Raw genomic sequence first — 288358 nt, 5'->3', positions numbered from 1 at the left:
GAGAAAGCCGGCGCCAGTGTCGCCGTGCCAAACTCTAGCCGGATACGTCCCTATACCTGCTTGGGCTGTGCCGCTGTGCGTCACGAGCCACGTGCCGGGGACCATGTTGCGTCATCACGTCCTCTCGTTCTGCGATGCGCTCTTTTCAGACGGGGAAGGGAACAGAGGTCACGCTCCCGCTCTGTAGGTCACCCTCGCTCATCGTTCTCTAAAGCAAAAAAAAGAAAGAGAAGAAGAAAAATAAATTTTGGGAATCACCTCAGTGCTCCTTTAAGCCCGAATCCCATAACAAGCGACACGCGGCAGATACACGCGAGAAGCGACAAAATCGACGTCACTGCCGCCACACGAGCGTCAAAAAAGCTCAGTCGCGGCTGAATATTTCTGCATCTACTCCCAGTATGGCGGGCTAGAAGGACTAGCCCGCCATAATATTTGTAGCATGTCGCTGAGTTCGTTGCCTGTTGTTTGACAAAACCAGCTAGATTTGACGGCGTGAAACAAGAACTGAACGCGTGGGCAAGGGAAAGGGTGGAGAGGGCAACCAACAAAAGTAGCAGACGAAGAAGTGGGCGGGGAACTTCAACCGCAGCGCCACTGCGTTACGGCGAATATTACATAGCACCTTCATTACAAGTTCTCCTCGTTTTGACGAATGAAATACTATTTTTGGTATATTTATGGCAATTTACAACTTAGCTCGAATAAAATAAGCAATGCTTCTCCAAAAACATCATTTCTCGGCGACGAAATGTCGCTGCTCAAATGGACCAGGAAGTCGCGCCATGACCAGACGCGACAGCGACAAATTCTGCAGCGCGTCGCGTGTCGCTTGTTATGGGGTCCGCGCTTTAAGGGGGAATCACTTCTTCAGAAATCTATGGGTGATTTTCATTCGCACAAGACACGTGAACACTCTCTAAACTATCATCATAAGATTGGTACTGGCGTGTTCTCTTAGCTTCTCTCTAAGCCAATTACGTATTTTTTAGAGGACAAGGTTGAGTCATTGATTTTTCATAAATTGAAGTTTGGTGCGCCTCGAACATGTGCTGCCATCTCGATAGAGTGTCGCGCACTAAACTATTTGCGAATTCGGGCTCAATACAAATCAACGGATAGTCCTGGAATTCCACAAAATGTGTCATTCACAAGGGCAATGCAAGGAGAACACGCCAGTACTTCTGTTTTGACGATATTTTACGCCGTTTCTGAGCGCTGTGCGAACAAACGTTCTCTATTGTCTTGCGCGGAAGTGATTCCCCCTTAAGGTATTATGGGACGTTTCGGGTATAGAGTCACTCAATAGGGGTACAGAGTATCGCATTTCTTTTTTCGCGCCGGAGTCGCCGTTCGGTGTCCGAGATTGGACTGATTGTGTCACGTGATCTCTCCTTCCAAGAACGCGGCCTCGACTACGCGCAGTTCTCCGGCGGAGAAACGCTCTGCAAGTAACCGAGCGTTCTGCGCATATCTCCTCTCCCAGTTACTCCACTCGGGAAGCCCCATTGGCTACGGCGGCGCCCTCCCTATTCCCTCTCACTGCCTCCTCTCATGCGCAGAGACGCACTTGCACAGCGTGATGCAGTCGCGCCGGATCCAAAATGGCGGTCTCGCTCGCTCACCGGCGTGGCTCAGTGTCGCTACTCTGCTCCCTGTTTGGTGACTCTAGTTCGGGGTAACCTACTAATGTCTTCGCAACTATATGTTCTTTCTTGCCTTTTCGAAACAGGTGTCTAGGAAGCCTTGCTGAAGACGCGCTGCAGTAGAGGAACGATGTTTGGTCTTCATACCAACCGTTTTCTCGTTTCTTTCATAAAGCTGTATTTGTACTCTCATTTTCTATGCGTTTTTACTTGAAAGGGTAACTTAAAAAAAAACACACACACACACACACACGACAGACTAAACAACGAACCTGGCGTGAATCCTGTTGGTCTTCGGATTAATTCAAAGTGAGTAAAGAACTGCCCTCGTGGATTTTGCTTTATTTGTGAACTGCCATGGATTCATACGAGTTTCCGCATTGCTCAGACTTGACTAGCCTTTGATCATACCGTTTAGAAGTCCTTACATGTTGTTGGATTCTAATGGATTCTTTTGTTTTCCCCTGAGCGTCGACATGGCATTATGATCCATGGTCCATGGACAATGGATTTAGACAAAGGACGTAGATTTTGACCCATTTATACGGTGGTTCTCACGCATTTCTGTCCGGGATGGACTTTAAAGCCATCGCCACGGTTTCTTATTAGGCTTTTTCCGGGTACTGATTGGAAGTATAATGTATTATCATTTTGCAACGAAACTTAGATTTATCTTTCAGATTTATCGTATCCTTCATCATTAGATTGCCACGGAAAAGCGGTGACGATATGGTGTTGTGGCTCAAAAGCACACAAAACGCTCAAAAACGCTCACAAGTAATGAGCTTAACTAAATAGAACACGAATGATCGAGGCAATGATGGCCATTAGTAAACAACTGAAACTGCAACAACTACAGAAGAATGCAGAATAATTAAAATCATATACATGTGTAAGTATAGCGCTTTTGTTTGCTATTGGCTGCCTCCATTTCTAAGTCCAGTTACAACATGCTGTTCATGGACACCATAAAAATACAAATAAATAAATAAATATCATTCCGTCAAATTCCGCGGCTATTACGTATTCGAGTAAACGGCTGAGTTTCACGGAATCCGTCCTCAGTTGACCGCAAACATCCCGCGCATTCGTCAAGTCCTGCAACAAATGAAACGACCAGCGCACAGCTCAGCGTAGATAAATGGACCTTTCGTAGCGCCCTCTACGAAGAAAAAAAAATTCAATATAGCTGGAAATGGAATCGAATATAACTCGGGCTGCTGCATGCTTTTGAGAACAAGGCTTCCTCGAAATAGGAGAGAGAGAGAGAGAGAGAAACAGTTTTAGCTGGTAGAGGAAATAAACCTGACCCACACGACCTGATCCAATTCTTTCGTTTTTCTTTTCGCTTTGCTCCCTGTCTCGTTTCTTTCAGGGAAAATTGACCTCTTCCTGTTTTCCTTTCGTGCTTTTTTTTTTTTTTATGTGCGGGAAGTTTTTGCAACTGTACCTACGATATTCATCGCCATCCCTCCGCAAAATTCGTCGGCGGTGAGAATGTTGCGAATTCGGCGCGAAAAATGTGATTTCGCGAGATAAACGGGAGATAGGGAGGGAAAAGGAAAGGGGGAAAGGAAGAGCGAGAGAGGGAGGATGGAGAGGATGTAAAAGAAAGGTAGTATGCGGGCATTTTTTTGGAACCGTGATGGTTTCTGTTTTTTTTTTGTTTTTTTTTCTCGTTGTGTTTTGGTTTCGTGCATATCGAGAAACTGCTTCCTGGGGAAATCAAATGGGGAAAAAAGGGGAAGCCACTGACTGACTGATTCTTTCGAGCCGTTGCTCGAAGGGAAGGAGGTTTTTGTGTTACGCGCGCGTCATCGTAGCAATAGGGCAGTTAAGTGAAAAATGTAGGAGGAATATTGCGGAGATTTGTTGTTTCCTGAGCCAGGTGAACCGCTTGCGGGACATGGGTGCATATCAGGACAAAAAGGAAGGCAGGATTGTTTCCCGTTTTCTTTTTGTGTCGACGAACGTTGTCTCAAAGGAGGTGATATAGTGTTGTCTTCTGGTGTGCCTCGGTGAAGCTGGAAAACTAATTTCATTTCCGAAGTAGTACTTTTGTTCGTGAGCCAAACACACACACAAAAAAAAGAAAAGAAAAAACGAAGCAGCTAGACGCAGGAATAACACACCCTTTTGTAGATATTTGTAGGCGGCGTACTCTGCTACGGGATGAACAGTGATAGACGGCGAGCTGCAATTCTGTAACCATAGCAACAATGCATGGTACAAGGGCAAGTATAAATGTAACACATTTTGCTAACGTTTTAATCGACTGTTAGGAACTGTTAGAGTTTTACGAAAGTGGACAAAACGCTCAATATAGACGTTCCTTTGGATTTGGGGACCAGCGCGAAAGAGAAATTTTTTTCTTCGATTACGATGAGACGGTAGAGGACTAAAATTATGTTTTGATAACTGGGTGTGAGAGTAGAGCGCGTCGTTATCATACCACGAACATCCGGTTCAGTTATCCTTACGTCGTCACGAGGGCCAGGCTTTTTTTTTTTTTTTTTTGTGTGTGTGTGGTTTCTGCTGCATAGCTGAATGGGAATAAGCCAATCTGCATCAATCCAATCCACACTTACAACAACGATGATGATGAAGAGCAGGAAAGACACACCTCATGAGTGTTGACTTGCTTACTCAACACTGCAGACAAACGCCCAGTGCCAAAAAACTTCATCCTCTAACTCCCGCGAGAGGCTCCATTTAAGACCAGCAATACGTTTTTATTACCACACACATATCATCCCATGAAATACAGCGGCGGAAGTTGTTTTCCACGCAATGCAGACAACACGACGACACCAGCGCCCCCACTCCCCCGAAAAAAAGAAAAAAGCAATCGATACCGTGGATAAGACCAGGTCTGAAGTAAAGGAAGGGGACCAAGAACTATTCTTCAGTTGGTCAACGGACCAGACAAGAGCCACTTTCGCCTTTTCGCAAATGGCCTCCGGTTACTCAGTGTTTCCAGAACCTCCCTATTTCTGTCGTCTGCTTTTGTGTTTGTTTCTTTTTTCCGATATCCCTTTTTATTATCATCGGTGTTACGCTTGTGTACGTAGTCAAATGTTTTTGTACTGTCCTCGTTTCCTTAAATTTTCTTTTATGCCGTTCCGCTCGAGTTTCCAACATTTCGTTTCGCCAGTTCTTCGTTGCTCTGCTGCGTTGTCTTCTGCATCGGGCCCGTCGAATTTCTGCGAATCCCGGAAGCGGAACATGGCCTGTGGTATGTGTTTTGCAGACGACGTTTTCTGCTGGCGTATACGAATACGGAGGGTTCCCACTTCCGATTCTAGGAAAGAGTGTGCCCATAATGACTTTCTCTTCCAGTCGTCCTTTCAGATAAAAAAAAAATGTAAGACGGGATAGCATAAGAAAGCTCATAGCAACACGGAGAAGGTTTCGAAATTTTGCCATGAGCAACATGACGTAAAAGCAACTCCATGCGGGTGTCTGCGTTGATTTCGCTAGTTCAAAAGCAATTGATGTATCCGACTGTGGTCGTGTTCAACTTACCGTGTATTCACCACGACCTACTAGATTATAACGACCATGTCACAATCAGAAAACCCTATGAGGAACCTGTCCGCACGATCCGCAGGGGGCGCTACTGATCGGCACAACACGATTGGACGATGGAAATTTGAAATCTGAACGCGCAGAAGCGTGTGTACGACTACCGTAGCAGACGACAGCGATAGCCCCTATGAAAACGCGTAGAATGATGATAATAATCAACCTCAGAATGAAACATCTGTGGAACGTCCACCGCTTGTACATAAATACTAAGGTAAGTTTAAGTACAAAGTATTGTAGAAGTTGAGGAAGCTATAACTGGGACGATCAGAAGCGCCACCGCTACCTTCCAAAAATGCGGCGCATAGAAGGGGTGCGCCTGACATGGTCGTTATAATCTAGTAGGTCGTGGTATTCACACGGAGGACATGCTCACGGAAGATTCTAGTGGAAGGAAAAGCGAAAACACTGCTCACAGAGCGGGAGTTCCGTCCCATCCCTTGTTATGTCCACCATTCATAGCAGACGACACTTGGCAGACGACACCGTCAGCGTCCTTTGCTGTCGTCTGCTACGAAATATCTTGTGGTTGTGTCGCAGGATATTCCCCACGGTTAGGAGCGTACGTGAAGACACGACGTTGAATGCTCGCGCTCACGTGACCGCAGAAAGCTATGACGTTTTTTTTTTTGCATTTTCCGCTGTATTCTGGGGAATGTCTTCCGTGTAACGCGGGAACGCGGAAGTTCCGTGGAACGCGGTTAAGAACGAAAACAAAATCAAGTCCGTCAGCTCTCAAAATATTATTGCGCTGTGGATAGGATGGCTGGATACAGAGTAGTCACGCTCCCTCCTTGCACGAGATAATGTAATCCATCAGACTCACTCTACGCTGCGGCAGAAAGTGCGCTTCCGTACTGATGGCCCATGGTGGCGCTGCAGTATTTTCTCCTGGCGCCCTATTGCTTCTACTTACCTCCAACGACGTATATAGTTGACATCTCAAGTTGAACACGAATATTGAGTGATCTTGATCCTGTCTGCATCCCGAACTTGGCCATATTCCGAATCAAGCAACAAACATGCTCCCGTGACTGGCCACGAGTTCCAGCGCGAATGTCAATTGGAGCGTCAATAACGTTCGTTACGTGCCAGCTCAAGATTGGAGTCCAGAGCTCAAATCTTCACCCTGTCCATATTGCACAGCAAGCGATATAAATGCATCATCTCCCCTTCGCCATGTGCCCCGCGTGCGAAGGCCAACCGTAACGCCAATAAAGCCCGTTATGTGCCAGCTTACGGTTTGAGCAAGGGACCTCCCGTACTGAAAAAGCCTGAGCGTGGGAAAACTGAAAAAAAGACACAACACAGACGGCTCAAACCACTAAAAAGCCGAGCTGAGCCGAGCCTTCCTTCAGACCACAGTTCGGGATGCAATCGCTAACGCCCAACCAGTTTCCGCGGCTCGGCAGATTCTAATGGTGTCTTCGACTGGCCGCTTCCGATCGCTCTATAGAGCGCTCGGAAGCAACGTTTCATCTTCGACTGGTCGAAACAGAGCACTCTCTCTGCATCCGACTGGGTCATTTAGAGCTCTTTCCTCCAACTCGGAACGCTCTAGAATGCTCGAGGATATTTCGTCCGCTCCGTTTTTTTTATGAACCGCCCCCCCCCCCCAAATGAAACCCCTTAGACACACCACGGCAAGAACGACATCGCCCCCCCCCCCCTATTTGATGTGCTCGACCTGTTGACATCCACCACGTGGCGCTGCTGTGATCTTAGAGAGCTGAGCTACGATCACGGTGCTTAAGTAAGAGAGCACGTTATTTGTTGCATAATCCGGCCCTGCCTAAAACGAAAAAATTATGCGGAGGGGCTTTCGCTTCATCTTTATCTAATAGCTTTTTTTCGCCTCGCTATACTTCCTCAGAATCATTGTTCGAAACTCATTTATTGGGCACCTATGCAAAGCGACACGGCGATACGGCGTCCTTTTTTCCGACCGGAAACAGCCGGAAAAGGAGGAGTCAGCCGAGGCGGAAACGAAAAGCGAAAGTAAGTGAGATTGGTTGCCCCAAAATGGCGCAATCCATATTTTTACACATCGTTTCCTATGTTATAGCAATTTGTAGATGGAAGTGGGGGGGGGGGGGGGGGGAGCTTTGCTGAAATAAAAATCAAGAGTATACAGGTTATTTAATAAGAAATAATAAAAATACACGGAAGAAGAGGTCATTTTCTTCTATTCCCGCAGGGCACAAAAGTATTCATTTCGTTCGAAAAAAAAAAAAAGAAAAGAAAGAGAGGAAGGAAACGAAAGAGGAAATCTCACACGCGTACGGGTGATGAGGTCCTTCCTTTTTTCCTTCACACTTCCCCTTTTCCCGTTTTCTTTCCCTATTTCCTTTCTTTTTTTTTCTGTTTGAGTCTCAAAACTGGGGTGTGAAGAAAACGTGCGCTCGAGAAAAATGCTTAAGACCGCCTCGGTTTTTCCGCTGGTTTGCTGCGAGATTGATTTATTGATCGCGTGTTGGCCGTGTATCCTTCCATGCATTCAAGAAAGTGGCGGTGGGGAAAATGCTTTAGAATGGGTAATTGCTCGGTCCATCCTTTTTTGGCGCGGTTTTGGAACAGAGTGCGAGCGAGCGAGCGTTCCAGCTGTGACGAAGACTCCGCGGGAATGTGGCTTAGTCTGGCGTCCGCGAAGAGGTGTATATATATATTGTTTTATGTCGGATGGGATGCAAAGTATGTGGTAGAAGACGTAGGTCGGAAGGGCAGATAAGGACTGCCTGGGAGACCTGGAATATCAAGCTGAATGACGAGTCGCCGTCACGAATGATGATGATGATGACGATGGGAAATTAGAGGGCATCAAAGCCGCAACCTACTACTATACTGTAGAGACTCGTTAATTTAAAAAAAAAGGTAAAAGTGCTAAAAAATACACCAGGCGAACACGAAGAATCGACGCGCACGCACGCATGCACACACACACACACACACCAAGCACATCTGGAGCCAGCACCACTGGGTGATAGTAGTTGTCGCGGTCGCCGCTTCGCTACATGGGACTTGGCGCTAGTTGGCATTATGCGTTATCACGTGATTCGTAAAAAACGCGGTATATTGTCAAATTATCAAATATTGTCGGTTCTTTAGGGACCACGCTTCGGGTCTCTCAGTCAGCTGGACTATCTCCCCTCCCCTATCTCTCTCTCTCTCTCAAAATTGATTGGTCCCTGGCCAACTAACGTTCTGCCCTCAAAGCTCTTTTGACCTTCCTGGACACAATCGTACTTCGATCGCCTTATTGTGAAGGGGCTTATTATTTCATTCCCCCACATCAACACCAGCAGTGGGGTAGAGTATCCCCTCTAGCGATGATATTCCCCATTTTATCATCTCGCAATAAAGTTGTTGTTGTTTTAGGGACCAAACTACTTAAAAATCCATTCGAAGCGAAAGCGGTGACCGAATTGCAATTATCAATATACTTAGTATGCGTAATTATAAATATCAATATCTAGTCCTGGAGCCATTTTTTTTTTCAAATTTTCTTATTTGTCATAATCAATCAATCAATGAATCAATCGATGATCAATCAATATTTAGCCGTGGAGTCATTTTTTTTCAAATTGTCTTCTTTGTCATAATCAATCAATCAATCAATCAATCGATCGATCGATCGATCAATCAATATTTAGTCCGGTGGCTCTAAGCACAATAAAAAAAATAAAATAAAAACCGCGACGGCTTTTTGCGCAGTGTGTCACGTCTTATTTAGGTCTATATATCATAAAAGCAGCACAAGAGACAAAAACACGAGACAACTTCACAGGACAACCTGTACCGCTACCAATCAATGATGTACCGCTACCAACTACCACACACCGTAAGTGTAGTTCTTCAGGTGTGCTGTTCATGACCTCAACGGCGTGTCGTATCTCCCTCTGCCAGCTTGACACAAAGCTTACACATTTTTGGCTTCGAAGCATTTTAGAAAGAAGAGCAAGAGGTTATAAAGTTATCCTAAAGGTATCCTTCGTGTATTTCATGTAATGAGGGAATAGGTGCATAAAACTGCCATGCACGAATGCATGTGCAATCAACTGTTAAGAAGCGTTATCTGAACTTCAAATTGAGAAAATGACCACCATAAACTGCATTCTTTAAACCATTACAGCGTTGGCACTCATGGTCGAGACCTGGGTACAGAGCCGTCTGCTAAGCGAATGCGTACAAGGAACAGCCTATTTATAGGTCCCCATGCCCTTTTATGCATAACAGCCTAAGCAGAAATGTGCTAGTGAACAGCTGAATGGTCGTCCGCTTAATAAATATACACCTCGTCTGTGGCGCAGCACCTCATGCATATCTTACTTCATATTCGTCAAGGGCACAATTTTAGCCTCGAAGCAGGTGATAACTAGCAAGCCCAGCCCATTGGATTATTAATCATATGCCGTCATGTGCTACACTTCTCTCGCTCAGTCTTCTGATTGGAGGATCTATACTAACGACATATATTCCGGGCAAGGTTACAAGATCGCGTCACCGAGAAGCGCTAGACAGAGCAAGAGCTAGCTACCACTGCTAGTTACCACTGAGTTTCTGCATATAGCACTGTCTGCTTTGATGAAAATTTTATGCGTCTCCCTTTCAAAATGCGTTCTCTTTCGCATAAGGCAAAAAAAAAAGAACGAGAGCAGAAAGTACAAATGAAAGCAGACGACAGAAAAGCAGACACACGGGCGAACTTACTCTTCAACGCTAACGACCTTTGGAAGAATCAAAAATGGAACTCGTTCATTATTATACGGCAGCCTAGCGAAAAGATATTAGAGCCCGCCAGCCACACATTGCATTGCATAATGGTCCACCTTATTTTTTTATTTCTTTTGTCTCTTTGTACAAAAGAGAAAGATACCAACAGCGGAGAAAAGGTGCATGGCGCTAATATCCGTCCGCGAAAGAAACAAAAAAGAAGGAAAGAAACCGAAACCGAAACTGCTAATAATAACGGATGACGCTCTATTTGCGCCTCATGATGAATGATATACAATCGGATTGATGTGACGCAGTGGTTTCTGGGCCGCGCGTTAGTCTTAGCGTTTCTGCAAGGCCGTATATGTATGTAGCGGTGACAAATAGTTTTTCGGCCTGCGTTACGGAATGACCACCGTTATTTGTACGAACATTATTGGGTGTCGTTCGTGGGGATATTAACGGTTTCGTATTTGTACCCCCCATGCGTAACATATACAACCAAAACGCCATTCGCACGTGCATACCCAAGCAGCACAACTTATTGGCCCAATATTGGCAATGTCGGCCCAATCCTGGACCAGGATTGGCCCAATATTGGCAATGTTGGCCCAATACTGGACCAAGATTGGACCAATATTGGGCCAGTATTGCCAATATTGGCCCAATATTGGGACAGGATGTTGTGCTGCTTGGGTACACATTCACGTTGAACCGGTAATCCGGGCGCAATACGTTACCATGGTAACGATGGATACGTGCACCTAGTCAGTACGGGTGAGGAAATTTCCACAGATAAAACGAAAGAAGTCATAAACTAAAATCACGTACTTAGCATACTTGTGTGTGTGTTTTTTTTATTAGTTGGTGGAAATAAAAATGCAACGAAATATGTCCACAGCTACTCGGAAGGCGACACCGACTCATATTTCCATGGCCCACACCGCCATTTTATTGCAGAAGTTCCAAAAGAACACCATAGCGTCAGGGACAAAACTGTGATCATCCTCCAGCTCTGCAGTTGCCGTTCCCTAACATCCCGTTATCATTCGGACCTAGTTTGACCATAAAACAACACAGAACACACGCAGGGCCCAATAAAACATCAAACAACACAGAAATCCCAGAGTCGTCTGCTTCTTTTATAAACGCAGACGACACTTCTCGAAGTTTTTCCGCAATCTCGTAACCTTCTCTTCGTTAGGCTTAACGAGTCCCCAAAGAGTCCCCTTTTACTAAGTTATCACCTTGTCACGCCGACTTAATACGTTACTAGAACGCGCGCGAAATAGCAACATAAAAGCCAAGACAAAACAAAAAGTTATTACGCTATGGCGGTGATCAAATAACGTCTGCATCAAAACTTCCCAACAACTTGGCATCACGGCAGAGGGCGTGCGCTTACGAAGCAATAAGGAGAGTGCAGCATCAAGAGAAAGAGAGAAAGAGAGAGAGAAAAAAGGGAAGGACTAGTAATCCTGCACATTTCCGTAGCGATTAGCACATCGGGCGCGAGAGTACGTAGCCCGGAAACGAGAGTATGAAAGGAAGAAATGCTAATTAAGAAGCTCGGTTGCTTAGGAGCCTCGAATGAACTCATTTTCCTAACAGGATTACAACGTGTCTCAGAAGATGCTCCGACGCAAATTGGCCAAAATACGCAGTCGAACGGACAGTTAGTGTTGCTGCGTTTGCAGCATTACGCGATGACGTCAATAAGGCAAATGAGGTTCCGAGTCGGTAACAAGATGGGGACTAGGGAGGCTACACCAGGTGGCGCCACCGGAGTGATTAGATTTTTGCTTCGCAGCAGAGGGAGGCTTTCGTTGTATGCGATAAAGGACGGACTGCCGAGGTCAATCTCTTCGAGTGTTGCCGGGTTGTAGGTTATATATGTATATGTCGCGGACGGATTTTGTGCTGCGGTATACCAGAATGAGCGCATGCTCATAAACGGGGGCGTATTATGCCAAGGATCGGTTCCTCTTGTTCTAAGAACAATCTCGCACTATATACAGTATTCTGCCAAAATATTGTTCCCCTATGGCACTCGTATAAGTACCGTAAAACTATTTTCTAGTTTTCCAAAGTATGACGTCATAAAGGGCGTGCAATCTGCCGCATGTCTGACAACATTGCTCTTCGAAGGTCAATTTCTGTCTCCTCATCCTGGCTTCTGGCAGTCTTCCAACGTGGGGCGGAGGGCGGAAACCGGGAAGGTGACGCGCGCGCTGTTGCTATGACACAGGTGCTAGAGCTCTGGATGACGTCACTTGCTATTGGAGAATCCGAAACTATGATGTTTTGCAGGTTCTTCCGCAAATTCCCACCCATCATCATTGAAATAAAGTTGTTTTTGGTGTTGTGGAAGTGTGTAATGTTCACGGATAGCATTAATATTTCGTCGCTGTTAATTAATAATAGTCTTTGAGCGAGGTTTATTTTTATACCAAATGAAAAAGTATGTTTTTTAGCCCGTCCATGTCTGTAGCCCGCCGAGGCTAATTTCTCGTTGTTTACGTATTATTTTTTTAGTCCTCCCCCTTTGTTTTACGACATGACAACACGGTTTCGTTTCTACACCGTCATTAATTAACCATTCGTAGCGCAGACTACAAAAAAATCGCGCCGACAAAATTAGTTTCCAATCGATCTATATATATTTCTACGTGCACCAGATTGGCCCGACAAATTAAAAAAGGAAAAAAAAAAACATGGCTTAAATCTTTCGTCCGTCATCCAAAAGATTACGCTCACAGTAGCGAAGATAATACAAAATATGCCGAGTAATCCATGTTTGCCCCAGTTAACGGAACACGTAATCCTTCCAAGAAGTAGAAGGTATTGGGGATTTTAATTAATCAAAAGCGCCATGTCGTCTTAGTATTTTGCTTAAAGGTTTTAATACCGACACATTTATTTTTTTTCTTCTTCCGGAAATTTCTTGGGAAACAAAATTGGCACTGCATAATGCAGACGTCTCGGATCAATACCCTTTCATTTTTCGAGACAATGTACGGGGACGAATTAGAGGGCTAATTCGTCATGTTCATGTTGTTTCATGTTGGAATTAAAAGTTTTTGCCTTTCTGTTAAGTGAAGTTTAGAGTGCCTTGTTTAGGAGATGCATGCGCAGATTTGAACTCGTGGAAGAAAGCCGCAGGAGACTACAACTTTATTTTATGATGACGGTGATGATGATGATGATGATGATGATGATGATGATTGGGGAGCTTCATCGCCAGAGGCTTATATGCTCGATGTTTCGTTGTGACTTTTGACTCGTTTACTGCACATTTGTCCTAACAGTATCAAAATCGAAAAAAAAAAAAAACAAAAAAAAAAACACTACAGGCAACACAGGGGTGCCCTGGCACGTATCACATATATTTGTTTAAATGAGACTCCTCCCGCTGGTGTAATGACACCCATGTGTAAAATAGCGCGAGGGTTTCGGATTGCACACTCATGTCCACATGGCTTACTGCAAACTTCATTATTATTTAAACGGAATCGCGTAGAACTAGGAGTATGCTTTTTCGACATTTGCATCCTACATAAAGCTAAAATTAAGTGTAGCTAATTTCATGCCATATTTTCGACGTTTTTCATCATCGTTACTAAAACTCTGTCTCAGTTGTTCAGCTAACAATTCACAGTTGACATCTAATTTATACGAAAATAGGAGGCTCATATCCCTTCAATTCTAAGAGCTAAAAAATAGCTATAAAGCATACTTCATAAGACAACGCTCTTCTGAAATACACCACCTTATCTAAGATGCGCCATACACTTCCAAGTCACGTGCTTTCACGTTGGCTTTCGTTGCTTCTTCCCTTCTTTCTTCTGTGAAAGGAACCGCGTGCACAGAAGAAGTAAAGGAAAATAGACAAAGCCCTTTTCTTGGACTTTGCGAAGATCGAAATCCAGCCTCTTATACGTTGAGTGTTCGTGAGGCGTTTTACAAATGAGGCCCCGTTTCACTGCATCTAAACAACCAAGCAGACGACACAGTTCGCAGACGACGCTGAACGCTTGTTCAGAACGTGTGCAGATCCATGTTCTATTTCGGCTCGTGGGTAAACACACTACAAATCCACTCCTTCAACCATCTTTATTCCTTGTGCTGTTTATTTGTTCTTCTGCGAACTGTATACGAAACTATCGGTCGCCCGAAAATCGAACTTCGCTGTTGTTTTGCGGAAAGCAGACGACAACCAGAAGCGAAACCAAAACTGCGCCCAACTTGCAGCGCCTGGGTTGCTGTTTCGATTATTTGTGATCAATGTTTTGTTTTGGGGTTTATCTGCTTCGCTGTTGCTTTTAAAGGTGGTCGAGGGTTGTTTTATTTATGTCGGAGCGCTTATTGGGTGATGTTCTGCGGTGGCCTGACAACATATACGGAGTTGGTTGCCAGACTGAATTTGGAAAGGCGGAAAGGCTATTAGAACAGAAATCACGTAGAAAACGGGGCGTAATGTGATTGAAGATTTCTGTTTTCTTTGTGGCGTCTCATACTTCTTAGTTTTGAAGTGCACCGCACGGAGGATAACTGGAAAATTGGTATGTACAACATGTGTTTATACAAAACAAACTCGCAGGCCTTAAACAAAAAGACGGCAACATGTTCTATTTCGAAGTTTTGAACATATGTGTAGCGCGTCTTTTAGTCAAGGAGGCTAAATTTTGCTATTCTCTCATTTTAGTTTGCGCAAAAATGATCAGAATGCTGTGATAAAACAGGCAACATTGGTAACAGGTAACACTCCGCTAAACACTGACATTATAAAAGAAGTGGAGCAAATATTATGTAGAGCCGCCGGTATTTATGCTGCTCGACATGGTTGACAATCCCGTGCCTGCTTTAGCCACATTTCCGAGAAGTTCATAAAGTGCGCCATGTCAGATTATTTGTCCCTAGACAATCTAAATACGTGACAAAAAATGTCCCTCTGTGCACTCATTGACGGCACGCTCATCAACCCACTTTGCAGCCCCACCTATCTTTGCCCCTTCAACCCTATAGGAAGCAGACGACACAACAAAACACTACACATTACCGCGTTGTTAGAGACCATTTTACCCCGCAAATGCGGAGAGACGCATAAAATCTCCAGCGTTTACGCTCGAACTCTTCTCGCATTCCAGTCGCCGGCCAAAAATAGCGGACAAATGGAGCGAATCAGCAACCCACCTACTCGCATTTGCGTAGAGGTCGAAATAAAGCTGCTCCTAAAAGACCCACTGTCTCTCAGTGATTCCAGCGCATATAAATGCAGGGAGTGGCAGCAGGTAAGCTCGGAAAGCCCCGAATAATAATAATAAAAAAAAAGAAGAAGAAAGAGAAGAGTAAGAAAAACAAAACTCAAAGCGTACCCGTTTCTGCTTCTTCGATGACCGTTTTGCGAAAGAGTGTGCTCGTTCAGTGCTGCCGTCTGCTACGTATACATCTGCTACTGTCGTCTGCTGAATTTGCAGAAGGCACACAATAATGGTTTCTGCTTCGTTGACATACGAGAGAGAGGGTCTTGTTCTTGTCCTCTCTGTCGCGTTATTACTTTCTTTGGAGTAGAGGGTGAAGGTAAATCGGTAGTTTTGTGTGCGAGACTGACGTTGAAAAGAATGTGCTGCGTAGACGAAAAAACGGAGTGAAAAAGACGTTAAGGCTGTCGAGAAACACGTGAAACACGGGATTACGCTTTTGAAGTACGGTGATAATGGTGTAGAAAGGTTGAGTTTTGCGATGAGTACATCTGTTAATGCAAACTACAGCTTAGTGTGTTTGTATAAGTACTCAAATGATTGCTTAGCTTGTTTTGCCGTAATTGTGTGCATTGACACGTCACAAATGTACACCTTATTTGTTTGTGCACGTTTGTTTATTTTTTATTTTTAAACAAATAATGGCTGCGTATAAAATAAACATTATGATGAGAGCTTGTTACGGCATGAATTAGTAGCCCATGAAAGACTGGTTTAGTCAGACCGGCAAGCGCGATTCCCTGCAGTGCGACTCTTACTGTGGCAAAGCCTGCTTTACAAGCAATTTCCGAAATGGCAGGTGAGCGCTACTGAGTATGGAACACGTAATCTAGAAATGTGAAATAAGAAAACATTTTCATTTTTATGATCAAACGAGGAAACGGATGTGATAAGGTGACTCAACCAACAAAATAAAGCCTAGAAGGAAGAAGAAGAAGAAGAAGAAGAAAAACCAGGCTCGTTGACCAGCAATGCGTCACATGCTTGACGCGCGTCTGAGAAAACAGATACAAAATGCGGCTGGTACATAACATAATTTTACTTTTAACAAATTTAATTAAAAAATTTGACAAGTACTTAAGCGATGTCTACCTCAATCCCGCGTATGAATTATCACTTAGAATTAAAAATTACAATTTTTACAATCGAAATTTCTCACATATTGACATACTTCAACTTTTGAGCAGTTTCAAAAACCTCGTTAGCAACGAGCTAATTTCCTGATACTACTGTTAATATTTTTATGCGCTTCACCTTGTATGAGAAGTGTGCATTACTAGTAAGGCGTATGCTCTTGGTGAGCACAAGGAAATAAAGGTATTATTATTATTATTATTATTATTATTATTATTATTATTATTATTATTATTATTATTATTATTATTATTACGTACATGTATTATATTTTTTCCAGTTTCGTGGTCCATGTATACGCAGAAAAGCAACAGTTCCCGGAGCAGACGACAGAATCGCCGTCTGCTATGCAGTTGTCATCTGCAAAGGAGCCACAGTTCCCAAAGCAGACGTCTGCTTTCGGCAGCATGTCGTTGCTGCCTTCTGCAACAAAGCAATACTTTCCGATGCAGACGACAAAATTGCGGTGAGCGTCGTCGTTGTCGTCTGCAAAAAAAAAAAAGAGCGGTTCCCAAACAGATGACAAGATTGTCGTCTGCAGGTCCTCCCGCTCGGAGGTACATAAACTGCTCAGAGGGCCTTCTCCGGACGTCATACTTGTCGGGACTGTCCACGCAGATTCTGAGTGAGTTGTTCACATGTTTCTTAGCTACTTTCAAATGTTATTGAAGCCGTCATTATAAACATAATTATCAGACTGAAAAACTCCCAAACTGAGCTACCGAACCGGTCGCCTATACGAACTTGTCTTAATGTTTCTTTCATGCTTTTTAATATCTCATTATGAAAGTTCGCTGTTCGTTACTCCGAATAATTATGGGTTAGAGGCCTTTCCATATTGCGATTACATAACTTAAAAAGAGAGAAAAAGACAAAAGGAGAAAATCGAGGTCGAGTTTCATTTCTTGGGAATCACTGAAAAAGAAGGAAGAAAGGTCGACTGAATGTCATCTGGTCAAATTATAGAGCAGACAAAAGAGAAGAAAACACTTCTGCAAATGAATGTCTCGAGGCATTAACGATCAAATGAGAGAACAAGAAGAAGAAGAAGAAAAGAAAAAAAAAAAAAAAGAACTGCAGCGCACTGCAGCACATAATCGACACCAGTATATTTTGCGTCTTCACTACCGTTTTGTTACAAATTTATATCAGTCAAATAACTATTGTTTTCGGAATATGTGTGCACGTGTGCGTCTGATACTTCTTCTTTTTAATTTCTCATACACAACTTGCTTCACCGCGCTTGCTTTGACACCTCTGTCTCTCTAATATTTCCTCTTTTATATTCACCGGATCCCCCTCACCTTTTAATTTCTTTCCCTTCTCACTTCCATCGTCACGTGGATCAGTATACTAACCGTCAAACTACCTGCGAGGACAACAGAGAATCGTCAGCGTACGAATGAAGAACAGTGTGCGCAAAACTACATCTTTCATACGAAGCGAAAGTCCCCCTAAATGATAATTGAAATCAATACCGCCGGCGACGACGACTACAAACTGGCCGTGTCCGATGAAATAAAATTGAAACTGCCCACGGAGTAGTACTTACGTTACTTCTTCAGCGGTCTGAGCTTGGCTTCCTGTTACTCAATTTTATTAATTGCGCAAGTCCTTTCAAAATCAACTTTTCAACGCACGGTAACAGGACCTTGGATGCACTCGCGAAATTATCGAGTTGGAACAGCCCATCTACGAAACATAAATCCGGGTCTTGGAAACAGCTTACTCTACACTCTTAAAAATGAGTTTCACCACATAGCACGCTCCTAGCCAACCATCATTCCGAATGACAACGTTCTCGTCCCTGATTTGTTGAAAACGTGGGGCGGAGCCTATTTTGTGACACTTATGCTGCTCATAATTGTCACAAAAAAGGCGTACGCCTCCCGTTTTCAGCAAACCACGAAAGATAACGATATCATTCGAGCTTATGGTTGGCTAGGAGCGTGCTGTGCGGTGAAGTTCATTTCTAAGAGTGTACGGTAACAGTCATCAGTTAGTTAGTTAATTAGCAAATTAGTAGAATAAAGTAAGTCGGTAATTGTGTGTCTCGCATTATAAAACCCTCTCTTCCCAAGCGGCTTCACATTATGGAATAAACAATTGATCAAAGTAGCGCTTTAGAACAGAGATACCCAAGCGCATTGGGGACCCAGTGAAATTGGGCGTCATCACTGCGCATGCCCAGATGCCAATCGGTGTTTTGGGTTTGGGGACGCGTGTTATATTTTGAAAATAGCGTGGGTACCCTAACGTACCCCAAGGTGAACTTGTGTTGTCTTTGCGCGGCGCGAGATGGAAAAGAAGCGAAAGAAACGCATTGATTATTAACGAAGAATTGAAACATGACAGTCGTATGGCATTCACTTTATATTGTTTAGTGCGACATCAATTCAAAAATAATGTTTGGCACAAAAAATGTATATTTTTCAAATTCAATGAATTTTGCACACAAATGAATACCGTGGTACCGCTAGATGGTGCGTAAGAAGACTTGCGCAGGCGCAAGTTTTTTTTTTTTTTTTTGCGTTTTGGGTTGCGGTAGGAAAACTCTGTTCTAAATCTCTGTAGCGATATGTCCGCCTCACTCAATTACTGGCTTCGGGATTCGAACACATATCCTTGAATCAGGGGGCATGTTCGCTACTCAGTGACGAATGCAGAAGTATAAGGTAACAATTATTCCTGAAATATGAAAAATAAAAATAAAAAAATAAAAAAGCGATAACAAGATAGTAATCGCGATAATAGGTATAAGCCACGAGACAACTTCAAAAGTTTCAAAATTTTGCGAAGTGACAACACGCTTACTAAAGTAAACATTTCTTCAGTTAAATTAATTTCGACACGGACTTCGTAAACACTTACAATTCTCTGACACTGTCAAACATATTCGTATGCCAACTTTGTTTACGTTGCGGAACGAATTTCTCTCCGGTTCTGATTATAAATAAATCTGTAAATAAAGCAGCGGGTGTTTCACCCGCAGCACTGCGAAATCCACTCTTCCGCCGCGTCCCTGAAGGGGAGGCTTTCCCCCAGATACTGCGCGGGATGACAAGTCGACGGGTGGGAGGCCATCATAAAAGCATTAGTGGGCCAAGATTTCGAAATGAGGAAGCCATTTTTCATAAGCTCTTATCGAGGAGCTCCTCTCTGATTGGATGTCGCCGGAAAATGCTATTTCTGTGTCGTGGTGACGTCAGGGGTTGTGCTTTAAGTAAAGGTCGATGTTCCGCCGTGTACATTCGTATCGGCGTTCCGATACTTTTTTTGGTCCGAGGCAATTTGTTGGAGTGCGAGGAGGTTGCAGAAGAGAGCGAGAGAGGGAATACGTTTATTAAAGATAAAAGAAAGGAGGGGGAAAGGAGAGGAGAGTGAGAGGGGCAAAATAGGTGAGAGGTTATTGAATGTCGGGAGGAAAGCACGGAATATGGGCTTTTTTGGCACGTGTACGTTGCTTTGAGAAGGTCGCTCCTTTGATTATTCTTATTACTGTTTTGCAACCATTTCCTTAACTCTCACCTAAAATATTTACCGCGCGAGCGAGGTCTATCGTCGACAACTTTACCTTCACTACGCCCTGACGTATGACACAACGCTAAAACCAGTGTGTGCTTCTCAAAAGGTCAATGTCACTTTATTGACATATAATGTAATTTACATTATTACAATAAGGACAGCAGGGCAAGCCCGCGAAGCTGTCCTCCATGTAATGACACATCGACTCATATTCATATTTCCTTGCGGGAACACTATAATGCCGATTTACGCGTGTACATGTGTAAATTATACTTTGTCCAAACATAGACATACGGCATATACATTAAAAAAAGGAAAAAGAAAAAAAAAAGACGCCACCAAAAGAAAGCATTGAGCACAATGTTGTCCATATACGCAGTCATGAAAGCGTTACTTTTGCATTTCGTTACCGTAGTATTCCAAAGCCGGGTCGTGCCGAAGTTTGGGAGGCGGTGGGTTCGAATCCTACCACCGGCTGTGCTGCCTCAGGTTTTCCCTGGCTTTTCCGGAGACGTTCCAGACGAATGTCGGCACGGTTCCCCCTGAAGTCGGCCCAGGACGCACACTAACACCCCTGTCTCCCACTCCTTCCTGCTGTCCTCTCCCCATCAGTACGTCGCTCAAAGCCACAGTTGCTTCGCGGCGCTAACACGGCACAAAAAAATTAAAAAATTTCAAAGACATAAGATATATAAAGATATAAGTTAAGAAACCATTTATTCGCCTACCATTTGTAACTTTACATAGCCGAAATTGCACAACCCTGTTACGAAGCAATGGTTCTCTTTCACTCAGTCTACCTAACACACGCACACACACACAAAAAAAAAAAATCAAGAATTTTTTTGCTTTTATATCGGATTCTCGCAAGAGAGGAATTGTTTAAATTGTGGTTTTCGTTGCTTCCGATCTGCTTTATGTGCATCAGTGCTTTATGTATATACATGATTAATAATTTGTTGTAGTCCTACCATATAATTACTCAGCTTAGTTACTACATGACGGATCAATTACACGCCGTGGGCGTCCGATAGTTGTGCACGTTCTTGGCAGCAAACTGTAAGTAATAAAGTAATAACAATATTTCCAATTTATAAACAATATTAAAAAATTCCTTCCTTCACGAAAGCAAACGTAAAGACATCCTTTTTATGCCAGACTGACCGGTAGCATGAACAACGTGAAGGACTCGCCGAACGCAAGGCCCTCATTGTGTAAAAAGTCTCGAAATAGTACAGATCCCGACAAAAGTTTACGGAACGCTAGAGCGACACCCTAGCAGTGAACGGGAGTGGACACACTTACTAAGAGGTACATGGAGTACCCTGTCACCTGTTTATAAGTCTATCTGCTCTTGTTCCTCACACTTTACACTCTTAAAAATGAACTTCACCGCATAGCACGCTCTTAGCCAACCATCATCTCGAATGATACCGTTATCTGCCCTGATTCGTTGAAAACGGGAGGCGTACGCCTTGTTTGTGACACTTATGCTAGTCATAATTGTCACAGAAAAGGCGTACGCCTCCCGTTTTCAGCAAATCAGGGCAGATAAAGATATCATTCGAGATGATGGCTGGCTTGGAGCGCGCTATGAGGTGAAGTTCATTTTTAAGAGTGTACGTCTTCAAACGCTTCCGCAATCCTACACTCTTAAAAATGAACTTCACCGCATAGCACGCTCCTAGCCAACCATCATCTCGAATGATATCGTTATCTGCCCTGATTTGTTGAAAACGGGAGGCGTACGCCTTTTTTGTGACACTTATGCTGTTCATAATTGTCACAGAAAAGGCGTACGATATCATTTGAGATTATGGTTGGCTAGGAGCGTGCTGTGCGGTGAAGTTCATTTTTAAGAGTGTAGCTTCCAGTCAACACATAATCCTCTTTAAAGCACAATCCCCGATTTTCCCCATTTCTTCCCCATCAAGACAAACATAGCTCAAGTAGGAAAAAAAAAAAAAAAAAACTCTCGCTCCCAGGGTGGCTGCTTGCGCGGTACCAGCTGACGGGGTCTGTAGGGTACAGAAGGACCAGCAGACAAGGCTGAATGCGAACTGTTTAATGTGGCAGCCAGGTCACAACTGAGAGAAACGATGGTACGCGCGCTCAATGGAAATCATGCGCGAGATACGCGTCGTGACGAAACGTCCATGGCGGCGCTCGTCGTCCATTTCCGTCGGCTGCTACAGATCACTTTTGTATACGTATCCGTTTCAGAGTAACGACCTCCATATCTGCAACGCCACCCGGGGTGACGTAATCGATTTAATATGTGTGTCCTCGGCAAGTACCGCTGTCCCGCGATTGGTTGCTCGCGCTTCTTAATCTCGAAATCCCCTTTCAACCCGCAACGCGAACAGCCACTAATGAAATGCTTGTGCACAGTGTTGTTGCTTTTCATCGGGAAAGAGCTTAGATTGGCCGCGAACAGATTTCGCCGGTTCCGGTGTCAGATTGCGTGAATGCAGAGAGGGGAAGTTGCGAAGTAGGGGCACAACCTTTGAACTTCTGGTTATCGAAGAGCACGAAAGTGAAAAAGTAATTGAGATTCGGACAATCGTTATAATATTAATAATAATAATAATACAACAAAATGTTTTACTGGTGCCCAAGAACAGCCACAGGGGTCATAGTATTGGCGCACACAACATCAGTCACATTGTTAATGCAATACAGCGCAATACACTCTTAAAAATGAACTTCACCGCATAGCACGCTCCTGGCCAACCATAATCTCGAATGATATCGTTATCTGCGCTGATTTGTTGAAAACGAGAGGCGTACGCCTTTCTGTGACGATTATGAACAGCATAAGTGTCACAAAAAAGGCGTACGCCTCCCATTCTCGACAAATCAGCGCAGATAACGATATCATTTGGGATGATAGTTGGCTATGATCGTGCTATGCGGTGAAGTTCATTTTTAAGAGTGATACAATACAAAAAGCGACAGACACGACCAATGTTAAAATATAAAAACAGAAATAGACAAGGGGTAAAACGAAACAAAGATTTGACGTTACGACAGACACTTGGTTACATCTGTTCTGAAGGACGCATAGGAAGGAACAAAAATGTCACAGGACTTGGAAATCGATTTCAGCAACATTTCACAACGTATAATTGGATCAAATGGACAGAATCTATCTACACTCTTAAAAATGAACTTCACCGCATAGCACGCTCCTAGCCAACCATCATCTCGAATGATATCGTTATCTGCTCTGATTTGTTGAAAACCGGAGGCGTACGCCTTTTCTGTGACAATTATGAACAGCATAAGTGTCACAAAAAAGGCGCACGCCTCCCGTTTTCAACAAACCAGGGCAGATAACGATATCATTCGAGATTATGGTTGGCTAGGAGCGTGCTATGCGGTGAAGTTCATTTTTAAGAGTGTAGATAAAATAATGGCGGGTTGCGAAACGCGGCTCGAGGACGACAAAAGCATAGACGACAACATAGTAGTGATACAAAACTATCGACAGTAAAAAAAAAAAAGCTATCGATAGCACTGTTGATAGTCGAATATTGATAGACTATCGATAGTCGGCTATCGGAAAACTATAGGGGAGCGGATAAAAATAGAAAAAGAAGATGCATCACTCCTTGAAGTTTTACAATACAACTCAGAGCAGCTTTCCCTCTGACGCTGACATTAGAGAGTTTTGGCGCATCGCACGCAAAGGCGGCAGCGTACACTCTTAAAAATGAACTTCACCACATAGCACGCCCCAAGCCAACCATCATCCCGAGTGACATCGTTCTCTCACATGATTTGTGGAAAACGGGAGGCGTACGCCTTTTTGTGACAATTAACATTTCTGCATAAGTGTCACAAAAAGGCGTACGCCTCCCGTTTTCAACAAATCAAGGAAGGGAACGATATCACCCGGGATGATGGTTGGCTAGGAGCGTGCTATGTGGTGAAGTTCATTTTTAAGAGTGTACAGCATACCAAAAGGGTATAACTCGCTATTGAGCTTCTCATGCTGCTGAAAACCAACCGCAAGGTCACGTGATACTCTCTGCGCTGGATTCACTGGCATTGTAGTCTTATGAGTGCGTGCGATTTTATGATGAGCATCTTCTTTCGCTGCTTGCAGTGCATCATTCATACGTTACAGTTAAACGGAAATAAACTGCGTTGCACGTGATTCTGTTTTCGTTGTCAATGTGCCAGCGCGAACACAAAGACGGGAACGAAAGCATCGATATTGTGAACCAAACCTAGCTGTCGACAGTAAAGAAAAACGAAAGAGTAGTACTATCTATAGTCAGTTGTCGCAACGCTATCTATAGTTTTTCAACACTATCGATAGTTTTCAAAAAATATCGGTAGTATCGGCAGTCAGTTTATCAATAGCTTTGCGTCACTACAACATAGGCATAGGAAAGAAAAGTCAACAAATGAATGTAGACATTTCTATGTGAATAAAACGTCAGCAGTATGACATTGTGCATTCAGTGAGGTTCAGTTGAAATGCTCTAACAAACCATTATTAACATAAGGCCGGAATGGGCCGTAGTAAGAAAGGGAAGTTGAAAGATTTAAAGACGTGCTTGGGGCGATGTCATCTTTGTAATGTTTCATTTCATTTACTTACCATGGGAATTGGAGAAAGGCTGAAGCAGAACACACAAAAAGCACAAAAACAAGCATACAAAGTAAATTGCATCAGACTGACAAATTGGGCAACCTGGTGAATGTCCATCATTATGAAATAGGGCTAAGGAAGAGGGACAAAGAAGAGTGAGTCAAAATACAAATAAGGAGAATAATTAGTTATTCTCCTCGAGTAATTAGTAATAACAATAACGAAGAAATTCTTTGTCCCGTTCCTTATCGCTATTTCATTGTGCTCATACAAAGAAAATATATTAATGGCGGGACATGCTAGGTCAAAGCTAGACAATGCTAAGACATGTTATCGCAAAAGGAACTGCGATAACGATTTTTCAAACAGGTGACTGTTATTTATTGACACAACATCACGTAAACGGTAATTACGATCGGTGGATGTATACGCGGGAAAACACAATAAAAATCGGGGTATACAGTGCTGAAGGCAAGAGGCGATATGGATTTTATTACAATGGCCTGTCCTGTCCTGTTCACGAACGAAAAGGGACAGTGATAAATTGATGGCGATTATAAGTGTCCAAAGATCAGTTTCCCAGGCGCACTATACAATTTAGAGCGAACAACATAATTTTTGTGTCAAATCAACAGGAACTTTGTAAAAAAACTGTTTTATTAGCAATAGAGAAACAACAACAACTTTATTACGAGATCATGAATTTTCATGAAGTTTCATCGCCAGGGGTCGATACTCTACCTGATTGCTGGTCGTGATGCGGGGTGTTGTGGTGACAGAGGAAAACAGGATAATTATGGAAAGTGCAATGTGGAACACTTGACTGGAAAGCATTCCGGGAAACAAACTTGGTGATGGCATTCGAACTCAGGTTTTACCTCTCGTTAGTCGCGGGATATATTCGAATGTACACTGTCGAGGCATGCTTGCAACCGTGTAATTAGCTTTGAAAAGCAAATTTACGACTCTAGTAAAGATTTATCAGTTATTAGAAGGCAAGCCCTAGTAACAGCGATAGATAAGTACGAAAAAAAAAAAAAGAAGCTCATATGTAACGAAAACCCGAGACAAGCGACGACAAGAAAAACGCGCACGAGCAGTGCTCTAGACTGGAAGGTGAATGGTACTTCTGTACACTGCTCACCAGTGATGGCCACTAACTATAACTACTAACTACTTCGCGATGGAGTAGTTTAAGGAGTAGTTCAACTACTTTTCAGGGGAGGTAGTTTAAAACTACTTCTTTAACTACTGCAATGTATTTTAACTACATCTCTAACTACTTAACGTTGTCGATCAACACCAATCCCATTCTATAGCGTCCTTGGACACCTAAATATGAATCGCAAGCAGCGATAAAAGTGAAGATTTAGTACACGTGCACGGCACAACTGCTCTGCACCTCCGTTCTCATCAAACAAGTAGCTCAAGGTGAAAGTCGGAAGCACAATCGTGCCGTAAAGCTTGCGGCAAAATCGGAAGTAGTTGCAGTTGTTGTAGTAGTTGCAGTAGTTGCAGTAGTAGTTGCGCCTGCAGTAACCTACACTCTTAAAAATCAGTTTCACCGCATAGCACGCTCCTAGCCAACCATTATCTCGAATGATATCGTTATCTGCCCTGATTTGTTGAAAACGGGAGGCGTACGCCTTTTTTGTGACAATTATGAACAGCATAAGTGTCACAAAAAGGCGTACGCCTCCCGTTTTCAACAAATCAGGGCAGATAACGATATCATTCGAGATGACTGTTGGCTAGGAGCGTGCTATGCGGTGAAACTCATTTTTAAGAGTGTAACTACTGTACTTAACTACTCGAAATTGTAGTTTAAGTAGCAGTTGCACGCTACATTCCTGCAAGTAGTTGATAGTAGATAACTACTTTTTAACTACAATCAGGTAGTCTAACTACATGTAGTTAACTACTGGCTATCACTGCTGCTCACAGCTACAGTTGTTTCGCGGCGCGAACACGAAATAAACACACACACGCACACACTCTCTCCCTTCCGTGCGCCTTGAAAAGAAAACGAAACTGAAACGAATCGCCTGCAGCAAACTCGTCTGCTACAAACGTCCACTGCACCATCAAGCCCGGACAACCGGAAACGAAACACGCAGACGAACCGTTCTTCCGGTTGGCAGCATTTCGCACGAAAGCTTCAATGCACCTCCTCTCTTAAACCCCGTGTCAAGCGCGTTTTCGCCCATTTCACACGACGTACGTGCGAAGCTCTCCTTGAGCCAAGAGTGCATCGGGATATCGACGCGAAATCTTCACAGCACGCATCTGCTGCTGTTGACAGCTGACGCCCCGTTCTCCCTACTCGGGTTTTAAAACCCTTTCTCAACAACATCTGTTTCATGTGGGGGATATATCCTTCGTTGTAGTAAGAAATACTCCTCTTTAGGAAACGGCGAGTACTATATGGCAACACCGAGAGTTTTCAAAACACTCTCAACGTTTCGGACGCTCTCGAGGCTTTATATGATGCCCGTATTGGATATGTTTTATCCGCGTTTTAGTGCAGTCGTAGAATGTGTTTTTTATTTTTTTTATTCCGTGCTAGCGCCGCGAAGCAACGGTGGCTATGAGCGGCGTACAGACGTGGACAGATGGAGAGACGACAGCAGGAAGGAGTGGAGGACAGATGGGTTAGTATGCGTCCTGGGCAGACTTCAGGGGGAGGACTGTGCCGACATTCGTCTGCAAAGTCTTCGGAAAAACCCAGGGGAAAACCTCAGACAGCACAGTCGGTGGTAGGATTCGAACCAACCACCTCGCCCAGTCTTCAGTAGGACCTTGGCTTACCACCAATGAGCTGGACGCCTTATAACCCGCTCGGCCATGCCTTATTTGGTGCGAGTTTTTTTATTTTATTTTTATTTTTATTCTTACATAATTCGAAATGGTTTTAAAACCTGGTCTTACTGAAAGCTAGAAAACTTTGCAGAGTCATTCTCCTTCGAGGACGTTATCAGATGCACGCAATAGTAGCCGCGTTTTTTCGGACTGTGCGGAACTCCTCTAATTAGTCAGTTCGTTATTAATTAGGCACAAAGGTTCGTGGACGAGCTCCGCAGCCAAGGCAAAAGCGGAATCCCATTCCGGGGGGAAAGTGCACGTATAAAGAGACAGAAATCGGCAAAGCCTACGCGTCGATCCCTCGGCACAGTCGCGCATTCGGCAACCCAAAGCCACTTTCTGACTCGGTGTATATATTTGATCACTTCGGCTCGCGCGTTTAGATGCCAGTTTCTCTCGAGGCGAAACGGCGTAAAATATTCACCGGGTTCGAGTTTCGCCGTCCGCCCATTTTGAGGGCGAGGGGGCAGGATAGAAGGATCAGTCATGAATACGCGCAACCGTGGGCCAAGAACGACACAGAGGGCTGGACTTGCTCGAGAAGTTATCCGTCTCGGAGCTTTTCGTCAACTTGGCTCTGTGCTGCCTTCCCCTTCACGCTCCTCTCTTTATACCGTTTTCTTCTGTTTTTTTTTGTTTTGTTCACAGTGCCATTACTCTGTAGGCAGCTGGGATTATGAATCCTGCCACAGGGGTCGGTCGCTCAAATTAGCATAATCATCATCATCATCAACAGCAGGGTAATTTAAAGTAATTGAGGCTAATTAAAGGTTAATTAAATGGACTTATATATAGTAATTGAAAGTGTGGAACCGGAAGTCAGGTTAGACAGGAAGTGGATACCGGAAGTCAAGCACGTAGCGCACTGCATTTAGCGTTCCTTGCGTATCTACACGCTTAAAAATGAACTTCACCGCATAGCCCGCTCCTATAGCCAACCATCATCTCGAATGATATCGTTATCTGCGCTCATTTGTTGAAAACGGGAGGCGTACGCGTTTTTTGTGACACTTATGCTGTTAATAATTGCCGCAAAAAAGGCGTACGCCTCCCGTTTTCAACAGATCAGGGCAGATAACGATATCATTCGAGATGATGGTTGGCTAAGAGAGCGCTATGCGGTGAAGTTCAGTTTTAAGAGTGATAGCGTTCCTGGTGTCTGTGGATGTGTTCGATATCGCAATCCCTGCGTCAGGATAGTGTCTATAATCTAAGGAGACGATTTCCTAGTTCGGTTCCGTGCGTACGGTTCTGCTCGTGGTGCTGGGTTGGGTTGGCTTCTTAAGCACTTATTCTTGCCTGAATCTACAATCTTATCTACTGAATCTACTGCACTCTTAAAAATGAACTTCACCGTACAGCACGCTCCTAGCCAACCATCACCTCGAATGATATCGTTATCTGCACTGATTTGCTGAAAACAGGAGGCGTACGCATTTTTTGTGACAATTATGAACAGCATAAGCGTCACAAAAAAGGCGTAGGCATCCAGTATTGAACAAATCAGGGCAGATAACGACATCATTCGAGATGATGGTTGGCTAGGTGCGTGCTATGTGGTGAAGTTAATTTCTAAGAGAGTGCCTTATCTACAGTAACACCGTGTTTTTTTTTAATAATAAGCAATCGTAATTAATTTGTATTTATAATTTCGAGCTTACTAACCTTCTAAATAGCAGATGGCAGCCGGTGAAAACCAAAATCGAACGCCGGACCTACGCTCTTAAAAATGAACTTCACCGCATAGCACGGTCTTATCCAACCACCATCACTAATGATATCGTTATCTGCCCTGATTTGTTGAAAACGGGTGGCGTACGCCTTTTCTGTGACACTTATGCTGTTCATAATTGTCACAAAAAAGGCGTACGCCTCCCGTTTTCAACAAATCAGGGCAGATAACGATATCATTCGAGATTATGGTTGGCTAGGAGCGTGCTATGCGGTGAAGTTCATTTCTGAGAGTGTATATCCGCCGCGGTGACAGTCTCGTCTTTTCGAAGCTAGCGCCCTCTATATAGAAGGGATGGCGTCTCAGCGAATAAACCCTATTGCACAGTCTATATCCTCGAGATAGCTTTCGATTAGCTGATCAATTCAGTCCATGTGTGGGGGGGGACACTTCCCCCAGATGGCATCGCGTGCATTAAGGATCTCCACGGGCTATGAACGGGCGGGAGCAGAGTCCAGGAGACTGATTGCTCTCTCTCTCTCGTTGCTTGGGGCAATATTGTGACACGGTAACGGGAAATGCCTTATCGCTGATTGGCTTGTCCCACTAAGGAATGCGACGTTAGGAAGGAGCGAGAAAATCTGACGCTGATCAGCGTTATTGTTTCTGTCTCGTATGGCCACATCACTCATGCTGAGAGTGGAGTTGACCTGGCGATCTGAGGTACATACAGGAGATATTGGCAAGTATAGGTTTTAGGTCGTGGCCGAAGACGATATCCTTAATATACATCGTGGCTAGGACGTGATCCGGGTTCTGAATCTCAATATATACACTCCTGAAAATGAACTTCACCGCATAGCACGCTCCTAGCCAACAATTATCTCGAATGATATCGTTATCTGCCCTGATTTGTTGAAAACGGGAGGCGTACGCCTTTTCTGTGACACTTATGCTGTTCATAATTGTCACAAAAAAGGCGTACGGCTCCCGTTTTTATCAAATCAGGGCAGATAACGATATCATTCGAGATTATGCTTGGCTAGGAGCGTGCTATGCGGTGAAGTTCATTTTTAAGAGTGTAGGTTGTGTTTTCTGCGGGATTTCCAGATTTTTCCACAGGTGACCTTTTTTAAAAAAAAAGTTTTAGCGCCGCGAAGCAACTGTGGCTATGAACGACGTACAGACATGGACAGATGGAGAGAGGACAGCAGGAAGGAACGGGGGACAGGGGGTTAGTATGCATCCTGGGCCGACTTCAGGAGGAACTTGTGCCGACATTCGTTTGGAAAGTCTTCGGAAAACCCAGGGAAAAAAACCTCAGACAGCACAGCCGGTGGTGGGGAGTCGAACCCAGCACCTCCAAGTCTTCAGCACGACCCTGGCTATCGCCAACGAGCGGGACCTGCATAGACCCCTGGTTCCGCTAGTATAGACCCCTCTTCACGGGGGTCACTTTCATCATGTGACCAACGACGCCAACGACGGGTAATGATTGGCTGTGCCAGTGACGTCACAGCACACTGAGATGACTGCAGTCGCCGAGGTTCAAGCGATGAGTGGGGATTTCTTTTTTTTTTTTTTTTCACGCGTTTGCTGCATGCCACCCGCATGAAATGCGTTGTTATATGTTTTATTACGTGATGTTATATTACGTTATGTTATAAACTTATAATGTGCTATACGTGTCAGCTCTAAGGCAGTAAAAGAAAAAGAAAAACAGGGTCCATCGCGACAGGCTTTTTTTTTTTTTTTTTTACCCAGGCTCCTCTTTTAACATATGAGCGAATCGAAGGAGTACGAAAAAATAAAAAAAAAGAGCGGATGAATTCTTTTTTTAAGTTTATTTACTTATCGGAGACTCTCTATTTTTCTTTCGCATTTTCGATGAACAATAATTTGTCATCGCGCGTCGAGACACCAGCAATTTTTCAACATCTACCGAGGCGTGACTTCACATTCCACTTTCCTCCGACAAAAAAAAAGAAAAAAAAAGAAAAAATTGGAGCGGATAACGAAAATAAAAATAAATAAAGCTCCCAAGCTTAAAGGCGAAGCAGGACGCGATGCAAAACTCTTCCTCGTTGTACCATTCTGTCACAAGGAACGTTTTTAGATGACGTTCTATTACACAAGAGAGGGGCTATGCGAGCATCTCTTAACCATTAGTCATCTGAAAAATCCCATTCCGTTTTGCCTTCTCGCAACGCGAGTATATATATGCCCTCCGAGGAGTGGTTCAAAAAAGTCAACTGTTATGACAGGCCGAGTCATTCATCCTAATTCAGCGGCAATGTTTTTTCTTTTTTTCTTCTACGGTATGTAAACATCGCGATGCAGCTCTGGATATGATTAGCGCGTGGACGTGGACAGATGGAAAGAGGACAGGAGGAAGTGGAAGAGTTAGTATATGCGCCACGGGCCGGCTTCAGAGGGAATTGTACCTCCCAGTGTTTTTAGCGCGACCAACGGAAATCTGCTACTTACTCGAATGTGGATCCGTATGAGTTTGCAATTTTTCTCTATCAAATTTCTTGACACAACTTCGTTTGCAACATCGAATTCGGTAAATGCGTGGAAGCAAATTGACAAAAGTAAAAAAATAAAATGAAAAATCCTACATGTTTGCTGAAAGCTCCACGTTATTAGCTGCTATAAAATGCACATGTAACACACAACACTTATTTCAAAATGTATATACTTCGAGAATCCCTAAAATTATCTTCCCTACATATACTGTAAAACTCGCAACCTCCGCGAATTTCGCCATCTTCATTTTTCCGCGAATTTCAAGTCCCGCGAAATAGTAGGTGCATTCTTTTCGCTTGCACCTCCTGCACCAGATCTGAACTGGGTTATTTGCGTGCTGCACTTTCCTGCTGAAAAGAAAGACATTACTAATAATGTTCCTTTCAGCTGGAAGGTGCAGCTCCCGAAAACCCGTCTTGCGTGGAGTCCGAGGTAGTGCAGTCCAGTGCAAGTGAAAAGAATGCGCTTAGTAATCAGTTTTAGTGCATCGTAACGCTGCCTTTCACGCCAGCCGCACTGCGCGAAGCTTCTCTTTATGTTTCGCACGTGAACAGAACCACCAACGCTATCCCTTACGTACGCAAAGGGGATAGCGCATACGATGCACTAGAACTCACTACTGTTAACGATGATAAGAAAGTATAGCAAAGTGACTGTAATCTGCGACGAATGAGTTTCGCCAAGTCAAACTGACGTATACTGAGTGTAAAGCAATATCTTGTTGTATTTGACACAGCCTCGTGGCATTTTCGCTGCTGGACATCGATTCCACACACAATCGTACACTCGTTTTGGATGGATGGGGTACGCAACTTCGCCAATAATCCTGCACTCTTAGAAATGAACTTCACCGCATAGCACGCTCTTAACCAATCATAATCTCGAGCGATATCGATATCTTCTCCGATTTATTGAAGGCGGGAGGCGTACGCCTTTTTTTTGTGACAATTATGAACAGCATACGTGTCGCAAAAATGGCGTACGCCTCCCGTTTTCAGCAAATCAGGGCAAATAACGATATCATTCGAGATTATATTTGGCTAAGCGCGTGCTATGCGGTGAGGTTCATTTTTAAGAGTGATAGCGGTTACCGTGGTACAGGGAGCATCCCAATGACGACTATTGAGGGATGCTTGCATGTTTTCTGTGGCGAGTAGTCCTCTTGGACTACTCAAATCCCAGAGCAAGAGGGTTACCACGCCCCCCCCCCTCCTCTCCATCTCCTGTATCACCATCGTCTCTTTCCTTCGTTCACCGAACAACTTTCTTTCTTCCTTTATTACTATCTATATCTATATTACTATTATATCTATCTATTATCTGTACTTCCCATGTCCTGGCAAAGTCTGAGACCTGCAGCATTCTTGCCCAGATAAAGTCCACGGAACAACTAGAATACGGAACAACACATAAAATTGGTGTCGCGAAATTAAATTCCTTAACGTCACACCTAACGAATATTCGCGAATTACGTACCTTTATTATGTACCAAATATAGCCTTGCGGAATGAAAAGCAACCACGTCACCTCTTCCAATACTATACACCCTTAAAAATGAACTTCACCGCATAGCACGCTCCTAGCCAACTATCATCGCAAATGATATCGCTATCTGCCCCGATTTCTTGAAAACGGGAGGCGTACGCCTTTTCTGTGACAATTATGAGCAGCATAAGTGTCACAAAAAAAGGCGTACGACTCCTGCTTTCAACAAATCAGGGCAGATAACGATATCACTCGAGATAATGGTTGGCTAGGAGCGTGCTAGGCGGTGAAGTTCATTTTTAAGAGTGTATTGTGCTGTATTGCATTAACAATGTGACTGATGTTGTGTGCGCCAATACTATGACCCCTGTGGCTGTTCTTGGGCACCAGTAAAACATTTTGTATTATTATTATTATTATTATTATTATTATTATAACCATTGTCCGAATCTCAATTACTTTTTCACTTTCATGCTCTTCGATAACCAGAAGTTCAAAGGTTGTGTTCAAAAGTTCATTTTTAAGAGTGTACCAGAAAACCTTCAAACAAAAACCCCGACCACAACCGCCTTCCACACTCTATTTCCCTTTCCACTTCGCATCGGAGCAACCTAAACTATATACTACCACATCGCCGTGTCACTCAACTCGCATTTCATTTCTTTTTTTATTTTCCAAAAAGAAAACTTTATACCATTTATTTATACGCTATACCAGCATACAAAGCAGTGTCGTCTAGTCTGCTTCGAACAAGCATACATTTTCAACCTTGTACATCCATACCCTACACATGGGAGGGCGCTTTCGCCGAACGGATGGGCCTTCAATTCAGAGTTTGCTCGAGTTCGCGAGGCTTTGTTGTGTGCGAGCAAAGCTGCCCTATTGCTTTTTATAGGGCCCTACACTCTCTTTCTTTGAGGGAGATGCGCCAAACAGTTGGACGGCTCATTATGCAAATCGAAAACGCTGAATAGAAAGGGACTTCCAAAGGGGAAAGCCTTCTGCGCTGTGGGGATCAATAGGTGTATGATGTGCCGCAGCCGGAGGAATTTGTGGCCTTGCTTGTGTGTTGCGCAGTGAGGAGAAGCTACATGCGCAGGGAAGGGTAAGGACTGGAGGGGCGAAGGGCGCGATTTGGGTGGGGGGGAGGCGGGGGGTTGCTAGCGTCTTAAAAATAGTTGAAGAATAGGCGGGCGGTAAGTCGGAGATTTAGTTAGGCAACGTAGTAGTATGCAGTGAACCCCCGTTAATATGACCCCCGATAATCTGACGTACACGCTAAAAGCAGATGGTGGTGGTGGTGGTGATGGCGATAGAGCTTGCCGTTGTCGGCCTCACTGCATAGCACGCTGTGCGCCAACCATCGCCGCGAATGATATGGTTATTGCTTCTGATTCGAAGAGAGAGGTGGGCGTACGCCTTTTTGTGGCAATTTGGATATAGGAAAATTGCCACAAAAAGGCGTACGCCCCCTTCTCTCTTCGAATCAGAAGCGATAACCCTATCATTCTTGGCAATAGTTGGAGCCCTGGGTGCCATGCAGTGAAGTTCCGCTTTTAGAGTGTACGCGCTTTACGACCATGCTCCTGGGGAACAATGCAGTGAAACCTCTGCAAATCGCCTCGTTAATATGACAATTCCGCATTATGACCAAAATTTTCGGGAACGACCATGGTCATAATAACGAGGGTTCACTGTACACAAAAACGCAATTCACGGAATGGGCGCCGCCATTAGTGCTGCCACCCCGCGGTAGTCACAGGAACTGTGCACGCGTGGACTGCCGTTTGCAGAGTTCCTCCATTTTCCCGGGTGTGTTTTCGTTCATATTCGTGTCAGTTCGTGTTCATTTCGTGCCGGTTCATTTTCTCCCCAGTCGGGAACCGGTGTAGAAGAGATATCGCATCGGCCAGCACTCCACTCACGTGAACAACTGCGCATATCGCACGCGGAACAAAACTATTTCTTTTACCTTGATCGATTCGAAAGATGATACGCTACTCAGATATTTATCGGATGAGTAGTTATATGGAATGTTACGTTATCGTCAGTCATACTCATTAAAGACGGCGGCCACCAGTATTCATCCCAATGGCAAGAGCCATTTTGGCAGTCCTCCCCTGTTGTGTCTTCGCTGGGAACGAGGCTAAGGAGCGCATGGAGACTGGTGGTTTGAGAGTAACGCGACAAGGTACATAGATGAGGTAATTAAACGTATAGAAGGACGAACGCAACAGAAGCCTCACAACGGCCAATTACGTACTTCCATTGAATAATGGCAGTTCGGAGGAAGATGCCACCCGCCACGAGTGTGCTTGTCTGGCAACAATGTACCTACGTAAGAGAGAATGCGTTGAGGGTGAGTGCATGTGCCCGCGTGTTTCCTGTGTGGGGAAGTATGATGAGAGGGTACTCAGCATGGTGTACCTAGTTGGTAGCATCTCTGACCGAAAATCCGAGGGTGTAGGTTCGAATCCCACTGCTGGTACCTTTTCTTCAACTGCCATTAGTCAGTTTAGTTGGACTCCGGAGTTGGCTTACTGTAGATCTAGTAGAAGTTCTGAGGATACTCCGGCTACCAGTAGTTGTTTATGTAACACGGTGCAAGCTGGGTACGGTACACAATGTCTGACTTCTTCAGTGAAACTATGGTACCGTAAATGGTACATAGAAAAATGGAACCTTCCTAATTCAGGGGTTGACACAAAGGAACGTCCGGAAATCGAAAAAAAAAAAAGAGTGGGTACGTCCTTAAAGAAAAGGTACCGGCACTTCACCCGGTATCCTACCGTTCTCGGTACAAAGACTTCATGACAAAACTTCATGCAGATGAGGCATAGGATAAGAGTTCACTTTTATAGCAACCGTATTCCATAGGAATAAATTCTGCGGCATACTGCCGAAACACGACGAATAAAACGTTTGTTTGCCTTACGTCTCAGGTAAGAGTTTCTGCCTCTACGTGGCCATATAAGAGCGAACATCGTGACAAGCCAGCAAAATGTACAGGAAGTGACGTCGAGCGCAACGAAACGCAATCGCTACGTCACCACTACCGAATTTTGTTCCCGGTAACAACTTTACTCGTACATTTAATATCGAATGTCGGCACAGCTTCCCCTGAAGTCGGCCAAGGACGCATACTAACCCCCCTTATCCCCCGCGCTTCTTCCTGCTGTCCTCTCTCCATCTGTCCACATCTATATACGCCGCTCATAGCTACAGTTGCTTCGCGGCGCTAACACGAAATCCAAAACAGAGATTATAATATCAAGATCAACAGCACACACCATCCGGCAGCAACTAATTGGGGGGAAAGTTTCACGAACACAGAAACTTTTCTCAGCCGAGCGATGTAAGCCATTTGGAAAATGCCTTGCAGAAGTTCCCCTCGCACATTAGGCCGGCCTACACACATATCCTATAGTCCTACCCATCATAAATATACCGCACGCGTTACTAAACAGCGCTACTATACGGGACGTAATTTATCGTTCCGTAAATCATCATGTACCAACTCTCAGCGCGGTAATTCGGGCTCTCCCGGCACGCCACACAAATGTGTTCGTTCGGCCGGGCTTAGAGGGTGCAAAATAGCCAAAGCCGAAGCCCTAATCAAATCCAGTAACACGGCAAAAACGCAGACGACGTGATAAATGAGCGCAAGCGAATAGAAGGGAACGAACGCGCGCCTCTGTTCTAGAACCATCATATTTCTCGCCAAAGTAGGACATAAAAGTGCCTCACAGCGGTCCCCCAGCGAAGCTCCGTCACGGTTACAGCCGTAACTGATTGTGAAATACACGACTCGCAACTTGACGTTAAGTGACACCGAAGACCGTCACTCCGTTGGGAGTCAAGACCGAAAGCAGACGACAAAGCATCGTCTTCTGATACAAAAAGCAGGGTTGCAAGGGGACATTGGGTTGCCGAGATATTTAAAATTTAGAAGGCAGAATGATTATAGGAGATGCAAATCACTTTTAAAGTAAATAAATGCAGCGAAAAAAAACGTTGCGGCATCATTTCCCGCAGACGACAAATAAGAAAGAGCAGGCAACTGGGAGATGATGTCGTCTGCTAAACAAGAAAGGTGCGGCATTCTTTCTCGGCAAAATTATATTTAAAACTGAGAGTAGAAGGCTATCAGTGTAGAAGGAATATTATTCAAAACAAATGGCTCAGAGACGCAGGATTTTCCGTTTCGTCTGCGTGCGTCTGTAAAGAGGTCGTAGCTGCAGTTGCTATGCGATGATAACATAAACAACATAACGAACAAACACGACAGTTTGCTAGTTTATACAACAAATTTCAGCTTCAAAAGCAGAAGTAGTTTTTTTTTTAAAGGTATATAAACTAAAGCAGAATGAGAATCAATACAATGAAGTACATCAAGTACGACTGCACATACATGTGGCCTTTTGTAGATCACTTATTAGACATTCCTGCTAAAGTAGAGAACACAACACCACATTTTTCGTCTAACTCTAAATTTAAAAGTTGGAAAGACGACTTTCAATTCCGTGCTCATACACTCTTAAAAATGAACTTCACCGCACATGACGCTCCTAGCCAACCATCATCTCAAATGATATCGTTATCTGCCCTGATTTGTTGAAAACGGGAGGCGTACGCCTTTTTTGTGACACTTATGCTGTTCATAATTGTCACAGAAAAGGCGTACGCCTCCCGTTTTCAACAAATCAGGGCAGATAACGATATCATTCGAGATGATGGTTGGCTAGGAGCGTGCTATGCGGTGAAGTTCATTTTTAAGAGTGTATGTTCCGTCTGAAGCAGCCGGCAACTACAAAGTCATAAAGGCAGGAAAACTGAAACCTAAAAGAAACAGACGGAAAGCCTATTATTTTTCAAATTTTTCTCCTTCCCGAAATAGCGAAGCTGAACGCTCTTGCCTTGTGTATTAATACTCTTAAAAAGGTTTTTAAGCTCGTTCTAGTCCCTAGACTCTGAAAAAGTACACACCAGAATATCAGATTGTTACATCAGCCGCAGATGTTTAAAAAATGTCCTCCGAGCATGAAATCCAATTTGCAATCCAACTTTGTTTTTTTCGAGGAAGCCCTTTTCGAGGAAGCCAGTTCTGCTAACGCAATATTTCCTCGGTGGGGTGTAGACGCGGAACGGCTGTTGCTGTTGGCAACTACGCTTTCCAGTTAGCAGACGACATTACGAAACCAGAAACCAGAATCACGACGACAAACGCTTACAACGGTTTAAAATTCACCAGGATGTTGCCGAGTCACGACGTCGTCTGCTAACTTTGCACTTCTCACAAAGGATGATGTCGATGGCTCTTGGGCTCATGAACGATGAAATGTCTTGTATAAGAAGCCGTCGCCTTGCGAAGCTCATTACGTCATTTTCAGCCGAGGAAATCACGTTGCAGACGACAGAAGGAAAAAGGTAGCCGGCGCAGAAAAAACGAAAACGGATTGAGTGGCCTTTTATTTGCAGGTGATTCTGCCTCGAGGCGGTGAAAATGTCTTTGAAGGAAATGACGCTTCGTTCAGCAAGTCATTACACGGGTGATAGAAGTGAATAACTTTGTTTTCCCTCATTTAGCCAGCGAAGCGAAAATCGAGGCCATTGAACAAAGCGAAAAGAGAACGACCCAAGAAAATATCAGCGAATGTGAGGTCCCTAAGTAGTAATGGACTCGTTAGAGTTGCGTGGAAAGTCGCAAGAAATGTGTTTCGTTAAGGAAAGACTATTAAAGTGCTTATCGTGCTATCAAAAAAATATCAAAATCAAACAAATAATTTGTCAAAAAAAGTGCGAAAAAAAAAAGGAACCATATTTCACACGAAGGCGGTGGGGGAGGGAGCTCGAAAAATAGAAGGTTCGACAACTCCCAGGTGGCGAAATTGTCGGACGTGTGCCGATGTAATACCATCGAACGTGGCGCCGCCTGGGACATGACAAGAGCGTGAAATAGTGCTTTTAACCGCGCGTCGATTTTTCATTTGCGCCAAGTATCGATTCGAGTGCCGCTTTTCGTCCAGGTTATAGTTACAGATTTTATTTTTTGCTCACCCGCAGGGCATTTCTGCTACGAGACGTGTTGAAAAGTGTTGTGATCGATCTGATACCGAGACAAGGCGAGACTAGACAAGCCCGTCTTCAGGCGGTCAAGACGAGACATGGCAAGTGGAAATGCGACAGCCATTTATAGTACCGTGAAGATTTTGTAGAATAAGATTATTGCCTGCTAAACGGCAAAACATACAGCGCTGAGTATTATGCATACGTAGTTCGCAGTGTTTAAATGGTCATTACCAGGAAGGACATTCACCACAAGCTATGCGAAACGAAATATGCCTTCATTGTGCAGTGAATGCTACTATTCTGAATGCAGTGAATGCTACCCATCTCAGGGCAAAAAAGAAAAATGTCGTTGCATGCAATCCGTAGCCCTAGTCATTACGTGATCCTCGGTGCGACCCGCATTTAATTACCTATGCTGTGTCTGTAGTCTATATCCATTATTTAAAGCAGTTATACACAGGATGTCACAACAAATATATCACAAAATTATAATAAGAAAACTGCGCCACAGATCTCACTGGGGTTATACCTGTCTTCCCTATATACTGCTTTCAGGAAGCTTTCACTTTTTTTCAACTACGCATATATGGGCTGGGTTTAGCATCGTGCTCTCGTCGCACCAAAAGCGGAGGCGCGCAAAAGTCACCGTGCGCCAGAAAGCAGGCGCGACGGAAAGCATGGTCCTTCAGTTTTCTTTCTTTTTTTTTCTTTTTTTTTTTTTGGTAGCTCGTGAATAATCATCTGCCTTATCATGAAATTGAGTAAACTTGGCACATGCATCTCATTTCAAATTTCGGAGTTCAATTCTTAAAATCGAATATAATAATAAAGCTAAAACGAAATAATATTCATATCGTGAGCTGGAAAAAACATAGGAGAGAACAAATACCGTTGATCTCATATACCTCCAGGCGGCGTGTAGCCTGTACAGACTGTTTATTATAATAATTTCGTGACATGGTTTCTGAGACACGCCGTATATTACTACATCTTACCTGCTGAGCGGGTATAGTAGTGCACAACAATGTGGACAGTAAGCAGTACTTGGGTCTGGATACACACTACAGAGCCTGAACTAGGACTGAGGATATTAGGTGCTGTCCTTTGCATTGTTCTTGATATGTTCCCATCATAGACCACAGAACATCGCTATCGAGTAACTTCCGTAAATTATTTCAATTAACAGCCCGCCCGCGGAACCATTAAAAAGAAACAGAAGGAGAAAAAGGGAAAGAAGGAAAGAAACAGCTGGTAAAAACATCCGAGAAATAACCTCCGGAGTCTGGACGTCATCTTCGCGATTAAATTTTATTCATAGCTCAGAAAATATCGCCTCAAGGCCACGAGGGTATTGCAAATAAAGAAAAATAACCTACGTCGTCGTCTTCTTTTTTTTTTTTTTTTCGTACTCAAAACCTCTCACTCAACCTCCACAGGGATTCCATGTCCGTTAATATGTACATTTTTGGTTTTAGAGGAACATTTCATTCTATGGCCCACCTCTGGGACTATACGCTTGAATATTCCATGACACCTTCAACCGCTACCGCGCGCCGTTCGTGCGGTCTCCGCAAACTCCCGTCGTCCTCATACTGCGCCATCAAGTGAAAAGGGAGATAACCCTCTCCGGCGCTTCAAGGTCATGCGCATGCGCGTAGGCCGTTGTGAAAAAGGTCCATAGGGCTCAGGGCATAAGAGGATTGCGCATCACAAGAGGATTGCGCCTGTATGCCAGCAGGATTAGGTATATAGCTCTAATTTGGGGTATTTAACTAATGCTGTATAGGTACCATGAAGCTAGGAAAATGTCAGATTTCTTTCGATGCTGCAAAAGTGCTCCAGAAGAAGAATGCACCGTACCTGAAGGTACCTCACTGCTGCAGGTGCTGAATATATGAGAAGACGTTGGTGCAGGATATGCATGCAGATAACGGTGCATACCAATTTTGCTACACCCATTTAATATGTTAGAGGGCATATTTCAGCATTTTTACAACCTTCACACGCTAAACTTACCTAAAAGAGTTTTTCGGTGAGCTCATCTGATACGGGATTTTTTTTTACACCCGTTACATTATGTTTTTCGGGCTTTATGTGCTTTAGTAACAGAGCCCCCTGTGAACGCATGTCTAAAGTCAGCGCAAAAGCTGTTTTGTACTCATCAAAAGCTATGGGACACCTCCAGGTAATATTAACCGGCGTTAAATACCGCTTGTTGACTTCTCATTTATTTGTTATTGTGCACCATTTTACAAATATAAGAATTTCTTTAAATAGAACATCATATTAATCTTCTAGTTCTTGTAATCTAGCTTCTTTGAAGCATCCCTTAACTCGGGAGTTCGATCGGGAAGTTCCTCTTCCCCCTTTCTCTTAGCGTCGTGACGTCATTTGCTTCGTGTCACATTCGCTATAAATAGCTGCAACGGTAAGTGGCAAATTCTCTTTCTGCGTAGTCGCCTACTACAAGACGATCACCGGGTCGCTATGCTAACGTTGCAAACACACCGAAAAGGCTAAACGGAATTGTACCTACCTCATGTCACCTCAATAAGTGATAAGTGATAAGTGATAAGTGTAGCGCTAAAGTAACGCCAATCTTTCGAGCATATGCCGGCGGTAGACGCTATACCCAATTCTCTAAGGAGCAGCTACGTCTCCGTATAACCTAAACGTCGCTTTGAAAACGGGGCACGGGCACAAAAAAAAAAAAGAAAAAAAAAAAAGAGAACGGGATGGCATTACCTTATATCCCTTATATCCCGCAAGACAAATTATGTTCACAGAGGCATTTGACAGTCGCAGTTTTTACAGGTAAGCTTTTTTTCGACGAAGAATCTCACTTCCGCTTCTCCTTTTCCCCTTAAATTTCTTCTTTCTGGTGCAAGAAGCAGATGAGAATTTAGTCCCAAGTAGAAATTGGCAGGCGTAATAAGTGTCTCATTGAAAACCTGAGGCATTTATCGCTACGTCATCGCTGGGGAGGAAGTTTGTTCCTATATTGGCGATGGGTCTGCGTTAATAACGAGGGACGTCTGTTTCTTCCTCTGAAGTGGAACAGTCGAAAAGAATGTAAAAAAAGAAAGAAAAAAAGGTAAGAAGGGAGGTTCTGTCGTAGAAAGGGAGGATATAAGGCGGGGACGTCAAAGGCTTCGCCGATATGATTAGGCAGGTTATTTCTTGGTTATCGTTCGTGCTTTTAATAACAATATGAAAGGAAAAGCTTTTTGTCTTGTTTTTTTTTTTTTTTCGCGGCGGCAGGTGTCGCAATATGCCAGAGTAATAAAGTGCTCGAAGAATTTCCAGGAGGAGCAGGAAGAAGGGAGGTTCGGTTTGGAGTTAATGTACTATATAGGAACTGTATGATATTCGATGACGACAGAAGGGCCCAACAACAACTGGAACGCGCAATGTGGAACGTATAAAGGTCATGCGATATTATTAGCGTGTTTCGGTACATTTGGAAGGTGTTCGCGACAACGGGTGGCTTACATAACCAGATCGATACCGCACATGCTTTTTCGGATGTCGTTGGAGTTATGTGAACACGCCAGCAGCAACAACAACAACAACAACTAAAACTACTTCATTTTGATGATGATGATGATGATGATGATTCGTGTGTGTACGCCTCTCATAGCCACAGTGGTTTCGCGGCGCTAATATTAGAACTCAACTTATCCCCTTTGCGTACGTAAGGGATAGTGTTGGAGGCTCTGCGCACGCGCAAGACACAAGCTGAGCTCCCTATTATGAAGTGCAGTGTTCGCCATTTCTCGCCATTTCTCCTGTCGACAAACTCGTATACAGAATTTCTTCCTCTCTCTCTTTTTCGCAATAGACCTCTACCCGAGAAACGTCATCATGACGTTTGCGGACAGACTGAAACCGAAACAAATCGGAAGGGTAGGGCTCCATTACACGAATGGGCACTTGTTCGCTGCCTCCTATTGAGAGAAAAGTAGAACCGAAGATCGCGTCCCTTTCAGGGACCATCGTACTCCCCTCAAGACCTTGGCTTTCGGGCGCGACCTTGTTCGCCCCTAGCTTCGAGCGTAGTTCAACTCTACCAAAGTGGTGGCGCTGTCGAACACTATGACGTCATTTATTTACAAACAGGGAGAGGCCTGTTAGAGTGGGCCGTGTTTTAACCACGCGTGGTCGAAATCGACTTTGGACCTCTCACCCACGTTCGTCCTTCCTCTCGTGTTCCTCCTCTCCCATGAGCTATTACTCGCATATGTACATGCCACGCGCTGGCAAACAAGTTATTTCGTGTTTTGCGCAAAAGGCCGGCCAGCTTTAGCGCTATGTTTGTCGTTATAGTAAACTACTTAGATTAACTGCTTATAGTTAAGGAACTACGAAACGATTTTCTTCTTCCCTTTTCGTTTGAAAGGAAGGATGTCCTTGAACACACAAGTTTCGTGTTCGAGAGCGAACGTTTCTCTCTCTCTCTTTCTGTCATCGCTGCACCCGATGACGTCACCGATGACGTCAGCGCTCACCCCGTGGTACGCCCGTGATTGCCGATGCTCCTTTCTGCGAGCCGTGTGCAAACCCAATGTAAGGAGGCGCCGAGAAATATGCGAGTAATAGCTCATGGGAGAGGAGGAACACGAGAGGAAGGACGAACGTGGGTGAGAGGTCCGAAGTCGATTTCAACCACGCGTGGTTAAAACACGGCCCACTCTAACAGGCCTCTCCCTGTTTGTAAATAAATGACGTCATAGTGTTCGACAGCGCCACCACTTTGGTAGAGTTGAACTACGCTCAAAGCTAGGGGGCGAACAAGGTCGCGCCGGGAAGCCAGGGTCTTGAGGGGAGTACGATGGTCCCTGAAAGAGACGCGATCTTCGGTTCTACTTTTCTTTCAATAGGAGGCAGCGAACAAGTGCCCATTCGTGCAATGGAGCCCTACCCTTCCGATTGGTTTCGGTTTCAGTCTGTCCGCAAACGTCATGATGACGTTTCTCGGGTAGAGGTCTATTGCGAAAAAGAGAGAGAGGAAGAAATTCTGTATACGAGTTTGTCGACAGGAGAAATCGTTTTAAGAAACTATTTCACGCAGTGCTCGACAATTTTCGTAGTCCCGTTAGCGATTTTCTTTTTCTGTCCACCTTCATCGAGCGCGAGCGCACCAGACGACATTTTGGGGTCCTCATAGAGACCACCCCCACGGACTGGATGACAAGATGGTCGTACGCTAACTCTTCCGAATGAAAGCCTGTCATCCCACAGAAGTGTCCACAGTTACAATAAAAGTACGGAGACCCAGAACCCGCGAACAAAGCAATACGAACACTGAGACTCTCCGAAGGCCAGACTCTATCCCCAGCCCTGATTAAGGGATCCGAGTCAACGTTCGTGCCTATGCTTAATTCCCCTTAAATAACCCCTTCTTGGATAATGTGCCTTCATAACCAGCTGTCATTTTGAAGGGAGCCAATTATTCCTGGTCGCTAGTTAAACTAATTACCGCCTAATCTCTCACTCTGCAACATTTAGGGCCATTCCTTGTATATAATCCAGGGCCTGAGCTCGGCTTCACTCGCAATTAGGCAGATAAACGGCACAGAGTCTAATCGGCGGCGCTAACACTTCTCGCGCCTTGCCATGATACGACATTTTTTTCCCTCCACACAGAGAAACCTTAAGGAGAGACCAGTGTGAAAGAGAGCGAGAGAGAACGAAGGAGACGAAGCCTACGCAACAGTAAATTGTGTAGTCAGCCGTAACCTCAGGATTGCTATGTCAGTTCTACTGACTTGCCATAGGGGGCAGCTTCACAAGCATTCGGCGCTATAGCTTGAGGTAAAAAAAAACTATATAACAAAGGAGAAAAATGTCTTTCTTCCAATGTTCCATCCTCTTAATGAAACGGAAGAAAAGTAGCTCGTTCCTAAATCGACGTTAGAGAGAGAGAGAGAGAGAGAGAGAGAGAGAGAGAGAGAGAGAGAGAAAAGAACAGTTCAAATTGAAGATACGAAAGAGAAAATGAAACTAAGGTCCGTACCTTAGGCCCGTGATACACCTGATTCATGATGAAGACTTAATCCACTTTCGCTCTCCTTCACGAAAGAAGGTAAAAAAAAAAAAAAAAAAACACAAAAACGAAACCGAAACACAAAAGCGATTTCGTAGTACGTTCTTTGTCGTGGGCGTTACGGCGTGGCAGCACAGGGTTAGGAGCATCATTTCAATTTCAAGCTTCGTTTGACGGGAAACTCCTCTGCACGCTTCGTAAACTCGGTTCCTCCACCTTCGTACAATCTGCGCGTTCCGAAGCCGGAAAAGTTCCCGGCTCTTACGACGGCGGTACGTTCGCGGTTTCTCTACGCATTTCGGGGACGAGAGTAGTCGGGAAGTTGGGGAATGTTTAAAAGGGGAAGATAGGGGGCGTTTTATATGCGAGAATCACAAAGAGGCGTGCGCTGTTTTCAGAGGGATGCGTGTGTTTTTCTGTCTCGGTTCGCTATATGGGAGAACAAGCGTTTGAGAAGGCGAAACATCAGCGAAAAAAAAAAAAAAAAAAGGGGGGGGGGGTCGTATGAAATTGTTCCTAAACTTTCCGCTGGGTGGCGTTCATATAACGCTTCATTTACGGCCTTTCGTTGGTTAATAATTTAAATAATTAAATATATCGTTTGAAAAAATAAACAAAGTGTGTCGAGTTATAATGTCGAGAACTAATGGTTATACAACTGTCTGCAAAGTCAGTCGAAAAAAAAAAGGGGGGTAAAACTTACAGGTGGAGATATAATCCCATTACCTTTTTTTTTATTGATCTAATTACTGGTACGTGTAACTTATCTATATATCAATCTATGTGCAAATATCCAATATCCAGTGTGCAAAATCGCGACGGAACCGGACAGAAGTACGTGTTTCAATTGGCATCAGAACACCGCGTCCGAAACACATACTTCCACGAGTTTAAAGCCGGAAATTAATTTCGCCTTTGCAGCGTGATCGACTATAAAAAAGCACACCCCATTGCATGGTATGCACACTTTATTAAAGGTACTATAAAGCAGTCGAGGTGTAACCTCATGTTTTGTGTGCCCGGAATTGTGTACGTCCTCAGGAGTAAAATGCCGCAAAATTTTCTCACATAGACGTTATAGCTCCCGAAAAAATGCAAATTTAAATCTACTGGCAACACTGTGGCGAAGCAGACCGACGAAACGCCAACTCCGCCAAGTACGGCGGCGAAAATGTCTCATGCGCACGACTCTGGGGCAAACAGAAGCGACGTACGATAGCAGCGCCACGGTGCTGAAACAAGGCCCAGGCATAGACGTTAAGCTACTGAGTGCAAGATTCGGCTTTTGCTTATTTTCTTTCACACATATTACATTTTCTCGAAAGATAGTATTTGCAAATCCCAACAGGAAAGCCATCTGTTTATCGGTCTCCTTGTTTACAGGGTTGCTTGACAAATTGAGGACTTCTTCCCACCAGGCGTCGCCACGACATTCTTGACTGCGTTTTTATTTACCAATTAAAAATACGAGTAAACTCCTGCGCATATTACTTGTTGTGCTGAACCTTTTAGTCTAGCACTCTCACGTCATGCTGATTGCATAGGTTCGACCTCGACTGCTTTATAGTACCTTTAAAACTGAAGCTATTCATGCTCGACTGTACTGTTCTTGACGCACATATAGGAAGCAGGCATGTAGCTTCCTGTTGCGCAAACCGACTTCGAAACGGTGTAGCTGCCATACCCGCTTTGTGTAATGATGATTTGAAATATGCGGACGGCATAGCTTACCTGCTTTACCGACTTTGAAAACAGTTTCGGATGAATATATCGCTCTCGCTAAGGTATACGTGGAAAATAAGCTTCGCAAAACGTCACGAATGTCAGTGTTCATGTCTGAAATAAATGAGAGGAACGAAATGTAATGTTAATCAATGCGCATGCCCAGAAACCAATAAGCTTTTTTTTTTTGTGTGTGTGTATGTCATTGGGGGCGCACGCTAATTTCCGAAAATAGCTCTAGTACCCAGACTGGCCACAGACATGCGCTTGTTTCGCCCTCTCGCGGCGTGAGATATTACGAGACAGTCATGGAAAACAAGTACCGGAACACAACATCGCTTAGATTTTAACAGAAACTTAACGGCGATATTTCGGGTAAAATTTGCATTTATCAAAATAAAAGTATATTTCGTGCACAAAATGGATTATGTTGGCTACCGCTCGATTGCGCTGCTAGTGTTCCCACGTTGTAGGCAGCAATGGAGAACCCCTACTCTGAAACTATCTCGCGTTGCCTGCGTTTGCGTTCGCCGCACGCCCTGTTTATTGGGTACCCCCCCCCCCAAAAAAAAAAAATAAATAAATAAATAAATAAATAAAAAAACAATTGCGCCCCTTATTTTCCCGGTGGAAATTTTGGCGAATCGTCAGTTGCGAACCGAAAGCGTTCACATGTGGGCTCCTCGTGAGATAAGACACTACAGCAGAAGTGAAACCAGCCATGCTAGAAAGTGCGTAGTCGTGCGATGTTAGTAAATAAAATGCATGACAACAATGAAGCAAACAAACAAACAAACAAACACGTTTTGGAGTAGCCAGTCCTGATGGGTCGGGACTAACATCTCCACAGTTTTCTTCCATTTAATTTTCAAGGGCTTCGTTGTTGTCCGATTAGGAATTAACTTCGTCGAACGTCAGACGCGTTCTCAAAATCCGCAGATAAGTTGTAAGCGAGATTACTTGTGTAAAAGACTAGTAAGAAACAGTGGCGGACCCTGGGGGGGGGGGGCAGTCGGGCGATCGCCCCCCCCCAAACCCTAGTTTACACATTAGTTTTCCTCTTCCCTCCCCACTTACGCGCTGCACCAATGCCACTGGCAGCCCCCCCCCCCCCAAACAAAAAAGAAATAAATAAAAAATTAAAGTGAAAAACGCGGTTCTGGATGCACTTCTGGTAAGGAAAGGCACTTCTTTAGTTATGCCTCAACAAAAACAAAATACAGAAACCGACACTGAAGATTTTGTTTAAGTTTAATTTGTACAAGCTTTCGCGTGGAGGTCCACGCTTCCTCAGTAAAACTTAAACAACAGTAAACAGTAACTTAAACAAAAATCTTCAGTGTCGGTTTCTTAATTTTGTTTATGTGATCTACAGGACTTGACTCCCCTCTTCGTATACGCTTATGCCTCAACAGCATAAACGGGAAATATGCGAATAACAAAAGTTGAATTGAACGCCTCTATAGACCTGCTTCTGCGGGCCGGGTTAAGCCATTCAGACCACATGACTACCAGCTAAAAAAAAAAAAAAAACACATATCCAGAAGATACAACGCGTATAAAATGCAACGCGGTAATGCACCGCAGCACTACTACACGTGCTATACACTGAACTAATAATAACACCAATCTTCCATTCGTAATCACATAATCGGCCGACCCGAAAACTACTTCCCTAAGTCTGATTCCGCAACGCGGTACAGCGAAATCAATAGAACATCCCCCTCTCTCTTTCTCCATCGCATTGTGAGGCATACCAGACGAAACCCCCGCACCAAAAAGACTCGGGGAAAAAGCATCAGGGCGGAACTATTTCCCCAGTCAAGCCCGACAAACAAGCAAGCCAGCATAAAGAGGATCAAGAATTCGAACGACCAGCCTTCGGGAAAAAGATCTGAACAAACAACTATGTATCTCCGATAATACGTTGAGAGGAGCAAACGGTGCCCCGGATGAAATTTTGTGGCCGGAGGTTGGAATCCGCAGAGTCAACACACGAGGGAATAGTATTGTCGTTTCGCGTGTTGTTGTGTTCGTTGCGGTCCGCTTGCTCCGTCTAAATTACTTATGAAATCGGAAAAAAAGTATTGCCCTTGAAGAAGCCGGTATGAAAGACGGTTGGAAACACTGTGCGTGGTAAGAACTATACGCGGGATGGACGGTAAAATAGTGGCCGCGTAGCTAAAAGCGCTAGAAGTGCTGTCTGGGTGTTTTCCTTTGATTTTTCTTCTAGCGACAGTTCCCTGAGAAGTCGGCCCAAGAGGCAAGATCCTCCGCGCAAGCATGCCGCCACGCCACCGACGGCCGTATCGGCAATAACAATGAAAAGAAAGAAAGCACGGCAAATTGATGACATCATAATATCACGCGTCCATCTCCTGGAGTGTTTTGGGACTAACATATCCACTTTTTTATTTTCCAATCAATCAATCAATCAATCATTTCATGCAGGTCGTTTTCATATCTTTCGCGAAGTCATATAACATGTTACAGTAACAGTATAACAGTCAAAATAAGATGTTTGCTTTGTTGATGTTTGTACGTATACCATTATACCACGCCGAATTTGTTAAGTGTCTTGTTCTTTAATAAAATTAATTTCATAAGTGGCCTCATCCAATTACTTTTCATTTGCTACTTGATGATGCTACTGTAGTGACTGGATGGTGGTAAGGAAAAAAGAAACACAGAGGACGTGTACTTGTTAATTGTCCTTTTGCCTGTACGGCTACTTTGTTTATCCTTGTTATTCGCTAATATACTGTTAATGAGATATGTGCTAAGCGACCCAGCAAATCCAATTAAATATAAGGGGGGGCAGGTTATGTAAATTTAGTTACAAGGGGTGTCAATGTTGTTCCGTAATCACTAAAAACAAATTGTTATTAAGCCGACATAGGATTTCGTCATCGTATAGCAGATATATATATATTGCAGCTCGCAATATAAAATATAGCTAATTGTATTGTATATTGGATAGCTAATTACATTATTTCAGTCACATCAGAGCTGATCAGCTGTTAATCATTACAACCACTTTGTAATAATATAGTGGGGTGAAAGAGACGAATGAAAGACAACTAACTTCGCAATCTGGAAACAAATAGAGACACTAACGCGTCGAATTGCAATGCAATCTTTCGTCTGCCACGGAAAAGCGATGCCGTTGTGTTAACACAAGTGTTCACACCAAAGTTCCAATTGCATTTACCTGGATGGTAATCTCTGGGACGCCCTGCATACTAAAAAAATGCCACAAAGTGCCACTGCGTTCAACGTAGCGTGAACCAATCAGAAGTTGGTACCACTTGAGTCGTACAAGATGGCGCGTACGTGCTCAGCAGACGAGTAATTAGCTCGTGCGTGTTACATCATTACGTGCGCGCTTCTGCAACCGAGATGAGAAACTAATTACGGCGACCCGGCGGTGCATGATGTGAAAGGACCCGCATGATACAGGAATTTCGCTTATCAATATCTCTCTCCTCTTGTCAAAGCTACCACAACGCTATAGGGCGCGTCGTCTGCACCCACACCGTCGTCGTCTGCTTTGTCGTCTGCTTTGTCTTCTGCCTTGTCGTCTGCTTCCATAGCTTCTCCCTGAGAATGCCTTCACGTGGGCATCGTCTGTTTTGTCGTCTGCGTACGTAGGCACCGTCTGACCCCTAGAGTGTGGCCATGGAATTCCAGGCCTTACTTCGTTGCGTTGACATACAAAGACGCGCTGTCGTTGGCTTGAGGGAATCGCGGCAGAAAGTTTCAAACGTGGAAAAGCCCGTGGCTACGATTGCTGCCGTAAGGCTGGAGGCGACTCGCTTCCATTTAATACGGCCAATAGAAGCGGTCAGTTCTTGTTCGCTCCAGAGGGCGTTGCGCCACGTGAACATGGTCTTTTTTTTTTTTTTTTTTTTTTGCCGTCTGCGTTCACCTACGTGTTCAAACGTGAGAAAGAAGAAAGAAAAAAAGCTGACGTACGTTATCATTTAAAAGAAAATGTAGGTCAGTTCTTGTTTTCTGGGTCTTCTACGTTATGTTATGTACAAGTGTACCCAGCTGACAAGCTCTCAGGAAATGATATCCTCAGTAAAGATTCCCAAGACCATAACTTAAGGTTATTAAGTTTGACGAGAATTCATGTCTTCTGATTCTCAAAAGCACGAAAATAAACATTCAAGCGAAAACTCCGTACATTAGTGATGAGACACCGTCACGTCCTGTCCTCATTTCGCAGCGCCACCAGACAGCAACACGAACTAACGTAAAAACGAAAGTAAACAGAACGAAAGTAAAAATAAAAAAAAGAAGGAAGAAAGAAGAAGCGCTTCTCTTCGCCAATCTAATATGAATGAACATCTTCGGCAAACATCTGAAACTAGACCACCCTTGTCATGTTCCAACTCCTCGATATGTCCCTATACGGCGCAAATGGAAATCAAACACGAACCAGATTTTTTTCTCGTTTGTTTTTGTCTCATACCCGTCAGAAGCAGCCTTCCCCATTTTTCTTCTCGCTGCTTCCCTATGATCCGCAATCCAATGTCCGAAACTGATCACACTGGTCTTAGGGAAGTCGGGCCACCGCATGGGGAGATGGGAGCCCACTTATTTACCGCTGGATTTGCTGCCCGAAACAAAAGGGGAGTATCTCGTTACTGCGATGATGATCCTTACAATTTTTTTTTTCGTTGCATCGCGGTGGCAGTGTTATTTTTCGCGGATTTCCAGCTTTCGCGACTTAGGGATGTGGGGAGAATCGGGATGAAGCACAAAAAAAAAAGGTACTTTTCCCCATGTTTTTACTTGCGGTACGCGCTGTTCGTTACCTTTAGCTACGGTGTCACGGTCTTGTTTGTTAAGTCTGGGTGCCATGGCAACAGCCAGGTTCCTTTGTTTCCTTTTTTTTTTTTTTTCAGAGGTTGCCGATTGGCTGTTGCGAAGGGATTTAGGGACTGGATGAACGGGCATGTCTTATCGCGACTGTTTGTTGGGTTGTGGTCATGTCTCAACGATATACTGCTTTTCCGTTTCTTTACTGGTGTCGTTGTTATCGTATATACGTGGATTTTGGGTCTGGGTGGGTAAACGCGTTAATTTATTCGTCTGTTTAGCTTATACCCGTACCATATATACGGGTGCTTTTAGCACAGGTTGCCAACTTGCAAATAATTCCGTCTGCCCTTGGCTTCGTTGTGCGTCTTTTGGTTTTGCCGGTGAAAATTCCTGACTCGGATCTTTCTGTCGTGAAAAGTTACTTGTCTAGGCTATTATAATTTTAGAAACCGTCTTTTGTTGTACAGTAAAAGGTGGTTCTACGCAAACTAAAATTGAACAATGGGAGCGAAAATAGGCGTTTCATGAGGCATTTCAAGCAATGTCTAAAAGTGAACCCATTAAGCAGAAAATGGCATTAAGACGAATGGCATTAAAACTGTCAGCGTGGCACCGCAGGAATTGCATTAGAACTTACCACATTAGGCGCTTCATGTCATTTTTCGTGACCGTGTGGGTAACTTTTAAGTATATCGAAAACAATGCCATACTTTCTGCCGATGATGGCCCAATAACGCCGAAACAGCTGTCCAGTGTTGGTATGGCGACGTTTGAGCACTTACAAACACACACTTTCTGTACATTTTTTTCGCGTTCTCACCGCGGAGCAACTGTTGCCGCGAAGGGCGTGCAGGCGTAGACAAACAGAGGGAGGGGGACAGGGGGGCTTGTAAGCGTCGTGGGCAGACTTCAGGAGGACCTGCGCCCACGCCTGGCGGGAATGCATGGCAGAAAACGTACAGAAAGCATACCAGGTGATGACGTACCCTCTCCCCTATTCCGCTCATGTGCGAAACGTATTTGACATAAAGGCACTGTAAGAAGTATTTAAAAAAAAACTAACGAGACAGTCAAAAATTATATTTTTGCATATAACGCCCATATATATATGGGTTAAGCCCCTATAGGCCTTTTGGGTTATAAATAAATAAATACCGTATTTTCACGCATATAAGCCGCACCGCAGATAAGCCGCAGGACGCGTTTTTAGGAACGTTTTGAAAATTTTCCGGCAGATAAGCCGCACTCGCAGATAAGCCGCGGGCAATACGAGACGACTCCTATGTGCGACAAAGGAGACCATAGAGTAATGCCATAAACCCTGTGGTCCATACTCCGGGATCGGCATAGTCTACAACAAAGGAGGTCAGTTCTAGAGTTCTACCAAGATCGGATTGTGCCCTTGTTGGGCGCATTTCATGTATTGATGGGTCAGTGGTCTTCCAGAAGGCATGAATCACTGTCACCACTTTCGTTAAAGCTGCATGGGGGCAATCTACTCGAATGTGGACCCATCCCTGTGAGGCACTGTTCGTGCATCAGCAGGGCAGTGCTATTCCAGAGACACTGTCATCCCTTTCGTTAAAATCAGTGTATGGGGAAAATACCTGAAAAAAAAAAAGTCATCAGATAAGCCGCACCAGTGGATAAGCCGCACAGCGCCCATGAGAAAAAAAAAATCGCGTCTAAGCCGCGGCTAATACGCGTGAAATTACGGGTAAATGTAATCTGTCTTCCCGTTGGCAACCTGTAACTGTGACGTTTCGGCTATGCTGCCACCATGCCACCATGCCGAAAACCTTCGCCACATCTTTAATTCGGCCCATCCACTAGCGCCGCCAAGCGTCCCCTGCTGGTTTCACCTCATTTCCGTGTGGGTTCACCTCTTGCACACACCGCATATCCTCCGCCTTGACAACATCGTGTGTGCGCGACATCGAGTTTCTAATTACTCTAATTGCGCGCTCATCCCCGTGGAATACCAGGTTGGGCCTCACCACATCACACGCGTGTTGTGCAGAGAAGCGACCCGTCTTTTTTTTTTTTTTTTTTTTTCCGGAAGTACTCTCCGTCTTAAGATGCTGGCAGAGCTGTTCTCGTTCCCTGACAGTGCGTCGCATCCAAAGTGTACGAGGGGGGGAAGGGGTCATCGCTAGGAGAGCCTGAAAGTAAATTCTTGCAGGGCTTGGCAAAACATGTTTCTTCCAGCGCAGTCTTGCGCACGCAAATTCTCCGAGGGTCTTGTAATGCCACGTAATACTGTTTGCATTAGAATGTTTCTAAGCATAAGTACGTGCTGGCATGGCATATATGCGGAGCATGGGGGAACACAGAAGTCTGCCTTCTCATGCGACGCTCCTCTGTTGCTGCGGGAGGATAACTTCAATATTTTGTTCTTCTACGTTGTAGCGCAAGTGCCGTATGGAACGTTTAATCAATGGAAATTAAAAGGGCTGTTAGGATCATTACATGATACACGCATTGTACTGCACGCCAGAGTGCTGAGGACAAACATGAATATTTTTCTGCGTGTCATATTTGGTGAGACATAAACCCTCGAACAGTGGTGTACGTCATGCCGTTACCGTAATCCCTAATCGATACTTTTTTTTCTTCGTATCCAAGTGCGGATAGCGAATTTTTTTAAAAATCGGTATCGGAAAAGTATTTCCGTTGCTAATTTATTGTTACGCGATCTCGGTACGCATACGAAATACAAATTGAGTGCTCACGTATACGTAAGCGAGATTTCGATGTTGCAGATTTCATGCAACTTAGGATTTTCAGCAAAAGTGTCACGTATCAAGTAACGCCTTTACTCCTTTTTTGTAATAACGGTAGCGGTACTCCGTTACCTTTAAAAGGAAGTATCGATATCGGTATTTCGCTACTTTTTACTGAAGCAACGAGTATCGGTATCGCGATAGAAGACGCTTCTCCGAGACTCAGAAAACTCGTCTGTCGTACCGTAGGAAATACGCCTCTCGGCCGTGTACCGTCGACACCCAACTAATTCGGCCACATACGAATGCGGTCGAGGCAGCCTTCGTTAAGCCAAGCGCCGCAGGGGGCGAAACAAGCTTTGCGCGCGCGAGACTCTTAACCGGAGCACACTGCGGGCCAAATTGACATGTAGCTTCGAAGCAGACGACTTCGTTCAAGCTTGCACACGACGAAGAGAAACCAGTGTTGCCTTCTTTCTTTCTCGGATAGCTCTCGTTTTAGCGGGTCTCAGGTACAATCCGATTTCTGGGATACAGCCGTAAGATTTTTTTGTTGTAAGTGTCGCCTCTGGTGATGAACTTCCCCACCCTCCAAAGTCAAAATAAAGTTGTTGTTGTTTTGTTGCTGTAGACGGATATATCTGTGTGAATCTTTCTGGATAATTTCTTGAGGGCAATTATAAACTGATAATTCGATTATTCACACATCCTGCTTTAACAGAGTTAGTGACACCTGCTCCCATGGCATATACATGGGTTAAGCCCCTATAGGCCTTTTGGGTATAAATAAATAAATAAATGTAATCTGTCTTCCCGTTGGCAACCTGTAACTGCGACGTTTCGGCTATGCTGCCACCATGCCACCATGCCGAATCTTGGTACCTTGTTCATTCGAGGTTTTGTGTTTGGGAGGTTTCGCGGCGTTTGGGTTGTTGTGAAGTTTGCTTTAGTTTCTCATTTTGCCGCCGTATCATGTTATGTGCAGCAGTTTTCAATGACATGTACATAATGTAAATATTGTATCACTGTATTATTATTCGTGTCAGTCTTGTACGTAGCACCATGAACCATAATTCGAAGTTTGAAAAAAATAAATAAAAATAAAAAGCTCCAGTGGCATAGTGGTTAGCATTGTCGACTTCCATGCTGACACTGGGAGGTGACGCGGTTCGAACCCCCGCCATGCCTATGATGCCTGAGGTTTTCCCTGTGTTTTCTGACAGACGTTCCAGACGAATGTCGGTACGGTTCCCTGCGAAGTCGGTCCAGGACGCATATTAACACCTCTGTCCCCACTCCTTGCTGCATGCTGTCCTCTCTCCATCCGTCCATATCTGTGCGCCGTTCATAGTCACAGTTGCTTCGCGGCGCTAATTTAAAAAAAGTGCTTACGCGGCAGAATTTAAAAAAGTTATTGAGAGCCATCTACTTTCTAAGTACATTTCCCAGTGCTTTCTTGCTCTTAGTATGATGCATTAGTTATTCCAACATCTGGCGGCTTCTATAGTTCCGTAATAAGTTAGTTACATATTTTGTGTACGATAACTTAGATCACACGACATTAAGGCCGTCTAAATTGTTCTCTATTGGTCGTATCGCATTTGTAACATATATGTTTGTGGGTAGTCGAAATTTACTGCCTGTGTGCACATTATCATTCCCTGTGATGACTCAAGAAATCAATATAAGCTGTACGGAAAAAAGAGAGTCAGAGAGACTACAACAACTTGATACGAAGGAGCAGGAACAGAAACCCGCTAAGCAGATGTTGTCTGCATAGCACTCTGAACAATGTCGTCTTCATCAGCATGCATGTTATATGCACATTCCAGGAGACGCACTAAGCGCAAGTGCAAAACGCGAGACGCAAAGTTTTCTCCGGCCGTAAAATTATTCGTCGACTTAGAATCTACTTGAGAACGTGCTTTCATAGAAATATGAACAGCACAAGCCCTTCCTGAAGCAACATTTGCAAACGCAGCACAATCATTAAGCTCCCGAAGCAAGGAAAGGAAAGAGAGAGTTTTTTTTTAAGTAAAAAAAAGGGTGATTTAAGTACACCGCTGCGATTAAAATTCAGCCCCCGTTCATTTTTCAGCGTAATAAGAGCACTCAGCAAGTAGCAGCATAAAGTAGGAGTAGTTCGATAATCACCGAGCGGCTCGTCTGCTAATTAACTTCCTTTCCCTGCTATCTCAGCGTAATACCTTACGCTTCTGCCACCGTGTAATCATTCTAATAAAACACTGCAAAAACAAAGCCACTTAAAGCCTCGTTCCTCGAGCATCGATCGAAGCCGAGCCGAGCCGAGCCGAGCCTGACGGACGGTTCGTCTCCGAATACCGTAAGTAAGCAGACGACGCATATCCTCTCCGTTTATTGATCGCTACCTCATTTTGTAGCGGTGCCGTAAAATGTCGTAAATGCGTTGGCCTGTGGGAGGTTATGGTTCCCGTGTGCGTTCCTAAAGCTGCTCTCTCGAGGTTAAAGCGTCGGATTTCTGTCAAGGCCGTACGCGAACTGGTGTGAGGGTTACGACTCTGGGTTACGTGTTTGCGTGTTGTTTTAGGACGCCCCCTGGAGGTGGATAACGGTACTACGTGGTCAAAAACAAAAATGTGTGTGTACGTTCGTTTTATCGCTCATCAGCAGGAACAGCGCAGGAAGACACACACCACTAGCATACCGAATACTTTAAAGCTGGAGCCGTAATTTAATCATATTTTGTCTCTTACGTTTGCAGTCGTGGGAGAGTTACCGTCCGATGTGGTTTAAACGAGTTTGTCGCAAGTTTATGTCTGCAGTATATCTCTTTCATACATCCGAGGCTTTTTATTGTGATTCGGTTTTCCATTCTCCTCGTAGCTCCTGGTTCTACACGGGCTTTAGCAGAAATTTATCAAGGCAACCAAGGTTGAGAATGTGTATGTTGACACCCATCCCACCTAATAAGCAATGTACATTTCTAACGACCGTTTCCAAAAATCCTCGTTCGTCACTGATAATAACACCGAAATCTGACGCGACGTAGTGTAGTAGTTTCTGTGCAATTTTGATGTAATGCGTGACGAGAGCAGGAGACGCATGTTGAGAGTACGCCGGAATTCCCTCTCTGGAAATCGGAGAACACGTCATTCGGGCACGGCCAATCAGGGAGCGCACTCTTGCGCGGACAAGTCCAATCAGGGAGGGGCCGGAGGACCTTTGGCGACCGGCGCGCGTATGGGAGGGAATCCCACTGCCGGTGCCTCTCCTTCGACTGCTACCGTTCAATGAACCTTTTTCACATACGCGTCATATCCTAGCGGCTGTCCAGCGAACCACGCTCGGAGCGCCTCAAAACAGATCCACGTGGTTAGCACAAAGGACCAAAAACCGGTCTGGAGTGGGACCGACGAGCTGGCGCCGTTCGTGCGGTCTCACCACTGGTCCCCACTTCTGTCGTCCCCATACTGCGCCATCTAGTGAAGACGGGGATAACCCTCTCGGGCGCCTCAAGGTCATGCGCATGCGCTCCATTGGAAGCATCTCTGACCGGTAATCAGAAGTTGCGAGTTCGAATCCCACAGGAGGCGCCTTTTCTACAACTGCCATCAATCATATGGGAGGGCGTCTGCAGGTCGCAGAGAGTTTGCGATCGGCTTGTTTTTTTTGTAATTCCATGTCAGCGCCGCGAAACGACTGTGGCTATGATCGGCGTATAGCCGTGGACAGATGGAGAGAGGACAGCAGGAACGAGTGGGGGACAGCGTGGGATTAGTATGCGTCCTGGGCCGACTTCACAGGGAACTGTGCCGACATTCGTCTGGAAAATCTGCCGGAAAAGCCAGGGAAAACCCCATGCAGCACAGCCGGCGGGGGGGGGGGGGTTCGAACCCACGGCACCTCCCACTCTCAGCGAGAAAAGCCGCCATCTTTACTGCTATGCCACTTGTGGAATGTCACTCCTAGGTTAGCGTCGGTCGTGTTCGTACAGCCAGGAGCGTAACACACTGGTAAGCGAAAGTCTGCGTATTTCCCGAGGTCTTTTCACTTTGTATATCGCGGTGCGAACGCGAAGCAGACGAGCTAGGGAGACGATCGCCCGCGCTACGCTCCCATTGGTTTGCTTGGCTTACGTCATCGTGATGTTGCTATCGCTGGGACTTCCTCAGCTGCAGAGGGAGTGCGAATCCTAAAAACCCGTTTTAATGTGCTTGCTGTTTTCGGAAAAGAAACTTGGCCAACTGTCCGTGAAACGACGCCGAACATGTCCGTATTGGTCTAATACTTTCGATACTAATCGATAACTTTTACAAACACAACTTTGAGAGACACGCGACGGTGACTTGCTCCGCCATCAACTGATGAGCTTATTCGTAAACAACAACTCTCTCTCTCTCAGTGGTACCGCGTAGACCTTCCACGTGCTGTTGTGAAGCGCCAAGTTCTAAATATATAGGGGATCACTGCGAGTCGGCTTTCTGTTTGGGAAAAAAGTTCCTTCTCAGCTCTAGGGTTTGTTAATCCGCGGGGTGTTATACAAAATCCCCGGAGAGAACTGACTGAAATAGCCTGCAGTTCGTATTGAAAAGGGCTTCGTACAGAAGGTGCATCTTACATGGAGAAAGTTTGCCTAGTCTTGGAACTGGAAGGCGTCATTCTTGATTAGTTTCGGTTGGTTGGAGCTGGAAGTAGCCATTACGAAGACCTGTAACTAGTCACGGAAGACACTGCAGCGCAACGCGGAACAATTAACTGGAACCGTCAACCGAGTTCAGCAAATTCCCAGTGCTCTTTGCGCACGCATTGCATGCTGGGCGCTTGCTGAGCGGGGGGAACGAAGAATAATCCTTCAAGCGGTAACCGCATTCGACGATTTGTCGACGGAAAAAAACGGCCAACTTTCCCACCGGCACGACAACTCGACGGAAAAACGGCGGGACGAACCGCATGCACAGATTTCCACCGCGGCGGACGGTGGCCCCCTAGCGGGCGTTTCGTTAGTCCGTCTTAAATTATGACAGGTCCCCCAAACTCACCTCGGAAAAAGCGTTGCAACGAAGAAGGCCGCCACTAGGTACCCCACTGTTGCCGTTCCGGATCACTTCAGCGCGCTAAGTTTAGTGGCAAAATGTTTTTGTTGTTTCTGCGAATGAATCTAGTCTTTATATGTCCAAATAAAACGCGTATAACAACTTTCTGTGTCGTGTTTCACTTTTTGGTCCCGTTTTTAAACGTGTTGAGCGATCGGAAGGATCTAGTGCACGGCTGCGTGCATCACATAGCGTACCTGTCGTACCAGGCGCCGCAGGCGCTGCAGTCGTCCATTTCTCCTTCGGTGACTTGACCTGGCTTGGATTGTGCTTCAACTGGATCTTTAGCGCGCTACAATCCCCGCAAGCCAACGTCTGGTAACAATGGGGTATCTAAGGGCGGCCTCCGGTATTGCACGCATCGGGATAGGAACAAATACATGGGAAAATGGCGACCTTGGGGGACCTGAATTATGACTTCAAATTAAATTATAAATATTTTGCTACACATAGAAAAGTATATGTAGAGGCACACAGAAGAAGTTCTTGCGGTCAAAGCATTTTCGCGAAGCAAGAGCGCCCTGAGACAGCAGCGGCCGGGCGACAACGTGCTTCCCAGTCCCAAGTTTGTCATACGGGCATCCGTAATGCCCGCAACGTCCGCTCGTGGAACGGTGGCGCGTGGTGCGGTCCAATTGGCTGCCCTCGAGCAGCCGCTTCCGCTGTTCGCCGGATTTTTCTGTCCACCGCTGTCGTCAGGATCGAAATCGGTGAAGTTCCCATTGCTCGCGTCGGGTCACCGGAAAAACGGTGACGGTGGCCGGTTTTCCGTCGAGAATTCGTCGTCTGCGTTTACCGCTTAACATTTCGCTTTCGCGGACCTTGACACGTCGCGGACAGTGGACCGGCAGGGGAGAAATCGGTACAGTTTGGAGGCCACCCGTTTCTTTCGTATTAATAAACTCCCACAGTTCAAAGCGACGCTAAGCACTCTGGGATTTTCTGAACTAGTCTATTGAACGACGACGGTTGTTCTTTTCCAAGGTATATATTCATCTCTTCTAAAATCCAAAACAGGAACGTTCAACTCCCACGCTTGAGAAGCCGCTGCTTCTTATTTGCATCAAATATTCCGCGAGCATAGCTAGGGAAAACAGTTCCTTCGGCTTCGTTTCCTTTTAAGATGGGCTTGAATTTGTACTACTTTTGCTATACTTTGGAACAGTACGTATTCTCCATGTTTTGAAATTGCATAATTTTTTTCCCCTTTTAGGAGCAGTCGAATCAAGAAACCAGATACGGAGCGTTCGAAACAGGGTATAAACGCCCCGTTCCTGAAGATACACATGTAGTATTACAATATTACTAAAGACTCTCAAACGGAGAAAACACAGACAGTGTAGCAAAACCAATCGCAGCGTAGTGCGCTCCGAATAAAAACCGAAATAAAAGGAAAAAAGAAAGAAAGAAAGCGAAGGAACGGACTATTCGAACTTGCAGCTTAAGAAGGGCATCGCCTTTATCTTCGTCAAAGGAAAATCAAGTATGGAGGAGAAGAAAAAAAAAAAAAAGACTTCAAGAATGACAGAATTGAAGACGATGAGATTCGCGTAGAGCATGGAACTTTTTCTATTTTTTAAAAGTTTATCTCGCTCTCTTATAAATGTGTGTGTGTGCGCGTATTCTTCTATTATTATTTTTTTTTTTTTTTACATTCGAAAAACCGAGGTTCGGCTGAAAGGATTTTCCTCTTTCAAACTCTAATTTGGTGGAAAACGAGTTCATCTTTCTGAAAGAGAGAGTGAGAGAGAATCATCGTCTTTTGTTTCACGTGTCCTGCAGCTGTATAATGTTCGAACAAGCGAACCGAATGGGGGACTAAAAGATTGACCTTGGACTGAAAAACGAGCCTAAAAGCACACTACAAACAGACAAACGCGCACGGTACACAGTGTAGCGTTTCGAAAATGTGTCTGCGTTCCGAACTTCAAAAACTATGTAATGTTTATAGAAAAGGTAGTTGGAATAAATACTGATAGTAATAGTTTTTCCCCTACTGCACAGGCAGACTTCAATGATAATAGAAAAACAATGGCAGTGGAACATGCGCGCAGCGCCACCTAGCGTCTAACATGTCAACCTGTCAGGAAGCATTGGATCCAATGCACTTTGAGAAGTTAATACGTTACACGCTAGATGGCGCTACGCGAATGTCGTTTCAATGGTCGTTTAAGACTGCCCATGGCTACCAGTGTGACTACGAATACTGGAAGTAAGACCAAATAACTATAAGCCTAGAGTGTCCTCCTGGTTGTTTTATTGTCGCCGACAATGTGACGTCACGAGAAGACCGGTTCCAGGTTATATTTTGCTGTGGTTGGCAAGAAGCGGGAAAAGCGCGCCCTCTGATAGGCTGATAAAGCTGATAGTGCCCACCAGCACGCTTTGCGCGGTGGCGTTACGTAATCAATGACGTAGGGTTGCAGGTTGTTTATAGGTGAGCGTGGCTGCGGGCATGTCCGCGGTTACCCGCGCAGTTTTGTGATTTGCAGGTAAAATGCGGGTGTACCCACGTTGCGTCCGCGGGTAATGCAAGTAAACGGTAATACGGGCGACAACTAAACAAACCTTTTGTCATCCTAATTGGCTCATTGGGTTGAGTTGAGTTGATAAGAAAAGAAAAAAATTGAGAAATAGGCACTCATTACGAGAGCCGGCTACTCCAGATCACTTAGAAAAACACAAATGGCTATCTACAATAAAAGATAAAACCAATGAGTGACAAAGACTCTCAGTCACTCACTCACACACGCTGTCCACCAACTTGGAGTCTGCACAAAATTACACAAACGCCTGCATGGCGTGAAACTGATGGTCGGGTGTCCAAGGGCCCAGAAACTTAACGACATCAAATGGTCTGCATTCCAGCCGAGCTAAGGAAGCTTGTAGAGATTGTCTGTGCTGCTGATACCGTGGACAGGATAATAAGATATGTTCGGTGCCCTCAACAGTACCACAGGTGCCACAACTGGATGGATCAACCTTTACAAGATTGTGAAGAAGACGTCGGCTGTAGGGCACGTTGAGGCGGTGCCGGTGGTAAAGTGACGCAAACGGCCTATAGGGAACGATGTCGGGAAAGTAGAGGCAAGCTCCGGGTCAACGAGGTGTATAGCAGAGAGACGCCAGCCCCGCCAGAGGGCCACTGTGCCTGAGCCAGTTGGCGACACAAAGCAGTCAGCATGGCCCTATAACGTCGGACTTGGTGAAATATATGGGTCGTGACGCACGCTTCTGATGTGCTCTGTAATTGGCTCATTAATTTTGGCATTTTCCGCTATTTCGTGGAGAGCAACAGCCACAAAAGTAATATTTTTCGCATATCACATGGTCCTCGCATCAGACCACCTTTGGCTGGTACTTAAGTAGCTGACAATACATCGAACATTAAGCGAAACAGTACGCCCTCGTAGAAATTCTTCTCGTTTCTTCCAAGTCAACTCTACACAGAAACACACTTCCTGATCATCTCACAACATCGCGGCCAGATTGGGCTAGCTGTTACCACGTCAGTCGTTTTACCTCGCAGACTCTAAACACTTTAAAACTTAACCGCATGGCACGCTCAGAACTAACCACCATTATGTCGTTCTCTGATTGATTGATTGATTGAAAAAAGAAAAATGGAGACGTTAGTCCCAAGCCACTCGCTTTCTCTTTTATTATTAGTTTCGCGGTTCTGGTGTTTGCGGGTAGGAATTGAGTGACGCTGCGGGTTGCGGGTAGAGTGCGGATTTACCCGCACTGCGTCTGTACTGTTTTATTATCAGGGTAACAACATCAAAGCGGTTACAATCCCTCATTCATGAAAGCAGGAAACTGGCCTCCCACTTTCTATCATACGATGTGCTTCCAAGTAAAACTAACGTAGTCATCATCTCCTATGAAAAAGATAAAAATATAGATCAGCTAATTAATAACGGCTTCCTTCATGATACAGAAAAGACGGATATTAGATTTTGCCATGCCCTAAAGATGGCAACCTTCCTTTTTTTCCTTTTCTTTCGCTTTTTTTTTTTTGTCGTCCCGGTTAATGTCGCTAATTTCCTGCTTTTCAATGTCGTCTGCGACGAAAAGGTTTCGAATTAAAAAGGGGGGAACCGCAAACCCGCACGGTGGAAACAAGATCAAAAGTTCTCCTGCATATGAAGTACAAGTATACGTAAAAAATGGCTCTTTATTTTCGCACAAAGCGTGTGGTGCTTCTCTTTAGTTTTCCAGCCGCGTCGCCAGGGGGACTCGTGTCTTTGTCCTGCTGCAGCATAGCCGTGCAGCGCCCCTAGTGGAGACCTTTATTGAAAACGCGAGCTTTCTTTTGTTATCCTGCTGGACCCCGCGGAAAGACGTCGCGTGCAAGGGCAGGTGTCTTTTGTGCTAGGACTTTTCTGTGCAGGCGAGACCGTGCTTCACTAACCTCTCTCTAGGCCTACTCGTGATGGATCTGCAAAGCGTTTAGTTTCGGTTTTAGTTTTGATTTTGTTTCTTCCGGAGGCGCATTTTCTTTGTGCCAAGGAAAGGTACGTTGAGAAAGATTGGAGAGTATTTTCGACGACACTATGCAAACACTGCTGGCAACACTGAGCAGGTTGTTTGGGAAGCATGACGCACGTAATTTGCACGGGACTTAGAGGTACATAGGGGTGACATGATTTGGAGATGATCCCCAACGCGGAGGATCGTTCCATGTTTTTTATAAACTATGCGGCTGCCTTTAGTGATGATTTTCTAGGTCCCAATCTACCTGATATACCTCGTACTGCCAACTGTAGGAAGGGACAAGCGTAAGCTTGCGCACATCACGCTTCAAAAATGAAGCGCCACCTGGGGTACGCAAGGGCTGATGGGAAATTAAAGCCTATATACCGAACCTATACCTATATCCGTATAGGTATAGGCGAAATGAACCCATACCCGTGTTCAACCCAAGAACAGCACGAAATGTATTTCGTCAATTCTCACAGTGTTACTCAGTCGGAGAAATCATACAGCAGCGCCACCAGGTGGGTGTCGGCGCATACTTGCCGCGTCGCAGAGTGATGATATCGCAACTATTGCAGCCAATAGGAACAACAGTAGTGCGGGGCTTAAACGTGCCGTTCCTATATGTTGAACGCGACTATAGCACTCAACAAATCGTTTTTTTCTCTCGCTGCAGCCATACGAATTATTTCGAAACAAAATGGCTTGAAATCAGCGTGGATCGCAGAAGCTATAAACTGTGCAAAAAGACCCCATTTCCCGTCCAATCCAATCCAAGCCGATCCACCGAAGCTCTTCCACCGTATAGCCTTCAAAGCCCTTATAAGTCGCTCATTCCGTTTCCTTTCAATGAAAGAGAACCGTCTGCAAAAAAAAAAAAGAACATGGCGCCGAGAAACGACCAATAATCGCCACGGACCGGAAACAGACGACGGCACCTAAAGGAACGCTGATGGCATGCGGAAATCCCTGACGCGATGCTGGGAAGGCTTGAAAGGAGATATATGCCTATACGCATAACGTTAAGCCTACTTCTAGGCATCGCCAAAGCGCCGTCAATCTCGTGGGGATGAAGGAAAAAAAAAGTTCGCCATCTGGCAACAGGTGGCTCCACTTTGTACATCATTTATGATTGGTCGGTTCTGGTTTAGGTTTGAAGGCAAGTAGAAATTAAGTAGGAACGAGAAAAAGAAACTGTCTATGCTATATTACACTTTACTGCGCCACGAGCGCTAAAAACAAGTTGTCGTCTGCAAAAAATACTGAGCGCAGCGACATCAATCGTCGAACATCCTTTCTTCAGACGTTCACGTGCTGCACAGCATAACAATTCTTTTTGGTTCTGGTTTAGCACCGCGCAGTAACTGCGGCTGCTAGCGGCGTTGAGACTTACGCAGATGGAAAGAGGACAACAGGGAGGAGAGAGGGGGTTGACAGGACAGCCCAATCGATGGTAGGATTCGAACTCACAACTTCCTAGTCTTTGACATCAACCACCTAGCTACGTCACTGGTCTCTTCCAACATTAATCCACGGGTTACAAATTCATTATTCACAGAACCATTACTTCAGACGTACCACGACGGGTACATCTAGACCGCGCCATTTCATACACTTTGCATTTACTCGCAGAAGGCAGTCTGCTCAGAAAACATCTTCCCCGCATACATTTCTGTTGCGGAAAGAGCTTCGCTGCATTACACCTCAGTTCAACCTCAAAACGTCTTCCCAGCAAAGGCTTGAAACCTACGACATCCTTCTTTGTCATTCAGTTTTCTTTCCTGCCAACTAGATGCGCCCCCTGCAATTTCCGCGAAATGCATTATGCATACGCGCTCGCGCGCAGGTCTGTAACAAGGGCTTCGCGGGAACAACGCGCGTCTTCTGCTTCCATATCGTCTGCATTTCTGTCGTCTGTTGTACTTGCGTCTGCTTTCGCATAGCAGAAAAGGGTTGTTACCACAGTTCCTACCGAGAAATGCTTTTTTCCACAGATAAGGGATATTTCTTTTAAAATCCCGCAAGACGTTTATCTTTCTTTCTCTCTCTTTTTTTTCACCGTGTTATGAAACAGGTGCGGCTGTTCCGACGTCTGCTATTGTCGGCTTGTGCGAAAATAACGAAAGCAGACGACAAAAAAAGAAAGAAAAAGAATCGAGAGGCCAGAATATTCGAGAATTTGCAGGTCGCAGGAACTTCTGCGGATAAAAAAAAAAAAAAAAAAGAACCAGAAGGAAGTTTCGTAAAAGAAACCGGGCTTATCTCCAGAGGCCGCTGCAATTCAATTACGTTTTATCGTGGCGCCTTCTAGATCTGTTTGCTTAAGGCACGACATCTGGAGTGGAAACAAATGCCGGGGTCTCTATATTCCGTCCTTTTTACGGTGTGTGGATAGCTACCGGAGTTTTCAGCACTCATATCTCACTTCGGAACGCCGCTCCAGAAACTCGTTCTGTAATGTGAATAAAAAGTGTGCAATATGTGAAAGAACGGATTGCTTCTAGCCGAAAGTGGTTCTGTTTCATTTCATAAACAGGAAAGCGGAAATAGACGTAGAGGTAATATTTTTGTCGCTGAAAGATTGCATTTGTTAGTGTTTTTAATTATTATCATTATTTATTCGCTTACTACACGATACGTTAATTAAACGGCGAGAGAAATCACACTTCACATGTTTCCTCGCACGTTCCTAAACATATTTTTTTTTTACACTTCTCAGCACGTAAGGCGAGATGATTTTTTTCTTTTTGTTCCGCAGGTTGAACTGAAAGGTGAAGGCAAAGTGTTTGCGAAACCTGCATCTGGAACAGTCTTTTAAAATGGAACGCACTCCTCTGAAGTGGCGGTTCAGATGGAACAGACCCCATAAAATGGCATTTTCTGTGGAATACATGCCCTTTGAAAATTGTGCTTTTTGTAGGATACACCATTCATAAGGGGGTCTTAAAAAGCACCCTTCTACACCGTGTGAAACTTGCACCACCAAAATGTGTGCCACACAGGGCGAGACATTTACACCCAAAATGTTCAAAAAAAAATTACTGCACATTACTGCCATTTACCCGCAGAACACGTTTAATGAACTAAGTACTCGATCAACCGACCACATCAACCGAAACTCTGACCACTGCGGTCCCGATCAAACACTGCCACGAGTGCACACACAACTTCTTCCCTTCCGGATATATTATTACCTGCCGCGAAACTCCTTTAACCCTCTCTCCCTCTTCCGTACATACGTGCGACAAACAGTGGATATAGTACCTCAGAACGCCGCATCATCATCTCTGTGCGCGGGGATCAAGCAGGGACCATCATTATCCTCGGACCTGGGTTCATCCGGGCGTGGGAAAAGCTTTCATCATATAGAGTCGCGATCCTCCTGCCCCTAACTTAATGAGGGTTACCCACAAACGTATCCTCCTCCGCTAACGGTAACGTATCTTCGACGAAGGAACTGGAGCAATTTCTACCCTCGTGGTGACGCTTAGTTGGAGAGGAGGAGTTGAATTTTGTGCTGCTGGCGAACTCGCGATGAATATTCGAAGAGGCGCGTGCGCGTTGTTGAAGGTCGCGGAGAACGGGTGAAGTTTGCAGAGAAGGTCGCGGAAGGTCATTTATTATGGACGATGCGGGCCTGAAAGTGGCTGTGCACGTGCGTCATTGACACGCTCTATATAATTCACAGCGACTCCAGCGGGAGACGATGATGGAAGGAAAAATAAAATGGGAAAGTCAGTCGGCAACAAGTAGAAGGGAGGAGGAAAGTAGTAGGGGGAAAGGGAAAATCTCAACCGATGGGAATCACTAGTAGGTAGAGTAGAGTCACTAAATAGGGATACAGAGTATCGCATTCCTTTTCCGCGCTGGAGCCGCCGTTCGGTGTCCGCGATTGGGCCCGATCGTGTCACGTGGTCTCTCTTTCGAAGAACTCGCCGTCCATGTTGAGTCACCTTCCGTGCAAAACCGGTTTCCTGGGTTGCGAGCTGGCTCGACTGCGCGTTGTTCTCTATACCGGAGAAGGGGGAGATTGGTATCCCATTGCTAGGCGACGCAGCCTCCTGGCTGGGCGCTCTTCTCCGGCGGCGAAGGGCGAAGTTGGCGTCCCGTTTTTGTTTGTTTATTTGATTAGTGGTACACAAAATATCAGGAACACACTTGAGATAAGGGACCGACCGTGAGGGGCAACCCTGTTAAACGGTCCCGCAAGAAAACACGTTATCCAAATACAATTGAACATCTTATGAGGGAGAGGCAATGAAAAGGCGGCACTCGTTGCTAGGCGATGTAGCTTGGCGTTGCTACTCGTTGCTAGGCGACGCAGTCGCGCCGGACACAAGATGGCGGGCTCGCTCGCCGGCTTGGCTCAGTGTCGCTACTCTGTTCCCTATTTAGTGACTCTACGAGTGGGCGAACACTTGCACCGCGATCGCATGTACGCTTCTGTGGGGGAAGTCAGAAAAGGTAACGCCGCGGGAGATAGCCGATGCGATAGGCGTGACTGCCTCACTCATCTGGGCAGCGCCACTACTGCGACCGGAGACGAGATGAGAAGAAAGGAGGAAGGTCTAAGAGTGGATGAGTAGTCGTTCGGATTAGTAGGTAGACTCCTACTATTTCTCGATCGTGACCTGGGCAAGCATTGCGCTTGTTCCGTCCTACAGTTGGCAATACAACTCCTTTCTGGAATGAGTATAGTAGTCAATAACTTTAAACGCAAAGTCCGAGCAATTGCACGAGACCCGTGTCGTAAAAGAGACGGCATAGGTTGCGATTGTTCGAGCAGGTCCCCAAGGTCGCCATTTTCCCATGTATTTGTTCCTACCCGATGCGTGCAATGTCGGAGGCCGCCCTTAGATACCCCATTGTTACCAGACGTTGGCTTGCGTTTGATTGTAGCGCGCTAAAGATCCAGTTGAAGCACAATCCAAGCCAGGCCAAGTCACCGAAGGAGAAATGGACGACTGCGCCTGCGGCGCCTGGTACAACAGGTACGCTATGTGATGCACGCAGCCGTGCACTAGATCCTTCCGATCGCTCAACACGTTTAAAAACGGGACCAAAAAGTGAAACACGACACAGAAAGTTGTTATACGCGTTTTATTTGGACACATAAAGACTAGATTCATTCGCAGAAACAACAAAAACATTTTGCCGCTAAACTTAGCACGCTGAAGTGGTCCGGAACGCCAACAGTGGGGTATCTAGCGGCGGCCTTCTTCGTTGCACGCTTTTCCGAGGTGAGTTTGGGGGACCTGTGTTCGAGTATCACAGCCTCTGGAGTGTAAGTATAGGACATCGTTCAGCGTACCATTTCCGCAGCGCTCCCAAGGTATTTCTCACTGCAGGTACGGCAATCTACTAGGACGTACTGGATACCTTCAATTTGCCGACGATGTCTGCAACTTGAGTTGAATATCAGGGACCTATCACATCCTGGTATTCGCATCAGCGAAACCAATCGTGAGTCTATCATTCGGAACCAGCAGCATAAATCACGGCGGAACACACCATTTATCGTTGCGGCCGCCTGTGCTTGCACTCCGATGAAGCGTTCATGTAAATATTCCATATCGCCCGGGAAAAGAATAAAAAAAAATGCATTCATACTTTCCGAAGAGGAACGGGCATCGCCTTTCCCATGCCCTTCTAGATGTCTGGGAAGAGGATCATTACCATCACGCGCTATCGACCTCATTCCTCTCCACGAATCCATTTTGTTTTCTTCTTGGGGTTGCAGAGTTTTGAGATGCTTACGAAACATGTATTCACTGCGAACTTATATACGCAGCTCGTCCGGGAATTTGCGAGCACTACATTCTCTGTCCGCGAACAAATATGTGCGTGATTGCGGGTTATGGGTGTCCGGCGTGAAGCTGTTCTGCTGCTTTTGGTAATCTATTTCCCGAGAGAACGTGTGTTCTACGTTACGTAATGTCAATATGTTACGAACGATGTGATGAGAATAGTTGTTTCGTAGAATACATACAGACAAGCTTTTGCTTCCAGTGGTCTGGATTGTCTTGGCTTTGTACGTAGACTTTGTAGTTGCACAGTATCCTCGTGAAAGCTTTGGGTTCAGAAACGAATAACATGTACGAGACTGCACAGACTGTGTCGTTTCGGTTTTTTCCCACGATTTTTCTCAAACGCCTTTAGATAAATATAAGAGAGAAAGAGAGAGGGAGAGACTGTCTCCATAACGTCCTTCTCCTCACTTTCCCCGTGCCGCCTCTTTCGGCAAGTTCATCCTTAAATTTGCAGACATGTCTGGAGGCAACCTTGTGTATTCGTATTCGCGCCTGTGGACTAGAAGTAGAGTGTGCTTCCAGAACAGAATTATGCGTGGGATTCACAATGACAGACTGTTTCCGCTTCGCTTCTCTGACATCACGTTTAGTGGCACAATCGTCTTCTGCTACGTCGGCCGTCGTAGCAGACGGCTACGGCTACGGCTTACGGCTACATATTACCAGACGGCTACGGTGCCCCCAGTAATTCTGAACCACTTGCATAAGAAGAAGAAGGTTTCGCAGAGCTGTCACTTTATGTATCGGTACTAGTGACGTCACAGACAATGTATCTAGATGCCGAGAAACAGAAGCGCCCCCCCCCCTCCGACACCGTCGAGCAGGACTCAAACTCCTGTCGCACCAACGACACCGGCACATCAATCACATTCTAACAAGCACAAACAGGACGCAGAAGCAAAAACGCAAACAGAGGGCAAACCCTCCGCCCAGCTCCCTTATCCGGGCCGCCAAAAGCAACCCCAAAGTCGAAAATAAAACAGACCCCCCTATCTCTTCTGCGTACACCTACATAGCGCACACGTTAAACGGAACCACGTTCCCCAGCACGGCCGGGGTTCGCGCCAAATCTACGCCGCCCTGCGGGCATAACCCCTTCTGCATAAACGCGATAGGAATGTCAGGCCATAATCTGCTTTCCGTCCGCTCTTCGAGATTATGCAATGCGCATTGCTCTGCGCATGCGCAGTCCTCACAGATAAAAAGGTGGGAAGACTTAGCCATTAAAGGTTCCATGTTGCATCTGTGTTGTGCAAATAAGTCGGGACTCGCATTTCGCCATTTCGTCATCATCTATGGGGATTGGGGGACTGGGGGGGGGGGGGGCGTCATTTAGCACAACCAAAATCGATAGATTTTTGAGAGGAGGCCTCGCACACGCACGGCAGGTGCGTTCGTCGTTCTTTAGCAGCAGCTCATTTTGTTTGTTCCAGAACAGGCCGCAGTCAAAAGCAATAAGATTTTATGGGGGGGGGGGGGGGAGCATCTTACCAGTACCAATCTTTGCCGTCTACAAAAACCGTTCGCGTTCTTTTCGTAACTTGACTTCACGCTATAAAGGGAGATCGCTTTACTTTATTCGTACGTGAGCAAAAAGAATAAAAAAAATCGTAGGTGCATTATCACGTTACGATATTGTAACGTCCATTACAATCACGAATACAATGCTGTAAAAGTCATCGAGTTCGCGTGGCACATGTTTTCACGTTTTGGTGGAGGCCATTGCTGGCGCGGGAACTTAAATTCGCGAAAAACGCAAGCTCATGTTTCCCGGTGACGACAGTGTACCTATACCTCGCGGCTACTTTAATTCGCGAATTTTTGCCGCTCGCAAAAAACGCGAAAAATTTTTCCGATCGAAAAAGAAAAAAAGAAAAAAAAACACTCTTACAGTATGTGCTAGTACAGCATTTACAGTATGTGCAATATACAAGGTACTTTTTTTATTCGACTAACTTTTTATTTAAAAAAACAAAAACAAAAACTACTAGAGCTGCATGAATTTCGTTTTCGCAGGTGTGTTATACGGTCTGAAGGATGTTCTGCAGGACAGCGTTATGCAAGTGCTGACGATTAAGTAGCTAAAATTTGTTTATTATCGTATCAATTAGATGCTTTCTGGGAAATGCGAGATAGCACAATTGAAGTCAATCATTATTCAAATCAACCGTCCTTATGAAACATCCTGAGGAGCGAACATACTTTGAGATATAAATTACTGAATTTTGTTATGCAAATGAGCCGAAACCAAGACTACGCCCTGCTCGAGCGCAGAAACGACACGACCTATAGGCCTTACCAGCGCCACAGTGCGGTGGTGGTGAGAAGCTGCTTGCCGTAGCCGGCCACACTCAGGCGGGTAACGTCACTACTATCAGAAGGGGGTACTGTGCGCCCTGGGCAGACTTCGTAGGAAATTGTGCCCACATTCGTCTTAAAGTGTCCGAGGAAAACACAGGAAAGACACCCAGGCAATACAGCCTCTGCGTGGGATGCCATCATACCGGAGAGCGTTCTATCTGGCCAATCAGGTGAGCGCCTACTCCAATCAGCTCCATCGCTCCAAAGCACGTGACCCTGTCACGTGGAATGCTCTTTCTGAGCTCAAGTGGTGCGTAGTTCTGGCTTCGGTTCATTTGCATAGCATAGGAATTTATATATCAAGGTACGTTCCATTCTCAGGGTGTTTAATACGAACGACGGATTTGAAAAATGACTGGCTCCAATTCTGCTATCTCGGATTTCCTAGAAAACATCTATTTAGTAAGTTAATTAACGAAGTTAAGCTAAGTAGTCGTCCAGTAGTTGCATACGCTGTCCTGCAGGATAACTAGAGCCTGAAGTTTTAGGGTGTATCCCGGTTCTTTTCCGAATTTGCACCCCGAATTGGAGGTTGCCTCTTTAGGATGAAACCCGATTTTTACCCAGCAAATTGCCATCACTGAAACGTCTGCAGCAATGCACACTAGCCTGTCTGGAAGCAAACGCAATCACATCACCGTTTGTACCAAACCAGTACAGTTCGTTAGAGTAATAGAGCCTGACTTGTCCCCGAATGTATCATAGTGAAAATTTTTTCACCCGAATTCGCACGAATTTACAGCGCACGTTTATTTCCCTGATTTTTACCCCCCGAATTAATAAAAAAAAATCCCGAAAGCTTCAGGTTCTACGTATAACCCACCTGCGAAAACGAAATTTAATGCATCTCTAATATTTTTTAAGTACAAAATCTATGTCGAATAAAACAACACCCTGTGCAAGAAAAATAACGTCCTATATAAACGCAGCAATTGGATCCCAGAATGGAAGACAACGTACAGACGGGAGGAAAACCCCCCGAGGCAGAGAAATACGCAACGCAAGATATAAAACACAAGGAGTAACACAGAAACACGAGATAAATCGTAAAGAAAATAAAGGAATAAACGGCACGCGCATGACGCAGTCGCCCACATAAGAACTTTTTAAATAGGCTTCCTCCATAACCAATCCGCAACTTTCAGCGACTATAGAGGGCGCTTCGCGTTTCTCAAAATGGCGGCGGAGAGGTGATCGCGGAGTTATGTTTTATCCGTATCAAGTTACGATCGTCTGGAATGCAAGCTTGAAGCGAGAGTCACCGCCGCTGAGCTAATACCAACCTCGCCCGCGTGGCGGCGACACCGTAGCTGAAAGTTGAGGATAGTATTCCGCCGGTTTGCATCGCACTGAACTCGGACTATGAACTCTACCAGGCTAGCACGCCGACTGTGTCGGCTCCAAACGGCGATTTTTAATTTGTTGGCTGTGACACGTTTTGTGTAGATGAATCCGATAGGTCCGTATCTTCACCACATACAGCACGCTCCTAGCCAACCATAATCCCGAATGACAACGTTCCCGCCCATGATTTGTTGATAACGAGAGGCGGAGCCTATTATGGAGCATTATGTACTGCTACAAAATGGCTCCGCCTCCCGTTTTCGACAAATCAGGGACGACAACGTCGTCCCTGATTAATGATGGTTGGCTAGGAGCGCGCTATGTGGTGAAGTTCATCTTGAAGAGGGTAAAGCAGAAGAGGAGGAGGAGTGTCGTTGGGAGGAACCCGAGAGGTCTGCCTGCCTGATTAGGCGGCATGTTTCTCGGGAAGGGAACGGTGGTGGAGAGGAGGAGAGGAAAGGGTGAAGTGGAAGACCGAGCGGAATTCGCTCGGGGGGAGGATAGCTGCGTCCATGGGCCGACTTCAGGGGAACTGTGCCGGCATACGCCTATTACACATCTGAGGGAAACCCAAGAAAAACCCCAGACGGCACAGCCGGCCCGCGGATTCGAACCGCGGACCTCCCAGTCTCCAAGCGCACGCGTTACCGCTGCGCCACCGGAGCTGGTGGTAAAGCAGAACGTTATGTGTACCTCAGCGTTCTGATTACTGTAGAAGTCGTTTTTTCCGCGTGGAAAATATTTTCGCGTTTTCGAACAAAGCTGGTTTGGGGTGTTCCTGTTTGGTGAGGGTTTCCGGGAGTGCTTTGCTCTTGCACATCGTGCCGCCGTCAATACTCGCGCATATTTTGGCACGTACTAAGACATCCGTTGTTCACGGGGATGGCGGCGTTCTATGGGTCAATCCCTTTCTTCTCCTCACAGACATGGGAGGAAAGGCCCTCTGCAATGTCCTTTAGGGACCCTGCAGGAGGCCATAGTACTGGCCGTGTGCAGGTCAGCCAGTTCATTTTAGCGGTTCTCATTCATTATCACTCAGGGCACTTGAACAGTTCGGTTGAGATGTCGTACTATCATACAAGCTGGTTTTGAGAAGGCGGGGAAAGGCATGCTGCGGCTTCGTGGTATAGTGGTTATATATGTACAGTGCAATGCGTTTGTACACTCTTAGAAATGAACTTCACCACTCCGTTTGTTGATTTGTTGAAAACGGGAGGAGGAGCCTATTTTGTGCCCATTATGCACGGCACAAAATAGGCTCCTCCTCCCGTTTTCAACAAATCTAGGGCGAGAACGTTGTCATTCGGGGTGATGATTGGCTAGGTGCGTGCTATGTGGTGAAGTTCATTTTTAAGAGTGTAGGAATAACAAAAGCGTAATCAATTTTCATTTCCTTCCATCTTGCCTGATGGTATAAAACAATCTTCGGCGGCTTGCTTGAACTGCCGACGCAGCATGGAGTAGAAAAGAGTGGAGTTTTTTTTTTCTTTTAAAAATCAATCAATCAGAAAGGGTCAAGGTTGTCACGGCATAGCGTCGAACGCCGCACGATTTTCGCCCTCATATGGCCAGAGTTATTCGCGGGAAATTAAATTCGCGCTTTTGGAGGAATACGCGAAAAACGCGAAAAATAATTCCGCGAAAAAAAAAAAGAACACACACACACACAAAAAAAAACACAATTTCTACAGTAAGTGCTACAATTCTTGAAATGACCTAACAATGGGTGGAGGTATCTGGATGATACGACTACTCGCCTGTATCCGAAAAAAAAAAGTACGTTTTTTTTTTTTACTTATTAACGCTGCACATGTTATGAACGAGAGGTATTGAACAGTACACTGTAAATAGAATTACGAAGCATAGAAGAACAACATTACACCTATTACACCCGTAACTAAATACCTGCAGATAGGAGTTCTTCCCTCCCCCGTAAAGCCTGCTTCACCTAAGGAACGGCACTGCATGGAAGGTAAATCCACATTCTAACCGAGCGAGCGAAAAACCGACTCGTGAACCTGTTCATGGTTACACAACGGGCGAGTTTCTATACTTTCTACGCTCGCTGTATGTGTGCAGATGTAAATCTTACATAAATAAATTCTCGCGAAAGTCGCTGCTGTTGTGTGAGCTGTTATGTAAGAGAGACACGCATCGGGAAGACAAAGCTCCCGGTATTCCTTTTCCGTGAAGTAAACGCCAGTCTGGGCATCTTTTACGAGAGAAAAGATTAGTCTTGCGCAGCGTACTAAGAACACAACGTATTTATTTATACTAATTACAAAATCACGCGATGTGCTAATGCTTCCGGCGCGGGTTGGTGGCACCGTCAGAAAATTGTTTTCTTTGTTTTGCTTTCTTCTCGCGCTCTAAGGAAGTGATGTTCTTTCTTTTTTTTATTATTCTGCGTTAGCGCAACTGTACCTTCGAGCGGCTAAGGAAATGATCCGATCGGCACACGCGTGCAGAAACATGCTAGCAAACGACTAAACCGTTATTTTCATACGCAGGGATCTGGAAAACTGCAGTAAGTTTGTGGAATTTGTTGATTGCGATCAATTCCTATATACTGTTACTGTAGGGAATGACATCTCTTTGGCCCAGATGTCGCTGCCGTACGTGCCGGGAGAAGCGATTTTCTTGCACTCCCGTAGACTTCCATGTATCGAAAAATTTGACAAACTTTAATTAGCCAAAAATCAGTGGATCGCTTCGTGCCTTCAAAAATGTGTGATTCCCTAGATAAGCTCGAAAGGAACAAGCCTGTACCTGTTTCGTTTAGAAATTTAGCGAGGTTTACGAGAACACCGTGAACAAAAATTCCCCATAGACCTTCTTCCGGATCATTGCAGCATCCACCAGGACGACTATAAAACAACATGTTTTACGCTCTACTTCAACTCTATATTAAATCAGACACGCTAAATATATATATATATCATACATAAAAAAAAATATTTCCATGGCTAGCCATACAGGTCTCCTGACTTTCCGAGACGTCCCGATGACTGCAGAGACTTCCACACAGAATGTGTAAGAGACAATACCTCAGCAAATAACGTTGTAAGTGCTTTAACAAAATACATATAGTTCTTTAAGATACATAGGTACTATCCATGAATTATTCGTTTCATATTACTGATTTTACTTACTTGTGTCATACATGACGTCATCTTACGTATTGAAAGCGTGGTCCGGATTACGTGACGTCATCATAGTATTGTAGTTAAAAGCTCTGTATGTAAAACTATGTATGATAGAGCAATGCTGTCATTCATGCTTCTGCGAATCTTTTGGTCTCATACCCCCTTTCAGCCAGGTGCAGCCAGCCTTCAGGACTAGCAATACTATTTAATTAATAAAATAATTCATAAAATAAACACTGCTGGCGACGGATCGTGCCAGTCGACATCCTAACGGTTCAATTGCTCGCGTAGGTAATCTTGGAACGTTTGGTAATGTGCACGTTTCTACTTAAAATTGGTATCTTGGCCCTTAAGCCAATATTTTAAAAGCTAGCTAATTAGTCTAATTAATTAGGCAAAATGAACAAGAATACTGGCGACCACGATACACAACTGCTTACAACGTTAAGCGAGTCTCATTCGAATAAACAGTTCCACTGAGGCATTCTAAGGCTCACACACAACATTGGTAGTTAATAATACGACGGCCTAGTTCACCAATATTATAAGTTATAACCTAGAAGGGGGTGGGGGGTGGCAGGCACCAAATAAATAATGGATCGAGTAATGCGGGACCGAGTAATAAAGTTAGAGGTGATGGAAAATGTTACAAAGGCTGGAAGAGCATTAGTGAGAGCTACACCGCTACACCGCCCCCCCCCCCCCACACACACACCCTTTATCATGGTCACCCGGCCAGGGGGAAATGAGGTTAAGTTAGGCAAGACTTCATTATGGCTAATGTTAGGAAAGCCGCGTTCCCGCCGGCCGCGAGGCGATGCTGTCTGCTTATTGGACCGGTGATCTTACTGCGTCGAGTTCATTCACTAGCTTACGAGCGTCAGTCGTGACGTTGCCCACATACGTGAGGCCGACAACGGCAAGCCCTTTCAACATCACCATCACGACCACCACTAGCTTACGAACGTAGCCAATCATGGGATGCGACACAAGACGGATTTCGTCGACGGAATTACCGAGAACAAAAGTCAAGGGTTCGATAACGTCTAGTCAATCAGGTATGGCATGTCTAAAGTTTACAGTTATAAGATTTGCATTTGTTGTCACTACGATCAACTTATTTATTTGCGTTACCGTGACAACTTATGCAACGTGAAAGACGAGAGGGACAGTAACGGCAGATACAATAAACATTTAAAAGAAAAAAAAAGCGAAAGAGTAATAAGAGAGAGTGGATAAGAGGAGAGGAGGAAACGCGCTTTGGAGCAGCCAGTCCTGACTGGGTCGGGATTAACCTCTCCATATTTTTATGTCATATCCAACCCAATCCAAGAGGGGCTAAGTGGTGGTGGTGTTGGTGGTGGTGGTGGTGGTGACGATATCGGCTTGCCGTTGTTGGCCTCCCTTATGTAGCCAGCGAGGCTAAGACGGAAAAAGTAATACACATATCGTACGCAAATCAGATCACGTTACGAAACAGACATGTAAAAAGCGTCACGCATGTTACATGTCTGTTAATGTTACGCTTGCATGAGTGCATGAATGTGATCACGTGACGCTACTTAAAGCATCGGTGATGTATGTGAAATACATCAAGTTGGGAAGACGTTCCATTAGGGGGAATCCTTGGGCACAAATAACTCACCACCACCAACAACAACAACAAGAACGCGTTTATTTTTGCTGATACTTGCCCCAACAACAACCGATATCCTCTGGACGTACGAATAACGTCCTAACGAATTCGTATCTCCGATGGATATTCTGAGGACATCCATCGGACGTGCGAATCCGTTGGGACGTTATTCGTACATCCAGGGGATATTCGGTGTTGTTGGGGTGGTGTGATTCCGAGAAATCCTTGCCTAGCTCCGTCGCCATTGTAAATCCAATCCAAGTAAAAAATAAATAAATAAACAAAGACGCTGATTGCAGCGCCGTGCGAGAAGCGGCGCTTTGTTCTCACCGAAGGCAGATGGCATTGCATTGCGGACGCAAAGCGCAACGATACTGATGGGAACTTGACCTTCTCCTCCCGTCGTGGGGCAAAATTTGCTCTTTCAACGGAATTGGCCGTTAGACACGTTCTCCGTCCCGCGTGGGACGTTAAATAGGATGGGGCGTGCGCTGAGACTTCATATACGTAGTTGTTTTTCGACGTAGATTACCCCGAATTACTATTATTATTCTAATAACAGCCAGGACCGCCACAGGGGAGCGCTGCAGCGTTCAAACACTACCCATGAGGGGTAGGGGGGGCGAGAGAGAGAGAGAGAGAGAGAGAAACTGCTAAAAAAGGACAACTGCCAGACAATTTTTTTTTTCACGAGACAATACAAAATACAGAAAGCGACACTGAAGATTTTTGTTTAAGTTTAATTTGTACAAGCTTATGTATTTTGTGTGTATTTTGTATTTTTATTTTGTTTTTGTATTTTGTTTTGTAATTTTGTATTTTGTTTATGTGATCTACAGGACTTGACTCCCCTCTTCGTATACGCTTCTGAGACAATACAAAAAAGAACCAACAATGAACACTTCTTCTTTGATGGACACTAGCTTTCATGTAGCAGTCTACATTTCTTCAGGTGTAAAGGTACAACATACTTATTGATTTATTTATTCAAAATGCCCGAAAGGTCAATTAGGGACATTATATATACGACATTATGATCCGGATGACATTATATATATGATATACAATATATTATATGATACATGAATATAGTGAACCCTCGTTATTACGACCATGGTCGTTCCCGAAAATTTCGGTCATAATGCGGAATTGTCATATTAACGGGGGAGATTTGCAGAGGTTCCACAGCATTGTCCCCCAAGAGTATGGTCATAAAGCGCGTATGGCAGATTATCGGGGGCCATATTAACCAGGGTTCTCTGTATACATATACAACATACACACGCATACATGTCACATGGTTATGTGACATGTAAATGGTGAGAGTGAACCAGTGTGAGAAGGAAAGAATGCGAGAAAACTTTCACCATTTACATGTCACATGGTTACCGTGTATGTTGTATTGTATATTCATGCATCGTATGTTGCACCTCTACACCTGAAGACATGTAGTCTGCTACATGAAAGCTAGTGTCCATTAAAGAAGAAGTGTTCGTCGTTGGTTCTGATTGATTGATTGATTGTATTGCCTCTATACCTGGATGCAGACCGGTTCCCCTCATCTTTTTTTCACGAGACAGAGATACAAAGCGTGAAATGAGCTCGCTTCTTTCTATAATGCTATTTATTTAGGCATCTCATTCGAGGAAGACTCGGCGTTTCATATTAACATTTAAAGCGAGTTGCGACGCAATTATTTGAGGCTCACTCGATTGTAACCCGTTTGTTCGAAAGGATTTCCATAAGGTGCTTACGAAGGGGGCAGCACCTGTCTTCATTATGACGCGAGCAAGCGTCTCTTCAGACCTGAATGGAGTTCGTTGGGGACAGATATATTTACATTGAGAGCGATATCTCTGAACATGTAACAAAAAAGAAAGGAAGACGGAGAACCTAATGAATGATTCGAATGACTGCGATGTTGCTATGCTGAGAGGACTTTGTCGACGCGGGGACACTGGCCGATAAACTCCGTCCTAAGAAAACCCTGCGCGGCAGTGTGCGCAGCAACTAAAGCAGACGACAGATTTCTTCCGATTTGTCTGTTTTACTCTTCTTCGGAATTTTCTCAACCTCTGCGATTTCCCTAATTAATGTGGTATTAAAACCTTACTTTTCATTCCCATATTAGGATTATTTTGAAACAATCACACGGCTAGAACGAATATTAGCTACACCTCATTATATTTGTGTCTTACAAATGAACGTGTTTGGGTGCTCCTGACTAGATATTTATAGCTGAAAAAGCGGACAGGTATTCAGAGGTCGATATTTTTTGTCAGAGCATTATTGCTACACTACGAAGAATTTAGCGGAGTCCGCTCCAATAACATAAACGCTTAACATTAACCCAATGCAGTCCAAGTGCACACTCGTTCGATACCCATGTGCTACCCCCTTTCATGCCTGGGCACGTGTGCAGCTTCACTTATGTTCTGTGCTTTTTATTTGTCTACACCTTTATAAAGAGGCTCTTTCCTATTTACGGATCTAGACGTTTAGTCTCATATAGCTTGTCCTGTTGAAGTTGTGAATCGGGTAGAACTTTCTGCTCTAATTATAACATTGAAAATGATGAAAGATGAAAGTCACTGAAAAGGTTAGCCAGCTGTAGGGATCGAACCCACATCTTCTGGATTGCCGGTCCAGGGCTCTACCAATTGAGCTAAGCTAACACGCCTCACCAGCGACTTTCGGGGTGCGTCATCTGAAGGGACGACAAACCAGCCACTCACTCTCACTCACCCTCCTCTCACTCTTACATTTTTGCTCACTCATACACACATTCATACGACGGAAATCGACGCAAGCGGCACCTGTTGTACAAGAGATAAACTGATGTTCTGAGGCTGGAACAACATAGAAGGGACAGATACAAACAAAGCCTCAAATTTGTTGTTCCTCTATGTTCCTCTATGTTGTTCCAGCCTCAGAACATCAGTTTATCTATTGAAAATGAGTTGAATTCGTTATAGGTTCCGCTTTTTTGACCCAATCTCAAATATGAAAACGCTGCATGCAGTTCGATGGGCTTCCGATGCACGTGAATGAAAGATGAGCAGCAAGGGGACATGACCCATCGGTCTACGTGAGGCCGACAACGGCAAGCCCTATCACCACCACCACCACCACCCATCGGTCCTTCTCCGTTAATTTCAAAAATATACTGTTCCATTATTGCCACTCGACATAACAAACCTGATACTACATTTATTTGTCAATTTGCTTATCACCTTGTCGTGAAGTAGTGCTCGCACCACCGCCGGCCACAGTGCTATCAACCCACACTACTAAGTCCAAGTGCTATTGCTTTGCTGCAGACGCTGTGTGTGCCCACTGCTAGTCTTTTCTGCTATCGTCTAGTGTAATTCTAACACTTATTTTGAGGAAAGCGCCTAATACCGTGCAACGCGAAGTGCTCACGACAATATTAACAGCACACGAAAGGCTGAACCTCGAAAATTATGCGTCTAACTTCTCCGAGCACACATCTCCTTAGAAAAACGTGCCCGTAAAGGATACTTCACCGCAATGACACCCTTAGAGAGGCAGAGCCGCCCCTACAGCTTATGAGAAGACTTCTTCTGTGGAGAGCTACTGGGTAATTTTAGCTCGCAACCGCCCATTACAAGGAACATTAAGAACCTTCGGACGAGAGTGCTACCACACTCGTTGCTATAGGAAAGCGAGCGGCACGCCACACAGCGGAGAACATGAAATATGGAAGCAGCCCTCCTAGCACCTTGGAAATGGTGACCAACTTGCCCGTAATTTATTTCGTACGAACTTAAGAGAACCTCGTAGAGGGTGTACGTTGGTGTGATTCTCACAATATCAGCGGTGGAATTTTGCACTTTTGAAGTGTTTTGTCCCTCATTCTGTGATAGTGTACGCTCGCTGTCAGTCGCCAGCTGTCTTCCAGCTGCGTGCAACCGTATACAAAAAGATGTTCCGAGTGTTTAACATGACGCACAAACACGGGAAGGCAACCAAAGTCATCGACGTGGCATTCGCTCTGAAGTAAGGAAGGTTTGAAGACCAAAACTAATTTCCATAAACATGAAAATGAGCAAGAGATAAACTGATGTTCTGAGGCTGGAACAACATAGAGGGGACAGATACACACAAAGCCTCAAATTGCCTAAGAAATCAACGATGAAAGATGAAAGTCACTGAAAAGGTTAGCCAGCTGTAGGGATCGAACCCACAGCTGGCTAACCTACAGCTGGCTAACCTTTTCAGTGACTTTCATCTTTCATCGTTGATTTCTTAGGCAATTTGAGGCTTTGTGTGTATCTGTCCCCTCTATGTTGTTCCAGCCTCAGAACATCAGTTTATCTCTTGTTCATCAGGTGCCGCTTGCGTCGATTTCCGTCGTATGAATGTGTGTATGAGTGAGCAAAAATGTAAGAGTGAAAGGAGGGTGAGTGAGAGTGAGTGGCTGGTTTGTCGTCCCTTCAGATGACGCACCCCGAAAGTCGCTGGAGAGGCGTGTTAGCTTAGCTCAATTGGTAGAGCCCTGGACCGGCAATCCAGAAGATGTGGGTTCGATCCCTACAGCTGGCTAACCTTTTCAGTGACTTTCATCTTTCATCGATGAAAATGAGGTTTGTTTTTGGTTTTCAAACCTTCCTGCTCTTCCTACGTGTGTGCATCACAAATATCCATTGAAAATAACACTGCTAGATTCGAACAGCTGACAGGCTACTTGTATACATGTTTTTCTATATCTCCGTACAAAAGGAGAAAAAGAAACGCTTCAAACCACTATCGAACTCCAAGGCAAAAAAGCATGAAAGAAGAAAAAAGAAAAAGGAGGCTTCTCTGAGTGAGCAAAAGAAAGACAAAAGACTTCCTTCCCGATATTACCCTGGCGGCATAAAGCGGAACGTTGGTTTTCTTTTTCCCCCTTCTTTCTCTTCTTCCCCATCTCCATGTATTTCCCTTTATCTTCCGTTTCATATTTATGGTAATCATATCTGCCTTATATATCTCGAGACAGGAGCTGCGCGGATCAAAGTTATGCCTAGCGCAAGCGTACCTAGTATTGCCATGAATTATTCAACATTTAACGGTGTGTTTCCCCTACTATACTTTATTTCCTTCTCTCTTTCGGACTGACTATGCTGCCTATATGATTTTCTATACGGCCATTCGCTTTTTCACGAGAAAGACATTAAAAAAGAAGAAGAAGAAAAAAAAAGAAAGAACCGTACGCACCAACGGAAGGTCCCGCCCGGTCTTATCAAAGAGATGGACGGTGCCATGAATTGCAGTAAACAAAAGTCGTCTGCAATGCGTTGTCGTCTGCAACTTTATATGTATGTACTGCGCAGGAATGAAAAAGAAAAAGAAAATGGTTGCGGTGCTTGCGGATACATGTACGTGTAATAAAGAAGGACCTCGTACATCAGTGCCCTAATACTATGCAACGCTAGCAGACGACAGTTGAAATAGGCGCCGCAGACGACTGGGCGGCAGATGACCCAACCGTGGCGCATCGGCTGCTAGTGATCGGTTGCTATGGTGACTTCAATATTAAAAAGGGTTGAGTGAAAGACACGAAATTGGGAATGCAGACAGTAGGTGATTCAAGTTGTACGAGATGGCATGGCTAGAGAAGCGTCGTTTGAAACTGCTGAATGCGTTTCAGCGGCTGCTGTCGGCACAAACAAATACAAAATTTGGTTTCATTGAAGAGCCATTAAAGATAACAAGAAACAGACGTGGATGGAAGCGACGGCAGGGTGACACTGCGAAAGTACGTCACGGAAAAGCTCTATGCCGAATGTACTAAGGTAGCATTAGACAGCGGTTAACCATTGTTATGAATATTAATAATAATATTTATATATTATAACTGATATAATCAGTAATCAATTGCAATCAACAACGAAAAAGAACTGCCAGTTATCACCACAACTATAGCTTTGGCTTGTGGTGGCTTCGCCAAAGCGCCCGACCTGATTGTGTCGTCTGTGGTGGAACCGAGATCGTCATACTTGAAGATCACATGACCCTTCTCGTCCAAAGACAGTCCATACATCTATATAACCTCTGTTGGCGGATGGAAGCTTTCAAATCATCGCGTCACTTCCACGTTATGTAAAGACCCCCCACGTCGTCTAAAATTTCAAATGCACCCTACATAACAGACGACAGATTGGCTCCGTCTGTTTCTGTCGTCTGCAATGAAATTGATCGTGCATTCATTCGCAGACGACAAAGCAGTAGCCAGCAGCAGTTCGGCCGCACTGCCGTGATTTTTGGAGGGCAGTGTTGGAGGAAGGCCAATATCCCGGTTGGCAACCTATCTATAGCGGCTGGGTGATGCAACAGCGCAGAAACCATTTGTAACGCCGTCATGCTGCCACGGAATACGAAAGCAATAGGAGGAACAGACCCGATTTGGATCCATTTCCCCGAGACGTGACAGCCAGGAGACTGCTGTCGCCTGCAGAGGGGGCGACATGTCGCGAGAAATTGCCCTGTCGCTCCTGCTGCACCAGCAGCTTCTACAGCATGCCCGATATGGTTCGGAACGACAGATATATGTTATATTGGAGCTTTACTTTTATTGCTTTCGTATCGTCGGGAAGGAATCGCCGATATGCCATTTTCGTTTTGTGTGTGTGTGTTGTCCTTCTTTTTAGACGATCCACGGTATTTTTATGTAAGAGAGAATGTCTTTGCGATATGATGGAGGTATGAGAATCGTTTGACCGAGGTAACCGAACACACTGAATGTCGATTGTGACGTAATGTTAAAGTGGAGGCGGGAGCGTTCGTGTAAAGGTGCCTGAGCTCGTAATGAAAGGCTGTGGGAAACTGCCATTGTTGCCTGAATGCAGATGCAGGCACTAAAAAAAACAAAACAAAACAAAAAGGAACACAACAAGAGACATAATTACGATATCTATGAGTGCTGGCCAGCGGTGCTTGCCAGGTTTCACTATAAGTCTTAGGTAACCATATGGTCTCGCTTTCAGATTAATAATTTCTCATATAGGAGCTGGAGAACCTTCCTGTACGTACAAGAAGTATACAGGCATGGTTTATAGTATTTCCACCGTCCTTATCTATAGCAGAAAGATCGGCGTTAAGGGAGCGTCTACTTACCGTGTACAGCTACCGTCAACCTTAATAAGAACACTGAAAAAAAAAAAAAAAATGTGGTCTCGTTCCCGAGCGCGATAACAGCAACCCTTGAGGCCATGTGGAAATCTTAATTGAACAAAATTATTCTGTTAGTTTAACGCAAGGATTTTGTGTACTTGACATTCCCTCAGTGCCCCCAGGGTGTCTGTTATCACGCTCGCAAATGAGATATTTTTTTCTGTGTTATTATTAAGGTTGACGGGAGCTGTACAGACCAGCGACATCCTCTCGGAATATTCTAACAGAAGGCAGAGGCGTAGTGCGCATTTAGCAGACGACACCGTCTTTTCCTGTCGTCTGCTACGGAATACCACGTGCGCGCGTGCCGTAGAGCGGGGCACGAAAATACGTGACGTTGATCGCTCGCGCTTGCGCGACAGCAGAAAGCTATGACGTCGTTCTCGTATTTCGCTGGAGTATTACATGAGTGTCTCTGGTGTAAATATACTAAATACACGGTACCGTCAGTGTGATGAGAGCAGGACCCGAAGCCCTCGCTAAAAACAGGAAAATAGACACGAAACAATTCATCCACCGTGTCTGGCCGCGTTGTCCGAGAATATATTGTCATTTTCTCTCTCTTTCTTTCTTCCTTCCTTTTCTTGTCTTTTTTCACAAATTCGACGGACAAGATGTCTGCTCCTGCCCCAAAGTCACTGCAAACGGAGATCTATCTTCGCTGTCCATATTTACTGCGACGTGGCAAAACTGGTGGCTTTTGGTAGATTTTCAAGTTCACGACTATATAGAAGAGTATTAACCAAAGAGCTCACTTATCGTTAGTTTACGTTACTTATCGTTGTTACACATTTGTCGGTACGCCATCTGTTGTTAGGGCACATGGGTTGCCATAGAAACTCCCGTGTGCGAGAACACCTCTGCCGTCCGTCGGGGGCACCAGTGTAGACAGGGGTATACGTTGGATTCACCTAAAGTCTTTAAAGCCGCCTTTCATTCAGACTGCTCTTTTTTTTTTTTCCTTTTTGTATCACGTGTTGCCACCACGAAGCACCTGTGCGCGACCGCGACACAAACACTTGCGCCAAGAAACCGACTATCGACCACCACAGGTACTACGCATTTCCGCACAACCCTCGGGGGGATTGAGAAATGCAACCCTGTATACGGCATCAAAGTAAGTGGGACCCCCATACATCTTCTTGAGACTAATAACAATGCTAGCCGCCACAAAGGGAAGAATATAAAAAGAAGGAAGGCGGACACACACACGCAACAAAAAGAAAAAAAAAAGAGAGTTTCCTCCCACAATCCATCACGCGGTGGAAGAACTGATCTATATTGCAAGAAAAACCGGGAAGGTAACTGCATTTCGTCGTAAGGGCGCTTTTATTTTTTTGTTCCTCGTGACTAGGACTGGTAGAGGGCGCACTGTGCGGCCTTGTGAGTATATATATATATATTTTTTTTCTTTTTTTTTGGGGGGGGGGGGTGACTTCTATTGTTTTGTGCTGCTGCTGTGTTTTGTGTAACGAAGTTCACTGTCGGTTTCGATATAAGGTTGCTGGTTACTTCATCGTGATAACATTTCCGGGCACTGCTTTTAGCTCGTTTCTATATCCCTGCTAAAAAAAAAAAAAGAGGGAGAGAGAAAAGAGTTTCGCTTACAGGAAGCGAGCACGAACAGACAACAGACAAGAAATTGTCCGACGAATTTTTCCCATTAAATAGATCAGTTTACTTGCCTTACTGACAAGTATGATGTACAGGGTAGCTGCCTAATAAAAATTCACCCCCTGCTGGCGCGCCGCACTCACCAATTACTCAATGCAGGTGCAAAATTCCTGTGTCCGCGTGGAACTCGCATTGGTACGCTTCATTGCGGTAAATTTCGAACCGATTCAACGTCGCAATCCAAAGTTACAGCCGAAAACCTCCAAATCCCTATGGGAAAACAATTGAGACGGAAGCCATGTTGGGTAAACTTTTATAGGTAGCTACCCTGTACATTGGTATTCGTGTACAAAATTATTTTACGGCTATGTGCTGTACGTGTTGAAACTGCTGCGGGGATGTTCGGAGAGCCTGAGCCATAAAATCAGCTATGTCCGCTTCATCAACTAAAAACTAAAACCAATCGAAAATATTATTGGGCCAGCAAAGAGATAAGTGAACCAATAAATTACCCCTTAGATAATGACGTAAAACTGAGGGCTCAGAAGAGAAGAAACATGAGACGATAAGAGCCTTCAAGAGTAGACAGTGCTCTGTGGCACCGTGCACAGAGCACACTTAAAGATAGGGAGGAAGTCAGAGTATACGGACCAACTTTGAGTCCCGCAGAGCCAAAGAATTCTTTAGAAGCCTATAGGCGACGGAAAGGAACGCCATGAGCGCTATTTCACATTATTTGGGACGGCTAGGGAATGGTATGTACTGCTTGCGACACACTTGTCCAAAATCTACAGCTCGTGGCGTGCGCGCAAGGTTGTCCCTCCACATTGCCGGTGGATATCTCTTTCCGCAGCAGAGGACTTGCAGGGTGCAAAAACGCTTTCCTTAATATAAAGGGGTAATACAAGCATACCCCACGATAACAGAAACTGAGAAAATCGTAGCTGGCTCACGACAGCACGATCTATTACTAGACATAGAAAAAGCAGGACATGCTGCAGTCCTGTACGGGAGAGCAAATACGATAGTGGCCGCCAGGAGCGCTATTTCCCATTATTTGGGACGGCTAGGGAATTATATGTACTGCTTGCGACACACTTGTCTGAAATCTACAGCTCGCGGAGGAATGGTAACCTACCGGCGGTGTAGCGCACGAAGGAACCGTACCAAAATCGGCTTAGAAGGGAGGCTAGCAGACAACAGAGGCGGTGTGGGCATCGGGGGCAGACTATGGCCAAATACCTCACCCGAGTGGCGGCGCTGTGTGGCGCACGAGACCAGGGTGCCTGAATACTAGCTCCCTCTGTTTAGGCTGCAGTCACACTTTGCCAGGTCCCCCAAACTCACCTCGGCAAAGCGTGGAACGAAGAAGGCCGCCACTAGATACCCCACTGTTGCCGTTCCGGATCACTTCAGCGCGCTAAGTTTAGCGGCAAAATGTTTTTGTTGTTTCTGCGAATGAATCTAGCCTCTATATGTCCAAATAAAACGCGTATAACAACTTTCTGTGTCGTGTTTCACGTTTTGGTCCCGTTTTTAAACGTGTTGAGCGATCGAAAGGATCAAGTGCACGGCTGCGTGCATCACGTAGCGTACCCGTCGTACCAGGCGCCGCCACTGGCGCCGCAGGCGCAGTCGTCCATTTCTCCTTCGGTGACTTGGCCTGGCTTGGACTTTGCTTCAACTGGATCTTTAGCGCGCTACAATCAAACGCAAGCCAACGTCTGGTAACAATGGGGTATCTAAGGGCGGCCTCCGGCATTGCACGCATCGGGATAGGAACAAATACATGGGAAAATGGCGACCTTGGGGGACCTGCACTTTGCAGAAGCGAACGCAGGCAAGCCGCCATTTTGGAGCTCACTCTCCCCATGCGCGAATGCTGTGTTCCGATTTGACCGCCCTTTTTCAAACTTCCTCCGCACTTTATTTATCAATAATGGTACCGTGATGTTACACGTACGGTTTGTCTGCCCAGTGTGGCGACATGTTGCACGCGCCGCAGGGTAATTCTGCGACCACCCGGGGTTCTTTTGACGTGCGCCGCCGACTCAATCTGAAAGTGTGCCACAACACTACACCTTTCTCAGAGCACCGCGAGCCGCGCGTGGGCTTCACAATGGCGGAAGTTCGTAGCACACGACGCGGTTGATTTCGCCCTATACAGAGGGAGCTAGTATTCAGGGCTTTCAAAGCCTCCCCTCGGGAGCGATTTTGGCACCGTCCCATCGTGCACCACATCGCCGATAGGGGATCGTTGCGTCACGAGCTAGAGATTACAGACAAGTGTGTCGCAAGCAGTACGTTATGATCATCGTAGTTTACGGCCGTCATTTGTCTGCTGACTGCTACGCACGCGCAACGCCCTTCTTTGTCGTAAATATTGCCGCGCTTTCAGAAAATCACGTGATAACGAATAGCGTGAACTAGCGCCAAACCCTTCGCGAAGCAACGGCCACCAGAAGTACTACCTCTGTGCTAAGAGCTTTCTGTATGGCCAGGTATTTTGTCTGTAGTAGAGGAGTGTGTACCACAGCACACAAAGTTCGCAGGCTTGCGTTGGATTACGTGCCAGCATCGCAGCAGTGACGTTCGTATTGGTAATGGCGGCTTCTGAGCTTACAGTCGGATAAAAGGAAACGTCTTCCTACAATTTTTCTTTCTTCCTCTCTTTGCGCAGTACCGACAGATGCCTTCCGAAGACGGATGTCCGGATGTCACGGAATGAATAACAAACTAAGAAGATAATCCACACGTTTTATTCACAAACTCCCTGCCTTATCTACAGCAGTCTTTCCTTTCTTCCTTGGCACGATTTTTTAAAATGGATTCCCTGCACAAAATAGTCGTTACTCTCAAGAAGGTGGATGTATCTTCATTATTATCCTTCACCACGCGATGGATGGACTCAGGCTGCTTTGGCGTGGTTCGACCAGCTAACACCAGGAGTCGGAACAGGAAGTCCATGTGGCGGAACACGTGACGTAGTAGAAACGATGACGTCATGCTCAGAGATAGGGGGCGTGAGAAATGGTGGTGGAAGATGGACATTATTTACAGGAAGGTTTGCGTCCGAGGTTTTGTAACTCCTTATGAAGTAACAAACAGCAACATTTGATAACTTATTGTACGGGAAAATTAGGGTTATGAAGCAGGTACTGGATGCTACATACAAGTTTTGTTGTGATATTTTAACAATACGTAATTAACGTTCGTGAATTGATTTGTGATTAGCTTTTTTCTAGGTTTGTTGTACATGTTCCACACAGCCAATCGTGGAATGTTTTCCGGACTCATGTTGATGACATAAAAATGACACATTCACATGTAACAGGGTTGGCACGAGTCTTGGTCAGTCCACAGGTGTCCATGTTGCACGCCATGTCCTAGCATGACCTCGCACAGAAATACCTTGTCGACTTCGGTGGAAAACACATTTTGGGTCGGTGTGCCTGTCAGATAGCACAATATATTCACGATGTTGCATCGGATATTTCCAAGATGCAGTGCATGTGGCACATATATGTCACTCGAAACATAGCAGACGATCAGTACCAGTCAAAAGATTATCGACGTCACTGCACATCAGGTGACGGCAGCTGATAGCCTTTCACCAGGTGTCTTATCTGCACAATGCAGATGATAACTTCCCCTCAGAGCAGCCAGGCACGTCTGCCAGACAAACTTCTGCCTCCTGTGAATCCACCTTCGTCTAGCAACTGTTTCCTTGCCCTGGTTATGTTTTCGACATCGCCGCATAAAAGATGTAATGGCTTCAGCACCGTCTTCTGAACCCGTCTGCATAAGTCATGGATGGTATTCCTTGGCTCGGCTATGACATTGTCTTTCTTGCAACCGTAGTCATGCAACGAAGCGTCTTACTTTGGTGAAGTCGGCTGGGTGATATGTCACGAAGTAGAAAAGTGGCCGGCCCTGTTGTGTAATCTCCTGGGCAGGATGAACTCATTGTATGCTTGCTTCTGCTTCGTGTGGTAGATGATGTGTACGCTGAGCCCCTTCTAGGTCCCAGGCAATTAAATATGTGAACAAGATGGGAAACTTCAACGTACCATACTCATTTACAGGGTTGTCATCGAATTTGAATTTTGTGTTAATTTCAGTCAGGAATTCCGTGTGTACTCCTCGCAGTCATAACATCCAAATAATGTATGTCTTGTCCTATCCTTAATACGCATGTACTTCAGATGACCACATAAAAACAGCGCTTCGATAGCAGAAGTCACTTCAGCCATTCTGCGTCACCACCTGTTCAGCTGATAATCTCAACGAGGAGGGCTTCACCAGGCTCCAGATAAAGTTCCCGGAAGTTGACCCTGGTTGGCAGACTATGACTGGTTCCCGCCACGACATTGCCTTCGAACCACAAGTCCGATAAGTCCCGCGTCACCGGCCTTGACGCGAAGTTGATGATGGCACCATAGCGGCTTCTGCGAGGGTAGAACCTCTCCAGGGCCAGGACCTCGCGGTCTTGACGTACGACCCTCGAGTTGGAGGTCTTCCGGCGGTGCTTGAAGACGCCGTCCATGAAGAGGGCAACGGCGTCGTTCCGGATGTCCGTCAGACGGGCAAGGACGTTGAGGGTCTCCGAGGCATTGTCGATGTTTCTGGTGGAGTAATCTGGGTGGACGGGAATCCACGGGGTGGAGGTGGTGAAGTTGGCGTGAGGGCCGTCCGTCCATTGCATCAGGCCTAGCTGGCCGGTGCGGAAGGGCTGGGGGGGGAGGGAGAGGAGGAACGAAAGAGAGAAGGAAGGACAAGAGAGAGAGAGTTTGTTAGTGATACATAAGAGGTAGGAAAGGAATAGGTTACTTGAAAAGAATAGGATATAGTCAAAGGATGGGAACAGAGATTTTTACAGCCTTCCCTGTGTAGCGCCGATTATAAGTGTATTAGTCAGGTCCACCGGCAAGTATTCAAATATTATTGTGTGTGCGGCTGTGTTCTGCATTGAAACATTTTGTATATTGGCTGGAGTACGACCCTGAACGTTTACAGCCCAGAGGCCAATGCTGCGCTCAGAGTGATAGCGATATTTTGGACATTGACTGAGGATAAGTATGGCGATAGGTAAACGATACCGTCCGCGTAACCATACATTGAATCAACCGTAATCAAATGAATATATCAAGCACTGTCTTGATAGACAGGCATGAGGCAAATGCGACACCTAAAGTCTTCCAACGTTAAAGCATTGTATCGTGGTAGGCTCCAAGACGAAAGAAGAAAAATAAAATAAAATAATCTCCAAATTTCGCATACAGTTTCACGCGTTTAGTCCCAAAGTTTAAACGACTCAAGGTTGTGGCACAACGCATGCAGTCCCCAATGGGGCTTGAATTGCTCTTCTTTTCCTTCGGGTGTTGCACATCTCACATTCACTTAGATAAAGTTCGGGTTGAATTTCCGCCATTACCTCGTTCTCATTGCTTTTTTTTTCTTTTTTTGTCGATTGCCTTTCGTACATCGATGAATCGATTATTTACGTACAAACGAAATTAATAGAACTCGAACATACCCTTCCGGATATGACGTCGAAAGCATCTTTCTGTCCAATCTCATCCCCGTAGAAGATGGAGACACTTCCGGGCAGAGACCACAGCGCAAATAGCGCCGTCAGCGGATCCACGTCTAACCTCGACCCCAGGCGCGAGCTCTCCGCATCGCCGAGATTCCAAGAGAACCACGGACCCGCGCTGACGTTCCTCCACTTTTGCGAGTCCCTCACCCTGACGGAGAAGGCCTCCGAGACGTTTGCGGGTCCACCTTCCACGTCGATGTGTACGTCGAGCAGGTCGAATAACTCCAGGATGGGACCCAACATGGGCGAAGACCTTTCGTAAAGGTCGTCTGCCAGGTCCACAGAGGTCATCATGATGCGACCTCTGTTGTCGGACTCTTCGTAGCTGTCTAGAAGCCGCCGCCAGGACAAAAGGACCTCGTAGAGTTCGTGGTCATCGCGGACTCGAAGTCTTTCTGGATGCTTCAGGTAGAAGCCGTCGACGCCCTTACGAAGCCAGACGTGCACAGACTGGAATATATCACGTCGGACGTCTGGGTGCGACCAGTTGAGGAACAGCTGACTTCCGAACGGTCTGTGAGGGTCCTTGCGGTCGTCGTCCCAGTCTTCGTCGGAAACAAGGTTCGCCTGCAAAGACGGTATAAGCGTCAAAAATATAAAGCACATCCCCCGACCTGGCAGAATCTACCGGCTCGCAAGACTCCGCTGTTTGTCCTTGGGGTCATGTCCCATGAACAATATTATAAAGTACCAGTATACGTGGGTATGTGGGCGTACGGTCACGTAGGCACGTGGGCTGCCGTCTGATAGAACTCGGAGCTATCGACTGCTAAACTGTCGTCTGCAAAAGTGTCGTCTGTTAAGGGACCCAAGCGCCCCCTTGATTCTGCAGATTCTTGACTTCTGCTTCAACGAAGACGACGACGATACAAATATATTTTGGACGCTTTCGCTTAACGACCACGTTTAGTATTTGACGTGAATCGCTTTAAAGTTTTTATTATCGCGTATTCTCATTATGTTGTCGCTATAGTGCAATCTATAGCAGTGCCGTGCGAATATTAGAATGTTTCGAATTCCGAATGTCGGTATTCGAATTGCGAATCAAACTGAATGCCTCTTCCATACCGAATATATTAGTATAACAACACGCAATAACAAACACTTAATCGACAGCGAAACCGCCGGAGACACCGTTTAAGTGCACTAGTACACTCGTCCTATTCAAAACGAGGTGACTCAGCACTCTGTTTCGTCCTCGAATGCACCACCTTATGGACGCATACTGACAGAGATTTGACGCTTGTATACCGCTGCAAATTAAAGGTACTCTAAAGCAGCAGAGGCCGAATTTCATTTAGAGGGGCTATTCGACAGTCCAAGCCATCAATACAAAAACGGCGCAAATTTCATTCCAATCAGCGGTGCAGTTAATTAGAAAATTAAAATTAAATATTACGGGCAACACTGTATTAGTATTCGGAAGGGATCCGTACTCTCAGCCGCGTACGGCGGCAACCACGTTGCATGCGCATAACACTGGGCCCGACAGCCGAACAGCGCTGCGTTTCTTTTTGATTTTATTTCGCAAAAAACACACAAATAGGTGTCTCTGCACTCCTATAGAAAAAATATGATACGAAATAATATAGCCACCAAAAGAACAAAACGCGACAAAATAGTGCTGTATACATAATACCTATTTGACAGTGTTGCTCGCTGCACAGGGGGTTGCTTGACACCAGGCGTCGCGCCGCTGCACTACGCAGGATTTTTCGTGATAAATTAAAAATATTTCGACAGTGTTGTCGGTCGTACGGTTCCGCATGTGGGATTTACAAGCAACAAAGTCTCAAGCCACGTCGCCAGCATATCCTGCTTGTCTACTGCTTTACAGTACCTTTAAAGTATATCTGTTCTCTTCTCTGCTAACGTTTCCTGTACGTTTGCACTTTATCTCCATTCCGCATATGCGTGCAAACCCTTCCGTTTTGCAACTACTCGCTTCGGTTTTCAAACCACTATTCGCACGGATCTAATCTTTAGCACTGCTTGCGTCATATACGTAATTTCACGCATATTAGCCGCGGCTTATGCGCGATTTTTTTTTCTCATGGGCGCTGTGCGGCTTATCCACCGGTGCGGCTTATCTGATGACTTTTTTTTTTCAGGTATTTTCCCCATACACTGATTTTAACGAAAGGGTCGACAGTGTCTCTGGAATAGCACTGCCCTGCTGATGCACGAACAGTGCCTAACAGGGATGGGTCCACATTCGAGTAGATTGCCCCCATGCAGCTTTAACGAAAGTGGTGACAGTGATTCATGCCTTCTGGAAGACCACTGACCCATCAATACATGAAAAGCGCCCAACAAGGGCACAATCCGATCTTGGTAGAACTCTAGAACTGACCTCCTTTGTTGTACACTATGCCGATCCCGGAGTATGGACCACACACCTTTGTCGCACATAGGAGTCGTCTCGTATTGCCCGCGGCTTATCTGCGAGTGCGGCTTATCTGCCGGAAATTTTTCAAAACGTTCCTAAAAACGCGTCCTGCGGCTTATCTGCGGTGCGGCTTATACGCGTGAAAATACGGTAAATGAGGAACAACGCAGTTTCCCACGACGGATGTAATTGAAATCTTGGCTGCGTACGCGCAATAACAAAAAGAAAAATGCAAAATGCATTTAAGGAAGGACGTGATAAAGCATCATCTATAACGCCACTAAACGAGATACTTGCAACATGGATTCATCAATCACAGCATCGGCAACAACATTTGTCACGCTTTGCTCCCAAAAAAAAAGAGTCGTTCGTTTGCACATTCTGTACGACACACACAAGGTCCAAGCTGTCACGTTATTCAGATAACCGTATAACTATATTTCTTCCACCTTCAAAGAAATAAAACAAAAAAAAATGAACAATCAAAGCGATATCACAAAGCCCTTTACTCCATTATCATCGCTTCACGGCAATGGCCTGCCAATCACAGAGAAGCAATAAATCACCGAAGAGAGAAAAACTCGTCTGCGACAGTGCGGGCCAGTCTGGCAACCCTATTAACTCTCCCACCTTCCCTCATCCATCTCCCCCCCCCCCCCCCACGTCCATTCCGCAGAAAGAAAGATTCACCCCGATTCCGACTGACCCCGTCCCGACATTATCTTTTCCGCCACAAACTTCTTCGCAGACGACATCTCTATTCAAGTCAAGGCAAGACAATCCAAAGAAAACTCCCGCGACAGGCCCGTAGCAGTGTATCGTGAACACGCGACACCCGGTTACAATGGCGTCCCTTTATCTTGGCCGTGACGGCGGAGAACGCTTCACCGTTATAACGCAATCACTGTCGTTGTGACGTTTTTGCCCGGCTAACTCGATAAAGCTTTCATTGTCGGAAGCTCGGCAGATGTCTCGAAGGTGGCGAGATAAAACGAGATTGACTGAAAATCCGGCATCCGTCCGCTCGTGAACTGATTTAATTAAGGAGCAGGAGTTGGGATAAAACGGGTATCTGCAACGAAAGGAAGGGGGAAAAAAGTTAGTTTCGGTTTCGTAACAATATCGAAAGTGTTTCTTTTATTTTTTATTTTTTTCTTGTTCCGCGTACGGATTGAAAGGTGAGATTGCGAAAGGGGTCGCTTCAGTCGCTCGGAAGAAGACGCGCGTGTTCCAGAGAGCCCGGAAGGCACTCGTGAATATTGGAGGACTTTCGCGCGGGGAAAAATGGCCAAAAGGGGATAGAAAAGTAAGGGAGAATAAGGGAAAAAAAAGGGAAAGCAGGTTTGGCTGTGGTGAGTGAAGCGTGAAGGAAAGAAATAGGGTGACGCAGGGAAGAAAGTTGTGGCGAAACTTTGCGTTCAGAAGCGTTTGCCGTAAAGTTTATTCACAGTTTTCTTCCCTGCGTAACCCTATTTCTTTCCTTTACGCTTCAGACATGACAGAAAATTCAAGTATATATTTCCCTCCTTGTGACATGCTAAGCCTAAGACGCCCATGAAAAAAAGAGACGAAATTGATTACTCGGGCGCCACACTGCGTCGAACGTGCAAAGTATTTCTGGGTTCGAAAGACGTTCACTACGCAGTCGCAGAATCGACAGGCGTATCTCGCAGAGACTTGACGATAAGCTTTGCAATGGGTAATCTAGATTATCTTCATTATGTATATCAGGGTCTAACGTTGGTCTGAAGGAAACGTACTCTAACTTATACCATCAGTAAGGAAATAAAGGCCGCTGCAACGCATGCGCAGAGCGAATTTTGTTGAACGGGTAGGGCAAAAGTACCAATGGATAGCGCATTTATATACCTAATAGGAATCAGTGGCCTATTGCAAGTAATCTCCGAATCCTGTGCAGCTAAGACGTCTTGGGGGGGAGGAAGCAACGTACGTGTGAAGAGAATGAGCTGTCTGATGAATATCAGTTGTCATGAATCTGTAAATGAACGACAGCCATGGCAGGGATTCACCTAAACGGCTCCGGACAACGAAGAAGCGAGCGACGGGCGCCAAAGTGTGGAGTCAAGCGATATCGAAGTCGAGTGAATGTCAAACCAAAGACAACACAAATCGAGTCATTATGTCAAAGCTATACAAGAAAGTCAAATCAACGCCAACTGAAAGGCAGGTCAGCGTTAAGTAGGCGTTTAGCAGTAGTAGGGTCAATGGCAAACGAAAGTCTGGGCAGGCCAAGGAAAGCCAGGAGAAGACGAATGGTCAGGAGTCAGGACAAGCGATGAGAAAGTCGATATACACGTCAGGCAAGAGTGCAGACAAACAAAATGGTTCCATTCCGTATCTGCACAGTGATAGAACATCAGCTCATGACTGATGGAGGAGGTCAGCAGAAAGAAGTTAGAAGCAGGGGATCAGTGTGCGTCCTGGGCCGACTTCATGAAGAACTGTACCGACATCCGTGTGGAAAGGCTGCCGGGAAACTCAGGGAAAACCTTAGACGAACCTCAGAACCCATCACCTTGGAATTTCCACCAACGGGCGAACGTTGCATTCACTCATCCATGTCGCTGTCGCAGACAACCACATGAACAATGAAAGCCGATACAAGCCAAGCCAAAGACAAGTCACGCCAAAGCCCGCTGCGCCGCCATCCGCGACCACATATTTACACGCACAAACTTTTCGGCCAGTATATACGATCAGATAAATCATCATTCCCGGTTTCGAGGACGCTCAAGTGGAATGTAATAACATTCTCGCAAATATATGGAATCTCGCAGTAGCGCCATCTTTCCTCGCGACGCAGTTTCCGTCATAATAAATTTATTACGTCCCCCACTAGAGCGGAGTGCGCTATGTTGAAGGCAACCGTTGATAAAGCTCCATCGCCTGACGGCCACGAAAATTAGTAGGCGAGTGGTTGGAGATGCGCGAGTCAAGGATGCCACTTTATTCTGGTCGCCCACGGAAGACAGGCTCTAATTATGGTGTCTCAAAGTTATGTAAGTATGGGGCTTAGTTTTGGGGAGATTGCCCGGCGGCGTTACATCGGGGTAAGTGAGTTTATTAAGACTGGCATAACTAGAGCGCGACGATAACGTTTTTGGGGAACATATTTTTTTTTTGTATTTTTGTGCGCTTTATAGCAGCGAAATTTAGGTATAACCCGAAGCAGTTTACGAAATACGATATAATAAAAGAAGTTGTGAAATCATCGCCCACCCCATCACCATTCCAATGTATGCGTGTGTGTGAAATTGTCAAGTTATGCGATTTCTTGTTTTGATGTAACTCTTTGATCTCTAGATTCGCATCCGTTGTGATGCTAGAGGCACTAAAATTTGTAAGTGCTGTTTCCATCGGATCTGTTTTTCAAAACTCCGCCGTTAGCGCACAAATGAAAGACGGTTCATTTACAACTACTGATTACATAACTATTTATTTATTTATTTACGCATTTATTTATTTTTGGTTGCTTGTTTATACCCTCAGGGCCAAAGGCATTAAAGTGGGGAGGGGCAAATACACGTACATAATAAAAAAAATTAAGGAAAAAAAAACACACACACACAAGAAAACGGATATACATTCATAATGCACTCCACATTAGACAGAGAGTCATGTATGGCGCCCTTGAAGATGGGAGTGTCACCGATGACAGCGAGGTCACGGGTAAGATGATTCCATTTCCACAGGCAGTGTGAATGAAGAAAGAATCGGAGAAACATTTAGTATTTGCGAAGAGAACGTGAACGTTTCCAGAATAAGAAGTGCAATGAAGTGCGATGAGAAGTGCAAGTTGGAGATGATACGTACACTCTAAGAAAAAAAGGAGTAAAACGGGGAGTAATTGCAGTTTCTACTCCCCTAGTCTGCAATTACTCCCCATTTTAGTCCCCTAACCCAACATTTCGTCCCGACATTTACTCCCCATGACTGCAAATTGTCACTAAACTTCGCGAATGGTCTCCTGAATGCGACAGTCTACGTAAATATGTGCCCTTGGTCAATTTGAACGACATAAGGCTGTATAACTCAGACAACGTAGCAATTTTTTAACCACACAGAGTAAGAAACAGTTAGCGCATCTTTCTTCGCAAATTGTGCCCTAGTATGGCGCAAGATTTTATATCACTCGATATATCACGGTTGACGGTTTGCTTCAAAGCATTTTCATGCATGCGCACCAATTATGTACCTGGGACTCTTACAACAGCGCGTGAAATGCGGTCTTCACTCTGTGACATTCATTTACTCCCGTGCATTTACTCCCGAAAGGGACTATTTTTTGTGGCAATGCAATTACTCCCCAAAAGGAGTAAAAGTACTCCTTTTTTTCTTAGAGTGTATAGGAAGGTAAAAGCGGATCACTATGATAATACACTCGATGAAATAATGTTAGGCGAACGATTTTACGGCGATAACATAGGGGAGTGTAGACCATGGTATTTCTTCGTTTGGGTTTCACCGGGTGTACGGCTGTAATTAGATAGAATAAAGAGCCTCGGCACGATTTTGAGCTGCTGCTAATATTTTTTTATGAGAGTGTAAGTGGTCGGATCCCAGACGGTGACACTGCGTATTCCAGTTTAGGGCCAACAAGAGATGTATACAGGTGCAGCTTTAAATTTGTAGGAACGTGATGAAATGAACGCCGAAATAACGCTGTTAAATACATGGATGATGTGGTTTTGCCGCGACAAGTCGGATGATATGTGCACACCAAAGCTATACTTAAATGTTGACAGAGACTGTGTTTATTACTGGAGAGGACGATGAACGACGAGCTCTAGAGAATCTTATGTGTTTACATTTGTTAGCATTAAGTTCCGTTAATCCATGTTTTACACCACTTTTGTATCGAGATTAGATCGGACTGTAGAGTGTTAGTATCGGACGGGCAGATTAGCGCACAGTAAACCTGTCAAGTTACTTCCGTTAACTTTCAGCTTTGCTGTCCCACCATGTAATGTGGTAAACCAATAAACCGAATTGAATTAAATGATACAGTCCTCAGCGTAAAGTCTAATGGGAGGGAGGATATGGGTTGGTAAGTCATTGATGTATATTAGGAAGGGTAGAGGGCTTAAGACTGATCCTTGGGGCACACCGGATGACACAGGAGTTGGTGCTGACGCAGTTTTGTTAATCGAGACGAATTGCGAGCGAACGGAAAACCTCGTCGCGCAACGCACCCAAGCGTAAGTCAACCAATATAAAGTTTTTCTTTTTTTTTTTCCTCCTCAAATCAAGTGAAATCAATAAGTACATAGGCATAACCATATACGCGAGCTTCTGTTCTTGTTTATGACAACATTTCACCTACATAAAAGCAGGGTTCGCCGAATGGACCCAGTTTAAAAAAAACCACCCGGGTTTTTTGGGTCCACCCGGGCTGAAAAACCCAATAAAGCCCACACGCGGGTGAAATACAGAAACGAAGGAAAAAAAAAAAGAAAAGAAGGAAAACGTTTTATCTCCCTTCGCGTATCGAGAAATATGAGGTGGTGAAGGTGGTGAGGTGATATGGTGAAACTCGCTGTCTCCGGGATTTGCCTCTTCGTTGCTATGCAAGCGTGCGCTTTATCGCGTGCAGTCGTTCCATAACCTACATTGATGGTATTTTTTTTCTAACCGTTGTCGAGGGGACGACTGCTTCGGAGGTTACTTTACCGTAAATTCTACAGCGGCAAACAATTATTTCTCCCAGAAACATGAAAAATAGGTGGAGAAGGGCTGTTGCGTGTCATATGCAGCAGTTCGAAAAAAAAATCCCAGCACCCGAAAAACCCACCCGAAAAACCCGAAAAAACCCACTGGGGCGGGCTTTTTAAAAAAAAACCGGGTTTTTCCGAACCCTGCATAAAAGAGAAATCAAGGAATTTAAAGTTATCGGTTGCTACGAAACATGATACACAAAAAAAGTTAAAACATCTTTCACTTTTACGGTTACTATTATCCGCATTATTAGAGATCTGATCCCCATTATCTTCGCAGACCGGAGCGCAGACGATGTTATCTGAGTCCCCGATCCCGGACTCTTTTGTTGCCAGGCTACAATAGCCGGTTGCCAGGCTGAAGAAAACAAATCGCCTCAGAAAAACACGTATTACGATCCGTCCAGCTATTTTTCCAAAGCATTTTCATCCCGTCCTTCTCACTTTTTATCACCACTAACCTTCTTTACAAGAAGAAAAAGTGCAAAGTAGATTAAGAGCTATCGTATGCGAAGACAAAAAAAAAACAAAAAAAAAAAACGTGTGTGGTTATTTTTAATGAGAAATCCCAGCAGCGGCTCAGGCGCGAAAAAAATTAAATATCTTCTTCTCCCGCTGCGAGTTGGGATTAATATTAAACGTGTAACGTCTGACGTTGGTTTCCACGACGAGTGAAGAAAAATAAAGACGTCAGTATAAGTAGCGGATAACGAGTTTTCTTCTTCTTTATTTATTTTTAAACTGAACGAGTCCTGCAAGGAAGAATTCATTATGCAACACGGGAACTCGAGATAGATCAATTTGAGTTAAGAATTTAAGCCGAGGCGCGAGCTAGACGCGTTCCTCTTTCTGCTTTACTTTTCTTAAGGCAATAAGGAAAAAAACAAGTTTTGATCCCTCCTAATAAAGTTCGGATTACGTGTCTTAACAAGTAATGCCGTTGTCTACAATCGTTAAATGCAGGAGCGGAATCTGGTAGTCTGCTAGTCGAAATGGCGCCCTTGTGTCCAAGCGGAAAGAGGGAATGGGGGAAATTTTGATTGTTTTTTTTTTGTAAGTCTATTAAACGATAACCTTATATAGGGCCAACCACAACAACCACGTATAGGTCCGTCAGTACACTTTATAGAGCCACGTCACCTGTCACGTGCCAACCACCACGTGACAACGAAAGTTTAGTAGCATTTTCAAAAGTGCAGTAGAGCTGCCTCATTAAAAAGTGTTCGGGACCATGCCCAACGATGCCGCGAATATTTTTTAAATGTTTTTACGACTACTTACTGCGAGTGCAACGTCCCCACGAAAAACAAATACGAGGGTACCGTACGAGGGCAGAGAGAGGGGACAGCGGACGTTTTATCCTTACGGCAGTCGCGGCTGGATTCCTTCGTTGTACCCCTCCCCTGGCCTATAGTTCGAAGGCGACTGTCTCTCCTTATACCCTTTTCCCTCTCCCCACTCCTCCACTTCCCCTTTTGGTGCAGTATTTACGTAAGGCAGGTTTCGCCCACATTCCCTTTCCCTTTTGCTTTCACGTCACGTCACGCGCTATGATGAGCCGATTCACGAAGGACACGTGCTGACCATTCACGTATCGCTCAGGTAGCCTCTGGAGTGCACAATATCCTTCAGGGTACACAGTCCTTCAAGTCTGCTACACCCGTGTGCAGCCCGAGAAGGTCACGACATATAGTTAGGGCCTGACTTTTTAGGGTTAAACCCGTATCCGCCCGATATTTACCCCCCGAACGAAATCTGTAAAATTCGGGTTTAACCCGAATCTACCCGAAAACATCCGGGTCGCGTGGCACACTCATAAGCGTGCGTTAAAATAAAGTTTGATAACGTTGCTAAACATTAGTTCCATGTTAAGACAAATTTTTAGTAAAAAAAAAATCACCCGAATACACCCGAATTCCTGACGACAGAATATGCCCTAACGGGAGTTAACCCGAATACACCCGAATTTTCGAATGAAAAATAGCACCCGATATTTACCCCCGAATTTGGCCAAAAATAAAACCCGAAAAAGTCAGGCCCTACATATAGTACATCAACCGAATCACAGAGCCATCAGGTGGCGCCTATATGCCTGCCATAGTTTCGGTGTCGGCAAACCCCTTGTCGCTATTCCAGCCAATTGGAACAAAACAAAGGTAGGGTGGGGGCTTAAACGTGTTGTTCGTAGGTTGAGCACGACAGTAGGTGCACGTGGCACACGTCGTCATAGTCATACTCGCAGCAGTAGCTTCCTTAGAATATTCTCGATGTTCTCAGAATATCGACAGCGCTCGCAACTTGCGCCATCCACGGAGCCCATTTTCAGCCGCACCATCAAGAACACCTAATACCGACCAAACGCGCCAACCAATCATCGTGGAGGAAGAAAAATGTGAACTTACCGTCGTGCTCTCATTGGCCAGCACGTAGTATCCAGCATACTCTCCATTACGATCCAACAACCAATGAGCAGCCCACGCATGCTGATCACTCGTCACAGAGGGGTTGATGTCCAACACAAGGGTCAAGCCCTCCCGATGCACTGCTTGCACCAAATCGTCAAAGTCCGACATGTGTCCCAGATGGGGGTCCACATTGTCAAAGTCAATGATGTGCTCGTACTCCAGCGGATAGTCCAACGCACTGAACACAGAGGACAGCCTCAGCGTCGACACTTTCAGTCTCTTGACGTAGTCCAGACGCGACGCCAAACCCTTGAAGTCGCCGAAGCCGTCGTGGTCGGAGTCGACGAACGAGGCCGTAAAGACCTCGTACATAACGCTGCCCTGCCACCAGGAGCGCTGCGGGTCGCAAGATGGCGGCCGTGAGAGGAGCACGCCGACGATGACGCAAAGAATGCCGACCAATGAGCTGATGCAGAGGCATAAGCAGCCCATGCGGATGACGGGCCAGTTCCAGTGGACGAATAGGGGTGCGCAGCATTCTCGATGGAGCTGCTTTGTCCTGCAGAAATGGATGCAATTAATAATTTAATAATTGGGGGTTTACGTCGCGAGACAACTGAGATCATGAGCGACGCCGCAGCGGTCGGTCTGTGGATTGCTTTTGCCCACCTGAGGGTTCTTTAACGTGCGATGAAAGCTCATCACACGGCACCCCGTATTTAACGTCCCTCGCGGAAGACGGCGTGTCTAAGCAACTTGTACCCTGCCACCAAGTTATGCGGGTTCGAACCCGCGATCTCGGGATCAGAAGGCGAACACGCTACCGACTGAGCCACCGAGGCCGGTGCAGAAATGGATGTGGAGGGAAATTAGGTGTCATGAGGGACAGGTACCCCATTATGGACGGACGGACGGACGGACGGACAGACGTTTCTCTCGCAACACTCCTTGGCCCTGCGCAGCGAGCTAGCCAATGGAGAGTCGCGAAAGCGGTACTCCGCTTTCTGCGTGATACGAGCCTCCTGGGATCCCTGTGAGCCGAGTGTCTTTTTCATTTCTTTATTTATATATTTGTCTTTTTGTTATTTCTCATTCTTTCTCGCTTATATGTTTTTCCTTTTTTTTAGGGAAGAGCAAGCCGGCGTGCTGCATGGTTGACCTTTCCCCTTTCTTTTTTTTTTTTTTTTGTTTCTGCCAATAAATCCCCCCCCCCCCCCCCCTGTCGCACTATTACGGACCCATTATGGCAAATAAAGTTTTGCGACGGATATTCCGATGAATATTGGGAATATGAATAATATGAATGTTAGGGTGTTATAAAGGACATTCGATACGGAAATGACACATAAGGAATGAGCGACATTACATTATGACAGGAGGAATATTGGCTGGGGAAGGAAAATGGTAATGGTAATGCCCAACAGGGAGTTAATACTTACGGGTAATGACGTTACGAAATGTAGGAAAACATAATCTTCTGACAAGCACGCGCGACAAGGGGAATTAGATACTACGGCGGATACTGGATACAAGAACATTATCTTATGGAGGATACTGGGGAGGGAAATAATACACTACGGGGAGTATTTGATAGGGAAAAAATAATAATTTTCACCGAATACTCTTGTCGTCGCCACTACTTCGGTGTTGCCTTTTAAAGGCACATCGTAGAAATGTAAAACAAGAAAAACAAAAAGAAAACGTCCGGACTGATGTGCGAAGTGTATGACAAATTCTGCTCAGAACACAGAAGAACGAACACACTGTCTGTAGACCTTAAACACCAAACGGGTAGAATAGGTGCACATACGTGTGTATTCTCACACATTCTTCTCACATAAACCGAAAAAGGGAATACCTCATAATCAATCCAGGCGAAACACGGAATGCAGTATCAAACAGTCGGTTCTTCAGGAACGATAGTACCCAATACCGGTTTGATATTTTGAAACATCCAATTATTTATCCGATATTTGACCTCTATATAAGCTATGAAATTAGGAAACCTAAGCTGGTTTGCGTCGATCAGTTACTTTTGTCTCGGTAGACATCAAAAACGTCATCCAACGTTTCTGCAATGCCGGCTTAAACGAACTGCGCAACGTGCAAGCCAAGAAGGCGCACAAAAATCTTTCAAAATATAGACATATATAACATATGTGTATATGTATATAAATATGTGTGTGTGTATATATACAGGGTGTCCCAGAAAACGTGTCATTGAATTATAATAAAAAAACTACACCACCTAGAGTCATGCGGTCAATGGCATCTGTTCTTACTGGGTTTTTGCCACCTCCTCATGTGAATGTCGTGTAACGTAAGTTTAATTATGTAAATTTTTGCGAGCTTAAGTCGGAAATTTGCCTAGTAAAGGTCACTTTTTTACCCCACCAATGTGAAGAGCGTGTCTAATTTAGTCAAATTAATGATAATTGACAGGGATATTCAGGAGCTATCCCATCGGAGAAAATAGCCGAACATCATGCTCTACGGAGGTCGCACAGAATAGCGCACGATGAATTTTTCGGCGCAATCTTTGTCAGTCCCACGAAAGGAGGTTGGAAACCCAGCCCTCCCCGACATCGCAGAAACAAATAAAACAGGCACGGCTTTATCACGTCCGACTTTCGATGGGATAATGCTTTCCCTCTCCTAATTTTAGGAGCGATTGCGCTCAAAAAGTCATCGCGCGCTATGGTCCGGTGCTCCGAAAAGCATGATATTCGGCTATTTTTTCCGATGGGATAGCTCGTGAATATCACTGTGAATTATCATGAATTTGAGTGAATTCAGCACGCTCTTCATATTGGTGGGGCAAAAAAGTGACCTTTACTTGGCAAATTTCCGAGTTCAGTTCGCAAATATTTACATAATTAAACTTGCAGTACATGACATTCACATTAGGAGGTGGCAAAAACCTAATAAGAACAAATGCTGTTGACCGCATGATTCTAAGTGGCGTAGTTTTTTGATTATAATTCAATGACACGTTTTCTGGGACACCCTGTACATACATATTTTGTGTGTGTGTGTGTGTGATTTTTCTTTTTTGTTTTTGGTGAGCTTTTCTTTTTTTTTTTGAAGAGTAGCAAGCCAAATATTGGCTGACCTCTCTCAACACTTAAAAACAACAACAACGACAACATACATATATACAGTCAAACTCCTTTACAACGAAACTCAAGGGACAGCAAAAAAAAAAAAATTGCAGTAAAGGTATTTTCGTTAAAAAGGCTGTCAATTATTGGACCTATAGGGCTCCAGCGGGACCGCAAAAAAATTTGCTGTAGTGGTATTTTCGTTAAAAAGGTGTTCGCTATAAAGGAGTTTGACTGTATAACAAACAAATATAAACATTCGTGCACACCAAACCAACTATCGATCCCCCCCCCCCCCGAGACAAACATAAAGGGCATACACCCTCCGCGATACCTTACACCAAGTATCTCTCTCCCAGAAAGAACTCACCCGCTCTTTCTATTGGGACTCCTGTCCAAGTTGGGACTATCCAAGAGAGCAGTTGTACTTCCGGGGTCTATGAGATCTCCGGTGTCTTGCGATACCACCTTAGCCGGGTCGAACATCCGATGGCTTCCGTAGGGTGCGCGCTCGGAGGGAAATATGGTTCCGGCAACCACATCCGGCGTCTTGGCTACGTTGCTGAGAACAAAGAGATCGCCGTTCGTGGCGCTGCCAGCCGAGCTCTGGCGTTGAGAGTAGCGCTTCGACTTCGGATGGTAACCTATCTGGAAGATGACGTTCTGAGGAAACATGTTTGGCCGATGATCCTGTTCCTCTTCATCCGGGTCCATTATACGGCATCTGTAAACACGGAACATATTTCGTTTAGGCTCCTACGTCCCGCAACGGTTATCACGGAACAACGTGTTTTCATGACACTTGTTCATCACACTCCAGCTGATAATCGCCGCACAGAACTCGTGGAGCATGCGATAAAAAACCAGCACACATTCAATTTCGACAATGTCACCACTCTGGCACGTGTGACAAAGATGGGGAGTGCGAAGATTCCTTGAGTCATGGCACATACACCATGAGAAGAATTCCTGTAACAACCACAAGGGGCCACTGCCAGATTTATATAAGACCTAAGGACTCGCGCGCTGTTGTTTCTTTGCTGATGATGAGGTCTGCATAGACGTCGAAACGTCCAGACAAATTTTGTTACTTTGTTTGTTATGTAAGCCAGTGCTATCCTTCATTTTATCACACTTGTGCCCGTTACTCGAAAAAAATTAATTGATTACCGTTACCGCTACTTCTATGCAAAATGTAATTGATTACCGTTACCAATTACTCGACTCCAAATGTAATTGAGTAACGAGTAGAAAAGTAACGCGTTACTCCTGCCGTTACTCTGCATTCGCGCGAATTATACCAGTCTTTTGTGTGCCTCAGAAAAGAAAGACAAAAAGAAGAAAAAAGTTCAACTGCTGAAATAACCCGAAAAACAAGAACGCGTAGGACAGGTAGATTTGTACGTCTACTGTATTTATCGCCCGGGATGACGTTGACCCGATTGTGGAAGAACATAACGTGGAGCTTCCCCATGACTCACTAAACCCCCAAAAGCTTCAGGTACCACCACACTGGTGTAGGAAGAGATTAGGGAGAGGGACCATGAAATGTCATAACTTTATTTACAATGACCTCCGCTTGCTACAGTATAGAACGGGACAACAAAGGCTGCCGGCACGAGGTGCTTGACGTTGGGCAGAACACCTGAAAGATAAGTTAATCTCTGCCGGAGAAGTAATCAATTACTCAGTAATCGATTACTCCGAAAGTAAGTGATTACTCGAAAAATTACTTTGACAGTAAAGTAACTGATTACCCGAAAACTTACTCAAAAAGTAATTGATTACAAGTAACGCGTTACGCACAAGTCTGGCTTGAATGAATTCCTGTATGAATTCATTAATGAATACATTCAGGGTGGCAAACGAAAGCTAAAACAACGTGCATGATTTCTTACGACACTTCTTGAAATTTGAAATTCCAGAAAAGAAATTTCAGCCGGGACTGAAAACGACTTTTACCGAACACAGTAACGTTACGTCGTTCGCTAAAACGTTCGAAAAGTGATACGTAATGTAGCCTAATGACGTGCTGTTTGTTTTCCCGCCAAGCACAGGAGCGCTACAGTGAAGCGTACGCAACATCCACGTTCTCACTCCATCCGGTCTTGATAGCAGAATGTCTGTGAGCAGGGAGAGTCAAGTCCGAATGGAAATGTAGCACAATAAAAAAACCAACACGTATGTATTAAAATTTGGAAGGTTCAGTGTTGTTGCCTTTTTTTCTATTGTGCTTTATCGGGTCTTGCAGAGATACTGTCTCATACATATAATAAACTTTTAAAAAATTAAAAAACGAGGCACCCGGGGTTTTGCCGTGCCAAGCATCCAGCATCTCATCCCAGTGGATAGTTTCGCATCCACGCTGCTGATTACGGAAGGGATACGATGCAGATATGTACGCGTTTATTGAATATAGTATTCAGATCAAGATGCAGTAGGATCAAGATGACGGATATATCTCGAAGGAAACGCAATTCCTTCGACCTGCACAACAGTGCCACGGAGAGGTTGTAAGAGAGAGAGAAAGAGAGACAGCAACGCCTGGTTGAAATGGATCGACCAGAATGTCCCATTGAATTTGTTCCGTTGCCTAAACTCTCTCCCCCTCCTTTTTTTTCTAGCCTCCTAGTATAATAGCTTCTTTGAATGCCCTCCGTTGTCGCGCGTTGCCTAATTCAATCGTACGTCACATCGTACGAAGCGATTTTTTCGATTTTTTATTACGGTGGCAGGTCGATCGCCCGCGTTGGCAGGTGCTGGCGGCACGAGAACCGCGGACAGGGTGGGTTGCACAGAAGACTCCGTTTGCCTTTTTGGGGAGTGCACAGAGGAAGACAAAGTTTTCGCCCATGCTATGGTTGTTCCCACCCAATAGACGATTTTCAAAAGATGCGCGCGCCACCAAGCGCGCGGCGCAAAGCAGCATGGGAACTTTGAGGGACACTGCTCCGACGTCTGCTTCGGTTATGGTTTACCCGGCTGACGCTGTTGCTGCGCACACCTGGAATGTTGTTGTTCTTCTTCTACCTCCGCCCCTGGCCCTCGCGTGATGCTCTAAGGCGCTCTAAGTTCCCATGAGCCCTTGCGTGCCACAGGTGGCGCTGCATTTAAAAAAAAAAAAAAAGGTTTATATAAAGGCAAGTTTTCGCTTGTCCCATCCTACAGTTGGCAATACAAGGTTTATTCTGGAACAGAAATTTGCGGGTGTTTCAAGGACTTCTTTGAGGTTCAGTCGTAATTTTGCCTGGGATGTAAAGCACAGTTTACGGACAGGACTTCAATATCTTACAGAAATATTAACAAGCAACGGGTATCACAAGACAATCTTTCACTGTTTACAAGCAGAAGGCACAATCGGAAGCTGTCTAGGCTTCCCAGCGCCCTTATTCCGCTTAACCCTTAACCCCTTAACCTTAACCCCTTAACTTCTTAGCCCCCCTCACCCCCCTCCATTGGCGGAGTAGGGACAAAAAATTTGCTCCAAGGAGCAATACTTTTTGACCCAGCGATTACCTGAGCGGAACACGATCGAGAAGAAGAGGCATGCGCGCGATAAATGAGGCCGTGATGTTCCAGCCTTCATTTCTTTTTCTTTTTACTCGTGTGTGTGCGCGTCTCTTGAACGGTGTAAACACTGCGCGTCCCGCTGTGTGTGATTATATTGTGCGATTTCGAACGAAGCGTTTTGCTGAACCCCACGTTGCCGAAGCAAACCTGAGAAAGCAGGCTGGTCACGCGCCATTGCGCGCACAGCGCGCATCGTACGCTGAATGCGAGAATTCCATTGAGAAGGCAAACCCATGCCACCCCGCCACGCGGAGCATGCACGAAACACCAACCGGTACGGGGCCAAAATTGCTCTCCCGACGGAATTCGCTGTTAGAGATCATACGATATAGGAAGGAAGGCTAATGAACGCAACAGATGGCGCTGTTCGTTTCTCGCTCTACTGGTCTCCGCCACTGGTTACTATGGCATCGAGGTTTTAAAACTATAGGCAACGAGATTTGGCCGAGGCAGACCACACTTAGGGACGACACAAACATGTAAGCCTCATACGCCCGGAATCATCGAATGCAACAACTCAGGGAAAAGAGGCGCTGACGCCAGGAATCGAACCTCAGACTCAGAAGACCCAGGTTCGATTCCTGGCGTCAGCGCCTCTTTTTCCTGAGTTGTTGCATTTTAAAACTATAGGGTTCTGACCCAAGCTAGATACGCCGAGTTTGCGATGCAGCTCCACGAGAGCAATAAAAAGAGGTTCAAAATCGAGGGTTGTCGAGGACCGCGGAAAATTTCAGGGTTTTCCCGGCCCTGAAGACAGCAGCATTTTCCGAGGGTTTCAAGGACCAGTGAGAAACATGCCACGCGTACAAAGTGTCCTGTCTCCTGTGGCACACTGCCAGTGTACTGGAAGGAGTCAGAGCTAGGCCTTTCTCCATTTCGTGCCATGGGCGTTACAATATATGTATGTTTTCCCTGTAAGCCGCCAGGGTTTCCTCGCGCTCGCGCTACAGCTACTGAGGGAGTCTTTCACTGCACTATTAAACAGTTGGCCGCGTCGACCAGTTAAGTAGAACTCATGTGCGGCAAAAATATGTCCGAAACCGCGTACGTTAACCAAACACCCATCCGCAATATGCGATATGCTACAGTTATGCCATGTCCCGTAGGCTCATAGCAGACGCGATCTGTGGCGAGCATCGTATTTCAGTCTTCCACCAGGGGTCTCTGTGACGGCCGTGCCTCGTCAACAGCCATCAACACGTTGTCAACACGCGTAGGAACATATCAAGCATTCTTCGAAATGGGGTGCCCTGCTTGTATCGGCAGAACGCTCGCTACGGACTATATTACAAAGGTTCTGCGAGTCGGACATTCAGGAGTCCTTAACTTCTTCCTTTGACAAACAAGCCCCTTCCTGCGGTGCCGATGACAGCTATCAATGGTATCGTTGCGCTGCATTTTCGCGGTAATTTAATAAATCATAGTTTAAAAACGACAGTAATGCGGCTGACGTTAGTAGACAGGTTCAAGATTTAACATTGCTGATCATAAAACTGAACGCGGAGACAAACAATTTCTATTGAAGCCTGGATACCCCTTGCATAATACTCGGCAATCGATGTAAAATAATGATAAATGCATCATTGTATCTCGTTATTGTATACCCACTAGTTTTGTATTTAAGCCCGTACAGCCCGTATTTATTTATTTCTTAATTTTCTTTATTTTTATTTCTTATTCCTTCCTATTTCTTTCTTTCTTTAATTCTTTTCTTTTCTATTTATTTATTTCTTATTTCTTTATTTACATTTCTATATTCTATCTTTATTTCTATTTTCTTTCTTTCTTTCTTTATTTATTTCCGGAATAGCAAGCCGACGTCCCGTTTGGCTGACCTGTCCTCCGTTTTTTTTTCTTTTCGTCTAATAAATATATCCCCCCCCCCCCCCCCGTACAGCAAGTAAACTTCTGTTAGCTGAGAGTCAGCAGTCTGCCATTTCTTTTTATCATTATGTTCTGCTAACTACTACTCCCCATTTCGACGCTCGACGTAAAACAAAAAACGCGCATAATGTTTACACAAAGATACAAAGTTACTCCCAGCGCCGACACCTAAGGATATTCTAAAAGAAAAGGCAAACAAAACAAGATACAGAGTGCGGCCAAATGCGTAATACATAATCCAGCATCCAGCTGCTGTCCTTGAGCCAAATGCGCCGCTATCCTTTCCGTTTTACATAATGTATGGCTGCATCATTATGACACCATCGCTTCCAATCGCAAGTCCAAAGGGAACACTGCATTCATTATTTAGCTCCTGCCTTAAAGTCGGCTTTGGCTCGACTTCATTAATGATGCAGTGAAGCACGCTTGCCGGTTAGCACAAAGCAGACGGTAGACGCCAGAATTAGAAGGCAAAAAGAGCAAGGAAAAAGCACTCTCAGACAAAAAAGAAGCGCTCGCATATATTGACGCACGTGAATAGATGCGCTACTAGCGCACTAAAATACTGCAACTCACGAAAGATACCCGGTAGATATAGAAGAATTGTACTAGCAGACGACACGGAAGCAGACGATAATCGTGATGTCTATGACGCGAGGCATTTTCGCTCGCCGTGAGTTCATCGGTAGCGTGTTAGACGCCGGTTTGCGATGACGTTCTGTGTTTGTTAAGTTAATGTTCAACGGTTACTATTGAGGAGGAATGGCGTGACTTGCTTGGCCACGGTTGATTGAACTGGATTGGAAGTGGATTTCGCTGGATTCCTGTGAGTTGAATTTTGTAACGGACAATTAGTGAACGGGGCAAGAGTACTTACCAGAGGCTAGTGAACAGTGCTAGGCAAAGTGTAATGACTAGCCACAATACATATGAACGCAAGCGTTATGTATGTGACCTGTGTTTGCGACTGAAAATTCCAATAGACAGCCTAATAAATCGCACATGTAGTATTTCAAACGGGTTACTTTACGCCGTTTGCCGCAGGCATACTTCAGTATAACGGTAGATTACGAATAGCTAAGTTAGTACTCTCAATCACTACTAATAACTGACAACTTTCTCTCTATTCTTTTTCACCCTCTGTTCATATGTTATTCATACTAAAACAAAGTTAAACAAGTGACGCAACAACAAAACAAAAACAGACGTTTACATTCAACGAGTAACGTAGTATATTTAATTTCCGAGTCACAGCTCCATACCGTGGCCTTCGATTGCAACCGATAACCCTAAACATTCGTTCGAAATATTCCAGCCCAATGCCTGTCATTTCTTGCAGCCACGGGGAAGCACTCTGTTTAGATTAGATTCCACCCTCCTTCGTGCACTCAAACTGTCTGCTCTTTCTCGCAAAAAACATTCCGAGCTGTCGCGGCCACCACTCGCCGTTCTTTCTTTTGAAACCGAAACTGAAAGTAAAGCAATTAAAAAAAAAACGCAGTAGCAGACGGATTAAGCCGCTCAACTCCAGCCGCGTTAAAACACCGTTTATTTATTCATGTCGTCGATGTTTTCTTTTTATCCGCGACTAAACGTTCAAGACCACTTTCGAACCTGCACACGGTTAATTTTCTTAGTCAAAATGGCAGACGATGGCGTCGTTGATGATAACGGATGACTTCTGTTACAATAAAAGACAATCGTGACTTTATCTGGCGTGTGTTCAATACCAGACGATGTTGAAAGAAAGAGAAGCATGTTTAGCAGACGACGTCGGATTATCGTGTGGCTTCGTTGTAACAGACGACATTTTAATTGGTCCACGGGGAGTCGGGTGGGACACGATGGATTGCTACAGCGAGAACAACGTGGGCTGGGAGTTTTAGGACCGAGGATACCCGAATAGTAACAGTAAGTTTCGCTTAACTGGCAGACCGGAAAAGAGTGTGCTAGCTCTAGAATTTTTTTTTTTTTTTTTTTGCAGACGACATTTCTGTAACAGATGGCTCTGAACAGCCAGAAGATTTATTGCAAGATGTTATACTGGATGGTTTATAATAAAAAGTACCGAAATGATAGTTTTTTTTTCTTTAGTACTCGAACAATAACTTTGCTAGAATAAAATGTCTCATAATAAATGGCATATCAAGGAAATCAGAAACGCAGACGAAAGCACTAACGCCCGCTGCTTTTCTATAATCGCTCGGGGGTTGTTGGCCTCACGCTATGTGTAGATCTAAGTTCTTTTTTTTTTTTTCGCTATACCATCATTAACAGCACGCTGTCATGCTTGACAGAACGCGAGGTAACACGGTTTATCTTACAGCCCAATGCACACGCATAAGCCCAGTTAACTGTGACACTCGAACGGAGTGTGAGAGCACGCATGATTTAGCAGACGACACTTTCATAGCAGACACCTTTGCCTCAGCAGACTATCTTTGTTATAGCCAGGCGTAATGAGATACCTAAACACATTTATGACACCATATTTGCTTGCCTTACCTCACCAACAGCATGATTGAAATAATTCACGCAGACGACAGCATAACGTGCGACACAACGCGACGTGACATGGCTCATGTGATAGCAGACGACGTGTGCACGGCCACCGCGTCGTCTGCGTGTGTGATAGGATAGCAGACGATGGCGCGTACAGGGCCGGCCGCAAAGCAGCGAACCCGCATTAAAAGCTTAACGCGCCGCTCATGCGGCAGAGCGCTATCGACCCGCTAGCGTCTTATCTGCATCCTTGCATCGACGCTAACAGCGTTCAAAAATGATCCCAAATGGTCTCCGGGGTATTGTACGCGCGGCCTTCCGCCGACTGCGAAAAGATAGATGGAAGCCTTAATTAGGGAAGTTTTGCATACAGCGAAGGAAGGAAAGTTTTCGCGAGTTGTGGATAACGCCTTCGCAGGTATCCTTTGCGGGGCTATATGTTTTACGTGCCATTACGTACTATCTATGAGATGGTATACGGTCAAGTTCAGTTTGGTCTGGCTTCACTTATTAGTGTCCCGCTCCTATCCGGAGAAGAAATATGGGGAAAGATGTCGCTACGCGCAATTCTTCGTTCATTTACACGGCTTCAGTTTCCGTATCCGGACAAAAATTTCCCGGAACCGCCGACGAAAAGACTCAACAACAGCCTTCAGTTACCCGGTACAGCTCCCGTCAAAGTTAATAATGATACTGGGGAAAAAATGTGGTCTCCTTCTCGAGCTTCATTACAGCAACCCTTGTACCAATGTACCCATGTACAGCTCGCGTCAAAGTTAACTTTAACACCGCTCCAGCTGCGAAGAGGAAAGACAGCCACACCCTGCAGCGCCTATAGTAGAAGACAGCGTTTTCGTAACGATAGTCACCCCTCTAACTGGAATGATATATGACCCAAAACATCCTCCGCCGTTATTTCTTCTAAGCACCAGCAGGGACCGCAGGCCGGCATGACGCTCCACTTAACTCCGATGCGAGCTGTACGACACAATGAACAGGTCAGTGCGCTGCAGATGCTCCACTGAGTGATGAGAACTGTTCAATTCGGCGTTTTGTAATGCGAAAAACTAAGATCGATAGCACAGCTCTGTCAATAGACCTCCCCCTGTTTGTAAACAAATGACAGCGCCACCAATTTGGTAGACTTGAACTACGCCTCACCTCACTTCCAACACGGTCGATCAACATCACCACGCAGCACCACTGCCCGGACTGTATCGCATCTCTACATCGGGTCTTCCAAAGAGCTTGTTCCGCTATCCGTGTATTCACACTTGCGACATTCCCCCGAAAACCGAAGAGCTGTCGCGTGAGTTGTCACGTGAGCTGACACGCTCAACGTCGTGTCTTCACGTACACTGCTAACCGTGGGAAATATCCTGCTACACAGCCACAAGATATTCCGTAGCAGACGACAGGAAAACACGCTGACGGTGTCGTCTGCTAAGTGTCGTCTGCTAAATGCGCAGTACGCCGCTCCCGATATCCCGCACCGTGTGAATGCTCCACATAACACGAGACGGAACTTGGGCTCTGTAAGCAGTGTTTTCGCTTTTTCTTCCAATAGAATATTCCGTAAGGACGTCACTCGTGTGAATACACGGTATCGCTGTGAACAGAACCCGAAGCTTGCCTTCCGTTGTACCATATGATCCTGTTTGGAGTCCAGCAGGGAGGCGTAAGCGGTACTTGCAAGACGGTACAACACCATATCCTGCGCGTCACAAGGCATTCGTGAAAAACATGTACTGCGGTTTCTTCCTTTCCGCATCGCGCGCAGGTGGACGTTCGAGAAACTCCACAATGGCTGAGAAGATCTCGCGTTGGAAGCGCCCCCAAGCAGTACGTCATCGTAGATCTTGAACAGAACTTGGTGGCTACAGAGGCGCGACGGCGCCCCAACGGAATCCAACGCGGGGTTCATCTTGGATGTGAGCCATAACAGGCGCCTCTGATATTTTGGTTGGAGGTGTTTCTCTAGTATCGACGTTTTCTAGCCGTTATATCGTCGAGTAGTGATCCAGGACAACAGCGTAGTGAGCAGTCGGCGTTTTAGCAGTGATGTTGAAGGAAGTTTGAGGTAAGACACCTCTGCTGAGGGAGCGCATACAGTACAACATAAGTCCGCCGCATGATCAGGCACATTCGCGATACGTAACACGTGTCGCAGCGTTGTGGTTTTCGCTACGGTATCTACTTCGGGGCAGGTCCCATCCACCCCGTGAAATTGGGCAATGAAGATATTGACTTGCGATGTAGTGTGCCTTACCACTCCAGGAGGACAAGGCCAGTATTTAATGACAGTGAACGGGTGCTAACTCGAGAAATGAGGAAAATGTATTTATAGTGCACGGCTGATATTTACAGGATGCAGAGAGACTACTTACAAGATATCTACGAGTGTGGTGTGTATTGTCATCAAGCAGGAGAGCCACCTATGGAGGTAGTCGTCTTTGGACAGACACTAACTTCATGTTTACAACCACGACAATCCTACAAGCTAGACAACAACACTCTTTAGGAGAGTTAAGAGGGGGTTACTGTGTATTGGCATCAAAATGGAATGCCGACCACAGGTGCCGGTGTTATAGGCGATGCTGCCACGACGACTGTTTGATAGGCCTCCCGTAGGAGCCGGGTTATGTATTGGCACAGAGGCGGAAGTCCAGCCACATGGACGGGCTCCCATATAACTGTCTCAACAAACACATGTATTGGCATAGAAGAGGGAATGCGCCGGAAATGGAAAAATCAGCTGAAAACGTCTTAGATCGTCAAAACAGTGCTAAATAGCGTTTTTAGAGCGATTGGCGACGTGGAGAATACGAATATTCAAGGAACTTCATCCAGGAAGTTTGATTGTAGATAGCCATTTGTGTGTTCCTAAGTGATCTGGAGTAGCCGGCTCTCGTAAAGAGTGCCTATTTCTCCATTTTTTTTTTCTTTTCTAGTCAACTCAACTCAACTCAGGAAGTCCAGTCACATGGACTGGCTCCCATATAACTGTCTCAACAAACTAGGACTAAAACTAGAGCTAGTGCGATACAAACTCCTGCCTGTGAAATCACATCACTTTAGGGATTGCTGGTCGTGCTTGTCGTCGCCATGCAACAGACCAAGACTGTGGAGAGAGGTGCCTACGGTATAAAGGCACGAAGGAAAGTAACGCCTAGTAGTGGGCGACGTACCTTCCAGAGCACAGACGAAATTAGCCAGCATCTTCCGAACTCCACAGCACCAAGGACTGCTCTCTCCCTGTGTAGGACTCTGCGCATACCCGATCGAACGAGGCTTAGAACGTCCGACAGCCCCCGAGCGCGACCACTGTGTACCGCTATGCAGCGCGCTATCCACACTTGGTAGTTTATGTCTACGGTTAAAAGAATAATCTGCCGTCTACACGACACGCAGTGTCTTCTGCTGTTTTTCCCCACAAATAAAACTTGCGCCAACGCTGCATAATCGACAACCTTCGTCAGGTGTATGGATAACAAACCAAAGTGCGACACGAAACACCACTAAGGGCTCGGGAGGTCATTAAGATCATCGCCATACAATTATAACGGTGTGAGCAAGAATGAAGTCAAATTATAGTAAGTTGATAAGCAAATGTATTTAAAAAGTAGTAAAAGTAGCAGTAGTAGTAGTAGTAAAAGTAGTAAAATAATAGTAAAATGGTGCGGCCGTACTAGAAGTATTGAGAGATGGTAGTTTATCTCTAAAGCTAAAAAAATAAACTGCCGTCTATCCAGGATAGGAACGGGTGCTTGAAAGAGCGTCTGAATGGTGCTCCAGCGATCCTGTGGAACTCCATACAGCTCCTCAATCCTGTGCCACAAAACGTCAGGAACGAGACACCCGTGAAAAGCGTGCTGCGCAGTTTCATGGCCAGAGCGGAAACGACAGGGAGGAGAGGTGAGACCACAGCGATACAAACGACCCCTGAGTGGCAGGACATCGCGCGCAAGTCCCCATTGCACACTTGCACGACGACAGTCCAACCATCCTGCTGTTGCGTAGCGCCACGCCATCTGACGATCTGACGTGAAACAAACAGCCCCGGTGCACCAGTAGGTGCCGGAAGTGAGCCCAGCAGGGACACATAGAACCGCCTCACTGACCATGTAGAAAGATCAGCGTCCACGTGGCTCTCGCGGAGGCGACGGACTGATGACACGTACTCTTTTAAGTGGGGAGCCGTAAAATCTGAGCGCGGTCTGTTCTGTAAAAAGGAACAAAAGAAACGAATCTCCGGGTCAAGAAGGTAGTGCAAAACGTCGTGCTCAGGATGGTTAGGCTGACTGGGGGCGTAAAAAATTGCCCTTATATACTTAAAGCAAGACATTTCACATTTACATGTGGCACTCGCAAGCCACCAACCTCCCGCGACTGGTACAGACGCGCGAGTGACACCCATTCCACACTGTGACCCCATACGAACTGAAAAGCTACACAGCTCACAGTAAAAAAGATCTGGCAACAAACTCAACAGACTGTGTGAGGGATTTTTGTTGTTGTTGTTGTTGACTGATTAGATAAGTCACAGAATTAGTGAGCCCGTCTTCCTTATCGTTTTAGCCTACCATTATCCTAAATTTACTGATTCGCTTTATTTCCCCCAACAAAGTCAACTGCTGAGGCCAGTTCTAAAACTCTGCCCCAAATTGCTTTTGCACTTGAGTGTAACGGTGTATCGTGTGCTTCAGAAAGGTGCCAACAGTCCTGTGCTTTACAATGGACTCACCCCAAATTTGCGATAGATCCCCTCCCTGGTGTTACGGCGTTAGCATATTCTGAATTCATTAAGCTAATCTGGTAATTTAAATTTAATAATACCCTTTACTACCCTCAACCCTTCACACCGTGCGAAGACCTTTTCTTTTTTTTTTTTTTTTTTTTGCTCCTAACCTTAGCCGCTCCGTCCCAAGCCAAGTTCGTACGTAGTAGCTGATTATATTTCTCATTCGTTCTTTACCGCAGCAGTCACCACCATTTCGCCAGCTCCTTACACGACACGCAGTGTCTTCTGCTGTTTTTCCCCACAAATAAAACTTCCGCCATTGCGCCATTTATCATCGCATTGCCAACTGCATAATCGACAACCTTCGTCAGGTGTATGGATAACAAACCAAAGTGCGACACGAAACACCACTAAGGGCTCGGGAGGTCATTAAGTTCATCGCCATACAATTATAACGGTGTGAGCAAGAATGAAGTCAAATTATAGTAAGTTGATAAGCAGATGTATTTAAAAAGTAGTCAAAGTAGCAGTAGTAGTAGTAAAAGTAGTAGTAAAATTATAGTAAAATGGTGCGGCCGTACTAGAAGTATTGAGAGGTGGTAGTTTATCTCTAAAGCTAAAAAAATAAACTGCCGTCTATCCAGGATAGGAACGGGTGCTTGAAAGAGCGTCTGAATGGTGCTCCAGCGAACCTGTGGAACTCCATACAGCTCCTCAATCCTGTGCCACAAAACGTCAGCAACGAGACACTCGTGAAAAGCGTGCAGCGCAGTTTCATCGCCAGAGCGGAAAGGACAAGCGCGGCGAGATGAGACCATAGCGACACAAACGATCCCTGAGTGGCAGGACATCCTGTGGAAGTCTCCATTGCACATTGCACGACGACAGTGCAACCATCCTGCTGTTGCGTAGCGCCACGCCATCTGACGATCTTACGTGAAACAAACAGCCCCGGTGCACCAGTAGGTGCCGGAAGTGAGCCCAGCAGGGACACATAGAACCGCCTCACTGACCATGTAGATAGATCAGCGTCCACGTGGCTCTCGCGGAGGCGACGGACTGATGACACGAGCTCTTTTAAGTGGGGAGCCGTAAAATCTGAGCGCGGTCTGTTCTGTAAAAAGAAACAAAAGAAACGAATCTCCGGGTCAAGAAGGTAGTGCAAAATGTCGTGCTCAGGATGGTTAGGCTGACTGGGGGCGTAAAAAATTGCCTTTATACTTAAAGCAAGACATTTCACATCTACTTGTGGCACTCGCAAGCCACCAACCTCCCGGGACTGGTACAGACGCGCGAGTGACACCCATTCCACACTGTGACCCTATACGAACTGAAAAGCTACACGGCTCACAGTAAAAAAGATCTGGCAACAAACTCAACAGAGTGTGTGGGGGATATTTTTTTTTGGTTGTTGTTGTTGTTGACTTCTTAGATAAGCCACAGAATTAGTGAGCCCATCTTCCTTATCGGTTTACCCTACCATTATCCTAAATTTACTGATTCGCTTTATTTTCCCCAACAAAGTCAACTGCTGAGGCCAGTTCTAAAACTCTGCCCCAAATTGCTTTTGCACTTGAGTGTAACGCTGTATCGTGTGCTTCAGAAAAGCGCCAACACTCCTGTGCTTTACAATGGACTCACCCCAAATTTGCGATAGATCCCCTCCCTGTGTTACGGTGCTAGCATATTCTGAATTCATTAAGCTAATGTGGTAATTTAAATTTAATAATAACCTTTACTACCCTGAACCCTTCACACCGTGCGAAGACCTTTTTTTTTTTTTTCTTTTTTTTTTTTTTGCTCCTAATCTTAGCCGCTCCGTCCCAAGCCAAGTTCGTACGTAGTAGCTGATTATATTTCTCATTCGTTCTTTACCGCAGCAGTCACCACCATTTCGCCAGCTCCTTACACGACACGCAGTCTCTTCTGCTGTTTTTCCCCACAAATAAAACTTGCGCCATTGCGCCGTTTATCATCGCATTGCCAACTGCATAATCGACAACCTTCGTCAGGTGTATGGATAACAAACCAAAGTGCGACACGAAACACCACTAAGGGCTCGGGAGGTCATTAAGTTCATCGCCATGCAATTATAACGGTGTGAGCAGGAATGAAGTCAAATTATAGTAAGTTGATAAGCAAATGTATTTAAAAAGTAGTAAAAGTAGCAGTAGTAGTAGTAAAAGTAGTAAAATTATAGTAAAATGGTGCGGCCGTACTAGAAGTATTGAGAGATGGTAGTTTATCTCTAAAGCTAAAAAAATAAACTGCCGTCTATCCAGGATAGGAACGGGTGCTTGAAAGAGCGTCTGAATGGTGCTCCAGCGATCCTGTGGAACTCCATACAGCTCCTCAATCCTGTGCCACAAAACGTCAGGAACGAGACACTCGTGAAAAGTGTGCTGCGCAGTTTCATGGCCAGAGCGGAAACGACAGGGAGGAGAGGTGAGACCACAGAGATACAAACGATCCCTGAGTGGCAGGACATCCTGCGCAAGTCTCCATTGCACACTTGCACGAGGACAGTCCAACCATCCTGCTACAGCGCCACGCCATGTGACGCGAAACTGACAGTCCCGGTGCACCAGTACACTCTAAAAAAAAAAAGGAGTAAAACGCGGAGTAATTGCAGCTTCTACTCAACTGGTCTGCAATTATTCCCCATTTTAGTCCCCCAGACGTTTAGCCCCGACATTTACTCCCCAGGACTGCAAATTGTCCGTGTCCTCCCAATCTGCCGAATCCCAACTCGCCGAATGCTTTGAAGGCCGGGAGACAGCCGTAATCCCTTGACCTGCAAATGTGCTGGTTCGACTGGCCGAATGACCGACATGTCCCTTCCCAATTCGCCGAATTTACCTTAACCACCGTGACTTAGTGGCTAAGACCATCGCCTTCCACATCGAAACTGGGAGGTGACCCGACTGCGCTGTCTAGATATTTTCTCTGGGTTCTCCTCAGATGTTGGTAATGTTTCCTATGAAGGTGGCCCAGGGCGCACTGTCCTCCCAGCAGGGCCGGTGAGAGAAATTACAGACCCCGGGGATGCGAGACTACGGAGTCCTGTCCGTACCCCCTCCTCACGTCCCCTGGTGTTTGCAGCTGTCGGGCATTGGGTCGGGCATTGGGTCGGGCAGACCCGTGATGAGGCCCGGGGCTCCATTCCCCCCCCCCCCCCCCCACTCTCGCCGATCCTACATCCCAGTGTAACTTGTCTTCCGCCGCACCGGCAGGCGGAACGCTATGTAACTAACACGCCGTCAATCAACCAATTCGATTGTTCGTGGGACGTTCTGTCCTTCCTACGTTCATCTCTCCATGGGGCTTTCCATTGCCTTGACAAGTATTACGCTTTCGCTGTAATTGGTTAATAAGCGATTATAGGGGTTTCAAAATCATCCTCATAGCCAGCCACAACGTTACTACTGTAGGACCTCTCACGATATAGTGACGCAGAGCATACGGCTTCTATAGGTTCAGGTAGGGTTGCCACCTTTCGCAGTGAAAAATACCGGCTGAGGGAGAGGAGGTGGAATAGAGGGAAAGGGGAAATGCTCGCGGGAAAGGGTAGTGAGTGAGGGGTGGAAGAGCACACACAAAAAACCACAGAGAGAGCTGAAGATAATAGGAGGAAACGTGTTCCTGTGTGTAATAATAACAATAATAACAGTAATAATAATAATAATGAGTAACTAAGGAAACAACTGGTGACTGCGTGGAGTTGGGTCGGTGCTCCAGATTTATTCAAGCTGTAGTGCAATGTTGAAGGGAAAAGCCCGCCCTATGAAAGGTTTTAGAGCCGCAAATACCGGCAAAAGGCTGCCGGTATCACCCTCCTACCGGCAACCGGCAGAGCGATCAAATAACCGGCCGTGCCGGTATAATACCGGCCTGGTGGCAACCCTAGGTTCAGGAGCGAAATAAAATACCTTTAAAACATCTAAATGAAAAGCGCAGAAAATTTAACGGACTGAAATGTCTCGAAGAGATATTTTTCTTACTCTAAATGAACAAATTACTAAACAGCACACATATTGTTAATGAAATAATGTCGAGAAGACATGCGAGCTGTTGCCAAGGGTTCAATACGAAAAACCCGGAGAGCAGGATACATAGAAAGACCACACACAAGAGAAGTTTGATCCAGAGATGTCCCCCTTTGTTACTGTGGCCATGGATAAATTTATCGTCTCCCTATTAAACTCTTCAGCTGTGGTATATTATCTGCATGTGCTGCTACGTTCCTATATAGTCGGGGGTTTTCGTCATAAATATTGCTAATGGTACTGCGATTGGTGGGTGTCATCTTTCAACATAATTTCTAGTTTTCCACCCACTGTTCACTAAGCGATTCAATGATTCTCGCACGTTTCCTATCTACAGTTAATTTGCCACCATACCGAACTCGCCGCTTTCCCGTCAAAGATAATCCGCTTAACGGCATTCGGCGAACTGGGATTCGGCATATTGGGCTGTGACCCAAATTGTCATTGAACTTCGCGAATGGTCTCCTGAATGGTCTCCATGCAACAGTCTACGTAAAGTATGTGTCTTGGTCAATTTGAAGGGCGTAAGGCTATATAACTCAGTCAATATAGCAATTTTTCAGTCACACAGAGTAACAAACAGTTAGCGCACCTTTCTTCGCAAACTGTACCCTATGTATAGCGCAAGATTTTATATCACTCGATATATCACGGTTGACGGTTTGCTTCAAAGTATTTTCATGCATGCACACGAATTATGTACCTGGGACTCTTACAACAGTGCATGAAATGCAGTCTCCGCTCTGTGACATTCATTTACTCCCGAAAGGGACTATTTTTTGTGGCAATGCATTTAGTCCCCAAAATGAGTAAAAATACTCCTTTTTTTTTTTTTTCTTAGAGTGTAGGTGCCGGAAGTAAGCCCACCAGGGACACATGGAACCGCTTCACTGACCAGGTAGAAAGATCAGCGTCCATGTAGCTCTCGCGGAGGCGACGGACTGATGACACGTACTCTTTTAAGTGGGGAAATGTAAACTCTGAGCGCGGTCTGTTCTGTAACAAGGAACAAAAGAAACGAAAAGGAACGAAGAAACGAAGGTAGTGCAAAACGTCCTGCGCAGGATGGTTAGACTGACTGACGGCATCAAAAAAAATAAAATAAAAAATACTTAGAGCGGGACTTATTTAGATACTTTTACATGTGGCACTCGCAAGCCACCAATTCGCCGCGACTGGTACAGACGCGCGCGTGACAACTGTTACCCCATATTTTATTTATTTTTATTTTTATTTCAACTATATACTGCTGGCCCGAAGTGCCTATGCAGGGGTGAATACAGGACAGAGATCAGGGCGTACAGAAGCGACATTCCTGCGGTACTCACATGCTATAGCCGTAACTTGCTCTAATTAGGTGCACTGGCATTCCACTGCTAATGAGAAAGCACTGTCGGAGCAAAAGGCTCCAGATGGTAATCGGTTCCACTCTTCAATGGTCCGAGGAAAAAAAAGAATACTTGAATCTGTTAGTACGCGCAAATATGGGTGTTATGGCATGTCCATGAGAATGTCTGTTCTTGTATTTAACGTAATTCCTCGGATTTAAACCTATGCGATGAAAATAAAGAGAATACATAAACCTCAATCGAGCTTGTCTACGACGTTGCTGTAGCGGTAGAAGGTCTGCCTTATAGTCACCAGCTCGGTCACTCAAGCAAGTCTGTCAACCGGTTATAAATAAAGTGCAATCCTAATTTCTGGATTTTCTCAATTTTCTCAATGACAACTTTCGTATGGGGATCCAATACAAGTATACAACACTAGCGTAGTCAAGGGAGGGAAGGATCACTGTTTTAAATGCTATTAGTTTCACAGTCACGTTCGTGTTTTTGAGACGTCTTCTAAGGACACCCAGTTTTCGACGAGCTGACGAACATATCTTCTATGTGCTCTGTCCATTTCAAGTCGCTTGTTACTGTAACGCCAAGATATCTGTAATAATTCACTTGGAAGATTATACTGTTGTTAATAGCGTACTCGTACCTTAGGGGTTGTTTTTTGGTTGTAATAGTCATAAAGACAGTTTTCCCCAAATTAATAACCATGTCCCATGTATCACACCAAGTTTTCAGTTTAGACAACGCAGAGTTTAAAAGTTTTTGATCGTGACTTCAAGATACTGGGGAATACACTACACAATCGTCTGCAAACATGCGAACTAACACATCGGTACTCAAGAACTCCGCTAAGTCATTTATACAGTGAACACCCGTTATTATGACCATGGTCGTTTCCGAAAATTTTGGTCATAATGCGGAATTGTCATATTAACGAGAGGGATTTGCAGAGCTTTCACTGCATTGTTCCCCAAGTGTATGGTCGTAAAGCGGGTATGTCAGATTATCGGGGGTCATATTAACGAGGGTTCACTGTATAGACTAAAAACAGGAGCGGACCTAATACCGACCACTCTGGAATCCCGGACGTGACATTCAAGTGTCTAGATCGATTGCTTCCAATTACTACATATTGCTCGCGCTGCATTTAAATGTGATTGGATCCACGTTAATAAGTTAGAAGGCACTCCAAGGTTGTTTAGTTTAACAACTAGTTTTTCGTGTGGTACTTTGTCGAACGCTTTAGAATAATCTAAAAAGACGACGTCAATCTGTCCCGACTTGTCTAGAACCATAGAAAACTCGTGTATTATTGATACTAACTGTGTAACTGTAGATAAGCCCCGCCGGAACCCATGGTGACAATGACTAATGCTGACTAATGACTAATGACTAATAACAATGACATGGTGACAATGACTAATAAGAATGCAGTTTTGTTCAAGAAAGCACCATATGAACTAAAAAGCTACACGGCTCACAGTAACGACTGAGATTCTGACAACAGAGTCAACAAATTGTGCATGGGTATTTTTTATTATTGTTGTTATTTTTGTCGACTGACTAGACGAGTCACAGAATTAGTGAGCCCACCTTCTTTATCCTTTTAGCCTACCATTCCCAATGTGTTAAACTTACTGGTTCGCTTTATTTTCTCTAACAAAGTCAACAACTGAGGCCAGTTCTCAAAACTCTGCCCCAATTCCTTTTGCACTTGAACGTGTAGCGTTGTAGCGTGTGTTTCAGAAAAGCACCAACCCTCCTGTACTTTACAATTAAATCACACCCAATTTGCGATATATATACCCTACCTCTGTTACGGCGTTAGCATATTCTGAATTCATTTAGCTAATCTGGTAATTTAAATTTAATAATACCCTTCACAACCCCGCCACTTTTACACTGCCGCTATTTTGCGAAGTTTTTTTTTTGCTCCTAACCTTAGCCGCTTCGTCCCAAGCCAAGTTCGTACGTAGTAACTGATTATATTTCTCATTCGTTCTTCACCCCAGCAGTCACCACCATGCACCACTCTACACTTGTTTACTCAAACTTGATGTGCGATTTCAACTGCTACTCACAAGTAAAATCTCTGTTGTCTTTTGATTACTTTCCCAACATGTATTCCCACTGCTTCTTCCAACGTTAAGTTGCTTAATCCAAAACATTTCTTAAAACAGGACCGGTACCTTACGCGCCAAGACTGCGTGCGTCACAGTTTCTATTTGACCGCAAAGCTCGCAGTCTATTCTGCTGTTTTTCCCCACAAATAAAACTTGCGTCCTTGCGCCATTTATCATCGCATTACCAACTGCATAATCGACAACCTTAGACAAGAATACGGATAACAAACCGAAGTGCAACGGGGAACACCACTAAGGGCTCGGGAGATTATTAAGTTTATCGCTATACAATTATAACGGTGTGAGCGAGAACGAGCTCGCCAATAAGTCAAATTATATTAAGTTCATAAGAAATTTATTTTAAAGTAGTCGAAGTAAAAGTAGTAGTGAAATTATAGTAAAATGTTGCGCCCGTACTAGAAGTATTGAAAAATGAACTCCTATAGTCGTACTTGCACACATTAAACATTGATGCACTGCACATTCCTATCCGCGAGTATCTCTCTTTTTTTTGGGGGGGGGGGGTGCGAAAAAGAAACAAAAAATCCATAACTGTGTGGGATCAATAACCGACAACACCGTAGATATAAGTATATACGTACTGTTCGAGCGTGACCTCGCATCGATTGAAGAGTTCTAATCTATTCTCCAAGCAAACTCCTTTCCAGAACTCCTCCAGTGCCTCCATCGTAGACATCGACGCAGCTATCGTCTGCTACATTCCGACATTTGCACCTTGTATAACCAGCCAAACCTACGGTACTATCGACTGTACGCGGTCTGTCGCAGTATACAGAGGGATGTGACAAAGCGAGCCGCAACAAATATGTCGTCTGGTATATTTTCATCGGCGGTAGTACCCGCATACTGGCTTGCTGCAAAAGCAGGTCTACGTATGGCCCTCCTATCGCAGTGTCGTCTGCGATACTTTCCCGCAGCTGTAACCGAAACTCGAGTCCCTAAAACAGCTTTACTTCAATGGCTAACGTTATAACATGTGTGATTCTACCAGCGACTTCTTACGGACCAATCCAACAGTAGGATCACCCTGTAGTTTGCCATTTTGCTCCTCCGCTATCTCTGTATTCACATGAGCGACATCTCCAAGGCATATTCTAGTAGAATAAAAGGGAATAACCTTCTCACCTACTGTTTTGTCGTGCGTCAAGTTGAACATTCGCACGGTGCTGTAAGATCAGGGGTTGCATACTGCGCACGTAGCAGACGTCACCGTCTGCGTCATTTTGTGTCGTCTGCTACGGAATATCCTAGGGCTGCGGCGCGGGACATTACTCACGATTGGCAGTGCCAGCGCTTCCAAGACAAACAATGCAAACAACAAGACAAACAATGCCTGATCGCTTAAACAAACACGCCGTAGTCACTAAGAGTCCACGGATGACGACAGTGCTTCCAGCGGCCGTAACTATAAGACGAGCCGACATCAGCTGTATGTGCAGCCACTTGTAGCCACAGAAAGTACATGTTTGAAACAGTCTGCAGCGATTGGCTGAAACAGAGGAACTCGTGACTTTACACATTCAGGTGACGGAAGACTGAGAGGAAGCATTAAGCAGGCCCTCCGTATCTAGACATGACGTCAGAACGCCCGTGCTTACGTGCCAGCAGAAAGCTACGACGTTTTTCGTATTTTGCCGGAGCATTCTGGGGAAACGCTACGTAGACACAGAAGGGTTGCTTGTTTCCTCCTTTCCCTCCTTCGCTACGTGGACACATATAGAAAGAATTCGTCAGCTCGTGCGACTCGCCGTTGTGCGAATTCAAGAACTCACAAATGATCGCAGATAACTTCGCAGATTTCCCAATTTTGAACATGTTCACTAAAAGTGCAACACGCTTTCCATAAAATTAGTTACGTAACGCTGTACCGTGTGCTTCAGAAAAGCGCCAACACTCCTGTGCTTTACAATTAACTCACCCCAAACTTGCGATAGATCCTCCCTCCCTGTGTTACGGTGTCAGCATATTCTAAATTCATTTAGCTAATCTGGTAATTTAAATTTAATAATACCCTTCACAACCCTGAACTTTTTACACTGCCACTGTTTTGCGAAGTTATTTTTTGCTCCTGTCCTTAGCCACTTCGTCCCAAGCCAAGTTCGTACGTAGTAGCTGATTATATTTCTCATTCGTTCTTCACCCCAGCAGTCACCACCATGCACCACTCTACACCTGTTTACTCAAACTTGATATGCGATTTAAACTACTACTAGCACGTGAAATCTCTGTTGTCTTTTCATTACTTTCCCAACATGTATTCCAACTGCTTCTTCCAACGTTAAGTTACTTAATCCAAAACATTTCTTAAAACAGGACCATGGCTACGCCGGTACCTTACACGCCAAGACTGCGTGCGTCACAGTTTCTATTTGACCGCATAGCTCGCAGTCCCTTCTGCTGTTTTTTTTCTCCGCAAATAAAACTTGCGCCATTGCGCCATTTATCATCGCATTGCCAACTACATCATCGACAACCTTGTATCGCCAACTGTAGGATGGGACAAGCGTTAGCTTGCCCAGATCACGCTTCAAAAATAGACCACAAAATAGCAACCTTTTTTTTTCCTGAAAATGTTTTATTCACAGTGATTACTTAAGTGTCACACATGAAAATCAATCGCCGACTATATACACGAGGGTGGCATGCCTATGCCTTGAAAACGACCTTTCCCCTTGTGTTCCGTTCCCTTTCTCGGTGAACGTTTGCAAGCACTGAAGTTATGCCATTCTTGCTAGAAAGTCGTTAACAGTTTCACCCGGGAGTTAGCAACCTCGACTATGTTGACACAAGTCCACGCAGACGAAAATGCTGTCTCACCCGTCATCAGCAACTGTCTTTCGAGGAACTGTTTCACCTCACTTCCAACACAGTCGACCAACATCATCACGGAGCACCACTGCCTGGACTGTATGGTGTCCCTGCATCGGGCCTTCCAAAGAGCTTGTTCTGCAATGGCTGTGAACAGAACCCGAAGCTTGCCTTCTGTTGCACCGTACGATCTTGTCTGGAGCCCAGCAGGGAGCCGCAAGCGATATTTTCGAGATAGTATTGACCATACTCTGCGGGCCACAGGGCATTCACGGAAAACATGCACTGCGGATTCTTCTTTTCGGCATCGCACGCAGGTGGATGTTCGAGAGACTCCCCAATGGCTCAGCCGATCCCGCGTTGGTAGTGCATCCCAGGCAGTGCGCCATCGCAGATCTTGAACAGAACTTGGTAGCCATAGCGGCGCGACGTACGGCGCCCCAGCGGTATCCGAGACGGGGTTCGTCTTGGATGTGGGCCATAACAAGCATCTCTGATATTTTTGTTGGAGGCGTTTCTTTGGCATCGACGCCTTCTAGTCCTTGTATTGTGGAGTAGTGACCGAGGATAACGGCGTAATGAGCAGCCGGAGTTTCCGCTTTAGAAGACATGTTCAATGAAGACCGAGGTAAGACAGCTCTGCCGAGGGGCCCCATCCAGTATGCCATTAGTCTTCCAGCCGGATGATCAGGTGCATCTGCTATACGCAACACCTGTCGCAGTGCTAGGGTTTTAGCCACTGTACCTATTTCGGGTAAATCCCATCCACCCCGCAAGGTTGGACAATGAAGATATTGGCGTGCGACGTAATGTGTCTTACCACTCCAGAAGAATTTGATGAGGGCTGAATGCAGTGAGCGGACAACAGAGCAAGGGGGAACGCTCACGTGTGACAGGTGCCACAGTCGCGCCGTGAAGACTCCTCGTATCAGGTATGCCTTCTCTCTGTAGGAGAGTGCGAACGTGTTCGCCTTGGCTATCTCTTTCTGTATTTCCAGGGTTGCTTGTGTCCAGTTTGACCGTGATAATCCCTTAGCTGTAAAGAGAACGCCTAAGATGCGAAGTGTAGGGCACACGGCAAAATCTAGTTGATTCAGGCTAAAACTACCTAACAAGAGGAGCTTGCTCTTGTCTTTGTTCAAGCTTGCACCAGAATACAAAGCGTACTGATCAAACAAGTCCAAGATGTGCATGAGTGAGTCCGGGTCGTGTAAGAAACATGTGATGTCATCAGCATAAGCTGTCACCTTCCAAGCACCAGAACCAGGGAGGGGCAACCCATTCACTCTGTTACATGAGATAATACTGCGAAGAAACGGATCCAAACTGATAACAAATAGCAGGGGTGACAGCGGGCAGCCTTGTCTAACACCGCGCTCTATATGAAAGGTTCCACCAATGGCATTGCCGAACAGTAGAGTACTTGTTTGCTGGTTGTATGCAGTTTTGATCCACTGGGAAAACTCTGGCGGAAGTCCATACGCGTCAAGGAGGCAAAACAGATAAGAATGCGCTACCCTGTCAAACGCCTTCGACTGATCCAGAGACAAAAGTGCTCCACTTGAACGACGAAATTCTGTGTATTGTATCATGTCCCGAATGCCGGAGAGTGCTGTGTACATACTTCGACCTTGCACACTGCACACTTGGGCTGGATGTACAATGCTCTCCATCACACTGTTTAGTCTTGCTGTCAGGACGGCCATGACGATCTTGTAGTCACTATTCAGTAGAGAAATTGGGCGCCACGTTGACGGATCACTGGGGTTACTGTTGTCTTTAGGAATCATGACAACGTAACTGGCCATGAATTCGGGGTTCCATGAGGAGGTGGTTAGTATCCACTGAAGATATCTGTGAAAGTAATTGCGGAGTGCAGGCCAAAACATTTTGTAGAAGGCATTCGGTAACCCATCCGGTCCTGGAGAAGATCCGCTTTTCAGCTTCTTCACTGCGTTGTCAATTTCTTCTTTAGTCACAGAAGATATCAACAAGGAGCGTTCCTCGTTTGAGAGTTTGGGCAGGGACTGCAGTACTTGGGCAGGGACCTCTGCAGTTGCCTCAGAGCAAAACTGTCGAGAAAAGAACTGTTGGAAAGCTTGGCGGCCTGTTCTTGACTGAGCGATGTACTCAGCAGCTGTAGTTGCCTCCGGATCGATAAATCGCCTGGAACGCAGGTAGCGCAAGGACCCTGGCCCTGCAACAGACCGAGACCGGAAAAATTCTAGTCGCGCTGCCATAGTGCTAGACTTCAAAAGAGCCATTCGTTCTGCCTCCAGGCAGTCAAGGTATGTCTTTGCTTTCGAACAGAGCACACTGGAACGTCGAGCTATGCGTATCTTCTTTGTCAGAACAGTTAGTTGGTTGGTACGCTGGCGAGCCTTCGTCCGACCCATTGCTGTGAAGAGGAGACGGAGATCTTTCTTGATCTTGGACCAACCCTCGAATGTCGTCTCTGTTCCAAGTAGTCTTTCAGACAAGAATTCGTTCACTGTCGTTATCGTATCTTCATCGCATAAAGCAGCGTGAGACAATCTCCACGGTCGATGAATTCGCTCTGCTCTTTGAGGTACACGTAGCGTCATCACGACGGCTCGGTGATCTGACACATACCTTCCACTTTTGGGAAACCTCGAATACATCACACCTCCTTGTGTATTCTTGTGGTACGTAAAATCGATCCAAGCGCGAGCTGCTTTGTCCTCGGTGCCAGGTGTATACGAATTCGTTACCGCGTGTTAGTTCCCACGCGTCTTGTAATTGGAATTGCTGTACAATTCTGAGTAACTCTCGACCATTCCGCACCGGTCGTCCAGCACCAGGCCCTCGGACATCTCTCACACCGTTCAAGACGCAGTTGAAGTCTCCCACAAGAAATGTAGAAGATGGGCTTAACAGGTGAACATCAAGATCAGCGAAAAATAATAGCAACCTTGGTGAGGAATACAAAGGATAACAAACCGAAGTGCGACAGGAAACACCACTAAGGGCTCGGGAGACCATTAAGTCCATCGCCATGCAATTGTAACGGTGTGAGCGAGAATGACATCAACAATTGCGAAGAAGTCAAATTATACTAAGTTGACAAGCAAATTTATTTAAAAGGTAGTAAAAGTAGCAGTAGTAGTAGTAAAATTATAGCAAAATGTTCTCCCGTACTAGAAGTATTGAAAGATGAGCTCCTATAGTTGTATACTTGCACATATTAAACGTTGATGCACTGCTCATTGCTATCCGCGAGTATTTCTGTTTTTCGTCTTTGTTTTGTTCGTTTTCTTTTGTGTATGTTTGTGTGAAAAAGGAAACAAAAAAAGACATAACTGTGCGGGGTCAATGACCGACAACACCGTAGATATATGTATATACGTACTCTTCGAGCGTGACCTCGCATCGATTGAAGCATTCTAATCTATTCCCCAAACAGGCTCCTTTCCAGAGTACCTCCGGTGCCTCTATCGTAGGCAGTGACGCAGCTGTCGTCTGCTACATTCCGACATTTGCTTCTTGTAGAACCAGCCAAACCTACAATGCTATCGACTGTACGCGGTCTGTCGCAGTATACAGAGAGACGTGACAAAGCGAGCCGCAAGAAATCTGTCATCTGGTATATTTTCATCTGCAGTAGTACCCGCATACTCGTTTGCTGCAAAAGCAGGTCTACGCATGGACCTCCCAACGCAGTGTCGTCTGCAATACTTTCCGGCAGCTGTAACCGCAACTCGAGTCCCTCAAACAGCTTTACTTCAATGGCTAACGTTATAACATGTGTAATTCTACCAGCGACCTCTTACGGAACGTACAATGTAACCAATCCGACAGTAGGATCACCCTGGAGTTTGCCATTTTGCTCCTCCGCTATCTCTGTATTCACATGAGCGACATCTCCAAGGCATATTCTAGTAGAATAAAAGGGAATAACCTTCTCACTTACTGTTTTGTCGTGCGTCAAGTTGAACATTCGCACGGTGCAGTAAGATCAGGGGTTGCATACTGCGCACGTAGCAGACGACACCGTCTGCGTCATTTTCTGTCGTCTGCTACGGAAGCGCTGCTGCTAGCGACCTCTTTTACGGAACGTACAATGCAACCATTGCTCCATTGCGTTTTGCTCCTCCGCTATCTCTGTATTCACATCAGCGACATCTCTAAGGAATATTCTAGTAGAAGAAAAAACAATAACCTGCTCACGGGGCAGAAGTTTTGTCGTGTGTCGTGGTGAACATTCGCACGGTGCTGAAATATCAGGAGTTGCATACTGCCAACACCACCTAGATACAGAAAACCTATTCATTGCCTCCTGTCCCTCCTTGGCTACGTATACACATTAAGAGTCAAAATTCGTCTGCTACTCCAATTCACCGTTCTGTAAATTCATGAACTCCCAAATGACTGCAGCTCACCTGGAACCTACAGACCTAAATATTTAGTATAAATAGCGCAAGACGCCTTGCAGAAAATCGGTTTTGAGAAAGATTGAGACCATTTTGCGCTTTATTTCCAAGTTTTCCCATTTAGCACGCGGGGACCTTCAATCAGACTTGTACAAAATACCGCGCAAAAGTAATTAAAATAAGATACTAAATACTCCACGTAAAAAGTATTTAAAACAGAGTACAAAATACTCAAAACTCGAAGTAATTTGAGTAGAGCACCAAAATACTGTAAGAAGTATTTAAGATACTCTTTAAAGTGCTTTAGTATTAGCAGTAAGTGAAACGCGTATTCTGAACCTGGCCGCACAAATGAAAGGAATAAACTTCATCCGCCATGCTTAAGCCTATCTTTCATTTTCGAGGTCTTGGTGTCAAGTAATGCTTGGTGAACCTTGGTGAACCCAAGTGTGTATTGTCATCAAGCAAGATAACTACCTATGGAGGAAGCCTCTTTTACACAAACTCTATCTTACATACCAGATAACAACGCTCCAAAGGGAGATTGCCCAAGTAAACTCTGTTGATATTTTGTGACCCAAAACTTCGTAATCCCTCGAGTATGTCAGTACGGGTTTTTCAACCTCTGGCACGTGTTTATTGCTTTGGTGACCAAGGAAATAAATGCCGGGATTCTCTTGTACCTAATCCCACGGGGATTCACCTGGCACTATGAATAGGAAGCGTTTTCTGACGAAGTTGGTTTTCGACAACAAGGCCAGGCGTGGGACAAGTCTATTGTACACGAGGATAAATGACAGATTCCCGAATTCCCCCCCCAAAAAAAAAGAGAGAGAGAAAAAATGAGGGTTAAGTTCCAGTGAGCTGGAAATCTGGACACAGCGGGAAGTGTGCTTGACGAGGAAGGAAAGTATTTTGAGTACTGAGTAGCAAATACCGAAAAAAGTATTTTAAATACGTTAAAAATACTTGTCGCAAAAAGTATTGAGTAAAGTACCAAAATACCGCAAAAAGCATTTAAAATACTGTATTTTGAGTACGTACTCAAGATACGTACAAGTCTGCCTTCAATCACAATTGGCAGACGACAGTGGTTCGTCTTCATAGACACGACCGCTGAAGGCACATTCGTGATTGGTCGCCCTGATTCTGTTGTCGGTATGATTTTTTAAGAAATCTACATGAATGAAATATAAAGGCAAGAATGCTTATATCCATGAAATCGGGCAATTAAATACAAGATTGTACAGCCGACTGCCGTTTTTGTTCTGATTTCGTTGTGATCGCCGTGTTCACTAGGCCTAACACCAGCGACAAAACGTATTATTTTCAGTTAGATATCGATGGATGAGCACAAGTTGAAACTGATTTCCGAGAAACGTATATGAGGATGTACATTTCCAGGGTGCAATCAGAGTAGTTTCTGAAATTTTTTTGTCACAAAATGGCCCGCTTCACCGTGTTTGTTTTCGTCGACATTTTGGGTGGCAGTAAGGTGTCGTGGCGACCCCCTTGGTAAAAAGCAAACCAATCAGAGGAGCGAGACTGTGATTGACAGGTCGAGCCTCTTTTTGTGACTCCTCCCAGTGGCCAGACTCTCTTTTAATATACGGCTCTGCATCCTGCTGTAGTGTAGCGCCATTGACGCGAAACGGATAGTCCCGGTGCATCAGTAGGTGCCGGAAGAAAGCCCAACAGGGAGACATAGAACCGCCTCACTGGCCAGGTAGAAAGATCAGCGTCCACGTAACTCTCGCGGAGGCGACGAACTGATGACAAGTACTCTTTTAAGTGGGGAACCGTAAACTCTGAGCGCGGTCTGTTCTGTAAAAAGGAACAAAAGGAACGAATCTCCGGGTCAAGAAGGTAGTGCAAAACGTCCTGCGCAGGATTGTTAGACTGACTGCAGGCATAAAAAAAGCCTTTGTACTTTGTAGGGCAAGACTTATTTAGACTCTTTTACACGTGGCACTCGCAAGCCACCATCCTCCCTCGACTGGTACAGACGCGTGCGTGACACACTGTTGCCCCATATGAACTGAAAAGCTAAACGGCTCGTAGTAACGAAGATCTGGCGATAAACTCACCAAATTGTGCGTGGGATTTTATTATTATTATTATTATTATTGACAGTTTGGATGAGTCCGTAGAGGAGGTGGTGTTCCCCTACATGAGTCCCGACCGGCGATGATGGTATGCCACGAAGAGGCGATGACGGTGGCCTATCTCCATGGCCGCGCCGGTGGAACTGAGGCAGGTGCTCCAGGCGCGTGGCCATCTTCGTCCACCGGCCGCTACAAGTCGCAGAATTAGTGAGCCCATCTTCTTTATCGTTTTAGCCTACCATTCCCTATATCCCAAATTTACTGCTTCGCTTTATTTTTCCCAACAAAGTCAACTGCTGAGGCCACTTCTAATACTCTGCCCCAATTGCTTTTGCACTGGAATGTTTAACGCTGTAGCGTGTGCTTCAGAAAAGTGCAAATTTGCAATAGATCCTCCCTCCCTGTGTTACCGTGTCAGCGTATTCTAAATTCATTTAGCTAATCACGTAATATAAATTTAGTAATACCCTTCACATACCCTGAGCCCTTTACATTAGCTGCCACTGTTTTGACAAGTTTTCATTTTCTCTCTCTTTTTTTTTTTTTTTTGCCCCTAACCTTAGCCGCTCCGTTCCAAGTCAAGTTCGTGCTTAGTAACTGATTATATTTCTCATTCGTTCTTCACCCCAGCAGTCACCGCCATGCACCACTCTACACCTGTTTACTCAAACTTAATACGCGATTTCAACAGCTACTTATACGTAAAATATCTGTTGTCTTTTGATTACTTTCCCAACATGTATTCCCATTGCTTCTTCCAACGTTAAGTTGCATTATCCAAAACATTTCTTAAAACAGGACCATGCTACGTCGGTACCTTACGCGCCAAGAGTGCGTGCGTCACCGTTTCTATTCGACCGCAAAGCTCGCAGTCACTTCTGCTGTTCTTTCCCACAAATAAAACTTGCGACATTTATCATCGCATTGCCGTGTGTGTATTGGCATCGAGGCGGAAGACCAGTCATCGCATTGCCAGCTCGAGAGAGAGAGAGAGTGTATTGGCATCAAAGGTGTGTATTGTCATCAAGCAAGATAACTACCTATGGAGGTAGCCTCTTTTACACAAACTCTATCTTACATACCAGATAACAACGCTCCAAAGGGAGATTGCTTTTTGTACGTGCCATACCCTGCGAACAATCCTGAAACTCCGGAAGAGTCGCTACGGGGGAGCAGTACAGTTGGCAGTATTGGCATCAAATGCTCGACAAGAATATGGATAACAAACCGAAGTGTGACAGGAAACACCACTGAGGGATCAGGAGGTCATTAAGTTTATCGCCAAACAATTGCCAACTGTAGGATGGGGTAAGCGTTTTGGTATTTCCGCTGCATTATATGTGTGTATTGTCATCAAGCAGGAGCATTATAAGCAACTTAAATGAATAACAAACCAAAGTGCGACAAGAAACGCTATCAAGGACGGGAAAGATCTACTGAATTTATCGCCATTCAATTGTAACGGTGTGAGCGAGAACGACCTCAACAATTGCAAATAAGTCAAATTATAGTAAGTTGATAAGAAATTTATTTTAAAGTAGTGAAAGTACTAGTAGTAGAAGTAAAAGTAGTAGTAAAATTATAGCAAAATGTTCTCCCGTACTAGAAGTATTGAAAGATGAGCTCCTATGGTTGTATACTTGCACATATTAAACGTTGATGCACTGCTCATTGCAATCCGCGAGGCTTTCTGTTTTTGTTCTTTGTTTGGTTCGTTTTCTTGTCTGTGTGTTTGTGCGAAAAAGAAAAAAAAAGGCATAACTGTGTGGAGTCAATGACCGACAACACCGTAGATATATGTATATACGTAATCTTTGAGCGTGACCTCGCATCGATTGAAGCATTCTAATCTATTCCCCAAACAGGCTCCTTTCCAGAACTCCTCCACTGCCTCTCTATCGTAGGCAGTGATGCAGCTATCGTCTGTTACATTCATACATTTGCCTCTTATATAACTAGCCAAACCTATGGTGGTATCGATGACACGTACTCCTTTAAATGGGGAACCGTAAACGCTGAGCGCAGTCTGCATAAAAAAGCCTTTACACTTAGAGCAAGACTTGTTTAGACACTTTTACATGTGGCACTCGAGAGCCACAACCCTCCCGCGACTGGTACAGACGCGCGCGTGAGACACTGTTGCCCCATTTGAACTGAAAAACTAGGCGGCTCACAGTAACGACTAAGATCTGGCAGCAAGCTCAACAAATTGTGTGGGAATTTTTTATTTTTTTATTGCTGACTGATTAGATGAGTCACAGAATTAGTATGGTGAGCTAGAATGCTCACCATAGAATGCTAGAATGCTCACCATAGAATTAGTGAGCCTGTCGTCTTTTTCATTTTAGCCAACCAATCCCTATATACTAAACCTACTGATTCCGTTTATTTTACCCATCTGCAGCGATCGCTTCCTGCAATTCGACATCTTTCTGGCTTAGGCTGGGGCTGTGATCAACGCTCCCTTCTAGCCATTCACGCGGCTTTGGTGAGGACGACTGTGCTTTGCAGCCTTCCAGTCTTGCACAGGGTTTCTACAGCGTCGTTAAATACCCTTCGGACCCTGTTCGCCCGAAGCCTCCGTCGCTGCCTTGGAGTTCCAAAAATGGCTGAAACACGGCAAGTCCTAGTTGAAGCTGGCGAACTCCCGGTGGAGGTCCTCCGTGAGCGGGAAACGGCTCGGCACTTCCTACGTTTGCGTGCGCACGTTCCCCGTCATCCGTTCCTCGGGAACATTCGATACCGTCCCGAAAGTGATTTCCATCGCGTAGCGCAGAGGAGACGCCAGGCTCTCACTGGCTTGACACCTAAGACGGCCACATCGCCGAACGCTCCTGGTCTCTCCCTGAGTCACCCACACTCTAAGAAAAAAAGGAGTAAAACGGGGAGTAATTGCAGCTTCTACACCCCTAGTCTGCAATTACTCCCCATTTTAGACCCCTAACCCAACATTTAGTCCCGACGTTTACTCCCCAGGACTGCAAATTGTCACTAAACTTCGCGAATGGTCTCCTGAATGCAAAGGTCTACGTAAATATGTGCCCTTGGTCAATTTGAACGACATAAGGCTGTATAACTCACACAAAGTAGCAATTTTCCAGCCACACAGAGTAAGAAACAGTCAGCGCATCTTTCTTCGCAAATTGTGCCCTAGTATGGCGCAAGATTTTATATCACTCGATATATCACGGTTGACGGTTTGCTTCAAAGTATCTTCATGCATGCGCACCAATTATGTACCTGGGACTCTTACAACAGCGCGTGAAATGCGGTCTTCACTCTGTGACATTCATTTACTCCCGTGCATTTACTCCCGAAAGGGACTATTTTTTGTGGCAATGCAATTACTCCCCAAGAGGAGTAAAAGTACTCATTTTTTTTCTTAGAGTGCACCTTCGCACGTGTCTTGACCTTCAGGACCGCCAGAGATCAGGTTCCCCCTCAAGTCCTTCGAGCCCATTTTTATGCTCTGGTAGACACGAGGTTTTCTACCTCTACCGCCGCATACACCGACGGCGCATCTCGAAATGGCAAGTCCGCGCCGGCATTCGTCATCACCGCCGAAGGCGTAGTTGAAGGACGACGCCTGTGACATCACACCTCATCCACAGATGCGGAACTCTAAGCCATACTTTTCTTTCTGCAGCACATCGTTCCCTTCACCCCACGGAATTGGGAGGTCTTTACTGACTCAACCTCTGCGCTGCGAGCAACTGAAAATTCTGACATACGAGGCTCCTTCGCACCTTTGGTTATGGATGCGTTAATGGCTTACAAACTTGTCTACGAAGCAGGGCACAGGCTCGTTCTCCAATGGGTTCCAGCCCATTGCGGTATCGAAGGCAATGAACAGGCTGACAGCACCGCCGAAGCAGCTCTCTCGTCTCGGAGAGGGATGAGTCTTGCACGGCTGAGAAGAGATCGTCGGTCCATACTTCGACGCCTCGTAACTCCTCTGGCTACCCGCCAATGGACCGCTGACATTCTGCCCCCCGCCATACTGAGCAGAGTTGACCCAGCGCTCGCTTTCCGCATGCCGGCACATATCTCTCGTCAAGATGCAGCATTAGTTCATCGAATGCGCCTCGCGACGTGGCCTTCACAGCACAGTGGCGCTACCGCTTGAGACAAGTCAACTCTCCCCACTGCAACCACTGCGGTGCTGTTGAAGATCTCGAGCACATTCTTCTCCCATACCCCACACTACCAACCTTCCCGATCCGTACTCTCCGCATCCGTCAACGAGCTAGACACCCGCCCCATCTCTCCGACAAAACCGCTTGGTCCCTGAAAAATTCATTTAGCTAATCTGGTAATTTAAATTTAATAATACCCTCCACTACCCTTACACTAGCTGACACTGTTTTGCGAAGTTTTTGTCCTCCCATCCTTAGCCGCTCCGTCCCAAGCTAAGTTCGTACGTAGTAGCTGATTATGTAGAGAGTTTTAGCAAACCACGTTCTCCCGCACGGTATGTTACCGTCGGCGCGGCCACGCAACTGCGCATGTTCAGAAGACGCCGACCGCACGGTATCTCCGTATCTCTCCGGAGCACACGCTCGCTAGCCGCCATTACCTGACACGCTTAGCTGCGTCGTATGCGTGGTCGTGTGCTAGCATGACATCCGCACGAAAGCTTTCTACAATCACCGATTATCTTTATTCTCTCCGTGAGGAGCCCATAGAGGACACCTAGACCCTCTGGCGCATCTGATATGCAACGCGGCAGCAGTAAGCATTGTTTCAAGCGTGCAAGAACGAAAGAGCAGCTTAGCCGCAACTGACTTTTCTCTCGGTAGACAAGTTTCGAACAATACACTTAAGGTCCACACATTTATGAAAGTTCACGGTCAGGAAAAGAGCGTATCATTTTTTGAAAATCCTTTCAATGGGCGCGTTAGGTTCGTGCTCCGGGAACATTCCCTCTTTCAGGGGATCACTTAACACGTCCGAAGTGACTTCCGGTGCACGTTCCCGGGTGCACCCTGCGCACCCCTTCTTCGGAGCCGGGGAGCCGGAGAACGCTGGGGAAGAGCGAGGCCAGTTCCGGAGCGTGACGCATGTTCCGGTGTACTGCCTTTCGAAATGGCGCATCCGTTGGAACACGTTGCAACCGTCCATGCTCTTTGTGTTTCCGGAATCATCGGATATCAGCGCTAAATAGTTATACGATTGTAGAGGACTGCTATGGTCTACTGCTATGTTTACTTAGAAGCAGACGACAAAAGAAAGCTCGATAGGCGGCGCGCGCTCAGCGGCTCTGGCGCTCGGCTTCCGGATAGGCTCACAAACACCATTAAGTAGAGGTATGGCGGGCTAGAATGAATGGTGTGCTGAGCGAAGGATGAAGTCGGGTCCGGACGACGGGCCTGCCGACAGGTGGCTACCACGGGCTGCTTGCGCTGTCGTTTCCAGCGCCCTCTCCCTCACGTGATAGGGTATGTGAACAGCATCTGAGCGCGCTCCGGAGTGCAGCGCATGAGAAAAATAGATGGAATCTACCGAAAATACAAAATAAATAAAAGCGAAGCGTGCGCGTGCTCATAGCGGTCTTATACGCACGTGCTGTCGGTCTCGGCGCTCAGCGGCTCTGGCGCTCGGCTTCCGGATAGGCTCACAAACACCATTAAGTAGAGGTATGGCGGGCTAGAATATGGCGGGCTAGCCCGCCATAGTAGAGGCACCAAGGGTATGTTCCCCTGAAAACCCGGGTTATGGCGCTCGGGAGCCTGCTTAACGCGCCCATTCGTGAAAGTGTGGACAGCAGTAGAACGTAACTTCCTATTCTGAATGGCTGTCTTCTTCTTCTTCGTCTAAAAAGATGTCGGGCGTCGGGCAGCGAGCGCGTCTCCTGTTCCCCCCGGTTTGCTAAAAGTGTCTATGCTGGCGTTCTCTCCGGACACGATCGGTTCGATTTCACCGTATTTATCAACTATCGGGAGCTGCCGGATCCGGCCTGCTACTAACACGTAAAATCTCTGCTGTCTTTTGATTGCCTTCCCAACATGTATTCCCGCTGCTTCTTCCAACGTTGAGTTGCGTAATCCAAAATATTTCTTAAAACAGCACCACAGGTACCTTACACGTGATGACAGCGTGCCCTGCCGTTCCTATTTGACCGCGAAACTTGCAGTCCCTTCTGCTGTTCTTCCCCCACAAATAAAACTTGTCCCTCACTGGTATGACATCATGCGCCGTATCGTATTGCCAGTATCATCGACAGAGGGAGTGTGTATATCATAGATGTGTATTGTCATCGAGCAGGAGAGATCATCATCATCAGTGCATCATATATGTATTGGCATCGGAGCGGAAGACCAGCCACACAGAGTGGCTCCCTGGCGTGTTGGTCGTCGCCTGTGTTCCGTGTCTTTGCGTTTGGCGATGTAAGGTTTTGGTATTTGTATTGCCAACTGTAGGATGGGGTATTTCCGCTGCATTATAAGTGTGTATTGTCATCAAGCAGGAGCATTATAAGCAACTTAAATGAATAACAGACCGAAGTGCGACAAGAAACGCTATCAAGGACGGGAAAGATCTACTGAATGTATCGCCATTCAATTGTAACGGTGTGAGCGAGAAGGACCCCAACAATTGCAAATAAGTCAAATTATAGCAAGTTCGTAAGCCATTTATTTTAAAGTAGTGAAAGTAGTAGTAGCAGAAGTAAAAGTAGTAGTGAAATTATAGTAAAATATTGCGCCCGCACTACAAGTATTGAAAAATGAACTAATATTCTCGTAGTTGATGCACTGCACATTGCTATCCGCGACTATCTCTTCTTTTTTTTTTTTGCGAAAAAAAAAAGAAGAAGACATAACTGTGTGGGGTCAGTAACCGACAACACCGTAGATACATGGATATATGTACTCTTCGAGCGTGACCTCGCATCGATTGAAGCATTCTAATGTATTCTCCAACCTCCTTTCCAGAGCTCCTCCATTATCTCTACGGTAGGCAGTGACGCAGCTATCGTCTGCTACATTCCGACATTTGCCTCTTGTATAACTAGCCAAACCTACGGTGCTATCGACTGTACGCGGTCTGTTGCAGTATACAGAGAGACGTGACAAAGCGAGCCGCAAGTAATTTGTCGTCTGACATATTTTCATCAGCGGTAGTACCCGCATACTAGCTTGCTGCAAAAGCAGGTCTACGCATAGACATCCTATTGCAGTGTCGTCTGCAATACTTTCCGGCAGCTGTAACCGAAACTCGAGTCCCTAAAACAGCTTTACCCCAATAGCTAACGTGATTACATTTGTAATTCTCCCAGGGACCTCTTGCGGAACGTACAGTGTAACCAATCGAACAGTAGGACCACCTGGAGTCTGCCATTTTCTCCTCCGCTACCTGTGTATTCACATGAGCGATATAAGGCATATTCTAGTAGAACAAAAAGCAATAGCCTGCTCACCTACAGTTTTGTCGTGCGTCATGTGGAACATTCGCACGGTGCCGGAAGATCAGGGGTTGCATACTGCGCACGTAGCAGACGACACCGTCTGCGTCATTTTTACAGGCGATTTTAACTGTACCATAGACCGCCAGCACGGCCGGCAGGCGAACAGAGAGCTGGAGCGCCTGGTGAACTCGATTGCTTTAATTGATACTTGGTCCCACGTGCATGGTAATGCATATGAGTTCACATGGGTTAACACACGTGGCCACCACAGCCGACCAGACAGATTTTATGTCTCGCCAGGCTTGGCAGACTTTATATCTAGTTGTGCGCCCCGACCTGTTGGGGATCTTACAGATCATCACGGCGTTCTTTTGTCACTATCCTGCCTGCTCAATTTTCGATCTGGTTGTTGTTTTTGGCGGCTGAACGTGTCCTAGCAAGAGGATCCCGAAATTAAAACTGATATTCAAGATTGGCTATCGGAACAGTGTTCCGCACGCGATTTTGGGCCAGATCGCTGGGAGGCTTTGAAGCAGGGAGCAGCACACCGTCTTCGGTCTTGGGGAGACAGCGTGCGCGTGAACATCGGCAGTGTAGAGATGCACTCAGGCAGTTATTAGCTATTCTTCACCACCCTGGCTCTCGCAGCCACGATACTGCCTCTGAGATAGAGGATGTGCAAAGGCGCCTTGCGTCTCTTCGTATGCACTCTTGGCGCAAGTTCGTAGCGCAAAGAAACGTCGAGCGCTGGTGTCGGGAAGCTTATTGCTCCCGCATGCTATTTGCGGCGCTATGTGGCAGGTAATCCGGGCTCGAGTATAGCCGAGCTCCGGTCAGCTGACGGCTCACTTCTAACCGAACCTGATGACATTCAAGCAGCGATGCGTGAGCATTGCGCGGCCCTTTACGAGGAGTCATCACCCGACGAGCCCGTTATCAGCCGAGAGTGCCCACTGCCGGAGGAAAAGATAGAGCATGTAGACTCGGGGCCGCTCACGCGACAAGAGATTCTAGCAGCTGTCTCCTCAATGCCGAACGGAAAGTGTCCCGGCGTTGATGGTCTCCCAGTTGAGTTCTACAAACGTTTCTGACGGGTAATTGGTAACTCCTTGACTCGGGTATTTAATCTATGCTTGTCCCGAGGAATGTTCTAGCATGCAGAGTGGAGTTGTTGTCCTCTTGTGCAAGTACCCGTCCCGTGGCTTCCTTCGATCAGTCTAAGGCATTCGATCGTGTGCGCCACACGTACCTATTTTCAACACTGAGGGCTGAGGGCAATATGGTTTCGCTGATGGTTGGGTGCGCTTCGTTGAGGTGCTATACAAAGGCGCAAAAAGTGTCGTTTCCGTAGCTGGTGGTGTATCGTCTCCGTTTGACGTTACGTGTGATGTCCGACAAGGATGCCCTCTCTCCCCCGCCTTGTATGCCCTTGCCATCAACCCTCTCCTCGGGTGTGTTCTCTCTCAGTTATCCTAATGCTACCTAATAGATGCCCACCGCCTGTGTTTGCGTACGCTGATGATGTCTCCGTCATACTACCGCGCGAGAGTTCCCTAGAGCCAGTGTTGAAAGCGTTCGAAGACTACGGCACAGTTACTAGGGCAAGATTGAATAGGTCCAAACGTGTCGCTCTTTTTTTAAATGTTCAGCCAACCTGTGCTGCACCGTTTCAAGTTCCCGTAAGACCTCAGGTTAAAATCCTGGGAGTTGTTTTTGGCAGTGCAGGGGTCACAGCTGTCAACTGGCCTCGAGTATTCAGCCGCTGTAGTGCTGTGCTGCGAGAACTTAAGTTTGTTGAACTGCCGATCACTTTTCGGGCACGGCTGTTAGCAGCATGGTATTACAGTCGCTTGTGGTTTTTAGCGGCTGTTTCGTCCCCGCCAGCGGTAATACAAGCAGCTCCGTTGAATGGGTCTGTAGGTCTCGACTCCACGGAAGCCGTGATCTGGGTGGCTTGGGAGCACCGGCTGTGCCAGGAAGGTGCTTGACGCTTCAATCGCGTATTCTCTTTGAGGCGCTCCGTGCGTCAGAGCACCCAGCCTGAGCATTAGTGCAGTATTTCCTAGGATACGCCCACCAGGTGGTTCCTCGAAAGTCCCGAGCTTCGCCCCAGGGCGGAAGTACTCCATGCTTATTTTTGTGCTCGTGTTGCTGTCGTGCGGCGCTTGCGTGTCGAATGCCCAGATGAAGACATTTCCTTGTGGAGCGTCCGTGATTTCTACGCCGCCTACAGGGAAATGCGACCGGGTCCCGCAAGGCCAGCAGTACCAACGAAATTCGCCTGGCGGCGTATCACTGCTGGCTTGATGCACGGCGCGCTAGTCTCCAGTGGAAGCTGGCCCATGGTGTCCTCCCACTGCGTGAACGTTTGCACCGTTTTCGGATATGTCGCACGGACGATTGTCCGTCTTGTGGCATGTCTGAGACAGCAGAACACTGTTTTTTGCGATGCCATATTCCACTTTTACTGTGGAGTAGGGCGGCGCAAATATTTGGGCTCCCAGCAGTTGATTGGGCCACCGTAAGGTACCTGGAGCCGTTGCCGGTCGCACGCGCAGAGCGGAAGCAACTAGCATTGCTGATTTCGGAAATTAACTTCCAAATTTGGATTCGCCGGTGCCGGCTGTCCTTTGGTGGCCCAGATGTTGGGAGCATGGCTATTTTTCAGGCAGTGAGAGCCGGGCTGCGTGCATATATCATCCGTGAGCAGTCATTATTTGGGTCTGTGGAGTGCTGTCGCCGCTGGCTTACAGCGACTCGGCTCTTTGATCATGATCAAGGTGAGTGGCATATCAAGTTCTAGTAAGCCCACTAGGACTGTACTGCTCCCCCATAGCGACTCTTCCGGAGTTTCAGGATTGTTCGCAGGGTATGGCACGTACAACAAGCAATCTCCCTTTGGAGCGTTGTTATCTGGTATGTAATATAGAGTTTGTGTAAAACAGGCTACCTCCATAGGTAGTTATCTTGCTTGATGACAATACACACGTCATTTTCTCTCGTCTGCTACGGAATGTCCTAGGGCTGCGACGCCGGACATCATCCACGACTGGCAGTGCCAGCGCTTCCAAGAAAAACAATGCCTGATCGCTTAAACAAACACGCCGTAGTCACTAAGTGTCCACGAATGACGACAGTGCTTCCAGCGGCCGTAACTATAAGACGAGCCAACATCAGCAGTATGTGCAGCCACTTGTAGCCACAGAAAGCACGTGTTTGAAATAGTCTGCAGCGATTGGCTGAAGCGCAGGATCTTGTGACTTTATACATCCACGTGACGAAAGACTGAGAGAAGATATTAAGCAGGCCTTCTGTATCTAAACGTGACGTCAAAGCGCCCGCGCTTACGTACCAGCAGAAATCTTTGACGTTTTTCGAATTTTGCTGGAGCATTCTGGGGGCAATGGCACGTAGATACATAAGGCCTGCTTATTGCCTCCTCTCCCTCCTTCGTTATGTGGACACATATAGTCAGAATTCGTCTGCTACCGCGACTTGCCCGTTGTGTGAATTCAAGAACTCACAAATGATTGCAACTAACTTCGCAAATTTGAACATGTACACTAAAAGTGCAACACGCTTTCCATAAAATTAGTCTTGAGAAAAATATAGGACCGTTTTGCGCTTTATTTTGCATTCCCGTTTAGTACACGGGGCCGTTCGCTACTCGCAGACGACAGTTGCTGCCCATGTGGCTGACAGTGGCTTGTCTCCATGGCTACGACAGCTGAAAGCACGCGCGTGATTGGCTACGGCCGTTGAAAACATGATCCTGACTGGCTGACTATTAGTTGTTAGGTGACGTCGACGAGTAAGTATAGGCTTTCTCTATCTAGGTGGCGTTGCTTTCGGAGTGTGTCGTTCGGGTGAAGACACCACAGTATCTATCGAATGAACTTCCCGAAATGAGCGATATCGCGCTGAGAGCGTCGTCTGCTAACTGTTCGTCTGCTATCGCGTCCATACCTTTTTACTGCTGACGCTATGGCGAGCTGTAGAATGAACAGCTCGCTCACCATATACTGAGGGGTTCAGCAATTACGCGTGAGGGATAGCATCGGCGTTATCTCCCGATACAAAACAAACGCTTCCTGCGTGTTTTTTTTTTCTTTTTTTTTTTTTACGGGCACCATTTGCGCGCAGACGATACCATAACAAAAGGATCAAGAAAGCCAGAAACAGGCGTCTGCGCAATTATTTCTTCTCGTTAACTATATGGGAAGGGGAGCCTATTCCCGGGTCAGACTCGCCGCAAACGCTGGGAATAACGAGCAGGCGGCGGAACATAAACAGAAACTGCCGATTAACCCGTGATACAGGAGTAACTACAGCGCACCTGTATCTAGACATCATTAGCGCTATGCACGCGCGGCAAGTAAAACGGAACAGAAGGCTGGAATACAGTGCAGTTAACCGAGCTACCAACCATACATCTCGGATAGTGTTATTTTTAGCCGCCGTTAGGAAGTGTGGGTGACTGCACGCAGACGACGACTACCCGATAGTTTGTAATTATAGGACCGTACGATAAGGTTGGAGCTGCGACGACTCAAAGTGTAGACTCGATCGATCGGTTGACTTACGAACGGTCCACAGGTATAATCACAGCCGATCGATCACGCGATTGCATGGAGATTTAAGGCTTTACATTGTTGTGGAGTATTTCGAAGTAATTCAACTCTGAAACTTGCACGGCGAACGGCGACTTTCAAGGCTCTGTTTGTGAGAAGGCCTAGTACGGTGCGCCGTTCCCGTATTCGCACCGCGAAGCATTTGTAGCCACGAGCAAATGAACGTGTCTACCGCTCGAACAGCGACTAAAAAGGCACACCGAAGTTTATATACCTACATATCATTTCTTTTTTTTTTTCTTCTTTAACCTAGTATCACCGCGAAAGAACTGTTGCCATGAGCGATATATACAGAGGTAGGTAGAGAGAGAACATCAGGGGGGGGCGAGAAAGGGGGGTGTTAGTATATGCGTACGGGGATCTCCGCAAAGTATGGCCGAAGTACCTAGTGAAAATGTCTAGAACGACAGGCATAGAAGATATATTCCCGCTGATATTTTTTTTTCTGTCACTAGAACGCTAAAGGCCACTGTTGTGCGGATATTATTGAATATTGATTAATATTAATTTTTTTTAAAGCGTCGAGACTGCACTTTCCCTCATGCTAGTTTCATCTCGTGTTTTCAGAATCGTACCCGACACTATGGTACTACGACATATCTGTCAGTGCAATCCACGTGCAATCTCCCAAAATACTGCCTCTCTACGACGCGGGGAAGTATTATAAAGTTCTTTTTTTTTTTTTGAAAGAACCATGACTCCAGGCGCGCAATCTACAAGTCGTCTACCAACATTGCTCCTCAGAGCTCCATTTCCATCTCCTCGCCATAACTGCTAGCAGTCTTCCGACGTCGGGCGGAGAGCGGAGACGCGCACTGTTGCTAGGAGACAGGCGCAGGAGCTCTCGATTACGTCACCTGCCCTCGGAGGATCCGAAACTACGAAGTTGTTTTTTTTTTTTTGTGCTTTCAAAAAGTACTATATTAAGTTTTATTTGTACGAGCACAGCGCTCCCTCATCGGTGTATGTGCGTAAGGTTCACTTATGGCATTTATATTTCGCGTATACTGAGCGTTTGAGCGATTCTGATTCAGTAACACGAAACAAAATAAATATAATGCTTTTAGTCCCTATTGGCACTTCGATAAAAACACAATTAGCGAGTCAACAATAAGGAGGCCCACCATTCGAAGAATCGCAACCAAACAAACAAACAAAGAAAAATATAATAACGAATCTTGCGGCATCTTCTCAGTAGTGTAGCCAGAAAAATATTTCTGGAGGGGTTCTCCAGGAACTTTACGTGGGAGAGGAGGATTTCCCTCTCGTTTCCCTCTCCCAAATGCACTACCAGAGGCACGATTTCGGGGGGGTGTTGAACTCCCAATAAACCACCCTTCCTGCTACACCACTGCCTGTTCTATAGACCCTTCATTTACAAACGTCATAGAGAAAAAGGGGTCTGACCCTTTTCTTTTTCTTTTTTTTTTTCAAGATCGCGTTATTTATAAGACTCTCTTCTTCGCGGATGAAGGCGCGAAAGTACGTCTCAATCAATAAGACCAGATGGCTACGATCTCCGCATCACGATGAGCCGAGGCAATATCTTCGCTAAGCACCTCCCGTCCCGCGTGAAGTGGCGATACTTGAGTCCAGCCCGTACTCGCGGCAATACCCTTCCGTCCAGCTTGCGTGTGGGGCACTACAATCACGGCGCCAATAACCCGAAAAAGGAGCGTAAACAGAATATCTCGTTACTGGTGCATGGGGCGACGACGTGCTCGCGAGCTCCGGAAGAGCGAGGCCCTGATTGGCTACTATATCGGGAGCGGAAAAGGTAAAGCGAAAGTGAATCTACACACACACACATGTGGGTTGTACAGGTTGGGACAAAAGTTTACGGAACAAGCGAGCGGCGTACTTTTTCTTCGGTGCGACACCCTAGCGGCTGCAGGAAGCGGGTGAGTTCACTGTTTCGGAGGGGTGGAAGGGTACGCTGTTAGCGACACACAGCAATAGCTTCCACTTCCCAAACACAACCAGGCGATACCGGAACTACCGCTGTGTCTCTGGCATCGCACGCTTGCACCCCTCCGAAGCAATGAACTCACCCGCTTCCGCCAGCCGCTAGGGTGTCGTACCGACGAAAAATTACGCCGCTCGCGTGTTCCGTAAACTTTTGTCCCAACCTGTACCTATCAAGATGTAATCAATGTAGTGTATTGGAAGAGTTAGAAGTTCTTGAAACACAAACAAAGACACGACGTCGTTATGCACTGCACAAGATATGCACCCCAAAGAGCCGCATTGAACGCTGCTCTAGACCGCTCGGACAATAGAGCCTTCGATATCATAATCAAGGTGCTGGGTGTATATGGGAACCCAAGTTATCCGCGCTTGTCTACTTCGTAGTGAGCAGTGATAGGGAATCCGTATTTTAGGATTGCATTCTAGGCATGTGTCGTCGAGTTTCCCGTTCCTGTTAGTTTCTTGCAGTTCATTGCACTTCTCTGGGGATGTATAGCTACGCACGTGCACGCACAGTTCGGTGACTGGGAGGGGTGATGTCTTTCTATTTTTTCATCTCTTCAGTTTTCTTTTTCCTTTCATTCATTTCATTTCCTTTGTGGGAGTAGCAGAATCCGTCAGGTGACGAATTCATTAGCGTCCTTTCTTTTTTGCTATAATCAAACTCAAACTTAAAAATAAAAAAACACAAAAAACTTCACTGACGATTTAGTGGTAAACGCGAGAGAAATGCGTTAGCATCAACCGCCTTTTCCGGTCCATACTTGACTTCCGGGCATCCACATCCGGTTTATACCCAACTTCCGGTTGTCCACTTTCAGTCTATACCCGACTTCTGGTTGTCGACAGGCCGTCCATACTTGACTTCCGGTTGTTCACTTCCTTGTCTAAACCCGACTTCCGGTTATCGACAGGCCGTCCATACTTGACTTCCGGTATGCATTTCCGGTCCAACTCGACTTCCGGTTCGCCACGTCCGGTCTAACCTGACTTCCCGTTGTCAACATCCAGTCAATGCTTGATCCCCGGTTTGACACTTTCAATTACTGTATGTAAGTCCATTTAATTAATCTTTAATTAGCCTCCATTACTTTTAGTTACCCTGTAATTACCCTTTAATTACCTTAGGTACCCTTTAATTACCCGAGGTAATCTTGAATTCCCTTAATTATCTTTAATTACGTTTACTTGCTTTAATTACGCTCAATTCCCCTTTAAATGACGTTAGTTACCTTTAATTAGATTTAATTACCTCCCGTAAAACCTGCGGTTACCTTCGGCATTCTTTAATTTCATTTAATCTTTCTCTTAATTACATATATCTCACATTCATTGCCTTTAAACTCAACTTTCTCGTTTTCATTGCCTTTAATTACCTCTAATTACCTTCAATTACTCTTACCTTTTACTCTTAATTACTTTCGACTCCTTCAATTTCAAATCATTTGCCTCCATTTATATTTACCCTCTTATATCCCCTTTGCATGCCTATACTTATACCACTGTCTCGGTGAGCCTTCACCATCTCACACACGGACACACATACACACACACATACATACAGCTTTTTCCATTTTACACGTTTTTTTTTTTACAGCTTTGACACTCCTAATGCTAACGCATTAAAAACAAAAAGGTAAAAGACAGCTTTTGCCTCCGTTGTAGTAAGACATCGTAGCAGATGGTTTGTAGCGTGAGAAAAGAAACGGACGACGACATGTAACAGTCGAATGACGTCGTGAAACCATAAACAGTCAATACGGCGAACGGAGCAAAGCAGTAGACGGAGCAGACGACAGAGTATCGGAGCAGACGACATCATGCAAGCAAGCAGACGACAATGAAGCAAAAGCGAAAACGCAGTCAGATGACGGGGAAATGGAGATGCAGACGGTGCGGCTGCGGAAGAGAAAAGGTGGAAGAGAACTAGAAAGTGTGGAACGACATGTAAAACGGAACGCTGCGGTACGGTACGTGCTATACGGTAGCTAATAAGAAGCAGAATTGCGTGGGACAATAGTTCTGAACTGGGGTACGTACTAAGATTCGTAACATCGTAACAGCGCACCAGACAAGGGCAAAAAAAGAACGGAGACACACGCCTCACTGCACTCACAACTTGAGAAGGTTTAATTTCACATGATACGTGTTTACAAAGGTAATACAATTCCTTCTCTTTTCGGTGTCTCGGTTCTTCTGTCGTCCTTGTAAGAGCGAAGGAAATAAAATCTAACACTGCGGTACTTTCGTCAACGCCCTTCGACAAGCATTCAGAGCATTTACAGCAGGAACAACACAGAGTTTGCAACAAACAACACTAGAAGGCGTTACGAATTTCCCTTTGTTAGGGTGCCTCAATACTAGCTCCAGAGGGCGCTACAGAGGGAGCTGGTATTCACTATTCAGGCACCCTACCCTATGTTAACTCTAGTCACTGACTCAACATTTAAAGGGGCACTAAAATGCAAAACAAGTTAACTTCAAATTACGTTACGCTCTACGTTAATTTCGACCTTGTTATCATAATTCAAAACTTTGATTCCGTTACGGAGCTACAATCGAAATTATCTATTAATTAAATCTCCTGCTGTCTCATTGGATGCCGCCAACCCTTGTCTCCTGGGGAACCCATTCGTTTTCATTGCGTTTTTCTTCTAAACGGTAGCGCTGGGTGAACTAACTTCACTTGCATTATACTAATTGAAAGACGGACTTTCACGTGACGTCAACTTCTTTTTTGCGTTTTAGTGCCCCTTTAAAGTGCTATTCACAAACTTCTGCTAAGCACCCTTTGCCCTTTTAATAAACTAAACAACAAAATATGTTCGCCTCTTTCAAGAGCGCCTTTTAGAAAACTTGAATCCACATCAGCACCACCTGCTCCCGTGCTGCCGCGAAAAAGAAAAACACAACTCTCGTCTGGCAACCGAAAACCAAAACTCGCGAAAACAGACGACGTACGTAGCCTCGGGCTAAGACTGAAAAGTGAACCCAAAAATTCATCCGCGTATGAGGAGCGTGAGCATATACGCGGATATATTATTATATTTTAAGGTAGCCCACAATTTTAATAAAGGCCTGGCCAAGGAATAACTAATGTTTCACGCGGGCTGCGCAGAAATCTTTTGTGCTGCGGAAGTCGGCGTAATGAGAAATCTTTTGGAAAGTGAGGAGACGACGTTATGCGCTCCTCCGACTTGGACTCGGCTTATTTAGATTAATGTGCATTATTTCGGCGCGTTTATTGATATAAGCCCTCCATTCAGGCGTGCAAAGACAAATATTACGCGGAACGAGGATTATGAAGGAGAGTGGTGGATTTACTTTTTTCACGCCGAAGTGCGAGAGATTAAAATACCATTTGCGGAATATAACTTCCGTCGTCTGAAAGGAAAGTAGAGGAAGCCTCCACACTAATTATGAAAGACTACCTGCTGGTAATGATGATGATGAGTGAGATCCTTGATTTGAGAGCGCCTTCGCTACGTCGACATATGGTGGCGTTGAAAAGGATCGTCGACATGTAAAATCGTGATGTCGTCTGCTTTCGCCAACCGCCGCAGACGAGCTCAAACACAGGCTTCCTGTGGCCACCGCTGGTTGTCCATGCGGCCAATGATGGCTGGTTTCTATAGCTACGGCCGCTAAAAGCACAGTCATGATTGGCTGACTATTCATGACTCCGTCACGTCGTTTAAGGCGGACTCACTTCTTAAGGTGTCTATATGGGGAATTTTTGTTCGCAGGGATCTCGTAATCCGCGCTAAATTTCTGCACGAAACAGGTACAGGCGTGTTCCCCTCGAGCTTATCTAGGGAATGACATATTTTTGAAGGCCACGATTTTTGATTGGCGCGATCCACTGATTTGTTTGCGAATGAAAGTTTGTCAAATTTTCAATACATGAGAGTCTACTGGAGATGCGCCAAAATCGCTTTTCCCGGCATGCCCGCCCGCGATATTTGGGCCAAAATGATGTCATTCTATACAGTATAGAAGTCGGGGAATTGATTGCAATCAACGGATTCGACAATCTTACTGCAGTCTTCCAGATCCGTGCGAAGGAAAATAATGGCTTTGTCGTCTGCTATCATGTTCTGCACGCTGGCGCAGATTACATTACTTCCTTAAAGCGAAGAAAAAAAATTTACGACGGTGCAGCCAACTCTCTCCGGAAGCAAACGTTAACTAGACCGCATGAGCCCGCCTTAAAGGGGTTGAGAAACCACACGGATAGAACTTTGTCTCTGGCATAGTCTGTACGCCTTACTCCACGCACTCCGTACGCAAAGTCCCACCTCCCACCTCCTATTATTTTTTATGCTACAGAGTTTTAAAAATCTCCAATTTTTGAGGCCGCCGCAGACCGTGGCGCCAAACGGTGCCGGGCAGCTCCACGAACTCGGCGGGAAGTGACGCCTTGACCAGTTGCTCTATGGCTCTACGTCATAGCCCTTCCGCTGATTTCACTCAGACTTGTACGTAACGGGTAACGGGTAATTGCGTTACTAGTAATCAATTACTTTTTTGAGTAATTTGTAACGTAATCGATTACTTTTGGGGCCCAGTAATTTTTTGAGTAATTCAATTACAATTTTCAGTAATCAATTACCAAGTAATCGATTACTTGGAAACTAAAGAATCCACATTGTTCGGGACGACGCACACATACATATATGGGATGATTCACCGCCGCGAGAAGACAAAACCAACTGCCCTCTGCAAGTTCGGTGCAAGGCAGCTGTCTTATATCTAGGACTTTTCCCGCAACAATTACTTACCCGAGGACCCCGAGGTCAATTGCTACAGTGTTCCGCACGTGTAGTGTATTTTTGAGTCCACTGTCCTCTCCCCATTCATGTGTACTATCACTGTCCGTGGTACTATCTATCCGTAACCCGGCCTGTATGACTTCGGCTGAACCCGGCTGACTTCGTTTTTGCTCAGTTTCCTTTTTTTTTTTTGTGGATATCTTTTTTTCTATGTCTTTTTCTTCTATATCTTTTTCTCTATCTTTTTTTATATCGTTTTCTCAGATATCGAAAGTAATTGGCAAAGTAACGCGTTACTTTTCAAGGCGTTACTTCATTACTTTTTCCGGCAAGGAATTTGTAACGGTAAAAAATTACTTTTTCGTACAAGGTAACGGTAACGGTAATCAATTACTTTTTTTTTAGTAACGTGTACAAGTCTGAATTTTCACTTCGCCGCGTCGCGTCCCAGCGCTCGCCGCGTCCCTGTTTACAGGCGTCGTCATGGGGACGGAAACTCCGCACTTCCGTGGCGCGCTCGGTACTACGTCATACCGAGATCGGGCGAGGAGGAGGCGAGCCAAGAGTGAAAAAATCTCCTCATATTCAAAGCGCCGTAACTGCGTGGCGCGGGAGCGCAGCGTGAAAGGGTTTCGACGGAGATGTTTGGCAGCCATAAATCTACATTTCAAACATGATTTTGTGTGATACAGTCAACCCTCGATTTATGAACCTTCGATTTATGAATTCCCTCGTTTTATGAACACTAGCACGAGGAACCAAACTTTTTACATGCATTTTTCCCTCGTTTTATGAACCTCGATATTCGAATAATGAATGGAATTTCTGGGAACCAACTAGGAGTTGCCCAGCGTTTTTGCCCTCAATTTATGAACGGATTGTTCTGAGGCCAACAAAAACCTTCAAAGGGATTATTCGTGGTCTTATGAATGACGCCTGAACAGACAAAACTTTTCCAGGTATTCCAGTGTTCCAGCTGAAGGCATGGTCGAAAGCAAAATTACACAATATATTGCATTATAAACACAATACCAACTCGGAAATACTGTTCCATTTGCTCAATAGTACTCACTTAAAGGAATTTTCGATTTATGGATCCCTCGATTTATGAACGATTTTTCGGGGAACCGAGGGTGTTCATAAATCGAGGGTTGACTGTATTTGAATTTGGATTCACAACCCCTTTAAGAGGTCAGACTTATGCCCCTGTAACACTGCAAAGTGAGTGGCATTCGCAGCGAATGTCATTCGTTTGTATCGCATCGAGCTACACGAAGAAACAGAATGTCTTTCGCAAATTATGTCAGTGTCGATAATTAAGACACCAGGGCCGGACATATGAAGCATTATACGGGCACATTAGTTCTATTTTTATTTCTTTTTCTCGAAGCTAGCACAAACATTAGAATATTTCGCAAGATCGTGACATTTTCGACGACACTTATTTGGCTAAGTATCACGAGCCAAGCCAAATAAGAAGCCTGTCTGCACCACACGTGGCAACAGGGCGACTGGAAACGAGGGCAGTTCCGTCCGAAACACAGTGTTTAGCCTCCATTCCTTCGTGCCAAAAGTTATAAATTCGTGAGAAAATATTGCAGTAAACTATTCATTCGTCTTTGATTTATTCAATAAAAGAAACATATATATATATATAACTCTCGCGATACTCACAAGCAAACGCCACGTCCACTCATCCTCATAACCCTCCTCCTCTCCACCACACCCTCACCATTCAGCGACACCTCAACTCGCAACTCGGCAAAGCCTCACGACCTTCAAACAACGACAAGACCCCCAAGACAGCCCACGAAACTCATCATTTTCGCTTCGATGAATCGACAGGAAAGACGAAAAAAAAAAAAATTCAGCACTCACTCTCACTTCATCATCCTCCGCCACTTGAATGGCGGCGCCACTTCAGCCACCCGACCGTGAATATACGTCCGATCCAGCCTTTTTCTTTCTCCTCCTCCTCCACCACCACATCCTCGTATCCCTCTCCTACCTTCCCCAAAATGTCACAGTTCCCCTTCCTCCCCACATTCCCCTCTCATCTTCCCCAACATCACATTTAGCAGAAAGAAAAGCAGACATATCACACCAGTATGGGAAATATAAACACAGAAAACAGCAGAAAGAAAGAAAGAAAAAAAAAGTATCGCACGAACCCATGATTAGTGCAATTTGTTAAGGCGTCTCACCCTTTGTTCTCCAGATGACATGTAGGGACAAAGGGGTCTATTGTTTACGGTCAATTTGATCGTGCTCTCACAGCACACCCCCTTCGAAGCAGAGAGAGAGAGTGTGTGTGTCGAAGACAAAGCGTATCGAGTTAAGGTTGAGCAGTCGACAAGACCTTGGCCAGCAGCGCTCCGGAAGCCGTCTCCTCCCAATGAATACACGCATTGGCTTGATCGGAGGAGCTGCCTTTTGTTCGAAGAAGCTCCACTTTTGAAAAGGTCACTCGAGTACTGCGGGTTGCTCCCAATAAAGGAGAGGTCCTCATTGTGTTTGCGGAAAGAGTTAGATGCCCCTGCCCTGTCGAGCAAGGTCGAAGACGAAGGCATGGTAACGGTGCTTTAGGGTTTCGAGTCAGGTTGATGTGATTGAGGTGTGAGGGACGAGCCGTTAGTGGAGCAAGATGTCGCTGATTAAAACTGACATGTTTCCTGCGTGCCAGGTGTAATGTGTTTCCTTGGACGAATACACGAACCATAGGCTTGCTGTGCCTGCCCGCGACTGTCTATGCTGTCAATGGCGGCTGGTCACCACTGTCCGCGATCCTGATTGGTGGACCGGTGGTGGATTGGTGACGTGCACAGTTCCCTTAGAAGTCGGCCCAGGGCGCACATTCCCCCAGGGCGTCAGTCGTGACGTTGCCCACCTCTGTGAGGCCGACAACGGCGCGGTGGTGGTGGTGGTGGTGATAGGGCTTGCCGTTGTCGGCCTCACGTATGTGGGCAACGTGACGACTCACGCCCTGGGGGAATGTGCGTCCTGGGCCGACTTCTAAGGGAACTGTGCCAACATATGTCTGAAAGCGTCTGAGGAAAACCCAGGAAAAACCCCAGACAGCACAGCCGGCACCGGGATTCGAACCCGGGTACCTCCCAGTCTCGACTTGCGCGGTCCTTTCACCAGCACCGCCACCACGAAATCTTTTCATTGGAGTACCCTCGAGTACCTTCCTCTTCCTTCCTACATGCGTACCTCCAAAAGCGCAAATCACGCCGTACCACGTGACCGACGCACACCATATGTTTGAAACACGCTTTCCAAGCTGAAGCACCTCCCTTCAAGTACATTCTAACCGTCACAACCATTTAACGACTAACCACGTTTTATTACAAACCCTCGACACTCCAATCGCAACCGAGGTATCCACTGCCTAACGGAACTTTAACGAGTTCCTAAAAACTCACTCAAGGTCCTCACAGCTGTTTGCCCCAATCGATGCTCACTGTTAGGAGCATTCCGCGCGGGCGTCCAGCCGCACGCGGATGACAGCGCGTTCGACGAGGGCGACCTCTAGCGTTAATTAAATATTTAAGCGTCGCGCCACTTTCTGCGCGGACACATTAAATTGATTCGTATAGGTTCCAAGTCCTTTTGACAACCGAGCCATCCTCGTTTCGCTGGCACGACAGGGACAGTGTCAGCGGGACTCCGGATGACTTCGTGTTGTGCGTCAGACGCGACAGGTGGCAGAGCACTTTCGGGGATTATTATTATACGAAATTATACGGGAAGATTTATTAATCTACTGGAGCGCGGGCTTCACTGTAGCACACCGGGTGTCCGGACTCGCATATTCATGAAGTGACTGAAGTTGCGCGATATTAGGATGCCTAACAGTGGCCATGAACAAGTTTGAGCGTTCACGTAGTGCGCTATGACTATGAGTCGCTCGTGAGGTGCAAGTGTTTCGTGGGTTATATTTTCGCGCACGGGTATCCGTAAGGGGGATGATTTTCAATTCCTCCCTATGTACCGAGAAGCAGCTGTCGCTGACAGGGTGAGGCCAGTCGGAAGAAGTATAAGAGAGTGGGGGGGGGGGGGGGGAGTTAGCGCGTGTCGTGGGCAGACTTCAAGGTGAACTCCGCCAACATACGTCTGGCAGCTCTGCAAGATAAGTTAGGCAAAAAAAAAATGATATAGCACAGCCGGTGGCTGGGGTTCGATCCAGCTACCTCGTATAGACCACGCGGCATGGCTCTGTAGCTACACTCTTACGGGGGACAAAAAAAAAAAAAAGAAAGAGTAATTTTAGTCGTTTTGCGGACTGGATGTATCGTACCCATTAGTTCGGGGATAAAATATCCGCGTCAGGGGAGTAAAATTGGAGCAATAGCAATCTCGGGGGATTTACTCCTTTTTTCCCTTAGAGTGTACCATCGTCGGGAGGGTACCATATCCAGTACCCATAGTGGTTATGCTGCGAGCATGCTGGAATGTTCGTTCATTATGTGTTTCTAGTTTCTCCAAAAAGATAAAAACCTTTAGAGACGAAGTGAGGGGCATTGAAAGGCTCCAAAATTCGTTCCCACGTCGAACAAAACCCCGAAATTTGAGGACACAAACTCAAATATTTAAATATCCTTTTATAAAGGTACATCGCCCAGCCTCCATATTCCATGAAGATCAATAGGATACATTTTTCGTTCGTCATCAGGAGACATTTGCATGTATTGAAGTTATCAACGCGCTAGTGGATATAATGAGGTTCCCTGTTGACATTATCTCCCGCATTCAATTCATACGATGGGTTCGCAAGAGAACTTTTCTAATTCCGACACAAAAGGTCCGGAAGATGGGAAAGTTTCCCATGTAAACAGAGCGCATAATAATGATATCTGACGACGAAGTTGTCGTGGAGCTGAGGGTTATCAAAGGGACGCTGATATACAATCGGACCTTTTTTTTTTTTTATGATGCATCAGTCTCAGCATTATAATCGCGAGTATTCCTGGAACGCAGTCCGATAATCTCGACAGCAATGGGAATGCATTAATCTTCCAAAGAGTAACGGAACAATAAGAAACTCGCGGAGAAAATGAGATTCCGGCCATGGTTGCTAACATTCTTTCGGAACAGGCTTTCTCCGTATCCTTCCTTTTTATTCTTTCCTTTTTGCCGACGTGTGGCGCTGTTGTTCTCGATAATGCTGCGAGCGTTTCGTCTTTGTTTCGTACTTTCTCCGCCAGGTATACACAGAAACGCGATTCGAGGAGTGGGCGCCGCCATTAGTGCTGCCACCCCGTGGTAGTCATAGGAACTGTGCACGTGGGGACTGCCGTTTGCCGAGTTCCTTCATTTTCCCCGTGTGTGTTTTCGTTCGGTTTCGTGTCCGTTCGTGTTCATTTCGTGCCGGTTCATTTTCTCTCGCTCGGGAACAGGTGTAGAAGAAATATCGCACGGGCCAGCACTCCCCACGTGAACAACTGTGCATATGTGCACGCGGAAGAAAAGCAATCTTCTTTTTCCTTGATGTCTGGAAACATTGATTGATCTACTCAGATGTTTACTGGATTACATGGAATGTTCCGTTAGCATTAGTCATACTGATTGAAGACGGCGACCACGAATATTTGTCTCAACGGGAAGAGCGACTTTGGCAGTCCACCCCTGTTGTGTCGTCGCTGGGAACGAGGCTAAGGAGAGACCAGTGGCTTGAGAGTAACGCGACGAGGTCTCCCAGAAAACGTGTAATTGAATTATAATTATGATTTTTAAAAAAACTGCGCCATCTAGAATCATGCTGTAAACGGCATTTGTTTTGCGCATGTCCTTGCCATCCCCTAATGTGGATGTCATCTAACTTGAGTTTTATTGTGCTAATTATTACCAACTGAACTCGACAATTTGCCAAGTAAAGGTGGCTTTTTTACCCCACCAATGTGAAGCGCGTGCCGAATTTGCTAAAGTTCGTGATAATAGACCTCTCCCGGAGAAACGTCACCATGACGCTGGTAGACGAACTGAAACCGAAACAAATCGAAAGGCTGGTTCCACGAATGGGCACTTGTTCGCTGCCTCCTATTAAAAGAAAAGAAGGACCGACGGTCGCGTCCCTTGCAGGGACCATCGTAATCCCCTCAAGGCCATGGCTTTCGGGCGCGACCTTGTTCGCCCCTATAGCTTCGACCGTAGTTCAACTCTACCAAATTGGTGGCGCTGTCAAACACTATGACGCCATTTGTTTACAAAGAGGGAGAGGTCTCTTGACACCACAGGGGTGGCATCCAATGTATTGCTCCGTAGACGAAAGCGTGCTGGGCGAACGCAATGCATCCTGGACAGGTCCTGGTCGCACGTCACAGCAAACGTCAAGGCACACGTGACCTTAAAGATGGCGGCGCCCGTGATCGGCGGCCAAACCGTTTGTAAACAATGCGGTTGTTGTTTCTGGACGACGTTTTGGATGTTTTTCGATCACGGTAATTATTTTTATCCGATAATCTCGCAGTAAAACGCGCAATTTTACACATAAAGCCTCGTATTGTTGACAACTTCCAAAGATGTGATGACGACCGCGCGTTAAGACTTACCGAGCCAATGCGATGTACCAATGGGCTACCATGTTGCGGAAGAAGCACCGCATAGTTTACGCTGGCAAAATACGGTCATCTCTTGGGGTTATGACGGCGAAAATATGTCGGTAGACGGCAGAACGACATGTAAACAAAGTCACATGACCTCAAAATGACGTTTTCTATGACGTGCGACCAGGACAAGATGGCGGTTTTGCCAAAAGCACCCGCTTGAGGGTAGTTACAACAATGGCGGGTTTGTGTCACCCCTGTGATTGACACGTATATTGAAGAGCTATCCCATCGGAAAAAAATGGCCGAACATCGTGCTTTTCTGAGCGCCCAGAGCATGGGATGGCTCATCGCATCCGGCTTCAGCTGGAATCATGCTTTCCCTCTCCCAATTTCAAGGACTGTCTCTTATTCTACTATCCCTCTGTGAACTGCTTTTCGGACTGCACGAAGGCGCTCAAAATGTCGTCGAGAGCTATGCTTTGGGGGCTCCGAAAAGCACGATGTTCGGCTTTTTTTTTTTTCCCCCGATGGGATAGCTCCTCAATGTCTCTGTCATTTATCGTGAATTTGAGTAAACTCGGCGCGCGCTTCACGCTGGTGGGGTAAAAAAGCGACCTTTACTTGGCAAATTGTCGAGTTCAGTTCGTAATAATTAGCGTAATAAAACTTAAGTTAGATGACATTCACACGAGGAGTTGCTATAAACCTAGTAAGAACAAATGCCGTTGACCGAAATGATTGTAGGTGGCGTAGTTTCTTTATTATAATTCAATGACACGTTTTCTGGGACACACTGTACATTGACTCTTTTGGCAACCCTGGTTCCCGTTATCGCGTTACCTAGCAAGAGGGGCACGTGAAAGCAACGTTGTCTGTGTAGTCGGCTCGAACAAAAGCTTTGTGGCCTTCCCGAATCCGTACGTTGGGAATGGGAACAAAACGCATCACATGTATGACACTCGTCTGGGAACGAGGCTTTGTCTATGAAAACGGAAGGGGATGAGAACGCGAAGAGTGATTTGCTTTGTCATTCTTGGACCGGATATCTGGTGTGCAGCAGCGATATCCGCAGAAATCGACATCTCTGGGGAGGGGAGACTACAGGGACTGTGCGACAAACTGGTGGCGCCGCGATGCGGCCTCCGGAGAAAGTACCCTGCGTGAATGCCGCCGGGTAGCCAGCTTTGTTTACATGTGAAGTGCGGGCATCTTTTTTTTTTTTTGCCACACTGGAACTGTTGCATCGCTAACTGTACCAGCACCTAAAAGAACTCTTAATTAGGGACACGATGTTTCATTTCTCATGATTTCTATGCTTCCAATACCACCGAAGGTACTAGACTCGCAGCCAATAGCGTTTTGTGACGCGCGTTCGGCCATTGCATGAGGTGTGCACAACATATTCTATTTCTTTTGTTCTAGTTTCAATGAAACTGTATGAGGACCTGCAAAATGATCAATGATTTACAGTTGCCACTTCCGTGACGGTGAAACGCCGCTGGATACTGTATCACCGTCAAATGCACAGACCAAACGGCAACCTATTTCGAGATAACGATTGAGGTGTTTCATCGCCAGTGCCTAGAGTCAATAGTGCTCCCGGTAGTCTGGTTGACGAGTCTGAATGAGTCTCACAGTGAGAACGGAAGTACTACGTTGTCCAAAAGGTTTTTGTATTACGCACCGACGATTTCACAGCTGTCGTGCCACAAGCCTACGGCGGTAGCCGAGGTAAAAACTCATATAATTTCTTATTTGGGGATCTCTTTAGCATTATTGTATCTGAAGATACTGGAAAAACTGCAGTACAAGTTCAGACAATAAGTTGTGACCCCACGTGTTTATTTGTATGGATAAAACGGACGCACGATGTAGATTTCAGTGACGAAGCTATGTGTGTGCAAAGAGGACGAAAGCGATGCAAGGCTCAGTCAAAAACATGATATTACAAATGGCTGGAGTCATAGGAATACAGATATATAGCCTTCGCTAGCAAGCCAGGATTTTGTGAGGAGTCAAATAACCATCCTCACGACGTATCACTTTCAGGTGTTTTGACCAGACAGACGCGAGTGGCTGTTCTCCTTCCGTACCGTTAGATGCATTATAAATACGGTGGTTGCTTCTGTGCAACGTTTGTCTCCATTCTCTTCGCTAGCGCCCCAGAAAGGTTCCACATAATTTGCACTTCGAAAATTAGCCCTTCTAATTACGGCGGTCGCCACGCAAGCTACGGTTTCACTTGAGAATGTATAGAACGGGCGGCTTGGTATCACGTCCGATACTTCCAAGACCGCCACTGGCGGCGCTGTCGTGACGGAGCAGCGCGCCCCCTTTAGGTGTTGCACGGTCCCTAAATGTGCATGACTATATGAATTGGTAGCTGCGCTGTGTTGGGGAATCTCAGAAATTTCAGGAGGGGGTTGCAAACAATCCACGGAGGGTGTACGCCCCCCCCCCTCCCTTTTGGGTGTGTGTAGGGAAATCCCTGGTGTGCAGTCACTTTCACGGTTGTATACATGCTGCTGCTATAGGTATATGCTTCGAACGAATTCGACAACAAGATACTTAAGCGAACACATGTGCTTCGGAGAGTATGTGGACTGTTTTTCACCTGGCAAAAAGAAATGATCAAATTGCGTAGACACAGGCACGCTGGTGGATCAACTCCATAACGGCAAACGGCAAAAAAAAAAAGAAATGAGTAACTTTCTTAGACTTTATTTATTGATTGATTGATTGATTTTTCGTGTGCTTTTTGTTTTTGTTTTTCGTTTTTATTCCGTGTCAGCGCCGCGAAGCAATTGTAGCTATGAGCGGCGAACAGATGTGGACAGATGGAAAGAGGACAGTAGGAAGGAGAGGGGAACAGGGGGGTTATTTTTTTTTATTATTTTTTTTTCACATCACATCCTTTATTGCACATGCCACACTCATTTCAGGTGCACAGGAGCGTGAAAGCAAATATGATGAGTCAAAGGCATTTTGGAGGTCCCAAGGAAGTAAGTTCTCATTGAACGTTGTGCAAAACACTGCTTGGGCTCTATGCATCAGTAGTGACAACCCCCTTACCTCTTCTTCGGCGCCACTGGTGGTACGCGACCCCCCCCCCCCCCCCCGCTGATTCTCAGTTGGACGGGTGGTGGGGGTGACTCTGAAACATCCTACTTACGTAGAAAAAAAAAAGAACTCAATCGGCCATAAAATTCTCGAAATACATAGACCAAACAGTTGTGATACCGCCATCTCAGAAACCGAGCCGACATAATTTTTATGGTCATTTTTATATGCGTATGTCGATGTTTGCAACGACACGAGTCGTGGGCCTGGACAGAATGCAATGCGTTCGCCTGTCCCTGAACAGATGTGTGGAAGGGCAGCACTCTCGCCACCTCCCTTAGGTGTTCACTTCCGTTTTGGGCAAAAACCCTCGTCCCCAGTGGTGTGCCATCGGTTCCTTTCGCATATATTCGCGGGGTATCGTTTCCCCTTAGGAATTACTCGAGACTTTTACGAGCGGGCACTTATACGGAAAAGTAAGAAAGGATAACGGCGCGGAACGTATATGAAGCCGAATGCCTAATAAATTATTTACGAGTAGTAATGTTCTAAACGGAACGAAACTGGCTATAAACGTGAACGAATTATCTGCACTATAATGGCGACGTTTTTAACGTAAATGACGATGGCATATTTTTATGCAACCGGGACGGCGTAGCGCATACCTCCTTATGCTTAGAGGCTCTTGCTGTTCATTCATGGTTCATGGTTCATATGTTCATGGGCACTTTAAATAAATACTCAATACTCAATGCTTTAGAATTTGATGTCAAAGGGATAGGTACGTCAAATTATAATGTGTTGAAAGACTTTACAACATTAGGGACGCCCTACTAAATAATGATCGATATAACAGACGATATACTGCAGATGTTAACATGATAAGATAAGATAAGAAGACGCGAAGAACTAAACGCATCGTCTACGACGTATGGTGTACGTGTGACGTATGACGTACGTAGCTATGACATATCGTAACGTCACTGTTACCGTTGAAATACGGTACAAGTTAGAGATTCGACCACTTCCGTGTGGAAACTCTCGTGCCGCCATTTCAAAGCAGACGATCGTCTGCTTTGAAATGGCGGCACAAAGTTCTCGTTCTTCCTCGCGAAAGAACCTTGATAAGGTCAAATAGCCCGCATGGCAGACGACATCGTATTTAATTTGCGAGCTCGTGAATTTATCGATATTTTCGTTACGTGTTACGATGCTGGGAACGAGAGTATTATGCGCGCCACCGCACGTTAGAAGAAAGTTGATTGTTGGGTATTGTATCGCGTTCGGTGGCCTGGACTCGCAGGGTGCCATCAAGCCATTCGTGCTGGTTTTCGTGCAGTCCAAGTCCTTCTGCATGTCCAAGATGAGTAGGACATCACGTTCCAGTCGCAGAGCTAAGACCGTCCAAGCCTCCGAAGCGACTCGAGTTCTGGATTGTTCACATGGTCTGGCACGTACGCACAGCAATCCCCTTTCTGGTGAAGTTGGAGTACGCGTAAAAGGGGTTACATCTACAGGCAGGTTCCCTACCCGTTAACAATACACGCACTATCCCTGTATAGGGCGTTGTTATCTGGTATATTGTAAGATAGCCATCCTCCAGGTAGCAATACAAGACAGAGTTTCGTTCGGTGTAAAGGGGACCACCTCCATAGCTAGTTCTACTTGATGACAATTCATATTGTCCCTCTATGCTAGAGGGAGCCACTCTGTGTGGGTGATCCAGTCGCTGAGTTAGGACTGTCATCGAAAGCAACTCTTCCTGAAATCTGAATTGTTAGTACGGTCTTGCAGGTACAGGTTGGGACAAAAGTTTACGGAACACGCGAGCGGCGTACTTTTTCTTCGGTGCGACACCCTAGCGGCCGCCGGAAGCAGGTGAGTTCACTGTCTCTGAGGGGTAAAAGGGTAGGCTGTGAGCGACACACAGCGGTGGCTTCCCTCCGAGGCACACCCAAGCGACACCGAAACTACCACTGTGTGTCGCTAACAGCGAACCCTTCCACCCCTCCGAAACAGTGAACTCATCCGGTTCCGGCAGCCGCTAGGGTGTCGCACCGAAGAAAAAGTACGTCGCTCCCGTGTTCCGTAAACTTTTGTCCCAACCTGTACGCACAGCGATACCCCTTGGGGTGAAGCCGTTCTCCAGCCCGTATAAGCTAGGGTAATAGAGGCTTATCTCTTCTCCTAGGTTCCGCTGATGAATACGTACTTCCCCTGTTTTATGAAAACATAATAATAATAATAATAATAAAATCTCCAGTCCCAGTTTGCCTGCTTGATGACAATACACAAAACTCGGAACGATGCCCGGGTGAAAAATTTCGCAATCGAACAGAACAGTTCAAGTGAATTTCCAACGTAACATCGTTCCAAACTCTACCATTTGGAAACCTCCCATCATCCCACAAAGGAACCGCGGTGGAGATACACCCACCACGAACGCAGCGCCCTCTATACTCCAAAAGACCCGGCAATTTTCTGGAACACACGGAGCCCCATTGTTACGACCTCCTACGTAAACAACGACGTCCACCATCACGTATATAACGCGATACATTTTTCGAGCCGGGGGGGGGGGGGGGGGGGGGGTGACGTCGGGGAGCAGTCTATCATCGAAAGCGGAGATTTCGTTGTCGTCGTCATCATCGAATTACCGCCAAGCGATTTTTCTCTGCTCGACGAGCGATGACGCTAACACAGGGTTGACAGAATGGGTCGTTCGCCAATATGATACTTGCGCTCGCGTTTCATGTTGCAGTAGGTGCATTATGGCGACGCTTTGACTCTGACTCTTCGTGGAGAGCTGGAAGCATCAAAGAACACGCCGCTGCTGTTGTTTGTTTCGTTAGGGTGTTTGACCTCCTTGTAGGTTGCTTTTTTACTCTGTGTTAGCGCCGCGAAACGACTGTGGCTATACGAGCGGAATACAAACGTGGACAAATGGAGAAAGGACAGCAGGAAGGAATGGCCGACAGGGGGGTTAGTATCCATCCTGGACCGAGACCGTGCCGACATTCGGGAAAGTCTGACGGAAAACCTTAGACGACAAAGCAGGTGGTAGGATTCGAACCCACTACCTCTCTGGTGGTGGTGGTGGTGGTGGTGGTGGTGGTGGTGATGGCGATAGGGCTTGCCGTTGTCGGCCTCACGTATGTGGGCAACGTCACGACTGACGCCCTGGGGGAATGTGCGTCCTGGGCCGACTTCTAAGGGAACTGTGCCGACATATGTCTGAAAGCGTCTGAGGAAAACCCAGGAAAAAACCCAGACAGCACAGCCGGCACCGGGATTCGAACCCGGGTACCTCTCAGTCTTTAGCGTGAACGACCTTGGCGACCACTAACGAGTTGTCATGTTACGTCCTTGTTGTTGTTGTGAAGCTCGGGCTTCGTCGTCATGGATCTTGTCCACCACCAGCTTGTCTGCGTATATGCTATTTTATCTGCTTTTAACCCTCGCTCTCCATGCCGCTCGTATGCAACGTTGAACACCTGTATTCTGTATCCTGTAAATTGCTCAATGGCCAGTTCTTCTGCATGCGAACACTAGGTGCAGGACTTCTTCCGCGGTGAACGAATACGTTTTTGTGCCAGAGATGTGTTTGAACGAGTGAACAATGAGAAATTAGTTCTACTCAAAAAACAAAACGTTTCCGAAGTAAGATTCATAGAAGTAGACATGCAAGTGCTTCAGGAATTCGTCTAATGAGATGGAATGGCACATGGACATGCATACATGGAAAAGAGTGTGAGACCCACGGCCTACTACTATACTAGAGACCTGGACATCCGCGAGGCTCCCAGCACCGGGGTAGTAGTTCTGGCGATCACCACTTCGCTATGGGATTTGGCGCTAGCTACCACTATCTGTTATCACGTGATTTGCCGAAACCGCGGCAATGTATGGTGGGCTGTGTTGCCTACGACGAAGAGGCACGGAAGGGAGTAGTGCGTGCTTTGTAACAGCATACGAAGGATGGCCATGATGATAATAGTGTACATGCCATTTCCTTTCCCCAATAATGCTACGTGGCGCTGGCAGCGGTCACTATTGTAACTAACCCATGACCCGGCTCTCCCATAGGCGAGTTCCATTTGTCCAGGTCTCTAGTATAGAGTAGGTCGTGGTTAACAGACGATCGCAGCCAAAGACAAAAGGAAGAAGGTGTCGTCTGCGAACTAAACCGCTTCGGTCTCATGTTCGCCGTGGTCTTCAGCAAACTTCGGACACAGCAGGAAAGCTAATTAACTTCGTGGAGAAACCAATTTCCACATTTCTGAGCACATCGCGAACACATAAACACATCGCGAAGAAACTTCAAGAAGAACATCTGCAAAGACAATCCGAGAAGCTCAATGCCTGAACCATCGAAAAACGAAACATCCGCGATCCAATCCAATCCGGAATCTCCCCCAGGAACGAAATGCTCCCACGAAAAAAGACAGACACGCCAAGAAAGACGAACACGTCGTTTGTTCGAGCAAAGCCGGCATCTGGACCTATCTCATTCCACCTGAAACCCACACCGGACGGCGTAGCCTATACCTCAAGGGGCTTAAGCTTTCTTTCTGTCTGCAAAGCCAAGCCAAGCAAACATAAGCAGCCAACATCTTGCCGAACCTAATACTGACAAGAGCTGTACTGGAGAGCACCTCATTAGACGACGAGGAAAAACACTGGGTAAATCCGCTGTGACATTCCTAACTTGGGTACTTGGTTAATTGAACGCACCCGAACAGAAGGCTCGAGGCGGACTCCTCCCGCAGGAGGCGCAAACAGCGACGAAACAAAACTGTATAAATAGCCGAATCAAGCCTAGAGGAAAGTGCGACGGAAGCCAAATAGGAGAGGCCTGTTCCTTCTTGGCACACAAAAGCTGAATGGGAAGGAGCCAGGTGTCGCTGGCAGCATATGGAACAAGGGCTGTTCATCAGTAGCGACACCATTGTGGGATAACAGGCTCGAAAGCAATGTTGCCAACAATGGTAGAAGTGTTGAAAGCGACTGTAGGACTGAAGGCAGACGACGGCTAGAGTGAAGTGCTCGCGAGTAAACAGTTTGTGCGTCGGAAATTGGAAGGAAGGAAGGATGCTCGAAGGTGCAGAGATGGCGGAAGGAAGGAAAGTGAGCGCTAGAGGGCGTTGTGTCGTACAGTTGAAATTTCCGACAATTTGTGAGCCAAATATGTTGTGAGGCATTCTTGACACAGGTGGTGAAGGCTTCCTGCTTGAAGGAAGCCTGATTTTTGACGTTGCTTTTTTTTAAATTTATTTGTCCTTTTTTAACTACGTTTTCGGATAATCTGCTGTCTACGGATAAGCATATACTTCCGCTTAACCAAAAGCGGAAGTATATGCTACGGAAGTACGTGCCTATCTTTGGACATGGTGAACTTTCCTTCTAGTCCAAAGACTGGCAGGTGACCGAGTACATGTTTCTCTGATTTGCACTTTCCCTCCATTAAATCTGAATACCCACAATGCGACCTATGGCTCCTCCACTGGCACTGGCACTCCAGGGCTTTCGTGTTTCTTCTCTTTTTTTTTCTTTACATGTTGTAAAGATATTTTTCAGAGATTAGTTCTTTTTATAATTCGGAGTTTTTCGTCCTTTATTTTTTTACAGAGTTTATGTGTTATTATTTTTATATTATGTTGCTATTATGTATATAATTTATTGTTATTAGTTTATTATTATTCTTATTAATTATTTTTGCTGAGTCAATATCCGAAATTCTCAAACATACAAAAGCAAAGTAGGAGAGAGGGACATAGACAGAGGGCGAACCTACGTGGCAAAAACACTGTTATGCGGCAAAACTTGTATAGACAACACTGTCTGTATCACGGTGACCTGGCGGCAAGAACGTCTCGAAATCAGGATATTTCTTGACATAGTCGCAAGACAAGTTTCGCAGGCATCCCATCTTACTAGTATCTGCTTCGCAACAACTGGCTGCCCTTTCAGGAAGACAATTTGCCCGTCATCCTGTGCACCCTTGTCCAGAAAAATAAAAAAATAAAAAAAAAATCTAGGCGCCGGACATCTTCCAAGTAGACCCCGGAAATAGCCGAAATGCTCACAAAATGGCCTCGCACCCAATAGAGCCACTAAATATTCAGGGACCCCAATGTGGAGGATGGAGTTCGTACACAGTGCCCGGATGCTTCGCGCATTGTGATGTGAGAGACCGTTGCATAGTGGATTTGGGTCAACAGCGTTCCAGTTTTCTTGTCGCGCGGGAGCTGGCAACCCGAGATGTGATGATGATGATGATGATGATGATTCGGGTTTTAGTGACGCATCAGCTACTAAAACCCGATATGTGGTGGTGACACTGCTGAAAGAGCTCGTCGTTGTCGGCCTCATAGAGGTGGGCAACGTCGCAACTAACGCTCTGGGAGAGCTGTGCGTCCTGGGCCGACTTCCAAGGGAACTGTGCCGACATAAGTCTGACTGCAGCGTCTGAGGAAAACCCAGGAAAAACCAACCGGAGACGTGAGCAGAGGTGGGGAAGTTACTTTTATTTTGTAGTGCACTACCGTTACTACTTTTAAAAAGGTAACGCGTTACGTTATTCGTTACTGTTGGGGTAGTAGGTAGCGCGTTACTAACGCCTTTACTTCTGATAAGTAAGGCTTTTTGCATTACTTTTCAAACTTTTGCATTACTTCACCAGGAATCCTCGTAATGGCTTTACGTTACTCAGTACTTTTGTCCCATTAACGCATTACCGGTAACGCACTACTTTGTAACGCGCGTCACTCCCCACCTCTGGATGTGAGTCAACCTCGACACAAAAGGCTACCAACTCCGTCGAGCAGCCAATCAGGGCAGGCCTTTTCTTGCTGCGCTTTCGGTAAATGGAACCACAAAAGCGGAGTTTTTCGGATTTTTTATTACCAACCCTACCAAGGTTATGCTTCTGAAAACTTCGTGTCTCGTTTTACATTCCTGCAAAATATTTTGGCTCTACGCGACGCGAAAGCTAGACAATTTTTAGTTTTGAGAACTGTGACGTCATGTTAGGCTCCAACGAAGCGCCCGGCTCTCATCTGGCAACGTTGTTGCCCTTCGCGTCTTAGGGGTGAGGGGGGCTCACTTTTTGCACTCCGTTAGCGCAGCCGCAAGGGACATACCATCCGACCGCTCCGACCTTCGAGAAAACAGAAAGGAGGGAGAAAACATCCCTACATTTTCCCCTCTTTCGACCAGTGTCCCGTGACTTCTCCACCACGTGAACCCTCCCCGGACGCCGGCGTCGTTGCTAGGAGACGAATGCCCTCTCCAGAACATGACATCGTTGCAATTTGTGGGCTTATGGTTACGTCACCCGCTCCTCGCGTCGTCGAAACTTGTGGAAGTTCTGAGCAGATCTTCAAAAATTGACAGAAATGCACAGCCGTTCGTAAACAGGATTAAAATTTCGCGTATAGAATCTGAGGCACCTTCTTTTCCTGCACTAAATAAAATAAACGTGGTTTTCCGAGTCTGGAGCGGCGCTTTAATGTGATCGTGAATTTTTAGTTGCCCCAGTCGAAGCGCACGGCGCGTGTATAACATAAGCGGACACACACGCAACGAAGCTTCTACTGAAATATTAGCTCTACTTGCTCTGGCAACGAATGAATATTACAGACTAGGAAGGCCATCTTGCGCATAACCAGCGTATAAAGGGCAGTTTTGAAGAAATACGGAACTTGAAAAGGCGACGCGTATAAATCCTGAATTAATAACTCGCTGCACAGTTGGGCATTAAGAATTCACTGTTAGTCCGGCGGAACACTTAATTACGCCTGATGTCAAGATTACACGGCCGTGCAAGCGACGGAATGAATTATGGGGCACAAGCAGGATTTTCAAAGCGCTTCAAAGGAAGGGAACAGTTTCGGAAGGATAAATCGACTGAACTGCGATTATGTGCATATACGAGGAATGTCATTTCGCGCAAATACCGAATGAATTGATGATGACGTTGCATAAGTCAAGGACCGGAAAGCTACGACAACACGCCATGCAAGTATTAGGCAGCTGTCTGCGCAACTCCCCAGTTTCCGTCTCTCCCATATTGTCCGCGGATCCACCTCATTGGTTCCCTCTTCCAAATAAGGGGGTAACATTTTTAAGGGGGCAACTTCCCCACAAGATGCCCGCCCTGCCGTATACGGCACCTGTGAAAACCGCACCTAGGTTGCTCTCATAGTTTTTGTTCTAAAAATTCTGTAAAGGACAAAAACAAAAAAAAAACGCCCTGCATATTTAGTAACAACAGGAAATTCAGACTATCAAAATTCAGTTGTAAATAAATAACAGTCTTCGAACTTAATCGAACTATTTTGCACGGCGCCCCTGACTCTGAGAAACTGTCAACGTGTTTCGTTTATTTTATTTTATTTATTTTTTAAAGCTTCCGTACTAAATACGGACCAGCGTTTTAAGTACACTCATAAAATACTAACCCCGACGCCAGTGCATCACCAATTCTCTAATACTTCTGCCCAGTATATCTATCGAACAAAAAAAAAACATGAAGGAAAAAAATGGCCCTCCGAACCGTAGCGTTTTTATTGGAAAAAAGTGGAGCTCCTTCGTCGAGTGCAAGGGGGGGTGGGGGGGGGGGGTTATTTATGGGCCCCCATATTTATCGCCATTGGACGGAAGCCTCTCTCCGGCACCGTGCCTCTTCACTCGCCGCATTCATAACGGCAGGCTGCAAATTTACGGACGACCTTAACGCCCTTAAATCTTCGCACTCCCACATATGATGATGGCTGGAATACCCCGCATTGGCTTCCCACGCTTCACTGACCGCCTACGTGGACGCTTCCCGTGGTATACGTACGGGGAATTGCCGGAGCCCATATTTTCTACGTGGATCCTCTCCCGAGACCGCATGCAGATGGCCGCGTGTCCTTCAGGAAGGAACCGTTTTGCGGGGGCATTCTCTATACAAGTGGGATCGTTGGCGTGTGAAGATTATATACAGGGATGATGACGATCAGATGTTCGTGGTTCATTACGTATTCGTGACACCAGAGTGATAGGGAAGAAATTATTCCACCTGATGTCCTCGAGAAGAGGCGCAGCGTCCCAAGGCGATGACGTCAGAGGCTTTTTAACGACGTCGGAGGCAACGTAATTTTTTTACGCCTCATTCCAGCGTGTAAAAGGGGCAGTTTTGTAAATAAACACCCTTTTTTTTTATTCCGCAGGCTCAACTGAAAGGTGCGATAAAAGCGTTGAAAATTACGTTTACGAAACACTACTGCGAAGCAGCGTTTTAAATTGAATACACCCTACTGAAACGGGGTTTGCTGTAGAAAGTGGCTTTTGAAATGATGTCCTCTGCAGAATACACCGTTTAGAAGGGTGTATAAAAAAAATTATGCGTGATTTCACTAGACGCAACCACTTTCCAAATCCGAGAAGCCCTCTCGATCCTTCCGCTCCCTCCTTCACCTGGTGGTCACGTGTCGTCTGTTTCAGTCAATTCACGCAGACGATTTCGAATGCAGATGAAGGTCTGAGGCTACGACTGGCTACTCTTGCGACTGAAGACGGCTCCTCTCCATAGTTACGGCTGCCGAAAGCACGGTCGTGATTGGAGCGACCCCTAGGGGTTACCTCATGTCTTTCAGTAGCGATCAGCCCTTATTCAGTGAACATGGCGCTGTAAAAAAACGCTAAACCGCCTATCAAGTTGCACATGTTTCCAACAAACCACATGTTGCTTCGAAAATGCACGTATAGCATGTGTTTGTAAGTCAAACGTCGCCATGCCAGTACTGGACAGCTGTTTCGGCCTTCTCGGGACTCATCAGCAGTACGCAGGCAGGCAACGTTCGAGCAGATGGCGTCAGAAGGCCACGTAGCACGTGATGCCTCCCGTCAGGGTGTTCTAAGACACCTCTGAAAGCCCAGTGCAAAGCCAGTCAAGTGTATAAGGGAAAAAATAGTAGGAGCTCTTTGGCTGCACGTATAGCATGTGTTTATATATGCATATATATATATGCCAGGGGTTCGCCAGGGGGGCGATACCCTACCTCATTGCTGGTGGGGATGTGGGGAATGAAATAATCAGTCGTCTCGCACTGAGGACAGAAGCCCTAGGGTGTCCAAAAAGCTAAGAAAAATATGCTATGTATAATGCTATGCTATGCATATAAGCTATGCTGTTTTATTAAGGTACCCGATATCACCGTGTCGTCCACGAAAGCAGGCACGTCGGAAGGGCGCCAGTATTCACTAGCACAATACATCTCCACCCTACAGAACTCCGTTACCCGAATAAACATTGTTAACATGGTCAGTACCGCCTTGCGACACTGAATTCCGGGCAATGCATGCAAATTCCATTCAATACCATTGTACAACGTTCGAAAAGTCTGCTTTGATGACAGACTACGCTTTCACCCGAATACAATAACGAGGCTTAACTTTCTGAAAGGCCTACAGTGCCCACGAACTAGTATAATGTGTTGCCTGCAGTCTCCCCTCATTACGCAATGTCATTTTTCTTCTTTTTTTTTCGTATTGACCGAGCATTCGGACGACAAAGGGAATCACGTTCTCCGTGTATTCGCATTAGCGACATTTTCCAGGATACTCCAGTGGAAGATGCACAAAACGCCATAGCTTTCAGCTGTCATGTGAGCGTCGTGTCTTTGCTGCTCCTTAGCAGACGACAGGGACGATGGTGTCGTCTGCTACCGCGACTCGCCGTTCTGCGAATTCAAGAACTCGAAAAGGATTGTAGCTAACTTCATAAATTTGAACCTGTAGAATAAAAATACAACACGCTTTCCAGACAATCAGTCTTGAGAAAAATTTGGGACCGTTTTGCGATTTATTTTGTTTTCCCATTTCATACGTGGGAACGTTCGCTACACTCGCAGACGACAGTGGCTGCTCATGCAGCTGACGGTGGCTCATCTCCATGGCTACGACTGCTGAACGCTTGTTCGTGACTGGCTACAGCCGTTCAAAACACGATCCTGATTGGCTGACTCTTAGGTTGTTACGTCACGTTGACGAGTAAGCAGGCCTTGTCTATCTAGGTGTTGCCTAGCTGTGTACAGTTTTTTCACCTTTTCTTCCACTGGAATATTCCCTGGGGATGTCGCTGCATGGTGTGAAGACACGGCCTGAGGAATCTTCTAACAAACTAGTGGCAGTGGTTGGTTGGCTTCTAAGCCACATCTAAAAGCCACAGGATCCAACAGGGCTTATAGGGACAACCCAAGAAACACCGCGGGAGGACAAAAATGCAGGGTAACCTTTCTTAAAGGTACTATAAAGCAGTCGAGGTCGAACCTATGCAATCAGCATGACATGAAAGTGCTAGACTCAAAGGTTCAGCACAACAAGTAATATGCGCGGGAGTTTACTCAAAGTATTTTAATTGGTAAATAAAAACGCAGTCAAGAATGTCGGGGCGACGCCTGGCGGGAAGAAGTCCTCAATTTGTCAAGCAACCCTGTAAACAAGGAGACCGACAAACAGATGACTTTCCTGTTTGGATTTGCAAATACTACCCTTTGAGAAAATGTAATTTGTGTGAAATAAAATAAACAAAAGCCGAATCTTGCACTCAGTAGCTAAACGTCTATACCTGGGCCTCGTTTCAGAACCGTGGCGCTGCTATCGTAAGTCGCTCTGCTTGGCCCAGAGTCGAGCGCATGAGACATTTTCGCCGCCGTACTTGACGGAGTTGGCGTTTCGTCGGTCTGCTTCGCCACAGTGTTGCCAGTAGATATAAATTTGCATTTTTTTCGGGAGCTAAAACGTCTATGTGAGAAAATTTTGCGGCATTTTACTCCTGAGGACGTACACAATTCAGGGCACACAAAACATGAGGTTGCACCTCGACTACTTTATAGTACCTTTAAGCTTGCTGCCACTTTAGATTTACACTCAATTTCTATTACTCTTGCAGCCATCTGTCATTATTTCTGTACCAAGTGCTGTCCAATCAGCAACGCCGTCATGTCCTCGGGCTTTTCTTGTCACTTCACGTTTTACGACTCATTTCAGGCGGACATTCCTTCCCCGATTATCCGCACCGATGTTTTGCTTTCGATCTACACCACGTGGCGCTCGTGTCGGCGGCGAGGATGCACAACGTTACACTAATATTTTACGACCAATAACCCTTTACGACCGCTACTGCATGGATGCCAGATTTTTCCTCTCTCTCCCTCTCTTGTTCGTAACGGAGATTATTTCGCGGCATATTATTGCGCACTCGGCCTTAATGACTGTTCCGGTGCATTAATGATGACTTACGAAATATGTAATGAAGCCTACTTCCGGTAGTGCGCAGGGGAAGTCTCCGCTGGAACAGAAAGAGAAAGGCCGTATTAATGATAGCAAACAGATCGCGGGCCGTGTGTTCATTTTCTAACCGCTTCCAACTAATTAATTAATAGAATTGGTATCCGTATAGGTCATCCTGTCGCTACGAGAGCGAAACTAGTATCTCGCTACTGGAATGTTTAGGTACCGGTATAGCGCTTTCATGAACAGCGCTTCCTGAGATAACTCTTTTTAATGCTCCCTATCTCGTCGAGTTACAGCGTTATACCCAATTTCCTAGTCAAAGCATCGCTATATCCGGCAATCATATCAATATAACCAATATTATTTTGCAGGTCACTCGGCTTCCTGAGATAACTCTTTTTAATGCTCGCTATATCATAGAGTTACAGCGTTATACCAAATTTCCTAGTAAAAGCATCGCTATATCCGGCAATCATATCAATATAACCAATATTATTTTGCAGGTCACTCGGCTTCCTGAGATAACTCTTTTTAATGCTCGCTATATCATCGAGTTACAGCGTTATACCCAATGCCCTAGTCAAAGCATCGCTATATCCGGCAATTATATCAATATAACCAATATTATTTTGCAGGTCACTCGGCTTCCTGAGATAACTCTTTTTAATGCTCGCAACATCATCGAGTTACAGCGTTATACCAAATTTCCTAGTAAAAGCATCGCTATATCCCGCAATCATATCAATATAACCAATATTATTTTGCAGATCACTCGGTATTCCGGACCGATATTCGCTAGCTATGGGCATGTTTACGACCCATAATTACACGGGTAATTACTCCTAACATGGCACATGTTAAAGCATGTCTATGGAGATAAGTTCCGTGCATATACATGCAAAAATGCATAATGTAATAAGTTTTAAATGCCCTTCAGCATGCTTAAATGCATGTATTCCGCTCCAGCTGCCTAAACCGTAGACGATACAATGCAGCTATTGCATCACTACTTTCCGTTCAGTTATAACGAACAGGTTCTAATGGGTTCGATATACGCAGGAAGTGGGAGCATTATCCATTTACATAGACATAGAGATCCGCGAAAAGAAAGATAACTGTAGAGCGTACCACGAAGCAATATCATTCGAACTGGAAGTTCTTCACAAAATAAGCAACACACGCTCAACAGAATGTCTTCAATCGTTCAAACAATAACCTATCGTCGGCCGTTCCCGTCTAATATTTCCACCACGAGAACGAAAGGAAGCTCCGGAATTTTAAGCGAGTCCTCCCAATACGCATACTTTCCTTTTTCACACTTACGTCTTAGATTCAGGAACGTCAAGGAATTCGCTAGAATCGACTTCTCATTCACACGCACATCCTATATTAGTTCGTACTCGCTTCAAAATATTAAACGAGCAGTGAATATTTCAACTTGCCCCTTAATGATTTCTCCGCCATCGTTCCGTCGCAACTTCCGTTCCGGAATCGAAGAAATCTAAGATCATTATGTCTTAAGAGATTCTTTCTTTTTATTCATCCTTTCCATCGTTATATCCGGACTTTTTCTAGTTTGATCGTTATATTTCGGAAATATGAAGCGGTATTTTCCCGTTAAGGCAATCGAAAAATGCACTTTCTATGCTCCTGCCTTGATAATAAAGTGTACGAAGTAGAACGCTTCGATGCGCAACTTACATTAACCTCACGAGGAGCGAGCTTTTACGTGCGGCAGAATGTTTAAGTATCGCTTTAATGATGCAAGAACTTCTGTACAGGTAGTGATGTTTTTTAATACGCTTTCAGCGGGTTACTTTTTTTTACGGCGTGCACCCGCCGCGCGCGAGCGTGATCTATGTTTATTATGTTAATTATAAACTGCGAAAGGTAAAGTCTAAGCTTCGCGAGTACACGTCGCTGGCCGTCGTTTCTCTGCGCCGCCGTCGTTATATAGAGGGGTCGATTATTGCTGCCAGCATAATCATCGCGTTTATTTTGTGAACTCAGTTGTAATGGCTTCCCGATAATGGTCGAGGGATCTGGCGTATAGCTTTTATGAAAATTGTTTTATGAAAATTGTGTTATTAATAATATAGTGTAGAATTCTTAGCGCCTTACAGTTTGTTTTTTGAATGAGTTCATATATTACTTACATACTTTTAGCTTAGAATTTTAAAATGTAAAATGCTTTCTGAGCTTTCTTCCGAACGACAGAAGGCGCCGCGCGCGCGCAATTTCTCTTTGCAATGTCTCCAATAAGAAAAAAATAAGAAAGTTTTCTTGTATACACGTACACACGATTCATGTGTACGTTAAAGAACTTGCTCACACAACTAACACCATGATCAAAGATTGTAGCAAAAACGTGAGCAACTGAAGATAACCGAATATCCAGTATGAAACAAATATGCACAAAATATGTTACGTATTATCGGATGTCGAATTAAAACATACTACGATATATCGGCTATACCGACATCTGCGGACCAAATCTGACACGAGCGAAAGCACGCAATTATTTTTTTTTTTTCAAACACAGAAACAGCCGTGCAAGCACGCACGCACGAACACCACTAATTGAGACGGAACTTACCACACCTCAAATCGATACCAGCTCACACGTGGCGCTGCTGCTGCCACTTCATAAATCAGTGACACACCAGACGAGCAAGATAAACGAAACCGGAACTGAAAGCACAATAACAAAAACAGACGACGCCGAAAAGCGATCAGAGCAGCAAGAGCAGAAAAAAAAAAATAAAAAAAAAGCAAACCTCTTTCTCCTCCACTCTTTGAAAGACACTGTATTTTGAAACCCATTTTCGCTACCACGCATTTTGACACGTACGCGCGGATCAAAGAAGATAAAAAAAAATGATAAGCATATGTGTCTCTCTTTTTGTTTTATTCGGTGACAGGATGTTTTATATCCAAACAGCCACTTTGGAAGGCTGAACGCCCCCGCTCTTGTTTCGTGCGAGGCGATGCAGGGCGGCTTTGAAGAGCGAAGCAAACAGTTCTATAAGTTCCAGAAAAGTGTTTGTGAATAGCCTCGAAGGCAACTTCCTCCTAAGATATCTAAGCAATCGTAAGGTGTTTAAATATCTCTTACATTTTACATACAACCGTGACAATTGCGGAAAGGACTCCCATTGGTCCCCTTAAAGTAGCACAGAAGTCATTTTTAACACCCAGTTTTCTTCCTATAAAACTGTTAAGTTTGCCAGTAAGATGCACCATACGAAGTAATTTACACCACAAAGTCATAATTATCGCAGAAATTGAATTCAAAATACGCCGCAAAAAGCGACCGTGCGCAACGGTGGTGAAGAGCAGTACCAGCCTGTGATCTGCCTGGAACCTCGCACTGACGCTATAAGGAGAACGCTCGCTGATTGGCCTAGAGAAATGTTGTCTGCTACTCCGCTGTTGTCTGCTGCTCGGCTGTTCGGGGTTCTGATAAAGCCTTTCTCCTTGCCTCGGTAATGCTTCAGCCGCTCCTTCTATCCCCAATTCTCCGGGAGAACTGGCAAAACAGGTTTACGGCGGCAAAGGGACAAGGCGCTGACCCCCACTGACCGGCAAACCAGAACGAGTCTCCTTATGCCGTCATCGGTGACGTGCCATCATACCTCCTCATCCTCGTTATAGCTGGAGTGGCGAGTTAAGGGTGAAGGCGCGGAGCTATGTTTATGTGAGTTTTTTTCTGGGAAACAAATTGCACACATCAAAACCTTTCGCGCGATTCGGTATAATGACACACACACTTTCATCAGATGTCTTAATCTGAAATTTTTTTGGATGGCCCTCTGTACTCCTTTAAACGACCTGCCGCGATGATTCGAGAAGTCATTAAAGTAGCGCAGAAGTCCCCTTCAACACCCTGTTTTCTTCCTATAAAACTGTTAAGCAGGCCAGTAAGATGCACCATGCGAAGTAATTCGCACCACATTGTCATAATTATCGCAGAAATTGAATTTAAAGTATACGCCGCAAAAATCGACCGTGCGCGGCGGCGGTAGAGAGCTGTACCAGCCTGTGATCTGCCTGGGACCTCGCGGTGACGCTACAAGGATCACGCTCGCTGATTGGTCCAGAGAAATGTTGTCTGCTACTCCACTGCCGTCTGCTACGCGGCTGTTCGGGGTTTTGAAAAAGCATTGCTATTGGCTCGGTCATGATTCGGCCACACTCCTTCTATCCCCAATTCTCCGGGAGAACTGCCAAAACTGGTTTACGGCGGCAAAGGGACAGGGCGCTGACCCCCACTGACCGGCGAACCAGAACGAGTTCTCCCTGTAACGTCATCGGTGACGTGTCATCATACCTTCTCCTCCTCGTTATACCAGGAGTGGCGAGTTAAGGGTGAACGCGCGGGACCATGTTTATGTGAGGTTTTTTTTTTTTTTTTTTTTCTGGGAAACAAGTCGCACACATCAAAACCTTTCGCGCTATTCGGTAAAATGACACACACACTTTCATCATACGTCTTAGTCTGAAAATTTTTTTGGATGGCCCTCTGTACCACTTTAGAATTGAGGCCTATACAGCAACTTGCGCTGCAGAGTTTACTTTGCACATCCTGTATTTTACCTCTACACTGCTGCACACATAAAGTTCCCTTGTTCCATTAGTTTCCAAGTTACTGCCTAATCCCTTTTACTACGATCACGAATGAATCTTATGTTTGAAAACAGGACAAAACAAATCAATTCGTCATCGAAACGACACTCTGACATATCCAGAGTAAAACAAAAATATTCGTACGATTCTCTTTTTTTTTTTCGGGGCGGGTTAAAATCTCATCAGAAAATCATTAGTCATGACGAACTCAACACGGTAAACTTTCATTCAATCAGGCGTTCGTTTTCTTCTTCTATTTTTATCTAATTAAAAACTGCTTAAAATTAAAAAGGAAGGAAGAAGATGCAAAATCGATGTCTCAGTCGTACTTGGACAGCGAATGAAAAAAAAAATAAAAATAAAAATAAATGCAGTCCGACAAAATACAAGTAGCGAACCGTATTGGAGAAAGGCAAAGCGCTTTTACAACAAAAATAAAGAAAAAAAGTAGGAAAGAAAGGCGTTCAAATAAGGGTCTGCGATTTCCCGCGGATATATTTGCATTAATGAAAAATTGGAAGAATGTCGAGACGTTCGCTTGATTTATGACGGTCCAAAACGACGGCGACATTACCCTGATGGGCGGAACGGGAAATTGAAAGCTAAGTGTGCCCACTAAAGACGTCAATATTGTATTCCCTCCACGCTTTTGTTTTTCCTAGAATTTCATTCAAGTACTTCCTTCCTTCCTTATTTTACGTTTTCGAATGGAAACGCGCGTGCCCACTGACGTTTGCATTTGCATATGCTGGCCTTCGTGGCAGATGTTCGCACAGTTCGGTCAAGAAGTATCCCTATCTTCCGCCCCGTTTCTGCTGTCGTCTCTCCCTCTGTTCGCGCCTGTACATCTCGCCATGGGGTAACCGGGTAACTTCGGCCACCGCGGGGTACGGGGAGTACCGCTACTGAGGCTGAGGGATGCTTGTATGTCGGTAGTTCTCTTGGACTACCCGAATCCCAGAGCAAGATGGACTGCACACCCGCTCCCTCTCCCGTACCACCATCGCCTTTCCCACTCCCACTTTTGATCCTTCCCTTTTTCCCTCTCCCTTAGTGCACTAAGCCGCTAACCAGGAGCAGGCTAACAGCACATTCCCCGCAAACGTTGTCCTCCCTGTGTTTCGGCTGCGCCGGGCTACGTCACGTGGCCCTCCCATCGGGACTGCGAACGTCACGAAGTGACGTCGACCTCCCTCTTTCACTTACGCGCTCTTTGAAGGAGTGGAGGGTTTGGAAATGGTGCGACAGATCAGAAGCTCCGCGCGCGTTATATCCGCTGTGCTCGCCGTGCCAACACCGAAAATTATTTACCGTCATTTCACTGTTCCTTTAACTCAAGATTTCTTAACGGCACTGTCTATGAAATATATACGTTGGATATTCACATATTCACAAAAGTCATCTCAGTGAGTAAAGCAGTGAGATGTACGTGGTATACTTCCCGGCGTATAGCCCGCGTCAATAACAGCCGGCCGGCCGGCTTCGGGCTTCTTTAATGGCGCTGTATCCTTACGGCTCTCGGGGGAAACGAGTCGGGACCTTCTTCCGCATCCTTCGACGCTAACAAGACATAACCCAGACGACGATGAGCTAACGGGTGCCTCTTTCATATTTTGTCTATTCTCGACTTCCGAACCGGAAGCCGCCACGCGGCAGACGGTGCATACGATACAACAGTTTTGTCTCTGTGCTAGGAAGAGAAGGTTAAAGTTCGGAGAAATCACGTGACCAAGTCCACGATCCACTCACAAGGAAGCAATAAAGGGGGTATTCGTTGACCGGCATTGGTCCACGGAAGAAAACACGTGCGCCTCGGTCTTGAAATATTAGCCCCTTGTTTAGGAGACGGACCAATGAGGTCGCTCCACGGGCAAAAGGCGAGAGAGGGAAGATGGAGAGCTGCAGAGACAAGCGGACCTACTTGCACAGCGCATAGAGAGTTTTAGTTACTCGTACTCTGTCGCTTTGCATGCGCTCCCGCAAGAGAACGTCGCCGAGTGTTCAGATTAAACATTGCGGCGACGCGGCGACAGGCAGGAAGGCGGTTCAACGCAGACGACAACGGTATACAAAACCAAGTACAAAATACCACCAAATATTACGAATACTAAACGCCCGCATCTCGTTTAAAGGTACTGTAAAGCAGCAGGCACACAATTTTATATTGTTGGCTCATTTGACAGCCTGGGTGCTCAATACACAAACGCCACAAATTTCGTTCAAATCCACCCCATAGTTTACGGGCAACTCTGTGTCTAAGACCCGACACGAACTCCGCAGTTCCCGCCATGTAGAGCGGCTGACATCAACATGTAAATAACAATGGAGCGTACAACGACATCTGTGGACCGCTATCATCACCACATCGGCTTGCCGGACGTGGTGCATTTTTGCGTAGGTGATTTTCATGGTGATTCTGCTGGCAGTTTGTTACTCATTTCAACAATGCACCAGCGTTCTTGAATTTTGAGAGAATATTTGTCAGGAACTTCCTCTTTGGAACAAACCTTCAAAAGAAAGCTCATGAAGCCGGCTACTTAGCCTATGACTTAGCCTATAGAGGGTTGGGGACATGTAACACTGTTGCTCGACGAATAGGCCATTGTTTCCCACCAGGCGTCGCACCGCGGCTTTTCACCGCAACTTCAGAAGTGATTAAAAAATGTTTAGAATTGTATGTCGCACGTAAAATTTGCAGTGTGGGTTTCTTTCGGCATGCGCCTTCAAATGCCGCTGCCAATATCATCAGCTTGCCTGTTGCTTTACAGTACCTTTAATAGCCTCTTGTTCGTTGTTGTTGTTACATTTTGGTTGCTATGCCGTGCGTCTCCGCTGCAGATGAGCGCCTTGTGACTCCTGCTTCAAGAGCTGAAACAGTTTGCCCGTTCTACTACAAGACGTTTCTCCTCCGTTGGACGTGAAACGCTACAAACGTAAAGCGTTACACTTTACGTTTTACGAACGCTTTACGTTAAGACGTATAAAGCGTTTTATCGTAGCACGCGACAAATAGGTTAGCGTAAGGCCGACTAAATCTCTATAATGACCCCCGAGTGCAACGCAACCAAACGATAATCCGTCCATAAGCGACGCCTAGCGAGAGCCATTGCCACATTTAATCCCGAAATCCCGTTTACGAGGGATTTGCTGCGAAATCTTGCACGAAAACGACGCTGTCTTGTTAAGCTGCCATAGTCTGAGGTAGTCCGATTTAATCTCGAAGGTCGGTCACTCGAGTGCTCGATCGATCAATGTTTTTTTTTTGGGGGGGGGGGGGGATAATGGGGCAAAAATGGTTTGTAATTCGGATAACGTTCGCACACCTGCAAACTGTTAAAGTGGAGATCGTGTGACATTGTCCGTTGTCTGTTATTACCTGTCCTAGAAATAAAGCACTTCACAGGCTAGACTCAAGTGTTGTCCTTTAATTCTTTGTCTTCCTCTCTTTTTTTTTTTTTTTTTGCCTTGTCCTGAGTCCTAGTTTAAACTAAATGTACTGCGTAGTTCGTATCTACGGATAGCAGTGTTCGATGATTCTCTAGCGATGTAAATAGCCTGTTAGGGCTATTATGAACGCTATTTTTCACTTGGTACGTGTATTTGCACGTCCTCTTACTCTTTTTTGTGTGTGTTCCTGTGTTAGCGCCGCGAAGCAACTGTGGCTACGAGAGGCGTACAGACGTGGGCAGATGGAGAGAGGACAGCAGGAAGGAGTGAGGAACAGGGTGACTAGTATGCGCGACTGCGCCGACTTGAGGGGAAACTATGCCGATATTTGTCTGGAAAGTTCGCAGGAAAACCCAGGGAAAACCTCAGACAGCGCCGCCGGTGCCGGGATTCCAACCCGCGTCACGTCCCAGTCCCGGCGTGGAAGGCGATCATCCTAACCACTATATGCCACGGGAGCTGGTCCTCTGTCTTCAATGGTCTTTGAAACCAATGATTATCGAACTAGAGCCGTTTATAGGGAGAGCTCGGTCATTAGGAGGAGCCTAACTTGAAGCGCGTCATATGCGACGTCACGGCTAAGCGACCTCCCCCACCGTTCTCGATTGTTGCCCCTTCGCACGGTGCAAGGAGGGAAGACATGTGCGTACTAGAGTCACTAAATAGGCAGCAGAGTAGCGACACTGAGCGACGCCGGTGAGCGAGTCGGCCATCTTGGGTCCGACGCGGCTGTGTCGCCTAGCAACGGGACGGCAACAGCCCCCTTCTCCGCCGGTGAACCGCGCGCAGGCGAGCGAGCTCGCAACACAGGAAACCAGTTTTGGGTGGAGGGGACACAACATGACGACGCGTTCTTGGAAGGAGAAACCACGTGACACGATCGGCCCAATCACGGAAACCGAACAGCGGCTCCGGCGCAGAAAAGGAATGCGATACTCTGTGCACCCCTATTTAGTGGCTCTAGTGCGTACATCGTCCTTCGAAAGCCCTTCGTTCTTGAACTCTTTCAGACTGGCAACAAGGCCCCCGCCCCTTATCACAGGCGGCTGTGGGTCATAAGCCGCTTATTCCTGTAGATTGCATCAAGTGCGAGAACACAGCTGTCGACCAGCTGGCGGACAGCATCAAAATGGCGCGCACCACATGGCTGATAAGCGGATTCCGCTTGGATCCAAGCTTTTAGGGCGGCGCAACGACGACTCCGACGTCAAAATAGGCTCCACCCATGAGGCGGCAAAAGGTCAGAGAATGGCCAAACTCTCCCTATAAATGGCTCCACATTGAACATGTGCGTACCGCCACCTAGCGTGTAACGTGTTAACTACTCAAAGAGCATTGGATCCAATGCTCTCTGACAGGTTGACATGCTACGCGCGTGATGGCGGGGTCGGGCCCGGAAAAGTTGGCCCATGCAGGGCTCCTAGTCGGCCCTGCACATTGCGCTCACCCTCCTCCACCTCCCTCCCACCTGTTCTCTTTCCACTCCTCAACAACGAGGAACCACGTAATCACGAAAATCATGAAAATGGACCATTTCTGACAACGCGTATGCGCATGCCCAGCCCCTGCGTCCGCCATCTTTGAATGGAAAACATCGCTATGGGCCTTTTCCGAGTAAGCGTATGGGCATGCGCAGCCACCTGCGGACGACTGTCATGCTCATTGGGGGGAGATAATCGGTTTCAAGGTTACGCGGACGCTTGAGGTCTACATTTGACAACTCTTTGTACTGGTAATGAGTACACTCTTTCCGAATTCTTCTTCCAATACTCTCTCGCTACTTTCCCACGAAACGTGCTATCCCGAAAAGCGTCGCCATGTTTATTGGGGGGGGGGGGAAAGACACGACGTTCGACATTTGGCCGTCAGGGGCGACGCGAATATGGAAACGGTCCATTCTTCTCGTCGAGTACGAAATACACTGCTTTTCTAAATATGTTCCTCCTTTCTTTCTCTCTCTCTCTCTCTCTCTCTCTTTCGAATTGCTACATCCCACAGGCATATAACCCATCGTCTGCTCCAACAAACACAAGAGACTCAAAATGTACACCACCAAAAACATTCGCGTAAAACACGAACAAGAGGAACCTCCTTTAGGACCGAGCACTTAATGATCTCATGCGTCATTTGTTCACAAAAGAAACAATAATGTGCGGTCAGGCGTATATTTTAGCATAAACTTATCCCTTTTGTGTAAAAGCCGAGCAAAAAAAAAAAAAAAAAGCGCTCGCTTTTTGTGGAACGCTCCGCCGCGTAAACACGCACGCTAAGCATACGTATTGCTTCATTACCTTCTACTCCCGAAATCCGCCTATCACTGCTGTACATACATGGGCGCGCAAGATTCCTCGTTAAGATACTAGATGAACCGAATCTCAGCTATGCCAACGGTAACCAGGCCGACCGCATGCGTGCACGCTATCTGGCTTTACCGAAAAGTCAAAAGATAACAAACAAAAAAAGTGGAAATCGCTACGCAAACTCCCTCTTATCTCGAACACGGCGAACGAGATTCTCTGCCGCAGCTCGGATGATAACGCTTTGTCCAGGACTGGGTTAATCGGTGTTAGTTTACGGTTTGTGACGATTAAAAGGGGGCGGTACCATGATTACTCGGTGTTGCGAGTTAGGGGGGGGATAGTTTATTAAGAAAGAAAGAAAGAAAGGAAAGGTTAGCCAGGCAAAGAGCCGGCTTGCTATTCCGAAAAAAAAAAGGGAACGGTTAGGTAGGCTAGGTTAGGAAAGAAAAGGAGTTAAGTTTGGTTAGGTTAGGATAGGACAGGTTAGGGCTTGGTTAGAAGGCTGACACCAGTTATTAACCAGTTATTAGTTATAACTAGTTGTAATGGTCGTAGACGTATAATACCCGGAACTTCAACGACGTTACGATCATGGTATCCGACACATTTATGATTCTCGTCAGTTGTACAGGGTTCAAGCGCTACTATATTAAATAGAGCTGGCACGTCAGAAATTTCGAAGATTTTTTCGGTAAATTATGAAACATTAAAAACCGCTATTTCCCTATACGCTGCCATTACCTAATTTTCTTGATCTTCTTTTTTTTTTTCGGGAAGCTGCTGACGTTTTGAAATTGTAAAACCAGAACGCATATTAGTTAGAAAAGAAATGTAACACAAGAAGTAAATCTTATGTTTCAAAATCTTAATGCCCCTCTCACATGGGTTGTCTTCAATTATGTTTTTTTTTTCTTTCAATTTCGTGTGAGCGCCGCGAAGCAACCGTGGCGTACAGACGCGTGAACAGGTGAAGAGAGGACAGCAAGAGGGAGTGGGGGAGGGCGGATCAGTATGCGTCATGGGCCGACTTCAGGGGGAACTGTGCCAACATTCGTCTGAAATCCCCCCGGTACGGGGAATCGAACCCGAGTCACCTCCTAGTATCGGCGTGGAAAGCGAGCATCCTAAGCGCTATATGCCACGGGAGCTGGTCCTGTCTTCAATGGTCTTTGAAACCAATGATCACTGAACGTGTGCGTACCGCCACCTAGCGTGTAACGTGTCAACTACTCTCTGACAGGTTGACACGTTACACGCGTGGTGGCGCTACGCATGTTCAATCATGATTGCTTTGAATGTCCATTGAAGACGGCCCTTGTGAGTTGTGAGACGGGTATGAAAAACGTCGCAAACTAAACATCTAACAAAGTTGTGACGAAACAACGCAAATCCGCCACGCACAAGGCTTAGCGGGCGGCAATTGGAGCGTTCTTTTTTGTATTATTATTATCACGATTTATCCGCAAAGAACTGCATCAAATGACGATTTGAACAGATTTTTAGAGCCTATTATAGAGGGATGACACGCACCCGCCATTTTCGCAACCACCCTCAAGGGGTCGCCTCTGGCAAAGTCACCATCTTGCCCTGCATGGTCGCACGTCACAGGCAACATCATCTTGATGTCATGTGACTTGTTGTACGTTCTGCCTCGGCGATTCTCGACATTTCCATGCCAGCATAAAAGCATATACTATGAACGTATTTTGCCGGCGTAAATAATATTGTGCTTCCTATGGCGGACTCATGCGATCTAGTGTACGTTCACTTCCGCACAGGGTTGGCTGCACGGTCCCAAAATTGTTTTCTTCGATTTGCTTTTCTCGCGCGCTCTAAGGAATTAATATTACCGCCGTCAGCGTGCGACAAAGCCATTATTTTCGTTCGCAGGGATCTGAAAAACTGCACCAAGCTTGTCGAATTTGTTGATTGCAATCATTTCCCTGACTGCTACTCTAGGGAATGACATCATTTTGGCCCAAATATCACGGGCGGGCGGGCCGAGAGAAGCGATTTTGTTGCATCTCCCACAGACTCCCGCGTATTGAAAATTGGAGAAACTTTAATTCACCAAAAATCACTGGATCGCGTCGTTCCTTCAAAAATGTGTGATTCCCTGGATAAACACGAGGAGAACACAGCTGTACTTTTTTCGTGTAGAAATTTAGCGAGGTTTACGGGAACCCTGCGAACAAAAATTCTCCATAGACGTTCTTAAGAACTGAGTCCGCCTTATGGCCAATTCGGGAGTTCAAAATATGGTAACACGGCTATAATATACGGGCATATATGACACGTAAAGGCTTACAGGTCAGTCGAGACCAAAAAGTTAAACCTGAAATAAATGAAGAAGAACGAAGCAGCAATGCAACATTTGATTACGAGCTTTCCTGCACAGTCTACGCTTCATCAGGTTCGTTTTCTTTTCTTTTGTTTTTTTTTTAAACGTCGCTTTAACGTGACAGTTAGAAGAACAACAGCGATACAAAGTTCCTTTTTTCCAGGCACCTCGCTACGAAGTAGCTCTTTCTACTTCCCACATAGCCTCCGTTTCGTATGTATTTTCGGCTGCTTCGCAACAACGCGCTGTCTTGCCATAGAGGACAGAGCTGCACAGTGAAGCGCAATTGGAGTCCCATTAATTCTGCTCATTGGCTTTGTCAGCGGCAGTAGGTTCTCATTAGTTCATCCACAAAGGGGCCCTATGTTGCAAAGGAACCAGTGAGTAAAGTAACGAGAATTGGTGGTCAAGGAATACCGAGTCATTGCTTTTTTTTTTTTTTTTTGCTTGCTTGCTTGCTTCCAGAGTTGGAATGGCTCTCCGGTTTCGCTTTATCCTAGTCTATACTAGTGTACACGGCGAAGGATTTCTCTTTATTTGGGAGGGGTTGTTCGTTTCGTCGTTGACTTCGGCTTAATGTTTCTGGCGGTAGCCGACAGGAGGCGCAGGAAGGGTGGAAAAGTGCAGTGAGTGAGCAGATTGGTATTAGTAGTGATCTTGTGACACCAAACCCGGTGGTCCATCGTATATATACTGAAAGATCGTGGTTCGCATACATTGTTGCGTTCATTACACCTAAAGACACGAGGTTTCTTCCTCTTCACTTTCGTCTGTGCGATGTCGTTGTTTGAGGTGTCGTCTGCTAGGGCAGCGCGGATGCAGCTTCTCGCAGACGGTGGTAGACAACTCCACAATTTCAAACTTCAATGAAATAAGAAAAAAGAAAAGAGAGAGAGAGGAGAATTCTTGAATCCCCGCCTTCCGTTTGAGCGCCGATGGCAAGATGCTTAAACCATGAAACGGCGCCGCCTCAAGATACAGACGACGCGGCTCAAAGCAGACGACACGCATGCATCACTCCGTCGTCTGCTTGCATTCGTCCGTCACGGCGGCGTTCTTTAGCTGATTGCAGGACGAGGATATCGTCCGAGGCAATGGGAAAAGTCCCGAGCGGATGGGCGCCGGCGGGATTCCATCGATTATGGCAATGAAAGGAACCTTGGAGATCCACAAAGGGGGAAGCGCCGCTAAAGGAAGAGGAACTCTTCCACAGAGTGGAAAGTTTGTATTGATTTGCACAATGTCTCCGGTCCCCTTTGCTGGCAGGTGCAGAGATAAATACAAAACGAGCAACAAAAGCGTACACTACTACGTGCTGGGAAAGCGGTCATTGCATTGCCCTCATCCTTTCGGTATTGAGAGAAAAGGGCAAGTGAAATTGACTGATGTGTGCTCGTAGTCGCGTGAATTCCCGAGAGAAAGCGGGATGCGAGGCTAGTGTGTACGTGTGCGCTTGGATAGGGATGCGGGATAGCCAAGGGAAGATAGTGATCACGATGCTGATGGGGATGTTGCGGTTACTGGGAGCAGTCGGTATAGCGGAGAGATTTGTCGGCGGGGACGCGTTGAAGGATCGGGTGGGTGTCATCCCTTCGCGTCTTTGTTCGCTTCCTTGTTTATCGTTGTTCGGAGGTACAGTACGTTAAGCAACGCCGACCGGCAAATAACAACTCAGTAAAAATAGCTAGAGAGCTTTTACAGAAAACGTGCAACGCTGTTATTACTCGAACCGAATTCCCTAAATAACGCGTCCTGGAGCTAGTAGCCAGTCCCCGAGTGGTTTGGGACTAACATCTCCATTTTTTTCATCAATCAATCAATCGAATCGGTTTTGCACGCGATGTATTGCTCATATAGTACATGGTGCTTATGAGGAAGACGAGTGTGGGCTTTACCTAACGCCTCAGTGCGTCAGGTGAAGCCAGCTTTACGTTTCGGCGCGGGTTCTTCGGAATGAACTCAAATACGTCCCTAGTTAAGTACTACAATTTGGTTTTGAAGATTGTCGCTCAAAATGCCTTGCTACGCGCACACTGATGTACGAATCTCGGCCAGCTGAGCAATAACAGTGGCCAACAGTGCCCCTACAAAAACTGACTGCATCTTCTGCCATTGTGCCAAACATGTTGAAACGATTGTAGCTTTAGAGAGCCGTCATTGCCGGCAAACTTCTGGCGAGAGCCTTTTAATGCTTTGTGAAATAGTTTCCTCACTTTATTCTCTTTTTTTTTTCACATCTACTATTACATAATTTCACAGTGTGGCGATGACGTGGTCGTCGCACGTGACAGATCAGCGATTTCCCTACACCCTCCCTGTTCTTTTTCCTTCTTTTTGCAACGTCCCTCCCCTGCTGAAATTTCTGATGTTGCCCAATACATGTCTGCTACCAACAGATACCAATACTACCAATATATATCACATCCGTGGCAGTTTCAAAATCGTTCCCATAAGAAACGATTGTTTCAAGTTTTCTTTTTTTTTCCTCGGACGATATTAGAGAGGATTGTCTTGCCACAGACTGCGATGAACTCTCAACCTGTGCAGACATTTCTTTGTAATGTATCGTCCCTTATGTAATTGACGGGGTGATGTGTCTCTTTTCTTTTCTTTTCCACTCCTACTTAGGCCTGACTATCTATGTCCATAGTATGTCTAAATAACAAAATAAAATTAATAGCCTTCCCGCTCCGCCTTGGAAGCTCCCCCCCCCCCCACACACACACACACTCCCAGAGGTCGACTTCTTGGGAGATCGCTGGGCCCTAAAATGCACCGGACGAACTGCTACATGGCAGTTGATCCCATAAGGCTATAGCTTTAGTATTGAGAGACTACTTTAAAGATCACTTAATAGTTCCAGAGAGCAACAGCGACTCACTCAATCGGAAACACCGATCAGTACTTGCACGGTTTGAGAGCTAGAAGCAAAGAGCTCTTCGTCGTTGAACACCGACCCCGAAAACGTCCCTAATTCGTCGTCCCTTCGTTCCACCCGATATCGAAATTCATGTTAACCCCAAAATACGCTGCCCTTACAAGAAACAGCAGCAAAAGAGCATCGACTCGAACGAGGAAACGTATTGCGGAGAACGAACCCGCCGTTCAAATCCCTCCCCCCTTAGGCTAGCAATCGTTTCTTCTTTTTCCGCTAAAATTGGCGGCCGTTTCACTCCCATCTCCTCGAGGCGCCCCCTAACAGATGACGCGTCATCACCGCCATCATTTTTCTCGGCTGGAGGCTCTGTTCGTGGCAGACGATGCAAGTACCTCCGTTTAGGCTTAGCTTGCGCGGTTGGGCCGAATGATGGTATCTTAACGAGCGTCTGGATTAGAGTGGGGGGAGGGGGGGAGGGGGGAGAAAGAAGTTGGCACGTAGCAGAGGGCACGTACTCCGGTTATCGCTGTCTAGCATGCGTGTAAGACTTTGGCGCCAACTACTTCGGAACCTGTAATTACGGTGCAAAGTACACGGTTTGTGGTGTGTACTTCGTCAAGTAAAGTATAAGGTGCCCTTAGTGATTACCGTGTCTGACACGTCTCCGTCAGAAAACGCGACAGAATGCGTGCAAACGTGAAAAGCAGATGTAACTTGCAGATGAAGCTTGCTGTAGTTTCATAAGGTTCCCACCAGGAACACTGAAGTCGAGCCTTTCAGCTATCGGTTAACTACAGCAAAGAAATATGACGTTGCCATGATATGTACAACGGGGCCAATAGGAACAGATGTCTGCTACGACAGTAGATTTCTAGGCTGCTTCTGTGTTGCGACGATACAGTCAAACTCCTTTATAGCGAACACCTTTTTAACGAAAATACCACTACAGCAAATTTTTTTGCGGTCCCGCTGGAGCCCTATAGGTCCAATAATGGGCATCCTTTTAAACAAAAATACCTTTACTGCGATTTTTTTTTTTTTTTTTGCTGTCCCCTGAGTTTCGTTGTAAAGGAGTTTGTCTGTATACTGCATTCCACTGTAGCCGCTGGTGCACTAGTAGAGGTTCTTTGTGCAACTGGTGGTACATGGTACATGATGAAAAAGGGCTGCGCGGGCCACGGGGCAAAGTGGATCGCGCTAGGGACAACCGAGCTTAACAATAGTGCATGGCGTTTACATGAAGACGGCAGAAGGAGACACTTAGCCATAGAAGGCAACATACGGCTTGCATGTAAACGGTTGCAAAACGACTACTGCCACCTGCCGTGTAAACCGGCAAAGACGGCTTTGCAAGTCGTATCCGCTACGTCACTTCCTCCCCGCCTGTCATCTCCTTTCTCACAAGAAGCGGCATGGCGGAAACGGGAGCTCTTCGCAATCGGCAGAGGTGCATTAGCAATAAAGACCGAGAAAACGAATTTCATGCTGCGTATCATCCTGGAAATGAATATTGAATCACAGCTTGACTACAAACCGTCGAATGTTTGTTGTCGGACTTGAAGAGGGCGCTTCTATCGGATAAGTCGCCTGGAGTGTGGGATTCTTCCTGTCGCCCCGGCCTCCCACATGTAAACGAGTATAGAAGTCGACTGGGCGAGAAAAGTCGACTAACACGCTTAGTCGATCTATATGTGCACGTAAACGCGGCTAATGAAGTACTTGCTGTAGTTCACAAGGTTCCCACCAGGAACACTGCAGTCGAGCCTTTCAGCTATCGGTTAACTACAGCAAAGAAATATGACGTTGCCGTGATATGTACAACCGGGGCTAATAGGAACAGATGTCTGCTAGGCCAGTAGATTTCTAAGCCGATCCTGTGTCGCGACGATATACTGCATCCACTGTAGCCGCTGGTGCAGCACGAGTAGAGGTTATTTGTGCAACTGGTGGTGTAGTAAGAGAATGTTTATCGCTGTACCGCGTAGCCCCATGAATGGGGCCATTCGGCACCAAATCGCGCGGTCGCCTTCCCTGTGGCTGGCTTCCTCCTTGGTTTTTGCCTTCTTTTCGGACTTTCTTGTAGAGAACATGAAAACATTTAAGAAAACAGGCGTTGTACAGAACAAGCGCGAGAGTTCGACACGCTTGAACCCACAAGCAGCACAATGTACTGAAAGACGAGTGCAATAGGGGTGGACTGTATGTGTCTTATCGACGTTCTTTAGTTTCGCGAGTCTGTTCAAGGCCTTCCACCTACCTGTCCACCCCTCCCAAGCAGCACAATGTACTGAAAGTCGAGTGCAATAGGGGTGGATGGTATGTGTCTTATCAATGTTCTGTCCTTTCACGAGTATGTTCAAGGCCTTCCACCTACCCGTCCACCCCTATTGCACTCGACTTTCAGTACATTGTGCTGCTTGGGCTATTGCACCCGACTTTCAGTACATTTTGCTGCTTGGGAAACGGTTCATTTAGCCTCATTTCTGCTCTTTGCTCTCTGACAATAGTCTGCAATCACCTGAACTTTATCGCGACGCAAACTTCCCAACCAAATTATCTCCGTGAACTTCGACGTTGACACACGTACAATCATCCGATAACACGCGACAAACAAAAACCACCTCGCCGCTTCCACACCGCATCCAGTGCTGCGACGCAGGTCTGAACTGAACAAACCCCGGTTCATTAACGCAGTGCGCACTTGTGCAGTACAACACTAATTATCTCCCCCACGCGTAACAGTGTAAGGCCTTTACAGTTACTGTTTTATATTACTTTTTTTTTTTTTTTCACTCTAGCGCCTTAATCAACTTAGAACAACTCGGGCTTTCCGCCACAGTGCAGGTCCCGCGGAATGTTACGAGATCGGCCCGCTTTCAAAGCGGTTTCTCGCTGCGCTTTGGGCCCGCAGTGGGAAAGAGAGAGGAGGATAGTTCCCCTCGGAATGTTAAAGGACACAAAGGATTTCACTAACGGTGCCCGTGCATTGTCCGTCGCGTGCGATGAATGACCCACCAGAAAGGACGAGGTGAATGTCATTTACGGCGCAGAAATAGTGGATGGTGGTGTTGATGATGACGATGGAGGTTGGGCACTTTGTGGGAAGCAAACGCTCTGGGCCATAAAATACGATTAACGCGTTGTCGTCTAAAGATACGGGGATTTGTGTGGTATAGTATATACAGGGCACGGAAACTTGCTCGGTGTCGATATAAACATATCCCCTCTTCCCTTGGCGTCGACAAGTACTTGTAGAAAAAAAAAACGAAAAAAAAAACTCATTTCTGTTTGAAGGATGTGGGGTTCGAGTAGGGTTGCCACCTTTCGTAGTGAAAAATACCGGCTGAGGGAGAGGAGGTCGAATAGAGGGAAAGAAGGAAATGTTCACGAGAAAGGGGAAAGTAGGTGAGGGGTGGACACAGAGAGAGAGAGAGAAAGAACGAGCGTACTGGCTCAAGACAACAATGATAATACTAATGAATAATTAAGAAAACGACTGGTGACTACGGAGTTGGATCTGTGTTCCAGATTTATTCAAGCTGCAGTGGAATGTTGAAAGGAAAACCCCGTAAAAGCCCCTATGAAAGGTGTTGAGCCACAAATACCGACAAAAGGCTGCCGGTATCACCTTCCTAGCGGCAACCGGCAGAGAGAGCAAATAACCGGCCGTGCCGGTATAATACCGGCCTGGTGGCAACCCTAGGTTCGAGCCCTACTGCTGGCGCCTTTCCAGTAAATGTCATTCCTTAACCGAAATTTAAAAACATGACTGCATGTACTTAACAGTTGGATTTGACAATGAAAAGATGGCTTGGTATGATTAAAGTATGAAGTTTAATATGATTTTAATCCGATAGAGGGGGGAGGGGCAGGGGGCGGCTTCCCCCAATTAATGAACTCATGCTGTATGGTGTTTCGCCCCCTCTTCGTGGACAACCTGGTATTCCGTCTTATCAGGCACATTTCACCAGAACTTGCACGTTCACTTGTATGAACGTTGCTTGCAGCGTTCTTTTTTTTTCTTTTTCTTTTTTCAGTATAGCATCGAAGACATCTTATTTCGCATGAACATGTACACCAGTACCTGCGCTTGCCCCCCTGACACAAAACACATTCATTAATTTAAATATGTGTGTATCTATGATTCACATAAAGATAAAGATGTTCACTAGTAATTTCTTCGCAGCCTGTTGGAAATGCCTCACGCTTTCTTTTAATAGTTTAATCAAAAAGAATGGAACGGAAGTCCCACGTGTTGAAACATCGCACGAGTTTCCTGATCAACTCTGTCACCACTATTTTATCGTAATATTAATCTTGGTAATACAGAACGGGGAACCGGCATTTCTTTGTCATGTTGACATGGATGCATCTTCAGACCTCAGGTAAAGTAAACAATATCACCGTACTAATGCAACGTAAACAAGCATCCACTATGGATGTTCTCTGGGAGAGAAAGCTTCTGTCTGATGCAGCACACGTATATCAACGAATGACTGGCAAAAGATAAAAATATCACAACAATTTGTATGTGAATACTAAGAGGAGCGCAGGAAAAGAATACTTCACTTTGCCAGAGCATCTCTTCCAGCGCTGAGATGTTCACCGCACAGCATATGGCATGTTAAATTACTTGCATATGTATGGTGTACAAGGTGTCAGACATATACGCATGTGTGCCAGACGCTTTCAGACATATGTCGGCACAGTTCCCCTAGAAGTCGGCCCAGGACGCACATTTCCCCAGGGCGTCAGTCGTGACGTTGCATACATACGTGAGGCTGACAACGGCAAGCCCTTTCACCATCACCATCACCACCACCACCACCACCACCATGTGTGCCAACGGTTTTCAAAATATGTATTGTTGACGTATACCGTTGACACACAGTAACAGAGCTCTGCGAACATCAGGCTCAGAGCTAACGTCATATGAGCATGTTTTGTGGTCACCACACCAAACCGAGAATTGTTAGTTCTCTTGAGCTATTGCAAATGACAATGTGAACATTAACTTGTGCATTCCAATTTTTAATGATTACTTGTGTCCAGTGATGGCCAGTAGTTAACTACATGTAGTTAAACTACCTGATTGTAGTTAAAAAGTAGTTATCAACTACTTGCAGAAATGTAGAGTGCAAACTACTAGTTAAACTACTATTTCGAGTAGTTAACTACAGTAGTTAGGTTGCTGCAGGCGCCAACTACTTCCGAATTTGCCGCAAGTTTTACGGCACGATTGTGCTTCCGACTTTTACCTTAAGCTACTTGTTTGATGAGAACGGAGGTGCAGAGCAATCGTGCCGTGCATGTATACTAAATCTGCACTTTTATCACTGCTTGTGATTCATATTTAGGTGTCCAAAAACACTATAGAATGGGATTGGTGTTGATGGACAACGTTAAATAGTTAGAGATGTAGTTAAAATACGTTGCAGAGTAGTTAAAGAAGTAGTTTTAACTACCTCCCCTGAAAAGTAGTTGAACTACTAGTTAAACTACTCCATCGCGAAGTAGTTAGTAGTTATAGTTAAATTACTGTAGAAGTAGTTAGTGGCCATCACTGCTTGTGTCTCAAAGTTCCGACAACAGGTATCTAATTCCTAAAGACACTATACACTTACAATGGAGCTGTCGTTCCCTTGCAAGAGTCACGTGTGTAAATACTACATGACTACCGGAGGAGAAACGCAAACATGGTAATGCCTTACAGACTACTAATCCACATTCGAAAAGACATGCTATGTCACTGTTCTTAGCAACTCATCCTTGCCTTGCCTTCTTAGATTCTGAAATGCCTGCTTTGTTCACTCGTTCGCTTTTTCCTTACTTCTCTGAGTTGAAGTGCACAGTATGGGATGAGCAGCAGACAAAACTCATTCCGCTTTTATGAAACGTGTCAATTTGTGCGTATTATAAACTGAAACAGATGAACATAATTCGGCCGACACCGCATTCCCTAGGCTCGGTTTGCTCGGCAGATCACCTTTCGTCCGCCATCTTGGAAGTTCGGGGCGCCACCTGTAGTTCATTGGAATCGCGAATAGAGTTTGTGTCTCTATTTGACTCCTTTATTTTTTTTTTTCTGCATAACCGCACTTCAGCTTGCCCACCTCCCTTGTGGTGAGTGACTTCTGACGTCTCAAATCCGATAACCGGTGGATGCAGTCTATAAGTTCACTGACCAATCAGCTTCAACTGGCTTCGAATCCCTCCAATATGTGGCTGTACTGAGTGTATGTTTTCCCAGTGTTTTTCCCCAAACGTTATGAGGCCAATGTCGGCGCAGTGCCCTATGAAGCCGGCCCAAGATGCACGATTCCTCCGTGCAACATGACGTCTCATCAGCAGGTAGGTCGCTCGGCAAGAAGACACCACCAATCTTCCTCATTCACGAGTGTGGCCTCCATCATGCTCATTCAGCATTCGTCACCACTGCTATATAAGTTGATAAGTAAATTTAAGTAATTTAATAATAGTTAAATTCGACGTCCACATAATACTATTCGGTTGTGACGGAGTGAGTGAGTATAGAAAGAAGAAAAACACGGAGTAACTGGCACCGCCAACGTGGAAGCCGGCTTCTCCATACAGCGTGAACAGGCTCTCAGACACGCAGCACTGTACACCTCAGTCTGTCACGTACGTGTCAGTCGTACACGACAGACAGACAGACAGCATACCCTCAGGTACGACGAGTCACATAGAGTCCCAGCAGCAGTCACAAAAAAACAGAGAAAGAAACAAACAAAAAATTCAGTGGCAATTTAGCGGTATATGCGGGAGAAATGCGTTAACATTAAGCGCCTTTTCCTGTCCATACTTTACTTCCGGGTATCCACTTCCGCTCTATAACCAACTTCCGGTTGGCCACTTCCTGTCCATACTTTACTTCCGGGTATCCACTTCCTGTCTATACCCAACTTCCGGTTGGCCACTTCCGGTCCATACTTTACTTCCGCGTTCCCACTTCTGCTCTATACCCAACTTCTGGTTGGCCACTTCCTGTCCATACTTTACTTCCGGGTATCCACTTCCTGTCTATACCCAACTTCCGGTTGGCCACTTCCGGTCCATACTTTACTTCCGCGTTCCCACTTCCGCTCTATAACCAACTTCCGGTTGTCCACTTCCGGTCTATACTTGACTTCCGGTTCGACACTTTCAATCACTGTATGCAAGTCCATTTAATCAACCGTTAATTAGCCTGAATTACTTTCTCCCGCAGAGGTAATCTTGAATTTCATTTAATTCTCTTTAATTACTCTCAATTTCCATTTAATTACATTAATTACCTCCGGTAACCTGCAGTTACCGTCGGTAAGCTTTAATTTTATTTAATCTTTCTCTTAACTACATATACTATATCTTACATTCGCTGCCCTTAAACTCGACTTTCTTGCTTTAATTACTCTTACTCTTAATTACCTTCAACTGTTTCAATTTCAAGTCGTTTATACCCTCTTATATCCCCTTTACATCTCCACTTATATACTACCTCTGCCTCGGTGAGGCTTCTCCATCTCGTACACAGACACCACCACACCATACATAGTACATACAGCTTTTCCATTTTGACACTCCTAATTCTAACGCATTAAAAAAAGAGAGAGATGAAAGAGAAAGAAACAGGGAAGCAACGGAAACAGAAGCACAAAAGTCAAAACTTATCGTCATCATCAATTGAACCTCTGTATGCAATAAGGGGATAGGTCGGATTATCCCGTTTTTAGTGTTTTTGTTGCAATGGACATCTACCTGTACCATTATGTACCTGCCAAAGAAAATTTAGGACCGTATTGCAATTTATTGACTCACCACAGGTATAGGTAAGAAACGGCAAATGCATGTGTGTCAATGGGATGGATAACCAGATCAGGCCCCTTTTCTACACATGCGTAGAAATGGTGTAGCTTAAATTTTGCTTGGGTGCAGAAATTAACCTGGACTTCCGCTCGAAAAACATGTTCTTCCTACCTCACGTGACAGTACGTCAGCAGTGCTACAGAGCGTTGTAATCGGGAAAAGGTGCGCACTATATACTAATAAGTTCTGTTTTGCTGGTCATACAGAACATTATTTTCAAGATTGTGCTCGTTTAGCAGCACGATAATCACGATCTAGGCTGCTCCACTGCACAAAAGTAACTTCGGCCATCCTGCCGTCACCATGAAAGTCCGACTCGTGAAAAGTGTTTTTTTTTTTTTTTTCCTGCACGAAAGCCCTGTGCGTGCGGTGTTATATACAGGGTGTCCCAGAAAACGTGTCATTGAATTATAATAAATAAACTACACCACCTAGAGTCATGCGGTCAATGGCATTTGTTCTTACTGGGTTTTTGCCACCTCCTCATGTGAATGTCGTGTAACGTAAGTTTAATTATGTAAATTTTTGCGAGCTTAAGTCGGAAATTTGCCTAGAGGTCACTTTTTTACCCCACCAATGTGAAGAGCGTGTCTGATTTAGTCAATTTAATGATAATTGACAGGGATATTCAGGAGCTATCCCATCGGAGAAAATAGCCGAACATCATGCTCCACGGAGGTCGCACAGAATTGCGCACGATGAATTTTTCAGCGCAATCTTTGTCAGTCCGACGAAAGGAGGTTGGAAACCCAGCCCTCCCCGACATCCCAGAAAGCGATAAAACAGGCACGGCTTATCACGTCCGACTTTCGCTGGGATAATGCTTTCCCTCTCCCAATTTTAGGAACTGTTACTTTTTCTACTATCACTCTGTGGGCCGGCTTCGGAACCTCCTTTCGTCGCACTGAGAGCGATTGCGCTCACAAAGTCATCGCGCGTTATGGTCCAGTGCCCCGAAAAGCATGATATTCGGCTATTTTTTCCGATGGGATAGCTCGTGAATATCACTGTCAATTATCATGAATTTGAGTGAATTCGGCACGCTCTTCATATTGGTGGGGTAAAAAAGTGACCTTTACTTGGCAAATTTCCGAGTTGAGTTCGCAAATATTTACATAATTAAACTTGGAGTACATGACATTCACGTTAGGAGGTGGCAAAAACCTAATAAGAACAAATGCTGTTGACCGCATGATTCTACGTGGCGTAGTTTTTTTTATTATAATTCAATGACACGTTTTCTGGGACACCCTGTAGAGTAGACAGACGCATATATGTTACACATTTTGCATTTGCGTTATTCGAGGAAACTAATCGGTAATTACTTTACCAAATATTCACTCGCAGTTTTCTCGGTTTGGGATTTTTCGACTTATCCCCTTATTGCATAAAGAGACCCAATTTCACGCAGGAACGAGACCAAGGCAACGCAGCGCAAACTGGCTTTGATGCCGGCCGGAAGTGGTGGTTGCGGTGTGCTATTTCCGTGCGATCTGCCTGCCGGCGTGGCGGCATGTTGCTCGGGGTTTGATTGTGCGTCCTGGGCAGACTTCACGGGGAATTATGCCGACATTTGTGTTAGAGCGTCCGGTAAAAACACCCACACGCCCCCCCCCCCCCCCCCCCGCAGCCGGCGCCCATATTCGAACCCGGGTAACCTGCAAGTCGCGTCGCGAAATGCCATTAATATTCGAAGAACCCAGCCTGCTATATTCCGACCTTCAATAACTCCGAAGATACCTTGCCGTACAATTTGCCTACGCAACGAGAAGAAGAAGAAGAAAACCGCTCGCCGCCGGCAAAAGGAAGAACAGATGTTGTTCCGTATTTGCCATGCCTCATTGGAGACGCGTCGCGGTATAAATTAATAACGCGCAAATCAATATCCGCCACGGGCCGCGGCTCACAAAATGTCAGCGTATGCGAAACGTAATAATAATAAGAAGCAACGGCGTCGAGAAGTCCTCCCAAAGAGATATTACATTTCGAAATTACGCCGTTTCAATTATTCCACACACACACACACACGGAGACCGTGTTCGCGGAATATTCTCTTCTTTAAAAAAATAGATACAGGATGTCTTTTTCTTTTTTAGCTGCCACACTTTTTTTTTTGTATTCCGTGTTAGCACCGCGAAGCAACTGTCGCTATGAGCGGCGTACAGATGGGGACAGATGGAGAGAGGACAGCAGGAAGGAGTGGTGGGAACAGGGGGAGTTAGTATGCGTCCTGGGCAGACTTCAAGAGGGGAACTGTGCCGACATTCGCCTGCAACAGATTTTTTTTACTAAAAATCTACGAGAGTCCCAGATATGCCGTTTGGGCGTCTAACATACCTGGCCTGGCGGACATCTTTGCTATGACTAATTAACTAAAATCCGAGAATGACCTTATTAATTAAAGAGTTCTAAAGAGAAAAAAAAAAACCTGAGATGGCAGGATTAAAGACCGTCGCAGTCAAAAGCTATTCCAGCTGTCAGCGATTTCGATAGGTTTCTGTGCTTCAAGAGACGAACAGTTCTTTTCTTTTCCTTCTTTTTTTTTTATGCAAATGAGCCGAAATCGAAAAAAGCGCGCCTCAAGAGCGCATCGTCTACGCCGACGGAGGCTTATCAGGGTCGGAAAGCGGTTACCTCGCCAGCAGATCGGCACCTACTCCAATCAGCATTCGTCGCTCCAAACCATGTGGTCCTGTGACGTCGAATGAGCGCTGCGCTCCCTGCGTTCCCAGTCGCCGCGGTTTCGGTTTCGGCTCATTTGCATATCGAAATGCGGTGGATGGATATTTTAACGCACGTGCGTGTTTCAGGATTTGCTAGACGTGGAATGGCTTTCGACGAGGACAGTATCTCGCTTTTGCCCGGAATCCCCTAATTAAAGAGTTAATTAATGAATTTTACGTAATTAGTCATCTTGTAGTTGCATACTTTCTTCGAGAGGGCCTGACCGTACAACTCAATTGCAAAAAAAAAAAAAAAACGACATCTGTCCCGCTCTCATAGATTTTTATTACAAATCTGTAGCACCTAAAAAAAAAGACACACTGTATATATTTTTGCGAAATCTAGCGACAAGCGTTCCGTCCGAGAATAGAACAGTCTTCGCTTTCAGGCACGCGAAAAAAAAAAACATAGTATAACGTTGCATTGGTTTGTGATTGCGAGCACGATGTGTAATGGAAGCTTGGTGAATCCCCCATGATGTTTTCTCAGAAACGCAGCACGCGTATGCTTTCGGGCCGTGTTTCTCCTCTTTTGTAGTTCAAAAACACTACATATTTACTTTCGTAGTTTACCCTTTTACTTTTATTGTTTCATTGATGTATTTGGAGAGCATGCGAATCGGGGGATATGAGTGCACGTGCGATTTCATGGCTATATATGTACATTTTTACGTATTAGAGTGTGAGCTTTTGCGCGCAAGACGCACGTGCACGAAAAAGTACTGAAGTACAGGGTGTATGCTATAAAAGGTCAGTGACATTTTCGCGCGTGACACTATATCTATTTGAGAGACGGACTTGTGCTGCCATACAGTGAATCACTTATGCCAGAGAAACCTACGAAAAAATTGTGGTTACCATTCACTGCGTAATAAAATAAACATGGCCACGGAAACTTTCATCTTCATGTGTTTCCTATGCGCAATACCGATGGATGGAGGTGAAAGTTTATATGGTCATATTTATTTTGTTACACAGTGCTAGGTAACCACAATCGTTTCGTAGGTTCCTCTAGCATAAATTATTCACTTTGAGGCAGAGGAAGTCTTTTCGTGATAGAGGTATAGCATCAAGGAGGTATCACTTCTTGCACGAAAATGTCACTGACCTTTTATAGCATACACCCTGTACAATTACTGAATTAAAAGTGCACTTATTGAAGACGACGGACGAAGTGATAATCTTAATTAAGTAATTAGTAAGTATTAAGTGATATAATGAAGTTTATCTGTGGGACAAAGATACACTGATCCGGTCGCATATTATATGTGTCCACCCAATTTGCCTTAGTTTATAACCACAATATCATGCCTGAAAGATTATGGTCTTTAAACTAGTTCACCATTTTCCTTCCACATGTCCTTAAAATTCACGTCCTCGCGTGAAACGAGGACAACGTAGATGCAATAAGAAGAAAGCACCTAAAAACAGTAACAAAAGACACTAAAATACATCACTACTGAAAACTATTGCTCACATACGGTTGCTTTCATAAGGTTTAACTCCCAATCGTGATATATGAGATTCGCGGACCTCTGGTGACACGATTTCTGATACAATCAAACTAGTAGCAAACTAGTAGCTATAGTAGTCCTGAGCTACCGCCATCTTTGCCGGGAACGAAAATAAAGGGGGGGGGGAGAACTGGAGTATCTCCCATAAAAATACACCAAGAACGTATAATACAGTAGAATGTGGGAAATAGTAACACACTAAAGCTCAACGATCCATTGCTTATTTATTTTCTATCAAAATCAAAGCGTAAATAATGCACCACTAGAAAATGTTGTCCACCAAGTGAAACACAAGAAACAAGAAAGAACAACACCACACACGTTCATTCTCTTTTTTTTTTTATATCTTGCTCTCTAATAGAAAGACGAAACAAATATTATATCCTCGTCCGCAGTAACGAAGGACACTAACGCCCTCGCAATGGAATCGTTTCGAATTGTCGGTTCTGAAATAACACACTTTGTAAACGGGAGAATTTTTTTTCTTCTTCTTCTTCTTGCTTCCGACGGAAAAGGAAGTCATTTTCGGGCAATTGAGCGCCGCACTTCTAGAAAAACTCTCATCCCTTTCGTCCCACTCGATTTTTATTTCATCTTCTTTTAATTTCCTTCCGAGCGAACTGCGGTTCTTTTCTAAAAACGGTTCGTTCCGTGTTGAATGTCCACACAGCAAATTGGCAGGCAAACCTGTAAAGGGTGCTTTCCCCGCACTGAGTGTGTCGACGCGGGAAAGCCGACTTTAGAGATTGAAAGGCCGCTCTAGAAGACGGGTTTCACCTGACAGGTAGTTGGAGTCATATCTCAGTGTTTGCTCAGTATTCCGAGAAAAATCCAACGCAGCGCAAAGGAATGTTGTTAATGGCATCCTGGAAGCATCAAGTGCTTGCGACATCTCGACGGGGGTTTAATACGAGACTTTAAAAATTTCGATTTAAAAAAAAAACGTGCCGGGGAACAAACAAAGAAAGACGACACACAACACACAGCACAGACTGGTGAACACGATTTTATTGACAACGACCGATTATCGATTTTAAAGTAAATCAATTTATCGACTTTAAACTATGAACTACCGACCAGCCCAATTTTTAACCCTTTTCTAATACGAGCAATTTTTCGTTTTTATTCAGTATTTGGTTCTGCAAGAAATGTAGGGCAAGGAACACCCAGAAAACTCTCTCCCTAGAAGTATCTCTAAAGGAGCCCATTGGCCCTTTCAAAATGCAACCACTGTGCCAGAGTACTACAGTTACAGGAGGGACTGCTAACAATCCGTTAGCCGAGTAGGTTAATTATGTTAAACGGGTAGCGACACACATGCGGTTCATTACATCATGAACACATTGAATTGAATTGAATTGAAACTTTATTTTACATTGTATAGCACATTAGAGTATCGAGGAAAAACAAGAATTATGTTTCTACTTGTCGTAACTTGGCGAGATATAATCCCTCGAACACGCGTAATCGTCAAGAGCGCTGACATAAGAGCTCCGGCCATTCCCATTGGTAGTCGTTGGCACGTGACACATTCCTCACGCTTCCTCATTGGCGGAGACGCCTGCCGTGACGTCACAGCCGCATGAGTATCGGTATTTGTGGTACACGCGTCAGTTACTGTAAAACTTGGAATGCAGTACATTTATCCGGAAAAACTTGAGGCGAAGTGACGATGGTGGTGGTGGTGGAGGTGGTGGTGATATGGTGGTGGTGCGGTGTGGTGTTGTGAGGTGTAGCTATCCCTTTAATTAACTGCTGAATTTATGAGAATAATATGACTTATATACGTGAAATCTCCAGCCTCATTCACAGTATTCGTTCCACTGTAAAATTGCGAGTGTCAGAATCAAAATGGGTTGCTGTCACTGTTGTTGGCGAAAGTGCGGCTACAGGAGCTCGCAAGAAAAGAGATATCATATTGTTCGCCTTGGGACCAGACGCGTTGTATCTTTCGCACTTTCTGCTCAGCTCTATAAAGCCAGAAAGAGCTCTCCCACGAGGGATTCAGAAATGGAGATTTTTTTCGGATAATTTTTCGGAGGTTTCGGATTCCTCGGCGGCCATGCATACCGTGAGCACTCTAACCCACCGCTATCTTGCTGCTTAATTAACTATCATGTCTACGCTCAGGCTTAGTAAGAGCTTTGAGAGCTTGTGTGAACGCATATTCAGTCTTCTTCTTTATATGTGTTGAGACTGGGCTGAGAGTATGCGCTACTCTTAGTGCCGCTCAGAGTCAACCACCATGTATGTCCGTCCGTGGCTTTGTAGGGTCACGTGACACCACGTGACCTATCTACAGACCGTGTTTGCGGTACGACGAAATTGTGTAACCACAGCAGTAACAATGCAAAAAAAGGTCGTTAAAAGTTTTTTTTTTTTAACTTTATAGCATTTGAAAAAGAGACGAGACGATGGCAATATCAAGCTACAAGCGTTTGGCACAATTCCCAAGGACGCGGCCATTGTTTTAGAACACGTATCTGTAGTGAAACTATAGATTAATTGGGGGTGGGGAATATGTTTATTGGAAAAAAAAAAGAAAGGGAGGCAGGGAGGGATATTAATTGGCAAATCCGATTGATACGCAGAAAGAGGGACTTGTATTAAGGTTTGCTCAGTTTTGGACTCTTTATACTACTAATTGTATTATGGTTGTAACTTGTATACTATACTGTACTGTAGAGTTGTACTGTATTGTATTTCTACTATAAGTATCGTACACTTAGTAATCAATCAGGTATCAATATAAATCGAATCAATATAAATGCTAATCAGTGTAAGATGGTGGTGATGGCGGTGACTGGACTGATTGCCGTACAGTCGGCCACGCTTAGGCGGGCAACGTCACGACTATCGCGGGAGGGGGGGGGGATTTTGTGCGTTCTGGGCCGACTTCATAGCGAACTGTGCCGACATTTGTCTTAAAGCGTCTAATGAAAACTCAGAGAAAACGGTCATACAGCACAGCCCGCTCTCGGATTCGACAATGATAGTAAACGTCTCCCTGTCTGTAAACAAATGACGTCATACTGTTCGACAGCGCCACCAATCTGGTAGAGTTGAACTATACTCGAACAAGGTCGCGCCCCAAAGCCACGCTGTTTATGAGATTACGATGGTACCTGAAAGGGCCGCGACATTCGGTCCTACTTTTCTTTCAATAGGAGGCAGGTAACAAGTGCCCATTCATGGAACCCAGCCCAACCCCTTCCGATTTGTTTCGGTTTCAGTCTGTCTATACCAACGTCACGACGTCTCGAATAGAGGTCTATTACGATGCCGCAGCGCGATACCAAAACGCGTAAGAGTTCACATGAGCGCACACTATACAGTGAACCCTCGTTAATATGACCCCCGATAATCTGACATACGCACTTTACGACCATACTCCTCGGGAACAATGCAGTGAAACCTCTGCAAATCCCCCGTTAATATGACAATTCCGCATTATGACCAAAATTTTCGGGAACGACCATGGTCATAATAACGAGGGTTCACTGTAGTGAGTTAGTTAGTTAGTTAGGTTAGAAGATAAAAAAATAACTAAAGCCCGCAAATTTTAGCACCCAACTCACACCACAACTTTCATATCCACATACCATTTTATTTATTTTTTTTTAATCTCCAAGTTTCGAAAAATATCCTCCCTTCCGCAGAAGCGCATTTCACAGGCAGAATGCACTCGACCCAAAAAAAAGCGGGAATAGCAAGTCGGCTGCTGGAGCCAGGCTAACCTTTCCCCTCTTCCGTGTTTTCGTTTTGTTTTGCAATAAACCTATATTCCCCCCCCCCCCAAAAAAAAAAAACGAAGAGCATGCTCGCTCCGTGTATGAGCCTCTCGTAAGCTGGGCTATGTCAAAAATGTCGATACAAACTACTTTTGAAGTTCCCAGAGCGGCGACGACGAGGCCCCGCGGAATAGGCATTTTGAACGTAAATAATAGCCCCGTATACGCGACAGACGACAATTCCAGGAAGGCATCATCGAAGCCGTGGATTCCGATTGCTCCGAACAGCCATCGGAAATAATTGCCTACCGTTAATTAAGTCCGTCGTTTCCATCCCGACCACGCGGGAATGGCTACTCCAAAATGCCATCCCACCTGCTCATAAACGGGGGATATTGTGTGTTCGTGTCGAGTAGTATACAACTGGGGGCCGCACAGGGACATTCTTTTCGAGATTTATGGAAGTAGGAGGATGTTGATTTGAAAGGCTGCGTTCGGGTGTTTGCGACAGCGTTTTCCACGAAGTTGAGATAAGCGTGATGAAAGTTTGTGGCTCGTACGCGGCGTGCTTAACCACCAAGGCTGATGATAATGGAGAATGTTAGAATAGGGGACCCAAGGCGCTTTGCGGTCCCTAAAGGAACAGCGTCGTCGCCACTGCGCATCTACCAGAGCGCGAGTTGCGCTTTGCGCGTGTGTATGCTATTTTATTAAAGTTTCTCGAAAATGGCGCGGGGCAAAAAAAAAAAGATAAAAAATAGCTTCCATCGTTCTCGCAAGACCCAGCGCGAGTGTCTTGTCTCGAAACGGCACAAAAAAAAAAAAAAAATATATATATATATATATATATAGGGTGAGGTAAAAGGATTATCAAACGGCCACGAAGTTTTACAGAAGTTCAAAAAAAGACGCGGAAACAGATTTTAGGGAAGTTAAAAACACTAGTTTATTACATGGGGAGACGTTAAAAAGTAAAATGGGCAAGGGGTCGACGTTTCGACAGTGGCACTGTCTTCGTCAGGACAAAAGTCCTTTTGTCCTGACGAAGACAGTGCCACTGCCGAAACGTCGACCCCTTGCCCATTTTACTTTTTAACGTCTCCCCATGTAATAAACTAGTGTTTTTAACTTCCCTAAAATCTGTTTCCGCGTCTTTTTTTGAACTTCTATATATATATATATATATATATATATTTATATATAATTGTTTCGCGATACCAATTATTTTTACTACTAACAAGCAAGATGCTTACAAAGACAGGTTTTTTGTTTCCTTATTTGATAATAGGTTGATAAGGAAATTTAGTAATCTTTCTTAATTTCCTGATTCTGTTGTAAAGCTCGATTGTACGTGGGTGCTGCAAGCGAAGAACGCAAGCGCACCTCTCTGCGTTTTGAAAGCCCTATTCTATACAAGCTGTGAGCACGGAGAGGCCGCGTGCATTATGGCGCTTGCGTCTTGGGTTCCCTATTCGCACGCTCCCCATTCTAAACCTCTCTAACACGTTTCGTAATTAGTTTGTTTTGTTTTTTTTTGGCCGATCGACGGGACTGCAGCTGAAGAGAGGCACTAAAGACCCGCTTCACAGGTTTTCCCTAGGTTTTTCCGCCAGATTTTCCTTTCGCACCTTTCTGCTCTCCTCCCTTCATTCATCCTCGTCGATACATCCCTGATAGCCGCTGTTGCACCGCACTGCTCACGCACCACATAAGACTAATGTACGTATTTTTTATTCAAATTTCGAACATTACGACCATTCACGAATAATGATGCAGGCAATTTTTTTTAAAAATTCGTGTATCTGTGAGCCATCGTTGGGGGGTGAACTTTTGAGGTGATTTTTTTTTTTTTAAACAGTGTGGCGATCACGTGACAGTGTATCAGTATACAGGGTGTTTCACGTAAAGTGGTAAGATATTCTAACTCGCGACGTACTCGCCAGAGGATTATGGGACTTTCGGCAATTACCTTCTGGAAACGTTTGCCGCCATTTTTTAATTCGGGGAAATTATTTTTTTTTTTCAATCGAGCTTTAAAAAGTGCCAAGCGAACCTCACTCGTTCTTTAAAAAAAATACAGAAACCGACACTGAAGAACCTGAGGAAGCGTGGACCTCCACGCGAAAGCTTGTACAAATTAAACTTAAACAAAAATCTTCAGTGTCGGTTTCTGTATTTTGTTTATGTGATCTACAGGACTTGACTCCCCTCTTCGTATACGCTTTCGTTCTTTAAAAGAAATATGAAGTCCCCCTACAGATAACCGCAGACCCAACCAAAAACTATGCACACTATTGCAACAGTCGAAAGAAAAAAAAATAGTAAAAATGCCGCTTTGGCCCCGCCTGTTTGATTGTCGCAAAGAAGCACGCACGGAAGTTGCGAAGAGGGGAGGAAATGCTCCCGCCTTTTGTTTTACCTTTCTTTCTCCCGCTTTGAGCTTGATGATGGTGACAACCGCCTTATCACAAAGAAGGCAGAACAAGTGAAGTCGGGGACACTTCCTCCTCTAGACGCACATTCCGCGCGCGCTTGATTGACTGCTTGATTGTCGCAAAGAAGCGCGCGCGAAATCGCCTTTTCAAGTTGTCACCGCCAAACGAAACGAAATGAAATTAAAGTTGTCACCGCCCGCTCGAAAAGGTGTACGTGGGAATGACCCTTTTCGGGAAATCCGTTCATGTCTCTCACTATGCTTTCCATCTTGCTCCTCCTCCTCCCCGTTTTATAGCAAAACGTGATTCGACACTTCACCGCTAGAGGGCCACTGTAGAGATTAATAGTTCAAAGAGAGGCCGACGCCGTCGTTGCGTAGGTTTCGTTCGTAATTAATTTGTCAACGCTGTCCGAGCAAAACGTGCGCATTCGAGATTTTTCAGATACGCATTTATAAAATGTCCTTTCAAATTCCCAAAATGTTTTATAAACCGACGATACGTTTGTTGGTGCTTCAAGATGCTCCATCCACGAAAAAAGGGCTGCGGTACCGTACGTGTTTTGACTTTTTTTTTGTACACCTCCCGTCAACCTTAATAATGACACTTGAAGAAATGTGGTCTCGTTCCCGTGCGCGATTACAGCAACCCTTGGGGTCACCGAGGAAATCTTAATCGAACAGAATTATTCTGGTGGTTTAACGCGAGGGCTTTTTGTTCACTTAACATTCCCCCAGTGCCCCCCTTTAGAGTGGGCGTTTTCGCGCTCGGAAACGACAGCGAATTTTTGCCAGTGTTATTATTAAGGTTGACGGGAGGTGTACAATGTGTAGGAATGCTGAGACAGCCTAGAACCTCGTGATATTGAAGAGTACTTTTAGTTCTTCGCTCTCGAAGATCTTGAAGGGCCAAGAAAGGCCAAATATCCTGATCAATCCCTTCCAGCAAACCATGGTACTGACGGAAACCAAACGCAAACCAAAAAAAAAAAGGCGCAAGCACGCAGAAACGAAAAGCAAAGATGCAGCCCTGAGCATGAGACTGAAAGGCGCACTCGCACCTCTAAAAAAAGAAGGCTGTTATGGCATATAAAAATGTTGAAAAAGGCTACAATTCAATAGAGTCGATAAAAACGCAAGCAACCCCGAAAATGTCGCATTTGGGCGTTTATAGGTAAATGCCTAATATTCCGGGCCTTAGTGCGTATCACTTACAAAAGTACGCATTTACTTTCAATCGAGAGTCAATTGACCAAAGTCTACCTTCCAAATGTCAACAGACTGTCAATAGGAATGTGATTGACTTTTCACTCACTTCTTATTGATATTTGGACAGTGTTTTTTTTAATTGCGTGTCAATCGACTTTTGTAAATTGGCGTCGGGCACTCGTCGGTGCTCCTTGCTCAGTGCTTTTTAATTGCATTTCAAGTGACTTTCTATAAATTGCACACTGCGCCTACAGGTATATTGCTCACTCGATCGAGACTAGGTGCTGAATAAAGCACATCAGGAGCAAAATCTGGTTGCACACATTTTTATTTGGCAGCCCAGTTAAACTATATTTTTTAATCAGCATATCGCCGAATTCATGCGCTGAATTCATGACGAAAAAGCACGTCGATGCAGTCAGATTACTTTGTTCCTCATTATCTGAAGGTTCTTTCATGAGAAAGTTACAAACGCAGAATAATCGTGTCCTCTGGTGGATTTCATCGCAAATATACCGACGCAATATGATCAGATGCCGCTATAGCATGCCTCTGTACATTTGCCGTCGTACGTCTTTCCCTTCTCTCTCTCTTTTTTTTTTTTTTACTTTTCATTAAACATATCCCCCCGTCGTACTAGAATGCCATTATTGTGTAATGCATGAAAGCTTCTGAAGGACCGCATATAAAAAAAAGAAAAATGCACAGGTATGGCAGTGAAGCTGGTTCAGCTTCAGGACTACACTTCTCGTTAGGTCTGCAGGCCGTTCTTTGATTTTATATATATATATATATATATATATATATAGACTACAAGTAATGAAGAAACTTGGGAGGCCGTATAAGGGTTAAAAACACTTGCTACTTTTATTACATTAATAATTAAGGGGGTACTTGAAATAGATTTACAGTTAGCTTACAGTTACAGCCTTCAACAGGACTTTCACCACTCCTGTTGAAGGCAGCGCTGACTGCCGAAACGTTGACCCCTAACTGTAAATCTATTTCTAGTAGCCCCTTAATTATTAATGTAATAAAAGTAGCGAGTGTTTTAACCCTTATACGGCCTCCCAAGTCTCTCCTACAGAGTCTGAGACACCTGAGGCAAATCGAGTATAGATTTTCGAGGCCATTTTCATCAAGCCCGTTTTTACGGTCACAATTTATAGTGCAAAATAAACAACACACATCCACTGTACGTTGTTTATCGCCTTATCACGACAAAATCAACAAACGGCTTGCGCTACAAAATAACGAAGTGGGATTAGCGAAAAGGGCTAATGAATGGCTTCTGCTGACCCTCAAACTTCCGCGCAAACAATGTTTACTGACGCGTCCCTCGCGAATAATCAAATAATGTCATTATGAAGGTACATAAACAATCGTCGCAGACAGGCTTTTTTTTGTGTGTGTGTGTGTCATCGCAGCCACCATTTCCTTCGCGGGGTTATTAATTAGTTAATTGCCTGCAATTATTCCAGATCTCTCTCACCCTGAAAAAAGGGGACGTACATCTAAAGCTAATCAACTACGAGAGGATCCTTCACCTCACTACGTTTCTACGTGAAAATCTCAGATTAAAAAAAAACCGATGAAGTAATTATATGCAAATCTACTTAGTCTTTTAATCGATTTCCCCTCCTCTATTCCGATGGCATCGTGGTAACACGTAAGCGCTTGCCGATGCGATAAACAAGAATGAGTTGCCGCCTTGGATAGGCATCTTAGACAGGGTGATGCAGATAGCACAGCCCAGGTATCATAGCTAGTTTTCAAAGATAAGGGTAATCTTATCGCAAAACCCAGCACGCTCTTATCACCAACTCAATGAAGCGCACGTCGAGTGACACGACTTAAACTTCTAATGCTTCGCAGCCGACATCATATAGTCCTACACTCCCAGAAACCTGCCCATCTAAGGGAAGAAAGGATTCCATCTTATCTTATCTCCCCGGCTCTGAACTACATGGCTGATATAAACTCGAAATGACTCTGCACTTTCAGGGAGCAGATGACGGCATCGTACATCACCCATTAGAGTAACACGCGCACAAAAAAAAAAGCAGACGATATCTTACCAAGTCTCATCAGCACGACACTCAGAAAAGTCACCTCGTCGCAGTCAAGGAAGCCAAAGTTCAATCCAACCCACTGAACAACGAGGCACGTAGCACTTTCAGAACGAATAACAAAGCAGACGACACTCTTCAAGATGCTTCAGGCATCTCAGACGTACGCCGGCTCCTTTCAAAAACCGCACACTCGTCTGCTCCCGAAAATCAGACCTTTCCTTCCTCTTTCTCCCTGATTGGCTCGCTCACTCTCTCAGCACCGACAGCGGCGCCGCAGCGGCGATTACCAGGGAGCATGCGCGGTCCGTCACGTGCTCGTGCTCTCGTCTGCTTCGCCAAAAGGTTCGCTCGTTGTTTCTGCTACTTTATGTCTTCTGGTTTTCCCGATTTCAAAATTTTCGCTCGTAAAATGCTGAACTGACGACCCGAAGCGAGTGGAGGAGATGTTATCTGTGTTTTATGATGCAAATGTATACGTGTGCAGGTAATGTAACAAAAAAAAAAAAAGTACGAAGCAGCCGATACAAGGAGGAGTGACTGCTCGCCTTGAATGCGACTAGCTGCAGAATTCTTTCGCGAGTCGCTCTTTCTGAAAGAAGTGTTTCGTGCAGTCCGATTTCTGCATTTCTTTCAGCTGGACCGTGAAATATCATTTGCAGAGTGCTCCGAAAGTAGGCCTCGTAGGCGTTTTCTTTTTCCTTGTGTTAAGCATAGGAACTAAAAGTAAAACTATGAAGTCGGCAGGCATCGAAGTAGAAAGTTCAAGTTAGTCGCTGAGCAACGGTTTCTGTGATGTTGGCATGATGCTGTTGACACGTTAATAAATGATGAAAACATGGTCTTAATTGATATTATGATTTCATACGAAAGGTTTCGTTTGTATAATAGGTCCCATAAGTAAGGGGGAAATATGACAGTAGCCAGATTATCCTTGAGCTGATGTTGATCACATTTCACGGAGAAAGTTCTTCGTCTGATGATGATGCCCGCATGGGCGTCGAAACGTCACAGTGAACTTGTTCTTATGTTATGTTAAGCCAGTGTATGTCTCAATCCTTCATCATGCCTCCTGCCTCTTGGTCGATCTCCAGTTTCTGATAAGCGCTTCCTCGGCTGTTATGCATATAAAGCTGTGACAGAATACTCTACTTTCATGAAATTATCAAGTAACAAGCACTCGGACGCATACCTCACTGCGGAGTATTGTGAATTAATTACCTAGAAATACAATCCCTCGAATTAGCGGAAAAACACGGATTAGCTCTCTCTCTCTCTCTTCTTCCTGAAATAACCCAAGTTATAAAATATTGCAATTTGCATAGAAACTAAATCCTACTTAGTAACAACGCCTGCAATCCACCACACAAGAAACCAAGTACAGGAAAAGAACAGCAGAAAAGGCCCCCAAATCTACGCACTATCATCTCGGCCAATTAGTGAGCAGAAGCCGCGTCTACTTCTATACAGCAGCGCCCGCTTTCGGCGCAAATATTGACACGTGTCGTCATAAAAGTTAGGCCTGGAGGTGGCATCACACCCCCTATTTGCGCTGCACTTTGAATGGAACGGCCAATCAGCGGTCCACTACTTGCGGCGGTCGTTAGTGAGGGAATAGAGGGAAGTGGCGTTAGGCCTAACGAAAACTCTCACCGCCGTAATGCCTATTACGTGACGCAAGTTGGTTGTATGTAGGTGGCTTTGAGGGTAGAGTGTAAAGCTTACGACCTCATTGAGAGTATACTCGTTGGATCGTCTGTACGTGTGTGCTTTCTTTTCTTTCTTTCTTTCCTTCTTTATTTTCTTTTCTTTTTTTTTCTTTTTTTTTGAAGTATCTTGTGCTCGTTTGTTTCACTTTTAAGAATTTTGTTTTGTTTTGTGTTTTTCTCCCCATAAAAGCTAATGTTTGTCACATTACGTCCTTGTTGCGTTTCCGAGAAAAAAAAACAATGTTGGGATGAATGCTTTGATAAAGTGATCGAAATCCCCGTTGCAAAATAAACTGCTGGAAATAAATGTTTCGTGGTTCCCCAATTCGAAATATAAGCTGCCTAGAATGAACAGTCGAGCGCGGGAAAATGCCAACAGCGAACTTAGGCTATCCTGGACAATACATGCAAACACCCAATTTGGACTAAACTGACAAACTAACCAACATGATACTCCGCCGTGCCCGCCCTGCTAAGCCTAACGGCTGTTAAAAAGTATGGCTTTCTCGCTAAAACGACTTCGACAGACATCGAAACCTCGTCAAGCTGAGAGGTCAATTAGTGATATCAGATTTTTTTAAAGCGGCATAACATCTTACAAAGCGATCGAGCGTTTTCTTCCTTTCGAGACCATTAGTTTCGAGATCGGGAGTTTCGCAACCCGGGATATCGAGGCCTTCCCGTTCTGAATGGACCACAATGTATACGCTCAGAAATAAAAAGGACTATACGAAAACAACAAAGTACTACAAGATGATAAAGTCAACACTTCGACACCTACCATATCTAATACAAGCTGCCTTCTTGAAATCTGTTGCACCTATCAAAGCGTACCTCTTTTGTCATCACAAAAGAAAAAAAGAACGAGCAAAACTGTTAAACCTTAGCGCAATAAAATAAGGTGACGATAAAAATGAATTCAATGAAGTGCGATACCAAGTGCGTGCAAGTTATAATACTAAGGCGATCCCTCACAAGCTGCTCCTGCATGCTCTTGAGAACACAATTCTGACCCCCATCTCTACATCAGCACAAAAATATTGCACCGAACCACAATACCTTGCAACCTGCCAGCCAAACTTTCTCACCTCTAGCCTTAAACAATAATAAAAAAAGAACGTTTCCCACAACCAATCAACCCGCACGCCCCCAGAACGTTCGACGTTCCTGCACACACGCAAGCTCCTCATTTAATAAACCGAAACCGTAACTTTAAAAGCACACACACACACTAAAGGACTTCGATGGTGAACTTCGCGAAGGTGCGAGCCGAGAAAAGCATCGATGGCGGAGAGCACTCCGCGTCGTTGGACTCTCTCCCTCCTTTTCCCGTTTACATGGATCCTCCATCTCATCATAAGCAGACGACGTATTTGCATATTCCTCGTCTGCTACACGAGCGCGCGCCTGGCGCCCCCTCGCAACGAGCACGGGTAATGCCGAAGTTCGAGATTATATTCGCATTAGAAAGGCGTGCTACGCGAGCTTAGACGTGTGTCTGCTTTGAAGAGATCATTCCCGATGTATGTTTACGCGTAGTTGCAGACATCGCAACAACTGACAGGTCGCTTGCGTGTGCTGAAAAGTTTGAAAGCAGATGGTGTGGTGCATGGATGCGAGTTAGTGCGCGTCGGATTCAGTTGATGTATAGGCGGAATTCAAACGATGTGGTATTATGTAAGATAGCAAAATGACGCTTGTTGGCACAGTAGTCCTGAAATATCCTGGTAGTGATTATGATGTTATGATGGTGCAGTTGGCAACAACGTTAAAGGTTGAATGCCCCTAAAGGCCTTATTCTCACTCGATCCTTCCAGATAAACTCGTTCAGATAGAAGTTCTTCCATTCTAGTTCATTTCCAAGCACATTTGCTCGAATCGCTTCGGCACATCCTGCAAACTACGCCTTGTAAAGCTTGCTTCACTGCAGTAATATGTCTGCTGCGGAGAAGCCAACTTTAGAAACAACTAGCTTTGGAGTTCTACCCACCAGACGTCGCTACAATTCTTCGCTGCGGGACTACCGTAAGAGAAAACCCGAAAGATCTCTAACATTGTGCACAGTAGGAGCATTCTTTTCGCTTGCACCTCCTGCACCAGATCTGAACTGGGTTATTTGCGTGCCGCACTTTCCTGTTGAAAAGAAAGGCATTACTAATTTAAAGTTCCTTTCAGCTGGAAAGTGCAGCTCCCGGAAACCCGTCTTGCGTGGAGTCCAAGGTAGTGCAGTCCAGTGCAAGTGAAAAGAGTGCGCTTAGTGATTGTGCATGACCCCTCAAGTGAAATTCATCCCTTCGTCGACAGTACCGCAACCTAGGGACAATCATGTGACCGTCAGCCGTTAATTTCTTCTCTAGTCCCATTCCTTGTTCTTCTTCTTCTTTTTTCTTTTTCTTCTTTCGCCGGTTGCTGGTTTCGTTTTCACGGTACAACTTCCGGAGAACATAGTTGCCTGCCCCTTTTGTGCGATGAGTACGCACTATTCTGAATACGCTTCCAAGCACACAGAGCTGACAAAAGAATTCTTCTGATGAGAACTCTGACCACAGGGCAACGTGGAACGAGCATAGTATATACTTTCTGCGCGATATCCGCACAGAGAAAGAGAGAGGGAGAGAGAGAAAAAAGAGGCAAAGCATACCGAAAGTAAAAATTAAAAAAAATAAAGGAGAGAGGATGGATATATAGACGTGATCCGTCGAGCGTGTAGCGCGAAAGCTTTCGCAAAGCTGGCAGCATACTACCAACAGTTCATTCGCGCCGTGCGGTACAGTGTTATAAGACGAATAGTTTGCGCTTGCGTCATGTAGCGGAACGTGACATAATTTTACTGCCTTGTGAGATTGTCTTTCCTTTTTCTTCTTCCCCGTTTGTTTTACGCGCGAATAGTTTGCGTACACGGTCTATGTCATAAAAAATAGAAGTGGGTTGACACGAAAATAAAGCAGACGACAGAGCTAAACTTTACTGCTGTCTGCGCGCCTCCGGCTGGGAGGACATTTGCAGACGACGACGACGGCGCAGACGGCAATTCTGTCGTCTGCTTTGGAAAGTGTTATGTACTGTAACTGTAAATGTGATATACCGCTAGCGCGGACGAAGTGGAAGACGGGGCGAGTGCGCTCGACCGCTTGCGCAGTAAACTACAAGTTGGACTTGGCCTTGGTGTCGTTCTTTGGGATATAACAGAAAGGATTGTTCGTAGAGCTACACAACGAAAGAAAATATGGTTAGCAAATGATTGCAATATGACGATCCGCAAAGCATTAAGACCGCATTATATTATTAACAAAAGTATCCATCTGTTATTGATCTTGTTGTCCTTCTTGAAGTACTTTTTCAAAACGGTGTAGAAGCCAAATTTTCAGTCATACCTGCTCGTGATAATAAACAGGTTCAAAGCAAGCTCGACAAAGAAAAACGGCCGGTACGAAACGAAACTCGGGCACCGAAATTCACTGTCAACGAGGGTAGGTCCTTGCAAACTTTGCGAGGTCGTTTTTCGTAACGTCAAATATAACTAAACCCGTAAAACACATGTCGGCGGATAACCCGCTTAACTTGTCGTTTTTCTTAATACTGATTGACATTCGTCACCCCAGAGAAAAAGCGAATGAGTTCATCAGAACTCATTCGGCAAGCGAATGTCTTCTTATTGTAATGTCATTATAATGTCCCCGTGCGGCACCGCACAAAGGACACTCAGTGTGAATGTAACTCCCTGGAAATCGCATTCAGTTTGTCGTGTGACAGACAACAATAGTTCCTTGAAGATCTATCGCGAGTCTCGTGAAGTCTCGTAATTCAAAGACGGACGGATCTATCTTATCTTATCGTCGTCGTGATTTTATCTCTTACATTGCTTTCGACATGATACCTAAGCTGAATTGGGACGCGATCTTATCTATAGCATTACCCACATTCGTTGCAACTACAATTACGGCCCATTTCACTCCCATTCACTTTCCTTGGCAGTCCTTCCCCAAACGCCAAGACAACGCTTCAGTGAGAGTCGTTAAGGCAAACTCAGTTCAGCTTAACCAGACCTAAACTCAATTTCACTTCAGCCGGGGTCTAAAACTCCCAACCTCAACAAAGTTCATCCAAACTTTTTTTTTTAATCAACTTTAAACTCAAGTGCTCTTCCTGGTCCCGCACACACAAATAGCAAGCAGTAATGTGTAACGAACGGGCATCCACTTTTGCGCTTGGTATGGCATCGTTCAACTTAAAAGCCAGATGTCAGGCGCAGTATAAGAGCAGCATATTCCTTGCAGCAGGGAAATAACACTTTCAAAGGGCAAGGACGGTATGTGCAGTTGATAACAATTAATGGAGCGAAGATACGCTCCAAGCTTCGTAACTGCCTGTCATATACACCCGCATGTAGCAACCAATCAGCTTCGTAATAAAAATGGTATTGTAGAAAGAAAACTATTGACGTCAACCTTTATAAAGTGTAATCTAGTTAGGCGAAACTGGTTGAAGAAAATGACAAAGCGCAATTCTGTACACCTATTACCACACATAGCAACGTGTGGACGTACACGAAAATGGATTACTATAGAAGAAAACTGCTGGTTGTTTTCAGGGGGAGCGCGTTCGTTAACTTGACCGAACGTCAATACTGTCAGCGGCGTACGTCCCACATACCGTGTATTCATACGAAGGACATTCCCCTCGGAATATTCGAGTGGAAGAAAAAGCAAGAGGCTGCTCGCGGGACTGCGCCGCGTGTTATGTTGAGCATTCGCACGGGTGCGGGAATATCGGCACAACAGACGACACTATTAGCAGACGACAGCATCTTTTCCTGTCGTCTGCTACGGAATATTTTGTGGCTGCGGCACAGGATACTCCCCACGGTTACTAGTGCACGAAAAGAAAGCTATGACGTTTGTCGCATATCTTCTGCTGGAGTATTCTAAAGAATGTCGGTAGTGTGAGTACACGGATAATGTAGAGAGCTGTTTCGCTCTTTTCGCATTCTTTTCTTCGCTTGCTTCTCCAAACGACTCGGCCGAGGTGTCCCTCCTCGGAAGAAATGGGTCTATTTGAGGAAGAAATTACAGCACTCCCCTCAGCCCGGCACTGCCCCCAAACTACAACCTCACCTTCAATCCAAACAAATTACCTTTTCCGCCGCAAACGCCTCCCGCATCCCCTTTTTCCTCCCTACGTGGCCCTACTCCCTACTTCCCTATTCTCCCCTCCTTGTGGAAAAGAACAACAGAGAAAGAAAAGGAAGAAACATAGTGAGAAAGAAAGGCCATTACGTAATAGAGACCACCTTTCATTAGGTTATAAGAAATAAAGAAAAAAAACGTTGGCGTAAACAAAATAGCCCAACACGTACAAACACATAAAGTGAGAGGAGACGAAAACCTGAAACGGAACCAAAGGATCCTCGAGGGGCAGTGTTTCCCACTGTCTAACTTTTCCCTCTCTCTCTTTCTTTTTTTTTTTTTTTTCTTGTGCTCTCTGTCTCTCTCTCTCTGTCGTTGTCTCTTTCGATGGCTGGGCGCGGCTATTTCACGCTTAAATGACCGCCATGCTCAAGGGACGGCCGGACTGACCGATGTCCAAGGAAACATCTTTTTCCGCAGAGGTCGACACTTCTTGATGGCCAGCGCTGACCTGGCCGACGACGTTCCTTTCCTTTTTTCGGAAAACGCGAACAACCAAAAAAAAAAAGAAAAGAAGGAAGAGACGTCGTTTAGTTTCAAACTGCACCACTATTCCTCCTCTTTTCCCTAGGGAGAAAGGGGGGAGATAGAGGGAGCAAACAGAGGAAAAAGGACGTGACATCTCGTGCAGTGTAACGTGACACGGTTGCTGAGCTTCGCAGTGTAGCTTTTTGAGGAAGTATCGTGTTTGCTAAGATGTTTCATCCTTCTTTTTCCCTATCGTTACCTAAAAGTAGCAGTCTATACAAGGTTCGCTGCAAGAAATTGGGTTGTACGAGGCGGAGTAAAAAAAATAAAAAATCGTCGTAGTTTAGCTGCAACAAAAGTGAAAGACTGCGACGCTGTAAATATGTTTTGGTCCGCCCTTAGAAGGAGCTGTGTCCGGCGATTTGATTGAGTGTCACGTGACCATGGCGTTTTCAATATGGCAGCGCCCTTGTTAGCGTGCACCAGGGATAAGAGCAGCGTTCGGTGATCCTGTTTTTGTTTGTTTGTTTGTTTGTTTGTTTGTTTGTTTGTTTGTTTGTTTGTTTGTTTTTGTGCAGAGGGCGAAAAGCCCCCAGATATTCATCGCAGGATGTTGAAGCAGTACGGAAACGCATGTACGCCACTTCAAAAACGTACGAGTGGCACAAAAAGAATGATATATGTCATTCATGCCGTTCTGCAGTACCATAAAGCGTCCGCCAGGTGGGTCCCGATTCCCGAAAAACTTATCCCCCGACCAAGGAGCGGCGTGTCAATGCTTGCGAGGCGCTACTGCGACGGTATGAAGCCGAGGGAGGAGTCACCGGTGACGAATGCTGGATTCACTACGTCCAGCGGGAGAGGAAGCGAACAAGCAAGGAGTGACTGCCACAGTACGTCGCCAGCACCAAAGAAGTTCCTTGCTGCTCTAACGGTACGGGTAGGCCAATTCATGCTCACGGTCTTCTGGGACCATAGAGGCAAAACAGTGGAACATTGCATGGCTATAAGGAACCCACCGCGAACACGGCATCATACTGTGACCTGCTCGAGAATCACTTGAAGCCTGCTGTCAGGTCAAAGCGTCGCGGTGTGTTACTCCGTCACGACAATGCGCGTCCCCACGCGGCACGTACAGTGCTGTTTACGATGTTTCTAATATTATGCAAAGTAAAAAATAAATTGCGGTTATTTCTTCACTGTGTCTGTGCCTCTTACTTATGGCCAATCTTTTGCTCTCTGACGGTGAAGACCAAAGGCTGGTCCGCGTGGTGATTTATTTAATGAGGGCACCGAATGCAAGTATTTCTCCTGGTGGAATGAAAGAAGATGCCGTTCCTTTGAGACCAGCATAAAAGGAACGGGACCCATCGGCCATGTCGTTCGTGATTCATGAGCGAATGAAAGCGTCTTGTTTCTCTCTCTCTCTCTCTCTTTTTCCCTCAGTCTCAACGAAACGTTATCTTTGCTACGTCGTTCCTTTCAAACATGGCGTCGTATGCTCCTCCCTACTCCCATTAGTGCTCTACTTCAGATTTGCTATTCCTACACTCTAAAAAAAAAAGAAAGAGAGAGAGAGAGAGTGAAACGGGGAGTAATTGCAGCATCTACTCCCCTAGATTACAATTGTTTGAACTCAAATTTATGAAATCACATTGTATTGCACAGTAGAAAGCGGAGAGATACTGAGTAAAGACACTGAGGAGGAGACTGCAGAGACGACAGTAAGCATTTCATGGTCGCATGAGATAAATCAGTAAGCATAAAATGGGCATTAAAGCAAATGCCATTTGTCACAGGGCGACAAGCTTGTTTTGTGGATTTTTGTTGTTTAACAGTTTTTGGGTAAGTTAATTTAGAAGAACACACTCTGGTTCGGTGGGCCATGACGTCTTCGGGATGCTCAGATTTATGGCGTCCAGATGCTTGGTCAGACACGTAGAGGAACAGACCCCGTTGAGAAACCCGACACTTCGACGCGAGTGTGTTTGCGCCCTCCGGGTTGTTCTTGGTACCCCGCGGTGCGATCAGTGCTGCTGCTTTCGCGTTGTTCGGACCGAGTACATTAACCAGATGCCACGTGTTGTAGTCTTTAATTTTGTTTGGTTGTTTTGCTGAAGCCAGGGACTTGGGAGTCGTCTTCACACTGATGCATTGACAGAAGAAAATTATTGTTTTTGCGTAAAATGGCAGCTGTGTTTCGTGACAGAGGCGTGGTGCCCTTTTCTCAGAAAAAGGGGGGGATGCTCCGTGCAGTGACATTTGGGAACCCCGTTTCCCGAGGTAAAATAAGGGGTATCTGAGGGAAAGTGGGGCAGTCGTCGCAAGGTGGTCAGTTAAGAGTCCCAGCGAGAGAGTGGTGGGGAAGTTAGAGGAGTGGCGGCAATGTCCTGCAGGTGGACGATGATACAAGTTAGAAATGTGTGTGAAAGCTGACTGAGTTCGGCAAGTGTTGTGACGCGTGTGAGTGAAGCGACGACTCAAGGGACCCACCGAGAACCACCGTCGGAAGTAGGCAGCGATTGACCACCTCCAAGACATCGCAGAACTGAGCTAAGTGTGACTGTTTGGTTTGAAGTGGTACTGGCTCTGTGTAATCTCAGTTTTTGCAACATTATTGTAGCATGAGTAAATATGTTGTTGAGTGTAGTTCTGTGTACGTGTGCAATCGTTCAGCCACTGACTGCAGCCGCTTGACCCGCTGAGTCCGAATCATAACTAGTCACGGAGTTCCAGACATTACTCGGTATCGTCACCTGAACCCGTGACACCATTAAAACTGTTCGTGTCATTCTTCGTGCGCGTATATGGCACGGGTACTCCAGAACCCCCGTTTCAACATTCCAAAATCCCCGTCGCACTTGAACTCCCTCACAGAACACGACATCTACAAGGTACGACCTCCCAGTTACAAGATACCACGTATTCAATGCTCTTTTCCCTTCTGAATAAAAAAAAGAACAGAAAAGAGATTCATTAGCGGAGTCTCTCACGGGGCATTCAGCCACGCTCCTCCAAAGTATTTCCTTTTTTTTTTCTTTTTTTATATAAGACGTTTTCCGTGCCTTCTATTTCGACAACATAAGATACAACCGCAGCAGCCCAGTCGGATTTGCAGAACAGACTTTCCGCGGCGCAACTTCATTACATGCTAGCAATTAATACTCATTACCTCGACTTCCAAGCAAATTACCGGCCGATTCGTTCATTACGGAAGATCGGAAACCAATTCCACGAGCATATATTCCGACCTCCACGAATGTCTTAGTTAACATATGTATAGTATTACCTCACTAGTGTCGCCATCTCCATTTCTACGTACCGGAGGAATGCAGATATATATATATATATACAGTGGACCCTCGTTATTATGACCATGGTCGTTCCCGAAAATTCTGGGCATAATGCGGAATTGTCATATTAACGGGGAGGATTTGCAGAGGTTTCACAGCATTGTTCCCCAAGAGTATGGTCGTAAAGCGTGTATGTCAGATTATCGGGGGTCATATTAGCGAGGGTTCACTGTATATATATACGTTCGCATCTACAGAAACGGTGTAGACGTCAACGCGACCACACGTGTAGAAAATCTGTCGTCTGCAGAAACAATTTACGAATCAACCTCGGTTTGCACAGAAAGAACGCCCCTCGTGTTGACATCAGCCCGTATACACAGGTACTTACAGTGACACATGAGAGCACTATAAACGCAAGACCGCTACAGCAGCAATGGAGACATGAGGAATGTAGAGGAAGAGAGCAGATACACGTTGAGTGAGTGATTGAGTAGCAGTGTGTGTGTGTGGGGGGGGGGGGACTGGGGAGAGTGAGTGAGTGGGCGAATAAGAGGTGGGAGTGTCGGTGAGAGAGTAATGTCAGCGCCCTATCGGGAACCACAAACAATTCCATGTGCCTGTCTGCTGTTAACCCAACCTAAGCGACTTACCACACACGCACACACACACATAAATGGGATGATGAGTGGGGATTTTCATCGATCGCCAGGGGCGATGCTCTACCCCATCGCTGGTGGTGATGTGGGGAAAGAAATAATGAGCCACTTCACAATAAGGATCGAAGTCCTATGCTGTCGAAAAAGGTGAAAAGAGCTTTGAGGGCAGAGCGTTGGTGGACTGGAATTGGCCAGGGACCAAGCAATTTTGAGAGAGAGAGAGAGAGAGAGAGAGTCCAGCTGATTAAGAGACCCGGAGAGCGCGGTTCGGGAAGGTTGGTATGTGTGGGCAATGAAGAAGAATAAGGCTCTAGATCTTCTAGAGCAGCGCAGTGACAGGCATTGAGCAGAGTCAACTTGTCTGAAGCCGTAACGCCACTGAGCTGCAAAAGTCACACAGTGTCGCATCCAATGAATTAATGCAGCATCTTGACGTGAAGAGTTTCGTGACTTGCGAGTACTTACCAAATCACAATAGGAGATAATATTTGACTACGATACGCATACGCCATTATGGTTATTGATAGAACTCCAGGATAACAACGAAGTGCAGACCTTGCGGCTTTTTCGTGGCTGATACTGACGCAACCACAGCATCAGAGCATATTACTGTGATTCAGTAATGTTATACTCTGCTGCGTAAGGAATACGTGCACTGGCCCAATATCATATCCTGGCCTCTTATGTAAGCATAATTGCGTTTGATATTACACATGTGGGTCGTGCTAGCTTTGCGCACAACTTTGCAAAATCCGCCATAAAACACCCCCGATATCTTATCAACCAGACAACTAACTGTCCAGTCGGAATCGATAGCGAGCGAAGCCTTCATCGCAGACGTAAAGAGACGCATATCCAATCGACAACACCACTGTTCCACGAACGAAGCCAGTATATACGGAGCGCATAGTATCCAATCCAATCCCAGCACAATTAGGAACGGAGCAACTCGGCCAAGATCAACCTCGCATTCCACGGGGTAATTACGCGCGACCTCTTACCGGACGTTCGCGTGTCCAGCTTGCTCCGACCACATAACAACGGCGGTACGCGGCTCGGCTCGTAGTCCCTCCAGATAAAAAAGAAAAAAAAAAGAAAACAACAGAAACGAAGAAAGTAACGTGACCGAAGGAAGCAGACGACAGCGTCTTGCAGCGCCATGCAGGGGGCGCTGCTTAATATCGCGACCGGATGAAAGTGGGCCGTGCTGGCATTCCTGAGATATCCCGCGGGGCCTGGCAATTATTTTATCATAGCTACGGGATAAGAGGAAGGAAACAGGAAGAGAGGGAAAACGTATTGTGTTCTCTCGATCGACATGGATGCCCCCTAGTGTGGTCGCTCGGAAGCACGCGTGAACAAAGGACGCTCGTGGATATAGACTGTGATCTACTAGGGGCATTTTGTTCCTGGTGTTTATGTGGGGCTCGGCGGTTTCGTTTTTGTTTTCCACAAAGAGTGTGTCCATTAGGTTCTGATGCACATATACAGAGTTGCATGAACGAGGTGCAAAAGAGAAGTAGTATCCATGACAACGACGAAAAGTACAGCATTATTTTATAAGAGAGTACAGCAGAAGGTACACGTTTTGTGACGTGGTATGCATCACACAAGTTACAAAGTGCTATTCCATCAGTTCCTGCATAAGTCATTCATATAGCATTCGAGGATAACATAAGTGTGGGTCTTCACGGGGATCGTGCAATATTGAACCGGCGTTTAGGACTGTCGTGTTATTTCCCTTCATGATCCCGACGTCGTCCATTAGGATTATCCTGTCACATTCCTTTATAGCAATTCCGAAGTCAGCACTTGAGATAATCTTGTTACCAAAGCTGTTCCCAAGGCAATCTCTTCCCGGTCACAAGGCTGTCGTTTAGGGCCATCCTGATACATACCTTTGTGATCCCGATGTCGACCTTTAGGATCATCCTGACACCTCCTTTCATGATCTGGCCCTTTAGGATCAACCTCTTACACCCCTTTGTAATCCTGAAGCGGTCGGTTAGGACCATGCTGTTGCACGTCTTATAATCCCGAAGTCAGCATTCAGGATCATACTGATACATCCTTTCATCATGATCCCAAAGCCGTCCTTTAGGATCATCCTGATACATCCTTTCATGATCAAGATGCCAGCATTTAGGACGATCTTATTGCTCCCCTTCGTACTCCCGAAGTCAGCTTTTCCAGCCATCCCCTTACACCCCTTCATAATCTCAAAGTCACCAACCATATATCTACCATGATGCCTTCCTCCCTGAGTAAAGATAGTAAAGATAATTCGCTGAATATGAAATACCTCCTTTAATATATCCGCGTCCATGAATTAGAATACGCGTGCCGAATGCGCACATAACCCCATATCCACACAAGACAACAACCGCAACCTGCGGAATCGTCCTCGTATATGCTGCCTACGCATTTTACACGTCAGCATTATCTGAACGCGTGTCTCTGAATCCCGAATAAGGTTTCAGCTGATGGCGGATGGAACGCCCCCAGAAAATGATTTCTTAGCGCTTGTTAACAGCGACAACAACACCTTTCCTGCAGTGATAATGAGCGCGGTGTTTTATCGCCTCAGGCGATATTCTACCCCTTTCTTATAATGAAATACGAGACTACCTCGAGGGAAGCCGATTGCTTTTCTGCAGTCGCAAGACAGAAGCGTTGAGAATTAAAGGGAAGATTGAGAAGATTGCACGAATGCATCCAGCGTAGCTGCGCGGTTAAGATTTAATATTTTGCATAATTTATTTATTGTACCGTATAAACACTTTCGGGTCAAACGAATGCCTTCCGCGCCGACACTTGAACGTGGCTCGGGTTCGAATCCGGTTCGCACCGGTTGCGCTATCTGTTCTCTGATGCGTGACCCCCCACCCCACCCCCCGCCGCGGAGCGTAATGTAGGTGTACCACTCGGCAATGAGACGCCACCGAACAACCAAAGCGCAACACGGAAGCAAAACCAAAGCAGAACGGTAACAAAAATAAATATTAATATCTTCAAAAGTACATGTGCCGTGGTATCTTCGCATTACACCTCTTACTTTAAGTGACTGTTTCTGCATTTCGTACAACATTCCAGTGCGTGTAAGTGGAAGCGTTCTTGGCAGTCGCCATTGGGGCAGCCTGTTACGAAATGTCGAAGAGGATGTGCGGGGACCACCTAGGGTTCACCGCTAGAGCGACTAGAGCTGTCCCAAGCAGCACAATGTACTGAAAGTCGAGTGCAATAGGGGTGGACGGGTAGGTGGAAGGCCTTGAACAGACTCTTGAAACTAAAGAACATTGATAAGACACATACCGTCCACCCCTATTGCACTCGACTTCCAGTACATTTTGCTGCTTGGGGTGCTTCGGCCTGAGGAACGTGCAAATACCATATGGAAAAATTTTCATCCACCAATTAAGTCCCGTTGTTTTCGAGATAAACGAGATCCACAACGAATCACGCACGCACGTCTTTTCTGTATCTGAATGACGTAGGCATAAGCAGGTACAGTTCTGCGGACGATGCCGAGGTCTAAAACTGGTATAAAGGACGACCGAGAGCAGTGAGTGACTGCCGCCGAAACGTAGCTAACAACTGCTCTCTCTAATCTGTGCACCAGGGAACACAGACCTGAGGTTGCACTCGGCAGGATTCAAAATTAGTTCACAGTATATTGACCGCCAGTGGCGCATTTCAGTCTCGTCTCAAGACATTCAAGACGATCAGATTTTCAATACTGTGAAAGCATCGTCATTTTTGTCAGGGTAACCGAAAGCACTGCCCCTGCCGCAAGTTCTGCGAACTCATCAGCAAATACCTCGCATCATTATTTGGAGATTGGAGTTTCGCAGAGAAATATGTAAATCAGCGCGGCATCAAATATAGTTTCCCTTAGCTTAATAACGCTACTACACTGCAATTACAGTCAAACTCGTTTACAACGAAACCCAGGGGACAGCAAAACAAATTCGCAGTAAAGGTATTTTCGTTAAAAAGGATGTCCATTATTGGACCTATAGGGCTCCAGCGGGACCGCAAAAAAATTTGCTGTAGTGGTATTTTCGTTAAAAAGGTGTTCGCTATAAAGGAGTTTGACTATAACTGCGTTAAAAAATGGAACCTAACTGACGCTGGAACGAATGTCACGTAGTTTTCTCTCTCTCTCTCTTTCTCTCTCCTTTTTTTTCTTTTTTGTTAACAAACAGCAAGTTTGATGGCCTTAGCAACAGCGTTTCCTGATTACAACAATATGGAGACTACGCACAGCTTCATTTAAATTTCGTAAAATTCCTCATTATTTCCATCCGTTTCCGATCACGTTTTCACTTCACCAAAAGCATCCGCCATCGCGGTTGTTCGCGAAGGCTTTATAACCTCATTGCTATACGGACCTCTCCGCTGTGCAAAACGTCCCACGAGCAGCCTATTAAGTATACACTATACCACCCTCCTTTCCATACTAATTACTCTCTCATTCCCCGAACAACGGCGCTTGCCCCCAGAGTATTCGCCGTCAACCAAAAAGCCGTCTCCGAAACTGACAGCACGCTAAACATTAACACTATCCATCCTTGCAGCTTATAAACGCATTGCGCGTCACAGAGACAGCAGAAACAAGCCCTAAGCTACGCAGAGCTTTTCGAGAGTCGGAACAACTCAAAGCGGGGGCGCCTTATTACCGTAATACGCTGTCCCCTGGTTTAATTTTCCTTCTGTTATACGAGCGTTATGAAAGCTGCACTAAAACCCTTCCCTCCGTGCAAAGGACGTGCTTTAATGTACCGTCCCTCTTTCCGAATCGTCTTCTGCATTGCTTCCGTTCCGGGTTTTCTCGTTTTTGTTTCGCGAGTAGGTTGGCTGGAGCCTTATGGAACGTGCGCGTGCACTCAGTGAGGATTAAGCAGACGACGCATAAGGGGTTTATGATCAAGCGCACTGAGCATGCGCAAAGCAGAGGAAAAGGGTGAAAGAAGTTCGCAGCAAGTAGGTCATTTCGAGGGAGTGATGGATACAAACTGAAGAGGAATGTTAGTGTCGTGTTGTCTATTAATAGTAATAATTCGGGATTGTACGTCATGAAACAACTGTGACGTCACCATGGTCTGTCTATGGTACTTCGCGTTTTTCTGAGAAATTCATTTCAGTACAATGTACTGGTTTGTTTTAAAAAATCTCAAAGCGAAAAAAAGCTGCATTTTTCTTTATTGATGCATTTATTTTTGTTTTATTTCATTTTATTTTTATTCTATTTATGTATTTATATATATTTTATTTATTTATTTATTTATTCGCAATATACCAAACGCGTTTAAGCACGGTAACCTTATAGGGTCATCTTCCGATACTGATTGTAACTTCCTCTTCTTTCTTCTTTCTTCTTCCCTCTCCACTACTGTTACTGACGGACCTACGCGGCTGTCGATGCTGGTGGGCCTTATGAAGCTACCGCTTAAAAACAAGGGGGGGGGGGAATTCGTGGAACTTCATTTTACTGTGACGCATACAAACTGAAATTGTTTACTTTTCAGTATACTGAGGCTCTCTTGAGGGGGGGGGGGGTATGTTTATTGAACAAAAAAAGGGAGGACAGATCTCTCTTGAGGCAAAGGCCTGACCACGAACATTTATAAACATTCAATGTTACGCAAAACGACATCTGCAACGACGTTCAACACAGATGCATGCACAGCGCTGCAGCGATATAAACCGTTCGAGAGTGTATAAACAAGTATTCTCTTCCTGTACATATTTAACGCAGATTGGATACAAACACACACACACAGAGAAATTAAGCATAGCGGAGACGGCGTCCGTTCGCAATTAAAGAGCTGTGAAAGACCGGATAAATGGGCCGTTTCAGCCCTTTTCTTGCTCAATGAGGCAGCAGTGAGTCCTCAGAAGACGTTTCTTTCTTTCTTTCTTTTTTTTCTAAGCGGGTGTTTACGGAAGGAACTGACGCGGAAGAGACAGCGTGCGCTCTTAGCGACTTTCAAGATGCTGGAAAAAAACTGTGGATGAGGCAATTAAACGTACAGAAGGGGAAAGACGACACAAGCCCCGCACAACGCCCAGTTGCAGACTTCAATTGAGAGGTGCAACCTCAATGCACGCATTCTGGTGAGCTTCTCTCTGTTCTGTACATACTAATCACGTGTTCATACCACGAAACTCATTCGTTAGCATCATTTTAAAGAGTTTTATACATATTTTTTTTTACCTCTTCACCCAGCGCTATTGTTCGGTGATGAGGCTATCATATACCTTTTAGCAGAGTTTTTAATTTTTTTAAGAACAATTGGAATTGTAAACCTTTTTGTGGTTTTACACTGACATTTTATATATTATTTCTCTCCTTTTATTAAACATCGTACCTATTTTCAACTAGTCTCTTTTTAATTGCAGTGTTGGCACATTATGACCTTTGTTGTCGGTGCGCCACTAAAAATCCAATCATCATCAGCAGCAGCATACTTCAAATAAATGATGGTAGTTGAAGGAAAGGCACGAGAAGTGCGATTCGAACCCACACCCTCTGACTGTTAGCTAACCTCTCTGTTTAGAGAGGGTATCCAGCATGTGTGTAATTGCTAGCATCTCTGACCGGCAATCATCATCATCTTCAAGTGCCATAATTTCAATTGAAGCTGCAAAACTGTTTCACGATTTCGAGGACGTTACAGGTAGTGTTTTCGTCCCTCGTTACGACTTGCAAGGAAAAGCTGTGCGCCCTGAGTCGACTTCTCACAGGGACCTGAGCAGATATTGGCCGCGAACGGTACATTGCACACCGTCGTCCAATATCGTACACCCTCGTCCAATCGCCATGGAGATGCGTCAATACGCTATACGACAGTTTGTCTCTGCGCAGGGTGAGGGGGTAAATATTTTGGAGACGCCACGGGACGAAGTGTCCGTCCAATCACAACGAGGCAGTAATAAGAGTAGTAGTAGTAAATCGGCATGGGTCTACAGAAGGGACCACGTTGGTCTCAGCATGATAATGAACCCTCTTATTTGGGAGAGGGACCAATGGGGTCGCTCCACGGGAAATAGGGAAGAGAGGGAATCCAGGGAGCTGCGCCGACTTACTTGCATAGCGTACTGTAAATCTGCTTTGCTGTCCATTCACATCAGAGAGAGAGAGAGCCTTTATGGGCACTTTCTGTTAGCTGTTTACAATTGGGACTCCTAGGTGATCTTGATGGTGGGCACGACGCTAGGTGGTCATGATGGTGGTCACGACGCTAGGTGGTCATGATGGTGTTCGCAACATAATTTCGCATACGTTTAAGATTTTTATTTATTTGTGTCGCATTTATTTATATTATAAATTTACACAATGTGTTGTTTTTTTATCTGCAACAGAGTATTTAAAAAAAAGCAAATGAGGTCAGCATGAAGGCTGCTTTTGCAGTTGAGTAATATGGCCGGCGGAATATTTCCTCGAAGCGAGTATGTAAGTCATCTAAGATACGTACTCTTTAATGAAGGGAAATGTGAGACAGGATAAATGGAGACACGCTTCGTTGAAAGTCATTCTTCAAGCCACCTGCAATTCAACTGGGCTACCGATGCTTTTTTTCTTCTTTTTTTGTCCCTTCTTTATCTTTCTTTTTTTTTTTCTCAACAAATTCATGAGTGTATACACAATTGCATAGCTTAATTTACAATATTGGTCTTGCTCCCGTACCGTATTTCCATTTTCGAAATCTAAATCTGTACATTTTACCCCGACACTTCGAAGGCGTTCTTGGCCTTTGAACAGCATCTGTATGTGGTACGCATTGGCCGCGGTAGTCGGTGCTCCAGTTCCATCTACGGTCAGTAGTCCCGGTAGTGAGGCAGCAGGACACTGAATGCCCATTTGGGTTTTTTTCTTCCCCAATGTAGTCCCCTATGGTCTCTACGTTAAGTTGACATTCTGCTACTCCGGTTCCGTCTGGCATGCAAAGAGACATGCAACAGAGGTCAGCTGGCGCAAGTTCTCCTTTGGGGCCAGTTTCGGTAGCTTGGGACAGAAGTTTACGGAACACAACGGTGTCGCACTTCTCGATAGGAGCGACACCCTAGCGGGGTAAACAGGAACGGACACACAAACTCAGAGATGAATAGAATAGCTGGTCACCAGTTTCTTGATCGATCTCTTCCTGATATCCATGAAGCTCCGACGAAGGAGTACACACCAGCGTCGTGTTCCATAAACTTCTGTCCCAAGCTGTACCCGCGCTATTTCCGAAAAATGGTGTCCGCTTCCAAAACGCGAAACACGGAGTGGTTTCTGAGCATGCCCAGTGATGACTCCCAAATTTCATTTGGGCTCAATGCGCTTGGGGTAAAAACCATCTAATGGCGTGAGCTGATAACGGATCTTGAGCCAATACTCCTGTTGTACAGCTTGGGACAAAAGTTTACGGAACACCCGTGTGTAGCATTTTTCCACTGAAGCGACACCCTAGCAGCAAACAGGAGCTGACACACATATTGAGAGACGGAGAGAATAGCCGGTCACCCGTTTGTTAATCGATCTCTCCCTGATAGTTAGCAGAGGACCGATCCCATGAAGATCCCATCCGATCCCATACGCGGGTGCCCTGTTCCGTAAACTTTTGTCCCAAGCTCTACGAATCGAATCCCAAAGGCGCGGCTATATCTTACAGTATGCTGACACTGGACTCAAAACTTATAATTAACGATGCCACATTTCCCATTTTCACGAGAGGCTGTCATTAGCAGTGCGACGCAGCTAAAGCTGTTCGAGCAGTGTACAGAGTGCATGTGTGAGAGAAGGAAGTATGTCCTTGGACGATACAAGAGGCAACCGACATCCCTGTCCTATTTGCACACTTCTTTTTTTTTTTTTTTCTTTCTCCCTCCCACGAAAGCGCTCCTGACGAAATCTTGAAAGACGCTTTTCGTAACGAGTCCAAGACCTCCACCCTTGCAGATAAGGTCATGTCTCAGACACTTGAGCCCTCGCATATCGCATATTCGCGGCGCAAGATTGCGTGGTCTCTCTCTCACATGCATCCTTCCGCTCCAGAACTAAAACCACTTGGCGATCAACAAGGAAGTCGAAGTGAACGCGAAAAGAAGCGGATTCTCTTGTCTGCGCGGAAGGGGAGTTCTCGCACCGGTTCCACGGCGCACGGATTATGTTCAGGATGTCTTTTATGATCACCTACGTACTTCTTACATCGTACGTCAGCCCTTTCCTTTCCGAGCTGCACAACGCAACGTGGGAAGATGCGTTCAATGCATCTGGAACGACAGCAGGCCCCGAAGTCATCGATGTAGCTTCAACGACGCAAGTCCCGTACTTCGATGAAGATCTACACGGCGTGAAGGATATCGGAGGTCAAAATATCACTGAAGATTACGGATATGCTACCGTACCTACGGAAGCCGTCAACGCGAGTGCAGTGACTGAAGTCACCAATGCGACCTTTGAAGCCGTACGTTTAGCGGAAGATTTCCGAGATTTAAACGCAACCTTAGACTACGCAGATCCAGCTGAAAGCTCCGAAGAAGCGCACCTGCAGAGACTCGCGAATGAAGTCCGGTCGTACGGTCCCCTGGTGAGGAAGATTCTCGGCACTTTCACGGAAGGACCAGAAGCGAACAGGACGTACGATGAACTCGCGGACTTCGTGGACCGGTTCGGACACAGGATGGCTGGATCTCCGCAGCTCGAGGACGCCATAGATTACCTGGTGGCCGCTCTTCAGAAGGCGGGCGTGGACAGCGTGACCACGGAACCTGTGGTAGTGCCGGTGTGGTCGCGAGGGGAGGAAAAGTGTCGAATGCTGAAGCCCCGTGAGATGGATATGGACATCCTAGGGCTAGGAGCATCGGTGCCGACTGTGGACGGCGGCATCACAGCGAGAGTGGTCTTGGTGAAGACGTTCGACGAGCTGGAACGACGGAAGGACGAGGTAGAGTATGGCCGAACTGCAGGCATGGCTAACTGGATAACAGCATCCGCGTGTTGGAGCTTATACTCCAATGTCCTGCCGTGGACTGAGAGGTGGTGGGTTCGAATGCTATGACACCCGCTGTGCTCTCTGAGATTCTCCTTACGTTTCTAGGGCAGTCTTTCAGGACGGATGTCTGCACAGTTCCCCTTGAAGCTGGATATACTAACCTCCCACCCTCTCCCTTATCTGTACTCATGTATACTCTGCCCGTAGCCATAGTCTCTTTGCGCCGTACGCACGGAATAAGAAAAAAAAAAGACGAGATTAGGGCTGAGAGCAGAGAAATGTCGCGATCATGATAGGCCTAAGGAAACATATACGGAGCAACGGGGGCAATTTTAATCGTGCTTGTGCAATTTTCTGGTTGAAACTGGGGACAAAAATTCAACCGTCAGTATGACGACGTAAAGGTGCCGCCCGTAGGGCTCCTATAGTTTCGGTCTCGGTGCGCTGCTTATGGTGGTGGTCGTGGTGGTGAAAGTGCTCGCAGTTGTCGACCTCGCAGAGGTGGGCAGCGTCACGACTAACGCCCTGGAGAGAATGTGAGTCCTGGGCCGACTTCTAAGGGAACTGTGCCGACATACGTCTGAAATAAGCATCTGAGGAAAACCTAGGAAAAACCCCAGAGCCACACGAGCTACCTGTCGTGGTGGCGGCGGTGCTTCCGAAAGGGCTCGCCGTTGTCGGCCTCACAGTGGTGGACAACGTGACGTAGAGGTGACGTAGAGTGTCGTGGCTATAGCCCTGCAGCCAATATGAACGATCGTTTGGTCGGGGCGCACGTTGGTTGGTTGGGACACGACAAAAGACAAGGAGAACGTGAAATTTCCGATTGTCCCGAAACGCCCTGCATGCGCTCTGATAAACGTAGCTCGGTCGGCACCCACTCCTTCCTGCTGTCCTCTCTCCATCTGTCCCCATCTGTACGCCGGTCATAGCCACAGTTGCTTCGCTGCCCTAACACGGAATTAAAAAAAAAAAGAAAAAGTGCGGTCGCACGGCTCAGAGATGGCGCTAGGTTGGTCGTAAGTTTCCTAGAAGATGAAGCCTACTAGCGCCTCGCCACCTGCCAGCCGTTCGACTGTACCCAGTTCTTACACCCATATTCGGGACCCTTTGGGACACTCACCAAATTGAAATACGTATTCAGCTTTCCTATTCGAAACACTTTAAAGAGATAACGCTGATCCTTCAAAACTTCACGCACTCTTCTGTACTTGAGTACTTCCCTATCCGTGTATTCACACGAGCGACAGTCTCACAGGAATATTCTAGTGGAAGAAAAAGCAAAAACAATGCTTTGAGAGACGAAGTTCCATCCCGTGTTATGTGAGCATTCACGCTGTGCAGAATACCGGGCGTGGTGTACCGCGCATTTAGCAGACGACACTTAGCAGACGACACCGCCTGCGTGTTTTCCTGTCGTCTGCTACGGAATATCTTGTGGCTATGTAGCATTATATTCCCCACGGTTAGCAGTGTACGTGACGTTGAGCGCTCACGTGACAGCAGAAAGCTATGACGCTTTTCGCATCTTCTGCTTCTGGGCGAATGTCGCTCGTGTGAATACACGGTATATGGACACCGCTATTTGTGTTCTTGCGTCTTCTTTTGAGCCCGCGATGCTTCCCTTGACTCACCCTCTATAGCTCCTCCCCATATTTATTTTTTTGTGTGTGATTGTGTACTTGTTGATAACCTTTGCGGTGCGGCATACACTTTCAGGTTAATGGCAGCATCGTGGTGTTCAACCCCACCTGGAAGTCTTACGCGAGTTACTACCCTTACCGCACCAGGGGTGCCGTTGAAGCTTCTCGCCATGGAGCCCTGGCAGCTCTTGTGCGTTCGGGTACCCCTTTCTCCTTGTACACGGTGCACACTGGCGGCGTATCTTACGCAGAGGATGTGCCCAGGATACCTACGGCCGCTATCACTGTCGAAGACGCAGACCTTCTGGATAGGATACTGGCAAGAGGTATACAAACTGTGGAACGTCTTTTTTGATTGCATTGACAGCCTGGTAAAAAATAGAATCCCCTAGAGGGTCAGTGTCCGCCACCGTTCGGCGCTATAATACACTCTCATATATTTCGCAGGGCACGAAGTCATACTGCACTTGAGCATGAAAAGCAACTACAGTGAAGGCGAGTCTCGGAACATTGTAGCCGACATTAAGGGCACCGTATTTCCAGAACAGGTAAGCTTCTAGCGCATCTGTCGCATGTGTGTCGTGGGGAACGAGCAGGCCGACAGCGCCGCAGAAGCAGCACTCTCGTCTCGGAACCGGACCCGTATTGTTCTGCTCAGAGGAGACCGCCGTTCAATTCTGCGACGTCTAGTGACACCCCTGGCTTCCCGCCAACGGACAACCGACATTCTTCCCCCCTCTATGTTGAACAGAGTTGATCCCACGCTCGCTTTCCGCATGCCACGAAACACATCTCGTCAGGATGCTGCATTAATCCACCGCATGCGCCTCGATGTGGCCTTTACAGCTCAGTGGCGTTACCGCTTGAGACAAACTGATTCTCCCACCTGCTGCCACTGTGGTGCTCTTGAGGATCTGAAGCACATTCTTCTTCATTGCCCTCACTACGAACCTTCCCGAACCACACTCTCCGAGTCTCTTCGTCAGCTGGACTCTCGCCCTCTCTCCCTACCGAAATTGCTTGGTCCCTGGCCCAATCCAGCCCAGCAACGCTCTGCGCTCAAAGCTCTTCTGACATTTCTGGACACCATCGGACTTCGATCGTTATTGTAAAGGGGCTCGTTATTTTATTCCCCCCATTCCACCAAGCACTGGGGTAGAGTATCGCCTGTTGCGATGAAACTCCCCACCCTCCAAGACCGAAAATAAAGTTGTTGTTGTTGTTTGTCGCATGACGTCCACATATCAGCAAACTCTTATACCACCTTTCGTCTCGTGCAGTACGTAATAGCTGGAGCCCACACGGACTCCTGGGACGTAGGTCAAGGAGCTATGGACGACGGCGGAGGGGTCCTCATCAGCGTCCGTATGGCACAGTTCCTGCGGGAGTTCAATCTCCGCCCGAAGCGGACCATCCGCATCGTCCTGTGGACTGCTGAAGAGATAGGCTATTTCGGAGGCAGGGCCTTCGCTCAGAGGCACCAATCAGAGACGGGCAACATATCCATCGCCTTGGAGTCCGACTATGGTACCTTCACACCCTACGGCCTCACGACGTCGAGTCGCAACAACGTCACCCAAAGCATCATGCTGGAGGTCTTGAAGCTGCTTCAGCCCATCAATGCCACAGAACTGCTAGTCCGAACAGCTGGTTCCGACGTTAGATTGCTCGATAAGTTCGGCGTTCCCGTGTCCATTCTGTTGAACAGGAACGATAAGTACTTCCACTATCACCATTCCAGAGCAGACACCATGTCCATGATGGACAGGGAAGCTTTAGACCTGTGCACAGCAATGTGGGTTGCTGTGTGTTACGTTTTTGCTGACCTCGAGGAGATGCTTCCGCGATAGACAATCCGCATCGTATTACAATGGACAAGCGACCATAGAACACCGGATCTCTGAAGAAGAAGATCTCTATATGGTGTACATGTGTTTGCTGTCATCAAGTAGGATTGCACTGCATTGGATTGAAGTTGAAAGTAATATGGAGATTATGGCTCCGGCAAACTGCATTGGCTACTCCAGCTCACTTGTACCACTAAAAGGGTGGTTAAGACCAGCACAAACCACCAGGGGTTGGACCACCATCAAGTGAAACTACCTATGAGGTAGACCCTTTTTATACAACTGCTTTATTTCACGCCTTTAAAACATACAGAACCTCTGTCTTACATACCGGAAAACAATGGCTCCCAACGGGAGATTGTTACTGGGTAATAGGAAGAGTAACCCCCGAAACCCTCCTGTTCTTTCTGTTCCTCGTCTCGGGTTACTCTTCCCCTTGCCATGTACCTGCTCGTTTGCGCCCTAACCCTTTTGCCGTTGCTATACAGGGGTCCATGTAATGCTTGTCAAAATACCTCCTGCCAATATCCCTGCAACGTAATCGGAATGAAAAATAGCTTCAGTTCTAATGACAAAGTGCAATAGTCGCCATCATCACCATCGCGGGTTCCAATAAGTAATTTCGCGACGCACATTCTGTGTGGCCGTACCAGATACCTCATGGAAGACAGAGACCTTGCCGAGATATTGCGAATATACCTCTACCTGTTTGTAAACAAATGACGTCATAGTGTTCGACAGCGCCACCAATTTGGTAGAGTTGAACTACGCTCGAAGCTAGGGACGAAACAAGGTCGCGCCCGAAAGCCGCGGTCTTGAGAGGATTACGATGGTCTCTGAAAGGGACGAGACCTTCTGTCCTACTTTTCTTTCAATAGGAGGCAGCGAACAGGCGCCCATTCGTGGAACCCAGCCCTCCCCTTCCGATTTGTTTCGGTTTTAGCGTGTCTACCAACGTCATGATGACGTTCCTCGGGTAGAGGTCTGTCGGTACATACGTATATAGAATCAAACCCTGCCTCGGTGTGCCATGGGCGTTGACGACCAAGCAGCTCCAGTTGAGGAGGAAAGTGGAATGACGAAATCATGTTCTAATAAGTGTGACATCGATTGTCCAGTTTGTAAATATTGCCAAAAGTGCGATAAATTATGGGAATGTATTTGCGATGTATTTGCGACGAAATTTGCGATGTATTGTATGTATGTATGTTGTATGGATACGTATTTCTTCTTTCTTTCCTTTTGTTCAAGGTGTTCCAACGATTTGTATTTGGGGAATGCCCCCCCCCCTTCGACGGCACTATGTCAGAAATATCACAAATAAAATAAATAAATAAATAAATGTGAATTGGCATTGTGCTAGAAAAATCGGCTGCATCCGTTTTTGCATTGTGCCAAACGCGTTTCAATCTGGTGTTTTTGTCGTCATTGGCGGCAAACTTCTTGCCGGAACTCTTTTTGAAAAGCTATCAAATTTTCATTGAAAATGATGAAAGATGAAAGTCACTGAAAAAGGTTAGCCAGCTGTAGGACTCGAACCCACATCTTCTGGACCCACGCTTTCTAATGTTTCGCGAAATCTCTTTTTATAACTGCGTTTAATTACTAATTGGTTGCCGCGGTGGTTGCACAATATCAGCGTTTCCGCAAACACAGTCTGGCAACCACGTGGCGGTGGTGGCACGTGAAAGGTCACGTGACCCCCACGAAGCCGTCTGGTGTCTACACGGCGGTTGACACCATAAAGACTATCGGCGAACTGCACACAGCAAAATTCATTCTTTGCAATTTACAATTTTCCGTCATGGTGAACAATATACTATACCATGAGCTTTAAATTAGCCGGTTCCTCCAACGCAAAATGAAGGAACTCACATGGAGCACATTTCACATTTAACATGCAAAGGTACTCGCTCCGCTTGGAAAGCTCTTATACGACGTCCCTTATTCGCATATACTGGTGGAAGGGACAACATCGTTATCCTTATTCATCGCGCAACGCGCATTACGCCCGCGCAAGTCGAAGAAATGACTCCGAATCAAGTAAGTGCACTTTGCAGTACTTTGTGTCGGGTAATGGGTGGCGAATTAGGTCATGAGGCCGGGAAGCAGATCGGTATGGATGGATGGATGGATAATGGATGGAGTTTTCCAAAGAGGGAAATGATGTCCGTGTCGATGCTGCCTGTTCATATCTGTTTCTCATATCATTTCATATATTACTTTGTCGCTTCTAAGATAGGATCATTTTCTTGTTCTTGATTCCGTGTTATCGCCGCGAAGCAACTGAGGCTATATGAGCGGCGTATATAGATGTGGACAGACGGAGAGAGGACAGCGGGAAGATGTGGGGGACAGGGGGGGTTTAGTATGCGTTCCTGGGCCGACTTCAAGGGGAATTGTGCTGACATTCGTTTGGAGAGTCTTCGGAAAACCCAGGGAAAACCTCAGAGAGCACAGATCACTCACAGATCACAGAGCACTTCATCAAATTTGCACCGAAACTCCACTAGCTTTGCAGATTGCGAGAGGTATCCATTTCAATCCCATCCAATCCACTTGCCACCCAAAATGGCGCTGCCCATGTTGGATACGGCGACAAATCTGAGGATAGGTTTATCGATAGCGCCCCATATTTCGAGACTTCATTGGTCGGAAAGCTGAAAAAGTGGGCGGAGCTTCAGGTATAGGCATGACCCATTAATGGCCAGACTCCCTTTTAATATACGGCTCTGCACACTGCTGACATCATCCGGCAAGGGAGAAAGAATGCAGGGCTTGGAAGCAGACGACAATGCTGCGTGGCGTCCTGGAATCTTCCTCCGGACGAACCGCCGTATAGTATGGAGCTCTGTTTTCTCGCTCTTCGCATTTCGGTTTCGGTTCGCTATTGTCATCATTTACGAATTAATTTTATTTATTTATTTTTATTTTTTTGCAAGTAGTACAAATCGTAATATACAGACGGGGGTCCCTAGCAAGCTAGTATGGGACACCGCGTCAGTTACAACGTGAATTAACAGCTCTATACGTACATCGATACTAAAGGCTTATTCTGACCTCATCAGAATGATTAAGAAAACTGACTCGTCAGACAGATAAACCTCGTGGAGAGGTGAAAAAACGTTCCTGTATTTCACCTTGAGTTACATGTTCAGACAGACGAGAGCGAGAGCTCAACAGTTGGTCTACATAAGACACAAGGGAGAGAAGAAAGGTCACGTGGTACAGAGATCCAAAGCGTTGTACACAAACGGAAAGAAAAGAAAACGGAGCGAACCACAAACACACCGAAGCCACCCACCTCGTCCAGCCAGACCGCTGTAACGCAACCGAGTTAAACCCGACACTTGTTGTGGTTATGGCCTGTGGAGTCAGACAGGGGTTCTTCGAATTGTATCAACACCGGGGATCCCGCCTCGAGATGGGTGGCATGTTATGGTTCCCTCCAATCTGCCCCTCCGTGTATACTTCGACTGATATCATTTGGTTTGAGTACAAGAAATTCACACGCTAAGAATACAGAGCAAAGAAACGAAACCCGTGCCTTGTAAGTGGCAGCACAAGGCTATACAGAAAATGTAATAAACTAGTTAAATATAATATACGAACTATATGTAGACTGGGGCAGTTCAGAGGTTACAGGAACTGCGTCAACATACACCAATAATTTAGTGGGGTGGGATAACAAAAAAAAAGAAAGGAAAGGAAAGGAAAATAAATATTTCGTCGAGGAGTATATTCATAGATGCAGAGTGGTTTATTGGTGTTGTTGCATGAAAGGCACATGTGGTAAACACATGTGTTGGGGTGAAGAACATGTTACAGAACAATTACTGCGAATGCGACGAATGCAAAACGAATGCGAATGTTGTACTCCGTATCGAGGAGATGATGCGTGTTCGAAGTGATGCTCAACTTTTTTTTTTTTTTCGAATCCTTGCGAAGTCTCCCTTTAAGTTGAACATGACTACAGATTGAAGAGGTATTAAAAAATAGCATTACATTCGCGGAGCGACCCAGAACCTCTTTCCATTGAACCAACCCAAAAAGGTTCTATCGACAACAACCCGACAGGAAGCAAAGCCCACGGTTGCCAACATCTTCCCCGCACACTTTCTTTACCCGCTTCGCATAAATGGTGCATTCTTTTGCAGTATACGCTGCTGGAAACAATCACCGGTCTCTATATACACGTAAGAGAGCCGCATCACGTGGTGTGATGCATAGCTTGCCGTCACGCCCAGTTACTTAAAGTAATGGATGAAGCCCATCGAATATCGAAACAGTATCGCGTAGAAGACGTTTGCCCGGATGATTGAAAGTGTAGGGTATATGTTGTATGAAGAAACACTTTACGAAGAGTCCTTTTGTGTGTGGCACGTCTCTTCTTCTGCTGTGTACATTCGCTCAATTGATCCACATGTATATATCGCGAAAGTGAATGTGTACGAAGAATACGAAGAGGTGGGGGGGATAAGCGAAAGAGATATTAATTTCAACGAGTAATTTACGAGAAAGTCAGCAATGGGTGTCAGACCTCGTCAGTTACTCGTTCACTTTGTCCCTTAGGCTTTGGAGGCTGTATGAGTTGTGTTTGTCCCTACACTCTTAAAAATGAATTTCACCGCATAGCACGCTCCTAGCCAACCATGATCTCGAATGATATCGTTATCTGCCCTGATTTGTTGAAAACAGGGGGCGTACGCCTTTTCTGTGACAATTATGAACAGCACAAGTGTCACAGAAATGGCGTACGACCCCCGTTTTCAACAAATCAGGGCAGATAACGATATCATTCGAGATAATGGTTGGCTAGGAGCGTGCTATGTGGTGAAGTTCATTTTTAAGAGTGTAGATGGAAAGACACGAGTAAAGTGATTGTTAGTTGTGGGGGGATGTTTTACGGGTACCCTCACCCCCAATCAAGAAAAGGAAAAGATAACCAGATAACAGGATTAACGGTAATTAGGGTACAGGGGTAAAAGGGGGTACTTCTCCTCCAAAACGAGACTCCCTATAGACCACACTGGAATCCAGGTATCAAGTCCGCCGCACGTTGGGATGTGGGTGTGCTTGTATGTGCCTCGCGTTGAAACAAATGTATCGGCGCAATCATAGCATTATGAATCGATTAATTAATTCCACGACATAGTGTAAGCGTTGCATAGTGCAAACCTCATAACACACAGCTATCACACGATCCATCCTCCGTCCTAAGAAAGACAACCCTGCAGATCTCCTCCCCCTTCTCTTCAGAGCGCATGCGCGGACCCAGCAAGCATCCACGCAGACTGTAGTCCCTGCATTAATGATGGGTGCACTTCGCTGCGTCGGGGACACAACCCTTTCCCTCGGAGAGCAAATACATCAACTTTCCATTTGGTGGGGTTAGCTCTGTATGCGCATTATCCACGAGACATCTCCCCCTCATCATCCAAGCTAACATATTGGAAGTATACAGACTACTATCCGGGGCGGCGATGTACGGCCCCAGATGCTCTTCGGCGAATTAGGCGCGCGTGATAGACGCGGGTTTCGAACGATTTGGCCGAGACTGTTTGAGCAGCCTGCGTTTACAGTTTGCTTTCAGAATCCTTCTATATAGAATACGCCGATGAACCGACGTTATATATATTGCGCACAAATACGAGCGAGCAGAGGGTAAATGTGTTTATCTGGTAATGTATCGAGAAGGACCGAAAGGTACATCGACTATAGAGATTCAGACGGGACGGGTCAGCACGACGCACGCGCCGGCCAGGGCCAGGTTCGAGCTATACCCGTACCTCTTCGGGTCCGGACCTGTATTGTTCTATATGCATTGTGAATCCCTCGTTATTATGACCATGGTCGTTCCCGAGAATTTAGGTCATAATGCGGGATTGTCATATTAACGGGAGGGGATTTGCAGAGGTTTCACAGCATTCCCAAGGAGTATGGTCGTAAAGCGGGTATGTCAGATTATCGGGGGTCATATTAACGAGGGTTCACTGTATATTGCTTATTTCGAAAACAAGAGGCACACCGGCAGCACAATAAAATAAGAATTATTTTCAAACATTAAAAAAAAGGAAAAAAAACATCACGTTTCGGGATCCATACCGTGCATTCACACGAGCGACATTCCCCCGAAAGCGGAAGATTCGAAAAGCGTCATAGCTTTCTGCTGTCACGTGAGCACGAGCGCTCAACGTCGTGTCCTCACGTGCACTGCTAACCGTGGGGAATATCCTGCTACACAGCCACAAGGTATTCCGTAGCAGACGACAGCAAAACACGCTGACGGTGTCGTCTGCTAAGTGTCGTCTGCTAAATGCGCAGTATACGCCACTCCCTATATATTCCGCACCGCGTGAATGCTCAACTTAACACGGGACCGAACTTCGGCTCTGTGAGCAGTGTTTTCGCTTTTTCTTCCACTAGAATATTCCGTGAGGATATCCGCTCGTGTGAATACACGGATAAGGGACACATTATTAGTAGCGATGGAACAACGGAATCCTCGCGAATCCTAGGCAGGGATTCGAGATTCGGGAATCCGGAATCGCAGTGCCCCAAAATGACGAATCAAATCTTTCTTAATCCACCAACCACGTTTCTTTGTTTCTCTTTAAAATTGGCGCCTCCGAAGTCCACCTGAAAAGCCTGATATTGGCCGGCGGTTGTGTTTTCTTGTTTGTTTTAGACTGCTCTGCACTGAAAGGGTTCCAAGCAGGAACTCTCCTTACAAGTTTAAAAGTAACATATTTTTGCTTTAGATTGTTTCTTAGTTGTACGAAAAGAATGCAGACTCTCGAGAGTTAAATGTATTTTGTATAGTCGATGAACAACGTGTTAGATAAATTACATTTAGAAAGACGTATACGGGCATGTTTCCTCCCGAAAGTTACTTAATATGTTTTTCATTACACAAAGCTATCAAATTCTGCTTCAAAACACTTTTCAATATAAGTGTTGTTGTTTTTTTCTGGATCTTTAAACTCTCTTTTTTAAAGAAAGGACTCGAAAGATTGGAGACACGTAAGATTCGTGGATTCGCACAACCTTCCTTGGATTCCCATCTCTAATCATTAGGAACGAAGAAGCCGAAAACACCAATTCCTTCAGTGCCCCTTTAAAGAAGCACTATAAGTTCACCTCCCAATTTGTTTTTCTCCGCAACGAATAAAACGGAGCGAGTGCGAGGCCTCGATCTGTTTCGCACACCTTCAAAGAATCCTCCACTCCTGAAAAGAGCGTATCGGAGAATGAGGGAAGGTCGTGACGTAATGTGGTCCCCGAGCACGTGACTCGTGACGTAGAGCGGCACAGCTCAAGCAGGTATATGTGCCACGCGATGATCGTGTTGGCCGAGCGCGGCTGCTTCTTCCAACCGTATTTCTTTCTTTCTCTCTTTTTTTTATTTTTTTGTAAATCTGGTCGCGCAGCGAAAACACACCGCAGAGCAAAAATAGTTCGCATGCCGCTCTTAAAAATGAACTTCACCGCATAGCACGCTCCTAGCAAACCATCATCTCAAATGATATCGCTATCTGCCCTGATTTGTTGAAAACTGGGGGCGTACGCCTTTTTTTTGCGACACTTATGCTGTTCATAATTGTCACAAAAAAGGCGTACGCCTCCCATTTTCAACAAATCAGGGCAGATAACGATATCATTCGAGATGGCGGTTGGCTAGGAGCGTGCTATACGGTGAAGTTCATTTCTAAGAGTGTGGTGTCTCGCGATGGCCAGCTTGACGAACGAGACCGAACAGCACCGTACAGTTCACCTTCAAACAACGAATAGAGGTTACAAACATATTTACCCGCATACCCTTGCTCGAGTGCAACATCACTCAAAATAAATCTCTCCAAATCAGGCGGCGCAACTACCTCGTATTAAATCGACTGAAGAAGAACCGGTGCCCTGGCGGCGAATGCAGCCATAACACGGTCGGCGCGTAATCGCAGACGACACTTCTCCCACTTCCTGCGACACCCTGCGACCTGCGGCATGCACGTTGCCGCTAACGCAGTTTCTTTTGGTCTTCTCCCAGGAACACACCGGGAAGATAGAGGGCGCTACGTACCGGAAGTGGTGTCGCGCGACGTGCCGGTAACGAATGGCGCTGATTCCGGCTAGATAAGCCTCGGGTAGCATTAACACATACACACGTACGCGGTATGTACGGTGGATATGAGGGGGAAAACAGTCAAGGGGAATTAATGTGAGGGACATCGAGTTGTAAACAGATATACATCTACGGTGTGTAGGAAAGGACATGCGGACAAGGATATACTAATGGAACATGATTCGTTTGTCTCGGAGAACCTGGTAAGCCTGTACTCAGGCATGTACTCACAATGGGAATTCCGACTACACGCTATCTTCGACTGGGAAGCATATAACAGGAAGTAGGATTTCATACTAGAGAATTAATAACAACATAATCATAGTTTGGACATAGTCTGGTCAAAGTTTAGATTACGCAACGAATACCGCTATTTTATTTTGCCTTTTGCGCAAAAAACGAGGGAGGGACTGCAGCATTGTCAACGTTACAAAATGGATAGAGTACTTCCTTTGAACATGTCAATACTTCCCAGTAACCCACAAACGCAAACTGGTCTCGCAAATACTTCGGCATACGGGTCCAGATATTTGCGAGCACCGAATGCAAACAGATTATTCGTACACACCATTGTTTTCAATCACATTGTACACAAAGGCTAACCCTAACCTAATCAAACAACGTCTGGCATGTCCGTCCATGCGAACGCCCCCTGCCGTTCGGTTCAAAAAGCATCCCCCGAAAAAACGGAAATTTGCGAGAGCAAAAGAGGGCCACGTTTGGAAGCGTGCGTCTCGCTAGAGGCCCTCCAATCACCGGTGAAGCAGAAACGCGCCACGACTTTTCGCATCCGCGATGACAAATAGTCCCTCCTGAGAGAGCCAACCATCATGCTCAGTATCTACGCCGTTATGAGTCCGATAGCTCTGCGCCGCATCGCTTGTTCTCGTCTGCTAGCTTATTTCTGCTACTTCCGCTATATTGTTTTCCGTCTTCTGCTTCTTTCTACTTTCGGTTTCCTTTTCGTTCCCTTTCTTCCTTTTCTGCGCGAGATGAAGTAGTGCATTGGGAGTGGGTGCAGTACCGTTTACGGCATGGGTTGCTTTTGTTCGGATTTTTCTCTTTGACGTCTCGTCCAGGTACGATGCGGCGACGCCCTGGCGGGCAACGTCACGACTATCGGAGGGAAGGATCCTGCGTCCTGGGCCGACTTCACAGGAAACTGTGTCGACATTTGTCTTAATGCGTCTGAGGAAAACCCAGGGAAGACACGCACAGTCTGCTCAGCCAGTGCCCGGATTCGAACTCGGGTCATCTACACAGTCTCGGCGTGGTTCTAACATCACGGAAATCATCTTAACCAGTGTGGCGGCTACGGGCGAGGTCACGTGCTTTCGAGAACCAATAGGAAACCGGGGAATAAAATGACATTATAGTTTCGAAATCGACTGGAACAGATGCGACCGTCCCTTTTAACAACTGCATCGGTAAACGAACTGAGGGAAGACATTCTACGTATATAGAACTCTGCTCCGGCTGACGTTCACAAGGCAACGAAAAATCGCTCCACAAAAGCAACCCCGCAAGACTCTAACGTGGCAAACAACCCAGGCACGAAAGCGTACAGATCGATTGGAGGCAGGTCGTTCCAAAAATTATATTTTCCTTCCCTTCTTTGCCTACCTTACAATACGGCAGGAACATAGCGACCCCGTCAAGTGCGAATGGAAATTTACACATGAAATATTCAGAGCGGAGACTCCTGGCAACGCATCAAAAGATTCACGTGCGAGGAAAAGACGAATTCAGAGGTCGCCACTATTCAGTATGAAAAAAAAAAAAAAAAAGAAAATAGAGAGAGAGAGAGAGAGCGGGAGGGGGGGGGGGAATAAAAAGCACACCAGCAGCGTCACCGCCTGCACGTTTTTGGTTTGCGGGTTTCTCTTTCGAGATACGCGATGCTTTCCGTTGTGTGCATGCCTGCGTGTTGCTTTGAGGTTACGAACTTCTGAAAGTGCACCAGCAGAGAGCGCTCTACACAGACCTCACACAAACGAGCTTCATCGAACTTTCACGAGAACGTCATAAAGATTTGAATAAATACTCGAAATAATATAGTACTAGAATTTTTAGTTTTCATATAGTTGCCGAACGATGTGGTCCAAAGCTCTAAATGACACGTCTCCCGGTTTTGCAGACGACATATAAAACTGCAGCATTGCGAAATATATCTTCAGACGACAAGAAAGCAGTCTGCTAAAATAAGAGAGAGAGAGAGAAATCGAAAGGCAAAATTGGACCCTTAAAAAGTGAAAAGACAAAACGAAACCAGACAAGATCATCTGTTCCAAAGGGAAAGAAGCGGCAAACTCATGTCGTCTCAAAAAAAAAAAACAAAAAAAAAATGGAAAGAACGGGTATTGCGGGGTACGGGAAAACGAAACTAATCTCGCCTGCGAAAAAAAGGAAGGCGAAATAGTCTGTTACGCAGAAACTCGAATGAAAGACAACTGCGCCTACAGAAGTGGAAGATCCATTGGTTCATTCAGTGTGCCGTACCCAGTGTTGTACGCAACGCCGTGACAAGTAACGCCGTTACAGTAATCGATACTTTTTTCGGTATCGGAGCGCGGATCGCGATACCTTTTTAAATCGCCATCGGAAAAGTATTTCCGTTACAAATTTACGGTAACGCGCTCTCCGCTACGTTACCGAAATCTATACTTTTTTAGACACTATCATTTTTTTAATAGTTTTTTTGAATTCTTCTGCGCAGTGACAATACACCGTAGAGTGAAAATATTGTGCGTGATAGCTCCTTATAGACTATACTGACTTTCGAGCCATGTTGAATGTCATTTCCTTGCTTGACACGGCCGATGACACGGAGTCCTTGGGTAAATCAAGGGAACACGGCGGAAAGGAAAGAGGGTCGGCTCCTGAATTATAATGTCATATGATGTCAACAGCGGAATCGACAGACGTGCGACGATATTTCCCGAATCAATTTATTCATGGTGCATCGAAATATGAGATACACAGTGCACATGGCCAAGGATATGCTAATCGAGTAAAGACTTACCATATGAACCATATGATCACTGTCACCTGGGGTTACAGTTGTGTCCATGCCCCCTAGAAGCAACCATAGGGTACATAATTCAAATTGTACGATTCTGTTAAACAGAATAGTATTGAGGCGGACGCATGCGGTCCAGTTAAAGTTCGCTTCCGGAGAGGATTGGCTGCACCGTCGCAAAATTGTTTTCTTCGCTTTGCTTTCCTCCCGCGACTTAAGGAAGTGATGTCATTGGCGCCAGCGTGCAGAACTTGATAGCAAACGACAAAGCCATTATTTTTATTCGCAGGGATCTGGAAAACTGCAGCAAGCTTGTCGCATTCGTTGACTGCAATCAATGCCCCGACTATTACTGTAGGGAATGACATCATTTTTAGCCCAAATGTCGCGACCGTGCGTGCCGAGAGAAGCGATTTTGTTGCATCTCCCATATAGACCCCCATTTATCGAAAATTTGACTTCATTCGCCAAAAATCAGTAGATCGCGTCAGGCTCTCAAAGATATGTCATTCCCTAGATAAACTCGAGGGGAGCACGCCTGTACCTGTTTCGTGTAGAAATTTAGCGAGGTTTACGAGAACCCTGCGAACAAAAATAAACCTCTACCCGAGAAACGTCATCATGACGTTGGTAGACAGACCAAAACCGAAACAGATGGCAAGGGGGAGAGCTGAGTTCCACGAATGGGCAATTGTTCGCTGCCTTCTATTGAAAGAAAAGCAGGACCAAAGGTCGCGTCCCTTTTCAGAGAAGATCGTAATCCCCTCTCAAGACCGTGGCTTTCGCGCGCGACCTTGTTCGCTACTAGCTTTGAACGTAGTTCAACTCTACCAAATTCGTGGCGCTGTCGAACACTATGACGTCATTTGTTTACAAACAAGTAGAGGTCTATTCCCCGTAGACTTCTTAAGAAGTTCACCTTAGGATAGTTTGGACAGTGTCTACTAGCTACCAAATAGTTGCTTGCTACTATACAATGGTGCTACTAGTAATAGCAATAGTTACTTTCTAGAAAAGTACCACTGACTACACACGAGAAACGTATCGTTGGAAATCTTACCGTACGAGATCGGATCGGATCGGATCGGATCGGATCGGATTGTTAAAAAAATAGACGTCTCATTTTGGCTCTGCTGCTAATGGCATAAGAAGAAAGAGACAACATTTACGAATCGATGAACATCGATACATTTATTCACGGCACAATAGAAAAATATGTGACAATCAAAGCCCTGCAAGCGATCGACAAAATATGCCAATAAGTCAAATGACCATGCTTCCTTGTTTCTGTACTTTGACGCACATTGCATCCATGTAGCACAGGCTAGCTTGGAAATTAAGAAAAATGCGGCTTCATGTCGGGGGAATGGTGTGAAGTGCTGTGAGGCCTCAATTCACCATTCACGTGATGAACGTTTGCGTAGGGTGACATCACCAGAGAATAGGAATGAGGTAAAAAAAAAAAAAAAACTGATGGAGTTGATGAGACCACTAGCTACAGCACCTCAAGATAAGCTGTACAACATTTTGCACAAACATCTTTTTTTCTACACTGGTAATACATGGCAGGCAACATGTAGGCACATGAGGAACGACACTACAGCACGATAAGGCTAGTTTTGCATGTCTTTTTTTTACACACCTATACACTGCAGGCAATATTCTTGTATTGTGTCTAGTCTTGCATTCAATAATATCATATTATCACTGCTAGAAGGACATAGGCAAGCATAAACGCATATCGTGCTACTCAGCAAAGCTACAAAACATCTGGTCAGCATTCACTTAAAGTTCAGCCAGAAGGGCTGAACAAGCTAAGCAATATGAGTATATTTCAGCGCTGCGTCACAAAAGCTTTCACGCCCACAATGGCGGGGTATGCCGGCACGGATTGGACACAAAACACAATACGATGATACAGGGGAAATGCATTTTGAATTTTCATGTAGCGTCGTGATGGGCAGCGTGATTGTCACTTATTGATATGAAGTGCGACGTGTTCAATACTGCACATTCGACGGCACATTCCGCACTACAGCAATGTGTATGTCACAAGTGTGAAGACTACAAAGCTCCGCGTCGTCGGGTGCTTGTGGGAACGGTCAGCGTACATGTCCCCAGCACGTCTGGTTTGACAATATGAGTTGATCTCTCGACATGACGCAGATCACGTTACCAGAGTGCTGGCGACACGCTGGGAAGTCTGTTATATTGGGACATTAATGATTATTTTATTGGCATACCTGTATAATGTGCTCGTTTGAATAAAGGTAACAGCATGTATGTACTATATGTTGTGTGTAAGCACCCTTGGCAGTGTGTTATGAATAGACAGGACATTTGGATGTAAGGGGCAAGGTAACATTCCTACGCTGACGACTTAAGCCTCAAAAGGGGCTTACGGGTATAGGTAACAAAAGTGCTACCAATGATGTACTATTCCAACTGAAATTATAATTAGTTTATCAACCGCTATTCGATAATCGTTCAAAACAAGCATTGTGGTCATCAATCTGTGCTGATTACCCTCTTGTCCCTGCGTTCGAAAAAAGCAGGCGAAATCTCTTTTTGACTTGGCTCTATCTGTTTGTAACGCAAACTTGTAAAACGAATCACCAGAGGGCCTGGACAGCCGTTTCGATCTGCCGCATTACATGATGTGAACTGAGAATCTGTCGTCTGTTAATTTTTCCCCTCTCTCGCGCCTCCTCCTTGTCATTATGAACCAGCTAGTCTGCACAGTTTCACTGTTATCGACATGACCCTAGCCAGAAATGAGCCCATCTTAACTGGTGGCACCTTTTGGCAGTCTTGCCAGGGACCGAACTAGCACGGTACAGCATTATTTATTTATTTATTTATTTATTTATTTATTTATTTACTCTGCCCACCAACAGCCACTATCCTAACTTGTGGTGAAACTACATGAGTTTAAAATACAGCGTAAAAAACACCAAAAAGAAAGATTAACAGCAAAAATAAAAAACGTAATAAGCTCCGAGTCAAGTTGACAGTCACTATAAGTCAACTGGAAGTCAAGTCAAGGGGGTGTAACTCCAACCTAGACATCACTGAAGCATACGAGTAATAAAATTTACGATAGTACTAAAACCTGTCATACACAACTGCGACAAGTTTCCGTCGAACCCTCTCGATGGCTGCTGAGGAAGTCAACGTTAAAGAATTCCAAACACTTGAGGCAGACTCCAGTCTGCTTCTCACGAGAGTTTTGTGAAGATTAACCAAACACAGCGGCTTACTGAAGTTTTCGGCAATGCGACATACAAAACCCAGGGAACGTAAAGCAACGTTGCGAACTTCAAAAACACGGTTCCAATGGTTATAGGCTGCAGAACTGCGTTCATTTTCCGTATATGACTATCGTAGTTGTTGTCTGGCGCGACACGGTTCTAAAGATTTCCCGATAACACATAAGTGCATAAGTAACTTAAGATTTTGCCTTGAATTAAAGCACCAATCTTTTTCCCCCAACTCATTAAAAGCATTTCAGTAGAAAATGCAGTCAAAGCACTATGGCTGCCAACTATAATTTATAGTAACTGTAACTCGCAACTCAAAATTGTTACTAATGTTTGTACACTAATGTAAACTTTGTTACTAATGTTTGTAAACTAATGTTTGAGTTCTCCTATGGCACAGCCTAGCAGTCACTCTGAGTAGGAACGCCACCACATTCGCCAAAACATGCAATGGAATGTGCAAGTGAGATCCAGGCATATAGGATTTTTCCGTGGCACGAATCAGGGTTGCAGAATGGGATCCCCCATTCCATTTCAATTCCATTCTGCGGAATGGAGACTCGCGATAATTCCACTCCTTTCAATTCCTCGGAAAGTAAAGGTATGGCCAATTCCCACTCCTGGAATGGCTTGGCAACCCCATTCCATTCCTTTAACTCCAACGATAAAAGAAAAGGGGACCGGTAACCGTGCTGGGTAGCCCAGCACTGCCATAGAGGAGATTGACATTATACCCATCACGGAAAAAGCAAAACGACGAGGTTATTTCGCCCTTGACCGTGTGGCACCCAGACCACTCCATTCCAATTCCATTCCGCCTGCGAAAAAAAAAAAAGCCTAATTCCATTCCATTCCTAGGACAGTTTCCGCCATTCCATTCCAATTCCATTCCGGGCTCTGATAAATCTGGAATGATTCCGGAATCATTCCAACCCCGGAGTGGCAAGCTCTGCTGCAAACTGCTTCAGCTCTGTAAAAACCAGCTCCCGTGGCATAGTGGTTAGCATTATCGCTTTCCACGCCGAGACTGGGAGGTGACACGGGTTCGAATCCTGTCACCGGCTGTGCTGTCTGAGGTTTTCCCTGGGGTTTTTCTGGGTTTTCCGAAGACTTTCCATACGAATGTCGGCACAGTTCCCCCTGAAGTCGGCCCAGGATGCACACTAACTCCCCCTGTCACCCCAGTCTTTCCTCCTGTCCTCTCTCCATCTGTCCACATCTGTACACCACAGTTGCTTCGTGGCGCTAACACGGAATTTTAAAAGAAATAAAAAGCTCGGTAAAAAAATATATCTGGTTCGGAAGGCGTCAAAAATGCTATCAGTAATATACATGGAGTTCTAAAAAAACTGCATCAAAACTTTAAGAGGTCCGAGGTTTGTTTCCGAGGTTTGGTCCGAGGTTTGGTCCGAGGTTTGCGAACAGGATAAAACTGAGATTAAAAACTGAGATAAAACTGAGGTCTGGAAGGTGCATTTAGTGCCGGTGAAATAATAGAAATGCACACCATACTTCAGGATTGCAGCAAAAATCAGCAAAATTACTAGCTATTGCAACAAAGCTCATGCTGCAAAGCGATGTCATTGGTAGTTGGAATGCAGGCTTTAAATTCTCAGGATATGTAGCAGCGAAGCTGAATTAAACTGCAACTCTCATACAAATTTTAACAGACTAACACGGTTTAACTCCTCAGCAGTTTCACAATTACTATAGTAGTGCATCACCATGGGAAAACCCTGCACATTATACTTACAGACCACAATTTATCGCCAACGGACATGTCACTTGCATGGCACGAAGTGTGACAATAAATCTAACATAATTTGATTTACTGAAACGAAATTAACCTCATGCGTATATACACTCACTATAAACAGTGACCACAGCACAGAATGACGCCTGCTGAAACGCCCTTTTTACAAAGACACGTTACGAGCACACCATCGAACTACCATACAAGGCAACAGGCGTTAAAGAGGTCTAGCTAACTACAAATTGCAGAAGGATAGGCACATATATATCGTCAGCATCTATACATATCACTACGAGAACTACTACAACGGAAACAGTTTTAGCCTTTCACCAGGAAAGACAAGTTGCTACATGAAGTACCTGAGATAGAGTATACACTGTTTATATGCTATTTATGAAAGTAACAGGTACATGTTAATCATATACTTCCAACAGGACAGGCCTTACTACGCCTCTGGTACGTTACACATCCGCTGACACAATTATATCGTGCGGACAATGTGGCTGAATACACTTTAGCAGTAACAGGGATGGAATGGTCTTACAACCACGAATATTCGTGCGTACATTTGACTCCATTTCAAAATTAACGTGCTTTGTTCTTGTTTTCTTTTTGGTCTCGAGTCCCTCCACACTTTTCCAACTGACAGCTCGGTCTTTAAAATCAATATTTTAAAAGTTAACGAGTACGGTAAGTCTTATCTAATTAATTGATTAGGCACCATGGAAAAACACTGGTGACCACAACGCATGACTGCTATAGCGAAATTCAGTTGGATTCATTCGCGGAGAGTTGCTCCTTTTTTCTTCCGTTTCTTTTTCGTAAATCTTGGTGCACGTCATTTTGGACAGCCTCCGTATGAACAAACAGCTCGCAACAACAGCCGCTGTCCCAAAATGGAGTGTGGTCTAGCCTTCGCCATGTCTACGCTAATCGACTCCCTCAGTGCAATCTCTTGATGCGTGGCCGAAAATATCACAAAGTGCTGCAAGTGCCTGCTTCAATCTAAAATGTAAAAAATTGTCAGAAAAGAACGCAAGAAACTGAGCAGAAAAATGTTTGTCAACAAACATCTTAAACCCGACTTTCACAAACATATTTCTGTACGAGCGAACCTGACCAGGATTGAAAGGCTTATTACTCCAGTCGCACTTCACGTGGTCTGTCTTTATGATTCTCTGCACATGCTGCATACAGACTACGAAGTGGTAGCTGACGACACTGACGGTAAAATTCTGTGTATTCTCCTGCGTTTTCAGCATTATACGGAAGCTGTTTATAGTACAGCTGTGCGAATATTCGAAATTTCGAATATGAAACGTTTATCTGATGCTATTCGCAACATATTTTCAGTATTCTGAGTTTTTCGAATATTTTTCGAACAGTACTGAAGCGAGGTGTCGTCATCGCCATTCTGCATGTGGGCTTCGCCACATCACATCCAAGAGTTAGATGAAGCTCACTTCACATTACTGCCATTGTTCTTTTGGTGTGCAGCTCCATTCTGCAAGTAGGCTTCACCTCATTACACTGAGTGTTAGGTGAAGCCCGATTTACACTGTTTACAATATTCTGTCACTAAAATCCACAACTTCTGTGTTCCCATGGTCAACACAGTACTCTAGGGCAGTGTTTCCCAAAGTGTGGTCCGCGGACCCCTGGGGGTCCGCGAGAGTGTCCCTGGGGGTCCGCGACCGTCTCTCACATTTCAGTGAGGATTTTCGTCTCCACAAACACACGCTCGTACATGCTGCCCGATTTCCAAACACCCAGAACTTCCAAAATTGCTACAAGCATGCTTCAACGGCTAGCTTCTAATTTCTTATAGAAAAGTCCTGCAATGCACGTTTGCCCGCGTCATACACATACAAACAAGAAGAAACCAGTCCGGAATCGTTTGTGAAGCTGTATCGAAAGCACGCAGCAGCTGACGAGGTTGCTGGTGATGCACTGGCTGTGACGGTGTGTGTGTGTGTGGGGGGGGGGTCCGTGAATTTGTTCTTATCGCTTCCGAGGGTCCGTCACCGCCAAAAGTTTGGGAAACACTGCTCTAGGGCACACCGTGTTCCAGTAAATGAACTCCAACTTTCAGAGTTACGTTCAGTAACAGGTGGGAATATGCCCCGTTTCTAAGAAATAAAAAACTACAGGAAATTCACAACGTAAACTTAGAAATGAAGAGATGCACACAAAGTAGGCTGCATGGAACACGTTGACCAGTCTACCATACACAACACACAGAGGGACCCTTCTCTCACGATATGTTATGTTGGGCGAAAAGGGCTCACAAGTTTGGAGCAGAACATCATCTAATGAGCACAACACCGCAAAATATTTCACCAGGACGTATCCGAAATTATTCGACTCGCAGTGCAAGTGAAATACATATTCTTAAACAATTCGAAATGGAAATTCAGCTGTTCGCACAGCTCTAGTTTCTAGTCATTCCCTATGCTATGAAACACTGTGTGCAATGAAGTTATTTTGTTCCGTGGGATTTGCCACACATGTGTTAAATTCAGTGTACCTTTCAAACTAGTACTCACATGCATGTTGGCAGGTTTCATAGGTTTTGTGGTACAAAGCACGGGTGCATGCTTTGAAACAACGTAGTACGGCTTCCCATTCAAAGCATACTTTTAAGCGGGGAAGGGTAATGGTAGCGGAAACGGAAACGGTATATTACCGAAATTGGAGATGGCAACGATACGGAACGGACACGGAAACGCGTACCACGGTCTTCCGTTACCGGAAACAGTAACGGAAACGTAACAGAAACGAAACTGAAAAGCTGGTATCAGACACGGATAACGGAAACTAAAATATAGCAGTAACGAAAAGGAAAACGGTAATGAAAATATGTCCGTTACCCTTCCCTGCTTTTAAGAAAGGAATTTGAAATAAACAAGTGTGCCATACAACATTCTGCTATAAATGCCTGCCTGAAGACGATAGTGTGTGACCTGACAGCAGTGAACTTTAGGAAGAAACTTGGAAATGCCGTTCCCCACAGCATGTGGCTTTTAAGATGCAATGTTGGTTGACAGCAGTAGGTTATGGACAGAGATCCTGACATTGTTGCAGCATGGTGTATTAATGTATTAAACAGGTAAAATGTAACATGTGCAGGACGGGCCTGCTGAGCGAAACAGCTGGACTTATGCCATGTGCAATGATGAAAGCTGCATGAAGCAGCAATTTATCTATCTCTTCATTGATCAGTTTTTTTCCTTCATCTGCTCACATCTTTACCCATCGACATTTTTCGTAGTAACCCGGTAGATATAGCGAACGTTTCTGCACAAGGTCATCTATAAGCAATCTGCGCCGCATAACAGTCTCTGGAACCAGTGAGTGCAACATCGACAGTCTCCGCATCCGCATGGCACCCATGCTCGTAAGAGCCAGAACCGCATCCGCAACATTACTGCCTGAAATAGACGCAGCCGCATCCACGCAGGCACTATACAGAGAGTATATATCCGCACATCCACCGTCATTGCATTTGTAGGGAAAAATTCTACGTGACGAGAATGTCGCATGACATGACAAGCGTTTTTGTCGTAGAAACGTTTTTAAATTCTGAGTGCACAAACTGCTTCGGAACGTTATGTCCTCCACAGTTGTCAAAAAAAAAAAAAACCTAAACAGCAACATGAAGGATGACATGTTATTTTTCAACATCTGACATGTCACGATGACATGACATGACGCACGTTGACATGTCATTTTGGATCCAACGTGTACTCTCATTTGTGACTCCACCTGTGAGACGTCGGCAGCAAGGAGGCTCTATCTGCATTTTACCCGTGTTGCATAAAGTCCCCACGGATAAAACTGCACCCACGGACACAACTACTAATCAGCTTCAAGAGCTCATCCTTCCAAGTTTGACAGAAGCAATTAATGAATGACCGAGGATCATGTGAGCGACCGAGGATCATGTGGCGCACATTTTCTGAACACTAATGTGGTGCTAATATACTAATTCTCCCATTTAAGGCTGATCAGTGTGATGACTTACCCTGTCAGATATTTAAACATGGTGTCAGATCTCTCTTGTGTTGGATGTTATTTTGACCTGTATGCATGCAGCTTTTAAGTGTTGGGAACGGGTTTGGAGAGCCCAGCCATTTCCTCGCTGTAGTTCCACAGCTGAGAAGCCGTTACCGGGTCTTTGGCAAAAGGCTTTACATCTGTGGGCTTGCATTCCCTGGAAGGATTCAATTCAATTGAAAAAATCAATTTGCTCCCTCAGCAGCAACAGCAGCGTTATAATCATCATCATCATAAAAAACAAACAAAAAACGCTGCTAACTGCTATTGCAAAATGTCCTGCATGTGACTTCATACGGGCACTTTGTTAAGAGTTCTCCATAATTGCAGGAAAAATAAAATAATGAAAACAATTAAAACCAATGCAAAATTTAGCTTCAAGACAGTTAAAATCCGGGCCGGGTGGTCATTCTGTCAGTCTGTCATGTATTCGTTTGTGTGCGTCTTCATTTATTGTGCCAGCACTAGGGGGTTTTAGTAACGGTTTTTAAAAGGTAGGTTCAGTTCAATAAAACAAAAAAAGACTGGGAACTGAAAGCATGATCAATATTTTGAAGTTCAAATGGACCATGTGAATCGCAAGGAAGATAGACATTTTTCCCCCTTCGCTATATTGTGTATGCCGGCTGATGCAAGTTATATGAGTGGATTGGGTTGGATTGGACTGTGATAAAAAAAAAGAAGAAAATTAATTGCATAACTTCATGTAAATGTTAGTATTTTCATTGCCATGTAATCTTTTCTGGGTCACACACAACACATAAGTGGCTTAAAACATCCAGTTCCTATAGCGTAGGCACAATATATATTGTTCCGAATCTCCCACTCGTGCAAGTGTCTAAGCACCTTTCCCGCATACCCTAAAAGGTTGATGTCCCTTGCCACTGCCAGGGCCTAAAGTACAGAAATTGCCTACAAACAGCACATACACTCTTAAAAAATGAACTTCACTGCATAGCACGCTCCTAGCCAACCATCATCTCGAATGATATCGTTACCTGCCCTGATTTGTTGAAAACGGGGGGCGTACACCTTTTTGGTGACACTTATGCCGTTCATAATTATCACAAAAAAAGGCGTACGCCCCCCGTTTTCAACAAATCAGGGCAGATAACGATATCATTCGAGATGATGGTTGGCAGGGAGCGTGCTATGCAGTGAAGTTCATTTTTAAGAGTGTATTTTAATGTATACTCACTCGAAATAGCAGCCTGAGAACTTGAGAGCCTCTTTAGTCATGCAGCAGTGAAGCGGAGTTTGTGCTCCTTCCCAAGAGGACTTGGTGAGCAGCCACTTGAGGGGCCACAGGATGCTGTTCTCGACCGCCAGGTAGGCTCGGAACTGGCGCATGATGTTGGTTCGCACCCTTCCCGGGTTCACCGCAAACGACGCTATGCCCTGCGCTGTTGGTGGTCGTGAATGATAGTCAGGGTTCAATAATAAGTAGGCCCTGAAGTTTTCGGGTTTTATATTTTTCCAAATTCGGGGGGGGGGGGGTAGAAATCGGGTCAATAAATTGATGTCGAAAATTCGTGCAAGTTCGGGCAGAAAAATTACCATCAGAGTAAGTTCGGGGAGAAATCGGGCATTATTTTAGAATAAACGTTCACTGTACCATTTGTCCAGAGTGCCAGAAGTAAGGGGCAGTCGCATATTTTGTGAGAAACTAGTATGTCGACGCCTTGAGGTGCCTAGCCTAGGTGCAGTTTTGCAGGAAGAAATCGGGTTTAACCCTATATGGGTGAACCTCAATTCGGGGTGCAAATTCGGGGAAAAATCGGGTTTAACCCTAAAACATCAGGGTCTAATAATAGGCTACAGTAGACTCTCATTAATGCAAATCTGGATATTTCATGCTCTCAGTTAATTTGACCATGCACAGAACTTTTGTTTAGCCCGCTATGCTTCCCGTTGAAAAAGCTGCTTCACTCGAACGGAGCTTTCGCCTAGTTCGTACTATTTGTTCCTTTCTGAAATGTCCCTACCGGCAGAAAACCTTTTACGTGAGTTGATGACGCCATCTCACAGGGCACTTCCCCTCGAACACGTTGTTCACCTTCGGATGTATCCGACCGCTAAAGAGGAGTCTCATAAGGAACTACTTGCTATGGCTGGCATTGGCTAATGTATTGACTAATCGATCAACAACAAATAAGTTTCTTTTACATACCTGTTACCACGTGTAAGACTGTTGTATCCATAAACTTGCTGACAGGCCTTCTGCCATCGCTTTTTGTGTGTCCCTACCGATAATTAGGCCCTTGCCTTTTTGGGTTTTATGCTTTTCCAAAAATCGGGAGTCAAAAATCTGGTTTTATTTCGTGGGTCATAAAACCCAGGAAGAGTCAGCCAATACCAACAGAAAAAGTAAAAAATAGGATATAAAAAGAGTGCTTCTCGCACTTTAGATTAACTCGAGACACTAACCGGTTGTGCTGAATGTACAATGCTTAGCGTTCGACAGTGCCCGTATTGCCGCTGAATTTGCGCTTTGACAAGTTAGTTTTCAGGGTTTTTCAGGTTTTACCCGAAGTGACAAAATGATGCAAATCGGAGTACAAACAGGTTTTATGGGTTGTGGAGTATGGATTAACAGCCCTTGTACAGTGCTGGACAAGAAAAAAAATACGAAACACACTCCAGCACGTTCCTTCTTCAAAGCGACACGCAAGCCGCGAATGGGAGCGTACGGATTTACAGACATGTGCCTAGGCAGCCCAGTCAAAGTCGAGTCAAAGTCAAGTCAAGTCAAAGTCAAAGTTAATGTCAAAGTCAAGTCAAGTCAAGGTCGGGTCGGGTCGGGTCGGGTCGAAGTTGCAATCCTGCCTAGGCAGCCCAGTCAACCCGTATGCCATACGGTCCATACGGTGCTAGCGTGTCACTCTGAGAGGAAGGAACGCACGTGTTCCGTAACCTTTCGTCCGGCGCTGTCCCAATAACGCATCGTACTCCCCATTTTCCCAAAAATGGACTGGGCATACTTGCCGTTGTATCTCCGATGCAATTCCTGAGTGAAATAGATGAGGGCCAACTTGCTCTGACTATACGCTTTGAGAACGCCGTACCCGCGCTCGTCGTGGATCTTATCTATGCTGAAGGAACGGAAGTACTTGTAGGCGTCCGAGGTGAGGTTGATCACACGGCTTGGTGCTGCGCTCTTTAGTGCATCCAGGAGCAGCATCGTGACTAAGAAGTGACCTGCACAAGGTTCAAGTCAAGTCGGAGTCAAAGTCGGAGTCAAAGTCGGAGTCTAAGTCAAAGTCAAAGTCAAAGTCAAGTCAAAGTCAAAGTCAAGTCAAAGTCAAGTCAAGTCAAAGTCAGGTCGGGTCGAGCCGAGTCAAAGTTGCAATCCTCACTTGATCCACTCTCTCCCCTATTATTTGGAACAGTTTGTTAACAATAAACTCTATACTGCAGGCATCCTGCACTCCTCTGTATGGGCTTTCCTGCCTTTTTGGATGTCTCAGGCTCTCTGATAAGGCATGTTATTGTTAAGCCAATAAAGTTTCAGTCATTCTCTGAACTCTGACCTCTTTTTCACTGATGACTGCACAATGAAGATTATTTCCATTCTGCCAAAAATCGCACTTTTTCTTTAGCGTTTCTCACCTAGGTAATTTGTTGCAAACACCTTTTCGTGGCCATCATCGGTCATTTGAAAAGGGATGCCAAATACTGCTGCATTGTTCACGAGGATATCCAACTTTTGTTCACCTGGAATGGGAGAACAGGAACACATCTTGTTACGTTACATGTATACTAAGGATCCATGCAGAATGATGCACCCAAGCCATAGCCACTTGCACAAAAATACCTCTACAGAATTACCACGCTCACACTTTGTGCAGCATTGTCACAATTCTTTCCACATTCCATCATAATGCAGAAATGAAGCTATAATAGTTGGTTTTAATATGCCGATAAGGCCACCTCAGACACGTTTCAATGCAACAAGAACGGTTATGGCGCGGGCTAATCACTCTGTTCGGTGTTTACGCCCCGTTTCATGCATAGTTTTGTTGCCGCCTACCTGCTAGAAATTCTTTCGCAAACTCTCGAACCGAGTCAAGCGAAGAGACTTCCAGGTAGAGAGGAAACACGTCCGTGTTTCCGGTTGCGAAGATGATCTTGAGAGCAGTGTCGGTCGCTTTTGACATATCTCTACAGGCTAGGTACACGCGAGCACCTAAAATAAAAAATAATAAAAAAACGTCAGTGTATTTTACGTTTCCTGCACAATACATGAAGGTGACTGTTTCCGCCACGCGCGGAATGTGGGTAACCGACCTGAGCCCGTCAGGATCCCATAATATTTCGTGAGTGATTTTTACCGACCAGGTTTACTAAAATGAGGTCGAGACATTTTGCCTCAAGCTACGCGAAATAAATGTAAAAGACATGGTTATACACGCCGAGGTGAATCTCTGTTCCGACATTCACAGCAACGGGGGTAATTGACGCGTGCCAAATTGGCAGCGCCGGTACTGTGAACATTCCAGGAAGGGGGCAAGGGGCATAGTAGCACCCCCCCCCCTTCCCGGAGCCTCCTAGATCACCTGTACAAATTGCGCACTCTTAATTCGCAGGTCGTCACAATCTATAGCGTGATATCCAGCAGATCCTCTGCTTATAAGAGGCCTAGTGTCACTTGGTTGCATGCTTTGCCCCCCATTGGAAGTTCTTTGCCCCCCGTGGTGAGTACTGAAACCCATCCATCTCTGACACAGAGATAAATATATGATTAAAAGATATTTGAGTGATGGAAGGATCCCATACCTCTTTTCGCTAGCTCTCTCGCAACTTCAAGACCTATCCCCGAATTGGCCCCTGTGACTATGGCTACTTTCCCATTAAGCTGCAAACTCGTCCTGCATACTGCTCCAGCAATGTACCGCCTGAAAAGTAGAATGCAAAGCTGATAAACGTTATAATTGACATAGAAAATACGTAGAAAGTTACACCAGCAAAAGAAGGAAACGAAAGGGAGGACGACAATATCCATCAAATCGTCCCTAAACGGATCTTTGGTTCCTTATTCTCGTCTCTGTTTCCTAATACGTGTTTCAGGTATCCACGTCTAAAAATTGTAATAATAAAGCATGCTACAAGAAAATATGCGATCAACTGTTTTTATCTGTATGGAAGTTTTACCATGTACTACAACTAATTTTGTGCAATTTTAATTGAAATCAGAAGTTTGCCAAGTAACGTATTCTTGATGAGATCAATAAATGCACAGAGGACATACCCAAAACACCATCAAATATGTTACCTGGCACAAATAGATAGCAGCAGACAGAAAAAAAAAAAAGAAAAAAAACACTACCTTTGAAAAGTGTGCTTAGCAAATTAAAACTGATTATGCAATATAATTTGATTTTTATTTCTTCACTTTGTTTTTCTTTCACAACTATTTTCGGACGGACCTTCTATTTGGCGTTTGTTTCGCATTGATATATTTTATTTCCTCTTCTGACTGTTTTCTCTCTCTCTCTCTCTCTCTCACACACTCTCTCCCCGCTCATTTTATAGCTGTCCAGAAGGATCCCCACCCAAACATTGGAGGAGGCATCATGTCAATACTTGGGAACGGGGGGGGGGGGGATATACAAACAGAAGAAAATATCCAGCCAGACTGGGGGGCAGGGTCGTACACCCACCCCACCCCTACCCCCATCCCCCCAGAGCCGCATTCTGAATGGCACTTTGCCAAGACGCGTTTGTTCTACTCTTAATTGACGTATCACACAATTCGATATCCAAGGACACGCACTGACATCGATCCCTTTTCCACGAACATGGTCAATCTGAACTCCTCCATTCATTGGAGGATGCGGAGCAACCATCGTTCCTAAAATGGAAACTAGGCGGCACGACAAGCAGCGCAGCTGTCAACCTCTTGTTGCTCGTCTACCGGCACCTAATCTTTCCCAAAACTTGTGCAAAACCGCTCTTATCGCTCACGAAGCTGCTCGAAATGGTTCGCTACATGTACATACCACTCTGATACAGCTTACCTGACAAGGTAAATACCGACGCACGAAACACCGACGACCGCAACACATTTCAGACTCGACGGCAGCGCATTGCTCATTTTCGCGGCAGAAACACGTGCCTGACGCTACCGGCGTCGCCGTCTTTTCCACTAACGTGTGTCTAAGCAATAATTATTACTTTGCAAGCGTACAAATACAGTAGCAGCTGCATCACATATTGCTTCTGGGGATACACTGCCGAACAGCTCCTGGTGAGCAGTGACAGAGGTTCCGAAGTGCATCGGTTCGCCTTTGACAGCCAGATGGCGGAAGCGAAGTCATCAGCGGGTTTCGGTTTCACGCGGCGAGTTTTGTCGTCTGCTGTCCCTTGCGCAACGTTTGGACATAACATTTTTGGCCAGTTGGAAAGTTGCGTGATGATCTCTCGAAGTGTGTATCTCCTGGAACAGCTAGGAAAAGAAAATGTGTTTTCTGCGTCGCGCATTGTCGTGCTGTGAAGAAAGCCTTATCGCGTGGTACCCTTGTCCTGTTGCCTTTCCAGATCTTTTTTTTTTATTCGGTGTTAGCGCCGCGAAGCAACCATGCCTTTAAAGTACTAAGTTGCGACGTTCCCAGCGATCGTCATGCAGAGGCACTTTCGTATCTTTTCGTCTGTATTTCTGGAATGGTTATAGCAGACGACGGCTCTACGCAGAGGTGATCAGGCACTTCCGTTTGTTCGCAGACGACAAGCCAGTGAGCAAGCCTGTCGTCCGTGCGTGATTATTTTTTAAGTCGGTTCATAAGTGGTACAAGGAAAAGTTGCTAATAAAAAAAAAAAGAACAGAAAGAGTATGCGAAGTGCGCAGTGTGGTGCTCATACCGCACGCTTGGCAGATTCGGAAACTCTGACTTCAATTTCCGTGATGCAGACGATGCAGATAGGCTGGGGACGTGACAAGCTCACGCTCCAATTAGCGCGAACTGCGTAGCAAGCGAGGTTATGCACACAACGCGCATTGCACGTACTGTGCAATAATAAATTGTACTAGGTACAGTTATGAAGAAAATTGTACTACGACGGTAAAAGGTCACGTGCAGGGCTGCCTGATGACATCATTTCCGTTGGGCTGTCGATAGTGTTGGCACGTATTACCTTGTCGCGGTGATATGTCATCATCATAAGAGCTGATGTCGCGTAAATAGCAGAAGGTCATTTATATAACTTTCTATTTATTTCTACCCCTGTGGTGAGCAAGAGCAGAGGGACTGCTAAGTCACTAGAACGGTGTGGAACCGTCTCATAATAAACTAGATCTGAAAAGGATACTCCAGGAGGATTATTGAATGACTCGCAAAAAATAATATCTAAAACTACCTGTCAATTAATTTATTAACTGCTAGTTACCAATAAGTTGCGTTACCAACGAATTACAAATTACTAATCAGTTACTAATGACTAACGATTTAAATATTACTTTTGAATTCATCGTTTCGTTTTTGTACTTTTCAATTATGTTCGACACTGGCGGTGCAGTCGAGAACCTGTCCTGATTAGAGTTAAAGAATCTAGTGTAAGAAAAAAAAAACGCCACGTTAGCAGCACATGCCGTGCTTTCAGAATTCACTCCAGAAATTTACGTCAAACAGAACCATTTTTACGCTGAAAATACTGTGACGTCGCGTTGCACCGTGTTTTGTATTGTACGTTGAACGAAAAGCACTGTCAACTTCTCAACTTCAAATCCGTAACTTCACCTGATACAAACAGCAGCAACCGTATCTAAACACAGTCTTTCGTTACTCTGCAATTTGATCTCCCTCGATCCTGTCAACTATCCCACTATTCTCTCTACCCATTCTATTACATCCACGCTCTCTCATTTTTCTTCCCTTTCACTTTTTCGCGTTCTCTTTTGACACGCAAAAACACTCGACCACAGCAACAGGACGGGCGACAATCGCACTGCGAGAACTTTTTTCCGCTCTCTCTCTCTTACGCATATTTTCAGTTCCTTTTTGTTCCTCCTCACACCACAGACCACTGATGCGCTTTACTGCATCTTTTTTGAAATGTGACTTCATTGATTTATTGAACGACCTTCATGGCTGAGTGCCGGTAAACAGCGGGTCCCTTTTTTTTATTTGCGTTCTGTCGCTTCCCCCTCTGTATATGTAACTGTGAGTCCCGGCTTCGAGTCTGCACACGCAGTTTCTACTTTAAGGCCGCGAACATATCGACGTGAATGTGTACAATGTGTGGGGGAATGTTTACCAGCGTGCTGTTGGTGGTCGCTCTGGGATGCTTGGTGTCTGGACAGCAAACTGGCATTCCTAAAGGTAGGTTCTTGTGATGTATGTGCAACTATAGTCTACCGGTACTTGAAATGTGCGTTTAACTTCGGAAATAAATATCGTGGCCTATAGGTAAAGTGACGTGTTCTTTAAATATCGTATTGCCAACTGTAGGACGGGCCTGGCGAAAACATGCCCACATCACATTTCAAAAATAAATAAATAAATAAGAATAAACATAGACTGCAAGTAATGAAGAGACCTGGGAAGCCGTATAAGGATTAAAAACAATTGCTACTTTTATTACACTAAAAAAATTAAATGGGAGGTACTAGAAATAGATTTCCAGTTACAGTTAGGGGTCGAACGTTTCGGCAGTCAGCACTGCCCTTCAACAGGACTAAACTTGAAAATAGGTGACAAGGGTTCACATACAATGGAAAGGGTTACAGTACAGCGTGGAGCGACGCTGGTGATGTTCCAGGAGCGTTGTCGTAGCATCATAGAGGTGTGACTTATTACAATTTAAGAAATGAGAAAGGTATCTAGGGGTATGGTGAACGTTGCGGTGGATGCTCCGCCTTCGTCAGGACTGACTTCGCCAAGACACCCTTCTAATCTCTCAGTGCTAACGAAGGAGGAGCTTCCGCCGCAACGTTGACCATACCCCTAGATACCTTTCTAATTTCTTAAATTGTAATAAATCACGCCTTTTTTGCTCCTCCTACCATCGTTATTTGCCTTTCATTCTTTCGCAATAATATATATATATATATAAATAAATATATCGTGTTTCTTTTCAATGAACAGCGTGCGCCACGTAAGAACGGCGCAGGTTATCGGTGCATCTTTTCTCTCTACATATATCTACCTGAAGACAAACACTAGTAATGCTTCAAACATTGTTTTACCTTTTTCTTTCTACTTAATTTTTTTTTTAATTCTGCGTCAGCGCCTAAAAACCTGTATTCTGAAACAGCACGTGCCTACCTTTTTGTGCTATTTGTATATTTCACAATCCTACCCGTTTCCCGTCCTACAGCCCCTGACAACTGCCCCACAGACAGCGGCCCCTGCAACTGCAGGCAGACCGTAGACTCCAGCGGGTGTCCAAGCTGCGTCTGCCACGACGATGTCCCTGCGACTGCCTGTCCCACCATGCAATGTGACGTCACTAGCGACCAGTGCAGTATTGAGACAGACAAGGATGGATGCCAAGTATGCCAATGCACGGGACACCATACAGGTGGAAATCAACAACAATCCACCGCCGGATCTACAACGGATGCTGACCTCGGATAGGGGTAGATTATATTAAGTTATCCTGGCCCGGAAGACGACCTGGAACTGTGTAGCCCAGGATTTTTCTAGTTTTAGTGCATTAGCAGCGCCACCTAGCTATAGAAAGCCCCCTCGTCACGTGGACAAGTAGAGTCGTGATGTCGTCTGCTTCAGCCAATCGCTGCAGATGACAGGCTTCCTGTGGCTACTAGTGGCTTACGGCGGCTCGTTTCCATAGCTATGGCCGCTGAGAGCACGGCCGTGAATGGCAGACTCTTAATGACTACGTCACGTCGTTTAAGCGAGCAGGCCTTGTTTACTCTAGGTGGCGCTGGATTCATGCGCAGAGAGAAGCCGCCGTCAAGACGAGCTTCGTATACTTGTAATAGGAAACTGTGGTGCATTAATGTGATATGGTTTTAAAATGATTTTCGTCGTAGCATTGACCCGTTTCCTCTGTGTCTTTCAAGGAAAGGGAGTTTGTACCAAAAATAAAAATATTTATTCGAGAGAGTTTTAATGTTCAACCCCTTGTTCACACCGTGAAGCAATTAGTCTATGAGACAACAGACCCACTTCTATTTGTAAACAAGACGGTGCATCTGCGCATGCGCGTAGCTGCTGTATGCGCATGCGGATATAGCAGACGTCTCCGGTGGGCAAAAGGAACAGTAGCGCCGCCGCATCGCGATGACGTCACGCAGTGAAGTGAGTCCATAGAGAGTGTTAGCTAGTAGACCGTTGATAACATGACACTGTCTACCGCATCCAATAAACGAATAAGATTGTGAGTCATGCTCGCTGCCATTGGCCCGATACCTTATCAGCGGCCTATTAACACTCGCTAATGTATTATCGCATGTAATGTAGCAAATCTTATCAGGTGGGATGCCAAGTACGACTGTGAAGTGTTATGGTAAGTCCAACCTGGCCGTCGGCTAATGAAGTCGAATTACCTCAAGTAATGAACACAGACAGCTAGAACGAAAACAAAGTAAGGTACAGCATAGATTGGAGTAGATTTACACGTAAAGTCGTATAGATAAAGTCGTCGAACATAATTTAAGATATAAGATAAGACAACATAAGAAAAGATTTAAACATAAGCTAGAACATAGATGGGGCGATAAACAGAAGCTAGGTATTGTGATAGGAGTTCAAATGACAAAACATATAGTAGATGTAACATGACAGTGCTATATATAGCTGGTGGTATTGAGTGATACAAAGTGATAACGACGATGAGGTGAAGAACGCTAGACTGTAACATGCAGCCTACCATACGCATTCCAACGGTAAGCTCCAAAACATGCAACACTGTTTCTGTTCATAATGTTATCTCCAAATATCAATAACGTGGGTGCATGGTCACTCTTGTTACGCCTATCATTTTGAAACAACTAAAAGAAAGAGAGATAAAGATACCAGCGAACGTCAGCCGCAACAACTGGTCATCTTGATCATGGCTCTCCATAGTCATCTCAAAATGGACCTTGGATTGCCAACTGTAGGATGAGACAAGGGTAAGCTTGCCCACATCACGCTCACGAGAGGGCTCACGGGAACTTGGAGCGCCTTCGAGCGTTACGAGACGCCCAGAGGCGGAGGTAGAAGAAGAACAACAACATTCCCGGCGTGCGCAGCAGCAGCGTCAGTGGAAGCAAACCATAACCGAAGCAGACGACAGAGCAGTGTCTCTCAAAGTTCCCATGCTGCTTTGCGCCACGCGCTTGGTGACGCGCGCATCTTTATAAAATCGTCCATCAGCCTCATACATCACATGATAAATGCAGGATCGAAAAAATAAAATAAAAAATCGGAGAGATTCGAAGGCCTGGTGTTTCTTTATACTGTGTTAGTAGTACCACATATATATATATATACGGATGTGAGCAAACGAAGAAAGGACAGTATAGGCACGGAAACGTTAGTAAGGAGCCGATTTCTGGCGGAGCTGTGCCTGGAACATCGGCGTGGAAGATCTACCGGGAAACCTATCATATACCCGGTGGTGGGACTCGAACACACCACCTCCCAGTGTTTAGCATGACAATTCACGGAACTACCATGCACCAACGACAGCCAAAGCTGTATCCCGATGAACGGTGACGTGTGTCTACTCGGCAATGCCGCTGGATATACGCGTTACCTCACGAACCTCTCTCTCTGCCTGTTCGCAATCTGCTTCAATCGATGGATGCTTAATAGGGGAGAGAGGGACCCGTTCCTTCGCCCCTTACACAGAAACCGGGACCACTGCGAACTTCCGTGCTGCGAGGCCAGCCGCGGTACGTATGGACACGACACACGCACGTTTCGCCACAGAGCGAAGGTTGCCAACTATGGAAAGCCACGATAAGGGAAAGGTAACCGAATGGTCGGCTTTGGTTTCTTTCCAGCTTCATAAGAGAGAGGCGATAAGAGAAAGATTTTGTTCGAGAGCTTTCTTCGCCTTCTTATAAAGAGATGATAGTAAAAAAAAAAAAATAAACGAAGAACAGAAAAGGCCTTCGCTCAATGTCGCCGGCGTTATTCTTTTTAGCCGATTCAAAGTGAAGGTCGTGCCGTATAGGATAAGCAGTGTGATAAATCGTTTATTAAGCTATTAGTTGCTTACTTACTTGAAAAAAATATTTAGATCAGTGTCGTCGAAGAATTGAAGGTATAGTTTTGAAGTTCCGCTCACTTAATGACTGGAAGACGACGCTGACGTCATTTCGAGTTCATCATATCGAGCAGCGCACATTTTTATACAACACGCAAAGACTGTTTCCAAATTATTACTGCTTACAAGTTTCACTGCAAGAATAATACTTCTAGCAGGAAAATGCTAGTATGTTACTACATATGCCATACGGTTGTCCTAGTCGAACAGTGAAGTCGAACAGCGATCTCGGTCTTGTTCGTTTCGCTTTTTCTCTTTCGCATAAAGCGGCGTTCCTTGGAGAGCATTTTAGTGGGCATTTACGAGAAAATAATGCACTTCTGAACAAAATCACTCTCCTTGTTGTTAATAGTAAGTACACCTGGTTCCTATTAAAACTTGCCAAGATTTTCTTTGGTAGACTGCAACAATAATAATGGCCACGCTGCCTTGGCTGGACGAGCCTATTCAGCAGGAGGACCGAGGGTGGATTTTCAGCTACAGCAGGATATCGAGACTGATACCTACAAATCGAAGGTGGATCAAACACCGCCTCCTCGCCATCAGTGTCTCTTTCCGACGCATACCCCCACCATGGTTTCTTGCCTTTGTTGTCAGGTATTCGGAGTTTCAGGAAGCGAAAGAAAGGCTGAGAAACACTGCATTGACGGTTGACTATACATAAAGGGCTTCCTATAGCTGAATGGCTTAACGGGCTCAACCAGTCATCACGGCAGATAAGTCCCTACTGTTGGAGCCAGCCAAGGACTACACAAAGAGGAGGAAGAACATACCGCCACGTTCTGCGCGCGGTTCGTTCAATACCCTCAACCATTTTGCAGTTACGCCTGATTTCCAGACAGTGCTCCTGTTGTCCTTCTACGGCCAGTGGAGACTGTCCTCAACAATGGGGTCGTTAGTGTCGCCAAAGGTGAGGATGTAGGCTTACTGTCACAGAAAGACGGTAGGTCGTCCCGTTCCCTCCTAAACTCAGGATTGACATCGGTATCATTCTGTGCAGTCGCGTTCTTAGAGTGTATGGCACGTGGGAGGCACGATGAACCAGAGTCCAAAAGCTCCAGGGTCCGGGAAAAAAAAACATCTACCTGAACCGAAACTAGCATGATCTTCCACAAAAATGTGAAGGGTTCACCGTGCAAGGTTCCATGGGACCTAGTGGGGACTTACTGGGATTCAGACTTGTACACGTTACTAAAAAAAGTAATTGATTACCGTTACCTTGTACGAAAAAGTAATTTTTTACCGTTACAAATTACTTGCCGGAAAAAGTAATGAAGTAACGCCTTGAAAAGTAACGCGTTACTTTGCCAATTACTTTCGATATCTGAGAAAACGATATAAAAAAGATAGAAGAAAAGATATAGAAAAAAGATATCCACAAAAAAGAAAAAAAGAAGAAAAGGAAACTGAGCAAAAACGAAGCGAAACGAGGCAAAAACGAAGTCAGCATTGAAGCAGAAGGTTGAGAGTTTTGAGAGTTCTGTGAAAAGAGTCCCAACTGGAACTCCCACAAATGACTCATCAGGTTCACGGTACAACCTACAGTCCAACTTACTGCATACAGGCCTGGTTACGGATAGATAGTACACATGAATGGGGAGAGGACAGTGGACTCAAAAATACACTACACGTGCGGAACACTGTGGCAATTGACCTCGGGGTCCTCGGGTAACTAATTGTTGCGGGAAAAGTCCTAGTGATAAGACAGCTGCCTTGCACCGAACTTGCAGAGGGCAGTTGGTTTTGTCTTCTCGCGGCGGTAATCATCCCATATATCTGTGTGTGCGTCGTCCCGAACAATGTGGATTCTTTAGTTTCCAAGTAATCGATTACTTGGTAATTGATTACTGAAAATTGTAATTGAATTACTCAAAAAATTACTGGGCCCCAAAAGTAATCGATTACGTTACAAATTACTCAAAAAAGTAATTGATTACTAGTAACGCAATTACCCGTTACCCGTTACGTACAAGTCTCCCAGTAATCCCACGAGTAATCCCAGTGGGATTAGGACCATAGTATAACATGCTTGTAAGATGCCATGGGACCAGCACGTCCATGAGAACACCCTGTGGGCCGAGTGGATACGTACAAGAAAACAAGTAATAAACGGGACTGTGAGGGCAAGCCCAGAAGGCCCATATGTGTTCCAGAACAGCGTTCCATAACCCGCTAGCTCTTGTAGGACCAGGACCTGTGGACACGTTCTTCAGCTGAGCAATACCTTTCCAGCGTCTCCGGATGATCCTGAGACAGGAACGCCTCGAGCGTGAAAGGAGGGAAGCTGCAGCGGTACCCGGAAAGGAAGGCGTTCCTCCTCCAAGCAGGCAGGAGGTACCCAATGAAGACGCCGAACTGGAACTCCTGCGCACCGTCGACCTCCCTCAGCCTCCGGACCCCAGCGGAGGGAAGAAGACGTCCGTCCGCATGCTGGCTGCAGTGGTGGCCGTTTCCCTGCTCTTCATCGGTATTATGGGACTCACTTTCTACATGGAATTGCAGGAGGACCATGGAGATGCGGAACATACGCGACAGGTACAGCTACCGATATACGATACGAGGGCAGTAATATGGGACAGAATTAAGTGTCTTCGCCCAGAAAGACACTTCCTTCGTGCCAAAACGGATCAAACGTGAGAAAATGAAGAAAGGAATAATGAGGCAAGTCAGCTGGTATGCTGAATGTAGAAACATATGTCCCTGCTTGGGGAAGTTTGGGGAAGAAAAGAAAACGAAGTTCACATACAGAAGTCAAACCGGCAAATACTTTTAATACCGGATTTACAATTTATAGGGAAAGAAGGTGTAAAAGGGGAAAGGGGACATCGTAACAGCATGCAGCGAGGACGGCAGCGCCTGCTTGTAAAGTGAAGGGTTGCGGAACTAGGCCAAAATGAACGAGGGAACGTGCGAAGAATGAACAAAGCGTGATTCCGTCTTGTCCTGTTACTGTCCTTGTTCTTTTGGTATGTCCTGTAGGAATAGCGCCGAACAATGTTTCCCTTAAAATCCACTGTCTGGACCAATTACCACAGCCGACGACGCTTCAATTGGCGTCGCTTCGTTCCTCAAAATCGCTCAAATTAAAAACGATATATTTGAACGAACTTGCAGCCGAATTCTATTCGTAGTGAATACCTGCGTGAAGTGAGTCAGGTGACTGTCAGGACATTGACTGGTCACTGACACTCTGAGTCAGCGCAGGTTATAGGCAAAAGTGGTTAGTTTCGGCTGTTAGTGTTTATCTCGACTCAGGCGGTAATCTGCGCATATTTTTACTTTTAGGGAAGCGAGCAGATGGAGGTTGCATCCGGCGAGTCGCCAACGGCCGTGCCTGCGCCAGCAGGAAGCACCAGGAAGAAGTTCTGGAAAGCGCCACGGACATCCAGAGGCCCCACCACGAGGTGATGTATGCTAAGAGATCGTACGTCCCGGTGGTTTACTTCGGTAGCGTCGGTAGGTGGTACTTCGGCGTTAGCGTCGCGAAGCAACTGGGGCGATATATGTGCGCTGTGCAGTGGCGTAGCCACACCTCCAAGGTAGGGGGGCTCGATACGAAAACTCCCCCCCCCCCCCGCTGATCCTGTGTCGACAACACACACATACTTGTGCACACTGCAAACTGAGGATTAAAAAAAGGAACGAAAATAGTTGGTTTAGACGTTCAGAGTACGATTACATGTTTAGGCTGTCATGACCAATGAGGGGGGTCATGAGATTGAAAGTATTTTGAAAAGCTCATACTTTGAAAACCATTCAAGAGCGCTTCTTAGATAGACGCCATGAACTGCAAGAACTTTCGCGATCGTCACACTGGTCCCCCCCACATATATTATGTTCTCGGATTTGCACGATTTGTGTGGGTCGGTCCGTGGCAGGTAGGGGGGGCTCGAGCCCCCCCTAGCCCCCTAGCCCCCCCCCCCCCGTGGCTACGCCACTGGCGCTGTGCAAGCGTGAATTGACCGTTTCAGGTAAGCGTCGTACCCTACCAGCAAACTCCAACGAACCGATGCTCGGCGCGCGTCAAAACAAATGCACGTGGGTACAGCACAAAACCAAAACCGGTCCGGAGTGTAATGAACCGTTACAAGCTCGCGCCTCCATCTAGTGAGGACGGAGATAAACATCCCCGGCTCCTCAAGGTCATACGCATGCGCATAGACTATTGTGGAAAAAGGCCCAGAGGTGAAGACAGTAGGGCGAAATGGAGGTGCACTTTTGCGTCCCTTTGGATGCTATACTGTGCCGACGTCCGCCCGGAATATAGCTAGAAAGAATAGCAGGCAGCTGAGCTGTTGGCTGGGGTTCGAACCCGCGTCGTGACCTAGTCAGTTCGTGAGATGGACCTCGAGCCATACTACCAGGCTGCGCGGGTTTCTGATGGAGGCCGGTTCCTGGCACGGTTACGACACCTGGCGTGCCTCAAGTTGCCCATTGGTAAACGCAGAAGACAGTTCTTCTCATCGATGTCAAGCCTGCGTTCCGGGTTTTACGCCAGAGGGAGTAACAGACGCGTGGAAAATCAGCATCGCGAATATCGAAACTCATTCGACTGTGGCATCACGACGAGCATCACCAGTGGGCCGCTCACGGGAGAGATCACGTGCTTAAGAGAACCAATCCGCGTTCTTCAATACGAGAGTTCGTCTCTGAGCAGGGGAGAAATCACGTAACGAAGTGTGTTCCCACTCACGAGGCAGCAGTACGGGGGTATTCGTAGACGGGTCCACAGAAGAAATCACGTACGACGTCTCAACTTTGAATCGTTACCCTTATTTGGGAGAGGGACCAATAAGATCGCTCCACTGGCAATAGGGGAGAGGGAAAGTGGGGAGCTGCGCAGACACCTCTGACGTTTTGCTATAGGTTGCCATTCCGTCCCGATTGATTCCGAAACTACAGCGCCGCCGATGCAACTCCGACGCGAATTAGCGAAGTAGTTTCTGTGCAATTTGATGTAGTCCACGGCAAGAGCAGATGCCGGGAAGTGAGCGTATCACGGAATTCCCTCTCTGGAAATCGGAGAAAACGTCACACGGACAAGTCCAATCAGAGAGCGCCCTTTGGCAACCGGCGGGCTGGCGTCTACAAGTCCCGGAGATCTGTGATCGGCTTGTGGAATGTCGGAATGTCGTTTCTGGTTGTAGCGCAGGACATGTTCGTACAGCGATGTTCGCAAGCAAGAATCGGCGTAGTATACTGCGATGCGAACGCGAAGCGGACGAGCTCGGAGACTCCCATTGGTGTGCCTGGCCTGCGTCATCATGATGTTACTATCGCTGGGGCTTTCTTATGTGCAGAGGCAATGTGAATCTTAAAACTCGCCCTTTTTTTATGTTTTTTTTTTTTTTTTTGTAAGCTGTTTCCGGAGGAGAAATTTGGCCAAGCAGGCTGCGTAAGGCTGTGCCAAACGTTACTGTATCTGCCTCATAGACACGTTTCCGGATACGAAGTTTCCCTTCGACGTTCTTACACAGCGAAAAATAATAAACTCCGAAGCAGCAAGGTGTCGCATAATACAGACCGGTACGAAAGGCTGTCAACGCCGCGATTAGCCCTTTCTCGCTCTCGTCCAACTTTCCCTTTTCCGCGCTCCTCAAAGGATCTGTACACATTGGCCTTCCCGCTCTCTCAAAACTATAGCGGAAGACGATAAAAAGAAAATGGCACGCGGAACGCACTCATGCGTCAACTGTTGTGAGGCCGGTTAAAATGTGCACGGGGAATTTCATTCGGAGAACGGTCGAATAAGGCTGAGTTAACAATCAGTCTTGTTCCTAACGAGGAGCTATTGTATGTGGGACGAAAGCACGAAGTACACGTACGTTCATGCACTTGTATGTTCGAAATAAATTGATTATATCTACTATATATAGCTAGATTAAATTACTGTGATCTAATGTTGGGCCAGTCCGTACCTGGAGAACGGTATTGACAATACATTAAGAAAAAAGGAGTAATTTTACTCCTTTCGGAGTAATTTTAGGAGGAGTATTAGGGGGAAATTTAGGAGGTGTTTAGGAGGAATTTTCGGAGGAGGAATTTTACTCCTTTGTAAAGCAGTGTGTTTAGTCGTGTATATGTCTATACTATATATACTTATGTGTGTCACCACTTCACTTTGTACCTGAGGAAGCGTGGACCTCCACGCGAAAGCTTGTACAAATTAAACTTAAACAAAAATCTTCAGTGTCGGCTTCTGTATTTTGTTTATGTGATCTACAGGACTTGACTCCCCTCTTCGTATACGCATCCTTTCGGGGAGTAAATGCATTGCCACAAAAATAGTCCCTTTCGGGAGTAAATGCGCGGGAGTAAATGAATGTCACTGAGTGAAGACTGCATTTCACGCTCTGTTCTAAGAGTCCCAGGTACATAATTCGTGTGCATGCACGAAAATACTTTGAATCAAACCGTCAACCGTGATATATGTTGAATGATATAAAATCTACGACTTACATAGGGCACAATTTGAGAAGAAAGAAGCGCTAACTGTTTCTTACTCTGTGTGGCTGGAAAATTCCTAAGTTGAGTTACGCAGCCTTATGCCATGAAATTGACCAAGCGCACATTGCATTCGGAAGACCATTTGCGAAGTTCAGTGACAATTTGCAGTCCTGGAGAGTAAATTATATTATATATTGTAATTAAGGACTGGAATGCCCTGCCTAGCGATCTCTAACTCTCTTGCCTCATTTATTCGTGGAACTGATGATTACTTTCAAAAAATGTAAACACACTGTTTTCTATTCTTGATGGTGTTTCGGTACCTTTCTGGTAGCAAAGTGTCGTTTTGCTGTTGATGCATGCCTACTCCTGTTTAATGCGTGCTCAGTTGTTCGTTCATTTATTGTTTAATTGTTATTTAAGTCTCGTTAATTTTGTTCTAATTCCGAGACGATGGATTTACTTATGCTGTACAATATGCTCATGACCTGTACATTTTCTTTTATTTTCACACTCCTGCAAATGACATCTTGGTGATGTCAGCAGTATCCCTTAAATAAATAAAATAAATAAATGTCGAGGTTAGGGGACTAAAATTGGGAGTAATTGCAGTCTAGGGGACTAAAAGCTGCAATTACTCCATATTTTACTCCTTTCTTTCTTAGAGTGTAGTTGAGGACAATTTCGCTAAGCTATGCTTTCAAGGTGAACACAATTCCCCTACAGCAGTATTAATTCACGATCTTCGATGTCCCTGAAATTACCTGAAGGCATTCAGTTCTAGTTACGTGAAGTTGATGTTAAATGATGGGCCCGTGCGTGATGCTGAGCCATTATGTCCAATGACGGGCCAACTGAAGTCGAATGATGGGTTGTGATGGGCTGTGAGGGCCCACCATGCATGATGCGATGTCGATTTCTAGAAAAGTGCCGACCTTTGCCAGCTTATAGTTAGGGCCTGACTTTTTCGGGTTTTATTTTTGGCCAAATCGGGTGATATTTTTCATTTGAAAATTCGGGTGTATTCGGGTGAAATCCCGTTACGGCATATTCTGTCGTCAGGAATTCGGGTGATTTTTTTTGTTTAATAAAAATTTGTCTTAACATGGAACTAATGTTTAGCAATGTTATCAAACCTTATTTTAATGCACGCTTATGAGTGTGCCACGCGACCCGGATGTTTTCGGGTAGATTCGGGTTAAACCCGAATTTTACAGATTTTGTTCGGGGGGTAAATATCGGGCGGATACGGGTTTAACCCTAAAAAGTCAGGCCCTACTTATAGTATGCGTTCCAAAGTACGTTTGAACGTTCTCTGTGCAGAGCTAGCACCGCCGTTTCCATCGCAATGACCCTCGCTAACATCACCATCACTGCTAACGACACCAGCGCTCCAATCGACGACAATTCAACCACCGTCCAGGATAACGCCGGGGGCAGGGAAAGCACCGAGCAGCTACCCTCGCCGACCACCACCACCGAAGCAGGGACGCTCCCGGTGATGATACCCAACTGTCGCTGGTGTCCGCCGTCGCAAGTCTTCCGACCGATTGATGTCAACTAGCGATTATAGCGTGTCCAAATCAATCTTTTACTGCCTTATTGTATCGAGTGCCTTAATGTAGTTTCTATCCAATGTAAAACAATAAAAAGAGAGAGAGAGAGAAACGTTAGAGAGCGTTTGTGAAATGAACCGATTCTCGGAACAGTTGGTGATTGATTGATTTGATTGAATTCAGTGATTCCCATGGGTTGGGAAGTTCGAGAAGGTTGCTATCTTGCAGACTTGTACGTATTTGGAGTATTGTATTTAAAATACTGTATTTTAAATACAATTTGTGGTATTTTGGTACTGTACTCAATACTTTTTGTTTTGTGTATTTGTACTCTATTTAAAATACATTTTATGGTGTTTTCTACTCAATACTCTAATTACATATTTTGGATCTCCCTCTCAAACTTTCTGTGTCTTGTCTTTCCATTATCTTGCTTGTTCAGTGGAAATTCCCTGAGTCCCTCGGACTTGACCCGGACATTGGCCCTTCTTGGAAGTCTCCATTTAGAGATCTTGCCCTGTGTGTACTAATCCTTGGCGAGTGAGGGTTCTAATATGTGTGCCCTGACGTGGTGACGCCGAATTCTGACCTCGCCGAGCAGGCACCTGCTAGAAGTTTGCTTTGTTCTGAGTCACATATACTTAGTGGAGTTATATGATATCTCTTTGTCATCTTTTTGGGACTTACTATGTTTAGATGACTGCTATCACACAGCGGCGGCTTGCGTAGCGCGCGGGGTTTAGGTGATTCATGTCGCATAGCGGCGACTTGCCGCATTGACCAATGACCGGTGACTTTTTGCGTTCAAGGATAAATAGTATCTTAATTGTATTTCAAATACTTTTGAAGTATTTTGTACTCTATCTTAATTACTTTAATTTTCATGTATTTATACTCTATCTTAGTTACATTCTAACGTTAGTATTTATTATCTTATCTTAAATACATTTTTGAGTATCTTGTACATGTCTGCTATCTTGTATAGACAGCATCTTGCAGAGTCAACTTGTCTCAAGCGGTATAACGCCACTGAGCTGTAAAGGCAACATCGAGTCTCGTATAAAACTTCAATGTAACACCGGGACATAGGCAAACGACACAGGCGTCTGGCGCAGCTCCAAAAACCGTGCAAAACTTCGTATATGCCAGAGGATCAGTATTTATTTATTTATTTTTATTTTATTTTGATTCTATGCGACGACGCGCGAATGATTTTCTTCCTGTCTACAACACAGTATATAGACTTCCGCGTGCTGTTGTTGAACTTCCTCACCTTTTATCACTTTTCTCAAAGGCACACACGATAAAGACAGGAGGAAACTATATTCACCCACCTGTCTCATTGTAATACGGAAGAATAGGAGGAAAGGCCATTGAATAGAACACCTTATACGTGGCTTGTCCTTTCGTTTTCGCTTCAAAGAAAGTGGGGGGGGGGGGGGGGGCGAACGTGACGCCACTAGGCGGAATTTCCGGTTTTCCGGTGTTCCGATATCTGCTTGCGTCCTGTTACGTAAGCTTCTCGAAAGGAACTTTCTATACCTTGATTCCACGTTACTCAAATCTGTACGCGATTTGACTGGATTTTGTCACACGCGACGTAAATGTTGTAATGCGTGCTTCAAGTTCGTTGTAAGGCTTTGCATTATGTATAAGCTCATTAAAACGTGTGTGTGTGTGTGTTTGTGTGTTTGGTGGAGTGGGAACAAAGGAGGAAAGACGAAAGCACGTAACCTTGTCAGTCTTGCATCAGCCTTTCACTCTTAGAAATGAACTTCACCACATAGCACGCTCCTAGCCAACCATCATCCCGAATGACAACGTTCTCGCCCCTGATTTGTTGAAAACGTTGTCATTCGGGGTGATGGTTGGCTAGGAGCGTGCTATGTGGTGAAGTTCATTTTTAAGAGTGTTTGTAAGAAGCAGTGACGCCTATACTTTGCGGGAAGAAATGTGACAACGCGCTGATATGTCTGCCATTCGTTCGAAAGGGTGAGCGGGAAGAGTTACTTGACATCATCGCGACGTCACCGAATATCGTGCAAATTAAAAAAAAAAAAAGGGAATTAAATAATACAAGAAAACTGAGTTTGTATGCAGGAAAAGTCAGTTATGAATTCATATAACTGGGATTGCAAACTCACCGGAAGGTGTGTGGTGGAAAGCAGTGATTTATCCAGACCCCCCACCCCCACCCCTACACTCCCCTAACACCCCTTAAATGTTCAGTGACACACCCCCTAGCTTTTTCACCTGTGTACCCCCATACAGGGGGTGCCCTTGCGATTTCAGGTTTAGATACATGTCGGTAATGATATGTTAAGCTGTAATTATGTAATGACAACTATAATAATGACCCCCCCCCCCCGCGCCGGAACCAAGATGGCGGTCTCGCTCGCCGGCGTGGCTCAGTGTCTCTACTCTGCTCCCTATTTAGTGACTCTCGCTAAGCCTAACGGCCGCCAAAAACCCGACTTTTATTCACGACAGTGAATTCTACCGACATCAAAATCGCGCAACACTGCGAGAGGTGTGCCAGTAATATATGTATTATTCAACTCTGTCATTCCGCCATTCTTCATGGGGATTTTGACCAGCATCTGGGATCTTAACCGGTGGGATATCGTGGCATTCCCCCTCGATACGATATACGCGTCTATCGCATTCATCTAACCGCAGCTATATCGGGTTTCAACTGTATAGCCAACGTCGCCAGAAAAAAAAAATGATACAGTATACTTAACGGATTATGTATACTGCACGCGACATGCTCGGCTGGAGTCAACAGCTTGCGCGGATTATCCTGTCTGAAATCCGCAGGTGTTGTCCGGATTACTTCTCGCGTCTAATAGACACGCACAGCCTGCTATCCAGTATACTATATAGTCGAAAGAAACAATCCTGCAACAACTGGAGATTCCAGACCGGATAATTCGCGAGCTGTCGGCTTCAGACGAGTATGTCGCAAGGCAGCACATGTACAGCATTTCTTAGAAATGTTATAGTGGATTGGGTAATTAAATATCGAAGGACAAACACAACACAAGCCTCACAAAGTTGAAGAAAAGGCACCCGCAGAGGGATTCCAACCCAAGCCCAGGTAAAGGTAACGCGCCTGAAACATAAACGGAGACGAAAATAATTTACGGTAATAATTCGGGTACTGCGGGACCCGAAGTATATTACAGTCCTTCGCCGTATATCGTTCGAATAAATTTACGAAACAAAGATGAATGAAGCAAACTAAAAATAACTGAGGAAATAAAGCTATAAAATGAACGATCAAGCTGGAGAACATAAGTATTTAAGTAGTATACAGTAAACAGAAAGAAACATAGTTTTCGTACGCTTATATGGCGACTTGCAAGTTGAAAAGCATGAATAACACTCGTGGCAACCATGTTCATATGTTAGCTATATTCGTTCGAATGAATGTTGTCTCTTGCGTGCACGTAACCCTAAAGTCATTAGATAGATTTCCGAATATATACGTACACTGTAAACTGAAAAACACCCTTATGGGTGTAAAGGGCTTGTCCTACAACTCACACCATTTTTTTACACCGTATGGTCTGCAACACCCCGTTTTAGAGGGTGTATTCTGTGTAAAACACCCTTTGAAACGGTGCTTTTCCTTGAAAATGCCTTCTTTTGCATCCTTTATACACCCTTTTAGGAGGGTGTTTAACAATCTTACACCCTCCTAAAAGGCTGTATAAAGGGTGCAAAAGACGGCGTTTTCAAGAAAAAGCACCTTTTCAAACGGTGTTTTAGACAGAATACACGCTCTAAAAACGGGTGTTCCAGACCATACGGTGTAAAAAGTGGTGTGAGCTATAGGACAAGCCATTTACACCCATAAGGGTGTTTTTCAATTTACAGCGTAGAGGTGTTAAGTTTTGACATGGTCACATGTTAAGCTTAACAAAAAAAAAAATGGAAAAGAAGGAAGAGTCCAAATTGGGGCAAGGCGGTACCGATAACCAAAACGTACCGGAAACGAAAACAACAATGGTTTTGACAGAAACTGAAACAGAAACGAATATGGGACAGTATAATGGAGGCGGTAACGGAAACAGAAAATATCCCGTTACCTTCCCTTCCTACACCCTCTGATTGTCGGTCGGAGGATGCGTGTTTCCTAGCCTGGCTTGGTGTGTTTTAATGTGATAATATGTTAATATGTTAATTCGAGGGTATTGGTGTAATTGGTAAGCAGTTCCACCAGAGGGTGTGAGTTGGAATCCCTCTGCTGGAACCTTTTTTCAACTGCCATCATTCATTTTTTTTTTAGAAACTTGGTTTATCACATATATCCATTAACGTAAAATAATACTCAAACTGCTAGAAAACGGTGACAATGTGTACCTGTCCTCTCACTCTTCGCATGTCCTGTCACTTTTATTTATTTATTCAGTGTTTCATGAGCTACGTATTTGTTTCAAGAGCACTTTTTACAATTCAATTTATTGCACCAAACATATTAGTGAGATGTGCAGGCAAAATCTGCTATTAAAGCAACTTGACAGGGCCTGACCCCCCCTCCTCTTACATTTATCACACAGACAAGTTAGGTCGATTAGTACAGTACTATCTAGGCACCACAAGAAAAAGTCAATACAGTAAAATTTGAACAATAAAGAAGTGAATCACTAAAGGCAAAGAGCGACGAGTCTTAAAATTAGGAGAAAATACACAACTTTATATTTGCAGATCACGAATGGGGAGTTTCATCGCGAGAGAAAAAAAAAAAATGAATATACCGTGCAAAGTCTATTACTATATTTATGCTTCCCTACACAAAGCTACGAAAAAAATGATTACCACACATAAAGAGCAATAATTTAGCAGCATGGAAGTGATTCAACTATGATGTTATTTTTATTTCTTTATTAATTTTATTTTTTTTTTATTAACGAGTGTAGACAGACTGTGTGTGTGAGTAGCTGCGAATTATACTATGTTATACGTTGTTATAGCGAGGCGTAGCATTGAGTTCTTTGTGACGAAAAGAGTGTACGGGAGTACGCGATGTGTCAGCTATACAGTGAACCCTCGTTAATATGACCCCCGATAATCTGACATACGCGCCTTACAACCCTACTCCTGGGGAACAATGCAGTGAAACCTCTGCAAATGCCCCCCCCCCCCCCCCGTTAATATGACAATTCCGCATTATGACCAAATTTTTCGGGAACGACCATGGTCATAATAACGAGGGTTCACGGTATAGGCTAGATCAAGAAAAGTACGGTTATGTTGTTGAGTGTCACGCTCTAGGTAGTGGATAGACGTTAATTATATAGCCTGGTTATCCAGATCATATTAAACTTTCTGGAAAAGAGGTCGCGTATAGCGTGCAGAAATGGGACATTTGCAAATGTGGCGAACTACCTTGTTCTGACATATAAGAGCAGTCTATTGAGGTTAGAGAGTTTGTCGTTACCCAAACCAGGTGACAGTATGCGAAATGGGGTTGTAAATAGGTGCGTCGTATAATGCCATCAGCGTTGCTTTGCGTGGTAAAATGTTCCTGTACCGACCTAATATACGAATTACTCGAGAGATATTTTGTCAGTAGTGTAACTTAGATGTTCGTCACATGACATTGTGTTAGTGAACCAAATCCGAAACCACTATCTTACCTTGTCCACAACCGATATCACATTACCGTAGTTCCCAATATAATAGGGTCAGCGTACTCTACAATTTTGTTTGTGGGATGAAATATAACTGCCTTAACTGGAAAATGAAAATTGTCACCGACTTAACGCAACGGGAAATAATTTATTTAGACGCTTCGTCTCCTATGCGGGAAACAACATCAGTGCACTGGTGATGTCTCTTTTCTGCCTTTTCAGTGCACTGATGATGTTTCCCGCATAGGAGACGAAACGTCTAAATAAATTGTTATGTCCCGTTGCGTTAAGTCGGTGACAATTTTTATTCTCCAGTTATGACGCCCGGCTTTTGGAATATATTCGCTTATAACTGCCTCAGTTTTTCCCGCATTAATTTTTAAGCAATTTTGCGTATAGACCAGATGCGAAAGATTGACAGAAAGGTATTCATTTTGCGGATTAATCCTGTTATCGACCTTCCCTGTACAAACAAGCTGGTATCATCAGCATATGTGATGAAATTGATAAAGTCTGACAAAGAAGGACATATCGTGAACGTAAAGGGGGTAAAAAGAAGATGCCCCAGGATGCTATACCTTGCGGCGGGACTGCGGTTATACGGCAAACTTTGCGCATGTGCTTGCATAATGCCGTATACGCAGTGAACGATCTTTCCAAACACGGTTTCGAAGTTAAGTATACTACATGCCTGTCTCTCGAAAACAGGCGCAAAGGAGGCGGAAGTGAAGGCCACCGAACAAGGAGGAGTCGCCGACCTTCGTCCTCAGGGACCGGAAGTAGTCCAGGAATTAACGAAGCTTCCGGAATTACAGAGGCGGGAGCGGAACCTTGAACGCTCAGGTGTCTCAATCTCTTTCGGTCTTCTGCTAAATAGGACCGACTTCGTCACCACGCAGATTGCTGATGACTAACGTGTAACGAGCCTTTGTTCTTGTTAGTATGTATGTTCTTTTCGATCTTCGAGCTTTGTTCTTACTGTACCGGTTCCCTCCACTAGATCTGCTTTGCTAGGGGCTAGGGTAGAGTCACGTAATAAATATTGTCTTCTATTTTTATTTTTAAACTGCAGGGTCTTGTTACATCGTTTGAATAAAGAGTATCCGGATGGAACACAGTTCTTGCGAAATGCGTATCAAGACACAGCGTGTAGTACAATGTTACAACAGCAGAATATCAGCAAGCTTTAATTCTTATTTAAATTAGTATGCAGTGACCTCATCCTAGCGAAAATGCAGACGGGTTGCAAGATTGCAAACTGTCCCAAGAAGCCAACGGCTAAATCGTTGCAAGTCTATCGGCTTTCAGATTGTTTGTGAGCAGACGATATCGTGGCAGACGACATCCATGCGTCTTCTGCATGTGTTGGCGAGCACAAGACGCCTTAACAAAAGACTGCATCTTTTTTATTATTATTATTATTGTTATTGTTGTTGTTGTCGTTGTTGTTGAAAGTAGCAGCAGTAGATTCGCTTTGAGTGTTTATGAGCAGACGACAGCATGCGTTTCCCATAACCAGGAGTAGTAAGAGCAGTTTCGTTTTCGTTTTCCCACCGAAACAGACGCTCCACAAGTTCCCACTCCCACTCATTGTCTGTCGTCTGCAAACACGAAGAAAAGATGGCACACTCCGCACGTCAGTACTTCCTTCATTTTCTCCGGGTGTGTTTTGGAGGTGCCGTTATCTGATGTTCCTATCGATGTTCCGCAATCTGTTACGTAACTTCCTCGTCTGCGTACGCTGAGAGCAGAAAACATCACGTACTGAAAGCGTAAAGAGAGAAAAAAGAAAAAGAAAAGAAAAGAAGCGCCGCCGGACCAGTTCCTTTGGCCATTCTCGTAAAAGTGTGCCACCATGAAAGGTCCGGTTCCGCCGGCCAGGTGTTTGTTTCTTCGCTATTAGTAGCTACGTTTCTCAGCCACGAAGTCATAACAGGTCGACACTGATCGGGGTCAGTCAAGTGTTCTTCCGGACAGGGAAGAGGGTTCACACGGAGTTCTTCCGCGGTGCAATTGATACGATATTCTTGTGTAATGTATTACGTATATAGGGTCAGTGGAAGGAGCGAGACCCTTTACAGGAAGACAGCTAACAATTCTGACAGCATCTATAAACAGCATATTTCCACAGTGAAACCGAAACCCGGCCACGCCACGCTTTCAGTCTCCAGCATGATAGTGACGTCATAATCGAAATTAACAATCCGGGCTTACTTCACGTAGATATTTTTGTTTAGTTCCGTGCTAGCACCGCGAAGCAACTGTGGCTATGAGGGCCTACAGATGTGGAAAGATGGAAAGAGGACAGCAGGAAGGAGTGGGGGAACATGGGGGGTATATGCGTCCTGGGCCGACTTCAGGGGGAGCTGTGCAGACATTCGTCTGGAAAGTCTACCGGAAAACCCTGGGGAAACACCAGACAGCACATCCGGTGCGGAGACGCACATAAATAGATAGACACAGAATTAAAAAGCCTTCAAACTCGTCCAGAAAGTCAGACAGCAGCAGCGCTGGAGTCAGCGATACCGAAACCGAAACCCGATCCTGCCACTGGGCGCACTGCGTCTGTGTGCCACACTAGTGACGTCGTGATGGAAATTAATGAGCCGGGCTAGCACACATAAATGGACAGACACATAATTTTAAATCCCCAAAGTCGTCGAGAAAGCCAAGCAGCGGCAGAACTCGAGTTCCGACGATGTTTGGCTTTCCTGACGACTTCGGGGGGTGGGGCTTCGTTTGTGACGTCATTAGGATATAGCGACGGCGATGACCAACAACGCTTCTTGTGCGGCGCGCATGGAATATACCCGTGACCTGACACGTACGGGTTGTCCGCGGAGGCATTCCATTCGAAGAAGCGTCAAATAAACAAACAAAAAGATAAGGGTAACTTCCTGATGGCGATCATATTATAAAAAAGAAAAGACAAAAAAAAAAAACGTTTGAAACAAGAAGCTTGCTTCAATGGCTGTGCGTACGTAACACTTTTCACGTACGGAATATCGAATCTTTTGCGTGCATTTGTTCGATCGTTCTCCATGATTTGCCCATTTGTTCGATCCAACTGAAAAAAAAAAAAAAAAATGGGGGAAGGGTATTTATTTTGGCAGGAAAAGGGTCAGGAACAGCAGGACCGAGGTCCCGCGTCAACCTTTTGTAACTTGGTTTTTCTTGTAGGACCAAAGTAAAGTCAAACGACAAAACAACTCTACATTCGTCCTAGTTTTTCATTGCTTTTTACGTCTCCTCCAAAGCCACATAAGGTATAAATTAGATAGAAAACTAATAAATAGGAAAGCAGCTGTAGTACATTACAAATAACTCAAAATAAAATACATTCACACAAACTGTTCACTCTCAGTTGCTAAACACATCTTTACGCTACGCGCATGTCACTCTCCTTCAGTTGGCAACCAAGATCCAATCGATGCAGACGACAACACGCGAAGCGACTTCTTCTGCTACAGAATGTTATTCAGATTCGTAAAACCCTTCAAAAACTTATCCGTATACACATCTTTCTCTCGATATCCAAGTGCAAGGAACTCACCGATAAAAGGCTGCGATTAATCTTAATACCCTACGCACCGCAAGGTCAAGCTCAAACGGACTGCTATATAATTTATTTCCAGAACATTCATTTCTCAACCATCATTATCAACATCGGGCTGTCAATCGTGCAACATATCTATGTATCACACCAACAAAATGATTATTCCGATTGGCGAAGGCGAACCTCACTGCCGAAGGTCATCTTTACTTTCCATTTCATACCCACGATTACCATCTTTACTTTCATTATTCCTTCTGCATTCAAGGTGTTCCGCAAGATGCTCTAGAATCGTCTGCTCGCTGAACCGGAACCATAATGCAAATGACGGCTGCAAGACGACTGTCCAAG

At 45.5% G+C, this 288358-nt stretch overlaps 4 protein-coding genes and 2 long non-coding RNA genes across 8 annotated transcripts in view; 4 read left to right on the top strand and 2 right to left on the bottom strand.

The window, feature by feature from the left end:
* Positions 1-1771, top strand: part of LOC135398282 (uncharacterized) — a 3921-nt gene extending 2150 nt beyond the window's left edge. The window contains exon 3 of the long non-coding RNA XR_010424060.1: positions 1733-1771. This is a non-coding gene — a long non-coding RNA (uncharacterized LOC135398282). The remainder of the gene's footprint in view (positions 1-1732) is intronic.
* An 88033-nt stretch (positions 1772-89804) lies between these two features.
* Positions 89805-213807, bottom strand: LOC135397211 (alpha-glucosidase-like). 2 transcript variants are annotated; one of them, XM_064628625.1, is made up of 6 exons: positions 213617-213807; positions 176476-176524; positions 106643-106996; positions 103169-103730; positions 92580-93209; positions 89805-91775 (listed from the first exon to the last, which is right to left on the bottom strand). In XM_064628625.1, the coding sequence occupies exons 3-6, from the start codon at positions 106984-106986 to the stop codon at positions 91314-91316; spliced, it is 1998 nt and encodes a 665-aa protein (XP_064484695.1). In that variant the 5' UTR covers positions 106987-106996; positions 176476-176524; positions 213617-213807; the 3' UTR covers positions 89805-91313. The 2 variants fall into 2 exon arrangements, with proteins under 2 accessions (XP_064484695.1, XP_064484696.1); XM_064628626.1 differs by lacking the exon at positions 176476-176524.
* A 20177-nt stretch (positions 213808-233984) lies between these two features.
* On the top strand, positions 233985-239791 carry LOC135397210 (carboxypeptidase Q-like). Its single transcript, XM_064628624.1, has 4 exons — positions 233985-234854; positions 236622-236871; positions 236993-237093; positions 237826-239791. Exons 1-4 carry the CDS (start codon positions 234075-234077, stop codon positions 238393-238395), a joined length of 1701 nt encoding a protein of 566 aa, XP_064484694.1. The 5' UTR covers positions 233985-234074; the 3' UTR covers positions 238396-239791.
* Positions 239792-250699: 10908 nt separating this feature from the next.
* LOC135397207 (retinol dehydrogenase 12-like) lies at positions 250700-264860 on the bottom strand. Of its 2 annotated transcripts, XR_010423610.1 has the most exons (8): positions 264614-264860; positions 263373-263491; positions 262627-262782; positions 262206-262310; positions 261582-261794; positions 259795-259999; positions 258565-258753; positions 250700-255545 (listed from the first exon to the last, which is right to left on the bottom strand). XR_010423610.1 is itself a non-coding variant. In XM_064628621.1 (7 exons), the coding sequence occupies exons 1-7, from the start codon at positions 264688-264690 to the stop codon at positions 258639-258641; spliced, it is 990 nt and encodes a 329-aa protein (XP_064484691.1). In that variant the 5' UTR covers positions 264691-264860; the 3' UTR covers positions 250700-258638. The 2 variants fall into 2 exon arrangements, 1 of the variants encoding a protein (XP_064484691.1); XM_064628621.1 differs by having other exon boundaries at positions 250700-258753.
* Positions 264861-266495: 1635 nt separating this feature from the next.
* LOC135398281 (uncharacterized) lies at positions 266496-268660 on the top strand. The gene is made up of 2 exons (XR_010424059.1): positions 266496-266911; positions 267909-268660. It is a non-coding gene; the product is annotated as an uncharacterized LOC135398281 (long non-coding RNA).
* A 2903-nt stretch (positions 268661-271563) lies between these two features.
* LOC135398280 (uncharacterized) lies at positions 271564-278932 on the top strand. Its single transcript, XM_064629700.1, has 4 exons — positions 271564-271722; positions 273045-273347; positions 274098-274216; positions 278583-278932. Exons 1-4 carry the CDS (start codon positions 271699-271701, stop codon positions 278821-278823), a joined length of 687 nt encoding a protein of 228 aa, XP_064485770.1. The 5' UTR covers positions 271564-271698; the 3' UTR covers positions 278824-278932.
* The last annotated feature ends 9426 nt before the right edge of the window (positions 278933-288358 follow it).

The sequence above is a fragment of the Ornithodoros turicata genome, chromosome 6, assembly GCF_037126465.1.
Source record: "Ornithodoros turicata isolate Travis chromosome 6, ASM3712646v1, whole genome shotgun sequence".
In the NCBI taxonomy this organism is placed as follows: domain Eukaryota; kingdom Metazoa; phylum Arthropoda; class Arachnida; order Ixodida; family Argasidae; genus Ornithodoros; species Ornithodoros turicata.
Note: the sequence above shows the minus strand (reverse complement) of the source record. Positions and strands in the feature narration are given on the sequence as shown.

Excerpts from the sequence above, each read along its gene's own strand:
- LOC135397210 (XM_064628624.1), top strand. The coding sequence starts at position 234,075 with ATGTTCAGGATGTCTTTTATGATCACCTACGTACTTCTTACATCGTAC. Across the intron at positions 234,855-236,621 it reads TGGAACGACGGAAGGACGAG|GTTAATGGCAGCATCGTGGT; the intron begins GTAGAGTATGGC and ends ATACACTTTCAG. Across the intron at positions 237,094-237,825 it reads GCACCGTATTTCCAGAACAG|TACGTAATAGCTGGAGCCCA; the intron begins GTAAGCTTCTAG and ends CGTCTCGTGCAG.
- LOC135397211 (XM_064628625.1), bottom strand. The coding sequence starts at position 106,986 with ATGGACCCGGATGAAGAGGAACAGGATCATCGGCCAAACATGTTTCCT. Across the intron at positions 93,210-103,168 it reads TGGCCAATGAGAGCACGACG|GCGAACCTTGTTTCCGACGA; the intron begins GTAAGTTCACAT and ends CCGTCTTTGCAG. Across the intron at positions 91,776-92,579 it reads TCGACGTCATATCCGGAAGG|CCCTTCCGCACCGGCCAGCT; the intron begins GTATGTTCGAGT and ends CTCCCCCCCCAG.
- LOC135398280 (XM_064629700.1), top strand. The coding sequence starts at position 271,699 with ATGGGGTCGTTAGTGTCGCCAAAG. Across the intron at positions 271,723-273,044 it reads GGTCGTTAGTGTCGCCAAAG|CGTCTCCGGATGATCCTGAG; the intron begins GTGAGGATGTAG and ends ATACCTTTCCAG. Across the intron at positions 273,348-274,097 it reads ATGCGGAACATACGCGACAG|GGAAGCGAGCAGATGGAGGT; the intron begins GTACAGCTACCG and ends TTTTACTTTTAG.
- LOC135397207 (XM_064628621.1), bottom strand. The coding sequence starts at position 264,690 with ATGAGCAATGCGCTGCCGTCGAGTCTGAAATGTGTTGCGGTCGTCGGT. Across the intron at positions 262,783-263,372 it reads GAGAGAGCTAGCGAAAAGAG|GTGCTCGCGTGTACCTAGCC; the intron begins GTATGGGATCCT and ends TTTTTATTTTAG. Across the intron at positions 261,795-262,205 it reads GTTTGCAACAAATTACCTAG|GTCACTTCTTAGTCACGATG; the intron begins GTGAGAAACGCT and ends AACCTTGTGCAG.